This window comes from Aspergillus udagawae (genome assembly GCF_001078395.1).
Source record: "Aspergillus udagawae IFM 46973 DNA, scaffold_8, whole genome shotgun sequence".
Taxonomy (NCBI): domain Eukaryota; kingdom Fungi; phylum Ascomycota; class Eurotiomycetes; order Eurotiales; family Aspergillaceae; genus Aspergillus; species Aspergillus udagawae.
Window position 1 is genome coordinate 374,276 of NW_025091271.1, and position 223,454 is coordinate 597,729.

At 50.2% G+C, this 223,454-nt stretch overlaps 83 protein-coding genes and 1 non-coding gene across 84 annotated transcripts; 42 read left to right on the forward strand and 42 right to left on the reverse strand.

Annotated features, from left to right (window-relative positions):
- Positions 1-789: 789 nt before the first annotated feature.
- Aud_009632 (uncharacterized protein) lies at positions 790-2,464 on the forward strand (the record flags this gene model as incomplete). Its single annotated transcript, XM_043294482.1, has 6 exons — positions 790-966; positions 1,014-1,063; positions 1,116-1,330; positions 1,374-1,930; positions 1,987-2,139; positions 2,198-2,464. The coding sequence occupies 6 exons, from the start codon at positions 790-792 to the stop codon at positions 2,462-2,464; spliced, it is 1,419 nt and encodes a 472-aa protein (XP_043150417.1).
- A 1,074-nt stretch (positions 2,465-3,538) lies between these two features.
- Positions 3,539-4,158, forward strand: Aud_009633 (GFA family protein; the record flags this gene model as incomplete). Its single annotated transcript, XM_043294483.1, has 2 exons — positions 3,539-3,658; positions 3,736-4,158. The coding sequence occupies 2 exons, from the start codon at positions 3,539-3,541 to the stop codon at positions 4,156-4,158; spliced, it is 543 nt and encodes a 180-aa protein (XP_043150418.1).
- A 939-nt stretch (positions 4,159-5,097) lies between these two features.
- Positions 5,098-6,027, reverse strand: Aud_009634 (NmrA/HSCARG family protein; the record flags this gene model as incomplete). The annotated part of the gene is made up of 1 exon (XM_043294484.1): positions 5,098-6,027. The coding sequence occupies one exon, from the start codon at positions 6,025-6,027 to the stop codon at positions 5,098-5,100; it is 930 nt and encodes a 309-aa protein (XP_043150419.1).
- A 3,915-nt stretch (positions 6,028-9,942) lies between these two features.
- On the reverse strand, positions 9,943-11,023 carry Aud_009635 (uncharacterized protein; the record flags this gene model as incomplete). Its single annotated transcript, XM_043294485.1, has 3 exons — positions 9,943-10,070; positions 10,125-10,868; positions 10,948-11,023. The coding sequence occupies 3 exons, from the start codon at positions 11,021-11,023 to the stop codon at positions 9,943-9,945; spliced, it is 948 nt and encodes a 315-aa protein (XP_043150420.1).
- A 4,477-nt stretch (positions 11,024-15,500) lies between these two features.
- On the forward strand, positions 15,501-16,377 carry Aud_009636 (alpha/beta fold hydrolase; the record flags this gene model as incomplete). The annotated part of the gene is made up of 2 exons (XM_043294486.1): positions 15,501-15,755; positions 15,802-16,377. The coding sequence occupies 2 exons, from the start codon at positions 15,501-15,503 to the stop codon at positions 16,375-16,377; spliced, it is 831 nt and encodes a 276-aa protein (XP_043150421.1).
- Positions 16,378-16,734: 357 nt separating this feature from the next.
- Aud_009637 (putative short chain dehydrogenase/reductase) lies at positions 16,735-17,542 on the reverse strand (the record flags this gene model as incomplete). Its single annotated transcript, XM_043294487.1, has 2 exons — positions 16,735-17,456; positions 17,506-17,542. The coding sequence occupies 2 exons, from the start codon at positions 17,540-17,542 to the stop codon at positions 16,735-16,737; spliced, it is 759 nt and encodes a 252-aa protein (XP_043150422.1).
- Positions 17,543-18,261: 719 nt separating this feature from the next.
- On the forward strand, positions 18,262-18,333 carry Aud_009638. The gene has a single exon. It is a non-coding gene; the product is annotated as a tRNA-Gly (tRNA).
- A 243-nt stretch (positions 18,334-18,576) lies between these two features.
- On the reverse strand, positions 18,577-19,302 carry Aud_009639 (GNAT family N-acetyltransferase; the record flags this gene model as incomplete). The annotated part of the gene is made up of 1 exon (XM_043294488.1): positions 18,577-19,302. One exon carries the CDS (start codon positions 19,300-19,302, stop codon positions 18,577-18,579), a length of 726 nt encoding a protein of 241 aa, XP_043150423.1.
- A 1,034-nt stretch (positions 19,303-20,336) lies between these two features.
- Aud_009640 (putative lipoxygenase) lies at positions 20,337-22,698 on the reverse strand (the record flags this gene model as incomplete). The annotated part of the gene is made up of 3 exons (XM_043294489.1): positions 20,337-21,370; positions 21,432-22,351; positions 22,409-22,698. 3 exons carry the CDS (start codon positions 22,696-22,698, stop codon positions 20,337-20,339), a joined length of 2,244 nt encoding a protein of 747 aa, XP_043150424.1.
- Positions 22,699-24,166: 1,468 nt separating this feature from the next.
- Positions 24,167-25,493, reverse strand: Aud_009641 (putative RNA exonuclease; the record flags this gene model as incomplete). The annotated part of the gene is made up of 2 exons (XM_043294490.1): positions 24,167-25,035; positions 25,091-25,493. 2 exons carry the CDS (start codon positions 25,491-25,493, stop codon positions 24,167-24,169), a joined length of 1,272 nt encoding a protein of 423 aa, XP_043150425.1.
- Positions 25,494-26,712: 1,219 nt separating this feature from the next.
- Aud_009642 (uncharacterized protein) lies at positions 26,713-27,438 on the forward strand (the record flags this gene model as incomplete). Its single annotated transcript, XM_043294491.1, has 4 exons — positions 26,713-26,784; positions 26,831-26,846; positions 26,902-27,066; positions 27,128-27,438. 4 exons carry the CDS (start codon positions 26,713-26,715, stop codon positions 27,436-27,438), a joined length of 564 nt encoding a protein of 187 aa, XP_043150426.1.
- A 1,242-nt stretch (positions 27,439-28,680) lies between these two features.
- Aud_009643 (uncharacterized protein) lies at positions 28,681-29,697 on the forward strand (the record flags this gene model as incomplete). Its single annotated transcript, XM_043294492.1, has 1 exon — positions 28,681-29,697. The coding sequence occupies one exon, from the start codon at positions 28,681-28,683 to the stop codon at positions 29,695-29,697; it is 1,017 nt and encodes a 338-aa protein (XP_043150427.1).
- A 984-nt stretch (positions 29,698-30,681) lies between these two features.
- Positions 30,682-31,557, reverse strand: Aud_009644 (sulfotransferase domain-containing protein; the record flags this gene model as incomplete). The annotated part of the gene is made up of 1 exon (XM_043294493.1): positions 30,682-31,557. The coding sequence occupies one exon, from the start codon at positions 31,555-31,557 to the stop codon at positions 30,682-30,684; it is 876 nt and encodes a 291-aa protein (XP_043150428.1).
- A 954-nt stretch (positions 31,558-32,511) lies between these two features.
- On the forward strand, positions 32,512-34,703 carry Aud_009645 (uncharacterized protein; the record flags this gene model as incomplete). Its single annotated transcript, XM_043294494.1, has 5 exons — positions 32,512-32,555; positions 32,636-32,822; positions 32,920-33,373; positions 33,434-33,654; positions 33,723-34,703. The coding sequence occupies 5 exons, from the start codon at positions 32,512-32,514 to the stop codon at positions 34,701-34,703; spliced, it is 1,887 nt and encodes a 628-aa protein (XP_043150429.1).
- Positions 34,704-35,042: 339 nt separating this feature from the next.
- Positions 35,043-35,633, reverse strand: Aud_009646 (cupin domain-containing protein; the record flags this gene model as incomplete). Its single annotated transcript, XM_043294495.1, has 1 exon — positions 35,043-35,633. One exon carries the CDS (start codon positions 35,631-35,633, stop codon positions 35,043-35,045), a length of 591 nt encoding a protein of 196 aa, XP_043150430.1.
- A 1,020-nt stretch (positions 35,634-36,653) lies between these two features.
- Aud_009647 (uncharacterized protein) lies at positions 36,654-38,132 on the reverse strand (the record flags this gene model as incomplete). Its single annotated transcript, XM_043294496.1, has 1 exon — positions 36,654-38,132. The coding sequence occupies one exon, from the start codon at positions 38,130-38,132 to the stop codon at positions 36,654-36,656; it is 1,479 nt and encodes a 492-aa protein (XP_043150431.1).
- A 2,990-nt stretch (positions 38,133-41,122) lies between these two features.
- Positions 41,123-42,280, forward strand: Aud_009648 (zinc-dependent alcohol dehydrogenase; the record flags this gene model as incomplete). Its single annotated transcript, XM_043294497.1, has 3 exons — positions 41,123-41,782; positions 41,830-42,184; positions 42,234-42,280. 3 exons carry the CDS (start codon positions 41,123-41,125, stop codon positions 42,278-42,280), a joined length of 1,062 nt encoding a protein of 353 aa, XP_043150432.1.
- Positions 42,281-43,510: 1,230 nt separating this feature from the next.
- On the forward strand, positions 43,511-45,132 carry Aud_009649 (aldehyde dehydrogenase family protein; the record flags this gene model as incomplete). The annotated part of the gene is made up of 4 exons (XM_043294498.1): positions 43,511-43,569; positions 43,616-44,817; positions 44,865-44,934; positions 44,982-45,132. The coding sequence occupies 4 exons, from the start codon at positions 43,511-43,513 to the stop codon at positions 45,130-45,132; spliced, it is 1,482 nt and encodes a 493-aa protein (XP_043150433.1).
- A 644-nt stretch (positions 45,133-45,776) lies between these two features.
- Aud_009650 (transcriptional activator of ethanol catabolism AlcS) lies at positions 45,777-46,998 on the forward strand (the record flags this gene model as incomplete). Its single annotated transcript, XM_043294499.1, has 8 exons — positions 45,777-45,967; positions 46,016-46,105; positions 46,158-46,258; positions 46,307-46,360; positions 46,419-46,487; positions 46,534-46,709; positions 46,768-46,901; positions 46,953-46,998. 8 exons carry the CDS (start codon positions 45,777-45,779, stop codon positions 46,996-46,998), a joined length of 861 nt encoding a protein of 286 aa, XP_043150434.1.
- Positions 46,999-47,767: 769 nt separating this feature from the next.
- Aud_009651 (GPI anchored serine-threonine rich protein) lies at positions 47,768-48,382 on the reverse strand (the record flags this gene model as incomplete). Its single annotated transcript, XM_043294500.1, has 1 exon — positions 47,768-48,382. The coding sequence occupies one exon, from the start codon at positions 48,380-48,382 to the stop codon at positions 47,768-47,770; it is 615 nt and encodes a 204-aa protein (XP_043150435.1).
- Positions 48,383-49,921: 1,539 nt separating this feature from the next.
- Positions 49,922-51,621, reverse strand: Aud_009652 (sugar porter family MFS transporter; the record flags this gene model as incomplete). Its single annotated transcript, XM_043294501.1, has 2 exons — positions 49,922-50,312; positions 50,375-51,621. The coding sequence occupies 2 exons, from the start codon at positions 51,619-51,621 to the stop codon at positions 49,922-49,924; spliced, it is 1,638 nt and encodes a 545-aa protein (XP_043150436.1).
- Positions 51,622-53,473: 1,852 nt separating this feature from the next.
- Positions 53,474-54,124, reverse strand: Aud_009653 (uncharacterized protein; the record flags this gene model as incomplete). Its single annotated transcript, XM_043294502.1, has 2 exons — positions 53,474-53,611; positions 53,702-54,124. 2 exons carry the CDS (start codon positions 54,122-54,124, stop codon positions 53,474-53,476), a joined length of 561 nt encoding a protein of 186 aa, XP_043150437.1.
- A 419-nt stretch (positions 54,125-54,543) lies between these two features.
- Aud_009654 (SUR7/PalI family protein) lies at positions 54,544-55,389 on the reverse strand (the record flags this gene model as incomplete). The annotated part of the gene is made up of 1 exon (XM_043294503.1): positions 54,544-55,389. One exon carries the CDS (start codon positions 55,387-55,389, stop codon positions 54,544-54,546), a length of 846 nt encoding a protein of 281 aa, XP_043150438.1.
- A 1,155-nt stretch (positions 55,390-56,544) lies between these two features.
- Positions 56,545-57,858, reverse strand: Aud_009655 (uncharacterized protein; the record flags this gene model as incomplete). Its single annotated transcript, XM_043294504.1, has 1 exon — positions 56,545-57,858. One exon carries the CDS (start codon positions 57,856-57,858, stop codon positions 56,545-56,547), a length of 1,314 nt encoding a protein of 437 aa, XP_043150439.1.
- An 814-nt stretch (positions 57,859-58,672) lies between these two features.
- Aud_009656 (uncharacterized protein) lies at positions 58,673-60,394 on the reverse strand (the record flags this gene model as incomplete). The annotated part of the gene is made up of 1 exon (XM_043294505.1): positions 58,673-60,394. One exon carries the CDS (start codon positions 60,392-60,394, stop codon positions 58,673-58,675), a length of 1,722 nt encoding a protein of 573 aa, XP_043150440.1.
- A 707-nt stretch (positions 60,395-61,101) lies between these two features.
- Positions 61,102-62,414, forward strand: Aud_009657 (uncharacterized protein; the record flags this gene model as incomplete). The annotated part of the gene is made up of 5 exons (XM_043294506.1): positions 61,102-61,297; positions 61,345-61,412; positions 61,477-61,856; positions 61,906-61,970; positions 62,020-62,414. The coding sequence occupies 5 exons, from the start codon at positions 61,102-61,104 to the stop codon at positions 62,412-62,414; spliced, it is 1,104 nt and encodes a 367-aa protein (XP_043150441.1).
- Positions 62,415-62,697: 283 nt separating this feature from the next.
- Aud_009658 (putative UbiD family decarboxylase) lies at positions 62,698-63,982 on the reverse strand (the record flags this gene model as incomplete). Its single annotated transcript, XM_043294507.1, has 4 exons — positions 62,698-63,466; positions 63,523-63,731; positions 63,790-63,875; positions 63,931-63,982. 4 exons carry the CDS (start codon positions 63,980-63,982, stop codon positions 62,698-62,700), a joined length of 1,116 nt encoding a protein of 371 aa, XP_043150442.1.
- A 2,981-nt stretch (positions 63,983-66,963) lies between these two features.
- On the forward strand, positions 66,964-68,298 carry Aud_009659 (uncharacterized protein; the record flags this gene model as incomplete). Its single annotated transcript, XM_043294508.1, has 1 exon — positions 66,964-68,298. One exon carries the CDS (start codon positions 66,964-66,966, stop codon positions 68,296-68,298), a length of 1,335 nt encoding a protein of 444 aa, XP_043150443.1.
- A 972-nt stretch (positions 68,299-69,270) lies between these two features.
- Aud_009660 (OPT family oligopeptide transporter) lies at positions 69,271-71,660 on the forward strand (the record flags this gene model as incomplete). Its single annotated transcript, XM_043294509.1, has 3 exons — positions 69,271-69,460; positions 69,509-69,676; positions 69,730-71,660. The coding sequence occupies 3 exons, from the start codon at positions 69,271-69,273 to the stop codon at positions 71,658-71,660; spliced, it is 2,289 nt and encodes a 762-aa protein (XP_043150444.1).
- A 3,742-nt stretch (positions 71,661-75,402) lies between these two features.
- On the reverse strand, positions 75,403-76,614 carry Aud_009661 (uncharacterized protein; the record flags this gene model as incomplete). Its single annotated transcript, XM_043294510.1, has 1 exon — positions 75,403-76,614. One exon carries the CDS (start codon positions 76,612-76,614, stop codon positions 75,403-75,405), a length of 1,212 nt encoding a protein of 403 aa, XP_043150445.1.
- A 929-nt stretch (positions 76,615-77,543) lies between these two features.
- On the forward strand, positions 77,544-77,930 carry Aud_009662 (cytidine deaminase family protein; the record flags this gene model as incomplete). The annotated part of the gene is made up of 1 exon (XM_043294511.1): positions 77,544-77,930. The coding sequence occupies one exon, from the start codon at positions 77,544-77,546 to the stop codon at positions 77,928-77,930; it is 387 nt and encodes a 128-aa protein (XP_043150446.1).
- Positions 77,931-78,233: 303 nt separating this feature from the next.
- On the reverse strand, positions 78,234-79,460 carry Aud_009663 (FAD-dependent oxidoreductase; the record flags this gene model as incomplete). Its single annotated transcript, XM_043294512.1, has 1 exon — positions 78,234-79,460. The coding sequence occupies one exon, from the start codon at positions 79,458-79,460 to the stop codon at positions 78,234-78,236; it is 1,227 nt and encodes a 408-aa protein (XP_043150447.1).
- Positions 79,461-80,196: 736 nt separating this feature from the next.
- Aud_009664 (uncharacterized protein) lies at positions 80,197-80,806 on the forward strand (the record flags this gene model as incomplete). The annotated part of the gene is made up of 2 exons (XM_043294513.1): positions 80,197-80,492; positions 80,521-80,806. The coding sequence occupies 2 exons, from the start codon at positions 80,197-80,199 to the stop codon at positions 80,804-80,806; spliced, it is 582 nt and encodes a 193-aa protein (XP_043150448.1).
- Positions 80,807-81,638: 832 nt separating this feature from the next.
- Positions 81,639-83,762, forward strand: Aud_009665 (ankyrin repeat domain-containing protein; the record flags this gene model as incomplete). Its single annotated transcript, XM_043294514.1, has 1 exon — positions 81,639-83,762. One exon carries the CDS (start codon positions 81,639-81,641, stop codon positions 83,760-83,762), a length of 2,124 nt encoding a protein of 707 aa, XP_043150449.1.
- A 4,788-nt stretch (positions 83,763-88,550) lies between these two features.
- Positions 88,551-89,649, forward strand: Aud_009666 (cysteine-rich secreted protein; the record flags this gene model as incomplete). The annotated part of the gene is made up of 2 exons (XM_043294515.1): positions 88,551-89,061; positions 89,120-89,649. The coding sequence occupies 2 exons, from the start codon at positions 88,551-88,553 to the stop codon at positions 89,647-89,649; spliced, it is 1,041 nt and encodes a 346-aa protein (XP_043150450.1).
- A 605-nt stretch (positions 89,650-90,254) lies between these two features.
- Positions 90,255-91,448, forward strand: Aud_009667 (glycoside hydrolase 5 family protein; the record flags this gene model as incomplete). The annotated part of the gene is made up of 2 exons (XM_043294516.1): positions 90,255-90,945; positions 91,009-91,448. The coding sequence occupies 2 exons, from the start codon at positions 90,255-90,257 to the stop codon at positions 91,446-91,448; spliced, it is 1,131 nt and encodes a 376-aa protein (XP_043150451.1).
- A 1,741-nt stretch (positions 91,449-93,189) lies between these two features.
- On the reverse strand, positions 93,190-93,744 carry Aud_009668 (uncharacterized protein; the record flags this gene model as incomplete). The annotated part of the gene is made up of 2 exons (XM_043294517.1): positions 93,190-93,407; positions 93,480-93,744. 2 exons carry the CDS (start codon positions 93,742-93,744, stop codon positions 93,190-93,192), a joined length of 483 nt encoding a protein of 160 aa, XP_043150452.1.
- Positions 93,745-98,095: 4,351 nt separating this feature from the next.
- Aud_009669 (proline permease PrnB) lies at positions 98,096-99,739 on the forward strand (the record flags this gene model as incomplete). The annotated part of the gene is made up of 1 exon (XM_043294518.1): positions 98,096-99,739. The coding sequence occupies one exon, from the start codon at positions 98,096-98,098 to the stop codon at positions 99,737-99,739; it is 1,644 nt and encodes a 547-aa protein (XP_043150453.1).
- Positions 99,740-100,138: 399 nt separating this feature from the next.
- Positions 100,139-101,290, forward strand: Aud_009670 (TauD/TfdA family dioxygenase; the record flags this gene model as incomplete). The annotated part of the gene is made up of 2 exons (XM_043294519.1): positions 100,139-100,797; positions 100,855-101,290. 2 exons carry the CDS (start codon positions 100,139-100,141, stop codon positions 101,288-101,290), a joined length of 1,095 nt encoding a protein of 364 aa, XP_043150454.1.
- Positions 101,291-101,438: 148 nt separating this feature from the next.
- Positions 101,439-102,567, reverse strand: Aud_009671 (glycosyltransferase family 34 protein; the record flags this gene model as incomplete). Its single annotated transcript, XM_043294520.1, has 3 exons — positions 101,439-102,042; positions 102,116-102,365; positions 102,429-102,567. The coding sequence occupies 3 exons, from the start codon at positions 102,565-102,567 to the stop codon at positions 101,439-101,441; spliced, it is 993 nt and encodes a 330-aa protein (XP_043150455.1).
- Positions 102,568-103,844: 1,277 nt separating this feature from the next.
- Aud_009672 (uncharacterized protein) lies at positions 103,845-104,895 on the forward strand (the record flags this gene model as incomplete). Its single annotated transcript, XM_043294521.1, has 2 exons — positions 103,845-104,104; positions 104,172-104,895. The coding sequence occupies 2 exons, from the start codon at positions 103,845-103,847 to the stop codon at positions 104,893-104,895; spliced, it is 984 nt and encodes a 327-aa protein (XP_043150456.1).
- A 1,735-nt stretch (positions 104,896-106,630) lies between these two features.
- Positions 106,631-111,599, forward strand: Aud_009673 (uncharacterized protein; the record flags this gene model as incomplete). Its single annotated transcript, XM_043294522.1, has 2 exons — positions 106,631-108,188; positions 108,235-111,599. The coding sequence occupies 2 exons, from the start codon at positions 106,631-106,633 to the stop codon at positions 111,597-111,599; spliced, it is 4,923 nt and encodes a 1,640-aa protein (XP_043150457.1).
- An 88-nt stretch (positions 111,600-111,687) lies between these two features.
- Aud_009674 (LipA and NB-ARC domain protein) lies at positions 111,688-113,532 on the reverse strand (the record flags this gene model as incomplete). Its single annotated transcript, XM_043294523.1, has 1 exon — positions 111,688-113,532. One exon carries the CDS (start codon positions 113,530-113,532, stop codon positions 111,688-111,690), a length of 1,845 nt encoding a protein of 614 aa, XP_043150458.1.
- A 619-nt stretch (positions 113,533-114,151) lies between these two features.
- On the reverse strand, positions 114,152-115,263 carry Aud_009675 (SRR1 family protein; the record flags this gene model as incomplete). The annotated part of the gene is made up of 3 exons (XM_043294524.1): positions 114,152-114,269; positions 114,320-114,976; positions 115,028-115,263. 3 exons carry the CDS (start codon positions 115,261-115,263, stop codon positions 114,152-114,154), a joined length of 1,011 nt encoding a protein of 336 aa, XP_043150459.1.
- A 1,798-nt stretch (positions 115,264-117,061) lies between these two features.
- Aud_009676 (putative extracellular lipase) lies at positions 117,062-118,440 on the reverse strand (the record flags this gene model as incomplete). The annotated part of the gene is made up of 3 exons (XM_043294525.1): positions 117,062-118,099; positions 118,150-118,321; positions 118,373-118,440. The coding sequence occupies 3 exons, from the start codon at positions 118,438-118,440 to the stop codon at positions 117,062-117,064; spliced, it is 1,278 nt and encodes a 425-aa protein (XP_043150460.1).
- A 1,211-nt stretch (positions 118,441-119,651) lies between these two features.
- On the forward strand, positions 119,652-121,658 carry Aud_009677 (putative MFS transporter; the record flags this gene model as incomplete). The annotated part of the gene is made up of 10 exons (XM_043294526.1): positions 119,652-119,921; positions 119,973-120,063; positions 120,110-120,185; positions 120,241-120,332; positions 120,390-120,496; positions 120,546-120,746; positions 120,795-120,914; positions 120,965-121,204; positions 121,252-121,584; positions 121,632-121,658. 10 exons carry the CDS (start codon positions 119,652-119,654, stop codon positions 121,656-121,658), a joined length of 1,557 nt encoding a protein of 518 aa, XP_043150461.1.
- A 490-nt stretch (positions 121,659-122,148) lies between these two features.
- Aud_009678 (A4/G1 family peptidase) lies at positions 122,149-122,985 on the reverse strand (the record flags this gene model as incomplete). Its single annotated transcript, XM_043294527.1, has 1 exon — positions 122,149-122,985. The coding sequence occupies one exon, from the start codon at positions 122,983-122,985 to the stop codon at positions 122,149-122,151; it is 837 nt and encodes a 278-aa protein (XP_043150462.1).
- Positions 122,986-124,200: 1,215 nt separating this feature from the next.
- Positions 124,201-124,923, reverse strand: Aud_009679 (hemerythrin domain-containing protein; the record flags this gene model as incomplete). Its single annotated transcript, XM_043294528.1, has 2 exons — positions 124,201-124,632; positions 124,681-124,923. The coding sequence occupies 2 exons, from the start codon at positions 124,921-124,923 to the stop codon at positions 124,201-124,203; spliced, it is 675 nt and encodes a 224-aa protein (XP_043150463.1).
- Positions 124,924-125,628: 705 nt separating this feature from the next.
- Positions 125,629-127,235, reverse strand: erg9 (bifunctional farnesyl-diphosphate farnesyltransferase/squalene synthase; the record flags this gene model as incomplete). The annotated part of the gene is made up of 4 exons (XM_043294529.1): positions 125,629-125,733; positions 125,784-125,966; positions 126,017-127,076; positions 127,168-127,235. 4 exons carry the CDS (start codon positions 127,233-127,235, stop codon positions 125,629-125,631), a joined length of 1,416 nt encoding a protein of 471 aa, XP_043150464.1.
- A 713-nt stretch (positions 127,236-127,948) lies between these two features.
- Aud_009681 (DnaJ domain protein) lies at positions 127,949-129,619 on the forward strand (the record flags this gene model as incomplete). Its single annotated transcript, XM_043294530.1, has 5 exons — positions 127,949-128,054; positions 128,113-128,156; positions 128,214-128,307; positions 128,361-129,409; positions 129,467-129,619. 5 exons carry the CDS (start codon positions 127,949-127,951, stop codon positions 129,617-129,619), a joined length of 1,446 nt encoding a protein of 481 aa, XP_043150465.1.
- A 1,137-nt stretch (positions 129,620-130,756) lies between these two features.
- On the forward strand, positions 130,757-132,453 carry Aud_009682 (histidine phosphatase family protein; the record flags this gene model as incomplete). The annotated part of the gene is made up of 3 exons (XM_043294531.1): positions 130,757-131,369; positions 131,432-131,561; positions 131,616-132,453. 3 exons carry the CDS (start codon positions 130,757-130,759, stop codon positions 132,451-132,453), a joined length of 1,581 nt encoding a protein of 526 aa, XP_043150466.1.
- Positions 132,454-132,720: 267 nt separating this feature from the next.
- On the forward strand, positions 132,721-133,350 carry Aud_009683 (uncharacterized protein; the record flags this gene model as incomplete). Its single annotated transcript, XM_043294532.1, has 1 exon — positions 132,721-133,350. The coding sequence occupies one exon, from the start codon at positions 132,721-132,723 to the stop codon at positions 133,348-133,350; it is 630 nt and encodes a 209-aa protein (XP_043150467.1).
- Positions 133,351-134,082: 732 nt separating this feature from the next.
- Positions 134,083-135,867, reverse strand: Aud_009684 (uncharacterized protein; the record flags this gene model as incomplete). The annotated part of the gene is made up of 1 exon (XM_043294533.1): positions 134,083-135,867. One exon carries the CDS (start codon positions 135,865-135,867, stop codon positions 134,083-134,085), a length of 1,785 nt encoding a protein of 594 aa, XP_043150468.1.
- Positions 135,868-137,034: 1,167 nt separating this feature from the next.
- Positions 137,035-138,934, reverse strand: Aud_009685 (Y-family DNA polymerase; the record flags this gene model as incomplete). The annotated part of the gene is made up of 2 exons (XM_043294534.1): positions 137,035-138,738; positions 138,794-138,934. 2 exons carry the CDS (start codon positions 138,932-138,934, stop codon positions 137,035-137,037), a joined length of 1,845 nt encoding a protein of 614 aa, XP_043150469.1.
- Positions 138,935-139,133: 199 nt separating this feature from the next.
- Aud_009686 (DNA damage response protein RcaA) lies at positions 139,134-141,474 on the forward strand (the record flags this gene model as incomplete). Its single annotated transcript, XM_043294535.1, has 5 exons — positions 139,134-139,170; positions 139,227-139,289; positions 139,357-139,436; positions 139,490-139,641; positions 139,698-141,474. The coding sequence occupies 5 exons, from the start codon at positions 139,134-139,136 to the stop codon at positions 141,472-141,474; spliced, it is 2,109 nt and encodes a 702-aa protein (XP_043150470.1).
- A 1,496-nt stretch (positions 141,475-142,970) lies between these two features.
- On the forward strand, positions 142,971-144,752 carry Aud_009687 (uncharacterized protein; the record flags this gene model as incomplete). The annotated part of the gene is made up of 2 exons (XM_043294536.1): positions 142,971-143,424; positions 143,479-144,752. The coding sequence occupies 2 exons, from the start codon at positions 142,971-142,973 to the stop codon at positions 144,750-144,752; spliced, it is 1,728 nt and encodes a 575-aa protein (XP_043150471.1).
- Positions 144,753-145,052: 300 nt separating this feature from the next.
- Positions 145,053-146,437, reverse strand: Aud_009688 (glycosylphosphatidylinositol-alpha 1,4 mannosyltransferase I; the record flags this gene model as incomplete). Its single annotated transcript, XM_043294537.1, has 3 exons — positions 145,053-145,211; positions 145,260-145,367; positions 145,433-146,437. The coding sequence occupies 3 exons, from the start codon at positions 146,435-146,437 to the stop codon at positions 145,053-145,055; spliced, it is 1,272 nt and encodes a 423-aa protein (XP_043150472.1).
- A 629-nt stretch (positions 146,438-147,066) lies between these two features.
- Aud_009689 (putative C6 transcription factor) lies at positions 147,067-149,523 on the reverse strand (the record flags this gene model as incomplete). The annotated part of the gene is made up of 3 exons (XM_043294538.1): positions 147,067-148,059; positions 148,108-149,215; positions 149,303-149,523. 3 exons carry the CDS (start codon positions 149,521-149,523, stop codon positions 147,067-147,069), a joined length of 2,322 nt encoding a protein of 773 aa, XP_043150473.1.
- Positions 149,524-153,215: 3,692 nt separating this feature from the next.
- On the forward strand, positions 153,216-155,985 carry Aud_009690 (glycoside hydrolase family 2 protein; the record flags this gene model as incomplete). Its single annotated transcript, XM_043294539.1, has 5 exons — positions 153,216-153,349; positions 153,414-154,367; positions 154,426-154,856; positions 154,908-155,143; positions 155,203-155,985. The coding sequence occupies 5 exons, from the start codon at positions 153,216-153,218 to the stop codon at positions 155,983-155,985; spliced, it is 2,538 nt and encodes an 845-aa protein (XP_043150474.1).
- Positions 155,986-156,303: 318 nt separating this feature from the next.
- On the forward strand, positions 156,304-157,334 carry Aud_009691 (translin family protein; the record flags this gene model as incomplete). Its single annotated transcript, XM_043294540.1, has 2 exons — positions 156,304-156,509; positions 156,683-157,334. The coding sequence occupies 2 exons, from the start codon at positions 156,304-156,306 to the stop codon at positions 157,332-157,334; spliced, it is 858 nt and encodes a 285-aa protein (XP_043150475.1).
- Positions 157,335-157,606: 272 nt separating this feature from the next.
- Positions 157,607-158,198, reverse strand: Aud_009692 (RPEL repeat-containing protein; the record flags this gene model as incomplete). The annotated part of the gene is made up of 3 exons (XM_043294541.1): positions 157,607-157,785; positions 157,862-157,962; positions 158,041-158,198. 3 exons carry the CDS (start codon positions 158,196-158,198, stop codon positions 157,607-157,609), a joined length of 438 nt encoding a protein of 145 aa, XP_043150476.1.
- A 1,029-nt stretch (positions 158,199-159,227) lies between these two features.
- On the reverse strand, positions 159,228-160,563 carry Aud_009693 (uncharacterized protein; the record flags this gene model as incomplete). Its single annotated transcript, XM_043294542.1, has 2 exons — positions 159,228-160,372; positions 160,443-160,563. 2 exons carry the CDS (start codon positions 160,561-160,563, stop codon positions 159,228-159,230), a joined length of 1,266 nt encoding a protein of 421 aa, XP_043150477.1.
- A 706-nt stretch (positions 160,564-161,269) lies between these two features.
- Aud_009694 (sulfurtransferase) lies at positions 161,270-162,366 on the reverse strand (the record flags this gene model as incomplete). The annotated part of the gene is made up of 2 exons (XM_043294543.1): positions 161,270-161,324; positions 161,390-162,366. The coding sequence occupies 2 exons, from the start codon at positions 162,364-162,366 to the stop codon at positions 161,270-161,272; spliced, it is 1,032 nt and encodes a 343-aa protein (XP_043150478.1).
- A 1,054-nt stretch (positions 162,367-163,420) lies between these two features.
- Positions 163,421-164,572, forward strand: Aud_009695 (uncharacterized protein; the record flags this gene model as incomplete). Its single annotated transcript, XM_043294544.1, has 1 exon — positions 163,421-164,572. The coding sequence occupies one exon, from the start codon at positions 163,421-163,423 to the stop codon at positions 164,570-164,572; it is 1,152 nt and encodes a 383-aa protein (XP_043150479.1).
- Positions 164,573-165,105: 533 nt separating this feature from the next.
- Positions 165,106-168,884, reverse strand: Aud_009696 (putative kinesin family protein (BimC); the record flags this gene model as incomplete). Its single annotated transcript, XM_043294545.1, has 5 exons — positions 165,106-166,077; positions 166,126-166,578; positions 166,630-167,680; positions 167,736-168,379; positions 168,441-168,884. 5 exons carry the CDS (start codon positions 168,882-168,884, stop codon positions 165,106-165,108), a joined length of 3,564 nt encoding a protein of 1,187 aa, XP_043150480.1.
- An 833-nt stretch (positions 168,885-169,717) lies between these two features.
- On the forward strand, positions 169,718-170,965 carry Aud_009697 (UPF0183 domain protein; the record flags this gene model as incomplete). The annotated part of the gene is made up of 1 exon (XM_043294546.1): positions 169,718-170,965. The coding sequence occupies one exon, from the start codon at positions 169,718-169,720 to the stop codon at positions 170,963-170,965; it is 1,248 nt and encodes a 415-aa protein (XP_043150481.1).
- A 396-nt stretch (positions 170,966-171,361) lies between these two features.
- Aud_009698 (isoleucine--tRNA ligase ISM1) lies at positions 171,362-174,394 on the forward strand (the record flags this gene model as incomplete). Its single annotated transcript, XM_043294547.1, has 1 exon — positions 171,362-174,394. One exon carries the CDS (start codon positions 171,362-171,364, stop codon positions 174,392-174,394), a length of 3,033 nt encoding a protein of 1,010 aa, XP_043150482.1.
- Positions 174,395-175,172: 778 nt separating this feature from the next.
- Aud_009699 (opsin family protein) lies at positions 175,173-176,297 on the forward strand (the record flags this gene model as incomplete). Its single annotated transcript, XM_043294548.1, has 5 exons — positions 175,173-175,315; positions 175,366-175,432; positions 175,482-175,969; positions 176,022-176,156; positions 176,216-176,297. 5 exons carry the CDS (start codon positions 175,173-175,175, stop codon positions 176,295-176,297), a joined length of 915 nt encoding a protein of 304 aa, XP_043150483.1.
- A 340-nt stretch (positions 176,298-176,637) lies between these two features.
- Positions 176,638-178,152, reverse strand: Aud_009700 (uncharacterized protein; the record flags this gene model as incomplete). The annotated part of the gene is made up of 3 exons (XM_043294549.1): positions 176,638-177,142; positions 177,199-177,937; positions 178,035-178,152. The coding sequence occupies 3 exons, from the start codon at positions 178,150-178,152 to the stop codon at positions 176,638-176,640; spliced, it is 1,362 nt and encodes a 453-aa protein (XP_043150484.1).
- A 423-nt stretch (positions 178,153-178,575) lies between these two features.
- On the reverse strand, positions 178,576-180,541 carry Aud_009701 (cytochrome P450; the record flags this gene model as incomplete). Its single annotated transcript, XM_043294550.1, has 4 exons — positions 178,576-179,115; positions 179,164-179,979; positions 180,041-180,075; positions 180,148-180,541. 4 exons carry the CDS (start codon positions 180,539-180,541, stop codon positions 178,576-178,578), a joined length of 1,785 nt encoding a protein of 594 aa, XP_043150485.1.
- Positions 180,542-182,372: 1,831 nt separating this feature from the next.
- On the reverse strand, positions 182,373-183,385 carry Aud_009702 (40S ribosomal protein uS5; the record flags this gene model as incomplete). The annotated part of the gene is made up of 3 exons (XM_043294551.1): positions 182,373-182,630; positions 182,696-182,953; positions 183,125-183,385. The coding sequence occupies 3 exons, from the start codon at positions 183,383-183,385 to the stop codon at positions 182,373-182,375; spliced, it is 777 nt and encodes a 258-aa protein (XP_043150486.1).
- Positions 183,386-183,903: 518 nt separating this feature from the next.
- Positions 183,904-184,672, forward strand: Aud_009703 (Mpv17/PMP22 family protein; the record flags this gene model as incomplete). The annotated part of the gene is made up of 5 exons (XM_043294552.1): positions 183,904-183,914; positions 183,973-184,027; positions 184,080-184,185; positions 184,266-184,571; positions 184,629-184,672. 5 exons carry the CDS (start codon positions 183,904-183,906, stop codon positions 184,670-184,672), a joined length of 522 nt encoding a protein of 173 aa, XP_043150487.1.
- An 839-nt stretch (positions 184,673-185,511) lies between these two features.
- On the forward strand, positions 185,512-186,382 carry Aud_009704 (eukaryotic translation initiation factor 4E; the record flags this gene model as incomplete). Its single annotated transcript, XM_043294553.1, has 3 exons — positions 185,512-185,721; positions 185,779-185,850; positions 185,912-186,382. The coding sequence occupies 3 exons, from the start codon at positions 185,512-185,514 to the stop codon at positions 186,380-186,382; spliced, it is 753 nt and encodes a 250-aa protein (XP_043150488.1).
- Positions 186,383-191,386: 5,004 nt separating this feature from the next.
- Aud_009705 (peptide MFS transporter) lies at positions 191,387-193,282 on the forward strand (the record flags this gene model as incomplete). Its single annotated transcript, XM_043294554.1, has 3 exons — positions 191,387-191,421; positions 191,520-191,851; positions 191,913-193,282. The coding sequence occupies 3 exons, from the start codon at positions 191,387-191,389 to the stop codon at positions 193,280-193,282; spliced, it is 1,737 nt and encodes a 578-aa protein (XP_043150489.1).
- Positions 193,283-198,566: 5,284 nt separating this feature from the next.
- Positions 198,567-199,803, forward strand: Aud_009706 (syntaxin; the record flags this gene model as incomplete). The annotated part of the gene is made up of 5 exons (XM_043294555.1): positions 198,567-198,572; positions 198,649-198,796; positions 198,857-199,344; positions 199,403-199,682; positions 199,742-199,803. 5 exons carry the CDS (start codon positions 198,567-198,569, stop codon positions 199,801-199,803), a joined length of 984 nt encoding a protein of 327 aa, XP_043150490.1.
- A 733-nt stretch (positions 199,804-200,536) lies between these two features.
- Aud_009707 (BolA family protein) lies at positions 200,537-201,091 on the reverse strand (the record flags this gene model as incomplete). Its single annotated transcript, XM_043294556.1, has 3 exons — positions 200,537-200,711; positions 200,790-200,896; positions 200,966-201,091. 3 exons carry the CDS (start codon positions 201,089-201,091, stop codon positions 200,537-200,539), a joined length of 408 nt encoding a protein of 135 aa, XP_043150491.1.
- Positions 201,092-201,589: 498 nt separating this feature from the next.
- Aud_009708 (acyl-CoA synthetase) lies at positions 201,590-203,714 on the forward strand (the record flags this gene model as incomplete). Its single annotated transcript, XM_043294557.1, has 5 exons — positions 201,590-201,947; positions 202,042-202,346; positions 202,424-203,331; positions 203,385-203,617; positions 203,677-203,714. 5 exons carry the CDS (start codon positions 201,590-201,592, stop codon positions 203,712-203,714), a joined length of 1,842 nt encoding a protein of 613 aa, XP_043150492.1.
- Positions 203,715-204,575: 861 nt separating this feature from the next.
- Positions 204,576-205,799, forward strand: Aud_009709 (glycoside hydrolase family 7 protein; the record flags this gene model as incomplete). Its single annotated transcript, XM_043294558.1, has 1 exon — positions 204,576-205,799. The coding sequence occupies one exon, from the start codon at positions 204,576-204,578 to the stop codon at positions 205,797-205,799; it is 1,224 nt and encodes a 407-aa protein (XP_043150493.1).
- A 348-nt stretch (positions 205,800-206,147) lies between these two features.
- Positions 206,148-209,397, reverse strand: Aud_009710 (exoribonuclease II; the record flags this gene model as incomplete). The annotated part of the gene is made up of 3 exons (XM_043294559.1): positions 206,148-208,767; positions 208,832-209,178; positions 209,233-209,397. The coding sequence occupies 3 exons, from the start codon at positions 209,395-209,397 to the stop codon at positions 206,148-206,150; spliced, it is 3,132 nt and encodes a 1,043-aa protein (XP_043150494.1).
- A 1,737-nt stretch (positions 209,398-211,134) lies between these two features.
- On the forward strand, positions 211,135-212,925 carry Aud_009711 (FAD-binding oxidoreductase; the record flags this gene model as incomplete). The annotated part of the gene is made up of 6 exons (XM_043294560.1): positions 211,135-211,792; positions 211,842-211,927; positions 211,976-212,227; positions 212,281-212,309; positions 212,359-212,554; positions 212,608-212,925. 6 exons carry the CDS (start codon positions 211,135-211,137, stop codon positions 212,923-212,925), a joined length of 1,539 nt encoding a protein of 512 aa, XP_043150495.1.
- Positions 212,926-214,600: 1,675 nt separating this feature from the next.
- On the forward strand, positions 214,601-215,296 carry Aud_009712 (uncharacterized protein; the record flags this gene model as incomplete). The annotated part of the gene is made up of 3 exons (XM_043294561.1): positions 214,601-214,759; positions 214,816-215,144; positions 215,212-215,296. 3 exons carry the CDS (start codon positions 214,601-214,603, stop codon positions 215,294-215,296), a joined length of 573 nt encoding a protein of 190 aa, XP_043150496.1.
- Positions 215,297-215,604: 308 nt separating this feature from the next.
- Positions 215,605-215,880, reverse strand: Aud_009713 (MoaD/ThiS family protein; the record flags this gene model as incomplete). The annotated part of the gene is made up of 1 exon (XM_043294562.1): positions 215,605-215,880. One exon carries the CDS (start codon positions 215,878-215,880, stop codon positions 215,605-215,607), a length of 276 nt encoding a protein of 91 aa, XP_043150497.1.
- Positions 215,881-216,258: 378 nt separating this feature from the next.
- Aud_009714 (cystathionine gamma-synthase) lies at positions 216,259-217,563 on the reverse strand (the record flags this gene model as incomplete). The annotated part of the gene is made up of 2 exons (XM_043294563.1): positions 216,259-217,326; positions 217,402-217,563. 2 exons carry the CDS (start codon positions 217,561-217,563, stop codon positions 216,259-216,261), a joined length of 1,230 nt encoding a protein of 409 aa, XP_043150498.1.
- Positions 217,564-217,857: 294 nt separating this feature from the next.
- On the reverse strand, positions 217,858-221,513 carry Aud_009715 (uncharacterized protein; the record flags this gene model as incomplete). The annotated part of the gene is made up of 5 exons (XM_043294564.1): positions 217,858-217,931; positions 217,983-218,329; positions 218,391-218,442; positions 218,494-218,691; positions 218,744-221,513. The coding sequence occupies 5 exons, from the start codon at positions 221,511-221,513 to the stop codon at positions 217,858-217,860; spliced, it is 3,441 nt and encodes a 1,146-aa protein (XP_043150499.1).
- Positions 221,514-223,454: the final 1,941 nt, after the last annotated feature.

Here is a 223,454-nt window from a genome sequence, read left to right on the forward strand (position 1 = left end):
TTACATTGGTGGAGGAGTGTATTAGGTTGGTTTAAGGCAGTGATTAGCCTCCGTTCAATGATCCTGAGCGGGCAAATGCCACCAACCCCACGAACACTATCCACTGGAGGGTATTTCACCTAGTTGGACTCGCACCAGGACGATGAGTCTAAACGAGTGCCCTAACCATTCTGAGGGCGGGAAGCAACGCGAGAGCCATGCATTATCTTGTAACCCCTATTGCTCTCGGTATTCCAGTTTAATCAACACAAACAGACTCGCCTTTTGTGAGGACTAGCATTCGCCAGAGGCCTTTCCCCTAAAAGCTTCGAACAAATGGCGATGGATCCCATCAGCTCTGTTGGGAACGTTGTTCACTTTATCGGCTTTGCAACAATGACATCTGGGAATGCAGAAAATTATGAAATCAATCTGTCAAGAAAGGGTGCCGCAAGTTCAGCAACCGTTGCTGAGCATGAGATCAGAAGCACTTATTTACGGCGGAAATTCAACGAAATGATGCAGCCTCGCTTCTTTTTCCCTCCGTCAGCCGCCACAGTCGGCCCATTTCCAATCATCGACACCCAATGCCTGGGTATTTGTCCCTTTTTGCCCATGGAGGTGTCACACGCGCTCCTCTCGATCAAACGTGCGAAACACGGCAGGGATGAGCGAGCCCCTCTTATGCCCCGAATCGGCGCTTCGCCGTATTACGACATCTAAAAAGTTCGACTCCACCAACTGTCCACTCTTTTCAACCTAGTGTAATGGAGTTAGACATCCCGACGGGTGGGTTAGACTCCGGCAACAATGTCCACTTCCAACCCGCGCGTTGTACAGTCGCTGAAATTAGGCGGGAACCTGTACGTTCCATCCATCTGGATCAATTCAGCAGGTTCCCTGACTCTGTTGCAGTCGAGCAAACGCAGTGAATATGTGAAACAAGATCTCAATCCGGAAGAAGTTGAAGATTGGATTGAGGAGAAGGTGAGTGACCCCAGTCAAATTTCCTGCGCCGGAAAATAACTGCGCAGGGTACATTCACCAACAACAACTCTAGACCCTTTCGAAGGGTGAGATTGATGTATGTCTCTCCCCTGCTTCGCTTGGAGCGAGTATTGCTAATATGAGGTCAGATTCCCATGTACCTCGCCAACAGCTCTGGATGTAGACGGAAACTATCTGTCATCGAATGAGACATTGGAGCTGGCCATAAGTCAAGAGAGATTCACCCAGCTCACGCAACGGTACCATTTCGCTAGCGTCTTGGACGCCTGGCGATATCGATCATTGTCTGGGTGCAGCGTCCGCAAGATCGAGCACGATAGCAGTGGAGAAGTCACATCCATCAGTACGCCCCATGCCTCTTTTAAGGAAGTTGCTAACAGTGACAGTATTTACAATATCAATCCGACTATCGGGGTCCTTTGCCTCGATACTCGCTATCAACCACGATTTTGCAAAGAACTCCGCCGTTGTACTCGCCTTGCGAGTCAGTACATACGATCAGACCCTGCTTCAGCAGGCGTTAGAGCGACATCACGACTTAATTGGCCATCCGCTCCTCGTCCCAACTACCCTGGTCGAGATCTGTCTCGAGACTAACAAATGGTTCTCATTAAAGATCCTGCGTGAACTCAGTGTCGTCGAAAAAGCGACGGGCCAGCATGGATGGCTCCAGATCCCCGCAGCGGATGCGCCAGCCCACGACAGCGAGCTTTCCAGGCTGGGACACGCAGTAAAGCAATACATCTCGATCTCGCGGCGGCGCCTGGATTCCATTCAGTGTTACCTTGACATGATCATGCGGAGTGTCAGGGACCTTGAGAATCATATTCCAGAAGGCCGGGCTCAATATGAACAGTGGATCGGGAATATTGAGCTTCTACTCAAATTTCGCCAGGTCGACATGACCTATAGTGAGCGACGAGCGGACAATCAGATTACAGCAGTACTGAGCCCAACAGTGTATGCAAGTGTTCAGTGGCCTCGGCTAATATATACTAGATCTACGGACTCATCAGCCAGCGAGATAACATGGTAGGCGTCTCCGTGGCCATCGAATCCAAGAAGGTATCCGAAGCTTCCAAACGCGATGGATCCGTCCTCAAGTCGCTCGCCGTCCTCACGGCAGTTTTCTTTCCAGCCACATCCATAGCGGTAAGATATCCACCGTACCCCAGATTGAATGTCTCAACAGCTAGAATCTTGGGTCTAGACCCTTTTTGCACTTCCGCACTTCTCAGACACCCCATTATGGGTATACTGGGTCATCGTTGTCCCCCTGACCCTGGTCATCTTCAGCTCGTGGGCATGCTGGACATTTTACCGCCAGCGCCAGATGACGCACGATTCCAGCCATCGGGATATTGAAGAAGGGATTCAGCTGCATCCTGAACGAGATTTTCCGCCGTCTGCGTCCTTCCTTGCTTCTACTCTGTGCCAGATCAGGTCGCAGACGAAGCATCTTCATTCGCCTCAGTAGGGAGATGTCAAGTCACGGTAGGGAATATGGGCTCGCGAAGAAAGATCGCTAGGCCATGACATGCATAGATCGAACTGAAGTGCAGATGTATTTCCTATACATGCTAAATATTTTCGGGCGCAATCATGTGGGATTCATAAGGTACCGCCAGACTCAGACAGAAATAACAGGGCATAACTCTACCAGCATGCTTGTAGCCAGCAAGACCGTTTAACAGTATCTCATCAAATAGAAATCAAATTCAACCCTTTGCAAGCATCGTCGACAACAGGCATACCTGATGCTTAGAAGCACGATGTCGGGCATCGATAATATTATTAATGGGTAAGCAGTGCCAGCGAGCAATATCTAATACATTAAATGGCTTCCTACCTCTCCAAGCTTTTGCTTCTAACCGACTACTGTTGGAACCTAAAGGTAACTCTTTCTCGGCATATGAAGGAAGGAAGTGGTCCAAACTAGTTTCTAGTAATCGGTCAGATATATACAACGTACCCGAGCATCTTCTCTAATTCTCCTGTACAGACTCATACCTTGTCAACTCCTGGCTATTCTGTCCTATCCCAGTACAGATAGGTGTATTTTTCTGCTTAGAGACTTATCTCTATGCAGTCCTCTGTCCACGTCCAGGGATAGTGAGTGGACCGACTACGAGGCATAATTGTCGCCTTCCACTGAAGCCCCCAATGACTAATTGAAGTCTTCTTGGCATAAATAAACGCAACAGAGAGGTCAATCACAACACGAATGACTAAGTACTGAACCCCAAGGGGCGAGCTGGCTGTCGATAGTGAATCACCGCCACAGCATTACACTTGCCGGCTTCTGTATGGGCCTACTTAGTGGGCAGCCTTGCTCTCAGTCTTGACCGAGCCAGTAAAGGATGCCTAACGTATCGCGGCTCGGGAAAGTTTGTCATTAGTCAGGTGGGATTGAATTGCAACACGCCCGGTGGGATTGCCGGATTATCAATCAATCCAGCCTGCGTCATTGACGAAAACGCAGATAAAGTCCAGCGTAGTTTGACCCCTTCTTTCATCCCCGGCGACCACTGAATGAATAAAACATATGATCATGGCAACAACTGATAACTCCAAGCCCTACATACCTCTTGCTGGCAGTGCCAATGATGGCTGGTCCACAGAAGACCAGGCGACTGCTACATGCTACTGCGGTATTGTGCAGTTGGTTTTTGTAAGTACTATTCAGTACACAAGCGCTGTTCTTTACTATAATCATCTCGTCCTGCTAAAGCCACGAACCACCTTCAGCCGACGCAAGGCCCTGGCCTCCTTGACACATTCGCCTGTCACTGCACGGACTGCCGCAAAATAACTGCATCGATGTTCGCGACCAATTTCATCGTTGCAGATCCATATCTCAAACACCTGCGCGGCGAAGAAGCACTCACAAAATTTAGCCAGTCGAAGACCACCACCTCTGGCAAGGCAATGGCGAACTACTTCTGTTCAAAGTGCGGCACGCTCATGTATCGGACCAGTGAGCTGATCCCGGGACACAGCATCCTGCGCACCGGAACTGTGGATGATTTTACTCTGCATGAAACGAAATTGAAGCCACGAGCTGAGCTGTATACCAAGGACCGTGTTGGTTGGCTGTGTAGTGCAAGGGGCGTTGAACAGGTTGAGGGAGCAACTCTTGCTCCCAAGGATGGTAGCCTTCCTAATCAATGAATTGGGCAATTGAAGAGTCTCTCTTGTGATCCTGAATGAATGAATCTTTGCCCTTCCACCCTTCTACGCTCAGTATTTCCGAAGATATAACCCAAAGAGCAAAATTTTGGCGAACCTCTAACACTGACCGGCCGCATTAATCAGAGCGTGTTTCTTGGCAATTCTTCAGCATAGCAGACTGGTTCTTATTAATAATATAGCTATAGTACTGTCTGGTTTCTACAACAGATATATTCCTGTAGCTAATATCTCCGCTAACTTCTTTGTAGCTAAGATAATAGTTTACAAGTATATTTAGCAGTATAGTATAATCTGCTCTAGGTTGTCTCAGAATAAGTAATATCTTCCTTAGCTTAACGTATCCAAACGAACTTTTAATAAAGACGCTAGTTTTGGTGCCTTTGCCACGCTATAGAAACGGGAAAGCCAGAAAAAGATGTTTTTATTAGATATAGCGTTGCCGCCAATATTTTTAATAGTAAGGTTCTGCCAGGCTACTTCGAATATTTTAGGCTTCTTTTTACTGTCTTTTGGTTATTCCCTAATTTAGCATAATTTAGAAACTATATACCAGATTGACTCGGTACAATAAAGACTGTAGAGGCGGTTAGCACCTGAACGCCTGAAGCACATGACCCAGAGATAGAGGATGACATTGGTAATACCGAAAGGAGCGAGTCATAAAACTGTGCACAACTAAATTAGCTTGCTACCGAGCTGCATTTCTCCCCGCATTGTCATTTCTCCCCGCATTGTCTTGAAGCTCTAAGCATCTGCAGAAGGTGAAGAGCAAACAACAGAGCTCCATATAAGGAATTTTGTCGGTATTGAATCAAATTCGAGCTAAAACCAAGCTGTCGTTACATGCAGCGAGCTGTATAGACGGTAGAGAAGTCAATCACTTCTGGTAAACTACGTAGAAAAATAAAGCACTGCCATTTAAACAAAAGTTTGTAATACAGCATCCCGGTGCTCTTCGAGGTATTTGGAAAAGCTGGTCATTTCGATCTTATACTTTTCCAACGCCTTAAAATTGACCTGATATCCAACCTCATTCGCCCACAGCTGAGCCCAAAGTCTCGGATCACTCGCAGCGCGGCGCTCTGCCTCGTCTCGAGAATAAAATTCAAGAGCAATTTCCTTCCCACTCGCTAAGCTCAGTCCACGCACAATGTCTGCCGGTTTGAGGGACTCAGCGCCCAAGTCGATTTCACACCTATTGAAGCGTAGTGGTTCAAGAACAGCTGCTGCTGCGAATTTGCCGACGTCACCGGGATCAACCATAGTCATTCGTGTGTTGGGATTGTATGCCGTCAAGAAGACGCAATTCGTGACCAACTCAGGAAACATGGAAGAAGCCTTCGGCTGATGGTAGTTGTTCATGAGAAATGCTGGTCGTAAGATAGTCCAATATTGGAACTCAGCATTCCGCACCATCATCTCGATTTGGGATTTGTTTGTCCAGTACCATGCCAGAGGATATTCCGGCCCCCAGTTCGGAAATGTCTCGTGCTTTCCTGTCATTGCCACACTGGAGTAGATCATGGTTGAGACAGAACCAGATTCTTTGGCAGCGTCTATGATATTTTTGGCACGCTTAACCTCCAGGCTTGAGTCAAGCGGATCTGGTGTCACATTGAGGAATATAGCACTCGCGCCAGATATAGCAGCCTTCAGAGACGTCGTATTATCAAAGTCGCCCAGGAACAATTGAACTCCCTGGGCTTGGAGATCGATAGCAGCTTTTGACGACGTGTCCCGGACCAGCGCATGAACCTGAACCCCGGCGTTCAAGAGTTGACGGGCAGTGGCACCACCTTGGTAGCCGGTAGCTCCAGCCACAAAAGCAGTTATAGAGTCCCGGGGCATAGTAGCTAATAAGCAGGAACGCTTTCAAGCCAATAAGTGGGACAATTCAAGAGAGCAAGAGACGTGGTAAGGGGAACAAAGATAATCTAGTGCGGTCAAAAAGTCAGAGAAGAGTCCGAGAATTGGGAGTATTCTGGCTTATTTATACCGCTACCATCGAGCTGTCTACGACATTCATTTTCTGCATTGTGTAGAGCACAGCAGTCTACACCAAGGTACCTTGTATGAATTGGATATTGTGTGCCATAACTAGTATGCAAATCGACATTCATATTGATTGATGCGTCCGCCTATGGAGAAACTGGGTCCATAACTAGCCCCTTATTGGTTGAGAAATTTGTCAGTAAAACATCGGCTATTCCAGAAAAAGTATGCAGTTCGACGAAAGTTTCGATTTCATCGCTGCCCATCATGTAGTTAACTAGTTAACTAACATGACGGGAAATTGTTAATTAATTACTAAGTAAGTTACGGGAGTGGCGGAAACCATCTAACCAAATGCTCATGTGACAAGGCAGCCTTTCATACACATCTGCAAAAAACTGTTTCTGACTGATCACTTCACACACTTCTTGTTCCTGCATCCTATCTCGTACCCAGAAACAAGTCGGCCGAACGTCGATCACCACACTGCGACTGCCCAGAGCCGGTATGGTCTATTGTGGGAAACCAAGTAAAGCCTGCTTGGAGTGTAGAGTTAAGAGACGAAGGGTACGTCCTACGTGTTCGATTATCAGGTAGCTTTCTGTCTAGCCTCGTACAGTGCTCACCTATGCTAGTGTAATTTGTCAAGACCATCATGCGGTCAATGCCTCAGAGCAGGTGCAAAGTGTGGGGGGTATCGCGATCCCCGTTCTCTTCTCTTTCGCGACCAGAGTGCGCAGGTCATATGCCAAGCAGGCACTGCTCAACCCGGCGTTCATAAACGCAATGTTGCTGAAAACCAGCTAGGGCCTGAGAAGCCTAGACAATGCCAACAGAAACTGATCCTCTCATGCATGAATCAATCAATATTCAACCTAACCTCCAATAACTCATTGGCGTCCAAAGATGAGCCTTTGCAATTATTCGTACAACATTATCTTCTGGATGATACTCCACCTTCTGGCGATCGCTCTAACTGTTTTGAATTTATATATTCTCGGACGCCAGCACACAGCTACCTGTCTAGTGCTGTTGACGCCATAGGAATCGCAAGCTTGGCAAACCTACACCACGCACCGCACCTTAGACAAGCAGCACATGATAAATATGCGTTCGTGCTCCGTGAGATCAGATTGGCACTTGCGAAATCTGATTACATATCGTTGGACCAAGTACTGGTCACCGTGATGCTTTTAAATCTATTCGAAGTCAGCATATATGCCATAACGGTTCAGACGTCTACTAACTACAGCCAGACAGTGACATGTGAAAATGCAAGCCTGAGCTCTTGGAACCAGCATCTCGGAGGCGCACTGGCTATAATACAGCTCCGGAAACCTAATCAGCTACAAGATTCGATTATGCGGAATATTTTCCTACATCTACGCAGAGAAATCGTTAGTCCCTCCTTCCCAAGAGTGGGTAGTCTCTATTCTAACTTTCGTGCAGATTAGCAGCTGTCTCCAACAGAAGGCATCCATACCAAGTACAATGGCCAGGTGGATGGCTGAATTTCGAAGATTTGAGACCGTATATGAAAGGCCATCTGGGGAATTGGCTGATATTATCACCCGAATCTGCACCATCGTCTCTTCTGTTGAAAAGCATATTTGCGATACAGAAGCATGCGTGGAGTATATTCCGGACATTCTATCTATTGATGAAGCTTTAACGTCATGGTCTGCAAAGTATACGAATGGGTGGACGTCTCCAGAAGGATCAAGAGATGCCAGGCAGGCTCATACTGAACAGCACAGCCTCTATCATAGCATCTCGCTTACCAACGACTGCAATCTATGCTGCTGTGCTCGCATTATCCTCCACGAAACACTCGTTCGCATCGTATCACAGCACCGCGAATCTAGCACAGGTGGGCCGCCCAGTCTTCCATCGTCGCTATCTTACAATCATCTCCTCACTGCTTCCTATGCTGCCACTAGAAGTAGCATCAGCAGTATCTGTTATAGTGTTCTGATGATCCGAGCACTATTCAGAAATGGGCAAATTGGAAGAGACACGGTAAAGGCTGGTTGTGGTGTAGCCCTGATATGGCCACTTTTCCTCGCCGGGACCATTGGTGTTACCACAGCGAGCGAGCGAGAATGGATAGCTCTACAGCTGAGGGAGATCGCAGAGACTTGCGGGATTCAAAGGGCACAAGTCGCAGCTTCATATGTATGCCGCAGCAATCGGTTATAGGTTATACGATTGGCGTAAAAGCTTCCAATGCAACGTCCGCGACATTTAAAACCCTTCGCTGCCACCGCCATGACTTCTTATGACTACTGTGTGGTTGGCTCTGTATGTACCAGCGTTAAGGTGAGGTGGGATGGAATCCGTGCAGCATTGGGGAGAAGTGCACCTGGCCGACGAGGTGTTGCCTGTAGTTTGCGATATGCTCAAATGATATACTTCGTGGTTAGGACTGCACGGCCAACCTCAGGTAATGCAATATGCAGACAGGAAGTTGTACCAGTTCCTCGCGCTATTCCACACCACATCACATATAATCATGGCTCTTGAGATGAATTTTCCGCTTGGTGGCACCAGACTTTCCGATACTACAGCAACAGCCACATGTTACTGTAGCTCTTTCTCCATCGCGTTCACTACATAAAGTATCTGGCTAATGTCGTTTCGGTTGCCTACTACTAATGTAGAGGGTCTAGTAGATATATTTATCTGTAACCATGCCGACTATTACAAGATCAATACATTAATGTTTGTAACTGTCAATGTGCTAGTGTCGGTAATACTGCGCGTGATACCGCTAAAGCTGGACTGTAGCAAGGACTTAATTCATCTAGAATCTAGCGATTAAAATGATTCTATTTAAGCCTATCTTGACCGCTATTTCGGACCTCTTTGTTCCGACTTTGTGTCCTAGAGCGAGGTGCAGGGGCTGTTGGCCCTGCCAGATCTGTATGGGTGGTGAAGCTCTGGCAAGGATTACTGGACACTCCAGCTTGACAGTAACTAACTATATTATTGCCGATAGCGGTATAAAATACTAAGAGACAAGAAAAGCTGACAGTCTACTCGCAAAATAAGACAAATGCCAACAGCAATACTATAAGTAGCTACTTCTGCTCTGTATGCGGCTCTCTAATATATTGTATTAGCAGGGGCTCTTTACAGCAAAGTGTTATGCAATTAAAATAGTGTATAATCTTAGTCTGCTGCATCATGACGTTAAAGCTATTATTCAAAGTCTATGTGAAGGACGTGGACTGTTAGCACAACGTGGAAGGAGCCGAGAAGCATCGAGAGCAGCCCTAAGGAGGATCTACTTGACAAAAGCATAAAAGATGTGGTCCATCTGGTTCATAAACGCGCTCCAATAACTACAGCGATTTTATGGGTGGTACGGGAAGCGATATTATAACTATATTCTATATGTGTTCGTGATACAATTGTATCTGTGCCTTGACAGCCCACCCACACCGTCCTCTTGTGATCCCAGACCTCGCAACAGGGACTATTGTACTATTTGGAATCATATTTGCTTGTGCCACTGTGCGAAGATTTCTCGATGGCGGCGAATAAATTATAACTTAGTTTCCTCAGTCTGCAACCAGTGCTTTCCAATCGACACAGCTCAAACCAAAGTGGTGTGATTAAGTGAAGGAACATGTCGTGGTTCAGCTCAAAACGTTCTTTTCAGCCTCTGCATACATCGCGATTTAATGGAAGTACATGTCCGAAAGTGTCCAACAACTCGGCAGACATAGAGACAATAGACATATGCAAAATCCATGTTCGCCTATATCCTTAGTACGAGAAGGTTTCTCCTACAATTTTCTCGCTCAATGTCCACAACTTCTCCGCATTGGAAGAATTAGAGGCATATTCCAGTACCTCGTGCGGTTTACAATCATCCAAGAATGACCCTGAATATTCTGGAAGAAATGTGGTAAGCAGTTGAGTTATCAAATAGGCGGCTAAGCTCTTACCATCAAGGGCCGGATCCAAGGCAGCAGCAAGTGTAGTCGCGCAACCCTCCTCGACGGTTTTCTCCTTCGGCATTTGTATTTTCTTGCTTTCGAACATAGGTCCCACAATAGGCCAAGCAGCTGGGTCTACCCCGGCGGTCAGACCAGTTGCTTGAATAACTCCAGGATGCAAGGAATAGCTCTTTATGCCCTTCTTCGCAAGTTTCTTTGCCAATGCAACAGAGAACAAGATATTCGCCGTCTTAGACTGCCCGTACGCCTCCCAAGCATTGTAGGCTGTGCCGTTGGAAAAACTGTAATCCTCGAAACGAATCGGACTGAATTGATACATGGCACTCGAGACATTGATAATCCGGGCACCGCTGCCAGAAGCTTCGAGTGCCGGAAGGAGGAGGTTGGTTAGCAGAAAATGGCCAATATGGTTTGTACCGAAATGGCTCTCCACGTTTTCGGGCGTCAGAGAAAATTTGGCACCCATAATCCCCGCGTTATTAATGAGAACATCGATTTTTGAAGTGGTTGACTTTATCTCTGCTGCTGCTGCTCGCACTGATGAGAGAGATGAAAGGTCGACTTCGACGAACCGCACAGTGGTCTTCGCGCTAGTTTCCTGGATTTGGCTCATAATGGGAGAGACTTTGTCTAAGGAGCGCCCAAGGAGAATAATCTCGGCTGGCTTCCCAGAGGCCAGGTATAGGGCTGTGTGCCCTCCAAGCCCGCCATGGCTGGCGCCAGTGATCACGACTATGTTCTTGTCAGTCGATTTAAATTCCACTCCAGCCGCAGGCAAAATTCATGGCCATCACGGGGGGTTTAGGCATACAAGTCTTCCCAGCGACGCGATCAGCGAAGGCAGCGACCACTTCAGGGCCCGTCGTTGACGAATTGAACATAGTCATTTTCAAGACTGATAACAGCAGTGCAAAATGTCGTATCCAGTTGGGGATTGCACACAGACTCTGGTTGTAAGATTCTTAGTGCAGTGTAGGCCAATGAACGAAAAAACACTCATTTCCATCTGAACGATAGAGGTATTTATATATACGCCTTTCACCTTTGCCATCATGAGAAGGGCACATTTCATGATCGGATATGGAGTAACTAATCAACCCAACACACATTTGTAATAAGGGACTAAAATCCATCCACCAGATTTCAAAGTTTATTCAGGATAGGCCTTATTAGCTCAAACCCCACAGCTGATGGGCGTTTTATTAGCTTATACAGTTGAGACCCACTCCCCAGTCACCCAGCAGATCTGCGAAATATGACCCAATGCCCACTTTCCGGAGCTACGATGATTCCCATGGCCAAAAAAGCACTGCAGGACAACGCCTCATGCATAATACATAAGTCATCATCAAGTTATCTCCAGCAAGGTCTGAAAATATTGGGCTCATGAATCTTTATCTTCCCCATCATCTTAAGCTACTTCATTCTACCTAACGAACATGCATTTACCAATATCATCTTATTCTTAATACAATACCCGAGTTCCATGTGAAGAATAGCTATAAAATGGGGACGTGATGTTTTTTTATGCCCTTCGATAAGATGACCTTTGTCGTTGTAAGGATTGTAGAGAGAGTACTAGCAACCCTTTTCAACCTTCTACTCTTCATGGTGCCTCCAAGGCACTTTACATTGACTCTACTTGCTAGGTCGTATGTTGGTCGATTGGGCAGGGAGATGATACTGCATTGGAAGAGCCAGAAAACAGCAATTTGTATAAGTAGATGTCCTTATATTAATGTATATGCACGATACCAAGGTCTGGGGAGTACATTGCCATAGTGCCTATCGTCGGAGCGTACAGTAAGCCTCGTTAGCAAAATACTCTCAAGAAATATGCTTGGGCCTACACTCGACATGTGTGAAAGGGTATGAAGAAATATCTGGTAATTTGAAAGTTAATCTCTTTTATGATGACAAATACTAGCTCCTAACTGTTAATGACAACGTTTGTTCATGATCCTGAGACGTCAGATTATTCACCTAGTACTTTAATCAACGCAAAGTTGACGAAAAACACTTGTTTGATTTTGTATGTAGTCGACCACCACTTTCATCTGCTGTCATCAGTTTTCTATAACTATTTTTCGGCATGTTCAGTAAATAAATATTCCAGTTAAGATAGTACTGAACTCCCCTGATGTCTATTCTATGCAATTCAATTAAGCAACTCTGATAGGACCATTTATATCGGTCAGATTCAATTACAGGATGTGCAAACATTTGGTTTTCAATTTAATGGACACGTCCAAAAAGAATGGATATGTACTCAATAATAATCGTGAAACCACGGATGAGATGACAACTGGGATTTACAAAACACTATGGTTGATGATTTGACAAATCTGATTTGATCCCACCGGCATATCCCACCACCGTACCGATCCTTTTCCGGTATTCCCACCAGCCATGTCTCCCTCATGGAGACTGTTTTAAGTTACAAGGGACCACTATAATAACTTTTCCTTTAATTATACGGGCTGGAAGCCAGTGGGAACTGAGAGTTCCGGGAACCCGGATGTCATTGTCACCGCTCCGTCTAGTCGTCCAGTATCTTCTTCATTATCGAACGTACTAGGTAGCTTTCTAACGAGAATACCGAACATAAATAAAGTAATCAAAACGCAGGGGAAGCGTGGTTAATATATCGTACACAAACCACCTGTGAGGCAGTGTCGTCACAGTCGTTCCATTCTAGATATATATATAGTGATGACTGAGTAATATACTCTGGTAGTGTGGTTAATTCCACACTATAGGTGTACTACATAGCGTGGAAGTTTTTTGTAGCTACAACTGATAGCCATCTCTGTCTGAAGAGCTGCCATACCGCCGTTCTGCACAAAAACTAGAAGCTTGGAAGTGGGAATTGGTTGGTAAATTGATCTAGCTCTCTAATAGACCTGGCCCTTACCCGCGGGCGACCCTCCGGACCCTCCACCCGACCCGCCCAGCAGGTGGGTAAGCGACCAAGTTGTCGACCCTCAAGAGAGTCACCCGTGGGTGAACCTCAGGGTCCACAAACAAGACAAACAGATAAAAAACGTGACTTGCTCGCGATATGTAGATTTAGAGAGGTTTTCTGTTTATTCGTTTGTAATTTTTAATTTAGCAGTGGATTAAAGATTTAAGAATCTAGAGATGAATTATAAGAAGATTGTATTGTTTGTCGTACGAATAGCTTAACATAGGATATGTAAAATAAAACAGTGTAGTAATTATTGAGATCCAAGTACATAGCCCTCAAGTAGCTTCGAGCGCTTGCGCTTTCTACTAGATATACGCTGCTGTGTGTCAGGTAACGGAGGGTTTGTATCGTTGTCATCGTCCTTATCATGATCCATAGCCCCTCTATCTTCAAGCTCAAGTGTTGTTGTACAAGACCGTAGAAGGGACTGTATTTTAGAGGGTTGTATTCCCTCCGCCTTATACACTGAATTCTCTGTCTCTTCCGCAGTATCACTGATCGGATCAAACGATTTATCCCGTGATTCATTAGTCTCTGTTATGGCTGCAATATCTTGGTGTGAGAGATACCCCCTGTAGCATAAGTCGTTTCTGCTCTTGGAGGTCAAATCTTGTCGTACATATCCATAGCATGACATCCCGGATAGTCTCCGGCTTAAAGACCCCCGTCGATAATGACAGATATCCCGAGCGGAGTTAATGAGACACTCTACTCCTGCTCCAGTTGCTGGGATCGACATAATATCCCGGGCGAGGCTTGTAAGTACAGGAAACTCGTGTTCATGATCTTTCCAAAAGACCCGAGGGGAGCCTCGTACAGTTTCTAAAAGAAAAAGTTAGTGTTATTTAGTAAGAAAGGAAGAGAGGACGTACGACTTTCAAGATATCTCGTAGGCTCGTTCTGCTGCGGAGGTAGTGACGCTTGCAAGTTTCAAATAGTAGATCAGCGTCTGTCATTGTCGTCATTGATAACTTAGCGTTTGATTGTAGTCTTTCTTCCGGATATTTCTCCTTGTACAAAGTAAAGAAAGACTCAAGACTCTCACGATAGATCCTTTTATAGTCTTTTTCTGGATCATCAGACTCTCAGTCCTTAGTTGAGAAGAACTGGAGCGTGTTTGCTGGCGCTAGGATTGTACCAATTGCGTAGAGGTCGCCTTCGATACTATCTTTCATAGCATAGTACTTTGATAGCTTCTCTTGCGCAGGCTTGAGTGAGGAAAGCATCAAGCATCAACTGCTTCCAATGCACCTTCTTTCGTCGGAGTTGACGCATTGAATTTTTCAAGATGTTCGAAGAGCCTGTTGTAGAAACTAAAGACAGCGAATATTTAAGTCCTTAGTCGTACAAACGACATTTGTGTATTTGAGGAAATGCTGAAGGATAAACAGTAGATAATCGATTTCTCGCCACTCCTCGATGTTTAGTGGAAAATGAGGCTGATCGTACTGCGAGCAGAACGTGTCAAAAGTTGCTTAGAGTCTCTTATCAGACATCGGACCATCATCCATCTGTAGGAATTACTACCTAGTCTATAAGCCAGAGGACCTGGTAACGAACGGTCTAGGATACGCTCCATCAGCAGACACAAGGCTGACCCATGACTGTACAGGAATCTCTTGAGCTTCGAAAGCGAACAGATTCGGGGAGAGAGAAAGCCATGGAGAAGTTGCGTAGTCGTCGTCGCACTGGAGATCACGTATTTGAAGATTTTCTAGTGATCGCAACCGACGCTTTTCCTCCGGACGATTAGATACATCACGTTTTACAGGTTGTTGACGATGCCTCTGTCCATAACATCTCAGCATGGAACACATGGATGTGCACCACGCCGCACTTAAGCTTTTTGGGATTACCTGGCTCCATTGCATGCTCCCTCATCAGGTACAACTGCATACTGATGTGATTCTCTGTGAAATTGTCCAAGATTGTGAAATAGGCTCAACGTATGGTGGCGGTCCTAGTAGCCATCATCATTCTTAAATATAGTCCTTGTAGGGAAAGATTATTAGAGGAGCTGCGAAAGCATGTACTGAGGCAGAACCTACTCCGTACATTCGAAGCCTTGAGGCCAGTTTCAATCACAGCAAAACGGCTCCGAAATGTGGCTGGGCTAGACCCCTCTCTAGGCGATTTCTTCGCATATTAAATTTGCTCGAAACGCAAGACTCTGTTATGAATACGAGGGTATACCACAATTTTTCGGGATAGGTCGTATTCGCGGGGTCATCCCATAACTATCCCGCATAACGTTATCCTCCAACCTTAACCGGAAGCATAACGATGCTCATTCCATCAATTGTCCACAATATAAATGCACACATTCGCCATCTTCTATGATTTTAACTACAGACTAGAGAACAAGAAATCATTACCCAGGTATCTAGAAAACCATCATGTCTTCCGAATTCGCCAGCAACGGCCTTTATTGGCAAACACAGGCACCCCTGCAAAAGGGAAATCCTACCATTCTTTTCATCCATGCTTCGTGGATGTCCTTGACCATGTGGGAAGAGACTGTCCAGCTTCTCGCACCACAGCTGCCAAACGTCAACCTCCTCCGCATCGACTTGAACGGCCACGGAAAGACCACCGCCGCCCGCAAGGAATATACTCTCTGGAATCAAGCCGAGGATGTCCTCGCTCTCTTGGTAAGATTAATCCAATACAGCCATGGGCAAAGCTAATACTCCACAGAAAGAGCTTGAACTCTCTAACGTCATGATCGCCGCCATCTCCATGGGCTCGATGATCGCCCTCCGCCTGGCTCTGCTCGATCAGGCCAGATTTTCGGGTCTTGTTCTCCTCGCCTCTAATGCATCAGCCGTGACAGACGCTCAGCGTAGCGCATTCTACCAGCTTAGCGATATCTGGGTTGCGACACCTGCTCCCAGCGAACAGATCATGAACGCCGCTATCCTCAGCTGGGGTGGGAACCCTGATCTGGACGGCCCTCGTGCGACACAGATCAAGCAGGACTGGATTCAGCGCCATTCCGGCACTGAGAATGTGCTGCCTACCCTGGACTCGATGATGGAGAGGGATTCACTGCTTGATCGGCTGGGGGAAATTCGTGGTCCGGTTCTTCTGATTCAAGGCGAGGATGATAAGACATATCCGCTACAGGATGCCGTAGAGATCAAGGAACGGCTGGTTAACGCGGATGTGCGCTTGGAGGTTATCAAGGGCGAGGGTCATCTATTGATTCACTTGAGGGAGGCTAAGGACGTAGCTGAGTGGATTCAGGCTTTTGCACAGAGAATTCTTGGATGATCTGATGGGTTGATATGTTCTTAATGTGGTTTTTTAACACTCAATGTTCAAAAAGGACTCGTCATTGCAGTTGTAATATTTATTTTCATTCCCCAAGTTTAGCAGAACCTCAAAGTACGTCAACCAGCAAGCTTGGCCACTTCCATATCTTCTGGACGTTCAAGGAAAGCATTTCGTATTTGGTAGACTGTATCCAACGTGCAATAACCAGTCTATAACCGTGACAAACTTCTCCAGCTTTGGGTATACAGACTCTGATCGAGATCGTCCTTGATATTCAAGATATCCTCCGCTCCTGCAACCAAAGCCAACTTCAACTAAGCGCTACCACGCAATTGTACCATTTGCCTGTAGCGTTCACCAATTCAGCACCCTCTCACCACGCAAAAACTTCCCAACATCAGCATCTCGCTTCCCCTCAATTACACCCAGAATCATCTCTGCTGGGACCATCGGATCACCTGCCCTTCCTCCAGCGGAGACATCTTCCTCTCCCTTCCCTCTCAGATTCGACCTCACCAATCCCGGACACACAGCGAATACCCTAATCCCCTTGGGACCAAACAGCTTATGCTGCTGTACGACCAACATATCCAGCGCAGCCTTGCTCATCCGATAGGTCACGCCGTCATAATAGTGGACCGGAGACGCGGGGTCAGTCGCCTCGGACAACGAACCCAGGATACTCGAGATGAAAATCGAGTACGGACGAGCCGACTTCATCAGCAGTGGGTTGAAGGCCTCGGCGACCAGTGCAGGCCCGGTACAGTTTACAGCGAACGTCTCCTCCATTGCCGTTTTGGTTGATTGGGCCTGTGAGAAGACGCCCGCATTGTTGATCAGGACGTCTAGACGGCCGAACTGCGATTCGATATGCTTTGCGGCGGATTCAATTGAGGTAGGATCGGTGACGTCTAGCTGGATGCTAGAAAGAGAGCCTTTTGTGGTCTCCGAGGACTGAATTGTTTGGACTGCACTCTGGCCATTTTGCACAGAGCGGCTGCCAATGATGACGTGGTAATCTGTCGAGGCTGAGACGATGATTTTGGCTGTTGCAAATCCGATGCCGGAGTTTGCGCCTGCAATGGTTAGTCCAGGCTCGAAGGCAGTTACGTCGATCGTTTTTACCTGTGATGAGCACGACAGTTGCTGGTGAGTCGGGCATTGTTGATTAGCTATATGACCAATGATGAAGAAATGCCCTACAGTTCATGCCTTGAATGCATTGTTATATACCTCTCTATACCTGGTCGTGATACTCGGAGTGGAGACACATGCAAATCCGTAAATACGCCTAAACTCCGCTTAAATCCCTACTCCGTAGACACGTTGAGACCGAAGTCTAGATTGCACTGAGTGGAAATTAGTCATCACATCAATAACACGCTAGCCTCAGGAGGCGAGAGAATCGAGAGTTATGTAGCTTCGAAAATACCCCTGGTTGAATGATCGTCTGATGCTGGTGCGCCGTTGAATGATCCTTAATGCTTATCGCGTAGAATGCAGCCGGAAATATACAAGTCGTTGACTATATGCCTCCTCTTACAGATGAGATATTTTCTTGCTTCACCCGTTGAGCTCTTTTCAAGAGGTGGTAACTTGTTCTTGCGCAGCAAGTAGACATCTATATATACTAACGGCTGTAGATATCCAATGATAAAATGCTGAATGCCATGGCCATGCTAGGCTGAAGGTGACAAGAATCAACACGTGTAGGCAAAATTTGCAATGTTTTCCTGTCCGATTTAAACAATGTCAGCATTAGCAGGTATTTGAGCCTGTATCAGGTAGCATTTGACAGTTGAGATTCGCAGTAAAAAACCCTCAAAGTGGTTTTACCAATTTCAGTCATGTAACATAAAGTTTGCCACATTTCACAACCCGGCGTTAGTGGTGTAGCGGTTAGCATTATTGCCTTCCAAGCAATAGATCTGGGTTCGACTCCCAGCTAACGCATTATCTTTTTCTTTTTGTCGCTTTCTCCTATTTTTTTTTTGCAGCATGATTCTGAATTGATACAAATGGTTTTCTAAGCTTCTTAAATATTATGGAAATGAGGATGCGCAAATACAATTGTGCAACCAGTCTTTGTGTTATCCAAAGAGACCACTTTTTCCAGTCTATTGTTTGGATTGAGGTCTCCTCCGTAAGAAGAGTGCATAGAAGATCAATGCGCAGAAAACCACCCCTAAGTTTGAGTTATACACTCCTTCCCATCCGCAGCTCTTCAAGGCTCTTCTTCTGCCTACCACTTTCGTCAAAATTGCTCTCCTGCAGCCACGCCTCCATAGCCTCCTTGATACCACCATCCCATTCATCACGCAGCATCGAGAACCACGCCGTATCTCTATTCCTCCCCTTGATCACCATATGCTGCCGGAAGATCCCTTCAAAGGTGAATCCCAATCTCAGCGCAGCACGTCTGGAAGGCGCATTCAGCGCATTACACTTCCACTCGATTCGGCGGAACCCCAAAACTTCAATTGCGTACTTGAGAACAAGGTAGAACGCCTCGGTAGCGACTCTCGTCCGTTGCAGTGTCGGAGAAAACAGCACATTCCCAATCTCAATGCTGAGGTTCTGAGGGACGATGTTCATTAACGAGAGATAGCCCACAGCATGCCCCGCTGTGGGGTTCTGGCCTTCCCGGCGGAGGTCTATGACTGCGAAATAGAACGGGTCGGAAGACCTCGCTTTTTCCGTGATGGCTTCTTGGAAAGTCATCAAGTCGCTGAATGGACCGTCGGGCATGTAGTCCCAGAGGGCAGCTATTCTTTCATCGTCACCACCGACTAGAGGGTATAGCTGAGCGGCGTGGTCTGCCTTTAGTTTGGTCAGAGCAACCGTGCGGCCGGTGAGGGTATCCTCTGAGGGTCGCTTGGCTGGAGGCAATGTGACAACGGGACCCACGGGACGATCAGACATGATTGTTGTGGAAAGGAATATGTGTTCTGATGAGGTTTCTGGGCTGTCAATTTTGGCAATTTATGAGTCATGCAAAAACACCAAACTAATCCCAATTAGTCGACGATGATATTGCAGTGCACAAATTAGGGTCCGAGGAGGACCGCGGTCCCTCGCACGTGGCAGCGCTCTGTGAGGAGGGCATTATAGGTGCTCACTTCTTTCCATTTATACCATGGATAAGCAATAATAAACCATTTTGCGGGATGTTTCTGAAGGGCGCAGATCGGACGGAACTGGATATACACGGATCTAACGACTCGCTCAGGTGTCCAATACACTGAATTGGATGACCCTTAGTTGACAACTCATGCAGAAAGCACAGAATTTAGTTAACCGTACGCTGTATGGTATTTCAGCACGACGCCGTAGAAGATACTGTCTATTGATTAAGGAGCGAATTTGGCGATCACCGTGTTCCTGATGAAGCATCCTAAAACACAACCGCGCCACTCAACGGCTCAGATACCCTCCAGTTTACCTACTAGCCTATACTTGTATTTATGCTTTAGATACAATTATATTGTAGTCTAGCTATACTTTCATATTCTTGTTATAATAAGTTATATGATTGCTAAGTATTACTCTATATATGCTTTTTATACTAATAACATAAAACTAAACTCTGAGAGATTTCAGTACTTACTCTTAATAGGCTAACCACAGCCTCTGTTAGTTGAGGTTGTTAGTTCCATAATTATAACATATAGCTTTAATTCTATATGTAGTATTCTCTATACAAGTAATAAGCTATATGTAGTCTATCAAGTCATAGGTAGAGAAGCTGACTTCCTTGACTCACCTGTCTTGGAATATTAGGGCCAGAAAATTGTGAAAGTTATATAATTTACTTCAGGGGTACACACAGTAGGCCAATCAGAGAGCCAGTAAAACAAATAAAGGTGCATTGGATGATGTACTAGGGTATAGAAAAATGATGGCTGCATTAGCACTATTGCAACTGGGTCATAGCCATACCAGTTATACTGACATGGTTAAATCAAAATTGACACTGCATTCCACTCTGGGCTCAACACCTCGTATTGGATGGTTTCCCAATCATCCGTCGCTTGTCCGTAACGTTTGAATTCTTCTTGGCTGTCCGCGAGTGCTGTATAGAACTTTCCGGTCGCTACTGCGATGGCCTGGTCCTTCTCTGACGTTTTCTTCTGATACACACGAAACTTTGACGCAGCGTAGACAATCAGGCTTTCTTTATTACCCGGCTTGAAGCTGAGTAGGTAGGGTATATGCGACGAAAGAAGCCATTCCCGAGGGTGATTCATAGGCAGCGCCTCGACAAGCTGTTTCTCAGTGTAGCCAAGTAGGGCCTGTAAAGAGGCTGGAGGCTCAGCGTACAGGCAGGGAGGTTTGCTGACCACAAATGATTGGTAGTAATTTTGTAGATAATTGACAGCCGTATGCTGGGGGGATGCGATGTGAATACACATGGTCACACAGTCAACCAGCTCCTCGAACGTGCGAATGGTCGGGAAGGATGGCAAATCGGCACCCTCGGGACTCTGCATCTCGTTAGACCAGTGCTGAATGCATTCGTCATTCAGGATTTTCTGGTCAGCATCAGTTCCTGGGTAGGCGAGAGCAAGCATGTCTTTCACGTAGGCCCTGATCTTATGCCACATGCTGTGGATACATCTGGCATAGGCGTAGTTGTGAAACTTCGGACCGTCGAGTTCCTTTGGAGGGAACCCGCGCAGGCTGAGATCTGTCGGTACGTAGCGTTCCTTGAAGTTAAAGTTCTTGTACGCGTGCCGGATAAACGCATAGCCTTCATTTGGCTGAAGCCCGATTAACTCGACAATAACATGGGGAACCAGAGTGTTTCGGGCAGCCGCATTGAGTGCCAGGGTCTTTTGCCAATGCGGATAGAGCAACATCATCACAGGGTGGTCTGGGTCGAGTTGTCGGTGAGAGGCGACAATAATGGCCTCTTCAATCAAATGAGTGTTCGTAAGGTGCACAGTGACTTCATGCCGAAGCCAGTCGCTACACTGCACGCAGGTCTTGGCTATATCAGAACCTACAAGTCAGCGCAAAATATACGGCGAGTGATTGCCGGGAGGATTCACCATATCTCCAAGGCCAGTCATGAGCCTCGTCGGTTATCTTCTGTTTTTGGTCCAGCTTTTCGCTTCCTGACCGGAGATCCTTCCGCTTGATCAGTTCCCGGTTGTAGATGGTCACAGATGTCTCAGCACTGCCCCGCCAGTCGAGGACAATAGCCAGAGGGTAAAGCTGGCCTTTATCATTGAGATAAAAAAGACACACCGATGCACAACCATACCGGTAGCTTTTTCTGCTTTTGCCCTTTTGACCTGGTTCGTCAAACTCACATTTGATGACAGCAGTCGGGTCCAGCCCAGCAGCCTCGCGAAAGTAGCTGTAATCCTGCATGTACAGAGACTCTCGGCAGCTGTTACGGAGATCGGCGATGGTCTCCTTAACCGGTGCATCCTCAGGTGCTTCTGCGGCTGTGATAAAGTGCTGTAACCAACGATCTGAAGCCCGTTCAATTGTTGTAGGATTCGCCCCGGTAAATTGCTGTTGGGCAAATCGGGCATCGCTGTACCAATCCGCCAAATCGCCCACATTGGGAAGATTAAATATATCTTTACCCAACCATCTTCTGCGTGCCCTCCTGTTATAATCTTCCACATCTTCGAGCTTTTCTCCTGCGTCTGGTCTGCCCATAGGGCCAAACCAACCATTTGCAGTTAACCTGGCAAGGTCTCTTATGAATCTACATGGCACAACGCTAGGTAAGAGAGAGCTTAACTGCAAAAGGCGCATCCTGTCAAAAATATCGGATGGTTGAAGTGTTGATCTCTGGTTGCTTTTGTCTTTTTCTGCCGCTGGCACATTGCCGGCAAGGTTAAGATGGGGTGGGTAACCGTCTGAGCCATCTGTGAATGCAAAGAACTTGAGTTTCTCGTCCTTAGTCAGGGGTGATGGAACCAAAGGCTCGAAATTGGCTACATCCATGAAGGAACTGAAACTGTCGAGATGTTAGCCATCTCGGAGGAAAGGGAAAGGTCCGATACAGTACCGCTGTTCTATGAGATTGTAAATCTTAGTAAGCGCGAGTTGAGTCCCCCGATATGTTCCTTCCTCAATCGGAGGGCCTTTTTCATAGGCTTTCCATTGTAAATTCTCGGGGTTTGGCTCGAAGACTTTAAGCTTCCCCGGCAAAAGTTTAAGTTCGGACAATTCATTGATCAATACGCCGGTGTCAATGTCGCCGACAGCTAGATCTTCAGGATTGCTGGGCCATTTCCCCTGAACATCAGGATAGCCAAGCACGACTCCAGGAGTCAGTGGAGTAGTGTTTTGAGCCATAACTGCGGGAAGGGAGTCGTATTGAGCGGCTAGATAGCCGCTAGACTCTCAGATGTAATTATGGTTGCATTAGATGATGTTGTGCATGGGATTGAAAGGATTTAAGTATTTCAAAGCTCTAAAGAAGAAGAGCGTAGGCTTCATTACTGTGACTGCTGCCTCATGATGTCATGACATCGGTCGAGAACCAACATCAGCATTCATGTAACAGACTACGTTGCAGCCGTATCTTACATCAACCAGTTCAGGGTTGAGGGAGGATCAAATGCACACACCCTCCGTGATTTTATTAATGGATGCTAGAACCTGCAAAGAACCCCCAAAAAAGATCGGGAGTCTGGACCCGTAACCGTAACACTCAATCAAGGGATGGGTGGCCATGAGGGGCTAGCCGCAGTGGGTGGGAGCGGGTTACCCGGAAGCTTCCACCTTACAAGTGTTAAGCTATGGTTACAGCGGCCAATCAGAGGCAGAGGCATTGCAATGTTCCATCGGAGTGGTGAAGAACGGGGGTTGCAGGTATAGGTGACGTATAAGACGCAAGTATTATTTGCAAGGTCTGATCTTCCGTAAGCTTGGCTCTGGGAGGAATACATTATCGCATAGCTTCATTCTATTCATGATCGACTTTGATGTAGCTCTGCATAATAAAAGAAAGCAATTTTATAAATCAACCATAGCTCTATAATCCACAACTCCTCCATCGACGCCTTGATTTAAAGTCCAATGAATTTGTTGCTACCGGGAAGGATCTGCCGTCTGATAATAGGGAAGAAAAAAGTTGTTAAACTTTTACTTGCGAGAAGAGTCATTAATACTGAACCCTGGATCTAGCCACTACTATGGGCTACGCGAAGGCTCGATTGCAACTGTTGTAGGCTTCATTCAATTGATATGGTACCCTTAATTTACGCTGCAATAATGGAAATCTGACCGTGAGATTCGCCGCGACACATGGCATGTGAATAGTTGTCCAGCTATACCAGCAAACTAATGACCTCACATACATGGCATAGAAGGAATTAGATCATTCTACCTATCAAGGATGAGCGAGAGTACAGTCATGATAGAGATATCACTGACGGCCAAGAGCGGCAATGGTCTTGATCAACAGTCAAGCTCCCAGCTGCTGCTGCCGCTTGCGGTCGTTGCCTAACGTCTAAGCAGTTGTGATATCGACGCCCACAGCGAGAATTCGAAGGGTTTACCGGAGTCCTATCTAGCAGCATACCAGGGGCACCCTGGATACCTGTATCATCTAGGTTGCCCAGTTTAACCCTTCTAAAGGAATGAGATGTCCTTATCTTATATGGGGTATTCCATCAGCATCTGACGGAATCCTGTCCGGGATGATCTGATAAGAGTAATATATATAAGTCTTATGGGTATCTAGCATTTTCCAAGATCCAGGTGATATATCCAAAAAGCACCAAGGACCAGACTGCAGCATATAAACAAAGAAAGTCCTCTATTCGGCCAGTACTTGGGGGACACTCTCTCGAGGCTGCTTGACCTGAACCTTATCCGACCCTTTCTGCTTCGATTTACAATGCCCGTTGGCCTTCTTCATCCATTCTCTCTGGGACACTGCCCATTCCTGGAACTTGTTGGGGTGCCGAACACACCAGAGAACCACCTCCCTAGTCGCCATTGTATCCTCCAAGCAATCGTGTCCTCTCCGCGATTGCTGAATATCTCGATCGAGCATCTGCTTGCACAGACGCTTCAGGCCCCAGCTCTGCTTGCAATCTTTCGCTACTGCCTCCCGAGAGAGGATAACCGTGTCAACGACACTCAAATGAACCATCCGCATAATGTCGAGGTCGTGTTGCAGCGACTGGCCCACAAGAATGGTGTTTGGACCGATGTGCGCCCATAGCGCTTTGCGAGCCTCTTCCCATCCATTGACAGTCTTTCCGGCCTCTTTCATGTCCTCGAGGAGTTTCTGTGACATTCCGCTCCAAGGAGTACGCCAGTCCGTCACCGTCCTGGACGGGACCACGTATTTCTCGACAATAACTTCACTGGTCAAGATATCGACGGCACAGATCTGCGCTACTTCCGCACTTCCTCCTTCGACCTCGACCATTTCACAGTCAAGTGCGACCACCCGCCGAGGTGAACAAAGTCCTGGTTCTGGCCTCGGCGTTAATCGATAATTTTTCCAGTTCTCCAGGAGAAAATCTTGAACAGGTGCGTAAACATGCCCCGGCAGTGAGGCGCATGCCTGCCTCTTTCCACAACATGGATACTTGTATTGCTTCTGCTGTTGATTGCGCTTCATCGGGTGGTAGAAACAGGCTGTTTTCAATTTGATGTCTAGAACTCGCTTGCGTTCTGCATCCCTTTTAGTATATTCGTTTATGCTATTAGTAGCGGATACAGTACGCACCTCGGCAATTCATACACTTTGCATAGCCCTCCACGTCCTCTTGGGTCATCTCGCGGACTTTGTATCCGGACCTGGCGAGGGTATCTAGATCATGGCATACTTCTTTCAGAGAGGCAATTACAGCCTCGTGCAATGGTCCAGGGATATCAGACCACTCATGTATCACGAGCTCTTTTTGCTTAGGGCCTTCCTTCTTTGCTGAGCTTTGCAGGGACTCGGTCGCTGGCCTGGCATATCTCCGGCTGCGTCTCGGTGCACGGCTTTTCTGCTGGGTCGCATGATGCTCCTTCGCCTCAGTAGTCATGACTACCTGATCCCCTGGTTTCCGAATACTGCTTACAGGTGCAGTGAAACTTTCCTTTGGACGGAAGACGAGCTCAACGTGTTGTACCGGTTGATCCATCTTGCGATTTAAATGATCGACAGAAGAATAAGCCCAGAGAATCTCGATCAAAATTTGAGCCGTGAAGGCACAAAGTTGTGTATGCGCGCTCAGCTGGTAGAGTCAACTGGATATACTTGTGGATGCCCTATAAGCGATATTCGCGATCGTTTGTCAACACTGTATATAACCTCAATACCCTGCTTCGATATTTAATTGCAAAAAAGTTCGACGACTCGGGCTCTCCTTCTGGATTAGCTTCCGGCCGTGATGGGACAGTGAGTCAGAAACGGGTTAAATATGACACTTATGACTTGCACGGGCAATTTATTTACAATTCTTCCCGATGATTCAAGAAGCCAGACCAGCTCGCATCTGAATTCTGACCACCAGTGCCTTGCACTGCGCGAATTGGCAAATGAAGCAGAGCGACTCGAGGGGCACGGATGCCTTGCTGACCCCGCAGCTGAATTCAGGGGGAGACACCACAGTGTCTGTAAGATTGTCTTAAAGCAAATGGTTGGCCAAATTGGTTCAACTTTTCTGTCATTGAACGAAAATGCTGATTATGAAAGTACTGATATTTTGCGACAGAAAACACTGTGAAAGAGATGCGAAATAGGAGCTCGATCAATGTCTTGTTGGACCGAGGGGTTCGTAGAGGTGGGACTAGCTGGCCCCATTCGCAAATCCGTACGTTGTCCCACCCACGGTGGATCTAGATTAACCCGCATGGATTTGAAGGTGGGTTAGATAGGTGGTGATTTGTGGTGATCTAGACACTTATACCAGTAATCTGTTATGCAGCCTCACTGAATGAATGCCCTTGACAAAGAAGCCAGTGCCGGAGGATCTGTGTGGTTCAGCTGGCCACCAAAAGACTCAAATTTAAATGCCTTCATATATCCACCGGGAGAGAAAGCCCAGCTAGATGCAGGCTCGCTCTTGCACTTCAAATGATATTCGTTGCTTGTCCCACGTTCCTAACTATTGCCGTCACCCCACCATGGTTAAATTATTTACCACAGCTGTCAGCATTTTTAGACGGCTTATCAATTGCCCTTACTTCTGTCCTCTTGTTTGCCGTTTGGCTCACTATCCGTGACCTCTACTATTGCGTGTGTATTGGCCCTCGGTTTATGCCTGTCCCTGAAGCCTAACTTCGACGCGATCGTGTACATATCGCAAACTTGTTCCTCCCTGGTCGTCACGTTGGAGGTGTCGTGCATTTCGACCATCCATGCCACGGTGGCGTCTGGCCGCAATTTCAGGCGCCTATCCAAGCCACCGAGCCCCATTCGCCCTGTCCAGCGTATGTTTTGTTATCATTTCACAATGTTACTTCTGACGTGCCCAAGGCTCTTGCCAACCATGGTACTCTTGCCAAGCTGCGATGCCCTTGTCCGCTGCTGATCTGAACACGGCGCAGACATCCTGCCCCGCAGTGGTAAACACATCAGCTACAAGCAACTGTCGCTTGTCATCCAACATGCCTATAACCTTGCGCCATGCTCGCCAACCAGCTCACTGCTTCGGCCCATCAGCTTGGCCAAGGGCGGGTTGGATCGACATGCAGGACCTCAGTGCTTTGAATGTCAGTCATCCCAGAATACAACTACGTAGATCTGAATGCGCACTGACCCCTGATCTCACAGGTCATCTAGCACGATGCCTCATTTACACGTACGTTCCTCATCCGGACTTCCCGGGCTGGCCGTTGGTGTGCTGGCGCGCGAAATGCACAGGTCCCGACATCGCGTTCTGTCCCGACCAGGGCGTCCCGCACCCCGACCTAGTAGACAATTTCCTCTCCCACGCATCGAATGGCAAATCCCTCTCGCTCGATGACGTAGTCTACTTCTCTGGCCTCCGCGGCGCGGAGTGCAGACGTACCAATGGCCAATACTCAAGGACGTGGAACTTCCTGCACCAGTTCTTCGGTAGTCTCCTCCTCCTTTCCAGCTAGAGCGCTGACGTTTCTCACCAGTGCGTGCTTGCATACCCAGACTCCGGAAACCACGCGCTCATGTACTCGATCTTTGGTGGTGATGTGACCGACCTCCGGGTTTGGCTTGCCGAGGCGCGCTTTACTGACCAGTGGGAGCCGAAAAATAGAGAAGCGCGAGGGCACACGGTTCTGGCAACTTGTCAAACCTTGCTTAAAGATATATTCTGGCGCGTTGACTGTCGTGGTGCACGCAGCAAGCGATGAGCACGACGCTCATAATCGAGTTGAACATCATTGAAAGGCAGAAGTTCCGGTCTGAGAACACGGTCTCGAATGAGGCAAGGGAGCTGCAGATGCCCTGGCTGGTCCGAGCTGTTTTTATGTTGGCTCGCAGTATTCTAGCTCTGTTCATCGCTTGTCCTTAATTATTCTTCAGCTGGTGCGGACAGTGAGTGAAATCTTGAAATATCTAATGTTGAGATGGCTCCTTACGTTGGGTGTCCCCGAAATTAGGTGGAAGGGTCAGTTAGTAGAAAGGTTAAAGGGACCCATTGTATTCAATAAAGCAGCGATGTGATTACCTTATGGCTGATGAAGCTTCAAGAACGGCTAGCAATGCTATCCTATACAAGTGCCATTAAAAAGATGAGGTTCTGGGCGGATTTGATTGTGTAAAAGGGCTCATATAGCTAGGGAGGTCGCCATTACATCTTAGAAAGCTCTGTCAAATGGGGTATGCAAGGGATACAAATCATACAATGGTACTAAGATATGCATACCATGATGGGGGTATGTGTAACAGAAAGATAGTTTATTTTGGATGATCTCGGGCATTCCTGGCTTCCTTGATTAAGCGGAAACTACTTGACGTGATTTGTGTTCTCTCAAACTCTGTACTCTTTCTCAGAGACGTGTGCCTTTCCTTTTACTACCCATTGGAATTAATTGTTGGGGCAACGGTATTAAATAGATTGTAGTACTACTGAATTGCGTGTGTAATGCCCACAGCTAGGTATGTATAATAGCATTGCTCAAATCTTCCTCCTCCCGCGAATCCTGCGCAGCTGTATTTTGTACGGGATCTGTGACGATCTAACGAGCCAAGTATGTCGTGCCCCCTTGCATTGACTGCAAAATATCGGTGTACAGCAAAATAAATCATAAATCCTGCCTCTTAAATTGCCTCATCCCAGCCAAATTTACCTAGGCTACTAACCTTCCAATCTTACGTTTAATCCTGTGCAAGCTTAAAGAATCACAATGACTGTCACATCACCACCAGGACCAAGTCGCCGGATATTCCTACTCGCCCAACCGCGCACGGCGTCGAATCTCTTGGTCCGACTGCTGGGACTAGAAAATCAATCCAATGTCTATTGGGATGAGCCTAAATCTTGTCCATTTGTCGACAGAAACCACTTGAACACACTTATCCCACTGGCAAGCAAGCCTGTTGACGAGTGGACTGAGGATGAAATAGCCGAAGTTAAGAAGGGTTTCCAGCGGTGTTTCAACAAGCTTGACCAATACGTTGCTGTTGGAGAAAATGATGGCAAGGTCATATTTGCAAAAGATCACTGCAATCTAATGTGGAGGCCGGACGTGCATAATCATCTTAATGACAAAGCCTCCAAGGAATTCGAAGTCTCACTGTCACCTCGCCATGAGTTTGCCCAAGAAGAAATGCCGCAAAACCCCACAGTCTTACCTTCGCAGTACTTGGTAACCTGGCGGCCTATATTTGTGATACGACATCCAGCTCTTTCGTTCGCCTCCTATTATCGAACTTCTCTCCGAGCTCACGCTTCTAAAGATAAAGATATGACGCCGCTCCGCCGTGAGGCGCTGGAAAAGCACAGGAAGACTCAGATGTCGTTCTCCTTCACCAGATCCCTGTATGATTGGTATTTGGAATGGTCTACCAATCAAGATGATACAAATATGGTACCCGTCCTGCTGGATGCCGATGATTACATCAACGACCCAGAAATTGTTCGTCATCTTGCTAGAGAACTGGAGCTGGATGAGTCGAGTGTGCAGTGCTCGTGGAGTCCAAGAAGTTACGAAGGCGCCGACTACTTTTTGACAGTGTGGCGAGACACGTTGGACTCATCAAGAGGTGTCCTAAAGGACAAAATGGCGAGAAATTTGGATATTGGATATGAGTATATGAAGTGGAAGGCGGAATTCGGAGAGAGTGTTGCCCATATGCTTCTGGATTGTGTTATGAACGCGATGCCTGATTATCACTATCTCAGATCCAAACGATTTTGTTAAAAGATCTCGCCCATTTTATCTCGCTTTGGCTGTTATGAGAGTTTAAATGTTCCCCTACTACAGTCCTTACATCCCTCTGCAAAGTGTCGACAGAAATTCAAATACACAAATTAAGTAACATGGAATCGAGGAGGATAAGAGCTCTCTTGAAAATGTACTGCCAATGTAAAACCTAGAGATGTTTGACCTACATTACGAAAGAAGTTCTTAATCTGGTGGTGTGGGGAGCGCGCAGATAGTGAGTGATAAAGAGTTGAAGAAATGGCGGCCAAGTCATCTGGTCGTCTAATTCCAGACATTCAGCCTTCCGAGGGCGCATAGTTATAATAGTGGTAGGTCTTGGGGTGAAATCCCATCCCAGTGTGATATGTCTTCCAGAACCTGCATCTGTATGCTGTTCCCCTCTAGGTATGTGATAGGATGATCTCCATGTACTCTCCAAGGGTATCGCCGTGGGAAAGATGTTACCAGCATCTGGAAGAGCGGTGTATAGTACCAAGCCAGAATTATAAGCCCCTCTCATAGCAGTTCCCGGCAACTCTAATGAAGACTACCGTTCAGAACAAGCCGAATCCAGTCTAATTACTGTATATTTATGATCTTAACCGGCATCATGAACCTGATGGGTAGATTGGCTTAAAACTCCTACTGGGTACTGGACACGAACTGAGGTAAACTCACTGTAAGCGGAGAGTATGGATTTTAGCCATGTGTATATCTGTATGGAAATGCTGTACGACTTCTCTCGATGCTTAGTATCCCATGGGGTAGATTTATATAAAAGAGTTATATAATAGGATTAAGGCTTTCTAACCCTTTATACATAAATATATATCCATATAAAGAAGCTTTCTATCATACGATGAATGTATTAGACATCCTCTATTAGATATGAGTTTTGCGGGGGAAACATGTGTTGTTGCAATACTTTTAAGCACTCTGCAGTATTCCTGAGTGACAGAAAACTACAGCGACAACTGGAAGCTAGTCAAAGTCGAACGATAGACCCGTATCAGCCATGCGGTCCCGGTACATTGAATCAAAGACCTCCGTCTGCTTGGCAGTAAATTGCTCCCTCCAAGAGCCAACTTTGCCCTTGCGAAAAAAGCAAGTGTGGCCATCCCGATTGGCCAAACTGCTGAATCCGTTGGTTTTCATGTTGGAAAAGCTCACGGTATCCCTGATCTCTTTTACCACCGCGTCGTCGACCTCAATGTGGAGGTAATCAGCAATCCTCTTCAGTTCTGAATCAAAGTTCTTCTGCAGATCTTCGTATTTCACGAACAGGACATTCTCTTGGTGTCGTTTCTCCCACCAGCTCAACACATGGTCAAACCAGTCCCCTCGCTGCACCTTCCCCCTGACGAACATCTCAAACCATCTGTCCCAACCGCCGTCAAAAAACCCGGACCAGCTCTGATTTCGTTCAAAGTAGTAATAAGAAGTGCACACATCCTTTGGGTTCCGAGCGATGTAGATATATCGGCAGGGGCTTCGCGCTGGAGTCCCAAGGGCCATATGATATGGCATGTGTGATTTGAAGATGCGAGGGTCATCTAACTGGGCCAAATCCTCCGCAGTTCCCTGGAAAGTCCGGTCACTTTCAGGCCAGACGTACGAAGTTTCAAGGGAGTCCTTTTTCTTCTGGGTCAGCAACACCAGGATATAAGCCAGCCAGGTCGTCCCGGATTTCGGGTAGGAGACAAAACAAATGTCCGTTGGCCGTGTAGGAAGGTTTCGAGAGGAGGCGAACGACTCGTCTGTTATTTCCGGCGGCATGACCCAGCCTTCAAGAAGCCGGTATCTGTAGCCAGATAGTTCGTCATCTTCCGGGTGATCAAGCTGAAGGGCGGGTGCCATCTCAGAAGGAAACAGGATGATAAGAGTCCAACCACTTTGATGGCCGCTGAGAAGGATTGAGGAGCTTGAGGTGGGTAGACGCTCGTGTGTGTTTTGTATAGATGATTGTAGAATTGCGGTCACACAGTATCTGCCAATTTCAACAAATTCTCCTGAAATGTGCATTGCATCTAATGCATATGATCCATCGATTTTACGAAGACCAACAATACCAGTGATAGTTGACCCCACTCTACTACCCGCTTAGCTACACTATCCTTGATTCGATTAGAGACTGCATGCCATTTGACACGGACACAGGCGTGAGATATGCTAAAGACCTTCCTTCGAGCACTTTCATTCTATCATGGTGTGAGAAGTGGACTGCATCATCTTGAGTATATTCCTTTTTCCGGTAAAGGACCTCCGACATGAGCCTTGAAAGGTGCCTAGTGCCTCTGGCCACGAATTTACAAAGTCCACCAGAATATGTTGTGCTGTAAATATTCAAATTGGTTTACCTTTTGCTGAGTTCTTCAGCCTATACGGCTGACTGACTGTCATTTACGAGATTGAAAGCATTCGATACTACATGGTGGCTGACTGGCCCAAAAATGAGGTGGGAAGTAGCGGTGTAGATGAGGTGTTCCTCTGAATCTGCGAGTCTCGGACAATTTCAATGCATTAGCCCCTCATCGGAGTTACTGCTAGAGGCACATTCGGAGCAAGTTGGGCCAGGTACAGGGGACTCCTTGCCTCAGCTCCCTCTAGTCTTGGGAAGAAGTTTTAGAGACGAGTAACGCTTAATGACCTTCAATGATGGGATTCATTTAGAGGATAAGTGAATGAGTACTTGTACTGTTTTCCTACCACATATGCTTATATCATATATATAATCGACTTGTGAAAAAGCAGCCCCTAAACGATTAAGATAGTCCATTTGACCGTACAGGCCTTTCTTTTGGACAGAGCATAATGCATCTAGTAGACGTGCTGATTGTTGGAGGGGGCCCATCGGGGTAAGCATTCTGGTTTTCTCATACGATTATGGTATGATATGATATATGGCGACTTGATACAGATATTGACATGATTTTAGCCTAACACTGGCCACATGGATGGCACTGACAGGCGTCAGGGCGCTGTTAATTGAGAAAAGAATATCTGGAACACACATCGGCCGTGCAGATGGTCTTGAAAGTCGCACCCTGGAGATCCTGGACAGCTTTGGGATAGGCCAGCAGATATGGAGTGAAGCCAATCGCACTATTGAAATTTGTCTTTGGGTATGCCGGTAGAGCTTGTTTGCATCTTGGCTTTGTCTCTCCACTCTATCTCTCTCCCTCTCTCCAGCGAGACATCAGATTTTGATACGTTCTGCAGGATGACAGTAAAGACGGCCTCCTTCAGCGACAAAAGATCTCTGCAAACACAGAGCCAGGACATTCTAGGTTTCAAGAATGCACGCTGAGCCAGGGCAGAGTTGAGGAGCATCTACAGAAATTGATCGAGAAGCATAAGAATGTCGAGATCCGACGAGGAACAGTTCCCACTTCTCTCGAAATTGACCATGCCCTCCTTGATGATCCTAGTGCATATCCCATTCGAATGCGCGTGGGGGACGCTCCCGTAGAATCACGCAGTGTTCACAGGCCCACAACCCCGGAGAAAAATGCCTCATGTTCAGAGTGCCATTGTGAGGAGGTAGCAGCCAGATACGTAGTCGGGTGCGATGGAGCTCACAGCTGGGTGAGGGCACAACTTGGACTTCGCCCCCAAGGCAATTCTCTCAATGAGCAGTGGGGAGCTCTTGATATTGTACCAATAACAAACTTCCGTTCGTCTTTCCGGTACCTTTGAAATCGTGTCAGACCGGCTGGCTCACATGGGGTTCTAGCTGACATCCGCAAACGAAACGTGGTCAAAACCAAGTTTGGGAACCTTATGATCATTCCGCGAGAGAGAAGGATGGTGCGGGTGTATGTCCAAGTATCCCACACCACTGCCGCAGAGTACAAAGACCGTGAGGATTACGAATTGCTTATTGACACTATTCGGATCATCATGCGGCCCTATTCCTTTGGTTATTCACATGTCGAATGGTCTACTGTATACAATGTAAGTCACAACCACCATTTGCCACGCGACGGACCCAAATGTGGTGTTATGATCTGATCCAAGTCCAGGTTGGCCAATGGATCTGCCCTCAGTTTTCCCACGCCAACCGCGTCTTCCTCACTGGCGATGCCGTGCATGCACATTCCCCTAAGGCAGGCCAAGGTATGAATGTCAGCATCCAAGATGCCTACAATCTCGGATGGAAGCTTGCCTCCGTAGTGCTTAGCGACCTACGCCCGAGGATGCTACAAACATACGGAGAAGAGAGGCTCATGGTGGCGGAAAGACTGATCACTTTTGATAAACGCATCTGCCGATGTATGTGTGGAGTGAAGCCAGGGACGAGACCGTACGGCTCGTTTGACAATGACCATAAAAGCGCTCTTAAGGAGGAAAACTCATCGGCATCAGGGATGGCAGTCACTTATGCACCCAACGCATTGATTAGCACAACTGAGCCACAGTGCTGTCTTGACAGGGTTGGATTGGCGCTGCCATATGTCAGCAAGCCGCATCTGGCAAGGAATATCAAGATCGGTGCTAGGATGCCCAGCGAAATCGTGGTCAGCCAGAGTGATGCGCAGCCGTGGCAAGTTCAAGGTCTGCTGAAAAGCACGGGGGAGTGGAACCTGATTGTCTTTGGCGGCGATATCTTACAAGAGACTCAAAGAAAACGAATCGATGCACTGGCGACAGCACTCTCCAGTGAGGGCTCATACATACACAGACTAAATGAAAGACGCCATGAGGGATATGTTGTTGGGACTATCGCCATCTACCTGATTCATTCCGCCAGTAGACTGGATATTGAGCTATTTGATTTGCCAGAAATCTTCAGGCCGGTCAATGATAGGCATGGGGTGGACTATGGCCGTGTTTATGCGGATGAGAAGTCGTATCACTCCGGCGGAGGCAATGCATATTCATCCTATGGTATTGCACCAGAAGGATGCATGATTCTCCTGAGACCGGACCAGCACATATCATTTATTGGAGATTTTGAAGACGTTGGCAGTCTCTCTAGATTTGTTGCTTCTTTTACACGGTAGTGTGGCCGATCTAAGAGCTATCTGCTATCAGACATCGAAAGGCTCTAGACAAACTGCTCCAAAGCCTGTATCCAATATGTTCGAGCTTACAGGATGTTCCTGTAGGCTTACTGGAGGTGGGGAGCAGGCAAAAGCTGCTGCAGAGCTTAAAATCCGGACATGACTGCCATTATGTGCTACTGCAATAGGACATACTATAAAATACTTTGTGTTTCTACGTATATCCTCCTGTAGATTATGCACGTGGATTCTCGCAATTGGTGATAGGTTGTGGAACGATCTAAGTCAATCTATGTTTCTCCCAATAACCCACACAATCCTTGACTGGTAATGGCACGCTCAATCCTCCTCCTCCGGGGGATCATAGATCTCCCCGGCCGGCGTCTTCTGCAACTTCACCCCATCCTCAGTGACAATCTCTTTACTGGGCACCACAACAACAAATAACCTCGCCACCGTATTACCCCGATTAATCCACTCATGATTCACCCCACGGACAACAATCACATCGTGCTCCTTCAACACTTTCTCCTCCCCGCCATCCGTCCGGAACCCCACCGTCCCAGAAAGCACAACCACATAATCCAAGGACAGCGTACGATGCATCCACCCCACTTCCGCAGGAGGCAGATCAATGATCCGGCACGAGGGACCCTTGGTATCGGCCAGAGGGACAAGAGTCCGGTGGGGTTCCTTGATCGGGCGCATGTTGTCGACGGGGAAGCCGCGGGATCGGTGGATTTGGATCACGCCGAAGCCTGAGTCGGGGCCTGGGGCTTCAAATCGTGGAGCGGTGATTGGATCGTAGGGTTGGAGGAGCTCATCTGAAGCGAAGTAGGCTTTGCCTTTGGAGTCGTGCGCGGTGATGATGCGACGAATGGGGGCGGTCATGTCTGTGGGCTGGGGCGGGATATCCTTTGAATCTGCCATTGTGGGTTCTGAGCTTTGGGAAATAGAAATTGGATGACGGTAGGACTGCGTCTTTGAAGGATGGAGAGAGAGTGAAAAGCAGCCTTTTATATTCAGCTGAATCAATGACCACTAGTCGTTTTATATAGTTGATCAGCACTAGAGAGGCGTGCGATAAGCTTGGTAATCTCACCATTTATAATCGTCAATTTGTAAGCAACCATTTGTCCCAGAGTGTTGCAAACACTTGCCTAATTTCAAGCCTTGCAAAAGCTTCCATACCTGCATTAATCAATTGTTATTGTTGAGTACAGCGCAGAAGAGGTATGGCTAAATAATGGTTGTACAAACATATAGCGGTGTTGCATGGTTGTACCACATATGTCGAAGCAACTAGTCCGCTGCTCGTTTGACAGTGGATCATATAGCCATGTTACACAGGGACTAGAGAGATATCCGACCGGAGAATTAGGTTGCATGATGCAGTTGTCCTGGTCACCTCGGCATAGAACGGTTGAGGTCGTTGGGGGTTGGGAATGTCCTGAAATCTGGCATTGTACTTGTTTGCCAGCAGATACACTCAAGCATAACGGGCTGTGTGGCATTGACAGGTACTAAATTGTCGAGGTATGCGCGATCTCTGAATCAGACAATAGAGTACCCCCTAACATGCAGCCTAACGCGCTTAGCATTACAGATCAAGATGACTCCGTCAGTTACCGAAGCGACGTATATACGTTGTTCTTTTCCGGGGTCGGCTTGCCCCGACCTTTGGCACGTAGATGCGCCAGGGAACCAGCCTCGTCGGCTGCGTCGTTTGCACGGTTGCGGCTCAGCGGCGTCTGCTATTATCGTGTCTGCATCCAACAATCTATGATACGACTCAACGTCAATATCCATTGTCCTGAGTTAGAGTAAGTTTCAGACCAAATAGGCCTTCAAAGAGGAAATAGACAAAGATAGCCTCTTGTCACATATCTTATATTCTTACGCAGCTGTAGGGAGATCCTGGTTTTATTTCAACATACAATTTGCATTAGTTTAAACTGAATTTGTCTCGTCGGTTCCTTCAACTAGTTCAACCAACCTCCCAACTATATCGAGCTCCTCATCAGAGAGACTTCCCGCTTCATCCGCAATCATACAATATACCCCCCGAGATATCGCCTCTTTTATGTCATCATATGTACCTCTGATCTCTTCCCACCTGGCACTAAACGGACCCGGGCTCGTGCCTTCGATCATCCATTTGTGAGGTCCTTTCCCTTGGTCCGACGACAGATCACCCTTCCACCACAACAGCCGACCTTTGGGATCAACATGGACAAGGGCAGACCCGCAGACTTTGACTCCGTCTCGGTCGTGTGCACCCTCCCCGATAACCCCACCATAATGGTCCGGCTCTACATACCGAGCACCAGCCATCTCGAGTCCTCGCCACCAGACTGCCCTACTGCCATACCTCAAAGGATGCGTGAGCTCTTTCCGAACATCATACGAGTGCTGCCAGCACACGCACAGAAGCCCTAGTAGGATATCGAGCCGGCCTTTATCGAAAAACGCCAGACCAGCGTCTACGATAAATAGAGCCTGGTCCACAACCTTCGCAGGCAGAGTGTATCTGTCTACATCTGGTCCAATGTACCGGTCCCAATCCGCGGGATCCCGGTACGCATGATACCAGAACAGTCTATCCTTCGACATCCACGCGCCAGCGTGCGTGATCGCCTCGTCCTGGAGAAAGGTGTCCGGTAGCTGGAAGAATCCCACGTCCGGGTCGGCGATAAGCACCCGTTCAAAACGCGACGCAAGCGCCGCGAACGGCTTGATTTCCCAGCCCCCCTGCTCAAATTGCGTGACGTATGGATTAAAGACGGTGTTGATATCGAGGAACTCAATAGGCGGGCCCGGAAAATCTATCCGCGATAGCAATTCCCTATTCTCAGCTGCCAGGTCGTGGTCTCCTGCGTACGCAATCTGGACCGGAAGCGTAGAGCCCAACACCGAGCGCAGATTAAGCAAGAGTCGCGCCGCAGACCGGACACTCTTATCACTGGTTGGGATCACAATCCCTGTTGAATCAGGCTCGAAAGACGCCTGAAGGTCGGCCAGCGGACGCTGCAGCTGCGAACTCGGATGCTGATTCAATCGCTCTTTCAGGAACGGAAAGGTAGACGCCGCAAGCTTCTCGGCCATGTCGTTTAGGAGGTCCTTTGCGGCAGAGTCATCTGACTTCCGGGCTAGGTTCAGCCACTGTCGCAAGAGACCACTGCGTCTGCCTACATTGCCGTATGCTTGTTGGTATGGTGGATGGATTGGATGCCTGGTTGTGTATCGGAATAGGGACTTGACCAGGTTTATGTCGGGATTCTCATCCGCGAGGGGCCGGTAGAACAGCCAGAAGTCGTCGGATACGCTCGGATTGGCAAAGAGGTATATTGTGCAGAGAAGCACTACGCCGCATACCAAAGCCACGAGACGGATGGAACGTGGGCCGATTAGGCCGTGCAGGAATCGCATATGTCCAGAAGGCTCCGACTTAATGACAAGATTATTTTTGGAAATGGAGCCAGGTATATTGACATGTTATGACATGATATGAATACTTTGGAGCAACCTGCAGGATTTGCTGGGCGGAATTTTGAAGATTAGTAGCAGCATCTGACGCTAATACAGAAAAGTACTAGATGTAAGCTCAAGTCGGAATGTTCCGCAGCCCGCTCTTTGGGGGAGAGAAAAGCTCTAAAAACGACAGTAAAGTATAGTGTTCGACCTTTATGATAATATATCCATAGATCGCTGTCCTTCGAAGAGCCTTGATCTATCAGAATCTATTGTCTGAACAAAGAAATGAGCAGCTCCACGCCATAGTCCTTACCCTTCATTGAGTGGATCAGTCAGCCACCACCAAATTCACCAATCAAACCAGCCCAACAGATGCACGGCATGAGGGGAGCAGTTCCACAAGTACGTACACGTACTGTAATCTCGGGATCTGCACTGGGTGGGGATGCCCCAATTTCCAAGATTTGAGTCGCCATCGGGAATTTATCAGGCTAGCTCAACCTATGTCAGAGACAGAATATGGCAGACATGCTCGTTGTATTTCGCTCACAATGTCAAGTTTCTACTCATTCCAGTGGTTAGAATTCTGATTGCAGCTCCCCTGAAGGCGGCACCACAGCTAACGTACGGAGCTGCCGCGCATTCTACGAGGATCTAACCGGTCACCGACGCTGCTCTGGAGTTAAGTAGACAGTACTAGCAGAGGAGGATCCGCCTCTCGTATTATTGAAGGAGACGTTGTCACAGAGTACAATAGCCGGGCTGGAAGAAATGTACAGCCGTGAATTGTCATAGGGTATTACAACGCTCAGTAAATACATGGCTATGCTATACAGAACCCTCGTATTCTGACTGGAGAAACGTGCTCGACCACCCGCTTCCTATTGCAAACGCAAGCAGAGTATCCGTCTGTGGTGCTGAATCTACGCTATCGCTCTCGGTCGAGTCCAAGACAAAGGAATCCTCCATTTCAAACTGTGCGTCATTTAATCCCTGACCGATGAAGGGATCCTCCGCACAGACCGTCCACGGATTGAAGTTCTGACAGGTATATACCGTTTGCGTTAAATTAGGGCTCGGTGTCCTTGACTGAACCCCGGTATCTCCGCATGAGAATGTGCGATTCAATGGGGTTGATGCGTAGTTATGACAGGGTACGTTGTATTGTATGGTGAAAACTCTATACGAGCCCTCCTCGAGATACTTTGGTTTCTTCCGCTCGCCATCGCGGCAGGAGTCTGCACAGCCGCGCTTTACGCAGGATTGACATGGCCGCTCGTTTCCTGGTGGATCGGATCAGTTATTGCTAAGACCCTGGTCTTACTGCAACTTTGCTTACCACATGTTTGATGCGATTTCTGACAAGCAGAGCAAGCTCTTCTAGCCTTCTTTCTTCGCGGTCTTGGGGCGACGGTTGTGTCTGCCATTGATGGTCTCGTGCCATTCGGGCCTTGAGAATGAAACGATGTGGCCATTGCTTTTTGTGGGGTGTCTTGTTGCAGTAGCAATGACGCAGATATAAAATCTCATAATGGACGTTAATGCCGATGTTAAATATGCGTACTAGGGAATTACGATAGAGCAGCACAGCCAAAACAACAGTTCAAAAGGGATAATGTGGCTGCGATCAGCGTCCATAGCTACTGAGCGGCTCCGCCGACTGATCTGTGGTATGCGAACCCCAAGGTCTAGTGTTTGATTGCCAGTTCAGGTGAGTGAGACATAGTAGGATCTAGCAACTAATTTTGCGCCATCAGGGTCGATTTACGGCACCAACCAGGAAGTCAGACAACATTCTGTTCGATTCGAGAGATAGGGACAGAGTTCTCTATGCCAACGGTAGGATGATCGAGGCCAAATCCCAAATAGCCAATGATTTTTCGTGAAAACGGAGGGCCTACCTCTATGAGCGGGTCCGCAAAGGGAAATCCTATGTCAAGATTGGCAAGCCATGCCCCTCCCGGAGCGGCTCCGAACGTTCAGACGTATTAGAATATGCGGGACCTGGGACAAAATGTCTGGAAACATGTGGATGGCCCTTACCAATCAGATGACTACATTTGTTTCTCCTGAGGGCTTCATTCTCGAGACAACGGCTCTGGTCGATCCGTCTGGGCCTCGAGATTAGAGTTTGTGCGGAACCGCACAAGGCCTTCCCCGCAGCCGCTGTCACTCGGCAGTTATCCGCCGTATTATTAGCTTTACGCTCGATTTCAGCCTTCTGGGAGTTAGTGAACCAGAAAAGTGGCTTTGCTATGACTCGGACATATGGAACTCTATTTCTTTGTTCTTGATTCAGGTAAAGGCATACTTTGAACGACGCCATGAGGGCCCCAGAACGCCCAGCTATGATTGGTTGGCGTGCGCACTATTGTCGGATTTCCCCCCGCATATCGGGCTCTTAGCATGAGCCACTGGATGAGCTCTAGCTTCTACTGTATCATAGTATAGAATGTATGCTCTCGGCCACAAGGAAGCAGATCCGGAATTATTGCCTGAAGCGTTCTATGCGCCAGAAATTCGAGAGAGAAGTGGTGAGATACCCCACGGGGATGGCTCTAGACTCGTAGTCGTAGGGATCTGGGGAAATGGAGCGCATCCGGAGAAAGCTGCCACTCCACAGTAAGCAAACTGCATTGGCTCATATATCAGCGCTGAGAGATATAGGCCAATCATCAATCTCACAGTGCCACCATGAAAGACTCCACTGGACTGCGTATCCACGTTCCCCTCTCAATTGCAATCCGTATGCCCGTCTGTATAGCAACTCTGACCCCAGTGGAGCAAGGGAACACTTTATCTCCAACTTATAGTTGCCAAAGATCTATAAGTACCATCAAGGTACTCGAGTCAATCCAGATCCATCTCATCAATCATCAACCGCATCGCTTTAGTTACCCACAATCTCAATTCCTCCCACAAACTTCGCCCCACCAATAACAACCATGACTAAGGAATCCATCCCCTCCTTGCAATGGGCCCAAGTGGCTGAGAAAGTCGGCGGCCCCTTGGTGCTCAAGCAAATTCCTGTCGCCAAGCCCGGCCCCGACGAGATCCTCGTCAAGATTCGCTACTCAGGCGTCTGCCACACCGATCTCCACGCCATGAAGGGCGACTGGCCCCTACCAGTCAAAATGCCTCTCGTCGGCGGGCATGAGGGTGCCGGCATCGTAGTGGCCAAGGGCGATCTCGTCTCCGAGTTCGAGATTGGCGATCACGCCGGGATTAAGTGGTTGAACGGGTCATGTCTCGCATGTGAATTCTGCAAGCAAGCGGATGAACCGCTTTGTCAGCAGGCCTCGCTCTCGGGGTATACCGTCGACGGGACCTTCCAGCAGTACACGATTGGCAAGGCGACGCATGCATCTAAGATTCCCAAGAACGTGCCCCTGGATGCGGTGGCGCCGGTGCTATGTGCGGGTATCACTGTTTACAAGGGATTGAAGGAGTCCGGGGCTCGGCCTGGGCAGACTGTTGCTATTGTTGGTGCCGGTGGTGGGCTGGGATCGCTGGCGCAGCAATATGCGCGTGCCATGGGTTTGCGTGTTGTCGCTATTGATGGCGGGGATGAGAAGAGGGTGATGTGCGAGCAGCTTGGTGCCGAGGTTTGTTACAGTCCGTCGAACAGACGGCGGGATGCTAACTGCGACAGGCATACGTCGATTTCACCAAGTCCAGTGATCTGGTCGCTGATGTCAAGGCGGCCACTCCGGATGGGCTGGGCGCCCATGCTGTGATTCTCCTGGCTGTTTCGGAGAAGCCCTTCCAGCAGGCTACCGAGTATGTTCGCTCGCGCGGTACTGTCGTTGCTATTGGATTGCCTGCGAACGCCTTCCTGAGGGCACCGGTTCTCAACACAGTCGTGCGCATGATCAACATCAAGGGCAGCTATGTCGGCAACCGACAGGATGGGGTCGAGGCTATTGATTTCTTTGCTCGGGGCCTGATCAAAGCTCCTTTCAAGACGGCTCCTCTTGAGGATCTGCCTAAGATCTATGAGCTCATGGGTATGTACATACCTTTCAATCATGCGTGATCTAGCTAACAATTTGATAGAACAAGGCAAGATTGCTGGTCGCTACGTCCTTGAGATGCCTGAATGAAATTGCAATCTTACGTTGCTGTAGTTTTTGTTTTGTTTGCGCATATGAAGAGTGTCTGGCGACGACGAATAAGGATGGGCATATGTCGCTGATATTAGCATTAGTCAATTCAAGCCAGATATTGATTCTGAATATATCTTGCCTCTGTTTGATCAGACATGGGTACACTGAATGCACTGTAATTTGGACTTCCTTGGGCTATGTATATATCAATCAAACACTACTTTTTTAACTTCATATTGAATTATGTCTTAACGGAAACGGTGCTATTGTTGCTCATCACCATGGCCAATAATTGCCAACGGTGTAGATAATATATTACATTTTCCTGTCCCAGACAGTACAAAACCTGTCATTAAAGGGGCATGGACATAATTGTCGGATTCATTCTGCGCGTAGACGGTATATTCGTGTCCGAAAGCAAAAGGTCCGATAGAATAAACAGCACCGGCACATCATCACCCGAATCCTACCTCCTCCAGTATCATTCGGGTTAGCAGTGACTGCTGAATGTGATACCCCGCTGTGCTGATCCGCTGCCAAGCGTATGCGGATCCGAGAGCGGCTCCGATCTGAGCTAGAACAGATTAAGTTCCAACAGGACCCACCAGTTATCTAGTCTGTTGTTCCTCCGCGGATTCTCGGACTTGCCTGGCTGACTCCGAGTCTCCGGACAAACTTCTTTGAGATGCGGGGGTAGTTTGTTACACATAGTGACAGTCATGACCAATTGAAGTGTTGCATATGAGATCACTTGACATTATCCAATACCAATGCTCTGGCGTGCTTTGTGTAACTCGAGGTTCCAGCTGTCCGAACTCCCCACAACTAGTCCATGGAAGAATTGCCTCTTCAAGCAGTCCTAGAACCCAGGGAGGGCTGCGGATGTTCGTCTCGTGGCAGCCCACTAGTGGATCTCAGGCAGGACAGATGCGGAACCTCAGGACAGTACCCCAGTCGCCGACACTAACCTAGCGTTAGGAATAATGAAGAATGTGGAGTGCGGGGGGTTGGAGACGCGGAGTCATGGATCCTACTGTTTGCCTTTCTATTTGTCACCATCCTTGCTATCCGCCCTTGGCCCGGTGCATATGCAACGGAGACTGTCCTATAAGAGTAAGCAGTGGAAGCACTGGCCTGGCCCTCTTTCTGACACTCATCTGTTGTTTTACCTGTTCACTGCTCCATCCACCCCCTGTCAATTTCACGCATCTTCAGACTGTCCTCAACATGGCTCTCTTTCAGACCATTGTGACTCCTACTGTTACATATGAGCAACCTCTAGGGCTGTATGTACCCAAGAATAGGCCATTCTCCCTCGCTAACACTCAAAAGGTTCATCAACAATGAATTTGTCCCCGGCGTAGAGGGCAAAACCTTCGAAACTATCAACCCCCACGACGAAAAGCCCATCGTGGCCGTCCACGAGGCCACCGAAAAAGACGTTGACATTGCCGTTGAAGCCGCCCGCAAAGCCTTCAAAGGCGCATGGAAGGACGTCATCCCTTCAGAGCGTGGCCGTCTGCTAACTCGTCTTGCTGACCTTCTCGAACGCGATATGGATACTATCGCCGCCATCGAGGCCCTCGACAACGGCAAGGCGTTCCAATTTGCCAAGGGAGACGTCACTCTCTCTGCAAACTGCATTCGATACTATGGTGGTTGGGCCGATAAGATCGTGGGCCAAACGATCGATACAGACCCCGGCAGCCTGACGTACACCCGTCACGAGCCGGTTGGCGTCTGCGGTCAGATCATCCCATGGAATTTCCCGCTGCTCATGTGGGCGTGGAAGATCGGGCCTGCTATTTCCACCGGCAACACGGTTGTTCTCAAAACAGCCGAGCAAACGCCGCTTTCAGCTTTATATGTCGCCAAACTGGTCAAGGAGGCCGGCTTCCCACCAGGTGTGATCAACATCATCTCGGGATTCGGACGCGTGGCTGGCGCCGCCATCGCGGCCCATATGGATATCGACAAGGTGGCATTTACCGGCTCGACAGTGGTCGGTCGCCAGATTCTCCAGGTCGCAGCGAAGAGTAATCTGAAGAAAGTCACCCTCGAGCTGGGCGGCAAGTCCCCCAACATCGTCTTCCCCGACGCTGATCTGGACGACGCAATCAAGTACGTGAACCTGGGTATCTACTTCAACCACGGGCAATGCTGTGCCGCCGGCTCGCGTGTCCTCGTGCATGAATCCATCTACGAGAAATTCCTGGCGCTCTTCAAGCAGCGCGCGGAGGAGAACAAGGTCGGAGACCCGTTCCACCCGGAGACGTTCCAGGGTCCCCAGGTCTCTCAGGTCCAATATGACCGTATCATGGGATACATTGACGATGGTAAGAAGGCGGGTGCCACCGTTGTTACTGGTGGAGCGCGCCACGGCGAAAAGGGGTACTACATCCAGCCTACCATTTTCGCGGATGTCCACGAGGATATGAAGATCGTCAAAGAGGAGATCTTTGGGCCTGTTTGCACAGTGCAGAAATTTAGCTCCGAGGAGGAGGCTATTGAGATTGCTAACAATACGAACTACGGTGAGCCTACCATCTCATCTCTACCGTTCAATGCTGACTGATTGTAGGGCTGGCGGCGGCTGTTCACACTACCAATCTCAACACAGCCATCCGCGTATCCAACGCTATCAGAGCTGGGTATGTTCGGGCATCCACAGGCCTAGTGTACTTGCTAACCATTACAGAACTGTGTGGATCAACAACTACAACACCTTCCTAGCCCAAATGCCATTCGGCGGCTTCAAGGAATCGGGTTTGGGCCGGGAGTTGGGATCTTACGCTCTTGACAACTACACGCAGGTCAAGACTGTGCACGTTCGTATTCAGGGTGCTTAGTCGTAGCAGAGTATTGAATTAGTAATGGTTTTTATGATTTGTTTGGCATCTTTGTTTCCTTGGACTCGTCTGTCAGAAAACAATAGTGTAAATCGGTCAACGAGGATTATGCCTCACTATTATGCAAGCAGCCACTATCGTTGAATAGCAAAGACCGTAGGAGCCCAATTAAGCGTGTATGTCTTTTCAAAATTGAATAGACCACCCTCAATATGACAGTTCTCCGTGAATCTTAAATTCAGACCATGCGCAGCTCCAGACACGACTATACCCCGTATAGTGCTTCTGCCTTGCACAGTATCACAAATGTGGGGTCGTCTCGGACTAGAGATTCAATGCGTATTGATCTACAAATCAAGACCCCAGGCTAAAGCCACATTTGGAGAGGGCTGGGCTAGACTTCCCTTCCTTCTCCGGTGCCCCGGACCCTACCCAAAAAGGAAATTATATTCGTACTGATCACCGTACTCCGCTCGACCGGATAGGGGGCTATCATGGGAAGGCTTTGCTAAAAGCTTTTCATCAGGAGAAGCTGATATAAGGAGCCAATTCGTTCTTACCCCAGGTTTTGATCTATCCCCAGATTTCCCAACTTCTATCTCCTCTTGCCACATACCTTAAATCCTAGACAACTGTCAGACACAATGGACACTGAGATGGGCCTTAAGAACCATACGACGAAGCCTTCACCTCTAGAGGAGACAGCCATGCCTTCCCTGACGACAGTTCCTACATCCGTCACCCTATCCGCTGAGCAGTTCGAAAAGCTGTACCTCAGCCCCCTGATCCAGCGGCAGGGCATGCTCTCGAAACAGATGGGCAATCCTACCCCTTTGTAATTACCCAGCGCTTGGTGACAGTCTACATTGAACTGACTGATCAGGGCCCTCGGCGGATTTGTCATTACCACCACGCCTTTGTCCTGCTGCCTTATGGGATGGAGAGGCGCTACCGGAGGGGGTATTGCGTTCACGTAAGTGCCAACATCTGAAGGACGATATGATTCAATGCTGATATCTGTCTAGTGGTCCGATTATCTTCCTCGGGGGCGGACTGCTCGTCTTGACTAGTATTCTGGAGTTTATCCTCGGCAACACCTTTCCATGCGTTGTCTTCGGCACAATCGGTTCGTTGGGCATCTCGAAGAGACGACGCACTTAACTGAGAATAGCAGGAGCGTTCTGGTTCGCATTCGGCTGCACCATGACTCCCGCATTCAACGCCGCAGGTTTGTCTCGACTCCTCTCCGTACCTACTCTACTCTGCTAACAGTGTCTTCTCACCAGCCCCATACTCAACCTCCGCTACCGACACAGTAGCAGGCCTCCACAGCCCAGACTTCATGAACACATACGGTTCGCACCGTCCCCATCCCAACGGAATATATCCTAACAAGAACAGCCTTCCTCTTCATCTGGATGGGCGTCCTGATGCTCATCTTCCTGATCTGCGCGACCCGCACAAACGCCGTCTACGTTGTCATCTTCGCGACGCTCACTCTCGTCTTCGTCTTTCTATCCGCGGCGTACTGGCGTCTGGCTGTGGCGGATGCCCTCGTCGGTAATCGGCTGATTGTCGTATGTCTCTCCCTCCCCGTCATATGTATAACATGGCTAATGCAGGCTGTTGTGACAGGCAGCTGGTGCTTCCCTGTTCGTGGCGAGCATGCTGGGGTTCTATCTCCTCGTGGCACAGTTGTTTGATTCGGTTGGATTCCCTGTGCGCTTACCTGTCGGGGACTTGAGTTGTCTCTGGGAGCGCCGTGTGAAGTGAGTATGAGTACCCTGCTCTTTTATGTGCACCAGTGCTGAGTGTCGAAGTGATGGACAGGATCCTGAGTATTCGGCTGGTGATGGAGAGAAGTAGTGTATCTTGGTATCTTGTGAATTGCGCCGCCCAGTATGGTGTAAGTATTGGATGGTCGATGTGGAATCAGGTCAGATGGGGTATCCGCTGTCATAGTCATAACCTGGGAATGGATTGATGGGTTGCTTTCGCTGTAGAGATGCATTTGCTATAGCTTGAAAGAAATGGCTCGCAATACAGCCTTTATCTACCCCCGTGAGGCCTTGCGTTGTCCAACAATATCTCTTCTCCTTATTCTTCCCTGGAGTCATACCTGTACGGCTTCTATCTCATACCAGCTGACCCTCGCACGGTTTCTACGGGTATAACCAAGCAATGCGGCCAGCCTTCTCATCCATCTGTCGGTAGTCATCTCATCTTACTTCGATCTCTGTATTGCACTGTTCTACCAGTTCTGACCGTCTCATGAGTATTGATGTCCTGTCGCTCCTACTAACTTGCACACCTCATACCAGGAATTGTAATCGTACGGACAACGTTAGGCAGAACCTGTTCGATGGCTTAGGAGTCGAGGTGAATATATAATAAGCTTCTAGATGGAAATTAAACGATATGAAACGTCTAGACTCTGTTACTCCTTCATGCACTAACTTTGAATACATTAATCTGCCTTATTTACAGAGCAGAAGACGATGAATAGCACACGCAGTCAAATTAGAATTAGACTATAAATAGTTGCAGTAGCCAGTACACAGCAAGAGCCAATCCCCTTTCGATTCTGCATACCTGCTACCAGACCCAACTTCGTCAAGCGCTAACCATCTGAGGATTACAGGAGAGCAGCTCCTGCAATCAGACCGGCCACAGCACCCAGGCCGGCGTTCAGGCTGGACGCGCCGCCGGTGAATAGAGGGAATGAAGGGCTGGCGGTGGAGGAGCCCTCATTTCCGGGGCCAGAGGGCGAAGGAGTCCCGCTTGGAGTGGAGCTGGGAGAGGTGACGGTGGGCTGGGTGGGGATGACAGGGCGAGAGGTCGAGGTCGAGGTCGAGGTGGAAGTAGAGGTAGAGGTAGAAGTGGAAGTGGAAGTGGTTTCCTCAGTGATAGTAGGCGTTGCCGTCTCGGTGTGGGTGTTTGTCAGAGTATTGGTAACAGTGTTTGTCAAGGTGTTGGTGATGGTGTCGGTCAAGGTCCCAGTCAAGGTACCACCAGGCCCACCGCAGATCTCCCCAATGGGGCAGCAGCCATCGTCTGTGCAGTAGGTGCCTGGCTCGCAGCCGCCTTCGCCAATGGCGCAGCAGCTGTAGCTGACTGGAATGCAAGAGGACTTGCAAGTCTTATAGCCAGCGTGCGATTCACAGCTGGAAACCTGGCGGGCAATGAGACCGTTGTGGCTTGCCGCAAGAGCGACAGTGGCCAGAAGGGAAGCAGTGAGAAGCTTGTACATTGTAAGGTTGAAGAATATCTGATCAACGAGTGATTGACAGCGACTGAGCGAATGACTTGACTGACAGAGGTCGAGAGAATGGGAAGTGGGTAAACGAGCCCACCTTATATAGCACGGTGCCTGAACGCCTCGAACCTTAATGGCGTGGAGAGCAGCCAGGAATAGATCAGCCTCATGGGATACGAGGGACCAAGTCTGGCCATTGTGTAGTTATCACACCAAGCGGCATGACTCGTATCTGATCCCGAGATGTGGTTGGATGAATCCCACAACACTAAATCAACCAGCGAGGGGAATACGAGGCAGCCCGTCCTGCGGCGCCCGAGGCAAATTGCCCCAAAGCTTTAGTGACTTGTTATGGTCCTTTTATTGGATGGAAAGAGCGGAGAATTGAAGAAGGTTCGTGAATTGATGTGTGAAGAAACGTAAGGCCTCTACTCCGTTGTTGAGGTCGAAGAGAGGAGAAATGTATTTTGTGCACGGACTTTGCCCGATAATCTCTCCTTTAGGCAATCGTCACTTCATCCGTGAGTCCAAGTCTGTCTGCAAGAGATGGTCAAATATCGCTTCGAGCGAAAACTGTCTCTGTGGAGGCAGTGGACTTTGCGCTTCTGTTCCTCGGAAGTTGTCGAACCTGCTTGCTAAATGATCGGAGATGCCCCACTTTTTGCTGCTAAAATCAATCGCTGCAAGATGAAGCAATTCAGAGCATTTTGGAACCAAGGCCCAGGCCAACATTAGCATCCATTCAAATAATAGCTATTTGCGTGTGAAGTGCTCTTGGCGAATTATTCTTGCTGGCATTAGAGAACTACTATTCCTGCTACGCACCTCAGGATGAGCTTTCTTCACCCAATATGTCTTAAGACTGACGTGTAGTAATCGGTCCGTCAAGATATTGCGGCAGATGGCCAGCGATACCGAGTTGGAATAAACCCTTTGTGGTGAGCATGGGATCTGTTGCAGGTCCAGAATATCAATCCCCAGACTCCATCTCCCCTCGTACTCTCACCCATCTCAGATGTCCACCAGACTGAGTATTATCCTCGCCTGGAACACCTGTTACACTGACAAGTCTCCCGCTGGTTGTATTGAGTTCGAAGACGTGGTTGGCCAGTTCCAGGACAGGTGGCAGCGACATGGAGTTGTACGGCATAGGACTGTATTGAGGGCCTTGAATAAGCATGTGCCACTGTTCATTCCGGGGTTATACAAGGTGCCACTTATAAACCAGTTCTGATGTCCAGGACATTAGTGCTAATTAGAACTTGGGTTGTGCTCATAAGTGATGAATGCTCTTGTATAAGCTGCATAACTCACATAATGAAGCATCTAATGCAGATACGTTTATAGCAGGTCATGTCGTCATAACACTATTCGTTATATGTGGTTACACAGCATCACAAACATGAAGAGAACAAATTCTATAATATATTGATCATGGTATCGTGTCATATCCAACAAGAAATCTATATGCAAGTGTGTAGTAAACCCAATCCTAACCAACCAACTCCACGCAATGGATCATAAACTGAACAACTACGCAATCTCCGCATGGAAGGCCTGCTCCTCCTTGCGGGCCTGCGCACCAGGTCCCTCCTCCCACTCGGTGGCCGGAATCTCATACTTGCTGCTCTTCCACGGCGCCACATTGTTCACATACATCCAGTCGATCTCCTCGAGCGTACGGCCCTTGCCTTCGATGACGCAGAAGTAGACGACGAATGCGGCGAAGAGCAGACAGCCCGCGAAGACATAACCATAAGCGAAGTCGATGGCGCCGGTGATGAAGGGAGTGAAGAAGCTCAGGAGGAAGTTCCAGAGCCAGTTGGAGGCGGTGGCGAGGGCCATGCCCTTTGCGCGGTACTTGGAGGGGAAGAGCTCGGCGACGATGGCCCAGACCATGGGGCCCCAGGTCATTGCGAAGGCACTGTCAGTTGGTTAGCATGAGGAAATGAAGAAATGATGGAAGGGGAGGGGACAGGAACATACGCAATGAAGAAGCAGGCGAGAACGATCATGCCCTTGCCAACTTCGGGGGTGTTGGTGGGGTCGTTGACATCAAGCATAAAGTGGCCGATGGAGGCGAAGATCATGAACATGCAGAACATGAAGCCCGCGCCGAAGATGAGGGACTTGCGACGGCCAAAGTTCTCAACCACGTACAGACCGCCAAAGGTGGTGGTGAAGTTGACGGCGCCGAGGATGACGGAAGTGACGAAGCTGTTGGAGAGACCAGCTCCTTGGAAGATGGTTGTCCCGTAGTAGAAGAAGTAGTTGGCGCCGGTGAGCTGCTGCAGGCACTGCAGGAGCATGCCCAGAGCGACCCGGTACAGCATGCGCGGGCCGGTCAAGAACTCGTGCCACACCTGCACTCCCGACTCGGCGTCGAGCTGCTTCTGGATCTCATAGAGCTCCTGGACAATGACGCGGTGGTTCTCGGGCACACCGTACAGCTTGGCCATGGTGCGACGTGCGCTGTCGATCTTGCCGTGACGGAACTCGAAGCGAGGGGATTCAGGGAATAGGGCCATGCCGCCGCCCAAGATCAAGGCGAAGACGATGGTCAGACCCAGGGTGATGCGCCACTGGGCAGTGCCGTCCATGCTCTCGGTTCCCAGGTTGATCAGGTAGGCCAGGAAGATACCCAGGGTCACAAACAGCTGGTAGCAGCTGATCATGGCACCACGGACGTGACGCGGAGCACTCTCACCCTGGTACATGGGGACAAGCAGCGAGCAGCCACCGACACCCAGACCGGTGACCCAACGGCCGACGACCATCTGCCACCAGTGACCGGCGGGAGAGGTGATTTGAACAATGATACCGATGATCAGGACGATGTTCCACAGGGTGATAGACCACTTGCGGCCCAGCCGATCGGCGACGGGAGCCCCGACCAGCGCACCGATCAAGGTACCGATGGACAGCAGAGCGACGATGAGACCGGAGCGAACGTTGCTGAAGCTGTACTTGCCGTTGCTGTATTCACCATACCGTTGCAGGTAGTTGCTCATCTCCTGGAAACCGGAGATCTGACCAGTGTCATACCCGAACAGCAGACCGCCCATGGAGACGAAGAGCCCCATGATGGCGGACCGAAGGGTCAGACGGGGGATGGGGGTGTTGACTCCGAGATCGAGGGGCTTCTCAGCAGCCACCGAGTCGGAGCTGGAGTATTGGGGCTGGGGGGCGGGGGTGATGGATTCCCCATGGTGGGTTTCTGTCTCGACACCCATGTCTGTTTCTTTGTAATCAGAGATATTATAATCTAATGACCATAGGGGGACGAGGATAGTTGGAGGAAAGGGAGGAGATAAAAAGCCGGACGAGGAAGGAAAAGAGGAAACGATCAGAGGTGAGACAAGGGCTTATTTATAATTGTTTCACTTCACCCTGCCTGGGAGAGGGAAAAAAATCAGAGACGAGATCCACAGGTACATAATGCTACATAATCAGAGTGAACCAGGAACGAGGAGACAGAGTGTGGGGAGGACAGGCATCCCGCTGGAGATGACGATAGTCGGCACGGGGATAGGCACAGAAGCCGTCAGCATCGGGTCAGGATGATCCGTGATTATGATTGGAAGAGACGAGCCCAGGACAGGCAGAACTTCGGGGTCCACGGCACAGTGGGACATTTGGTTCGTCATCACGGCCACTGTTCATAGAAGATTCCATTGAACGCCACTGGTTCAGGGTCTTAGTAAGAAATGCCACGGCAGCGCCACGGCGGACGTGAACGGTTCGTCAAATGAGACGGACGCAATGACAGGGTCAACATTGCGATGATGTATGCCAATCATTATCATACAGAAGGTTTCTGTGTTTCGGCCGTCCACGACATGTAGTAATGATTGTCAGGCAATATGAGCCATCATTACTGATTCCGGGTATCCGCGCATATAGTAGTGAAACTAAGACACCCACACCCACATCTCCAGAATCTCGGCAAATTTCTACTCCGTACTCACTAGTCGCACTGCGCCCGGAAGAGCACGGAATCCCCAGCTGGAGACGCAACAGACAGTCAGTCCACCTGGAGAATGAGGGGTTGCCATTCCTCTTCAGTTCACCGGTGAGCGAGCTGCATAAGTGTACTGCGGAGTATCTGGAGTATCCTACGGAGGACGACTATCAAAATGATGTATTCACGGGGCGTCTACAAAGGCTATTCACCTCTGCCCAACAGGTTATTTACAAGCCAACACAGCAGAGAAATGACGCCGACCGAGACGGATCGGCCTCGGCGAAGACAGCAAGTCTGACACTAAAAAGCCAGAGAAACGAGACCGGCTGAGCCGAGAATCGTCAGTGGCGTTGGTAACTAATGCTGGTTCGCCCAACGGCGGCCACCAAGCTTTCAGGCACTCTCAGCAACGGGAAGAATGACTTTGTGGCTGTTGATCCGTTTAGTCTATGACGGATGTCTACTACTAGATATTTGAGTCAAGGAAACAGTAGAAAAGGGACAGTATATCGCTTGACTGATAGTATGATACTATCACCCTGGGGTACTGGACTGGTGTCTGCATCCAGAAGAATCTGCATTCGTCTATCTGTCCTGCTTGGGAAGATCCACTCGACCCATCCGGAAGAAGAATGGTATTAGGGTTAGGGCTTGGCATGTTCCGACAGGACTGCCAGGTTTACGTCATCGTCTGACCCATGGAAACTCCTCGCTTCCAGTCGAGAACTTTTCTCGATCATGTGATTCCACCTGACAACGATATCACCTGACTGCTGTACCGCATACTCATTGGCCACCGCCACACTTCGGCTCCGACCATCTCCATTGGTGGTATGGTGGTATGGTGGTATGTAGGTATTGTAGGTATCTACACATGCAAAGACTAAAGAGGGAAATAGAGTCTTGTCAGCAGGATATCTATTCTGTGGACTAGTTAGAGTAGGGCTGAACTTCTGAACCCTGAGTCTTGTCTTTCTACGCGCCCGCCATTGTTCTTGATGCCGACAGATTATTATATATAAACTTTCTGTCTCCCCCCGAAGACTGCTCCACAAATTGAGTTAGATGGAATATAATACATATCTATCCGTTTATGTGCTGGATTTCCCTCGACCGTACTCTCATTTAGATATGCTCCCGAGTCGGCCAACCGCGTGCTCGAAAGCAGTCGGCTGAACGGTATCAACGAGGCCATAGGACAGGTGACCGGCTGGGATCTGGCAGGAACAGGCGGGGTTGGGCGAACAAACAAAATCATCCTGAATAAAGAGTGAAGGGAAATGAAAGATTTGCTAGTGCAAAGGAAAAAAAGAAACTCCAAGGAACGAGAATATGATCTGGATACTCACAGCCAGGCAATAATCGAGCACTTTACCACTCTGGTCCATATCCTTTGAGAGCTGGGGAATAGGCTTGTTATCGGCAATAGCCTCCTCTGCAAACATGCCTACCGAGGCTCTCTCATCGTGCTGGGCAGTGGCGTCCACATTGGAAATCTTCCCGGGCAGACGGTACGGGTTGCCGACAAGAACAACCGATTTGACTGATTCAAGGGCCGAGGGACTCAGTTGGCGGAGGACCTTGAGTATCAGAGTTGCGCCTTGAGAATATCCAAATAGAGCGTACTTCTGGTGCGGACAGTGCCGGAGTCCGTGGGCGTTCGTATCGACCACAAACTTCTCACCACTGGTGGTGTTTTGGCTCGCTGCAGCCGGATACTCCACGGGCAGGCTGACACCGCCAGTCACATTGGCGAGGATGTTCTCGATCATGGGATAAAACGTGGTGGAAACGCCTTGCGGTTCGGCCATGCCACGAGCGTCGATCAATTCTGCTGAGGCTCAAGAATTGGCTTCAACACTCTGTTCTGCCCTTGCTAGTGGTCCGCTCGATAAGGACCTGTCAGCCATACCTACCTACCGCGTGGAGTAAAGGATTTCCAAAAGTCTCTCGAATTTGACCAATTAGATTTGGCTTTGCTGTCGTAGTTCAACCGCCGAGTTGCGTCCCATTCGCCAATTTTTACTGTATCTTACCGGTTTTGCATTCTTGGTATATATGCTAGTATTGAATAGCAGATGAGAAGGATCAGACCTTCATCCCTGTGTTCGTATCTATGTTTTCACCATACAATAACAACTCGCGCGGATTATCTGACAAGACCTATTATTCTTGCTGTAACACTAACACATCAGCGTAACTGTGGACCAAGCGTTGGATGCTGTGCCTGGGCTTCATAGAAGCTAGACGGAACGAGCGTCTCACTTTTGCGATCCCTACCACGCTGGCGGCGGCCGTTATCTGGAGCACAGCAGCAGCATGTGGTAAAAAGCCAGGAGATACAGGCAGCGATAGCGAAAACGGCGCTAATCGGGAGTGCCAGAAACCACCTACTAGGGATGACCCCGAAATCTATGGAGAACGTAGAAACAACAAGCATGAGTGTCGCAGCGCATACCGTAATGCAGACGGCAACAGTGGCGACGCATGCCACAAGGAATGTGGCACAGGAGACAACAAGGCTGCGAGTTGCAAAGATGCCGAAAACTAACTCGGTACTAAGTGCCATAACGGCAATAACAGAGAAAACTTCGGCCAAGAGGGTCAAGAGACTAAATTTGTGAATCATGTCCGTAAAGCGCTCTGGTAGGGCTATGTGACGGTCCTTTGCGTTGATCCAATCTTCAACGTTGCGTTTGGCCTCATTCAGTGATGCCTCCGCCCAGTTGAGTCTAGGTTCTGAGCACGCCCGGGAACCATTTTGAGGGGTACGGCAAAAGCCCCATAGGCTCACATTGTACACGGCACGGACACCGATGTCAGCCGCATTAAATCTGATTGTTCTCTTATTGCGACGAGGGCAGGTATTGTCGATTTCGTTGAACAAGCCGTGTGTTTTGAGGACGGTCGGTTTTAGTCTGCAAAAGCCAGCTGGATCTGTATGGCTAGAGGAAGAAAAGAAGTGGTTGCCGGTTGCCTGGACCTGGAAGAGGTAGATGTCTTGGCGTGCAACACCAGCTGCATTGGCACCAAGCATAGCGATAAGGGCGCCTAGAGTTAGGGCCAATGATATAGCCACACAAACAATGCGACTAGAATCAGCCATAGCAGGAATAGGCTCTCTGGCTGTTCAAGAACAATTTATAATATAAGGAACAAGGATTCATAAGAGCCAAACTTGGGAAAGAAATCCAGAATGCCAAACTGCGTCTACGTGGTAAAGGCCAGAGTGTTCTCAACCATTACGCCAAAATATATAAACTAAGCGGGGAATCATAGACCCTCAAGGCGCCGTGATTCTATTGAAGGATATCGCCACCACTCATCAGAGAAGCCATCCTACTATTTTTTTGTGCAGTCTGTTTACGTCTTTGTTGTTCATAATACTTCGATTCCACTAGGGGCTGTGGTACAGAATCCGAATGTAAAGCAACATGATATTGACAACCTCTACTTCTATAACCACTCCTTTTTATCAGAGCCGAGAGGTTTGGGCATGATGTCCCAGCCAACCTCAAGCCCTTGTACGGAAGCAGAATGCCGCACCGCAATTAGTTCACCCAAGCCAGTCTCTCGTTTCTCAAGAAACTCCTGTGGCACGTCCTTGGTACATGTATAGGTCTTTCGTCTGGAAGCCAGACGCTCCCTCCCACTGCCCTAGTGATCTAAAATATTTCATCACGCCAGCAAGGGAGACATCAGCTTCCCAGGAGCCACACTCGGTTGCTTGTTTATACAGCGCAGCCATAATACACGCAGCGAGGAAATAGCCTCCGGCGTGATCAAGAGCCTGGCATGGCGTTGGACGTGCTTCTTCACCAGCGCCAAAGTGCTCTGCCTGAAAAGCAAGACTACCACCCAATCTAACCTTCATCGGCTGATATGTATATCCACAGCGTAATGAAAATAGCCAACTACGTCCCAGATTTCTGAATCTGGCGTAGCGAAATAATATATTCTCATATACGGTAGGCTATAACAATGATCGTTGCATTTGATCCGGCTTCTTTATGTCTGCCCTGTCTGATGCAACAGCTGCCAGTGCTACTGGGGCATTGGACACTGATTGCTAAGTTCTGAACTATAAGTGAGAGTGTGTCCTGGTATGAGGCAATCAGTCTAGGAATGGTATTAAGGTTGCAAATCATATTTCCCTTCTGCATGCATGCAATGACACCAGGCTGTTTGACTGCTAAAACAAGATACACTCAGTCTGAATCAGAGGCATATCAAGATGATACAGATCCGCCGTAAACAGCGCCGTCATCCTCGCGGTCACATTAAACCAAAAGTCGCTCGTAAACCAATACCCATTCTGACAGCCCCCGCTCCCACCCGCCGGAGGAACCAGCGTGACATTCCCATCGTCACCAACCACCATATCTGCATCGACATTAAACACATTGACGACCGTCGCTCTGGCCACCAGCCCAGACGACAAATCAAGCAGCCCCTCAAACAGATTCACCGTCACGCCCACCTCCGCCCCAACGAACGGATCCAGCTGCATATCAGCCGCGGTATCCAGCCTCGACGTGGTCGTCGCAGTCGGCGCGACACCACTCGCCGAGCTATCCGTCATATTGAGCAGATCGAGATGGAACAGCCCGTTCGTCGCCATGGTCATGTTACTGCTGACCTCAGCGGTGCCGTTCATGCCCAAGTCCACGCCGACGTTGAGATCAAGCATCGGCCCCACGGTCAGGATCCCGGGGATGGAGAAGCCGGCGGCCGCGACGGGGCTCCATCTGTAGGTGTACACGTTGCGCAGGAAGGAGCCTGCGGCTGAGACGGAGAGGCTGAGCGTCGAGTCGAGCGCGACGGCGATGTCGAGGCCGAGGGTGGTGGCGGTTTTGGTCTCGATGTTGTACGCGATGATGCCGTCAATAGTGACTGCTGCGTCGAGAGTGGCTTCGTCGGCGTGGATGGTTAGGCTATTGGTGCGAATGAGGTCGCCTGACCAGGCGAGGTCCACGCTGGCGACCAGCTCGCGCTTGTGTTGGGATGGAACGGGGTGTCCGAAGGCGATGGTGACGGCTTTGGCTTGCTCCTGGAGATTGGTCTTGCTTGTTGACGCGGTGATGGTTAGGGTTGAGGCATCGAAGATGAGAGACTTTGCGTGGTAGATTCCGCGCTCAGCTTCTGCGTCGCAGTTGCCCAGGTGGTTGGTGACAAGGAGGAGGTCTGCGCGACGCCAGGACGAGTATGCTTGGTTGAAGGTGGTGCTCGAATTGAACGCCACCGTCACGCTTTCAGCGGAACAGGCAACACTTGACAGGTCCTTGACGTCTTCAAGGACGATGGAGGGGAGGTGCAAGTCAGCTTGAACGAGAGCGCCAATGGAGCTTGAGTTGATGGCTTGATAGTAGAGGGAGATGGCCGATGCAGGCTCAATGCTGGCTGCCGTGGTATCTCTGCGTAGAACGGTAGGATACAGGCTAGCCGACAGTGGATGGGCCGAAGCAATTACGGACAGACATGCTGCTGCGGCAGGAAATCGAGCCATTATGATAGGCAAGGATGCAATGCAGGACTTTCCGAGGCGGGGTGAACTCTGGAGTGCTGCATTGACAGGACCGACGACGGCCTTTATATCCTTCTCAACGAGCAGCAAAATCACCGAGATGGCGGGACACCGAGGAAGGACGCTACAGGCACATATTGCACCATGTGCCTGTTACACTGCTGTGATATTGGTGCAACATGTACAGGCACCAGCCAAGTGTTCCTGCTCGCGGCATTAGTTAAAGATGTCGAGCCTACGTTAGTAACCGTGCCTGATAACGCCACCAAGTTTCGTCTGCACAAGGTCAAGCTACAGAAGAACATGCTGATGGAGTTCTGCATAGTGAGCGATATCAAATAATCAGCTTACTGACATGTGACAGGGGATACTAACGCGACTATATCCGTCTAACGGCCGCTGGCAGTCAAATCCACCAATAAATCTCATTTGCTTTGCTTATCCGGCTGTCGGAAGGCGGCCCCAGGTTCCACAGTCAAAGGACATGTGCTTCAACGGCTGGTCTATTGGGTCCCAGACGGGTTCTGCAAGGCAATATAAACGTGCATTAGCGCGTACTGGATCCGTTCCTCGATCCTTCTGACGAGACTGTACTACAATCTATCAGGTATTAATCTGGAACACGTGCTGGAGAGGTTGGCCCATGACTGTCACTTTGTATCTCAATCCATGTGTCGCTGCACCAGGACGGTTCAAGGAATGCTAAGGTGCAATGTCACTAGTCTATTATAGTACTGTCCTCTATACATTCTACGTATATACAATTAGACAAATATCCAAGTGCTGTAGACAGCCCCTAGACAAACGCAGCGAAAGGCGAGGTGGCAGCATCAGACTCCTCCCACCCAATACACTTCCAGCAACTCAACAACCCCTGAGGATCATACTTGTTCTTCACGCTGACCAACCGGTCGTAGTTTTCGCCCCACCACGCCTCGCGCCAGTGGATCGTAAACGGGTTCGCCTCGTTGCTATACGCCCCGCTGCCCGGGGTGATCCCCTCAATAACAGCAGTCATGTTCTGCAGCCCCGCGATCTTCTGCTTCCTGGTCGGCAACGTGCTGTTCCACGCCCACGCCGTCCCAGAACCCAGCTCCCAGACGGCCTGCCGCCACGCGGGAGCCGCACTCGTCGACCCCTCGGTGTAGTTGTACAGCACCGGTCCCACGACGGGGATGTACGGCGTCTGGCCCATGGACTGCAGAAGCGCGAAGAAGCCCATCAGGTTGGCGCGGCCCCCAGCCGTCTCAAAGACAGAGCGCGGGATCAGCCGGCTACCGGGGAAACGGGTGACGCCGACGGCGACGGAGCTGGTTGTCACGAACTTCTCGTAGAAGGGGTACCACGAGGAGTACTCTTCGATAGAGGCGGAGCCCCCGTTGGCCTCGGCGTAGGCGATGACCTCGGCCAGGGAGGCCTTGGCTTGCTCGACAGTAAGCAAAGGAGAGACGTTGACGAGGGAGTTGCCGGTGATGTGGCCGCCCCAGCCTTCCTGGGCCCATTTGAGGGTATTATTGACGACGATGTCCATGAAGGGGAGCATATTGGTGGAGGTGGTGGGGAAGTTGATGTTGGCCGCGACGAAGCGCATGGCAGGCTCGACACGGTGGGTGCTTTCGAGTACGACGCCAAAGGTTCCGCCGCCGCCGCCGCGGAGGGCCCAGAAGAGATCGGCATTCTGGTACTCATTCGCAGTGCGGTAGACGCCGTCGGGCGTGACGACCTTGAATTCCAGGACGCGGTCGACCCCAAGCCCGTACACGGGACTGAGGACGGAGTGGCCGCCGTTCAGGACCCAGCCGCCCGAGACCCCGACGGTGGACGAGTAGCCGCCCAGGATGGTGACGTTGTGCTGCTGCGCAAAGGCGTACGCCTCGTCGAAGTTGACTCCGGCGCCGACGGTGATGGCGCTGTACTTGGGGCCGGTCTTATTGCTGCCACGGGGAACAAAAGCAGGGTCGTAGCGGATGGACCTCAGGTTGCGAGTCCACAGAGACAGCGTGCCACGGCCACTGCTGCGGGTGAGATAGTCATGGCCGCTGTTCTTGATGACCAGCCGCTGGCCGGAGCAGTTCGAGTACTGGAACGACTCGATCACGTCCTTGGCGCTCTGCACCTCGAGGTAATACGAGGGCATGTTACCCTGCTGGCAGGTGGCATTCGCGAACGCCAGGGGATCAGTGGGATCGCTACTGTCGAGCAGGCACTGATTGCTGGGGTCCGACGACCACATCTCATCCTGGTTGTTCATGTAGCCATTGGGAGAGTTGGTTCGCAGCCACGGATCGCTGTACTTGGCCTGAATGGCAGCGCAGGCAGCACTGTCGCGAGCCACTGGGGTGCCATTGTAGTTGGAGAAGCAGGGCAGGGAGAAGGGAGTAAGAGGCTGCACGCGTCCTCCAACTGTCGCATTGAAGTGATTCAAGCTGCAAGCCGAGCAATTGTCCTTCCCTGCGACCACAGTCGCGCCCAGCAGAGCCAAGAAGGTGAGCCCGGATAATTTCAGACTGGAGGCCATGACGATCCTTCCTGCCGATACGAGCCACACGTGGAATGACAGGGGGATGAAGGAAGATAAATGAAGTTGCCCCCCTGGTGGAAATGAACCGGGGTGGGCTGATGAATCGCGTACGCATTTCACCGAACCAGGACCGAGATCTCATAGAGGATTTCGTGCATGAACGGGCCCTCAAGGGGCCAAAAGTAAGACCTCAGCAATGAGGATGCAGCACACTCAATAGTCTTGATCATCCTTATCCCCACTCTCAATTTCCCGGATTCGGAACTCAGCCGACAAGCTGTGATTGGTGCGATTTTCGATTACCTCAGCCCTAACATCCCTGCTTAGCTGTACGCAAGCTTTAACGCCTTGCCTAGTCCGGGCAAGGATTGTCCTGCAGTGAAACATTGGCAGCCAACCACAGTCGGAGTCGTGACATCAGGATCCATGCTAACTCCCAGAAGGGAAAGTTCGGCGGAAATAAACTGCTGGAGACGAGAACCACTAGGCATTGGCAGCCATGGCCTGAGACTTCCTATATTGCTAGGTCTCTCCCGTTGGTCGGGCTCAGGCTGGGCAACACGAGGGAAAAGCTTCTTTTCTTCAGTCTCTTCATCGGCTGTACTGAAGAAAAGATGTAACGTTGCAACAGCAAAACAATATCATGGCCTGATCTACTCTCTTTTCTGATTCCTCCGATCTATGTTCTCTCCTTCATCGCCAGAATGGCGTACGAGCAGAATACCTACTGGAAAGATGTCCTCACGATTGTGCCGATCGTCGGGGCCAGTGTGGCCACCGTCACGTATCTGTTGCGTCTGTACTCCAGACGCCTGACCGCCGCGGGGTTTTTCCTTGAAGACATCTTAATGGGCATTGGGCTGATCCTCTCCTACTGCGCTACGGCTTTTGTAGTGGAGAGTGAGTGCGTTTTACCTAGTACCTGAGTCAGAAGCTGACCGCTGTAGCTGCTTTCAATGGTGTTGGTGTGCCTCTCAAGAGCCTGCCGCATGATGAGCGGTATCGCATTCAATTTGTATGTCCTGGCCCGACCCCACCCAGTCAGACCTTTGACGAAGGATGGAAGCTGACTCGCGAAGGGATCCTGGATGATACAGAAGTTCTGGGCCCCGTCCATGGCCTTTGTCAAGATCTCCATCGTCGTCTTCCTCAAGCGTCTCCTTGGCGCCGTCCGAGTATATGCCATCATCTCCAATTGTCTGATCGCCTTCATTGCCATATGGGCCCTTACCGCCGTCCTGGTCAACACGTTCCAGTGTACGCCGGTGCAATACTACTATGACAAGACGTTGAAAGGACACTGCATGAAGGGGCAGGTGCAGTTCTTCCAGACTATGGGATCGATTGCCTTGATCGAGGATGTCATCATCCTCTGTCTACCGATTCCCATTGTATGGAGACTGCAGATTACCTTTCGGCAGAAGATCGCCTTGACGGTGATCTTTTCTCTCGGTGGATTGTACGTCCCTTTATGAACTGTTCGCCTAAGACTCAACTGACCATCACAGGGTCTGCATCTTCAGTCTCATGCGCCTGATCGAGTTCCGCCACTTCGTCGTCACAGATCTGGCCTGTACGTTTCTTTCTCCCCCGTCTGCAAAAATGCCATTAACCCTCCCCAGCCTCAAGCGCCAAAGAATCCATCTGGACCTGCCTCGAACTCGATGTCGCCATCATCTGCGGCTGCCTTCCGCTCCTCAAACCCCTCGTCCAGGGCTTCCTCGGCAAGGTCAAAAGCGGCGTCTCCAAGGGCTACTCGCAGCCCTCGGCCGGGTCGAAACTCCCCTTTCCCGCCTCACGCACACATAACGATGGGTTTCAGCAGATCGATGACCCGAATGGGACGCAGGCGTCGTCGGCGTCCAAGACTCTTAATGTGGGCGCTACGCCGAGCCGGAATAGCTCTGACTTGGAGTTGCAGGCTATTATGGTGCGTACCAGTATCCGGCAGGATGTGGACGGGCGATCGGATGTCGGGAGTACGGGTCCAATGTTGAATCGGGATAGGAGAGAGTAATACTTGCACTTAATCATCTGTACATATACATCTTCTATGAAAATTATATCCGTTGACACGCCGTAGCTGGGGTTGGGAGTGCTAAGCATGCTTCGATAGGTGATGTCTCAACTACATATGTCCTTTGAGGATATGTCTCCAGAAAGGTTAGGCCGACAGCGACTGGACATGCGCGGTCTGTATCCGAATACAAAGAAAGGAATTAGTCTATAATGCGTCTATTGTACAAACTATGTCGATTACAGCCGCACAACCATTGTGGAACATCAGAGGTGGGAGGCTATCACGGCGCAGAGGTCACGGTCGTCTTCACCAGCCCACTCTCACCAGCAGTATCAAAGTCCAAACTAGCACTACTGTGACTCAAACTATCGCTCCTCGGCGTGTCATCCACCTCATTCGTCACATGGAACTGGGTATGCGCCCAGATCTCCAACGGCTGCTCGCGAACGATATGCTCCCCCGACTCAGATCGGTCGATGGTCGAGCGCACTCCCGACTTGTCCCCCCGGAACCGCGAGAGATGGATCGTCGAGCTGTCCAAGCGACTGGTATACTTGTTCTGACTCCGATTATAGGACGAGTGCTGCAGGAAGGACTTCCAGTTGAAGAGGCGGCGGAGGAGGGTCCAGGTCTGCGGGATGTTGGAGACGATGACGGCGGTGGCGGCCTCACGGACGTACCATTGCAGCCATTTGATGCCGTAGGGCTGGGAGATGGAGTAGTACTTTGAGAGGATGGAGCAGAGGATGACGAATACACCGAGGGAGAAGACGGCGCAGAGGGTGAGTTTCTTCGAGAGGGAGAGTTTGGCGCGGATGAGCAGCGGCAGGGGGATGGCCATGATGAGCACGTCGGTGGTGACGTTGAAGACAAGGGTGGTGATGACGTGGTTGGTATAGACGGAGCATTGCACGCTCTTGGGCGGGACGGACCAGTATGCTGAGAACGGGCGGCACCAGACGGCGAAGAAGAGGATCTCGATGAGGAGGAAGCTGAAGGCGCAGATGCCGCCGATGACTTTGACGATGCGGTGTTGCCAGAGGCCGGAACTGCAGGGACAGGTTGTTAGAGGCGAAGAAATGTTGAGAGCTGTTGGGAGGCTCACGTCATGGTCGAGTATAGTAACAGCAGACAGCATTTGCATCCCCAGACCACCACGAGCCAAAACTGCTCGACCGCCACGACCATCTTACTGCCTTTGATGCGGTCTGGGATTGTCGATTTATCAAGCGTCTCGAACTCACCCGGGGGGATTCCATTGGTGCCGTACTTGTCGACTTGGACCAGGAAAACGGTAAGCAATATGTAGAATATCTAAGAGGGAGTTAGCATTCATTCAGAGCCTCAGTGAAATTGCAGAGCAAGAACGTACTACAACCACCGCCATGACCAGATCCTCCACCTGGAGGTTGCGCGGACCACCCGTCTGCAGAATGCGAGACACATAGCGCAGCGTTGCTGTTCGATGTCGGTTAGATTGTGAGTTCTAGAGTGGACAGGAGGATTAATATACTGATGAGCAGCACCACGGTCAACCACACCCATTCCTCCGACGTCTGAATCATGGTGATAGCGCCCTTTTACAGGGATGATGCTGGCGCAAGTAATAGTAGCCTAGGTGTCATGGAGGATATAAGAGATTTTGAAGACAGAACTGCAGGGTCAGCCACCTTTTCCTGCGTCGTCCATTTTCTCTTGCAGTGATGAATAGTAGGGACCCTCGCAGACTTGTCAGTTGATTTCTCAGGAACCGGACGCCACCAGGCGGGGCCTGCCAGATATAAGTTACGTGACGACAAAGTTTGGGAGCAATCGGCCGTCACTCGGCCTTTCACGGAGAGCCAGGAACACCCAATATACTCGAAACCAGGGAGACAGCCTCAGATATCCCCGTGCACTGGACCAGCAGCAGCCTCGATCCTTCGCATACTATTCGCCACACCCCTGTTCAACCGGCGGTTTGGTTCATGCATATGCCATATTATCGCACGTGGCTGTTGCCATTTCTGGATCGCTCTCTGAGGTGTTGGCGATGGATAAGGCGAGGCCGTCTGATTGGCCGAGGTTTTAATTTGACCCTTCTTTTGGGAAAGTTTATTTGTGAAAATTCTTCCTGGTGTCTCCAGCATGTGTTCCTTAATTCTTCAAGAAATGATACTCTTCGAACCGAGATCACAGACCTACCTGAGGAACGGCGGCATATCTCGATTCTGGACATTCGGCATTAAGAACTGACATATAGATGCTGCCTTCCCTGTGTATGCGGGGCCTAGTGCTCCTGATGCCTGGGGACTATCAGTGACAGGACCAATTTTTAGACTTGGTCACTGGGCCAGACGTGTCCTTGGTCCAGTTAAACTTTGCAAAGTGAGACATTGTATTCCCTGGATCATATGAGATTCTCGGGCCCGAGCCTTCATTCGCCTGTCTTCTCATCACGGTTCTCAAACAAAGTTTAATGACCTTAGTAACCAATTAGACACAAGATTGCCTGAGATTCATCTCAGGCGTCTCCGCTAGTGTCTAACATATTGAAATATGGCCCTGCTCTGCTCCTGGTAATGGAGTTGTCTTGTTTGTTAGGCAAATTCTCATTATACCCTTCTCTCTAGTGTGAGTATCCTGAGAATATTGTCACTTGCATTCTTTTTTGTGCATTCTCGAAGACATTCGGGTCTCAGGCTTGGCGGGTCCCAGGCTGTGATCCATGGATCCAGATGCCGACATCGCTCATCTGGCCGTTGGCTCTGGAAATTATGATGGACATATATTGCGAAGCAGTCCTCGAGATCAAACCATAGGTATTAGGTAGCAGACGTATAACTGGCAGATGCAGTTGTGAGGAATGAACTTTATACATTCCCCTACACTGAACATAGATTTCAGCTGTTCAAGGTTCTTACTGAATAGGACGCTTTTTCCTACCCTTCCACTATTGATTATTGTCCTCTGGGAGACTATAGTATATTCTTATGCCGTGCTTGCCATGGCTAAAAATAGTAAGCCAGTCTACCTATTAACTCTATGCTTAATGGGCCAGGAGACTTCATTTGTAGATAGTCCTGCCGATATTGGTATGGAAAAGCAATGTATGTCTGCGCACGTTATACAAGCTTACATTTAAGAAATCCATGACTAAAAGTAGCTGAAGCAATACAATCTAAATTCTTTAAGGATTATTACTTGTCCAAGAATAATTCTATGGTCCGCTTGCATTGAATCTAGAGGTTTTATGCATAATACAGATGCGTCCTTTCATAGAGAAGTACAAGGAATACTTCATAGGCGAATCTCCTTAATACATGAGTTAAGTAAGCTATGCAATTAGAGATAAGGTTTAGTAGCTCTGTGTTCATTAGTGCTATAAACTTTGTTTGTTTACACCCTCCATCTCACTATCAGGGAAGGGCTTAAAAATAAGACGGTCTATATCCACCTTAAAACTTGACAGAGCTGTCTAGACAGTTGAAATAATGCTATAACCCAGCTGACCAGAATCTGATACATATCATTCAGGACTTCTTCCTGTCGACTGGGTAGTCAACTGCCTCATACATGGCAAGCCTCCTTAACGATCGAGGACAAAGCTATCGACTCAGAGCCAGATGTGGGAGAAGTCCCTGTATACATAGATATGCTGATTGGTAAAGTAGATGTTAAGGAGATCACATTAAATAAAATGAACGGATATTTAGATTGGAACCGTGGGCGCCTCGGATTCCCTCTTAGTTGCCTTCCTTGCGTCGATTCCCGTTCGTACTGGGCCAGCCCAATAAAATGACATCAACAGAGTCAGACACCGAAGCCTGAACACTTCGGCGTCTAAATACCCTTGGTGTCTAAACGCTTTAGTGTCCGAACTCTCCTGGTGTCTGGACGCTTTAATGTCTGAACCCCCTGTATCTGAACACTCCGAAGAGGATTGATCTTATGGAGTTGTTTAACTTATATTTACATCTCAGTCAACATGAATCGTTAATACGTTGCATATCCTCCTTTGTGGGGTAGTGGGGGAGATCTAAAAACCCTGGCTATGCGACATATCTGGGGGCGTCAATCTGTGGCTGGCTGAATCTCGGGTCCGGTCCTAATACTATTGCAGCACACGAGGATTCGCTCATCATAGAAGCTATCACATAAAGTGTAGAGGTCTCTGCTCCCTCACTCATCGTCTCAGAAAAGGTAAAGATGTACCAGAGTAAACGGCAGGCCCTTTGGAAACATCTTCGTCGCAAACTTTGACACGTAACCGCTTCCCTGTCAAATCTCCATGTCCATCAATGCCACCGTTTTAAGGCTGTCGCCGACAGTGTACTGAAAGACTTAGTTCAGGAAGAGCGGGGCACAAATTCTGGCCCTTTCAAATTGATGCTCCAGAGGAAAAGGGTAATTGGCTGCTAACCACGGCTGTGTTATTTAAACTCTCGTATTCGACGCATGCTAGGGAGCATGAGAGATCCGATCTGCGTCCCCACCGTCAGGTATAAGAAGCACCACAAACCCACGTCCGCGAGCTTAGGACTTTGACATTCCCCTATTCTCAAAAATGACGATCCATCTTCCTCTGGAAATCCACACCCAGATCTTCAATTATTTGCTTGATGATCTGTATGATTCCGAGCGTCCTCAAGAGGCATTTAAGCTTCGCTTGATTTCCAAGTCAATACGAGGTATTCTTGACCCGGTCTTGTATAGAAAGATTAAGTCACCATCAGACAATGGAGTGCATATTCTTTGCCGCACGATAATACCACGGCCTCAACTTGCGGCTCGGGTTGAGGAGATTCACCTGGAAGAAGACGAAGGGTCGGCAACTGACGAGGAGGAGGAGGAGGATGAAGAGGAGGTAGAGAATACGGATGCAGATTCCGACTCTGGTTCAGATTCGAGTGAATATTCAGATTCAAAAGTTCAACAAGCGCGTAAGACAGAAGAATCAAAGCTCCTAGCCGGAGCAGCAGACCACCTCAAAGGCAAATTCACTTCTGATCCTTCTCACTCTCTCGCCTGTAAGACAAACGACCTTTCCTGGCTCGCGCGATCAACCCGGAAAACCAGACAGTGGCTTCTGCTCTTCCAGCTCTCCAACCTCAAGTCTCTCACATTAAAAACCCACTCCGACACATTCACCAACATGGCCTTATTTCTTCGTCTTCCCCGCCTGGAGGAGCTAGACTTTGCCGTGCTAGCCCCCGGCCCTGACGGCCCATCATGCCACAACTACGCTCCACCCGAGGAGATCCTAGAGAGCATAATCCGCCATACTGATCAGCTGAAATCTCTCAAGTTCGAAGACATGAGTGGAACAGTCTTCTTCCCTGTCGAGCATGACGCGCCTAAACTAAAGCGGATTCTTGAGCAGCACGCCGGGGACACACTTACACACCTCTCCATCTGCCTCTGCAACAATGATGAGAAGGACTGGCGACAGGAGCAGGAGTTCAGCGACATTAGGGGACATTTTGGATCCATGAAGAAGTTCAGGAGATTGAAAGGGCTCGTAATGCAGCTGGAGGTCTTGCTGGGTAAACCCAACGAGAATGGTGGGCTGACACTCAAGAGCGTACTACCCTCACAATTGGAGTATTTCACTGGTTTAAATCTTCCCGATTACCATGGAGCGGAGGATTCGGATAGAATCTGGAATGAAGAGCAATATATACCGCAATTTGAGGATCTGGCTGAAGCCGTTATGCGAGACGGTCGAGCATTTCCCTCATTGGAATCTGTCAAGATGCATCTAGACCGGAAGGATTACTTTAGTTCTCATGGGGAGTGTCTTATGAAAGGGCAGTATAATGATGGAGTGCTGGGTGACTCGCGGATCTACTTTGGTTTCGTGCGCGGTCCGTACGCTTATGACGGGCCAGAACGGGATTAAGTTACTGAAACTGGAAAGAGGTTTAGATTTGGAACCTTGCATAGACTACAGTACCTCGTCTGGGATAAACAGGCGGGGCTTCCTAGCCTCTTGAACAAGTCCACTTACAGCAAGGGGGTTCCGTTGTAGATTAACACCGATTCTCATCACCGAGGAAAGGTCAGCTGTGCACATAGCAAAGTCAAGCAGAGTGCCTCAAAAGAATGCGGAAAGGAACAGAGTGCTGAAGGACCAGAAGTGCTCAGGAACCGAATGTGTTGCACAGTGACTGAATCTTATGGCAGAGGTTGGGAACAGATATGAATGAGGCATCCCGCCTCTGTAAGAGAGTACTTCTAAGTTAATTAGCAATAAAAACAACTATCATTCATCTCGACAGATGTTATCGCGGATATAGTCAGAAATTCTGCTTAGAAACATAAAGGGAGTAGTTTTATTGGGGTTGCCTCACAAGAGTCAGTTGCTTGCCTCTGCAGGTAGCCCGTTATCTCACGCATTCAAGTCTCAATTTTGTCCATCCCGCCTTCCCTCTGTATATAGACCCATTGCCTCCCTATCTGGCGCTACAGTCTGAGACCGCAGCGACAGGTGACCCGTTACGGCCAAACTACACTTTTCTTGCCCCTCTTGACTGCGTGAGGTCACCGGTAAAAGGCGCAAATAGAAGCATGCAGGGATGACATGTGCCACAATTAGCTCCAATAGCGATAGTGTATGGCAAGATTGTTTGCAATCTCAATAGATTGAGACGGAACACTCCGATGCAACTTGAAGCAATAGATGTGGGAGCTTATTTGTCAAGCTGAAATCTTGGCGCATTAGTTCCAATTGCGACATTTTAGGATTGTATGCTTCCAACCCCTCTTCCGTGCGGCCTGGATGTAACGTGGCAGTTATAAATGATCGCCTGTCTCGAATCCTGATCTACGCGTATGAAGTTCGTTCTGCCCTCATCTTACACATCGGCTCAGGATGAGTTCTAATACGATGGATGACAGGGATGCCTCGGCCGTCGACAAAGGTATAGAAGCAGAAGAGCCGTACAAGGGTGGATTTGAGAAACAAGCACAATATGCTGCTCAAGAAACTGAGAGCGCAGAATCACCGGGCTCTCAACCGGACAAAGCTGAATATGTCAAGGGACATCCCGTCATTCGAAATGGTCAGCATGCACCTTCACAGCTGCTATTCAATCCACTAACCCCGGCAGGCGCTGATGTATCGAGGTTCATTGTCTCTGTGAGAGATGACGGCGATCCTGCACTGACTTTTAGATCGATCGTCCTGGGATCCGCGTTCACTGCGCTTTCGAGCGTGATCACGATGCTTTATACCTTTAAGCCCACGCAGATGCAAGTGTCGGCAATCTTCATGCAACGTAGGTCAATCTCCCCAGCCAGCTCCGTCCAGTGTTCATAACAGCTGCTCTAGTTCTGGTGTATGTGGTTGGCCAGGCGTGGTCTCTGTTTACTCCGCGCCCAGACAGATTCCGGTGGAAATGGCTGCGACGCACACTCGAATTCCTTAACTTCGGACAACCTTTCGGTATTAAAGAACATGTCGTTGCGTCTCTCATTGCTTCGTCGGGTAACAATGGGCTTTCCGGAGTGGAAGTGTACGCGGTCGAGCGTCTGTTCTACAATATCAGCGTGTCGGCTACGACCGCAGTGCTGGGAACCTTCTCCATCTCACTTTGTGGCTTTGTGCTCGCTGGTATCCTTCGACCGCTGATTGTCTACCCAGCGGAAATGGTCTACTGGTCCACGCTTCCACAGGTGGTGCTGTTTCAGAATCTCCATTTCGACCAACGTGCCAACCGGGGCCGGTTGATCAAATTTGGATGGGCTCTCGGACTTGCCGCCGTCTGGGAGATCTTTCCTGCGTATATTATAACCTGGTTCGGCGGTTTCTCGATCTTCTGCCTGGCCTCAATGGACGCTCCTCAGCATATTCGGAAGGTCTTTTCGAAAGTGTTTGGAGGAGCGACATCTAATGAAGGGCTGGGTCTGCTGAACTTCGGCTTCGATTGGCAGTATATTCAGAGCACCTATCTGTCATTGCCCTTGAAACAGCAGCTCAACAGCTGGATCGGCTATGCGATCTTGTATCCTGTGATTCTGGGCCTCTACTACGGGAATACATGGAGCGCAAAGTCCTTCCCATTCATGTCAACCTCGCTGTTTAACAGCAACGGCAAACAATTCTCCACCACCTCCATCCTCTCGGATAAAGGCACAATCGACTACGACAAGCTGAAGCAAGTGGGCATCCCGCATCTCACCGCCAGCACTGTCTGGGGCTACCTCACGCAGAATCTCGCCATCGGCGCACTGATCACCCACGTCCTCATATTCTACGGCAAGGACATGTATATTGCCTGGAAGCAGGCGCGTAGCCGGACCCAGCCAGACCCGCACTACCAGGCAATGCTCAAGTACAAGGAAGTCCCATTGTGGTGGTACCTCGCCCTGTTCGTCCTCGCCTTCTTCGCAGGCCTCATCGTAAACATCAAGGGCGAAACAACCCTCCCCGCATGGGGCTACATCGTCTCCCTCCTTCTGGGCGCATTCATCGCCCCGTTCTCCTGCATCCTGTACGGCCTCTATGGCACCGGCGTCGCAACCAACCAGCTCTCGAAAATGGTCGCGGGCGCAGTCCATCCGGGCCGCCCACTGGCAAATCTCTACTTCGCCAGCTGGTCGCACCAAGTCATCCTGCTCTCCGTGAATCTTGCCAACTGGCTCAAAGTAGGTCAGTACACCAAGATCCCGCACCGCATCATGTTCGCCACCCAGGTCTACGGCACCCTCCTCGGCGCAGGCCTCAACTACGCCGTCATGACCACCATCGTCTCCAACCAGCGCGACATCCTCCTCGACCCCGCAGGAAACAGCGTCTGGAGCGGTTCGACCGTGCAAAGCCTCAACTCGCAAGCTATCACCTGGGCGCTCGCCCGCGATGTCTACGGCGTGAACGGCCGGTATCTAATCGTGCCCTTGGGTCTCATTATCGGGCTTGCCTTGCCGGTTTTGCACTGGGGTCTTAACAGGGTCTTTCCCCGGATGCGTGCTTGGCCGCTGAATACCGCAATGATTACTTCATATGCCGGGCAGACGTATTACGGCATCACGTCGTGGATCTGGTCGTCCATCGCGGTGGGGGTGTTCTCTCAAGTGTGGCTTCGCCGGCGTCTGCCGCGTATTTACAACGAGTATAACTACCTCATTGGGGCGGCCTTGGACGGGGGCTCGCAGATTGTGATTTTCATTCTTTCGTTTGCAGTATTTGGGGCCAGTGGGACGGAACACCCGTTTCCGACGTGGTGGGGGAATCCGGCTGGGAATCCGGATCATTGCATTTAGTTCATTTCCTCTCAGTTGTCGATATCAGAGTCTGCCTTATGTAAGAAGCTTGTATCACTCATCAAGGGCTCTGTGAATAGAAGCTCTGCCTGCCTAAATCATTGGTGTTCATATTAGAGATATTTGGATTACCCCCCGTCTAAGTCACTTGCATTGCGTGTCTAGCTGACGACAGACTGAAATTTCCACCAGCGTCAGCAAACTGTAGTCGTTGAAAACGTCCTCCATCCGGATATCCATTCCCTCCCGCCTCGCCAACCCAACAACCGTCATCGCCTTCATGGAGTCACCCCCCAGACGGAAAAAGTGATCGTCCGGTGATACATCACCCAGCGGGCGGTTCAAATACGATGACAAGCGATTCAGCACAATAACAGTCTCTACGGACCCGGGACGATGTACTCTGAATAGTCCTGTCCCTTGTCTCTTTCAACAAGGGCATAAAATCCGAAAGAGCGAGAGACCTTGGAAGATTCTAGCACCGGTGTCAGTGGCGGGGCGCGCATCGGCCAGATTAGGTCCCACCTTGCTTGGTTGATAGCCAGCCCAGATGTAAATCTGCGACATTATGTCAGGACCACACACGCCCTGCGCCACTCGCGCTCTGTGACCAAAGCCGCCGTGGATAAAACTGGCATCCTATCCATCTGCTGCCAGATAGTTTCATAGTTGCGATGTGAAGCAAACTCGTCTTGGGTGTCCTCCCAAGTCTGGTAGCAAGAGTGAGGCAGACGGGTCAAAGGCGGTTGTGCTGGGAGAAACCCGAACTCTTTCGAAATTTGATACTTCTCCAAATCGATCTCTGCGAGTTCCGACATTCTCGAAATGGCCAAGTAAAGAGATGGCTGTTGACTATGCTGATAATCCAGTGTCTAGGGCTCTTTTATCGGATAAACGCACACCGACACGACCCAGCAGCCTGTATCCCTTGCAGATGAAGTCACGCTGCCGCTTCAGCTCAGCCATCTATGTAATAACTCTTGAGGATGATCTTTCGGCTTTCTGAAATACTACATTTCCGAGGCACTGCTGCCGGTAATACAGGTCAGCCGCGTTCTCCAATTTAGGAGATCTGATGCAGGGCTTCAAATCTTCTGCACTTGTCGGCCTGGATCAGTCGAAGAAAGAATGGCAGGATAGTCTATCATCCAATTCATAGCCATCTCAATGAGTCCTACTGATAGAGATTTCTGTCTTCTCTTATGTAAAAGATTCTATAGATAGTTGCAGTATCCAGTTTTACTTCCAGCATTGCCAGTAAGTATAAAATAACCAAAGAATATGTAACTATCATAAGTTCCAGTCAGGATTAGTAAAGAACATTCATAGCCTTTCACTCTCCCACCACTCCCCTGCTGGAAAGTCTGCCCGACATTCATTGACCTGCAGCATCTCTCATGATCGCCAACACGGCCAGAATCGGAAACCCACCGGTCCAGCCGCGGGACCACGTAGAATGGCCAGACATTGAGCCTGTCCCGCTGCATACCCGCTACACTCGAGCGAATTATCGGGGGAAGTGTTCCGCCCCTTGACTCAGGATATCAACATGCATGCAACGCCAGAGGGAAATAGTGGAATATGATCAGGTTCGTCATCGCTCAGCATGCGGGAGTCTAGGCTTTCTCACGGCATGACCGCGTCAACTCAATCAAATCAATAAGGGTCCTAAAGGTTAATACAGTACACAATTTTCGCACAGAGCCAACAAGCAAATATTTTCCCGACTTACGCGGGAACCTAATACCTGCAGCTGCCCTGGAGTCGGATGCAGCGTCAACTGTGATTTACTGGACCAGGGAAAATGTGACCTGTCCCCTGCAAGGTAGTACACGTCCGCATGCGGTAGATATATAATAGGCACTTATTGATACACCGTCACACCGCCATGTCGCAGTTCTAATGCCTGTCGGAGGGTACATGAGGTCATGCTACAACAGGAGAACGCTTAAATACCCCGTCTTATCCTCAGCTACAAATCTACCGAAAAAGAGAATCCAACAATCTTGATCAGTTCTTTTGATCCTAAAACCCAGGTATCTGTCTTGGACACAAATACTCGATAATAATGGATGACCCACAGGAGATTATCTTGGGTAAGTGTAAGAAATCCTTCAGAATATTACCCCTTATCACTAACACAAGACTAGAAAATGGAGTAAAGCGAACCAAGGTCGATGAGAGGAGTTACAAGGTTGTGGAAGCTGAGGTGCCTAAGCCTGCAAATGCCATTGATATTTCTGGCTCTAAGGGACCTGTCACTGTGAGCTCCATTGTCTGATACCACGAATTTCTCACTAATGCAAAGTAGATCAAAGGCTGGTTTGACGGTCAAAGGTTCGATGCCTGTCTCGATATTGCCATCTTCGATAAGCCTATTGGGACAATTAAACGCTCCCTACATGGTTCCATATTCATCGAAGTCGATTTCAAGGATCATAAAGGATCTGTCAGTCTTGAGCCTTTTCCTGATGGAGTTTCTGGTTACTATTCTTTACATGTTATTTCCAGCAGATCTCATCTGGAGGACCATTTTCGGTTTGGCAAAGTGTAACTTTCCATGGCAGACAATTTCGCGCTTTAAGTGATAGGGAAATCAGAGGATACATTTGAAAACCCTTCTTGAAACTTGATTATATTCTCAGCAGCTCCCTATATAATACACGATATGTTAATACCAACTACATGGCTCTGAAAGGTCTTCATAAAACTGTACAATCTTTAAACTGACGAAAGAGGAACCTCCATAGAAACCAACAGAAGGCTTCATGAATGTGACGATGAAGCTGGCGCTAAAATCTGCCTAGACAGCCTTTGGTTTGAGAGGATGATGGCGCCGCCGATGTCTTCTGGTGCAGCTCTCCCTTCGTAGACGATGCATGGAATGCATTGTTGGTGCAGGGCCAAGGCGAGCGTGAGTCCGCAGAGTCCGGCGCCGATTATGGCGACCTGCTCGGTAACTGTCATGATGGCTGCAGGGTTATCGACAGCGGATGAATTTAAGATGGCAGTGTCTATGCGCTGACTTTAATACCCTTCCTGAATATCGGACTCTAACTTGTAGTCGGCAATCTCCGTACGCTTGCCGATCTACAACACCGCTACTTCCTTGCATGATAGACCGCCTGACCGGGTGGCATACAGTCACTACCACTATATCCGCTCCCTGCAGAGGGATTCCTGACTAGCCTTTTATATTCAAAGTTGAGACAGGTATAGATTTCATCAGTTGGATCAGGCGTTCGATGTGCGAAGGAATCCACATCTCATTGCAGAATCTACAGGAAGCTCCTAGGACTTAACATCTGCCAGTCGTTCCACCTGCTCACTGAGCAGACGGATGAGCAAGGGTGAATTGAAACGATACAATTGAATCTCCGTCTGCAGATAGTATAAGAAATTCGTTCATACAGAATTGTGAGCAGGACGATATGGACTTCATTCGCAATAGAATACGGAGCCCAATTACTGCAACAACTAAGTTAATTAGGAAACTCAGACCCTCTTAACATCAGATCTTGGGTTTCTCCGACTCTATCAAATCGGAAATAGGTAGCACAACTCTCATCTCCTGTAGCAGGCGATGTCCGAGAATACTGCGTGGTACTCTTCGTTTGGCGCCAATTGGGTGGCTCTCCGAATGCCAGTATATTGGCAATATGGTTCCATGAATGCATATGCCCAATGTTCATTTCCTCGACATTTTCATTGTAAACCTCAGGGATTTCATCGACGCTGATGGTTATGGACTTCTTGGCCAGGGTGAAGCAAAGGACCAGAACAAATGCAAAGATCTCAGGGCGCAGAAGTGAATGGCTGTGAAGCAGACTATATGATCGACACCCTCGGCGAAGCAATCACAGTGCAGGAGAGCTTGCTCCATGGACTCGATATGAACGGCCTCGTACACACCGGTGCTCCGGCAGATATTCGCCATCTTGGAGGATATGTCAAAGCCCAGCAAGCGACTACTGGCGGCATTGCTTTCTGCCAACACACACCCGAAGACACCTGTGCCGCAGGCGAGATCAAAAACGGTTCCGCCAAAGTCATACACGTCTGTCAGGTTTCTGATAGCTGCTGCAATTGTGTTATCATGGTCGAGACTTGTGTCGTATTTCGAAGCGAAGCCATCGTACGAAGCGGCAATTTTCGCCGAGACATCCCGTTGCGCTACGTTTCGAAGCAAGTAATTCGCAATGAAAATATTGATGACCGCCGGGTATCCTCCAGGAAGACTGTGTACGAGGGGTTGATCCTGGGAAGGCCCTTTGGGCATGAAAGCCGCAGGCTGGGGGTCGACCTCAATAGTGAAGACGTCGCCATTAGGCCAGGCACGGAGACTAATGTCGCGGCCCATGTTGCTGCCTCGACATCCACTAACGACGAAAGCGTCAATTGCGACGTTTTGGAGACGTTCAAACAAAAAAGGATTTTCTTTCTTGCGTAACTGCTCGATGCGAGTCTCGCCGTCGAATTTTAACTTCTCCGTCCCGGTTCTCTCCTTTGTGCCCGCCTTGAATGGAGTCAAGGCAATACAAGCGTCGCCCATTTGAACGACGGTGCAAGTATACTTCTCCCCGTCAATATACTCTTGAATGGCAATATCATCACTATTGCGCCCGACAGGGTTGTACGATTCAGCATAGGTCTTTATATCTCCAATGCCCATCGCCTCAGCTCGGCGGAGGGCGCCCTCCAGCTCTGCCTGGTTGTGGCAGACCGACTGTTCATCAATCAGTTGGCTGGCACATCCATTCTCCGGTTTGACTACCAGAGGGAAGCGATCGGTCCCCGGCACCGGCGGCGCAGCCCGGCGCCTGGCATTCTTGTAGAAGTTGTTCTTGGTCATTGAGCGTTCCCAGCTACATATACCACAGGAAGGAAGATTCAGGGATTCAAAGTAGCGACTTTCCAGGACGCCCGCGACAGGGTCATCCAGCGTTGCCCACATGAAATTGAAGTAGAAGTCGAAGCCCTCGGCTGCTGCTGCGTCGATTTCCTATTTAGCAGTGGCCTTGTTGATGAAGTGGTATTCAAAGGTATGCTCGGTTGTGAGGAGCCCTAGCTGGGCCATCTTGTCGTCCACATCCTGCAGTGCGGAATCTGATCCTTCGTAAGATGACTGCAAGACACAGATTCTCATTGTGATGTTGTATGTTTAGAGCAATGTGGAGAAAAGGGCAGGCTATAGACGTCAATTGCTGAGTGTTTCGACACCTGGAAATCGCGGAGGACTTTGCATCCATGGTCGAGCTAGATCGAGGCTTGGAAGCTGCAAACCTCTGAGCCGATCTTCAGCTCCTGCGGGCCCAAAGCGACGATTCATGTTTATTGTTGCAAATGATAGTAGCGGGGCTCACCCAAGGGTGTCTGAGGTTGGCCTTGCTGCACGTTGACAAATAGACGACCTGCACTCACCTAGCCACGGACTCAGCCTGGCAATTCTGGATGGATCTATCAATTTGGAACAATTCCCAATAGGGCGGACTATTGATTTGTATAGTTTACTGCATATATTACCTTGTCATTACTCCACAATCAATCTTCGTAGAAGGATACTGAACTCTGCATAGTCAGGCTATGGAATACCATATACTAAGCATATCAAATCCTTATGTAGTAGGATATTGAAGCAATATTCCATACTATAAAATATATTATTTTCAACAATATTATTTCAATATCTTACTACTCCGTATATGAGGATTGATGATTCAAAATCGGAGATATCAACAGTGGGGCACCGGCTTTCCCGATCCGGAGCCCGCCATCACCAACAAACTATAAGAAGTCGATGCATCCTCCCTCCTCAATATCGGATCTTATAACACGCCATTGCTCTTCAAGCTCTAATCAATAACCGCAACCACCTACGACATCATGCCCCTCACTACCGATGAAACCGCCCTCGTCGACGCCGCCACATCAACTATAACCAGCATCCCCATCTCAGATACCTACAGCGTTGCCAGCGCCGCGCGATCTTCTGACGGCCGCATCTTCACCGGTGTTAACGTCTTCCACTTCAACGGCGGGCCCTGCGCCGAGCTCGTTGTCCTGGGCTGTGCAGCAGCGGCTGGAGCCACGCATCTAACGCATATCGTTGCGGTTGGGAACGAGAACCGAGGCATTATGAGTCCGTGCGGACGCTGTCGGCAGACGTTGATTGATTTGCATCCCGGGATCAAGGTGGTTGTGCTTGATCGGGGGGAGCCGAGGACTGTGGCGGTGGAGGAGCTGCTGCCGTTTGCATATCTTGTGGATTGACTGCTGAATGTGGAGGTTGATACCAGCGATTGAGAACGTCCAGTTTTATGGGTCGTGTGAGAGCGTTGGACTGTCCATTGTTCTAGACAGCCATCAATAGTGGACATTCCGGATGAACCTGATGTACATCTACTCTACATCATGACATAGTACGAACATGACGCCTCTGTTCTCCTGCCAAAAGACCGTGTGGTATTTCCCTTATAAAGGATGCCCCATGAAGTTTTATGCAGCGCTAAACCCTTACTCCCCTGACCAAATAAGACCAAAATACTCATATCCGCTCAATTATGACCGACCGCATCAGTGTCCCTCTCCCATTCTCAAGAAGAACTGGGCCATACCATTCGCGCCATCCTCCCCAAACATCATCTGTCCGTTGCTAACCGTCTCCTCCGCCTTCTCCTTCGCGTGCGCCACCATGTCCTTTTCAAACTGTCTCAGTAACGGATCCAGTGCAGTCTGAAACTGGCCAACACCCCGCCCAGGTCCCCACGCCTGCACAATAACCTTCGCCAGTAACAGCGCATCACACATCGCAAGGTTAACCCCCTCCCCAGCCCATGGACACATCAAATGCGCTGCGTCCCCGACAATCGTCGCGCCGGGCTTGTGCTCCCACGCAGCCCCAATGGGCAGCATGTACAGCGGCTTAACAGCAACCGCTCCAGCAGGCTGGTCCGCTGTCTCATCGGACGCAACACCAACAGCCACCAACTCCTTCACAGAGTCACCAAACCTCCCAAGTAGGGCATCATCAGTTAGCAGCTCCTCCTTGGTTAAGCTGGCCACTCGCTTCCCCTCGCCACCAAACCGCTCGTCCGCCGTGAGAAAGACATACACGCGCGCTGAATCCCGCGGTCCACGATGCGTAATCACCCCATGCTGCAGCCCGAGCGACAAAAAACTCCCGCGGCCAATCAGCTCCGCCAGGTGCGGATACCGCGTGCTGATGTTCTCGACGGTCAGTATGATGCTTTGGATTCCTGCGTAGTGCGGTCTGATATCCGTCAGGAGAGCGCGTACGGCTGACCACGCGCCGTCTGCGCCAATTACGAGGTCGAATGTATGTTTGCCGTGGGGGCCAAAATCCAGCTCTGTCTTGGCGTTGGTGGTTGTGGTGGTTGCGGAGAGGAGCTTGTGGCCCCATTTGATGGACTCTTGTGGTACTTGGGTAGCGAGAATAGCCAACAGAGCGTGGCGGGCGATCTCGGGTCGTTCCCTTGGTCGGTTATTGTCGTTGCCATCGTCGCTATAGAGAATATTACCATCTTTATCAGCGATTATTTGCGTCTCGGCACAATCGCCTGTGTGCTTGACGAATTCATCATACAGCCCGCATTCGCGGATGGCTGCGAGGCCGGATCCTTCATGGAGATCGAGCATGCCGGACGGTTTTGAGAGCTCTTCAGCTGTTGGTTTCTGGCGCAGCTCGAAGATGGTGAATGGGATGCTGTGTTTGTGGAGGAGGGCGCCGAGAGTCAGGCCTGCGGGGCCGGCGCCGATGACGGCGATTCTGGGGGAAATCATATGAAATAGATGATGAATTCGAAAGTGATTATTGTTGTTTGTACTCTATTGCAATGTGAGCGCAGAAGACTGTCAGTAGACGCTTTATATACGTTGGCCAAAGCTGTAGCCTATTTCGTCGGGGTTTAGTATCTCCCGAGCGCAGTTTCTAGGTGCCGAGTAAGGCATCCCATGCTGTCATCTTTCCATTGATAGTGATTAGTGACTATCAGAAGCTTTCTAAAGCCTCCCAAGTTCCCGTCCTCTCATTTATAGTATTCAAGACTATTATTAGCAGCTATACCACTGACCTGCGGCCTACTGAATAAGAACGTAAGAGCTACAAGCCTACAACCTAATGAAATGATCTTGAGCAGAAGCCCCGATGAAAGGCAGACCGAAATTATCCTCCAGATCGTTCTTGCTACTGCACAGCCTCTGTCCCTCGACGAGATGAATGTGGAACTGACACTGGCATTGCGAGATACAACATTTGAATCACGCGCCGAAATTGAGTTTGATCTATGGCAAAGTAATTTCAAGGGAGTCGTCGAGAACTTATGTGGTCTTTTCATCACGGCGCGACCAAGGGGGCTTTTCTTTCTTCACCAGACAGCAAGAGAGTTTCGTATTGATACTAAAAAAGACAATAAATGGCGACGACGGTTGGATTTAGCACAGTCCCACGCTACGATAGCACGACCATGCCTGCGGTACCTGCTCTTACGTTGAGTAGAGATCTGAAAGTGACGCCGTCATGGACAGCAACGACTTTCTACCGTACGCTGCCCTTCATTGGGCGCTGCACTATCTTTTGCAGGACGCCAGCGCTGCTCGCCAGCTCCAGACCAACGCTCTTGTACTCTGCAATGTGACTGACCCGCACACCAAAGCTTGGATAGACCGTTACTTTGATTATGACTATGAGAATGCGGTTGATTGGACTCCTTTGATATTGGCGACCTATATCGGTCTCCCAATTGTGGTCCAGGCGCTTTTGGATTCGGGCAGTGACGCCACCATCCAAGACGACGAGGTTGGCGCAGCCCTGTGGTTGGCAACCCTCATGGGCCATGAGCAGGTTGTCCAGATACTTTTGGATTGCTGCAGTGTCAGTGTCACCTCCTCAAAGCAAAGAGTACTCCATAGCATTGCGCTTCGCAACCAACGCGGGCCGAGACGATATCGTGGAGATGTTGGAGGCTGTACATGCCGACCCCAAGGCTTTACTAGATTATACTTTTATAGGCTCATCCATTACAAGCCCAGCTAGTGTTCGGATTATCAACCAATTGTTCCTGGTCCTCATGCGCGACAGAGGGTGGAAAAACTCTCCGCGGCAAGCTCAGAAACAAATACTTGCTTAATCCACCGAGAAAGAAGTTGGTTTGATTGAGCAGGATAAGCTAACGCAAATTCGGGAATCACGAAAAGCGACCAGAGCATGATGAAAAGTTTCATGTTGGACGTCTTATGGAAGCAGCTCAAACTTTCCAATTATTACCGGGAAGCAAGTAACCGGGTGTCGAGAATATAAATTCAAGACCAGCTTAGCATGGATTGCCTCTTTAGCCTAGCGAAATATTTTAGCATGGAAAGTTCCCAATCCACCCAGATAGGACATCTCTAATCGAATAGTCAGCCAAAAAGGGGGCGGCTAACTTCTACGTTGTTGCTGGATTTCGGATGCAGCCACCATCACATTCGCTGCATTGTCACGTCTACGTGGCCAGCTGAAGCAGGGGTTGTGCGGAGGAGTTTGACAGAAGTAGCGTCAGGATCCTTTGCGAATATTTGTGGTTGACCAGCAGTGCACAGCCAACATATACCTGCACGAAGTCCTACATAGGTATTATTCGGTAAGCGGCTTGGTCTCTTCGAGTGATCAGGTATTTAGTGCTTCCGGGTGCCCATTACCTTGGGCAGTTCTTACTACTCCGCGGTCTTCCGCGTTACAACACAAGTCTTCCTTTAAGACGGCCGGTATTAGAGTTGCAAGCGACGGTATTCACCGCGCCAGACGCAACATTTCGACGGATACAGCCTCGATAGAGAATTTCAGATACGACTAGATAGTTTAAGAGATTCTAATCTGTTGACATTCCCTGAACGAACGGACCGAATCCTTGCATACAGTTTTGTTCCCCTCCGCTTCGAAGTTGATATCATCACTACCACGGAGCGAATTTGGAAACATCAATGGACGATTCGCGGGATATTAAGTTGCAGACAGCGCTTCAAAAAGCTTGTGATACCGGCAATACCTATATGGCCAAAGTGCTCCTTCAGCAAGGAGCAAGCGCCAACATCAGAGACTCCAGTGGAAGAGCACCGCTGCACGTAGCCAGCTTTCGGGGAATTAAAAACCTTGTGGAAGTGCTCCTTCAAAGTGGAGCAAATGTTGATCTAAGGGACAATGATGGACAGACGCCACTGCACATTACTAGCAACCTTGGGGATAATATAGAAGTAGCTGAACTACTTCTTCAAAATGGGGCCGATGTCGACATGAGGGATAATGATGGCAAGACAGCATTGCACAAAGCTAGCGTCAAAGGAATGGAAGGAATGGCAAATCTACTCCTTCGACATCAAGCACATGTCAACTTCAGAGACAATTTCGGGTGCGCACCATTGCATTTAGCCGTTAATGAAATGAAGGCTGAAGTATTGAAAGTGCTCCTTGAACATGGAGCGAATGTCAACATGAAGGATCCTAACGGGAAAGCTGCACTGCACTTGCTCGGCCCCGCGGCGCGGACTGATGTCTTGGAGCTACTTCTTCAACATGGGGCAGATATCAATTTGAAGGATGCTGATGGAAATACGGCGTTGCACTTGGCCTGCGTCTATGGATGGAAGGATGTGGCAGAGCTGCTGCTCCAACATGAGGCTGATATACATATAAGAGACTCCAACGGAATGACAGCAGTGCAATTGGCCAATCTTAGCGGATCAAAGGAAATAGCGGACCTGTTTCTTCGACCCGGAGCGACGGCTGAGCCTATTAAGGATGAAAGCCAGTCACAATACGCTAAATCTAAAGTAGGGATAGACGCAGAGGAGTTGGCTACTGGACACCCGCCAGAAGGAGACAGCCAGGTTGACGGGCCAGAAATCTGCGACAAAGGGTCGATGCCTGCAAATCTCAAATATAATGCTCGGGATGGGGTCCGTTGTGACAACGGCGACGGCTTCATCTTGGCCACGTACGACAATCATGACATATTCTTCGATGCCAAATTGGAGTCAATACGTTCGTCTAGACATGACGACGAGGACGTGCATTCGATTCAGTTGAAGCTCAACTTCATGAAGTCCATCTCCACGAACCATCGCATACGTTATGCAAAGGTAGACGTAAGGCTGCGTGAGGGCCCGTCCGGAGATTCACCCCATATTCGCACTATTATGCCACAGGCCGATCGAGTTGAGGTTTCCGAACAGGAGATCACATCGGGCCAAAAGTTCACAGTCGGCGCTTCAGGAAATGGTGGACCTTCCTCCAGTGTCAATATCAGCATGGAAGGCTCCAAGGGAAAAAGGTCAACTTTTAAAGGTGTCCGGATCATCCATGGTGCTGTCAAGGACAGGATGCACGCTTCCTGGCGCCTTTATGAAGAGCCAGGGAGCAAAAGTGGTCTACCAGAAATCGTTCGACTTCTAATGGTTGTCCAGTGCCAAGGGGAGTTTGACATACGGTTATCACTGTCCATTAAGGCCTGCCATTTCTTTACGTTTGGCATTCCGCGCATGTTGACGGCTGGACAAGGACCGGCCTATCTGGTGCCGAATTTGAGTGTTATTTCTGCTTTTGAGCAGTCGTCAAAATTACAGCAGATGCTGGATGCTGCAAATCGCGCAGCTGCGGTGGTAGAAGAAGCAAAGAAGCTAGAAACGGCGTTTGCTCAGGCAATTAAGGATCACAAAAAGCGAGCTCTGATTATGGAGGCAGGAGTAAAGGAAAGTTATCTGCAGGAATGGACGGACATTGTTGATGCGTCCAAATCCAGTGATTTCAGAATTCTGCGAGAGAAGCTGCTACGAATGGGAGACGTAGAGCGCGGCCAGCAGATGCACCCCGCACAGGAGCCTGGACCGGATGAAAAGTTCACACAGATAGAGCAGCCTAGGCGTGGGAAGTCTCCACAACCAAAGCCGGAGCCGCCGGTGAACGTGCAGACGCAGACGCGGCGGATGCAGGACAGGTTTACGGAGAAGGACTTGGGAAGGACGATCCTCGCATCTATGCCCGCCTCAAAGAATGTGGTGGCGTCGTTCTCTGCTGTGGGCCCAGGTTATACAACATCACGATTGGCTTAATGCCAGAAGCATTGCTCTAGGTATGGGGCGACCGCTGACCTACCCCCTACCCTCGCACGATTCGGAGACTCTACGCCCACTGTGACGAGCGATTATCCCATATGTATATATACCGACACACGGACATCTGTAAATCTTTACATAATAGTAAAGTTTAAACCTTATTAAGTGTAATATCTGATCTAGTAAGGCCTTAGCATTTATCTTATAATCTAGAAGGGTACTAAGCTAAGAAGAAATTTGTTTAAATCTGTTGGATTCCTTACTTACCTATTTTATAAGCTCTGTATCCTTTTAGAGTAGTTTATCTCTTACTTACTTCTAAACCTCCTTAATCAGAAGATCCGCAACCTTAGTAGTATCTATATTAGGGATATAACCCTGCATACTACTAGATAAGAGTAGCTGACTGTAAGTGAATTAACCAGATAATCGCGTTTTCATATAACTGGAATCCAGTATGGAACATATAAAGGAACGAAGTTTCGGCTCCAGCATTGCAGGAATATTCAAGCAAAACGCCGAGCGAGCGCCTAACGGTGTATGGAAAGGGTAGGTTTATGTTGAACGTCAAAGTAGCACAATAGATTCATTGGTCTCCCTCTCAAAAATGAAGAATACACAAGGTCAAGTACTCGCTTTTGATAAACCATCCTAACCTGCTCGACATTCTGTCACGCCAGGATCGGACAGTATGTTTGAGGGCCATTGCTCGCAGAAAGGCTCATTACATACTTACAACCCCTCTGGAGAAGACTGACCATCTCCCTTCCAAGCGTCATGCTTTAGCTGATTCAACTCATTAGGACCTCCTATGTACTTAGTATAACAACATTGAAGAGTGCTCCACTTGACATCACCTTGCTTAATGACTGCTGTGCCTTCAGGCGAACTATAGTTAAACTAATGTAAGCTAGGGGGTTGTAGCAAACACTAATGTAGTGGTCTGTTTGTACAAGACTCGTTGTAATTCACTTGCGTTACATATACCCTGAGGCCGATAAGGCTGACAATGATTTAGTCACAAATAATAGTAGAATGCTAAATAACTAATCAATACTAAACTCTTGTGAAAGGACATTCCCGAAACCCTTTTCTAGAAGACTGAATCTGTCTACATATTTCTCATCCAATAATTGCGGACAATGTAGGGCCAACTGGTTAAGCTGATGTTAGCCAGTCCTATTTCATTGTAATGCCCTTTTGAGGCAAGTCAGAATTTCTGAATGTGATATAGTCATTTATTACTACTTAACATATCTGGATTCAAGGAGAAACCCTTGGATAATGGACACTACTCCCTCAACAAGACACATTTTCAATTATATGATACCTATTGCGCTTAACCTCCCGTCCCCATCTCGAACACTGAGGGAGCTTTATTCAAGGGAAGCTCTGCCGCGGGTGCGGCAGCAGGAGTAGCACACATTCGACCGCTCAGCATGTACTTTACTCCGGAGTGTTGATTCTCTTTTAGTCTTCGCTGGTACCTTCGTCTTTGGGACCACAGGGCTCCTATTAATGTTACGAGACACACTCCTAGCCCGACACCAGTGCTAACGCCAACAACCACTGATCTGGAATCCGAGCACTTTGAAGCACCTGATGCAGCCCTGGAGGTCGCGTGTTCTGTTATAGTGACGGTAATAGCCGTCGTGGTGGTGGTGGCAGTAGAAGTAGCCATGGGAGATGGGGCAGCCGACGAGGTATTCAAGAGCATCGGCTTGCCCATTTGCAGTTTGAAGGCGTTGTCGCAACAGTTCGAACCATTGGGACTACAGCACCAGTGGTCATTGCTGATCTCAGGACATGGCAGGACGTGAATTCCATAACTTCCTTGAATTGCTGTAGGTAGAAAGTAGAATCAGCAGCCCGTCATCAGACTGAAAATCAAGTATCTTTGAATCACGCACATTTAGGGCAGATTCCCGGACAGCCAGGACTCTCCCAATTCCGATCTGTACACCCGTTTAACAGAATGAGCCCAGTATATGGTGCAACCTGGGCCAGACAAAGCCCGTTACTCAGGCAGATATCATTGGGGTCTCCGTTCGTTTTATTGATTGCACAGCAAGCACTGTTGGTGTTGTCGGGAAAGCAGGGCTGTAGCTCTGCTAAGCCCGGGCTGCCGTCTGTAAAGTAGCACTGTGTGGCGATTGCGAACGGGAGGAGCGCTGTTTGAATTGTTAGGCTAAGTAGTACCTTCTGTTCAGGTAAGAGGGAGAGTAGCATTTTAGAGCAGAGTACACTATTCCTAGAACTCTAAAACACAAAATGTATTACGGAAGAGTGCCAAATATAAGGAGGACCAGGAATGGACTAATAAACCAGAGCGACGAGACCCATATCCAGGCGCTTATATCTCTGCAACAGAAGTATCAACGAGCTTTGGGCTTTCAATACAGCTGTGCCAATCTATAAACGCTCACCCTGTGAGTTCCTCTTCTGTGTGTGTGATTGTGGGGCATTGAGACCCTAGCCAACGGAACTCGTGCAATGAGTTTCAGATAGCCGCGCGCCTTGTAGACCTGGCTTGAGAGGCAATCCATTCATGCAGTTAAATGCAGCAAGGACTGGGACGCAATCAGAGTGACAAGACTCATATTCAGGTGTCTATATCCCATCAATGAGCATTGTGCTTTGAACACAGAGCTGTGCCGCGCGCTGTGCAGGCCTTGTTATTACATACAACCTTTCATTTATTCTTCTTGTTCCAGCCGAGTCCATCTTTGACCAAAGACTGGCCAATATACCAGACTCTCGTGCACAACTATCAACAAATCTTTGACGCTCCGAGGGCATGACTAAAACACGGAATGCGTCAGACGCCGATACAGCCACGTCCGCGAGATTGAGCGCTCCAATCATCCTGAGAAATCAACCTCCCCTTTTCCGTTCTAGAGAAGCCGAATACTCGGCCCGGCCCCCCGTGCGTTGGTCTAATCAATGGCTGCCATTCAAGGTCACCTAAGGGGGCCGCGGGGGTGGGGTGGTGGGGGGAAGTGTTGCTGGTTTACTCAGTGCGAGGCTTATGGCTTCGCCAAGCGGACTCCGTTCTATGGATTTCCACCCGAATTAATTTATCTTTGTATAACGCTTGCGTTGCATTCGGACGATCTACTGGGTAAGGTAATGTAGGGCCATCCTAGGGAGAGAAGCGTCAGGAAAACATGTTAGTTTGCTCAGAGTAGTCTGATAGCACTAGTTCCATGCAAATTTTTCATACCACATTATCTATTAAAAAAGAATTATAGGTTAGTTAAGCTCCTAAGCAAGTAGAAAATTCAATGTCATGAAATCTAATGGAAGTCAGGCCACGGGCGTAAAGACAACTCATGGGTATAGAAGGAGGTGGTGAAGTGCAGAACACAGGATGTATAACCTAATAGCAAATTGCCGTAACGTCATGAGCTAGAAGACTATACAAGGGTGGAAAATAGCGTTGAAAGTTGGCCGTAATGTCAAGGGGGTAAGGAGGAAGCTATATAGACTATATGCTATGGTACCAAGCCTCAACAACGCACTCTCCCTGAATAGGCCTCTTCTAGTAATTCGCCGCCACCGAAGACTACACGGAGTATATTACCTCAACTATAGTTCGCCCAGGGATGAAAGGAACCAATCCGGCCGATGTTCGCCGTACTTTTATCAAGGCGCCAATGCCGATCATTTTGCCGCCAACACTTGGTCACCTGTCAATCTAGCCATGTCCCCGATGATCCTCCAGAGGATACTTGCCCCCGCATCTTGGAGCTGAAGTCCTAGTGGAATGGCAAAGATCCGCCCAAGGCAACCGTTAATTGCACTCGGATGTACCTCTTGCCGAGGACAGCATTCGCACCTCCAAGGATCGAGTGCAGATAGGCACCACACAAGATGAAGCCCAGTTCGAACACCTGCTCCATGCGCTACGATAAATACGAGGTGGCATCTGCAGAGTGCCGATGCTGACTGAGACATCTGCGGAAATCCATGACACTAGCTTCAGCTTGCACTCGTCCTGGCGATTGATGGCGATTGGATACATGGGGCCGGACAGAGAAAAGGCAGGCCAAGCAAGTGGTGGCTAGCTGAGAGCTGACAGCTGCGAGGCGATTGACTTCATCACACACGTTGACAGCAGAATATCATAATTGTCTGTCGCTCTGATACTGTACACTGAGTGGACGAAGAATGGTATGTCCTATATCCAGCATCACACCACATACTCATGAAGAGCTCAATCGATGCATCAACTGTCAAGCAAGCATGATGCAACTGCTCGTGGTGACATCAGGTACCTCCACTGAGGCAAGCTGCATCCGGACGGACCAGCCCGGATTGAAACTGTATGTGATCCGGCAAGTCCCCGTCACACTGCATAAGGTGTTCATGCTGTGTTACGTCTAGTGCGGAGTTCTCTCAGTCAGTTCTTGTCTTGACCAGTTAGACATTCAAACAACAGCAGCTCAGCTACATCTGTTCTGGATGATCAACCAGCTGATCACTTGAACACCACTGAATTGCCCCGCGATCAAAGGTCGAGACTGTCATAGCCGGATCATCATGACTGATGATCGTCGGGAAGACCGAGAAGTGGCTGGCGGAAACGTCACAAGCCCTCAGGAGTCGTGTTGCTATTAGGTAACGGCGCTGGAGTAGGTGTCGAGGCATGACTCTAAGCAGCTACAAGTGCAATGCCTCGAAAGACATAAAAGGGAGCAAAACCCACGGCCAGGAAACCTCCCAGTCATCACCGAGCAACACTCAATACATCCAATCTCAGCTTAGCAATCTATCTACTACATCATGAAGACCCTCGCTCTTACTCTGGTTACCCTGCTCCTGCAGGCTCCTCCCCTCCAGGCCAAGATGTACCGCCAAAATGTCATCACCTTCGAGGTGAGCCCCGACGCACACATCACCGGCCAGAAAATCGAGTACAACGATCCAGACTGCGACACAGGCATGCACTGCGTCGTGACCAAGACCTGCGCGGCCCCCGGTACCGGCCCCACGCTCAGTGCCGACAAGAAGCACTTCGCCTGCTGCCTGGCTGGCCAGCGGCTGCTCGGTAGTCCCGAGACGGCGTTCGACTGCTGCGCTGACGGCCATGAGCTGGCGGGCTCGTCGCAGGCGGGCTACCACTGCTGTCCAACGGGGTATTCCTTTGATGGGCAGCAGTGCAAGCAGGTGTGCAAGAACGGCAAGCTGCTCGTGAACGGGCAGTGTGTTTGCGCTGAGGGGATGGTCGAGGCGGAGGATGGATCCTGCCAGATCAGGAAGAAGGCGGCGATTTGTTCGTCGGGACTGGAGAGCGGTGAGTACCAATCCTACCTTTTAATACCGCCAGGTAAGATCCCTGCTCATGGATGAAGGAAAATGCTACACCTTCACCGCTGAGAATGGTAACCGGCTCGGCCTCCGTAACGACGGGGTCTACTACGCCGCCCCAGACAGCATGGTGCAGCGCTACGGCAAGTTCCAGCTCTGCAGTGATGAGAAATGCACCCCCGGCCGCGCCATCAACCCCTCCGTCAAGACCTACATCAAGGATCTGTATGGGGACGTCGCGACGGGCGCGAATGCAGGGCAGTGGCTCAACAATGCGCAGAACGGGGTGCATATCGGGCGGACTCCCACGTTTGATAGCGCGGGCCAGTTCGTGCTCAGCAAGTGGCCCTGTGGCAAGTACTGTCTGGGTGGATTCGCTGCCGGCATTGGGCCTGCTTGTCCGGCGGAGATCCCGGCTATGACCTTTTACTCGCAGGATCCGCAGATGTGTGTGCCGTTTGAGTTAACCGAGGTGCCCTGTGATATCAAGGCGGATGTGAATAATTGTATTTGGAAGAATGGGGACCAGTGCTGCAATAGGGTTGACTGCACCTGGCGCCCTCTTCGTGAGTGATTGGTCTAGTCTGTGTTAGGAGGTCAAAGGGGTTGAGTCTGAAGTAGTACCAATGTTGCGAAGTAGCTGTTCTGTCGTATTAACAATTGCTTGAATTTATGTCAATTCATATTTACTTATGACACATGAACACTAAAACTCTGACATCAGGCCTTGGAATATGTGAAAGAGATGGCCATTCCCTTCTTGACACGGGGGCGGCATGGTCCGTGCGACTGAAGAGTCTTGGTACCTGGCGATCGTGCGGGGAATCTCCATATTCGTCAGACCAATTGAGTATATTAATATGGAGAAATTATCTGGAGAAAGCTAGTCTGCCGATTGAAGGATTCATCACAACCGAGGAGTCCACCAATCCAGACGTGCAAGTGTGGCGTCGACCATTCCGCATCTATCACGGACGACTGCTCACAATCCTCAGTAATCTATTTGAAAAGGGCTGTTCGATCTTCTAGCCAAAGTCAATTAGCTCTGACCGGGGATAGTATGCTGAATTCAGCACGGGGAACACGGGCAACGGGCCGTCCTGGCCCTGAGCCGAGCCATCGACTACTTAACTCGACTTTCTCCATGCCTCTGGATGTCTGATCAACCACAACAACAAGATGAAGTTCTCCCTCCTCACTGTGGCCAGCGTCCTCTCGGCCCTCTGGGCTCCGGCAGCCCTGGCCGCCCCCAGCGCAAAGAATTTCGCCAGCACGTCAGGCCTACAGTTCTCCATCGACGGGAAAACAGGCTACTTCGCCGGTTCCAATTCCTACTGGATCGGCTTCCTGACCAACAACGCGGACGTGGACCTCGTCTTCAACCACATGAAGCAATCCGGACTCAAGATCCTGCGTGTCTGGGGCTTCAACGACGTCAACACGGTCCCCGGCCAGGGAACGGTATACTACCAGCTGCACGCCAACGGGGCGTCAACCATCAACACCGGCGCGAACGGGTTGCAGCGGCTGGACTATGTTGTGTCCTCGGCGGAGAAGCACGGCATCAAGCTCATCATCAACTTTGTGAACAACTGGGATGACTACGGCGGGATGAACGCGTATGTCAAGGCGTACGGCGAGACGGACCACAATGCGTTCTACTCCAACGAGAACATCCAGAAAGCTTATAGACGGTACATCCGGGCTGTGGTGTCGCGGTATACCAACTCGCCTGCAGTCTTTGCGTGGGAGCTGGCCAACGAGCCCAGATGCAAGGGGTGCGACACCGAGGTGCTGTACCAGTGGATCAAATCGACGAGCCAGTACATCAAGTCGTTGGATAAGCGGCATATGGTCTGCATTGGCGATGGTCTGTCCCCCTGTGCCACATAGCATCTTTTCCCATGTATCAAACACTAACGGATGTGTTTAGAGGGCTTCGGTCTTGACCTCCTCTCCGACGGCAGCTACCCCTACAGCTACGTCGAAGGCAGCAATTTCACGCGCAACCTCGCCATCCCCACCATCGACTTTGGGACCTTCCACCTGTACCCGGACAGCTGGGGCACGACCCACGAATGGGGCAATGGCTGGGTGAAGTCACACGGCGCCGCGTGCAAAGCCGCCGGCAAGCCCTGTCTGTTTGAGGAGTACGGCGTTACCTCCAACCACTGCCCGCTCGAGACGCCCTGGCAGAAGACCGCGTTGAATACTACTGCCGTCTCGGGGGATTTGTACTGGCAGTATGGTGATACGCTCAGCACCGGACAGTCGCCGAACGATGGCAATACGATTTACTATGGCACGGATCAGTTCAAGTGTATTGTCACAGACCATGTGGCGGCCATCAAGGCCAAGCAGGGTTGGGTTTGAGCTGGGGGTTGACCAGTATATCAGTTAGAATAAGCTTCATTATCGCCACAATGAGACGGGATCTTTTATTGTAACTGAGGCCAGGAAATGCTAGAGAAGTAGCATTCCACGTTTCGGAGATGGAAGCTGTCATTCTGGACCCAAGAACATTAGGCTTCTCCCAGACACACAATTTGGGGGGAGACCAGGTCACAACACAGAGCATGCACCATTAGTGCTATTAAATTCAATCACCCAAGCATGGCTGTAAGCCAAAGTTATTATGCTCGTCATGTTTGATCTTAAAGCAGCTTTTAACAGTGTCAATAACGTAAGCCTTGATGCCCGCCTGCAGGATAAAGGTATCCCCATGAAAGCAACGGCTATAGGCCATACACTTCCGAGAGTCCAAGGATACATTGCAGAAACGAAGTTGAGGTAACAAGGCATGATATTTAGAGAATTTGCACGACGTCTATCTATAGCATTGTATACAAGATGCGCATATATCCAAGACGCCCAGCGAATTGCCTGATGTCTACCTCCTTAACCACCTCCCAACAATTTCGAACGATACTTCAAGTCGAGCTCATCATGCTACTGATCTGGGCCAGTTCGGAGGTCGGCCAGCCTTTCCGTTGGGCGCACCATGCTTTTTTGTTGCGTGTTCATGCAACGATCGTCTTGTGGAGTAGTGCTTAGGACAACTTTGACATTGAAATCCGTCCCCTGACGATTGGCTTGGCGGTGTGGCTGGGTGTTGACCAGGTCTGGGCTGCAATGTCGGCAAAGGTCTCTGAATACTCCCGCCACCTTGCTGCAACCGAGGCGAAGAATATGAAGCCTCTGGCGCCCTGCGCCCGTGGAGGGCTGTTAGCGCGCGATCAGGTTGTAGTGATTGGGATAATTACTGACCGGATGCTGGTCTCGGGAGTGGTATAGCCAGCGCCCTGGTCGATGTTTAGATCGGCCCGCTGGTTAGCAAATCCATGTTCAGTTGAATAGCCTCCTGATTCTCGGCCTAGTGTTCCGCGATTCATAGCAATTTACTCGCACTCGGACACGCATCAGGACGAGTTTCCTTTATTGCATTTTCTGTATAGAAGGTATCAAGTCCAATTCAAACCCCTCCTCCATCCCTCTCCTCCATTTTCTAGTCTCTATGTACAAGAAGGGTCCTGGAAAAAAACATGGATCTATAGTGTTGTTGGAATGTGCCGAGTCCCACCAGGTTCGCAACCCTATATTACAATCTATTGCATTGCGCTTTGCCACACTTCCGCGTCTCTCCGTGGGTGACTAGATCTAGAAAGCTCTAAATTCTAAAGTAGATGTAATTGTACATTACACAAACATTCACGCTGGTTCATCACGTAGCCCAACATCGGGGGTATGTGGAGTCTACCAATGCCTCCCATACCCAGGGTGCTGGAGTCCTAGTTGAGCACATAATACTGATACTAAATACGATCTGAAGCATCATTGCACGTCTCTTGTACGTCTCTGTATGGGAGTGACTTACGTTAGATCGATTTGTCTCTAGTAATGGCTTTTCAGTTATAACGTGAAGTGGATAACAAGGATATACCTATGCTATCTAAAAAGATATTTAACTGAAGTAAAGGGAAGAAAAAGAAAAGGAAAAAAGAAAATTTCAGCTGTCCAATCAGTATATTAATAAAGAATAAGAGAGAAGTCGCCTGTTGGGTTGTCAAGGACTGTCCACTGGCTAGCAGCGTGTTGAAATTCAAGGCAAAGAACCCTAGGATGGCGGCGGGGGCGGCGGCGGTGGTGGATTATTTGGGATAAAGCTATTTGGGCTTACTTCCTGCGGACTCTGTGTTGCTGTTGGTAGAGTGTGCACGCGGCCATGATCATCTTGTATAAGTGGGGCACCCCACTTGTCTTGTCCATCTGCCGAGGCCCCGAAGTGTACGCCGCCTAAGTCGTGATGTTGGGACGCAGTGGTAGACAGCGAAGCTGAAGAAATATCAAAATTTAGTGGATGGATAGCGCCTTCCCAAAATCAGTTTTAATAGAAACAAGACTGACCTTCATTTCCACTGCTCACATCGGCTGCATCAGTCACATCCATCGAATCAGTCACGTTGGCTGCATCCACTGCATCCACTGCATTCTCTGCATCCACTGCATTCACTGCATCCACTGCGTTCACTGCATCCATTGCATTCACTGCATCCATTGCATCTGCTAGGTCAGCCGACAATGCAATCACATTACCAGAACCTCCTGTGAACAGAGCAAGTATGGTATGGCGCACTAGGGAACGTGCGGCAAATTCCCAAAATGGAGACATATTTCAGAATATAATCAATATCAATATAATTAAATAGAGCTCTAGCCTAGGGATGAATATCATAGAAAGTAGGAAAGTTGCTATTAGCTCACTGCCCTATTTATATAAGCAGAATCAAAATGACAACTCTTCAGGAGATAAGATACCAGTATTAAAATGTACATAGTACATTTAGGCTTTCTAAGTCATCGTGCCACTCAGGACCACAGAGTTTAAATAGCGCTTATCAGGATCTTTTCATAAGGTACCAAATCTGGGCTTTCCAAGTTCCTGCTAGCAGGGTGCCACAGAATCTCTGTTTTATTCCAGCAAAAAGTTGTGGTTTACATCACATGTTACTCATATGGTGGTAGAACTTTCTTGATAACTAGTATTATTTAATAGGATAACTAAAACAAGCTTATGACCAAGAATTACGCTACGATGAAGGTGAAAGATGAGAGTTATTTTACTACGTATAAAATAGAAATAAATAAATGCATGGGTTTTCAACTATGGTAGCTCTAAAGTCTACCCAACTCATAGTGATAAGGGTCTAGAACTGACGAACAAGATGAAATGTGGGAGAATCGAGAGGCAAATTGATAACTCATAGTAGAGGATAAAACTAGACTAAAACTAGATAGGAAGAAACCAAAAACATTTGGCCAGGTATTAGGCGTACGGGCTATGTCGGGGGTTGAATAGAAGCCAAGCTCAGCGACGCCCTGTTCAGCCGAATAGAAAGTTGTACTCATCAAGTCAGCGGATGTATTGGCCATAGTAAGAAGCTGATTGAAACGACGCGGATCGACTCACTGAAAACAGGAGCATGGTCAAGATTCGAGCTGTGATCGAACTGATTGCCGTCGACCAAATCGGCACCGCCACTATCAGTGGAAATGGAGCCATTTTCAGACTCTATTCCTGATTGCAAAGATGGCGTCGATGCTCGCTTCTTTGTCATGGCTCTATCCACCTAGTGGAGGCCGTGGTACATGGCTCAATCCCTGACTGGGCGCATATCTCATGCACTTGGGGATACACTTGTTGCGACGGGAAAGGAGGAAAATCGAGCCTTGCCAGCTGCACCAGGTCTGCTCCATCGTCTTTGACGGAGACGGACAGATCTCGCAGTATAAGTACAAGGCCCTACGTCCTCTCTGTCGTATGCCCACTCTCTGTGGGAACTTGTCAATCACTTCCTCCACTATCCAACTGTTGGCTAAAGTCCCGTATCTGCCTCATCTTGAGAACTGCCAATATACCACCGTATACAATTGTTGTAAGTATTCTACATACAGCGCAGTCCGAGCCGATCTAACTTGCCAAAGACTTTACCTTGCCCTGCTTCATCAAAACAAACCCAGTAATGGCACGAGCAATCCCCCGTCTTTTCTCGCGCGCACCATTGTGCTGTGAGCTCAGAATGACTCGCCGTCAGACCCGGGATAACAGCAACGGTAATATGAACAGGTGGTTCTATTCTTGCCGAGGATGCCACCACATGGTTTTCGATGATTGGGAGGGCATCAGGGATGGCAACCCGCTGTGCGAGTGTGAGGAGACTTCTCGTGGGCAGGTAGAGCTTGGCTGTGTTTATGTTTTCCGCTGCGCGAGGGGGGAGTGTGAATATAGAGAGGAGCTTGAGGAGGATGAGGAGGACGAGGAGGATGACTAGGATGGGCCTTCCCCTCTGGTCTCTAGATGTCTTGACGTCTAAATTAGGTTGGAATTGATGCAGTTTGAACAAAAATGAGACGAGCTAAGATGACCCTGTAATCCCATGAAGGAAGAATGTGAAGATAAAGTTTAGGTCAGAAACCAATCTAATCTAAAGGATGACATATTCTTAGCAGAGCTTTAATTTCTGTGTCTCTGAGAGGTGACTGCTTTCGTCAGCACAAGTTATGTCAAAACAGCGGGGTACCCGACCATCATCATTTGCACTGTGACTCGGTAGAGCTGTCTCCTGCTGCAATAGTGACTAAGCCAGAGGAAAGTCGAATTGTTTATGAAAGGCAAATATAGCAATTTGTGATAGTCCTAAGCTGAGCTTGTTCCCTGACTGACATACTAATAGTCTCGCCAGAAGCTCTACATCATCGGTATCTAGGTTGGTAAACTTGAGATAGGAATTGATGATTTCAATTATAAATCCCTCCTCGTTAACTCCATCTGGCAGGACACCCGGTAGAAAATAAGCATCGTAGCCTGTGTGGAACTCTTCGCTTCGGGAATCAGTAATTGGTGATTTATAGTAGTTGGCGCCCCAGCATAAGATCTCTTGGGGTGGAGCAAACTTGACATCATCGTACACAATCTATGATTCTTTTGCAGCCTTCTCTTTAAGGTCAGGAAGGATTTGACGCTACCAAGAAGAATGGAAACCATTACAGATTAATTCTATTCCTTTGCTGTGTCTGCTCGTTGGCCTGTGCCCTGATCCTTTCTGTCTTTTACTAAGATAAGTGGCAGGGATAACGGCACTACTGGCGTACAAATAAGAATAGATCAGGAAGAGAGATAAGCTTTTGCAGCACCTTAAAGCCATCAGTGTCACTCAGTATAGCATGTAAATACTCTGTCCTGAAAAGAATTATCACTGACAACCCTGAAATGGTTATAGTCCTGAGTAACCCTTTCACTGACACTCTGTGCATGGTGACGATGATAGGGGCGGAGGCTTTACTATAATAAAGATAAAGGAGTACTGACATTCAGTCTGAATGTATACTGCGCATGCGCTAGAGACCTTTTAGTCTCCCTAGCCTTACTCTTCTCCATCACGAAAGGCCTGAATTGCAACCATGATTTTCCCCGCAATGAGGAGGCACCATCAGGATGGCAGGCTCCTATTGAATTATAAGTCCAAATGATCTGGGAGCAAGAGATGGAGCAGTGTATCAGGCTTTGTGACAAGATTCATGGAGGTTGCCTCCTACTTGGACGAGGTCCTGTTATCAGTTAATCTACATAATATATCTACCACATGGTCCATCAGGATGGCCAATTAGGGTGGAGCATAAGTTCGGAATAGCAGACGACACGACTACAGCTCTGTGATTGCTAGATATAACTTTATTGCATGATATGAGGACACATAAAGTATAAATACTGATAGCAGCCTCTCTATTATATGCACATCTCAATAGTCGTTTTCCTGCATGGTAAGACAAGGTTATCGTCGGAGTTCCAGCCCGTAACTGTGGCAACTCTTCCCGACAAGCCACTGAACTCTGTAACACCTGCGGCAGGGGCAGTAGTAGGGCAGTAGTAGGGCAGTAATATGGCAGTAATATGGCATGATCTGTCTATTCGGAGATATCTTATCGGGATTGCATCTCGAATGAGGTAATATGTAAGGCTAGTCATATATCTCCAAGATAAACATTCTATTGACGCTATATAAGGATTAGACTGAAATGACAGGGACAGACTTCAGGCTGCAGCCACAGATTTCCGGCCCGGTGCCGGTCCGGTTAGATGCGGCGTGTGGCTTGCTACAAGGCTGGATGACAGCCTAATTTCATGGTTCACGGCTGGCAGGAAAACTTTGAGGAAAGAGTGACTGTCAAGAGGCAAAGTAGCTGAGAGTATCCTCTGCAAAGATGATATGATTCCAGATCTCAGAGTGGAGTGCTGATGCTCTCCACTGGGTATGGAGTTTTTTGGGTGTAGATGTGTTTCCATTAGGTAAAATCTGGGGAGATGGGTCTTCCCCAGATCATATGATCTGGCTAGAATAATCCAGGGTCTAGAAGAGCGAGCAGCATGAATTGACAGACACCTCCGATCTGCCTATTGTGCCTGCGATGTCCTGCAAGTCAACTGCATAGACATACATCTGCAGTCCCGATGAGTCTATCTGATGATTTCCTCCTACCTCCGAATTATCTGCTAATGTGCGCTCGCTAAAGCCACAAGGATGAATTGCCCTCTACGGCCAGAAGCTAGGCCATCACCAGACTAGCGTGGCTCTAAATCCCTCGTGTTTGCTCCTTCCAGCCAATCATCCTGCCCGCCACCCCCCGCATCCATGTTCTTATCAGTGGTATACACCAATGACGGGCCGTCCTTGCCTCCTTGGTGTCACTTTTGTCACCGTTCCGGGTGCGGGGGAGCCGGTGAGAAAGAAAGAAAAGAGAGAGATTTATCTTTCGGGATGTTCTCGTGTCTGGGAGGCCGTTGCACGGACACTGGTACCGTGATAGCTAGATAACCGACCTCGGGTCGCCAGAAAAAAAATCCTACTTAATCCTCCCTTCCCCCCAGTCCACCGTCCACCCCCAGTTTCTCTCCATTTCTCTTCCTTTGTATGCCTTGTACTCTCTGAGAAATCAAGGATCAAGGATCAAGGATCATGGATAAAATGGCGGAAGAAAAACCCACTACCACTTCGGCCGACTACCATGACCCCGAGGCCAATGTCAAGCATGGCACCATGCAGGCCCTGGTCGAGCGCGACCTGCTCGACGAACGGTACAAGATCACCGAGCGCGGCCTCAAAAACCGTCATGTACAACTGATGGCGCTGGGTGGCACCATCGGAACCGGTCTGTTTGTCGGATCGGGACAGGCGCTGGCCATCGGCGGTCCTCTGTCGCTCCTGCTCGGATACATCTTCATTTCCGTCCTGGTGTATGCGCTGGTGACGGGGATGGCCGAGATTGGCGCCTATCTGCCGGTGCACGGAGGGACAATGAGCTACCACGGGTTCCGATATGTGTCGCGCAGCATGGGCTTCGCCATGGGCTATCTCTACTGGTATTCGCTGGGCATTCTGGTGCCCTACGAGATTGTCGCCGCGTCCATGGTCATCGATTACTGGCATCCCGGCGTGCACATTGCCGTGTGGATCTCCGTCATGCTGGTCATCATTGTGCTGCTGAACTTCATGCCCGTCAAGGCCTACGGCGAGACCGAGTTCTGGTTCGCCGGCATCAAGATCATTACCCTGATCGGCCTGCTGATGATGTCCTTCATCCTCTTCTGGGGCGGCGGCCCCAACCGCCAACGCCTCGGCTTCCACTACTGGAAGGACCCCGGTCCGATGAACGAGTACTTGGTGCACGGTGGCGCCGGCCGCTTCGTCGGCCTCCTGCAGTGCATCGTCAAGAGCGCCATCGCCTTCATCTTCGCCCCCGAGCTGATCATCATCTCTGCCGGCGAGATGGAGTCCCCGCGCCGCAACGTCCCCACCGCCGCCCGCCGCTACATCTACCGGCTCGTCTTCTTCTACATCTTCGGCGCTCTCGCCATCGGCGTCATCTGCTCCTCCAAGGCCAAGCAGATCATCTCCGGCAACGGCGACGCCTCCTCCTCCCCCTGGGTCGTGGCCATCCACAACGCCGGCATTCCGGCGCTCGACAGCATCGTCAACGCCGCCATTCTGACCTCGGCCTGGTCCGCCGGCAACTCGTTCCTGTACATGTCCTCCCGCTCGCTCTACTCGCTCGCCGTCTCCGGCAACGCCCCCAGCATCTTCAAGGCCTGCAACCGCTGGGGCGTCCCCTACGTGGCCGTCGGCGTCTCCGCCCTGTTCTCGCTCCTGGCCTACCTCGCCGTCGGCAGCGGCTCCAACACCGTCTTCAACTGGCTCATCAACTTCACCAACACCTCCGGCTTCATCTCCTGGATCTGCTGCAGCATTGTGTACTTCCGCTTCGACAAGGCCTGCAAGGTCCAGGGCATCGAGAAGCCGTATACCTCCAAGCTGCAGCCGTACGGCATGATCGTGGGCCTGGTCGGTGCGGTCATGCTCGCTCTGATCAACGGGTTCACCGTGTTCTTCCCGTCCGAGTGGTCCGTGAGTGACTTTTTCACGGCGTATATCGGCATTCCCGCGTTCCTGGTCTTGTACTTTGGTCATCGGTTGATCTTCTGGCACGATCCGTGGGCGTGGCGGAGTGAGGAGGTGGACATGCAGACTGGGTTGGCGGAGATTATTGCGGCGGAGAAGCCGCCTCGTGTTCGGGATACGTGGTGGAAGAAGTTGATGGTCATTGTTGAGTAGTGTATATATCTGTACCTGTATAGACTACAACTATCATTTTTTATTTTGGGATTTCTACAGTAACATACCATTGACAAACTGCATTAGATCTGGTAAGGCTTTCGGCTATCACCGTTCTTCAATCAATGACGACATGAGACATGGATGGAGACGGCCTCCCCATTTACTAACGATAATTGGTCACCAGCAACACTTAAGTGGACCAGCATTCCTCAGATCACTACCTTTCTAGAGAGGTATCTGATATCTGATGATAAAGCTCCACAGATAAGATAAAAGATAGAGATTTGTGGCGACTTGCGACGATCGGCGCACCCCATCGGCCACATCCGTTCGTCACCATCTTCATATATATCCAGCGAAACATCCAAAGTGCCAGATCCAAATGTAGCAAGCAAAATGCCAACCCTCACCCCCCTATCGCACCCGTCCAAACTCGGCGCCATCCTGACAGACATCTGCCTCGAGCCCCTCACCCCGAAACACTTCTCCCTGATCTCCTCGGCCCTGCACAACCACCTCGTCCTCGTCATCAAGAACCAGTCGCACCTCTCCCCAAAGGCCCAGTACGAGCTCACCAAACGCTTCGACCCCGCCGCCACCTCCTACGGCCACGGCAAGACCATCGACGCAAAGCGCTCCATCCTCCACCCGGACCTGAAGACCATCCCGCATCAGCCCCAGGTGCAGATCATCGGGCACGGGTTCATCGACTCGTACGAGGGGCTGACGAACTTCACGCTGAAACACCCGCATCATCGCACGTTTCATCAGACCCATGTGCCAGACCATGAAGATAAAGCCGTGACCCGGTTCTACCGGTGGCATATCGACGCGGCGCTGTACGGGCTGCATCCGCCCAAGGTGACCAGCCTGCTGGCGGTCCGGGTGCCAAACGGGAGGAGGCAGACGCTGCGGTATGATGACGGGTCGGGCGAGGAGATGGACGTCCCGCTGGGGACGACGGCATTTGTAAGCGGGGAGCTCATGTACGAGCGGCTGTCGCCCCAGGAGAAGGAGTTTGTTGTTGACAGTCGCGTGGAATATGCCCCTCATCCGTAAGCCTTCCTCAACCATTTTGTATCATGGCTGGCTGACTGGCTAAAACTGTGTAGGTATGTCTGGATGTCGCGCGCGCGCTCCCGGCCCACGGGTCTGGGGCTGGTCTCCGAGAACCGCGAATTACCGCTCGAGGAGCTCCCGCCGGTAGAGGAGGATAAAATCCAGATTCTGCCGATGGTGTGGCGGAATCCAGTGACGGGCCGGCCGGCGCTGCAGATCCACCCGTCGGCTGTGCGGAAGATTCATCTGAAGGATGGGACGGTCATTGATGACTTGGAGCGGGTGAGGGAGATTGTGTATGCCCTGCAGCGGCCGGCGATCAGCCCGCGGTATGTCTATGCGCATGACTGGGAGGAGGGCGATCTGGTCTTGTTTCATAATCGGGGGGTGCTGCATTCGGTTGTTGGGTCGTTTGGCGATGATGAGGTGCGTTTGTTCCGGCAGTGCAATCTGGCGGCGTCGGAGGGGCCGTTGGAGTATCGGCCTTGATCATTCGTTGGTAATAGGATAATTCTGGAGTGTGTGTTTCCTGTGGTATATCCTTCTCATCACCAAGGTATCCAGATAGGCTCAATATATGTACAAAAGTATGCCGTACGCGCCTATCGAGATTATGCTGTAAACGCAGTCTATACAACTAAGTCCCTTCCGCAGCGTCTGCGTCGATCGGTTCAGGAATAGAGGTTATCCGACCGAACGAACCAAAACGCAAGTCCGTCCAGAACCTTTGCGTCTCCTCTACATACCTTGTCTCCCCCAGTGGCACCTCCCAGTCCCTACTATGCGACTCTGCTATCTCAAGATACGGCGTCAGGGTTCGAGTCAAATTGGCTTTGGGGGTTCCCGGAAAGTGAACGAGAAGATCACCAGGATGAACCTGGAGATGCAGCGGAGTATCAGGATTGATATCTATCCCGTTCGGATGTCTCGTGTAGGCATTGAACCAACGGAGCGGGCAGTATACGGTCGATCGAGCAAAGTACTCGTTCTCAGCCAGGACATTGCTGATCGCTGACTGTTCGAACCAGATAAGCTGGACGTCAGGCTTCACGACCGGGTAGGCGATGGCGGCCGAAAGTAATTCCACCGACCAGGGATGGACGCGAAGAAAGAAGACCCCGCTGTGCAGCCCATTCCAGTCCCTGCTCACCAGCAGGTGAGCGTTTGACAATTCTGGCGGGGGAAGAAATGTCTCCAAAGGCATGTCCGGATTCATCAGCACCGTGTCGCCGTCGAACCAACTGTGCAGCGTGTTTCTCGTCAGTGTTCAAGTCTGACCGGTTTGGTCAGTGTTTCATAGTGCAAGGTACCCACAAGAGCCACTGCAATCGCTGTTCCGCCGGCTTTTCCAGTTCCCGTAGCAGGACTGACTGAAGAATGGCAAGCTTGTTCCAAATCCCATTCAGTATTGGGTTCCGCAGAACCGTAAGAGGGTAGCCCAGTCGCCGACTGTGCTCCTTGTGTGTCTCCAAAGTTCTCTCGTATATCGAAATGTTCCCGTAGATCATCGTCACCTTTCCTATCGTCGGGGTATGCCGAAATGCCTCCGGGGCCGCAATTTTGTCTGTAGTCTGTCAGCAACACGTTTATCGTAGATGATTAATGCTCCGCATGTTAAGAAACATACAGTGGTTAGAAAACAGACTCAGTAGCCCAAAGACACCGAGAAACGCCAAAAGTACGTGTCCAACAGCGTTGAACTTGAGCCGCCGGCTGCCAATCTCGTACGACTTGGCCATGGTGGGCTCAGACTTCCATGATAACATTTTCGCGATAGTAGATCCAGAAATTCAATTCGGGACCTCATCAGATCATTCTGTCTGGAGAACTTAAAGGAATCTTCTTCAAGCTCCAGCACTTGAGCAGGTAGTGTTGCGCCCACTATATTCCTGCATAGGTAGGCGCCGGCTTCGCGCGCCGAGCCATCAACTGGCCCAATAGTGTTGAGATGCTCAACAAGAGAGCCCGTTTCGAAACTATCCCTACTTGGCGCGTCTCAGTTCACTGCCCTGTAAAAGTGAACTAAAGTCATCAGCCTTGTACATTAGTGAGATTGAGGGATCTTCCTGGTGCCTGCGGTCTGTCGCGTAACTGGACTGAGGAAGGAAGCTCTCGATGGGCCTAATCTTAGGTTTATTCAACTGCCGCCCAGCCTAATCGTACGGCTGGCCAGAGACTCAACCATCGCCCATTGGCGGCAAGAATGTTACAGCGCTTATGCAAACGCTGAGATTGGCTATTTGGAATTAACGAGCATTTGCACAAGAACATACGGGTCTACCAGCATGTTTCATGGAAAGCCAATCGCCTTGGCTAATATCTCCAATTTCTATCCGCCAAAACCTATTATTCCGGATTTCAGGATCAAGTCAGCCATATCATATATGTACAGAGCACACTGACACGTTACTTACCAAGACAAGGAAGCAACATCGCCGAATTGTACCTTGAATACATCGTCATAGAGAAGGATCAGACATTTGTGAAGCTCCCAGCTTGACAATTTAGCTCCATCACTGCAGGGTAAGTTTTGTGATCGAGGGCCTCCGCAGCTGGACCCTTGGTACCTGACTGTAGATATCATCCACGACTCAAGCCAATAGGCGTCTGCAGGGACTTGGAGCCAGCCGCCAGGGCTTAATATAGCTCAGCTCGTTCGTCGATTACCGTAGAAACTTCGGGTCTACCGATGATAGGGTGAGCTCGATCCCGGGGCTAACATCATGAGATGTAACCGCCTATCTGTATATAGTTGACATGCGGCCTCGTTTGCGCCCCTTCGGTGACTAATTCTGTATCTAAGTAGGATGGAGCCAGGATTCTGGTAGTCCAGGGACAGAGTGCAACCCTAAATGATATAGTACCGTTCACGCAGGTTTCTCTTAAGGTTAGCCACACCCATTGACTCGGTCGTACGATGTCGATTTTCCGTTAAACTGAGAACAATCTCGAGGTCTCGAATCTTTTTTTGAAGATGAGGGTGGTCAGCATACCAGCTCCACAGACGTGGGCGTCCACGTCTGTCTCTACGACGACACTCCCCATGCCAACCAGGTTCACGCCACCGACAGGCTGTGCGAACTCCTGGACATGGGAGCCTTACAGCTACAACTGGGTAAAACCCAGCGGCCTCTTGATACAGAACTGCGAAACCGTGGTCAGCTCTTGTTTCCCTTCCGGATTTGCGAACGTGGGAAGGACGGCGGCGACACAAGTCTATAACCCTGGTGCATGTCCTGTGGGATATACCTCTGCTTTTGTCGCCGTTGGTGACCAGGTAACCACTGCAGTATGCTGTTACTCGTGCGTGCTCTCTCATCGTTCTCTAAGAAATTTGGCGTTTGTTCTGAATGCTGATCTATGGCTCCAGTAATTTCGTGTACACTACCACGGAAGCGAGCTATAGTGATGGACCGCCATCAATGTACGCCGGATGTACGAGCTACCTCCCAGAAAAAAGCTCAACATTCGTTTTCGCCCGAGGAGCAAGGGCCGACCTGGATGTACAGATTACCGGCTCCATGATCATGTGGGCGCAGCCTATCACAATCGAATTTGTGGATTCTGATCTGTCCCGGCTTGGAATCAAATATGCAACCGGTACATCCACCTCCAATCCCACAGCCACGGCGTTAACAACCGACACTTCAGCCTCGCAACAATCCAACACAGCATCATCCACCACCTCGGAGCCGTCGCAGACTTCTCTAACATTCGTCAACATCAACACGTCGCAGACCTCTTCCGGTGCCCAGGGCTCGGTTCGCAACCCTTCTTCAACCCCCTCCGCTGGCCTGTTCTTATCAACAGGCGCAAAAGCCGGAATTGGCGTCGGTGCCGGAATCGGCGCCATCCTCATCTCGGTCTTTCTCTTCCTATGGGTCTCGCGTCATCGCAAAGCAAAGGCGAACGCGGCTACGATTTATGTTGCACCTGGGGGTCATCTTCCATACTACTGCAACACCGAAGGACTACGAGGAGGATTTCCCGCGCGAGCCGGGAATATGAAGCAAGCACGTGGGCCACCAATGGAACTGGATAATGGGGACTATTCTAACTACTCTGGCAAGTATCTGCCGGAACTTCATGGTTGAGGCTCTACTTTTTCTCTTCCTCCTGACCTTTTCTTGCTCTGGCTTTTGCCGTATCCAATTTGAACAGCAAATTTTAGTGGGCGGTGTCATTGCCTTGAATGAGACCATGTATATAACTATTGTTCACCAGGTAGAAATTGGATATCACATTAGTTAGACTACGATTAATGAAGCTCAGACGAGGAGACTAGACGATCCCATCGGCATTTGTCACCGCATTGCTCGTGACTTTTGCCCCGATAGACCTTGAATAACATCAACCTCTGTCGCCCTACAACATCATAATGCTGTGCATTGCAGGTGTGCAGGGCGTAGTGAGCGTCTTTCACTAAGTTTATTGTGATGACGCTTCAACACGCTACACAAGTACCTGGAAAGCAGTGGCCATGCCTGTGTGTGCTGACAGTGGACACACTCCTTTGAGTACGATGTATTCTCCAACAAAGACATTCGAGCCTCGAACTGCCACTAGCTCGATCTGCCATAGAAAGACTTATTACCCATATCGAGTATCAATTAGTTTTGCCCTGCTTTGATCTATTGACATGTATATACCTTGATATATAAACCGCCTCGCCTCTTCTCAACTTTCATCTGCATCATTATTCTTAACTTGGGAGTCCTTTACCAGAGACATGTTCCTCGCCTCTTCTCCATGCCAAACACAAATCAACAACTCAATCAATCATATACTCACAGTAACAATCCAACGATTGCCCATCATGAAACTCACCCTCTTGACAGCGCTCCCCACCCTAATCATCACCCCCCTCTCCGTCCTGGCACATCCAAGTCCACACCCACCCACCGTCCTCCGGAAATGCATGCCCCTCCTCGGCGACCTCGGCGAAGACGAAGCATAGTTCATTGCGAACCTGCAGTGTATTTATGCTGTAAGTCATTATCCTTTTTCCTTACCAGTACTGACTTGACTTGCCATAGTGCCAGAACAGTGGATTCAATGGGGGTGGGTGTGATAGGGCTGCCTAGTAAGTTTACCTTACCCCTTAAGCAGAGGTGGTTTTGCTGATGGATTGCAGTGAGTGTCTCTGTTCTTGGGAAGTTTGTCTGTATTAGCCGGGGTCGAGTGCGTTGATAATGAGTCGGTTACATTCTGGTGTTATGGAGACTTTGAGTGATATTAGAGATGTTTGATTTAGATATAGATGGGTGCACAGCCACTCATTCTCAAGATCACTATCGCCGTAACAAGCATCAATAATTATTCTAGTTCCAATAACATTAGCATATGTATGTTAATATTCTGACAAAGAATGTAAATGTCTATTGTATTTGCTTTCTACATGTTTGAGTCATACCAACTGATCCTCTCTTTTCCTCTCTACCAAGGATAGAACGTGATAGGCTGGTTCTAAGACAATGATAATATAGAGCACTTGTCCTTGTCAAGTTATTTAATTAATATAATTATGGCACGGAGAACAGCCTTGTACAGAGTCTATCTCCTACATACCCGCATTGCACTATGTACAGGGCAGGACATTGAGTCATAAAGTCCAGGCCCTTTACTATCGTGCGCCTGGCTTGGCACTTTAATCTTAGTCTAAGGTTACATTGCTTGCACTTCTTAGCGACTAGACTAAGCCATGAGGCTGAATAGTGAGTCAGTTGCGGTAGTGCTACTAGTTTGTGTAGCCGAGTCAATCCTGGAGCTAATGCTATATAAGCTTGCAGTCCCGGCACAAGTCGAACCACCATTCATATCTCGATCAAGATGGACCTCCAAACGCAGCTGGAGCCAAGGCTCCTCTTACAAAAGGCACCACCCGCCATCGCTCGCCATTTTCAAGATCTGATCAAATCTGGAAGCGCGGATATCCACGCAATCAACACACATTTGCTTTCTCAAGTGCACAGTGAATCCATCCCCCTGGTCGTCTACGAGATCTGGTTCCCTCTGGCGATAAAGCATGCCCCTGAACTCCTCCGTGGCGCACTCACGGACCCCATCTCCTGCGGCGTCCGCAAGACAAGTATCCACGCCCTACGACGCATGTTCCACAGTAGGAAATGGAAGGACACGTGGGATTTCCTGGGGGGCGCGGCCGGCATCAAAGAGATCATTGACAATCTCCCCATGACCGAAGTGAAACGGCTTGCGTCGGTTATTACCGACATCAAATTCCAGGGCAATCGCGAGGTGATCTCAACTTGTGTGGAGGAGCTGCTCCGCCTTGTGGCCCAGTCGGATCGCATGACTGGTCGGCTGATATCGCCTGCTCTTGCCCCGTTAACCCAGCTTTGCAGTGAGAGCTACGTGCTTGGGTATCTCAAGCGACAACACCAGCAGGATGACCCGTTCCAGCGGCGCTTGGAAGAACTAGGGAGTCTGCACTTAGATCTACTGCGGAGGATTGTCGTGGGAACTGTTGAAGCCTCGGAGGATTTGCGTGCCAAAGTCTTCTCTTCCCAGCCCCAGGCTCTCGTGCGCTCGCAGCAGGAGTATGTACCAGTATACCTCCCACCCGATATGCCCGCCGACGTTCACCCTGGCATGGCATTTTGTCTCGACGTGGTCCACGCCCTTTCTGCAAATGCTGGCTTCAAGCGCAGTATAAGTAGCCACATACCGGACTTGATCGACGCTACGTTAAAACTGGCAGCGAAAAAGGAGTCTGCCTTGCACGTTGTACTCAAGTTCGTCAAGCACATCTTGCCGACATACTTCCAGCATAGTGAGCAGCGCTGGTACATGGAGTCCTCGTTGCCGTGCGAGATCGTCCGATGGTGGTCTATTGCTCGCACGGGAAAGATCCGGTATAAGTGGCGCTTCTGGCTGCAGAGCATCTTTTCTCACCATGGCGCAAAGTGCTTCTCCCCCCATCTGGAACTGCTGGAAGACTTGCTCCTCCAGACGCTGCGGCAGCAAGCCGATCGGAAATTCAATGTTCGCAAAAACCCCAAAGAGTTTCGCAATAATCTGGGCCGGTATGTATGCGATATCCCAATGGAAGAACGACTGACCTTCATCAAATTCCTTTGTCGCAATCTGCCATCTATCAACGTGGATCTCAATACATGGCCCCCTTCAGAGCGCGAAAGCCAACTCCTTCCGTACTGGAAAGAGGCAACCCTGCGAGATTTACCCACGTCCGATGCAAAATGGCTTTTTGGTCGCATGCTGGCGATCCACGGTTGCGAAGAGTTTCTTCCAGACCCCGACGGCGCCTCAGCGGATGAAGATCAAATGACATGGACGGACCAGTGCTTGTTGAAGATAGATTGGGAACTGGACGAGGATACGAGTGGCCAGCTTCCTATTACCCGTAAAGGTGTGTCCACCGTGATCTTCATATCATGCAATGCTGACGCGTGCAGCGCTGGCGGAGTCGAAACGTCGGGCAACAAGAGACAGAGACCCTCAACAAAGGTTGACCTGGGCTACTGCCACCCTGCGATTTGCGATCGCGAGCATGTCCTTGGATATCTTTCAAGAAACTGTGGAATGGAGCAAGCGATTCCTTCGAGATCCGGTTGTCTTTCCGGGACTATTGGATATCCTTTTCAGCAGGAAGACAGCGCCAATCGTATCCCGCACATACATTCTACGCCCGAGAAGACCGGAAACACTTGCTGAATTGAAAGCAGTGGTGAAAAAGGGTAACCAGGTTCTCCGGTCGTACTTGGACATCGCACACCTTATTGTCCGCGAGCCGCATTACCAGAGGAATTTGACCAGCGGCATCCCCTACCTCTTTGGCGAAATAATATCCAGGAGAATCGAGGAATTTGGGATGGTTAGTGCAGGCACCGAAGCCGAACGCGTCGACATCCTGCTGTACTCTTTGCTGCCTATTATTCTCGAATTCGAGCGCCTGGCAAACAGCGAGGACCCCGACAAGTTCACATGGAGCGGCTTCAGTGGTGCAGTTTCTCGCATTGACTGCCTCGATGACGAGGACAAAGCTGTGCTCCCTTTCCTGGATCGTATGGCGTACGAACGGAATCAATTCTGGGTCGAGAAAAGGATGGACGAAAACCCCGAAATCATGGATCTACCCCTAGGCTTCCCGCGAGGCCTTCCCCTGGAGTATCTCCTCCCAAGTTTGGAACTGACCCAACTTGCCAACAAGTACCCGGATGATATGCCATACGTAGCGTCCAGACTTGCTGATCTGATGGTGCCATCCACGGGTGTGATGCTGAGTGTCGTCCCAGCTAGTGCTGCCAGAGACAATTACCCCATAGACTCCCTTGATTACGGGGTTCGAGCTGTCATAGAAGATCCTTCGGAAGCAGTGAAGGAAAAGGAGCTCTTGCAGATCTGGGAAATGTTCTCTGCTACCCTGCGCCCCTATCCAGATCAGTTGGAGATCTTTAAGGAATGGCTTGCTGGGTTGGCCCGTCGAGAAGGCTTACGAGAGGCGGCCAAAATAATCCAGCCGCCGCTTCCCCCGAGAAAGTTTTGGGTGACCGCATACTTTGAACAGTGTTTCGATATGGATCATGTGGTTGAATGGGACCCTCGCCCGGACCCTGCTCTTGTGGACAGTCCAAGCGCAGAAACTGAGCCAGAAGAGCGGAAGGTTGAACGAACGATCCTCATCTGCCGCATGAATGCCGTAGATCGAACCATCAGGAACAATATTCAGCCAAAGGAGAGTCCATTCTGGGTTTGGTATCACACCGAACGCTCGGTGCCAATGTCACAGCGTGAAGCAGTCGCGCTTTCTGCGCTCCTATACATCGACACTCTTAACCAGCGGACGACGCGAATCCTACGCCGTCCCTGGCCGCAAAATGTCTCCTCGCCTCGATACCCGGCCATCTTCCTCGCAGATGAGTTTCTGACTGCCGTTGCCAAAAAGGGTGCCATCCATGATGCGGCAAAAGCTCTTGAGAAATGCGTGAAGTTTGTTCCCGCGCAACTGCTCCGTGAAGTTGTCGTGTCGCTGCTCAAGATGCTCGCAGAGAATTCAGAGAAAAAGCAACCGAGCTATTCCACAATATTATCAGTCACGATGAGCTTGATCAAGCTCCTGCACAAAACAGACCAGCCGCAACTGGCTATTGATGTTGTGCTCCAAGTCCTCAAGTCATTCCCAGACGCATCCTCGTACCATCGGCAGATGAGACTATTGAAGCTGGGGACGCGACTCCTGCCGCACCACGCCGCTCAAATGTTCAACACGTTTGCCAACTTCGTCTGCAACGCCGGTAAACCCAAGGCCGAAGAGTCTGATGGTCATGATCCATCGACAGAGAATCCGCCCTATGTTAAGATCACAACAATCAAGATGCTCGCCCAACTCCTCGCCGACGCAACCTTCGTCGACATATCCACCTGTATTCGCATACTTCAAAATATCTTCGATTCAAACCACCACATTGATGTTCGCACTGAAGTTGTCATGGCAGTTCTGCGACAGTTCCACCGCGTGGCAGACGTGACACCGGTATTTACTGTACTCGCCTCCATGGCGAGCGCCGCTTCTGGCCCGAGCGAACGAGAAGCTATGTCGGAGGCCGACTGGCTTGCCGCCGAAAAAGGAGAGAGACCTCTTCCAGAAGTCGCTCCCGTATACGATCGCCCCTTGTTCGGTTGTTTCCTCAGAACCGCGTTCTCCTTACCTAAACAATCCCGCAAAGAATACGTGCACAAGGTACTCCTCCCGCTATTGGAAGAATCAGCTCGGCAGCACGCTCGCTGGATTCGATGTTTCCTGTCAGAGGTCCACCTTACTCCTGAAGAAGACAATGCCATCACGTCACTCAGTAAGATCTGGACCTTTGATCCATCCGCCGTCGACTCCCTCTTCGATACCTGGGGACCATATCTCCCGAAATCCTACCTTCGCCGACACAGGTGCTGGGCCCTCGCTTACATCCAGTACCCTCACGTGGAAACGATAAACAAGAAACTTTCTGCGAAAAATAAGAGGTGGCAGGGCAGTGCGGAGGGAAAGCACTGGCTCACTCTAGTGTCGCACCTGCGTAGCCCTAGACCTTTCGCCGCAATAGGCAAAGATATCGCTGCGGGAGTGCAAACGCAGGTGGAGGGTGACATAACAGCCTCCGACCTCGTGGACGAGTACATCTGTCGCGCGGGGATAGTGACCCGGCACCCGGTGAGATTTGACAAGGAGCTCGATCGGTTCGTGGTTTCCGTAGAAACGAGTTTGGAGTCATTGAAGATCTTGAATGGAAAGATGAGGTGTGTAACTGATCCTGGGCGGTATGACTTGCTGCAGAGGATGATGGAGCGGATTGTCACGGATATCGAGTCGTTGAGGACGGCACAGTGGATGGAAGATCCATACAGGTCGCCTGCTGTCCTGCCGTCGAGGTTCGCAATCGAGATGCTGCTTCTGCCATCGCCGACGTACAATGCTCGCACAAACAAACCAGGAATGGAGTTCGGGAGGAGACTTATGGACCTCGTGAAAAGGTTTGCCGACAATCCTGTGTTGGTGGTTGAGTTTGACGCTGTCAAGGAGCAGGTGGACGACGTGGAAGAGAAGGACCTCGGGTCCTTTGCCCTTCTCTTTGGGAACGATGGCGAGGAAGACCAGGAAACACTGTATCGGCGCTTGAAAGTAGACATTGCCCGGTGCGCTTTGAAGAGGATTGAGTCAGGGGATTTGCGGCAGAACAAACAGTTGATGGCAATGATTCGCAGGTGGAAGGCGAGCAGCAGTGAGTGGGTGAGACAGGTCGGATGGAGTTTTGATGGAACTTTCTGACAACATGGTGCACTGGGAATATGATTCCCGCTATCAATATCAGCACCAAGAAAATGTTATCCACGATTCTATCGAAACAGTATACATTTCAACGGACCACGTAGAAGCCGTTCATAGTAATCTGTCGGTCTCGCATTGCCGCTATAGGAGATCTCACGCCGAGCCAATGTAGTGGGACACGTTCAACGACCTTCTGGCCACGGGCCCGTATGTTTTCAACTCCCTCTTTGGTACGGTCAATCACTCCGGCTTCTCTTCGACTGTCCGGTCCCCAAGCAGGGTACTCCAGCACATTCTGGGCGTATTCCGCGTCGCACGCATCCGCCAACATGGCCGCTTCAGCAGCGGCATTTCGCGCTTCCAGCAATTCCTCCTCACTCGTTCCGCGGGGTGGCGGCACATCAGGTCGAAGAAAACCAAGCACACGTACCTCGACCCGGGATTGAGACGGGAGTTGGACCTCCTCGAGAAAGCGAATAGTGGTGGCTCGTTTCGTGACCTGAGACATGTTTACACGCGCTTGCTGAGAGGGATCCAGATTGCGGATGGCAAGGATGGCCTGGTACCATTGAGGACCCGAGGATTCGCTAGTCTCTTGGGCGGCTAGAAGTCGTGCCCAGCCGAAGAAGAAACCATGTAACCGGTCCAAAATCAGATCGGGGACCTTACTGAGTCGCATCTGTTGCATGTCATAGGCCCCTTCTCCTGGCACGGCTTCAGCTCGTGCCTTGAAGCTCACCGGGAACGGCGGGCTCGGTCCTGTCTCTAAAGAGATCGATTCCTGTTGACCGCGCGCCATTGCCGCCGTAGGGCCCTGATTACTGTTGTCGTCGCCTGGTCGCGTCGACACGCCAATTCCGTATGCTGTCTCAGCAGCAGTCTGTGTCACCCATGAGGGCTTAAATGGTTGAATTGTCGATTGTACGAGTGATGTGGCCGGGTTGATGGCGGTCTGCGCCGCCGTCTGCGCGTATAGCCCCAGCACCATCGCACCCACCTCCAACGGCAGGGTAGCCAAGCTAGCTCCACGAATGGAGCTTGGACTAAGCGAGGTGGAAAGGATGCGAAACACTGGACTCGTGCAAAGAACCTTCTTTTTCGGCCCCTGACACAGTACAACCTGAAAGTACCCGTCGCCGGCCTCAGCAGGGATCCGTGCAACGGCCGTCTCGCGCAGGCGATGTGTATCGCGCACACGCGACGGGGCCTTTTTCAGAAACTTGGCAATGTCACGCTGCCATGCCCGCTCGTCGTTTGGCTCTACTTGGTCGGAGCGCAAGGCCAGAGTGGGTGTGATGTCCAGCCAGTCATCTGTCAGTCGGAACAGAGCCTTGGCGCGCATCCCCGTTTTTCCTGTCCAGCCCTTGTTCTGGAGCCATAAGGAACGATCGGACGGTACAGGGGCGTCAGAGAAGATAGAGATCGTGACAGATGTAGTACTGCCACGATAGAAGATCACGCCGGGTGAGTGGCGTAATATGGTAAAATGCTTATTGGACTCTGCAGGACGACTGACGAGTCCACCCAGAAAATGCCGGGCTTCACCAAATGCTTTTTGCACAGTTACTGAAGCCGACGACTGAGAGGTTCGGGGTTCCGATGCAGGAATCATGTCCGTTGCAGCGCGCTGGACTGAGGTGGAAGGCCAAGCATTGCTATCGCAGTTCCTCTCGCAGCGACCAGAATAGGGGTCAGCAATAGTGTTGGCGGATGCTTTGGACCTCAACGGTGGGCGCGGAAGCATTGGAGGTGGAATATCTGCCGACGAAACCATCGCTACACCCCTGATGGTCGGACTGGGCAGTTGTGAAGAATATCTGTCACCATCATTGTTATAGCTTTGATGGAGGTAGGGATTGGAGACTGGTTTTCGTCGAATACGGAACTGAGGTGGATCCGGTGGATGCAGAAATAATTCATCAGCGGGAGTCATTGTGTTAAAGTATAAGAGATATATAGTAGTTAATTTGATATAGAAGCAAAATCATGTTGATTGATCGATGATTGTTTTGGTCCGGTAATCCTGTTGAATCATTTGATGGAAAGACAAAGTGGATGACGCCGATCGGATGAGAGACGCACCGGATTGGAGAAGCATTGCTTAGTAAGCTTGTTGTGTGCATAACCCTATTTATCCAGAGTATCCAATGATATGATGCAGTTCCTTTTTGGGAGCTCCCTTTGTCCACTGCCAGTCTCCAATTCCTGCTGCTGCTCTCTAGCTTGAAGTGCGGTGCTTGTTCGTGCACATGCAGCCGCATGCTATTTTAAAGGCATAAACATCTCACTGGGACCCTTTCGAAGACCGTGATAAGCCAGAGCTTTGATCCCTAGCGGCCTGGCAGGAAGCAGGCGTACGGGGCCAGGACAGGTAGAATACCAAGGATTCCCTTGCGTAGAATGACATTACCTGTCTATATCTTAAGGAACATTATGGCACTACGTCTGGCTAGTTGACTAGGTATCTTATCCATAACCTCATATTATTCGATGTAGAAGACATGGGTTGATACATAGTCTCCATCCAGAAAGCGAGGTATGCAGCTATACTTTCATCTCATGTAGATTGCCAAGTCCCCGAGACAGTCGTCCATGTCAACCACTGGAGCCTGCACGTAATGACTGACCATCTTGCGTACGCGCGAAGAATCCGGATCGGTGGTGTAGGGGCTGCTACAGTCAATCTTTGTGCATTGAGCAGAAAGTGCACTTGAACATACCAAACCCAGGTTACCTGGCCATTCCTGACACGCTGTTCCCACTTTGCGACATCTGGCTCGGAAGTCCTGACAGTGTTCCAAATCATCGCCGCGGGCCACTGAACATCAGCAATGATCTGCTTCACGGGCACGTTGGGGCTGACGCAAAAGACGAGAGTGGATTCGTCGACGGCGAGGAACCCCTTTGGATCGTCCAGCGGGGTGATACCAATGCTTCTAAGCAATGCCATATCGACCTCGTCGTATGCAGGGTCCTGCGCAAAGCATCTTATCTCCTCGTTCCGTTTGCCTTGTCTCGCCTTCAGTGCTTGCACCATGGTTGCAACGGCAGCATGCTGGGTGTGGGACCTGTCAGCGCTGCGGGAGTTCAAGCGGCCCAGAGTACCCAGTCCAAAGCAGACGATCTTGGTGATCGGGCGAGAGAGACTCAGAGTAGTCAGCTGCTTCTGCAGAACCTCGCAGGCCTCGCTAGTCTGCCACACTTCGCGTTGTCTGTCGAATGCCTCTTGTACTTCATGTAGAGGATTCTCGGGTTTCTTGTCGTTTCTGGTGTAGCATATCGCAACGGGAGGTTGGTCACGAAGAATCTCATCTGGCATGAAAGGGTTGACGGTGGTCATAGCTTGGATGCTACAGTAGGAGATGCGGTACGAGTTCCTAGACGCTGTCAGTCATTGCTTCACCTTAGGGCGACCAGCAGTGTCTTACGCCCAATCTGCACACCATGCCGGAACCTTGAGGCTATGTTTCTGAGGAACGCCATCCAGATCTGCAATGTGCACCTCCTCACGTCCCTGATCGATCTGACGACTGAGGTCTTGAAGAACATCGCGAGGGAAGAGAGGCTGTCCCAAGGCATACGCCTTGAGAATACGGCGAACCTTCTCTTCTGCGGTGACCCACTGCTCCTCCTCCATTGCCATGGTGCTGGTTAACGAGGACATAGTGTATGGGAGTAAGAGAATATTTTCTACGTCAGGTGTGATTACTTGTTGAGAGGGCGGTGGGAAACAATCACTCTTGGCCGTGAATATTCTTAGTCTTCAGTCACTGTCCTGAAGAACAAGTGAAGGCAGCTGGTCTGGCTGCCTGAGACTCATTTAAATAACCAAACCGTTCATCTGCAAAGGTGTGGTGTGGAAGCTTTATCTTCTGTAGCTCAAAAATAGCCATATTCCTTGATGTTGGATCGATCAGAACAGCCTTCATCGGATGTTTGCTCCTCTCTATTTTCTTACTCTCTGGGCTACACAAGACCATCACTCGCATGGGCCTCACCGCCATCGTCGACTCAACGATCCAGGCTGTGTACTCTTGTTCCAACAGGCTAATCCTGTCCCAGCAGCCTCATTGGTCCGGGACGAGAAGACCATCCTATTAATATCCGAAACTGTGTGATTTACCTGGAGGGACCCCAACTAAACTACTATATTGGGTCATATTAGGGATATTTTTATCCCAATGAGCCAACTGTTGGTTGGTTTCATGCAAATTAACGGTGATTTCTGTCGATCTCCCTTTGCCCTTCTCGTACATCTGAATGCACGCTAAGCCTTCATGCATGTCATATCCGAACTTGCCAAAGCCCCCATAAACCCCGATGATTCCAACAAATCCTCCTTATCCGATTGGACTTGTCTCCCGTCTATTAAGGGTCAAAAATCTGGCCCTCATCCATATCTCCAGCCACGGATAATGTAGCTGGACCATCCTCCGACGTGGCGAGCCGATGAGTTGGCAGCGAACATGTGGTGCAGTACCTCGGCGATTTTGGCTACACGCCAGCACATTTTGAGTTTCATTGTCCTTGGCAATCTTTTCGTCCCCTGCATATGACACACGTGTCACTTGCTTATGAATATTGGGCTGCGTGACTGAAGGATTGGACGTGTCTTCTTCATCTACGCGTGCCGTCTTCGTATATATGTGTGCCTGGTCATCGCCCCGGGAACGCTTCATTTGTCTAATGCCAGAGTTTCGCTTACTTAGGTTTTGGTAGGGTTTGAATAGTACCTTCAGAAAATAAGCATCAACCCCGTTCATAAAAATTGTCTGTCAGTACACATCTCTATTCGCGAATAAGGCAGTTCCCTTTATAAGAGCTGCCGGCATTACGTCCCACCAACCGCAGAGACTCTGCTCCATTTCTCTCGGCATCGGGTTCTGGACCGATCCAAGCGTCCGGGAACAAGTACCGATTAGAGAGACTCCGAACTGTCCTTGCTTGCATGTCTATGGGGCCTACCAAGTCGGAGTGCTCGCGTTCTTAGGGTGATCGTGGCCCCGTTACTACCGTAATGATTGCATTGGCGTGTACGGAACCCATGTCGTTAGTTTGAGATGAGCACACCTAAGCTTGAAGATATACATAAGATTCTACATTCGTGAAACATCGCAATCAGAGCAGGCGATGACTACTAGTCTCCTAGAAGAAGTCTTGTGGTAGCTGCAGAGCATGTACCACCCGGCTTCGTAACCCAGAATCATATTCCCTTTCAATCTAAGCGACAAGCGATACTTGTAATCGGTTTTCTTAGTTGCAAATATGGTTGAGAAAGTCCTCTAAGACCCGTTATTATGGCAATCCAACCTGTAACCGTATCAAGCCCTAATGTCTAGACGAGCGTCAGAGGGTGAGACTGAGTCTGTGTCGCAGTCACTTCCGATAACATAAAATCATAAAATTGTCCCGTCTTCTCTTCGTCACTCGTCAAAGATTCAAGTGTCTACTTCACATCAGCTTTATCTCAGGTCTGATACACCGGTCTTTGTCCACCAAAAATCACACTCTTTTCGACTCCATTCGTCCTCCACCAGCTGCGCCGCAACACCCGTACCACTCCCACCAGCACGCTCATCATTCCCTTCTCCAAAGACCATAATTTTGCGTCCAGATGTCACTGAGGCGTCATATGGCTTCCACACTGTGCGATTCCCATACCGTCCCCCCACCGCATTTGGATTCCCAGTCACAATAAACGAGGTAATGTACGCATGAAACATCACGGCTATCTCCTCCTGACTCTTCGAAATTCCTCGCACCTCCGGATTAAACGTCTCATATGCCATCTGATCACCGTGGTTCGCACCCCCCTGGACCGTCTTGTTCAGCGCCCACCGATACAGAAAAATGGGCTCCTCCTGTCCCGCCGAGGCGAGAGTTGCCGTCTGCCGCACCGGACAGGCATACGCGTAATGGCCATACGCGGCTTCGACGCGCTTATACTGCGGACCGACGGGTATATTTCTAGTTTCAAGATACGGGGAGGACGGGTCAACCGCGGGGTCTGGGTAGAGCTCGTCGATCGTTTTGATATCCTTGTCCGAGTAAGCGGGGAGCAAGGTGCGGAAGAAGCTTGTGAACTCGGAGGACTGCGACATCGCGGACGGGACGTAGTATGTTCCTTCGTTTGTGTTGAAGCCGGTAAGGACGGGCATTTTGTTCCATTTCCCGGAGCGCCAGGCGTCGATTGGGCGGCGCTTGATGAGGTCGCCGTCGATGACGGGTTGGAAAGCCCAGCGGACGGAAGGGTTGTATCGGTCGAAGATGGTGAAGGAGGCGTTGATGACGGTTGATGATGGTTGACTGCGCAGGCAGTTCATTATGTCCGATTGCGGTCTGTCGGTACAGCCAGCTTCCGTGATGAATTCTTGGAATTGGGCTTCGTGTAGTTGGGCGTTGTATGGGTGCACCGCGCGGGAGGTTGCTGCGCCAGACTCGATGACGGCTCGGTGGAAGAGGGAGGTTTCGAGGTCGTAGTTCATGATATGGTGTGCGATCTACGATTGATATCAGTTTTGGTCTTCGAATATCTCGAGAGGCAACATACTGAGTGTGCCCCTGCGGACAGACCGATGAGCGTCACTTGCGAGGGGTTCCCTCCAAACGCTTCAATATTTTCCTGAACCCATTTGAAAGCAAGGATCTGGTCGTGCAGACCGAGATTGAGTATGCCCTCCTGGGCTGACACTGTCGAGGGAAGGAATCCCAGCGCCCCGATACTAGAACGATCCCTCAGCTCAGTCCATTGGATCACTTGCACGACGACTCACCGATAGTTGAAGCTTACTGCAACGAATGGTTTCTCGGACCATCCCACCATTGATGCAGTGTTGTGCATTGAAGCTTCTCTAGTCAGACTTGTCCACGTTTGTTTGAGAGTGACTTACCTGTGCCACGGTTGTATGCCCCGCCATGCACGTACACCGCAACAGGTAGTTTGCCTGTTACGCCATGAGGCCGAAACACGTTCACCGTTAGGCAATCTTCAGAACTAGTGGCATCGCCAGGAACTTTTATTAGTTGTTTACCAGAGCATCTACTTGATTAGCATCCATACTGGATTCGAGAAAGATAGATCCTTACCGTGGACCGAACCGACTCGCGTCAATGATATCGTTCGAAGGGCCCACTGCGACGGCTCTGCGGAACCTCCTCTCTCCAGTCGGAGGTAGAGCATAAGGAATCCCTCGGAATGCATCAACTGGTTGTCGCAGGGAGTCGGATAATCTCGTTCCCACGACGATACCTTGGCGGAGTCGGACGGTTGGTCGAGTGATAAATTTATCCAGTACAGCGTCCGGGAGCCATGACGGAACCCGGCTCTGTATTGGGAAAGATATATACTCCTGCTGTAGGAATAAAAGCAGGATGACAGGCAATGCAGCCAGGAGTACGAGTCTGTGAGAGGAAATCATGTTGTCGGCAGATCACCTTCAGAATTCAGAGGCAGATGACCCCTTCAATATCAAGCTCTTATCGATTCAGCAGCGCAACTGCTACGATATCCCTGTCATCCTGTCGCTCTCCACTTCCCCGCTTTGATGCTGATAGTGAGGCCTACGATGCTCGACTCCTCGCCAGAATATGCCTCCACTGTGGACCTACCCCACACGGCTTATCTTTGACAGCATCATTACCGACTCCAACAGCGGTCATGATACGAGGTCGATCAGTGGGGTTATCATTCCTTCCTTACAAGACTTTGATGGTATAGATAAAGTTGCGGACAACGTCCGTCTTTATCACTATCAGCAAGTTCTACTCATCATGCTAATTGGTGATGGCACCATAACGGTATCAGGCTGCCTATGGTCGGCTAGATTTCCATTTGGAGTATCAATAGGCTGAAGCTGATAGAGTTGCCACTGAATCCTCCTGGCAGGGGAATCCTGGAACTTGGAGAAAGGGAACTTGGAGAAAGGCGTTATCATGCAGTCAACCCCTGTACTTCGAAGCGGGGTTACTTGATATAAGTACGACTGGAAGCAGCGGACAGCTACCGAGACTCAGTACGCGTGTCTGAGTATATCAGATCGTTACTCCATCAAAATGCCGCTAGATGAGAAGAAGAGTGACGAAGCTAAGACCGACACAATCCTAGCAAACGTCTCTGGCAAGGAGGTGGATGACATCGAGAATGGTCATATTTCTTCGCTGGACGAGGCTGAACTTTTTCTGAGAGAGCATGGCATTTCACATTCCCAGCTTCAGGAAATGCTCGATGACCCCGCCAAATCCCAAAGGATTAGAAGGCGAGTTGATTTGATTCTTCTGCCTCTTCTCTGCGGTACATACGCTTTGCAATATATCGATAAGCAGGTGAGTCTCCCCTACACGCGAGCCAAAGAGATTGCTTACTAAATGGTATAGGCTCTCGGCTACAGTGCAGTCTTTGATCTTTTCAAAGATGCCCACATTAATAGTAATGAGTATAGCTGGCTTGCCAGCATCTTTTACTTTGGTATTCTTGCTCGGCCCCAACAGTCCCACTATGGCTAATGATACAGGTTTTCTCTTCTGGGAGTATCCTGCGAATTTGACTGCCCAGCGACTTCCTGTCGGAACTGTCATCTCATGCTTTGTGTAGGCTTGGTTCCTTGATGTCACTTGTCTATTTGGCGGACTGACATATTGCTAGTATTGCATGGGGAGCCATTCTCATGATAACGGCCGCCTGCACCAATTTCACCGGCATGGCTATCTGCCGCTTTCTCCTCGGTTGCTTTGAAGGTATTATCCTTGATATGCGCGTGCCTACTCCGGCAGCTGCAATAGCTAACGGCTTAGCCCCGATTACTCCCTGTTTCATGATGATTGTTGCCATGTGGTATCTCCGACAGGAACAGCCCTTTCGAGCTGGATGTTTCTACTGCTGCAATGGCATTGGATCAATGGTGAGCAGCTCTCCCTTGGATCTTTTAGACCATATCTGACTGTCTCAAGCTCGGAGGCCTGATAAGCTTTGCTATCGGTCAGCTACATGGGTTTCCTGTCTGGAGAGCAGTGTTTCTCATTTGTGGCGGCGTGACGGTGCTCTGGGGAGGCATTTTATTGTTTTTCCTTCCAAACAGCATTCTCTCCGCGAAGCGATTCACAATCGAGGAAAAGATACTGCTTATCGGAAGAGGAAAGCAGAATCAAACAGTATGTGCTTGCGTGTGATGCACAGAACCCGTTAACTAATGTTTCCAGGGCATTCTCAACCGCTCGATAAAGTGGTACCAGATCCGAGAGGCTCTCATCGATCCCCAAGTCTGGCTCGCGTTCTTTTTTGTCTTGTTCAATGAGACGTGTAACGGGGGCGTGGCTAATGTATGTCTTCTCTTCACCTCTGCACCAAGATCTGCGCTCATTATCTGCAGTTTGGCAAACTTATCATCAAAGGACTGGTCACCAGTCCTCTCCAGGCCACAGCGCTAGGCATTCCACAAGGAGCCTTCCAGGTCTTCTTTATCCTTTCAGGGACCTACCTATCCTCGCGATTCAAGAACATCCGCACAATCATCATGGCCATCTACCTCCTACCCACCGTGATAGGCGTGTGTCTCCTCTGGCAGCTACCCCGAACCAATCGCTACGGGGTCCTCTTCGGCTACTACATCGTAAGTCACCGGCCCCTTGCCTGCGTGCGAGTGTACTGACCAAGCAGATCGGATCATACGTTACCTCCCTCGTCCTCTGCCTCCAAATGCCCTCGAGCAATACAGGCGGCTACACAAAACGAGTTACCGCAACGGCCCTCGTCTTCTTTGCATACTGCGTGGGAAACATTGTCGGCCCTCATGCCTTTCTAGCTAAGGAAGCACCCGTCTACGAGACCGGATGCAAGCTCATTCTGGCGTGTGTGGTGGGCGAGATGGCGTGCACGGTTGCCTTGCGGGCGTTGTTGATCAGACGGAATAAGCGGCGAGACGCCGAGGGCATGGCCGCGCCGGAGGGAGATGCAGATGAGCAGGTTCTGGCGGATTTGACGGATTTCGAGGTATGTATGTTGCTTGTGAGCTGCGGCGCAGTTGCTGATGGTGACAGAATCCTCGCTTTCGATATGTTTTGTAGCCTCTGCCTACGGACAGGACGGAGTGAGGAGCGGTATCTGGATTCTTCATTTCTCACACGATGTTTGATGTTCGCTGTCCGGCCTGTTGCGGTTGGGTAGATGCAAGCGAGGTCATATCCAATGACTATATCTCACGTCTGTATCTATCCTGCAGCCTAATCATTCTCACTGTAGAAATGGTCACCTTCAAGCAACCACGCCAAACCGCACTAGTTATCACTCAGCGTTGTGGTCATTCCGCAACCCGCACCGTTCTTGACATAAAGTATACAACAACCAATTAAACAAACTGGTGCTGGGGGTAGATAGTGCCTAAGGCTTTGCTTGATATTGGTTTCAGGTATGTGGATATTGATTAAGACTTGAAACAGTAGTGCTGTAGGAGAGCAACGAAGACAAGATATGGAAATACAGACATGCACCAATCTCCACAGAACTGTCCGTGCAACAAACTCCGTACTCCATACCGCTGATGCGAGCTGGGACAGGCTAAGTCCGGACGTACTCAACAGTAACCTCGCTATCGCTCACAATAGTCGTGTGCGTCTTAATTTTCCCATCCTGCTCCATATCGATGATTGTAGCATTGCTAAGCCCATACGACTTCCCGCCGGCCTTCGCCTCGGCGCCGGTAAATGCTACGCGTCCGAAATCAGCCAGCGGAATCATCGTCTGCCCAGACTGAAAGTCCTCGACGATCCATTCGGCATTCTGGCCCGCCAGCGTGGCAGTTGGCGTCGGCGCCTTCAGCGTTGTCGACACCGACTTCCCACTGGTCTGGTTCTCGATGATGGCGACGCCCTCGCTGGGCGAGGTGCTCTCCACCCTGACGACGACGACATCCCCGCGGTTGACCGCGAGGTCGAAGCCGTGCGCGTTGTCCGGGTACCACTCGTACCACGCGTCGTAGCTGTGGGTCCCGTCGGCGTCGACGTAGAAGTCCACGCCCGTTTGCAGGATCGCATTCGCGTACGTGTCGCCGTCGATGCCGACCCAGGCCGAGCTGGCTTGCGTGCCGGACACGCCGGCGACCGCCGTCGCTTCGGGGACGGTGATGGTCGCTGACACGGCGGTGTAGGATGCCGAGGCGGGTGGCTGCTCGAGGACGGCACCGGACCAGTTCTTGCTATAGGAGACTTTGGAATCGGTGGCTCGGTGCGCTGCGTTGGGGTCCGCAGCGACAGGGCTAGCTGCGGCGCCGTCCATGGGGTGGGACTGCCGGGCTGCGGACCGGGCGCGGATACGCTCAAGGGACCGGCTGCTTGGGGCAGACAGGGCACCGCCGGCCAGCAGGGTGGCGGCGAGGATGCTGGTTTGGAACTTCATGTCGTCGAGGGAAGGTAAGGTGGTCACTCAAGAGGGCTAACGATGCTCTTTCCCGTCGTAGTCTGCTGCGGGCGTGGCTTTCTGGCTCTTTAATACCCTGGAGGAAAGCGTCGCATGCGGTTGGGCCAGTCCAGCAGGCCGAAAGTAGCCCTCATCTTTATCGCCAGACTGACCTGAAGCGTAACCCGCAAGCATTCCGAAGCTACTACCGAATGATCATGTCACAGACGGAATCAAGTATGATCGACTGCCAGAACGGGATGACACTTCAGAATCAAGAGCTGCTTGATCCGCGTGCGTCACAGAGCAATAGTTCAGGCTGGATCAGCGCCGGCATGTCCGCTGCAAAGTAAACAGTCAATATACTTGTTGACTTGATCCATTGCCCGAGTCGTCTTGGTTCTCGTCAGCATTCTGCCCACTCTATGGACATTGTATACACGATCAGGCGGACGGACGATCATAAGCAAATTGTCAATAGCCCTCAATATTCTCATCCTCATGCCCAACGATGAAAATAATGACGCCATGCAAGTGCCTGTGCCTTGTGACAGTCGACGTAACCTGACGAGAGCATCAGGTACCAAACCCGCTGAAAGCGGGTTGGCCGCATTCCTCCCGCCGCAAGGGGTATTCGCAACTGCAAACATTGACGCATGCCTTTCCCGGCTGATACTGTCCTGTGGACTTTGAATCAGGTACTGCTGGCTGGAGAATGCAAAGTCCATATCGCATGGCCGACCGAAAACGTCCCGCAAATGAACCCTTGACCCGAGGCCGGCCAGATCCGCGTCCTGGCCGAGGACATTCCACTTTTGCTGGTTTAAGGTTCGCTCTCATGACGGGATGACGTCCTTTGGTATTTGACTGAAGCTTACTGAAGTAGATTCCGCCGTAGAGTGTTCCTTGCAGCTGAGACATGATCAGTAGCGGTCATCATGTGTCCTGCATAGGTGTCGGGGATGTTCCGAAACGTTCATCGAGATGCCCTGGATGACAGCCAAATGATGCAAGTAAACAAAATAACAACAATTCACTAATTAAGTTGTTGAGCCGTAGTATGAGAACTGTATATGCAAGTTTTAATGCTTCAAACGTCTATCAAAAACGCCAAAACTTACCACAACCAGTCAGCCAAAACACAGCACAAAGCCACGCCAGAAACATTAACATGCCTTAAAATCAGTAACAAAACAAAAATCACATAGGAAAAAATCACATAGGAAGCCGCGCCATCTCCTGTAAACTCCAATACCTCCGCATATTTTCTGCCCCCAGCGTCCTCACCTCCTCATCCAGATGCTTCCACAACACTTCCCCAAATCCATCCATAAGCCGCTTTATCTCCTCCCGCTGGAGGTCGACCTCGCCACTCCGGCACTTTGTCAAATACGCCTCCAGCTTCTCCAGGCCCTTGTGGATCTGCCTGTGCTGCGAGAGGAGCGCCAGTTCGCGCCGGAACTCGGGCATCTTTTTCGCGAGCACGGGGAAGATGTGCTGCTCTTCGATGGAGTGGTGGAAGTCGAGCTGCGAGCAGAAGCTGAGCCCGGCCATGATGAGTTGGCGCGGGGAGAGCCCGCCGGGCTTTTTGCCTGTGCTGGTGCAGGCGTCTTGGAGTTGGTTCCAGGTTAGACGGAAGTGGTTGTGCTGTGGTCGTTGTTAGTGGGGTAGAATGATGGGGGTAGGGGCGCGTACGAATTGGTCCATTTGCTCCGCCATTCGGTTGTAGGTTCGAAAGTCTTTTGGTGAGAGCGGGGGTAACGGTTCATTATTTCCGTCTGGTTGACTACTAGAGTCTGGGGATGCTTGATGCTTCTTCTGGCTCATTACTGAGAATGATTGATGTCGGGTTGCTACAAGGAAAATTGGTCTATGGACAAGTGGAACTGCACGTAGGCGGAGAAAGGATGGCCTCTGGATGATTGGAAGCCTTCTCATTGACGACAAGGGATGTAATGAGCGTATATGGGAGAAGCATTTCATATATTTGTAAGGATAGAGCTTTTCTTCCTTGCGCTGTATATCCCTCCCAGGTGGGGATGGAAGAGGTCGCTGCGAATCAGAATTGCCAGCAAACAAGCAGTGCGCATTACAAATACCTTACAAATAAACTTATTTTCATTTCGCAGGAAGAAAATGCAAGTGCTACGGTGAAGACTAGTGTCTTGCCGCTCAGACTACGACTTTTCTACAGAGAAGCACCAAGTATCCATTATCGAAGCGTCAATTCAGAATGCAAAACTATATAATTACAAGGAATGTCCCAGATCCTCAATGGATGTTTGCCATCTCAACGTCAGGAAAACTGAACATTGCAAGACACACATCTAGTACGTCACTGGGGTCAAAGAGATAAATCTCCACTCAATATCAGCACTTCTTCGGCACAACCACAGCCATGAAAGGGCTGGATTGCAATTTGACATCCGTGCTAGGCAAGGTCGAGTAGACCAACGGGCTGGAGCAGCCACAGCAAGACATGGTGGAGAGATCAAGAAGATTAATTGGTACATTAGGTAAAAGTATCTCTGCAAGACTGACGTGGTAAGTAAACAGAAACATAAGTCGTCTGCACGGTCAGTAAGAATCTGGATATCAAAACAGCTTAGGTGAAGGTCGTAACTCCGTAGTAGTAATACAAGGCTATAGCTCTCGGTCACGCAGGTGCTTGGGCGGGCGGAAGTTCCCCTTGCGGAGTTCCTGCCACGCAAGATCGAAGCGCGCACCAAAGTACCAAGCGAATCCAATCTGAAGGTTGTTAGCAAGTAATGGTAATGGCAAGGAGCGACAAGACGTACCATTACAATAGAAACGAACACCACAATCACGCCCATGAGAGCCATCATAAAGTAGACGTCTTTGCGTGTTTCAGCCTCCAGCCTGGCCTTCTCCTGTTCGGCTTCAGACTTTTGGCCCAAGACACGCCGGTTGGCCTCTTCGGCCGATTGCGATGGGAAGATGGTCTCAATGAATTTTTCAATCTGCGACTGTTAACACTTGGAGGAAACCGCAACGAATAGAGCATACGCACCTTTGCGCAGGCGATGCCGATCTGGAGGAAATTGGGATCTTTCGGGGTGTTCTTCTTGTGAATCTCACGGGCATATCTACGGAAGGCCTCATAGAGAATCCGCAGGTTCTGCGTCGACTCCATCATTAACTGGCAGGCCTCGCCCTTCTTGATTTTGATGTTACGTTCAAAAATCGTCGGGTTGCGGAAGCAAAGGGAAAGGGTAGCAATGGCCATGGACTGGGGGATGGCGCAGAAGTTGAAGACACTCTGCTCGCGCAGACCAGCAAGGTAGAAGAGACAGTCCTCCGCATGTTCCAATGCGTTGAGAACCATCTCGGAGCTGCAGTTCAGTGCAGCCTCACGATTCTCCGGCTTGAAGAGATCCTCAAAGTCGGTGACGTGCTTGGACCAAATTTCTTTGGGCCAGAACTGTCGACCGTCGTCGAAATCCTCACGGACATCGCGAATGATGTTGGTCTTCTGCAAGAAAAGCCCCATCGACTTGTACAGCTCGGTACGCTTGAGCAAGGCGGGGTTACCGAACTCGGCCTCAACAAAGAGGCGAGTCGACCCTTCTCCGACCAGGCCAGCAACATACCAGCAATACAGGTCATATTCCTCGACTGTCTTGACGCTTGCATCGTCCAGCGCAGCTTTGCGACAATAATCAGCCATGCCATTGCCCATCCTGCCCGTGATATCCTTGATAACGGCCTTGTAGGCAGGCTTCAATTTCTTGAACTCGGTGATGACATTGTGGAACTGAACCAGCAGCTCGCGGTCCTTCTCCTCAGGCCGGTTACCATTGAAGGTCCAGCCATCCTGCTCAAGGATGTCTTTGAATCCGCGAAGAAGCGGTTCCTTGGTCTCCAAAGGAATCGAGGTGTCATCCTCGATGGTGTCCAGCCCACGGAGTGTCAGGTAGAAAATGCACATGGGAAGCAAGAGCTCAGGGTGAAGCTCCTTGATCACCGCGCTGAAGCTCCGGCTCGTCAGATCCAGGAACTTGAAGCATGTCTTCGCTGTTTCTGACTCGTTCGATTCATCGCGTTCATGAACAGGATTGTGCCAGATCTTCCTATCAGCAAGGACGAAAGGGTGTCCGTAAGCAATGGCACATAGACACTAAGGGCAAGGAGAAGTGCTCATAGCTACAGGCCAAGACCAACCATTGAAGTATCGACCTCAATTCTGAGGGATGGAAGATGTAGTAAAAAGCATTTGCTGCAGCGCCCATGGTGAGGTATTTGTAGGGAAGAGGACACGGAAAAGGAGAGGACGGAAAGGCGGATGTTGGCGAGAGAGGGAAAAAAAAAAAATAGTGGGAATGTGGGGAACACAACAAGCGAATCAAGAAGAGCTATTGACACAATTACCTGTAAGATGTACAAATGGAGAAGCGAGGAAAGAAGAAACAGATCTCACTGACAGGAAAGGTGGACGAGAGGTGAAACCTAGGAGGGAAGAAAGAGAAGAAGACAGGAGATGGGAGATTATTACTCCGTATATTGTAAAGGGGCAAAGCAGAGTCTTCGGTTCGTATACAATGAGTGGCTAAGGAGCCTGAGGTTCTCCAAGGGAAATTCGAGGGAAAAGACCGTGTCTTGGCGTGGGCGCATAGCAGGCTCCTATCATTACGCATGGATTACGGCCCTTGAGGTCCAGTTTAGTGTTGGTTCCTGTTATTTACCCCTCTACCTGGTGTGGCTGGCGGTAATTGTGACCGTAACTTACTTATAATACCCCGACAGATGTTTCCCCCCGCCATGACGAAACTGCCGTCGGAGAGCATCATCAGGCAGATAAAAATTATTATCGTCCTCGGTCAGCCAACTAGTCGGGCAGGTTACAATCTGCTTTTCTCCTGATTTTCTCTGGAAAACTTCTCATCGTTTGCGACCTTGGGGACGAAACATATCGCGCTTCTGGCTTGATTAACTGCAAGTGATCATGGTCGCAGACACTACCTACTACGATGCTTTGGGCGTGCCACCCACGGCCACGGAACTCGAGATTAAGAAGGCCTATCGGAAACTGGCCATTGTGACTCATCCTGGTCCGATCACTCCTATGTCTTTATGAGTTCTTGCTATTGATTCTGACTTCTCGACTAGATAAGAACCCCGGCGATGAGACTGCGCATGTGCGATTTCAGGCGGTGTGTATACTTCAATATATGGAAGCGTAATAGATACTAATCTCTCGGTACGATCAGATTGGAGAAGCCTACCAAGTGCTCAGCAATGAGGAGCTACGAAAGCGTTATGATAAATACGGAAAAGAAGATGCAGTTCCAGGTGGCGGTTTCGGTGAGTTGTTCAGGTGTGATCGAGCTGTCGAACCATACTGATAGGCGATGAAGAGGACCCGGCCGAATTCTTCAGCATGATCTTTGGTGGCAGCGCGTTTGTGGATCTGATTGGTGAAATCTCGTTGATGAAGGACCTGACCGCGACCATGGACATCACTATGCAGGAAATAGAGGAGCAAGAACTGGCGGAAGCCGCGGAGGAGAAACTCCATATCCACGATGAGGAGGTCAAGGCCGCTGCGGCGACAGGGGAAGCCAGCCATGCCGCTGGCACCGCAGCCCCAGCCTCAGCTCCAGCTCCAGCTCCAGCCGCAGCCGCGGAACCATCAGAGAAGCCGGCGCCAACCTCCGGAACGAGTACACCCCGTCGCTACTTGGGACAACAGGCTATCATGGACAAGTCGGAAGAGGAGGCTCGGATGGACGCAGCCGGTCTGTCTCAGGAGGAGAAGGAGCTGCGCAAGAAGGAGAAAAAGAAGGGCCTGTCTCGGGAGCAGCAAGAGCGCCTGGCTGCTTACGAACTGGAGCGAAAGAAGGCTCGTGAGGAGCGAGTTAACACCCTGGCAACCAAGTTGGTCGACAAGCTAAGCGTTTGGACGGAAACCGACAAGGGCCCCGATGTAACCCGTGCCTTTGAAGAGAAAATTCGCCTTGAAGTGGAAAACCTGAAGATGGAATCGTTCGGTCTGGAGATTCTGCATGCCATTGGTGCTACCTACACATCAAAAGCTACCTCGTTCATCAAGTCTCAAAAGTTCCTCGGCATCTCCGGTTTCTTCTCTCGACTGAAGGACAAGGGCACTCTGGCCAAGGAGACCTGGACCACAATCTCGACAGCTATCGATGCGCAGATGACCATGGAGGAGATGGCCAAGCTGGAAGAGAAGGGCGGAGAGGACTGGACCGACGAGAAGAAGGCAGAGTACGAGAAGAAGGTCACCGGCAAGATTCTGGCGGCCGCATGGCGAGGCAGCAAGTTTGAAATTCAGAGCGTGCTGCGCGACGTCTGTGATCAAGTTCTGGGTGACAAGCGCATCAAGTTAGAGAAGCGCCTTGAACGCGCGCACGCCTTGGTTATTGCTGGCAATATCTATTCAAAGGTAAGCCTTCCCGTTAGAGCTCTATAACATCACAGAAGGCTAAGTGAACAACTATAGGCAGAGCGTGATCCCGAAGAAGAAGGAGACTACATGGCCTTTGAGCAGCTCATGGCCGAAGCCATGTCGAAGAAGGGCAAGGACGAGAAGAAAAAGAAGAAGGAAAAGTCGAAGCATGAGCATCATCACCATGAGGAAGAAACCACCGCATAGATACCTAGTCTTGTTTATATCCTTGCCATGAGGGCCCGTTCTGCTGAGCCTGTGGGTTACCGCTGTCTATTTACTCTCCTCTATTCGATTCTGTCCTTCGGGTGCTTGGATACGTGTCTTTACGCCTTCATGACCTGCTCAGGACTTTACATTTTTGCACGTACAGTATATTAAACTTTAATAATAGATTGGGGTGTTGACGGCGAATTGTTTCGTTAGATATCTGCTTGCCGCTAAGTCGAACGACCATTATATATATAGCCCGTTCGGCAATGTGATACAAGCTATTGCTTATCATCTACACCTCTTGTAGAAATTGCTATCAGTTGACCGGAAACAGAATCCCGTACGATCATTGACTCGGCTATGGTAGGAAAGTTCCCAAAATTATCCTCAAATCTTGGGCATCCTGTATGGCTTTTTCACGGCTGAGACGCCTTCTCCCCACGCTCTTCGGCTCCTCCTGGTCTCCAGCCTGTCAGCATTTCACCGCCAGAATATTAGAATCAGCTGCTTATAATTCAATCTCTGATTCTAATCCAACAAGAACCTTCTAGACGACGGTGTATTTCGGCTTGTGATAATGTTTCTGAAGCAGGGATCATGCCACTTCCCAGTTTCCATTTGCTGATAATGCGCAGGGTGGGCACGCGAGCAATTACCCAAATAAGTCAAGGACTATCCGTTACGAACGATCAACATCCGGATCTCCTGGCGAAGTAGTCTCCGAGACCCATATCTGATCCTTGGCCCTTAACGACTTCAATTTGACTGGTGGCCGGCAAGACGCTACTCACTAAATGAAGCTTCGTCGGCACCACTCAAGCGTAGGGCGAGATACGTACCCTCCGACTGGCGGTACCACCTCAGCCCCTCGCGTACAATGCTACCTCGGAGTAGATCCCTGTTACTCCACTCAAAAGCCGATATACCGATTACCAGGCCATCTCTGACGCTGTGTATCTCCATACTTTGTCGACTGCACGATGTCCTGACCGACAGAAAAACAACCCCGCATATTTGCCTAGCTAGTCCCACCATGGGCCGACGCACGCATATAAACAGGCACAGCTGCCGGATTTGCAATCATGATGGGGCAGTACGGAGTAGTCTGCTATTGCTACTGACTTGATCCCCATGCCTCAATTCCTTGGTTCACTCATCTCGGCATTCGCCTTTCTGACGGCCGTGGGAGGAGTCTCTGCCGCCCCGACTGCCAGCTTCTCTGCGCATGTACCTGCTCCGACAGGTGCCACATTCGCCTCTGGCTTTGATATCACGACTAGCTGGGGTAACCTGAGTCCATACAAGGATGTTCCCGGGTTCAATGTGTCCAATGGCGTTCCCCGAGGCTGCGAGCTATCCCAGGTCCATGTCCTGCACCGGCATGCCCAGCGATACCCTGTTTCTGCCTTGCTCGATGGCGGGGGCATGGAAGCATTTGCGCAAAAGGTAAAGAACTATAGCAAACTACACGGCAGCAAAGTCGGCAAAGGACCGCTGGCTTTCCTCAATGAGTGGGAGTATATGCTCGGCGAAGATACCTTGCAGGTCACTGGAGCCGCGACGGAGGCGACCTCTGGGGCCAGTATCTGGTCGAAGTACGGGAGGCTGCTTTATCGCACCGGACCCAATGTCGCGGCCTGGGATTCTTCCTTGAATGTATATCCCAACGGGACTGCAAGACCGAAACCCATTTTCAGGACGACGTCGCAGGCGAGGATTTTGGAAAGTGCTCGATGGTGGCTGAGTGAGTGGCTCTCGAGGCACACCGCGCCTCTGTCTCCTGGCGTCTCGCACTGACTGAGATAGGCGGCTTCTTTGGCAACACCGGCGCAAATAGCTCCTATGCCGAGTACGACCTCGTCATCATTCCCGAGGGAAACGGTCTCAACAACACGCTCGCCTCAGACCATGCCTGCCCAGGCGATAAATCAGAGGGGTAAACCACCCTCATGCCCCCCCAGCTGCCAGACCCCGTACTCACCGAGTCCAGCACCAACTCAGCCACGAAATTCATCCCCAGATTCACCCAGCCGGCTCTATCTCGCCTCGCCCGCTTCCTCCCCCCAGACTTCAACCTCACCCCGTTCGACATCACCTCAATGATGAACCTCTGCCCCTACGAAACCGCCGCCCTCGGCTCGTCCTCCTTCTGCTCCCTCTTCACCGAGCAAGAATGGCGCGACTACGCCTACAATGTGGACCTCCAGTTCTACGGGAACTACGGCTTCGGCGCCCCCAGCGGCCGCGCCCAAGGCATCGGGTACGTCCTCGAGCTCGCGTCCAGACTCGCTGGACGCCTCATTCCATCCAGCGACACAAGCATCAACTATACCTACGACAATAACGCAGCGCAATTCCCGCTCCACCAGCCCCTGTACATGGACATGTCGCACGACGACGTCATCGTCGCTGTCCTTGCGGCGCTGGGGCTCGAGTACTTCCAGTATGGGAAGGAGGGTCTGCCGGATGTAATTGAGCATGCGCCCGAGCGGACATTCAGACTTAATGAGATCACGCCGTTCGGGGCGCGGTTCGTCTCAGAGGTGTGGACGTGTCCGGATGAGGGGTCGGTGTCGTTTAAAGAGTTGGATGCGATGCTGTATAGGAATCCCGTGGTGCAGGGTACGGACTATATCCGGTTTGTGTTGAATGGGGCGCCGGTGTCGATGGAGGGGTTGGTGGGCTGTGAGCGTGCGGAGAATGGGTTCTGTGCTGTGAAGGATTTTCTGGGGGGCGTGCCGAAGCTGAAGGAGGAGGCGATGTATCAGTTTGCTTGTTTTGGGAACTATACGAGTGGGCATCAGGTTGGGGATGGACGACCAGAGTAGCTGCTTTAGTTAAAATATGCTAGTGCCTGGTCGTGATTAGAGTTGTACCATGGATGGTCTATTCAGGTACCAGTCAGGCATTCACTGGAGATTCTATGGATCGATGCTGTGCAGATCTCTATGCTGCTCATTATGATCTCAGAATAGCTACTGAAGGACTTCTGTTCCCCGCTCTCTTCCACACCTACTATCTCTCATTCTACACTCCGGAGTCACTACCACATCTTAACACACAATCGTTAATCAGTCACTCGTTCAACATACAAAATGGAGTTCCACTCTCGCATCGCCCAATACTCTTTTGACGAGATGATGATCGATGATGCAAGCGCATCCCTAGACAGCTGCATGGTCAAGCACCCTTGCGATCTCAATGCATCATTCAATGAGGCACTGGCCACCCCCAGCCCTCCATCCACAGAGGACATATCAGACACAGAAACAGAAGCAGCGACAGAGGTGGTAGAAGAGATGGAGCGCATAAGAGCGCTGCCCTCCCGCCTAGAAGTTAACTTCACCACGCCCATAGACGGCTTTGACCGATTGCAACGCAGGCTATGCAGGCTTACACACAGAACTCGCGACAGTATTCTATATTTTCTGTCTCTGTACGGTATTTCCATTCAATATGCCTTGTATCCCACTGAGGAGAGCGGGATTCAGGGCGTACACGACGCTCTACCGGTTGTGTTCCTGGTCGCGAGAGAGGATATGCCAGTGTCAATGTGGAGGAAAGGTGTGAAGCGCGCATATGAGTATCTTGTGGACGTTGGAGGCTTCCCAGCCATCGAGATCCCCGTGTCGCGACAAGAGGCTCGATCCGAAGATGGGGCAGACGAGCGGATGAGCCGTGAGTGCAAGGTGTATCTTGCCAAGCTAGTTGCTTGCGGGTTCTGATGGCTATGGCGGCTTTGTCGAGAAAGAAGGTCATGCTGTTATTTATGGGAAAGGAAACCGACTGCTTTGCCGATTTTATTCAAGCTATTCAAGAATTTGGCTTGCAGAGAAAGTCGCCAACACGCTGCGACGTACCATGAGACGCTCTGTCTATCGACGAATGTTTGGTATATCAGCGTTGCTTGTTGCTTGTGAGGCATAGACTGATTGTATATGGATCAATATCTTGCAACGATGCCAGAAGCCTAAGCATGCCTCCATGTTAGGACAAATTTGCTCATATGAAGAAACCAAATGTATATGGCAGAGAGATGGAAGAGAAGAAATGCAAACAAATGAGTATATCGTCTCGATTAGCTTGCTCTATATCACAAATGCTCCCTCAGTGGACATATCCAAGACAATAAACATATCGCGCATCGGGTATCTAACAATATACCGGAGAGTGCAAGCAGCAGGATAGACAGAATAGCACTTTATCTTCGCTTAAGCAAATTCAAAAAAAGAAAAAGTAATGACCAAAGTAGAAGGCTGACGAAAGACGGCTGAAGGGTGAAAAGAGCCAGGGCCATGATAAAGAATAGGAAAGGACCTTAGTACGCCACAAATGCAGTAAATATGGGTAGAAATTGGATAAGAAATATAGGAGTGAACAAAAAAGAGCTGCAAGAAGTGACGGGAAAAGAAAGAACGGGCCTGCCCGCCAAGGTTATTGTGACAATGAGACCATGTTCAGTAGCCGATAGCCTCATTGTCAAGCATCTCGATTAGGGATTCCAACTCCTGAGATGCCAACAAAGGATCCGGAGGTTCAGCGACAGGACTCAACAGTCCCCGAGCTCTTTCTGCCTCCTCAAGAAGCTCGTCCGGCGAGAGGACTCGCCCGCCAAGCTGTACGTCGTTGACATGCACGCTATATTCAAGAGCCTTCTTGCCTTCTTTGATCAGCTCCTCTGTCCATCCGAGACATCGTTTGAGGCTTTGATTTATTTTCTGACTGTCCGCCAGCAATTCCTGGTGTTTCGCAAGGTCGATGAAGAATCGCTTCTCATCTTTTACCCGATGTCTCGCATCGTGCTCAGCAAGCGAATCGGGACTGAGAACACCGTCGTCCACGGTGGAATCCTCATCACTATAATCCGACAGTTCTTCAGGAGAGCGAATAGACGAGAGTTCACTCGCTTCCTCGTCCAATTCGTTGGTTATCGATAACGAAGTCCCTGAAAAGGACCGTGTAGACGGCGCCATGGACAAACGGCCGGAGCGACTCAGACGGCGATATCTTCGCAACTCTGCATTCTGCTTGCGCATCTCCCGCTCTAGAGTACGATTGATCGCAAGCAACGATGAGTTGCTGATTTCCAAGTCAAGGATTTTTCTCTCAATTCGCGCATTGAGAACGACGTCGTTGTTTGCCTGTCCGGTATCCGACTTCACCGGACTCTGTGCAGTTGCTGAAAGATGGGTGTCCACCGAAGTCATAGATCCATTGCTGAGAATTCGAGGCCTGAGCCCCGGTATCGACTCGGATGTGGCACATACCGCGTCTATCGGCGATTCGGCCGTTGATACGATAATTGGACTTGGCTTGAGGCCTTCCTTGGGATGAACGCCGCTGCTGGCGGAATCGAGACTTGATGACTTGATGTGCCTAACGGCCGGAATAGGTGGTCTTGCAGGAAACGCGCCCGAGAAAGAGCTATGAGCTTGGGAGCTAGCCTCAGAAATGTCATCACGCTGTGAGCTGACTTGTGAAGTAGCGTCCGAAAGTCTCGCCGCAGAGTCAGCGAGCTTAGCTGGCCGTAACCGGGGCGAAGCAGCCGGGAGAGCTTTTGGTGCCAACGCAGGACGAGATGAACCTATCGAGCGCCGCTTGACCGCCGGAGCTGTGATATTTGTCTCCTCACCTTGAGTCTGCTGCTCGTGTTCTCCATTGGCATAGACAAACGTTGCAGGTGAGGAGGGTTTACTTTGTGGTTTGGGTCGGATGTCAACCTCGGAAGAACTCGGAGACCGCGCATCGTAGGCATGAAAAAACATTCGTGAAGTGGAAGAGTCGGAATAAGAATTCGGCCGTGGAGTATTAGGGTGCTCTGTTGTCAGGGTCTTTGCTCGATTGCCTCTGGACGGTTCCAACCTCCCGGTCGAGCGAGCGGGACTCCGCTCGGTTCTGCATCCCCCTGAGCTCGCAACATAGGCGACACCCGCATGCGAATACTGTATTTGCGGCGAGGACTGTACGCTGGATGGTGCATTGCTCGGGGACGGAAATCCATCGCGTCTGCTATTGCGCGAACCCGATCGAGGGGTAATGTTTGCACTGAGGAAGGAGGCGGTCTCGGCGTCGGGGGTCGAAGAGGGGTGTTCAGAAGGGGCGAGTCTCTTGGGAGTGCGATACCCACCGGGATTAGCGAGCTTCGGCGTCAAGGGAGACTTGCTGGTTCGATTGAAGGCAGCACTGAGGGTTGGCGTGAAAGGTTTGGCAAGAGGGCCATTGTTTTGTTTATCGGAGGTCATAGTTGCGGGACTTGAGGGGCGGAAAGGAGGAGGACGACTTATGGCATTGCGAGACACCACGAGGATCTGCAAGCATGGTGGCACTCGGCCAGCAGATAGAGCGACCTCAGTGGCGTGAGTAGTTTGCAGACGATGTGAGGGTCCCAATCCCGATAAGCAGAGTGCGAAAAATTATAGATTGAGGGGATAGATAAATATTGGAGAGGCAAGGGTGACGATAATAATAACAATCATTCTTAGTCTAGACTAGCACATCCCCCCCAAAACAGTCTAGTGCGTCTCGTGCTTTCACCGCAACTGTTGCTCCAGGTCGAAACTCGATGCATTCCTGGCAAGCAAGTTTGGAAATCCCTGGTTATTCAGACCGATAATAATGATGGTCTGACTGGATCTATCTGGATATCTGTCAGCCTCAGCCGCTTGGGATTCACATCTTCGGTGAATTGGTGTTATCCAGATCATGTTTTTCGTGCTCCGGTTATTGTTCGCGCATGGGCTGATCACCGTCCACCAAGACGGTTACTGGGTCAGACCTGCTCAATGACCTCATGAAGAATGTCCATTGACTTGTTTTGAACAGATATTGTTGCTAAGGTTGGAAATCAGACGATGAAATCAGCAGTTAGCTGAGCATCGTGTTGGACAAGTTGTAAACTATTGTCTAATAGTCTTCTATATGAGAAGGAAAGTCGTTGATGCCACAGTTTGCTTTAAGATCAAAGATTTTCACCCTTTAGAATCATCACGGTAGGATATTTGCACCCCTCGTTAGAGAAAAGATGCGTGGTGAATGATTAGAAAAGCTGCAGGAGACTACCTCTCTACAACCACATGTTATGGTTCAAGGACATAACGGAATCATTCCCCACCCAGGTTGAAGAAACAACAGCTGCAAAGTCAAGTCGGCTCCCTGCTTGGTGCTGTACTTCTTATGAGACAGCCTCACGCATCTGTAACACGACCAGAAGCAAGGGGTTTCCTCGTCACCGAAGTTCAAACGGCGCCGTCGAATCGATCGGTGTCTACTGATGTGACTCGCATTTGCGGCCAGTGACAACCTTGAATGGCCGATCTAATAGGCTTTGAACTTGCATGACAATATGATGGGTCTGATACTTTATGGCGGCCCTGTGGTAAGGCGCTTTTCTTGCACGGCTTTGGAATGTGTCATGTAAAGAAAAGTCGCTTTTGCCGTGCGTCGTGACGTTCGTGGGACGACTCTTTTGTCACCTTTCTTTTTCGTCCGATAACCTTGGGTGTGTTCGATATGGCCACTGGAGATTCCTCAGTGGTGCACTGGACGGCTTCCTTGATTGTTTCCCTTGACAGGCAGTAATCAACGTGATCATTGAATGCTTTATCCTCCGCGACCTGGGGCCTTGAACAGATTGGACAATCCCAAAATTGTGGTTGACTTTCTGACTTAGGAAGTATGGCTGTGACGCCTCCTTTGTTCGTTTGCTCCGTGTCGGAAATTTCCTGGCTGAGCTGTTCCAGCTCGTTAATGTCGTCTTGCCTTTCCTGGCGTGCAGCTTGCTCGAAAGCTTCCTCGGCACCGATTTGCTGTTCTGTCATTGCATCAGGTTTTCTGCCAGCGACAGACCTCGACTGCGATGCCGCGCCAAAGAAGTTAATATCCACTTTCTTCGTGCTAATCAGGTTGGTACAGCGGAGACCAAGAAGTCGGAGTTTCATATTTGGGATCTCCTTCTCCAGCTTCGCTAGCATAGGAAGTGAGAACGCGTAAAGGTCTTTGGCGAGAGAAACTGCCCTGGGTGGCTGACATTGTCTGGAAAGCACTTCAAATGTGGCCAGCTTGACCTTGAGCACTAACGTACGACCTTTGCACTCTGCACGAGTCAAGTCCTTCTCAAGTTCCTGCGCCGTATCCCAGAGTTTCTCTCGGAGTAATTGTTTGTCGCCAATTTCACTGAACGTGCGCTCTGTGCCGACACTCTTTCGTTCATAGTTCTCCACGGGCTGAACCTGCGTTCTGCCCAAGCCGAGAAAGCACTGAATCAGGAAGTGGAATGCTTTTTCTCCAAACAATCGAGTCAGAAGGGCACGCTGAGGGTAAATGTCACCGCATGTCTTTATGCCGATTGCATCGAGTTCACGTTCAAAAACACGACCGACACCGTTCACTTTCCGGACCGGGAGAGTTCTCATGAACTGCATAATAGCCTCTCTCTCATTTGGAACGCGAAACTGTCCATTCGGCTTGTTGCGATTGGAACAGATCTTCGCGATCTTCGCGTTCGCCGCGATCCCTGCAGAGACTGAGATCTTCGTGGTTTCCAAGATCTCCGCCCGCATACGATTAACAGTCTCTTCCGGGTCTAGATTGTTTTCTGTGCAATAAGAAGTGATGTTGAGATATGCCTCGTCAATGCTTGCGCTCTCAAAGAGAGGATCGTACTGCGCGAAAATAGCACGAATCTCCTGCGCTTTGGCGGTGTACTTCTCATAGTTCTGAGGAAGGCAAATCAGCTGCGGACAGAGCTTCTTGGCCACAAAGGATGCCATTCCGCTGCGACATCCGTACTTTCGAGCCTCGTAGTTACAGGTTGTCAGGACTCCCTTCCCGACAGCCATGGGTACCGTCTTGAGCTCCGGCCGCTCAAGCTCTTCAACAGCTGCGAAGAATGCATCGCAGTCAACGTGTACCACGTATTGAGTCAGATCTCTCGTCAGTTCCAGTTCCGCAATCAGCTCGTCGGCCTTTCTCAGGTCATGCGACAGGTCCAGTTTCTCTAGACGAGCCTTTTCTTTCAATATGCGCTCGATTTTGGCTGTTAAAATCCTATCCCGGATCTGCTCGTGATGGAAGAATTTGGAGCCCTTAGATGCATCATATATGATCTCAGATACCTTTGAATCTTTAGCTTCTGTTTATTTCAATAATGGAGAACTGCATAGTCTATACCTTCCGCTGATCAACAGCATCCTGACCCGCCTTCGTCAGAGATGGTCCTAATAAGTGATACTTCAAGGTTTCATCATTGTCAGACGCCTCTTTCGAAGGTTCCTGACCATTTCCATCAGACTCGTCATCATTCGATGCCATATTTATCTCAGTGATCTTTCTGAGGGTGATAAGAAAGTGGTGTCGCGAGGATTTCCTAACGAGGCAGCTATTGAGACGCCTGGGCACGTGATATCGCGTTTCAGCCCGTGTTGTTTGACGTGGTTCTCGGCGTCATCAGGACTGTCCCAGCGGAGCGGTCAGCTATCTTCCTGCATCCTGCCTGCGTCCGCTGCCCCTCATGTGGATATTGGATTCAGAAGGCGATTTATTAGAGGGTATTCATACTTTTTATCGCCGACTTTTGTTCCGGTCCCGACTGACTCTTGCCTAGGGAAGCGCGTGTGGCTGCGGCCTGGGAAGAAGTATCTCTTCGGTCGGATACGGCAAGATGGGGGTACGGCCACTCTTCTGGAAGTTCTATACACAGTATAGCAACATGAACTAACGAAGCATTTTCGCAGTTCGGCATGCCATTCAGCATTCTTCAATTTCCCGGAAACACATGGTGATTGAAGTGTCACCAGTCAAACCTGGCGATGGCGTACTATATACCCTCAGAATCCCAATCTCCGCCTCTCTGCTAATTCGGCACAGTCGCATATTTACACGAAATCAGAAATCACCATCCACGACCAGAACTCCAAATGTGGGACGACAGTCGATGGGGAGTCAATACGAGGCGGAAATAAGAAATTGACCGGGGAAGAACATATCATCAAGCTAGGAAGATACCAGCATGCACTGCGGTAAGCACTCCCGCTGAGATGAAGAGAACGACAGCTCATTTGTGGATTGTTCTCAGGATCAAGTGGCAGCCTACCGTCCTCAGTTTCTCCTTCTCCTCGAAAGAACTCAAAGCGAAAGATCCCCTGGCGCACGTCCGCTCGCGTCTCGAAGATCTGGATATCAAAACAATTATTCCCTATGTTGTCGATCATACCACGCACGTTGTCCAGAGCAAGCGTAATACGGCCAAAGGTCTACAGGCGCTGGTGAACGGGAAATACATAGTGCAGGACTCATACATCGATGCGCTTGTGTATGCTGCAACCCCGAGTGATTTGGAGAATCTGGAGTCATTGTCGCCTCTGGAAACCGATTTCGACGCTGCGTGGCCGGACCCGACAGAGCATCTTCCACCTCCGGGGAAAGAAGCCGTCCCTCGGTCCGCTGAGGCATTTGCACCGAGGCCCGACAGAATCAACATCTTTGAGAACTATTCTTTCGTTTTCTGGGATGCCTCGCAATTCAGCAACCTGCAGGATCCGATCAACAACGGGCACGGAAAGGCCCTGCTATACCCGCTAGAAAATGGCGTAACTACTGCTGAGGAGATTTTCCAGTTTATGAAGAATGCAGCTGGGCAGAAAGGCCTTGGGGGGGAGAGGGATGGTCCTGGAGGGGTAGTCCTTGTCCGATTTCGTTCCAAGGGAGAATGGGAGAAGTGGTCAATTGAACTGAGCAATCAAGTCGCTCTGATGACCGATCAGCGAGTTATTGAGCAGAACGAATTCCTTGACGCCATTCTGGCAAATGATGCGTCCTGTCTGTGTCAGCCTTTGCCCGAAACGGAGTCCAGTCCTGAGGTTGGGCGAACGCCAGTATCGCAACTCCCAGCGACTCCTAACGGACGAGTCGAGGTGATTGATGATTCCCAAGCGGTCGAGGAGCCAAGTGAGCCAGCTAGAAAGAAGGCTAAGTCTTCGAGGATTCGACCCATCAGCAGCAAAGTGAAATCCTTTGACGATGAATTTGATATATCCTCAATTCCCACCTACACGCAAAACGAACGAGCTGATTTGGCTGAGTCGCAATCAGTTCAGGACATACCGCCTTCATCTGTAATCCCTTCGCAGCAGCCCAGCATTCTCGACAATGAAGAAGATCTGGTTTCCAGTCTCTTGCCCGGTGCTACAGCAATGAAACGTCGGCGAGCCGGAACAGTACAGCGCAGCCTTGGAGAGTCACAAAGCCTTCCTAAAACAGAAGAACCTCGCAAACCCAAACGACAAAAGTTGGACGTGCTCGAGGCGGCGCGGCAGCATCGAGAGGCGGAAGAGGACGCCCAGCGCAAGCGCCGTCAAGAGGAAGAGGAGTCGCTTCAAGACACTCTCAGAGATACGGACGTCGAGAAACTCAAAAACTTAGCCATAGTAGAAGAGATGGAAATCAAGCCCCGTCCTGGTGTCGCGGAGGACAGCCGATGGGATGAGCGATGGAATGGACGCAAGAACTTCAAAAAATTTCACCGGAAAGGTGAGCCGGGTCAACCTCGGCATCGCATTCGGACGGTTATTGTCCCCTTGGAGGAAGTGACACGGAAGGACTTTGGCATCGGCGACCATTACTGGGTCACCAGCCATGCGACGTCTGATCCTAGGCCATCAGAGAGCCAGCGCGAGCGGTCTCTAAGCCGAGACGGGTCGTCTCGTGCCCAGTCCCAGTCCCAATCTGCTTCTGTGTCTATGTCCAGGGTCGAGTCTGCGACGTCAGCACCTCGAAGTCAAAAACGGCTTCGAGAAGAACGTGACTCGGATAGTGATGATGAGCCTCGATTTAGATTTCGTCGCCGGCGATAACGGCGTTGCAATTTCCTGTAAAATATATATGAGATCTTGTGAATACAGAGCAGCCGAAGGTCTCTTAGTGGCTGCGGGTGGTCAATCCTATCACTGAGAAGTCTAGACTCGGCTCAGGTAGAAATTGCGGGTCTACACACAACAATAGTGGCTGTAGCTCCCTTGGTTAGTTGTAAACGGATTGGAGGACTCTCATTTCCCAATCCCACTTGAAACAAGAAGAGGCTAGTGGCAAAATCGATCAAACAAATCCCTACGGATCCTAAGCCACTACTCACTAGCCATTGTAGTTGAGTTGAGACTTGAGAGGAACTCTAACTCCTTTGGCAGGCTGATGTGACTAGTGGGATGATGGATCCAGGGTGATCTGAGGCTGACCCATTTGGGCGGTGGAACAAACAATAGTTAGAAGAGTGGAGTTGAATCATCAAAGTATTGATATAAATTATGACTGAATACTCATCAATTCAGCTCACTATGCACCAATGATATGATGGAGACATATATTAACCAGGATAATCTTCAGCAGCACGTTATCTAGCATAGTTTGAAGGTTTGACACGGTGGTTTACATGTGCTTTTCCAAGTTTCTTCGAGAAGTAAAAATAGCATACTCCACACCATTGTACTAGTAGTGTGCTTCACTATTATTGTTCATTGCATATCAATATTAACCAGCTAATTACATTATTGCAGGGAAATTAGCCTCCTTTACAGCAGATGATCTATCTAGATGAAAATGAGTTGTTTACCCTGTCCGCCTTGAATAACAGCCTTGGAGAAATTCTGCCGGTCACACCCCCCATCGATGTATCTCTATCTATCCACTACGTATCTCCCCCTACTGATCTCCCTCCCATCCCGGGGATTGATCAACTGTCGCGCTGCAAGTATTAGTTCTAATTATTACCCTTTTCTGTCTCGAATTTTTCTTCCACCTTTTCTTTTTCCCATGCGCCTGGTTGCGTCCCTTGATTCCCTTTGCCGTCTCTTCTTATCTTTCTACGATTCTGCCTCCCTTCTCTTACTCACCTCTTCCTTGACTACATCCTCAAATAATAATTCACGGCTATCTCTCCGACGCTGCCCAACGACCTGACTGCTTGATTATTGCTTCCCCTCTTTCTTGTTCTGCATGACTGGTGCAAAAGGAAATACTCTCTCGCAGCATTATCGCTGCCATGACATACATTGGCTGCTCTTGATGCTACCTGAGTTTATCACTTGCTGGTATCCTCTCCTTCTGGTCCATTCCTATCCGGTTGCTACTTCCTTCGAGGCCTTCTCTCTCCGCCGCACAACCTCATGTTTGACACACGGCACGTTGTCGACGTTCGCTGACAGATTTACTGATCTCTGCGAGACTGTAGACCTTCACCATTCATCACGATTTACGACTCTCGCTTTGCCCCTCTGACGTTGGGTGACTGCTTTTCCGCTTCCTCGTCCTGCTCCAAATGTCCTCTGAGTTGTTCTCATCCCCATCATCGCCCCACATGCTCTCGACCATCCCTCCCCCTCGTCCTATCTCTGTCAACTCCCTGGAGAGAATTCCAGTGATTCCTACCCTTCCATACTCCAAGGAAGCAAGTCGAAGTGCCAGCGCTGGATTTGAGATCCACGATGGCCCGATTCCTTCCACCACTGAACCTGGTCAGCTGGACTGCCAGGCTACAACCCCTACAGTGGCGGAATTGCAGGTAAAGTCGATTGGATCCCAGCCGTATCGGTCCGGGGTGCGCTTCCATGATCTCCCGGCCGAAGTTCACGAGGCCATTCTTGACCACTTGTTCGGGGAACGTGTGTCGGCGCTTACAATGGGAGCTCCTGGGAAGTCTGCCCGTAATTGGAGCAGGTGTCTACGCCATCCCAGGAGAAAGGTGCTCTCCGATCTTGCCCTCATATCGCCAGTGTGGAGGGTTCTCGTGCAAGATCGAATCTACAGACATAGTCAGTTGTGCTCTGCCACTGCTCTCTTTTTTTGCTATTAACCACGCGTGACAGTCAAGATCAAGGGCACCACGGACGAATTGGCGGAGAGTGCAAGTTGGTTCAGTGCACATCCCCATCTGGCCAAGTATGTCCGTCAGGTCGAGGTCTGGGTGCCGGTCTGGGGCAACCGGGCAGCCAGGAGTGTCACGGTCTATCAGCCGCGCCGGCGGTTCCATGACGAGCACATAGCCGTGATGGATGTGACAGCTCTTCTGCATGCCACTATGACGTGGGAGAATCCTGATACCTTTCATCCACGAGGCCACACCTTCTACTTGTCCAGTCACAATGCCACCCTGGAGGACATTTTCCACCATGTAAAGGCGTGCTTTCCCGAAGCGCGGATTCTCACCCTTGAAGGGGGGCATTGCAAGAAACCACCGATGATCCGTCATTTTAGGAACGATCCTTACGGGCTGGCCGGAAAGGAGCGCCTTCCGGTGTTGCCGAATATACAGATCTTTGTTATGCGAGGAGCGTGGAATATCATGCGAGACTACCAGCACTGGCGCAACCTGTCGCAGGCATTGCCGGGTTTGCAGGAGTGGCACTGTGCGTATGCGAAACCGAAAATCGAAGGCTACGACACCATTGCCAAGGTTCTGGTCAACCCACCGCCCTCCCTTCTTCACCTCAACATCAGCCTGGAAGGCTTTTCGAACAAGGAAAACACGCACTCTTCCTGGTTCAGTGATGGGGCGCAACCGCCACACCTATGTCGCCTGTTGGGAGAAATCGCCCCCAGACTCATGTCATTGACCTTTACGGGCAAGGTATGCGCATGTTTTTTCCAGGCAACCAGCAACACGTCGCCGCCTTGGCCCAAAACGTCAAACCTCCGATACCTAGATCTGGCAGTCAAGACATGCTGCCGTGAAAAGAAGGCGGGCTCTGTCTTTCCGTTCTTTGAGGACTTTTCCGGCATCGGGAATATGAACTTCATCCGCTCCTTCGAGAAGCTGGTCGTGGGAGCGGTCCAGAGCCTCGGAATCCATCCGTCTTTGAATCAGATTCGCATCCGGTTCATAGATCTCGACTCGGCCTGTCCCCTGCTGAATCCGTACTTTCAGCTTTCCGGCAATTTATGCACCGGCCTCTGGAGCGACCGGATTCTGTATGCGTTGAATGAGTTCCGGCCGCAGGCGCGATTCGTCGAGCTCAGAGACGGCATCTACCCGCAGTACGGGCCAAACTCGCAGATCGTCGGGGCTGTTCTGCCTCGCGCGCGGCCCTTGAGCATACATGCCTGCGCGTACAGGATCATCGCGGATGCCGGGAAGCCTTGACCTGGGGACTTCTGTCCCGATGATTCATGCGAGGCCAGACTTCTAGACTTCCGGACTCCCAACGGAGTCGAAGACACGTTGTGGTTCGATCTATACTTGACCTGATACCAGTTAGCCATGTGATTAGATAAGTTTTGTTCAGAGTACAATACCCTTGCGTTCATCTGATGGATGGCGGAATAAACTTAATGAATCAATGGAATGAAAGTGAAAGCCCAGTGCCAGGCGGTGTAATACTAGTGTCATATATACCTACCCATTTAATATACATGCCGACACCAGTCATAGAATCAAACCTATTCAAGCCGAGCCAGTGCCTACACCCCCCACATCCTCCACAATAATCCCCAGAATCCAAACATTAACCACAAAGAAAAACGAGCTCGCCAGGAACAACCCCGGCACGAAACTTGACAAGCCCAGGAACTCGAGGTTATAGCCCTGTTGGAGCCAGAGGGCCTATATTTGTCAGCATCAGCAGGAGAGTAGAAGAGTGAGGTGACACACCTGAGCAACAACCCACAACAGCCCAACAAGGATCCCCTTCCGCGGATTCTTCATCAAAGATGAAGACGGGAGATAGAAAGGCAGGAAGACGAGGTACCAGAGGAAATACTATGGACAATCAGCATTGTCTCCCTGGCGAATAGAACAGGGAAGGACATAAGACGGAAACGCACCTGACTCGTGCAAACCTTATTAAACGTCACAAACGCAAACGTCTGCGCGAGCATCGTCCCCGCCAGACTCTTCTTCCCCAGGACCAGTGGGATGACGACCACTGCGAGGAGAAGCTGGGGGATGAAAGCGAGGGACTCGAAGGCGGTGCGGGCGCCGCCTGCGGCGGAGAGGTAGAGGAGGGTGCTGTAGGGGGAGAAGTTGTGGCGGTGGTCGATGCGGGTGAGGTGGTGGAGGTAGGTGTGGTGGGCGAAGGGGAGGCCGTAGAGGATGTACATTGAGACGTTGAGGGCGGAGAAGGTGGCCAGCGCGACGAGGGTGAGGTGGATGCGGGCGGGGGTAAGGAAGTTGATAGCCTTTGATATGATGTCCTGGTTCCTTTCTTTCTCCCGCGTAGCTCTAGCTGTAGCCGTAGCCGAAGGGGAACCATCCCTCTCCGCATCCAACCACCACAGAACCGCCGGCCCATAAATAAACGGATAAATCTTGAAATGCACGCCCAGTCCCAGAATCACCCCCGCGAGAGTCACCCTCCGACTCAGCACCGCCCACAACAACCCCACAACCAGAACCCCCAGCAACCCCTCCGAGCTGCCGCGGGTGCTGATATTCGCAACCATGGGGTTCAGCAACCAGACACTCGCGTACTTCAGCGCCCTCGGCTGGCTCATCCCATACGCCGACACCAGCACTCTAGCGATCAGCCAGCCCGCGACGACATCCGCAAGCGCAAACAGCGCCTTCCCGAACGAGAAGAAGCCCGGGATGTCCCATGCCGTCGGGAGGAGAAGCCAGGCGAGCAGCGGCGTGTAGCGGTACGTGTCGCGCGCGTAGGGAGATGCGCCGCGCGAGACGTACCGCGCTGCGTCGGTGAAGACGAGGTAGTCGATGTCGGTGTATTTGATGGGTGAGTGGGCGTCTTGCCAGGCGCCGTAGACAAGTAGAACGGCGCGCAGGGCGATAGACGCGCCTATGACTTTTGTAGGGGAGCCGAAGAAGCTTGCCATGGTGGCTTTGGAGCACCTGCCAGGATGTCCCAGACTTGGATGATGCCCAGGTTGGTTGTCTGGATAGACGGCAGGCCGTAAGGCGCACGCAATTATGCGACGTAGGATGTCGAAATTCCTCGGCAATTATTTCATGGACGAGTTCATGCGTCCACTATCCTAGAGGTAACCTCTATAATCCAACCATGGTCAATTAATGCTAATTCTGGTCAGGTTGTTACATGACCATGAGAAAGTGGATTAATTGGGTTGATGTTTTGCTGGCAGAATGGCTGACTCAGCATGATGCTAAACAGCGGCCAATCATATCGCAGACCTTAAACTGTCATAGACAAGACACAGCAGGGAAAGGTACTTTAGAAAAATACGCAACAAGCGATATGCATCAAGAATTGGTATTTGCAAATGTCCATATCCCAGTCATCATCAAACATGCGCCTTGACCAGCTCGTGTACGTCGTTCCATAATTCCCACATATCGCCAGAATATTCCGGCACTTCCACAAGCCGAGGTATACATATGAACGAAAGTGCCAGATTTTATACAAAAGATTGGATATCAAGAGAAGAGTACATTAAAGTAAGATAATAAACAATCAAGAATCCCCCCAATGATATAAGTCTCGTCGCTATGGTTGAGCAAGCGAGTAAAAGGGCACGGATGGATGCATATAATAGGTTGAATCGGTCATAGGACTCCCATAGAAGCCAGGCGCATTGCCGCCGCACTTCATGTCGTTCGGGTTTTCAATCTCTGAGAATCCCGACAAGATGGTTGGATCGCTCCAACTGAGGAAATCCCAAAGTTGCTGGCCGGCCGTGTCGTCCATGAATGGCAGCGCCATCGGATCTACCATTCCACCGTCATTTGCAATGGCGACACCTCGGCCTGGTTCAGTCTGTGCTGAGATTACTCCAGGCATCATTCCCGACATAATGCCTTCGCGCCCCTGGGCGCAGCTTCCACTGGCTAGATCGCCTGCTGCGCCGCCCATATCAGATCCTCGTTTGCTGGCTTCGAGTATTCTTGAGACGGCTTCCAGCGTTCGCTTGGCCGTGGGACTCCAGAGCTGCAACCGTGCCAATACCATCATTGCCGTCTCAACCTGCGACTGACAGGACTGGAAAGACGCTCTGGGATCACTCGCGGTGGCGTCATTGAGGAACAGACCCAGAAGAGGAACCATTGTAGCCTGGTAGATGAGCCAAGTAGCGTTCCAGCCCGACATTTGATGTGACTGGGCCGTAGACGAGATATCTTGAATAGTGGCTTCAGCAATCTCTCTGCATCTCTCGATGGCGGTTCTTTCCTCCGACCTCAGCGCAATGTAGGGAACTCGCCGCATAGCATAGCTCAACAGGGTCGGTCGGTACAGGAGCATGCGCTGGTTAAAATAGCGCCATCGCATCACAATCCGCGTGTTCAAAATCGATTCGGAGCATGGCTCATGGTCTTTGAGGATGGAGGGCAGATTCTCGTACCATTCCAACAGCTGATTGTCCAACTGGGATATCTCGGCATGTTTCGTCAACGGTGCAACAGCCAGAACCTCTTGTATCTGTGTAGCAACCTTGCAGAACCGGATGTTTTCAAGCAGGGGAAGGATATCAAGAACGTTTCCCTATTGGTGGTTAGAATCAATGGGGTATTCCAGAGGGAGCAGGCGTACGGTTTCTCTGTGATTTGGCAGCTTCACCGTAATGGTGGGACCAAGACGACCCATGCTGGGCCGACCCAGAGTCATTCCGCCCCATGTATCCATACAGAACAACGACCACCATGTTCGGCGTTTCAGATCCATGGCTGAGATTTTCTGTTTGTTCGACGCATCCTGACTGTATGAGAACTCCTTGTGCAAACCCAAGGCGGCCGCCATGCGGAGCGCAGCTCCCATAAGTGAGTAAGCCAGATTTGGCTCACTGGTATAGTGTAAGTAATACCCGCCGATCAATCCGAGCGTCTGGATAGTTTCCAGGTGAGAAGATCCTAATGAATCCAGGCTTAGATAGCTTTTAGAGCGCTGGAAATAAATCTTGTGAGACATGTCCTCGGACGGGCATGCTGCTATGCTTCCCAAGGCAAAGACAATGTTTACAAGTCCGAGCCAGCGGTCGTCTCTGCGGTGTCCGGAAAGATATGTTTCGCGAAAAGCTTGTTCGTCCAGCATGGGCACAAAGGGTTGGAACCAGGTGAAGTATGCGTCGAGCAGTTGCAAATCGGTCGCTTGCATATGAGCCTGAGGTGGTGTAACCGGATGATGCTGGGACGATTGGATGTGCCAGTTCTGATGCTCGGCTGCTGTTGAGTAATCTTGCATCGAATCTCGATGAGCAGCGCTCGCTGGTGTCCGAGAGAAATAGGAAAGAGATCCTGGATCAAGCCAAACGATAACTTTCAAGACGGCGTGTATAGAGGACACGCCTAGGTATGAGGAAGGCTGCTTAGCTGAAAGGGATAGAGCATTTACATCGTCCGAAATTCCATTCGTTATATCGCTGGTGCTCTGGTTTCGGCTGTCGCTTGGATCTTCTGGCATCGTCTGCAAGGATTCCAAAGTGCCATCTTCGTTGGATATGGGGGAAACGTGGGCTTCGACTGACGCAGACGTGGCAGGCGAAGCCGGATGTTGTGTCTGCACCTGCGACGGGCCCTTGCCCGAGAGTTCCAAAAGCTTCTCACGCGAAAGGCTGACAAGGGCCTCGGGGGAGGTGCTGGGAAATAACTTCTCCAGGACGCTCCGATACTCGTCTAGAGTGGTCGACAGTTTTTCGACATGCCTATAGCGTTCAGATCACTTGTTCCGACTACTCTGGAGAAAAGATGGAAAGCTCGGGACAGAGCTCACAGAATAGGGATGAACACACCTCCGAGAAGGACGGGGATCTGAATAATGGCATTGATCGGCCTTCTTGTACCATCGACACGCCTCACACGGTTTCTCACCATCGCATTTAATCTTGCGATGTCGGCAGGAGGTGCAGGCCCGAAGGGTGGTGACTCTCCGCCCGATGGACTGCTGGCGCTCCCGACCCTTAACCGGGGTTGAGGCGCCAGGGTTCTCAAAACCCTCAAAGGTGTGAAACATAGTAAGGGACGAGCTCTGGCTCAATCAAATCAGATCTTGAGCAAGCGAAAAGAACCACGCGGCTGAGACATGCTAGTCTAATCAGCCAGAGAAGGCCATCTGTGTAGTCGGGACGACTTTTTTTTGTGGTGCAGGTGTGGTGTAGAGGCTACCAGGACGCAGACCGTCGTCGAAAATACGGAGAAAACTGGGGAATGCAAAAGTAGAGAGGAGAGAAGAAAAACGGTATCGATAACGATATAGATAAATTAAAAGGGGATCACGGCAAAATGGTCCTGCAGGTGATAAAGATGAATCGAGGTGGTATGATTCTGTTGGTGGAGAAAGTAATCAATTATAAGAAGATGAAAGGAAGGTGAGAGGAGTTCAGATGCAGAATTAGAATCAACTGGGGGGAGATTTGAGGGACGGAGAAAGGATTCGGAAGGGCGAACGAAGCACAGTGGGCGTGGAAGAGAGAGAGAGAGAGAATATGTATAGAAATACTGCAATTCCTGTTGGCAATAATATCTCTATTTTATTTCCAGGAGATATTATTTTGGTATGCCTTGTCATCATTACTTATCATGATCATTTTAGGACTCGACTCCAACTGTTTTAACTACTGCAAGTTGCTAGTTCGTACTACAGCACTCCTAATGGAAGCGAGGGAGCAGTCCCTGAAAGATCGTCGGCATCAACTGTGCGCGCTGGTCCGCTGCATCCTCCCCCGCATTCCGGGGCTCTACCGTTTACCTACTTTGTACATTTGTACTGCATGGCAGCATGGATGACTCACCACTGTCTCCAGATTCTTCTCACTTCGCGGGGGGCGAAAGGAAAAATGAGAGAAAATAATATTCAATATTACCGTTTTTCTCTTTTTGCCTTCGCGAGCGAAAGACGAACAGTTAGACCCGGTCACTACCTTTGTGGCTTTTCGGTGCTGCCGGCAGCTGGAAGGCGCCTGGCCACGCGTGATTCATCAGTGATTGGTAGATCCAACATCCGTTCCAACCACTCCCCATGTCTTCCATTAATTGTCTCTAGTCCCTGTTGGACGCGTGTGGTCAGTTAGTTCATCACCGCCCAGTATACGAACTTTAATAGATTCTGGACAAAACGAGATGTTGAGCCCAAGATTCCGGTCAACCGAAGACAGTTTTCCTCAGACCTTTTCTTGAGTCGGTCAGGCCCTTGCGCAGTATATCTCCCATGCTCTGTTCTTGCTGACTTAATACCAGGGACAGGAGAAATGTGATATCTATACTAGGACTTAGAGAGTACTTGAACAAGGAATCCCCAAGTTCTACTTGAGTACATGGCAGACCATCTCTGATAGCGCCGGGGCTTCCTCGGCTGCCTGCAGAATTCTACCAGAGCGCTATGCAGCATAAGTATATCACAATAATAGTAGTGAGCATGGCACTGGGTTGAGAACCTCGTCACTCCGAAACCCGACCACGACTTCAGGGAGATAAGTCGCGACCTTCGCGACCTGTTATTTGACGAACAATACATCCATGCAGGAGTGAGGTTCGTTTCCCCGCAAAAGAAGGACCGCAGGGCCCCATTACTCGTTACAGACAAGTAGCAATGATCAAATCATCTGATACTTTTCTCAATTCCAGATACCGGGTGGCAAAAGAGTCTTGGTTGGTGAAAAGATCGCACAGGCTGATATGAGCAGGGAGTGACGGTCACTGTTCAAGAGGATAGAGAAATAATCCCTGCAGTGCCTGCACCCACTCTAGTGCAATCCAATGTCAATATCGGAGGATTAGCCTTACGGACCATGGCCCCAACTCCAGGAAGCAAAGGATAGCATCTATCATCTTGTGGCTGTCCTTCACCGGTAACCGTCGGCTGACTAGATGGCAAGCCAAGACCATTGCGTGGACTGTAAGGAACTCAAGGTTGTGACCGTGCAATAAGAAGTGTGGCTGCCAAGATCCGGAGACAGAAGGCTGCAGACTTCGGTGACATTTGAGATCCTTGGAGTTTCGGTGGCTGAGTTGACTACCCAAATACCGAGGTGCCTAATCTCCTTTGATATTAAAGACAGTGCTCCCTGTAAATACCGAAAGCTCTAAAGATTCATTCCGGAGTGTCGACCTGACCAGGGCTTGAGAGAACAAGATCAGAGGCCAGTAATACTGTAATCTGCAAGATTTGCCTGGACTCTCAGATGAAGGAAGCCCCAAGGCCATCTGGATTGTTTGAGTTTCAACTTTTGTCGATCTTAGTAGCCAAACTCGTCTTAGGAAGTCTATCTAGTCCAGTGACCGCAGTGATAGGAACGGATAAACGTAAACTCTGAGTCTGAGTCTGCTCAGACAACCGAAGCCTACGCCCACAACGTTGAGACATTTCAGTGCTCCTTCCTCCACTTCTGAAGGACTAATTGCTGCACCCTGGCACCCTGATTCTTCTCAGGTCTGTGGGGACAGAGAACAATTCCATTAATGGATGAGCCGAATGATGAGGGGTTGCTCGGCTACTGATAATCTGATACTATTGGTATTTTAGAGTGTCGGACCTTCTTTAGCGGCGTGCCAATGTTCGATTCTCAAGCCACGATGAATGAAATCCTGTGACAAGGAGGTCTGCTAGTGCTAGCGGCAAAAAGGAATTGTAAATTAAATGAGGGGCGAACACTGACAATACCAGTCTCAATCGCCCAAAACACACCTCGTTTTGAGAGAAATCATTAAGGACAGATATATGGAGTACGTTATGTTTCGTGTGCTTCGTAGCAGGCGCCTGAGGAGCGGCAGACGCTCTGTGCCTGAACCGGTTGTAACTTGCGGTAACCTAATTGATGGAAAAGAATCCCGTGGTCAGAAGGAAGCATAATCGTACCGGGCCGCCAGGCCGGAACTTGAGGCACACAGTTGAGGCTGATGATGGCAGAATATGGACTTTGAAGGCACGAAAATAACGGATTCAAAGTATGGAGGAGTGCAATCATTTATTATTTTGGATGAATGATGAAGCCATGTGTCATCTCAGACACTGCTAAGATGAAGAGACTGGGACCTTTCAGCAATCTCAAAGCGTCCGTATGGGACCGAAGCCAGTGTGACGTGAAAAGAGAGCTAGACGGAGGTGTTTCCGTTCCTAAAAGGGAACAAAGTGCGGGGACAAGTTCTTAGCAAGTCTGATGGCTCTGACCTGTGGGCCGTACCAATTCCCATAGTGGTCAGTCCAGAACGTTGTCCAGTACGGAAGACAGTTGAGATTGTAGAATGGAGGGTTTTGTCGTTTATCTCATTTGATGAACTCAGGTCTGATGTGGCCCAGGCCTCATTCCTGCTGTATAAAACTGGAAGAAGGACGTTGACTTGTGCCTACGAACAATAAAGAGAAACGGGTTAGGAGTCAAGCCTGGGGCATGGCGCAGGTCTTGGACTAACCAAATTTGGAATGGAGAGGCCTCCGAGAGGGTATTACCCAATTGGGCCGGTCTCCCACGTGAGGGGCGGAGACATCTCCGTGTATCTCCTTATACTCCGAGCTCATTGAGACGTTGAAATGTTACTGTAGATATGGAGCGCTGGCTCTAAATTCGCGGCGTATCCCGCTGATGGAGGAATGAGGAATCAGAAGATCTCATTCATTCCTTCTCAGTCGAGGCCGGATTCTCCTGAACAACATCAAGCATCCGTTCCGGTCCGTGAGAAAGCTCCATTTATTCCGCCAGAACCGTCAAAATGTCGAAATTACAACAGTTTCCTTTATCTGAGGGATGGAGCTTCAGAGACAGTGAAGACACATCGGAGGATGCGTGGATGCCGGTCCCTGTTGTCCCTTCCGTCGTCCATCAGGATCTTCAAGCAAATAACAAGTATAGTAACCTTTCAGTCGGCAATACTTGATCGAGCTGACCATTGTTTCTCCCGGGGTTACAGGCTGAAGGATCCCTATATCGGGTTCAACGAGCTCGAGGCGAGATGGGTCAACGAGAAATCATGGACCTACAAGACTGTTTTTCAGAAACCAGCTGCCCCTGCTGGGTCTTGCATCGTTCTAGCATTCGACGGCCTGGACACATTCGCCAAGGTCAAACTTGACGGCAACGTCATCCTCGAGAGCGACAACATGTTCCTTGCTCATCGCGTCGATGTCACCAAGGCTCTCGAAGCGGAGGGCGACCACATTCTAGAAATCGACTTTGACTGTGCCTTTCTTCGTGCAAAAGAGCTTCGGAAGCAGGATCCCAAGCACAATTGGGCCTCCTTCAATGGTGACCCTTCCAGACTAAGTGTAAGAAAAGCTCAATACCATTGGGGTTGGGACTGGGGCCCGGTTCTCATGACCGCTGGTATCTGGAGAGAAGTGCGACTTGAGGTTTATTCCGCAAGAGTCGCAGATCTTTGGACCGAAGTGCAACTGGCTTCGGATCATCAGAGTGCTCGGCTTACTGCTTTTGCTGAAGTAGAGTCTGTGGACTCTGGTTCATATAAAGCTTGTTTCACTCTTAGCTTGCATGGCCAAGAAATCGCCAGGGAGGAGATTGATTTGACTGAGTATGGAACCGCCAAGGCCACCTTTGATGTCAAGGAGCCCTCACTCTGGTGGCCCCATGGCTACGGTGACGCCACACTGTACGACGTATCCGTGTCCCTGCGCAGGGAACAGGAGGAACTCCACCAAGTTTCCAAAAAGTTCGGTATCAGAACCGCGGAGGTCATTCAGCAGCCTGACAAGCACGGAAAGTCCTTCTTCTTCCGTATCAATGGCGTCGATATCTTCTGTGGCGGTTCTTGTTGGATTCCAGCCGATAATCTCCTCCCCAGCATTACTGCCGAGCGATACCGCAAATGGATTGAGCTCATGGTCCATGGCCGTCAAGTAATGATCAGGTAAACTGTGATTCTTAGCCCTCGTCATATCAATGGACGCATAGCTAACAGTTAGCAGAGTATGGGGTGGCGGCAACTATGAGGACAACAGCTTCTATGACGCGTGCGACGAACTCGGCGTGATGGTTTGGCAAGACTTTATGTTTGGCTGCGGAAACTACCCTACCTGGCCCAACCTGCTTGAGTCCATCCGAAAGGAATCTGTCTACAACGTGCGTAGGCTCCGTCACCACCCATCTATCGTCATTTGGGTTGGCAACAATGAAGACTACCAGGTCCAGGAGCAGGCAGGTCTCACCTACAACTATGAGGACAAGGATCCTGAAAGCTGGCTCAAGACCGATTTCCCCGCCCGTTACATCTATGAGAAACTCCTTCCAGAGGTGGTTCAAGAATTCTGTCCCAGTACTTTCTACCACCCTGGTAGTCCTTGGGGCGATGGGAAGACCACGTCCGACCCCACCGTTGGTGACATGCATCAATGGAACGGTACGTTCACTGCTTGCCACTTGCACTGATCCCTACTAATGCTGGCAACAGTCTGGCACGGCACACAGGAGAAATACCAGATCTTCGACACCCTCGGCGGGCGATTCAACAGTGAGTTCGGAATGGAAGCATTCCCGCACATGTCAACTATCAACTACTTCGTTGAGAACGAGGCGGACAAGTATCCCCAATCGCATGTACTTGATTTCCATAACAAGGCGGACGGCCATGAGCGCAGAATAGCTACATACCTTGTTGAGAATCTGAGGACGGCGACCGACCTGGAGGTAAGCAAAGCTGCTGCCCTCGTAATTATACGTGGTTTCATGACTGACTCAAAATGCAGACACACATTTACCTTACACAAGTCGTTCAAGCAGAGACAATGATGTTCGGATACCGGGGATGGCGTCGCCAATGGGGTGACGCCAGACACTGTGGTGGCGCTCTCCTCTGGCAGTTGAACGACTGTTGGCCTACAATCTCCTGGGCTATCGTGGACTACTTCTTGCGGCCCAAGCCTGCATTCTACGCTGTGGCACGGGTGCTGAACCCTATCGCGGTTGGTGTTCGTAGAGAACATCATGACTGGAGCGTGACCCACGCACAGCCTCCCAAGACGAGCAAGTTCGAACTCTGGGTTGCCAGCAGCCGACAACAAGAGGTTCGAGGCACGGTGGAGCTTCGGTTCCTTTCCGTCAACACTGGCCTCGAAGTTCGGGAGCGCATTGTGCACGAGAACGTCAGCATAGCGCCCAATGGTACAACCAACCTCATTGTGGACGGTTTCATCGACCACAAAGTCCACTCCGAACCTCATGTCCTTGCTGCTCGGATCTGGGTCGACGGCCAGCTTGTGGCAAGGGACGTGGACTGGCCTCAACCATTCAAGTACCTTGATCTCTCGGACCGGGGTCTTGAGGTCAAGAAGGTTTCTGAATCGAAGGATGAGCAGATACTGCTCATCAGCACGCATAAGCCGGTTAAGTGCCTGGTCTTTGAGGAGCGTGAGGGTGTTAGAATCAGTGATAGTGCGATGGACATTGTGCCTGGTGACGACCAGAGAGTGACCATCAAGGGTCTGAAGCCGGGTGACGCTCCTCTAAAGTACAAGTTCCTTGGACAGTAGCAGTCGACTTAGAATGTGGAGGACTCGCACGGCACACATATTCGGAGGCATTGCATTGCCCATTCAGAACCAGAACTGTTACGATGAACACTGTTCATTCATCTCATAAACCAACCTAGCCATGAAAATAGAATTGAATATTCCTTAAACAAACCACTCTCCGAAGCAAAGTTCGTGTCTCCTGAACCCAGATCTTATCAGATAACAATCACCCCAATATGGTTAAGCCTTGCGGAGGAATGACGACCATGACCGTCAGCCAGCGACGATTTGTGCCATCAACTAAAACAACACACCAAGTTCCAGCAGCACCACTCCATGGCAGGTAACAAACGATCCTGGGAAGGCAATCTTGTGAACACCGAGAAGACACAGGCAATCATGGCGGCAGCACCAGTCGACCAGCCTTCTACACAGATTCTCTCCATGTTCGAGACCTTCCGCGACGAACTCGATCAGCACCATGACCGCCGAGAACGAGTCATCAAGACGAGCAGAGATATTACAGCCTTGAGCAAGAAGATGTTCGTTCCCTGTCCCGTTCTTCCCGTTTGCATGCACACAAGGCACAACGCAATTCGCATACGCTAACGTTTCCAACTACCAGAATCTTTTCGTTACAACGGTTAGTCTACCGATCCATCATCGCCTACCCTCAAGTCACGCTAATATGGAACAACCATTGACAACCTCTCAGCATTCGCACAATAAAAGCCCCCATTCCCGCCCCAATCGCCAAAGAGACCAAAACCCGCTTCGACCAAATCTCCACCCTCTTCCAGAACGTCATCCCCGACGTCACAGGCCTCAACAGCTGGCGCTACCAGCGCCAACTCAGCGGCGCCATCCAGGAATTCATCGAAGCTCTCTCCTTCAACCACTACCTACAGACCCAGACCCTCATCTCCCACGCCGAAGTCGTTGCCGCCCTTCCCCGCGAGATCCTCGTCACGGAGGAGGATTACCTGTTGGGCCTGTTCGATCTAACGGGAGAAATGATGCGGTTTGCGATTACGTCTCTGTCGACGGGCGGGCAGGCAGATAGCGGCGGTGATGATCTGGCGGCGCGGGATATCTCTGGCGCTGGCGCGAATCTGCCGAAACTGCCGGCCACGCAGGCGGGTATTGTGGTTGATTTGAGGGAAATGCGGGCGTCGTTTGAGTTGCTGAGTGTGCCGCGGCGGCATGCGAATAATATGTTTCGGGATATGGGAAAGAAGGTGGATGTTATGCAGAATAGTGTGGAGAAGGTTGAGCGGGCTGCGTATGGGATCCTGGTGCGTGGTAGTGAGCGGCCGTCGGGGTGGACGCCGGATCTGTCGGGGCCGGTTGATATGGAGGTTTATTGATTATGCACTGGGTCAAGGGTGCAACGTATGTGGAATGCATCGCATGTCCTCGTCTTTAAAAACGATCATCGCGTTACCATGTGGGTAATACCAACAGTCATGACGTTGTCAATCTCATAAAAGCGTGTGCATCATCAAGTAAAAATAAGCATAAGCATGTACGGAGGCTACGACCCTCCCCCCATTCAAAGCATATACCCCATCGAAAACGCCCAATTGTCCATTCCCATTCCCATTCCCAATTCATATAGATATGACCGGTCAGCAGCACTCTACACAGCCGGGAACCTCGGATCCTCATCCTCCGTCAAGATACCCTGAGAAATAAGCTCCTCCGGCTGCGGTCTACGCTGCAGCTTCTGGTCAAGGTTATCCGCAAGCATATGCTTCTCGAGCTCCTTCGCGTTCGCCAGCAGCGCCGGTGCAGCGTTGGTATGCGGGAGGATGTTGCCTATTATGAAGCAAATCAGCTTTTTCTACTCAAGCATGGCATCCATTTGAACCTTCGCAGGAAAATGAATACACACGTTCAACAAGCTCATCCCGATCAGGACGGTGCTCGAGATGTTTCTTCAGGCTGTCTGTTGTACGCTGGCGCGCGAGTTCTGCTTTGGCTGCCTGGAGAGATCTACGCAGGTCCGGTAGGACACTTAGTATCGTGCATAGTCATGCAGGATTCGGGGCGTGGTAGTTGGTAGTCACTTACGGCGCCACGCTAGTGTCGAGCAGGATATGTCTTTCTTTAAGGTCCTGGGCGTCGGGTCGAGTCTGGAGGTGTTTTTCAAGTGAATTGCGACGCTCCATCGACGAGGCTGAGAGGGGACTCTCGTCGATTTCGGCGTTGGGGATGACGATATTGTCCATGATAGCGATAGCGATAGCGGGATGATGATACGGGAGGACTGAGATATATCCTTGCGGAGACTCAACCGTGCCTACTCACGACAACGCGGTTACGAATTCGGAGAGACTGCTGAAAGAGGGTAAGAGTAGATACCAGGCTAATAAGTATTGATGAAGCAGAACGTGATGAGGTCCGAAGTGATGATAGTGTTGACACAGAAGAATGGTAGGTCAAGTGATGATGCGGAGGACAGTTCCACGGGACCTTTAGAGGTAAAGTCGGCGGGGCAACAGAAGTCAACCCCGCATACATCAAACGGAAGACGTCGCATCAAAAAGTCTGATTTGTATGCTAATTTTCCTAACTGAATTTAGAAATGAAGACTGGGATACACTCATCCACTCTGACAATAAAAGAAGTAAGCATCACACATGTCAATTTGCTGACCCTCGATACTGATACTGCCTCCTTTCTCCGAAACAAGTCTGAGAGTGGCATCTTATTGTGTCCAACGAAATCAAGCAACGAAACAACAACTGCCATCTGTGTGCCCCCAGCACGGACGTGTTGAAGGGGAAGTATTAGATCTTTGGACGGTAAGGCGTTGGAAAGAATGATGAGTCCTGGAGTACCACCTGCGAAGTGGAAACAAATTGAAGACATCAGCGTGTTTCACACTGTAAAAGAGAAAGTCAACGGCATATAGGAAATCATCAGATCCCCGCAGCTCGACTTGAGACCATTTCTGATGCTTCAAACCCTTTTGATTGTAGTTCCCATGCAGAAATGGTGCTATCGGATCGTAACCGTGCGGTGCTCGATTCGCGATCGTCTGCCTTATTCCTGTACATGCATGCCACACGCCCGGGAGAACCCGTCTGTCTCATCCATAGGCCACCGGTCAACTTTCGAAATCCGACCAGTAGGAAGTACAGCCAATGCAGATAAATCCCTTCTCTGCTTCGAATAACAACCGTAGAGGTCTATTTTGAGGAACTTGCAGAAGCCCGGTTCGCCAGTCGGACGATTGACGAACCTTTGCCTTCCCATCAAGGAACCCAGAGTTTGCCTCGCCCGCGACTGTTACCACGAGAAGGTCCTCGGGATGCTCCGCGACGACCGCGAGATGCGCCAGCAAGGCCACGAGCGGCTCCAACTTGAGTGCTCAAGTCGACGGTAGGCTGTTGCTTGCTAGTGGGACCTAAAGACCGACTGAAAGAATCGGGATCGATGGGCTGCGTGGGGATCTCAACCGTGCTCTCCGGGGGAGCTGCGACCACTTTGGGAGCAGTGGTTTTACGGTTGGTAGTTGCGCGCGAACCCCCGCCTCTCGATACTCCTTTTCCACGGCCGCGAGGCACGAACACCAATTCATCCTCGTCGCTTTCGTCCTCGTATGAGAGCAGCGATTTCGGTTCAGACACCTGGGTCTTTTCAACGTACTTGCAACGGTTCTTGTACTCTCGTTCTTCATACTGGATCGAAGTTCGCAATTGATGGATGTTCTTAACGGCAATACCGAACTTCTGAGCCCACAATCCCGTTACGCGATCGTTTGTGACGAGGATGCAAGTCTTCGCTGCATTAGTGGCGTCGGGACCACTGTGCAAGCGCCATAGAATGGCACTGAGAAGCGGACGAAGCACCACGGGAGCCGTAGGAACCACAGATCCCGAGGCAGTGCGCCGATGTCCGATCTCATTCTTCAATGTGGCCTCGTCTTGTAGTCCACCATTTGCAACAGCGCGCGGGTTGGAGTCCTCGGGGCTTGTGCGCGAGCTTCTCGACGAGGGTGATGAGGCAGGATTACTGTGCGTACCCGCGGAGGGAATCGACGCTGCGTCTGATTCGGTCTTGAAGTTGAGCTTGTTGAGAAGCATCTGCGACAGATCATCGGGGGCCGCGCCATTTTTCTTGTTGCTGCTCTTCATTTTCTCGGCTGGCCTCTCGAGGGGCAACTGCTCCTCCGCATCATCTCCGTTGATCGCCTCGGGTTCCTCCTCAAACTCTGGTAGGAAGAACTTCTCCGCCTCTTCCCAATTTTCGTACTGCTCCATCGGGCCTTGGAGAACGACGCTATCGGCAGGAATATTATCTTTGCCGGAAGTGACTCGATCGAGAAAGCGGACAGCCTCACGGGAGTTGATGGCGATCTGGGATCCGGCTCTTTTCAACGCATGCAGGCGTTCAAGGGCTGGAAAGCAGCAGAAAACCTAATGAGCGAGCGGGACGGAGGACGGCGTCTCGGAAATCAATGTACTTACTATAAAGAGGGACGATGAGGGTAATGGCGCCACTTGTGGTCCATCTTTTGATTTCGCTGATGTTGGTGGTTAGGGCCGTTTCGTCCACGGCACAATGGAAGACCTTGCGTCCGGCCGACATGGCTCTCAACGAGTGAAGGGCGACCGGGCGCTTTGATGGAAAAAATCGAACAATCAAGGCAGGACAGCGGAGTCCTACACTAGACAGCTAGCTTTGACGACCGCGACTAGGCCGCAGTGCGATGTTAGCGGGATGCGAGAACTCCCGAAGGAGGTTTGGGTAGTTAGACGGAGGCGGAGGACTTTGGGAATGTGGGGGCATGAGTGAACTTGATGCATGTAGTAGAGTCAGGCAGCAAGGACAACCAAGATGTATGCAACTTATACTCACAAGAGAACACTGTTTCACAAGTAAAGCTCATCAGCAGCATCTTGTGGTTCTGGATAATAATGAATGTGAACGGTAGTGAGCCCGAGAGAGGGAGTGTAACTGCATCCTACAGCGGCGGATCAACTCGAAGCCGCGGAGAATTAGTCGATCAGAGCCTGTGACTAAGCACTAAGGCGCTTTTTTGTAGAGGGTTATGATGTGATCCAGAAGGAAACCGCCATCCTTACCCAACTCTTTGAGCTAACGATTTCAAATGAATAGGACTATGCATATTATTTTCCCTGTATTACATTCTATCGCACAGCAGAGAGGCTCTAAGTTATTGGTGTGTGCTAACGCTCTAACGCAAGCCGATATGTATTCAAGGCAAGAGAACAGAAATGCTGTCATACAAATCCTTAGAAATCGTACCAGGCCACAATAGAAAAGGGGTTTCTCAGGTCGCCTTCTTAATTAGACCCTCAGAGTCTTTGACACGCTGTGCCCATTCACTAATCGCGAGGAGTTAGCGTCTGAACTCATAGCCACAAGGCAAAGAAAAGAGAAAGATACTTACGTCCAGCTGCCGTCATAAACCCTCCGAAGACTGGGATCTCCATACTCTGCTACATTCAAAGCGGTTTCAATGACACTGGCCGTCACGCCGGTGCCGCATGTGCTGATGATGGACTTGGTTTCATCAACTTCGTGTTTCTGAAAGACCTCGCGTAGCTCTTCAGGAGAAAGATAGGTCTTTGTTTCAGGGTTAAGAAGTTCCTGGAATGGCAAGTTCTTGGAGCCAGGGATGTGTCCCGAAGACAACCCCGGGCGCGGTTCGGGATCAGTACCCGCCCATCGCCCGTAAGATCGGGCATCCAGGATCTCGACCTCCTTTGATCCTTCCTTTCGGTGTTCCTTGGCGATCTCCTTCAACTCCCGGTAAGGAATCACCAGCTTCGAGTCGAATTGCGGGAGTGGGTAGCTGGTCTTCTCCACAGGCGCCGGCTCCCCAGTCTCTGTCGGATAGCCTTCACGAACCCACAGCCTGTAGTTGTTGAGGACATGAACCCTGGGATGTCCAAACACTCGTAAGGTCCAGCCAACACGAGGGGCGCTGAAGATGCCAAGCTCTTCCGTATCGTAAACCACAACCTCGTCGTCGCGTCGAATGCCAAGCTGGCTCATCGCCTCCGCGAACGTTTCCACAGTAGGAAGCATATGCGGGTAGGGAGATTCGGGGTCCTTGATTGCGTCTAGATCAAAGAATCGTGCCTGAGGAATGCGATGCTTTCGAAAAGCATCAATGCCTTTGCGGCCCTCGGGGTCATTGGGCATAAACCACGCAGCACATAGAGGGATTACACGCGGAGAAGTGGAGATCTTCGTGGTCGGATTCTTCTTCAGAGCTTCATGGAGCTCCCTGGGTGACACAAGGTATGAAGAGAATGAGATCTGGCGACTCTGGGTCTGTTGCCGTAGCTGCTGAGAGACAGTCATGGTAGGGCGTATCAGGCGAGTCGGTGAAGGAATGCTACGAAGAGTCGCAAAAGCCATGGTCGCGGCGAGTTCTCAGAGGGAGTAATCGATAAAATAATTCACATACCGAATGACGAATATCGGGATCAAATCGGTCAGTAAACCATAACAGACTGGGTAGAGGGAAGTGTACGGATAGTTAGCGGGGGAGTAGTTATCTAGGTGTGCGGAGTCAGCCAATGCTTCTCCACCATGTGAAAAGAGGTAAACAACTCCGCGGTTATCGTCGCAACTCCACTAAGATACCTGCAAGCTGCGTATCTTCTAAACTAGTTGAACACAACCTTCGTACAACAACGAAGACATATCAAGATGAAAGTTTCTATCAAAGAATGGAACGCGGTCGCTACCTGGCGCTGGGATATGCCCGAGGACGACGTCTGTGGTATATGCCGTGTTCAATTTGATGGAACATGCCCAACCTGCAAATTTCCGGGAGACGACTGCTCGCTTCGTGAGTTAGCTTTCTACTCAGCTTTGGCGACGGGGACGCAATGCTGATCCATAACTCTACATCCTCCAGTACTCGGAAAATGCGGCCACTCCTTCCATATGGTGCGATTGTGGATCTTTTTGTCCTCATTCTATGAAGCCGCTAACTAGATCACTTTCCTGAACAGCATTGCCTTATGACTTGGATTCAACAAGAGTCTTCGAAAGGATTGTGCCCAATGTGCAGACAAAGTATGTGCACTCTTGCTCCTGTTCTTAAGGTAAGGCTAATATGCTGTACAGAGTTTGAGTGGAAACAAAACGACGAGTGAGGATGATGATATTTTCGACTTTTTTAAGCCTTCTGATTCTATGGCAAACGGAGTATTAGGAGTTCTGATGTACATGATACCCTTCTTATTTCCTTTGTGTCTTTTCTCATGACAGCAAAAGCTGCTCTACTCTTTTGATGCGCTTTCATAAAGTGTGCTTTTCAAGTCACCTGACTTTATCGATAAGGCCTCCAGCCATGTGATGATGATGAGCCATTCCGTAGCTTGAGACAGATCCTCGTTGATCAGGTCGAATTAAACCACCCCAATATCATCCCGAAGACAAGGATGTAGCTACGCTGCTGGAGATGTCTTTGCCAACACAAACCACATCCCCCTCTCAATACTCATCCTCTCCTCAACACGCCTCCCGAGGATTCTCCGGCCCCAAAACACTATCACGACCACAGAGCTTTGATCGACCTCCTACCGCGCAACGAGTCAGCCATTCCCCGGAGCAGCAAACAACATACGATGTAGCTGGCGACACCTCATCTCTACGTCCCGGTGATGAGGATCATCATGAAACAAGTTCCGCTTCGCAGCCATCTTTTCAACCCTTCTTCACGCTCATAGAGGATGCCAACACCTCCGAATACTACCACCCAGCAGTCCACTACATCTTCTCCGACGACGACACAGACATCGTAACGGAAGCAGCTCTACGCGCCCTAGAAAGAGAGCAAGATAACTCTCCCGATCCCTCCAAAGGCAAGGCAAAGCCAGCGAACAATCAACCGCCAGCGCAGCAGCAGGACGCTGCGGGAAACGGAACTGCCCTCCTGGAGGACGACGAGCCCCCCAGCCCAAAGAAGGAGCCCCTCCTGCCTCCTCCGACCCCCGGCATTCGCGATAACTACATAATTCTCGACATGGAGATTGCGAATCCCGATGATGCGAAACACTTGAGCTCGGATCCGGCCCGCGCTGCCGGCACCGCTGGTACGAGATCCATATCCACCTCGCCGGTCGCTCAGGGAATACTCCTGCACCAGCAGTCGCCTCCCCCACCAGATGGGTTCCCGCCGACCCAGCCTCAATTCAACGTTGTATCTGCGCATAGCCTGACACCAGCATGGCAAGTGCTCAGCACGCAAGTCGTACCAGCGCCGACATTCGATAATAATGCTTCAGGTGAGCAGCCTTCAAGTGGTGGCTTGATGCTCAAGATCCGTGGAACCTCTGGCTTGCCTGTGACCATGTTTGGAAAGGACAGAGACAAGGAGAGAGGCAGTCAACGACTGGAAGATATGATGGAGCAGTTTGGGAAACGCCTGGGCGAGCTCAGGCAAGTTATCGAGGCTGGACAGCAGGCTCAGCCTACCCAGGATGCCCTCTTTGAAGGAGAAGAAGTGCTAGGGGGAGTAGATGCCAATGCTGTTTTGGGTTCGAGCCCTCGTGAACAAATGGATGGCCATAGCAATACCAAGAATGAGACAGGCGACGACAGCAATATCTGAAGTATGTCGCCGAGCAATTTAATGCAATGAAGAAACAGCGTGATGGAACCGTATACTAACTTCTCCCTTTAGTTGCGTTTATCGTGTCGTGATCGACCTCCTTTTGATACAAATACCTCGAATGTGTTTTTGGCGTGGTCAAGTCCCTGATAAGTCAATGTTACATCCCATCTAGAATAATTTACGTTGGTGATCGAGGTAATACCAATCAAGCAAACCGTTTCACCGAGGTCAGAACCTGGAAAGCTGGGTATCTATTGAAATCGATTTTTAAACGCGACGGAATCCACGCAATGGCCGGATTGCAAAACAATAGAGAAATCGATGAAGCACAAAAAAAGCAGAGACAATGCAAGGTAGCCAAGGTTCTGTACATAAACTATAGATCGGATATCCCACCAGACACCGAAAAGTAGAAATCGCACCTCTCAAACCGGAAACGCCGTCACGACTCATGCAACCAGGGGTATCGGAGCAAGAATGACAGAGCAACAGCTATCTGTACCGGATGCTCATACTACAAGAAGAAAGTTTCAGTCGGAGGGTTGGCTTCTGAGCCTTCGTCCGCGCGATCCGGGCAGAGGAACATTTTCTCTGCCTTCCTTCATACCAGGCATTTTCTTTGTCAGCATCTTCTGAGGAAACTTGTTATCAGTCACACCAAAGTTGGAGCAGTGTCTTTTGGCGGGCGGGACGTCAGCTTCCTCAATTTCTGACGGGTTGTCCGTAGGCAGAGATACTCGGCCGTTTGCTGCTATGGAAGTTTTGGACTGAGTGGCGGTTGAATCATCATCAGTGTCACACGCTAGTTGCTTTGCGACGATGTTTGCGTCGACTTCCCTAAGACCAGTGTTGGAAGGAGTCGCGGTAGTGGACGGATGTTGCTGGGCTCCTACCTCGTCCTCAACATCGTGGTAGACGAAGCCTTTTAATGGAGTTCCCCGGATAGAACTGTCCAGAGAAGAAACAAAAGCGCTCGGCTCAGCGTTGCTAAATGGCAGGGCCTCAAATTCCTTGGAGGTTCTCATCCTTTTGACCAAGGCATCATGCGCCTCGGTTCGAGGCAGGGTCGTTGGATACTCATAATGTCTCTTTTGAGGAGTGACGCCGGTTGGGATATACTCTTGAAGAGGGCGTTCTCGAATGTTGGTGCGAAGCTCCGACAAGGGTTTCTGAACTTCGTCGGACAGAGGCAGCGTCAATTCCTGAAGGCTGTCCATTTGTCGGTTCGCGTCCTCCTGTAAACAAGTGATTCGGTCACGAGAACCGGCTAGGTGTTCTTCATATACTGCGTAGGATTGTTGGGCATTGGACGCCATGCTCTGTAAGCTAGTTATGTGGGCGTCGCAGTACTGGCCATTCTGTGCTCGTGCCTTGGCGACGAAATCATCCAATGCACCCATCTGTCTACTCATGTCCTTCATCTGGGCATCCACGATCCGGACGGTCTCCTCGTGGACGGACTCGGTTACTTTCTGGATGGATGCGTTGCGTTGGTCAAATGCCTGCGAAATCAGTATTGACACATCACTAATTAAGCGGTGGTTGCTTACCTCCCAATCGCACTGCATCTTGGTCTTGAATTCATCACGAGACGCAACGATATCTTTGGCAAATTGTTCCGACTTGAATACCCATTCATCGACCTGCCGATCATAGTGCGCCGTTGCTTGTTCCAAGGAGTCACCCGAAGACATGATGTCAGCCCGCAAACCTTCAACTCTGCCCTTCAAACGACCAAATTGTCTCTGACGAGATTCTTCAATCAATGACCTGATTTGTGACATGAGGTTATCTCGTTCCGCTTCGGCATGGGCATTTTCCTCTTCCAGGGTTTGAGCTAAATGCGCCGAGGCCCTGCGATTCGCCTCCACAGCCTGCTGATTAGCCTCCTGCAGTTGTAGGCGAAGCTGATTGATCTCAGCTCTTTGGCTATTGACGTGGGCTACCATGTCCTCAAACATGGATTTCAAATCTTTCCCGAGAGTGCTGTAAGATGCGTGGAGCTATGTCGGTTAGCACATAGCACTCAGTTGCAACACGAGAGTCCAGCTCACCTGGGCATGAAACTCTGAAAACTCGCCGATGACCTCCTTCGAAATACGGGCTGCCGCCGCTGACAGACCGTTCAATCCCTCTCCAACCCTGCCTTTGACCTCCTCGCGCAGAACCTTAATCTCTTCGAGGACATTGTTCATCTGATCATGAGAATCGGAAGTCTGAGCCTGTGCCTCTCGCAGCGCTTTGTCGAAAGAGAGGTTGAAATTGCGCAGCTCTTCTTCGCTTGACTGGAACTGGGTCAATTCGTCCTCGACGAAAGTATTGATCTTGGTGGCGAAGTGCTCAGCGAGCTTCGAGTGTCGATCTAAGAACGTTCCAACCCTACTGTCGATCATGCTTGTCACGTCAGCAACTTCGTCTACAGAAGTCTCCCATTTCTCCCGATTTGTTGCCTCGAGGTCTGCTTTCCGTTGTAGTTTCGCATGCAACCCTTCCACGTCACCAACAGTCTTTTCCAACGTAGATACCAAATCCGACCCAATATTACGCAGCTGGGCTTCCGTATCCTGATGGGCTTTGCGTAGCATTTCTTCCTCTTCAAGAGTGGCTCTTGTATCCTTCAAAACAATTTCCGTTTTCTCGAGGATGTCATTGGTCTCATTCAATGCAGAACGTGTATCCTCGTGATCCTTCTTGAGGTTGTTAAAGTTGCTGGTTAATGTAAAGAGTTCTTGAACCTTGTTCCGTAGGTTAGACTCCATGGACTCGATCTTGGCTCTTTGTTCCTCATTGACAATTCTTCGGGATTCGCTCTCCATTGTCATCTGTTCATAGGCATCGGGTGCCATGTAAACACCATTCCTATGTCTTGTGGCGATAAGTTCCCCTTTGAGCTTCTCAATTTCTAGGGTGAACTCTCGAAGAACGGTCTTTTTGGCCATATAGTTGATCTGAGGTTTATTGCGGATGTTCTTGGCCCGGAATGCGTAGTCCAGCGTGGATATGGTCTCTTCCAGGTTGCTACGGGAGGGCGAGATTGTGGCAATTATGCATGTTTTTGTTCGCCCGCCGAGAGAGTCTTGCAATAATCGAGTGAGTTTTGATTCTCTGCTTGCAGTTAGCTTCCTCTTCTCCAAAGAGGCCTTCAAGAAGTGCCGCGTACCTGTATGGGATGTGCGGGCTTTTATCCACCAGCGCATTGATCACACGACCAAGGGTGAGCAGGCTTTTATTGATCAAACCAGCCTCCGTAGCTCGCTTGTTCTCAGCACCGCTGCGCTGGATATTCTCACTACCAGCCAGGTCGACCAGGTTGAGCTTTCCAGAACTGATGTAGTCATCCCCGTTCTCAGTGGTCCGTTTGGTATAGACCGTAATTGTGAAGATCGTGTGACTTCGAGAGCTCAGGTCGTTGCATTTGGTGGCAGCGACTTGGCGCTTATGACTGCCAAGCTGAAGTAATTTGATACCAGCAGATGCCGAGTCAATCCACGTTTCTTCCATCCCTTGTACAAGTGTGCTGCCGCTGGTGCCCTTTTTCTCATTCTCGAATATCTTCAACTTCGGGTTTTCCTCTGCTGAAAGCAAGTCGCGCAACTCTTCGTTATAAAGCTCAATGAAAGAGCATTTTACCGTGCTTTCTGTATCCTCGAGCTTGTGGAACAAAGAGTACAAAACACGTGGAATAATCCCAGCATTGTCGGATAGTATCCCAAGAGTGTCTGTCATATCACCTGACATGGTGTATGTTTTGCCCGTTCCTGTCTGCCCGTACGCGAAGACAGTACAGTTATAACCCGCGAGCATCTGATTCCATTAGCTGGTCAACTTCTTGCAATTTTCACATGGTTTGTACTAAATAACTGACCTCATTCACAATTGGAAGAACAACATCCTCGTACACAGTGACCTGATCAGCCGCAGCCGAGAAGACTTTGTCGAAAGTGTAAGCTTTATTCGAAACTGCATTTGGGCCCATTGACAGCTCCACGGTCTTGGCTCCCTCGGTCGATACTACCACGCCGCTGTTTTCCTTGATTTCGCGATCATTACGCCCACGGCATCGTACAACCACGTGAATACTCGTGTCCTCATTGATCTCGCGCTCATAATCTCTCTGGTTCCTTATCGCAGAGATGCTGGCCGTGTCGCTCGGCGACTTCAGACGAGATGGGTTCGGGGCGGAAGCTTTTGCCGGGATCGCGGAGGATGTTCTTCTCTCGGTCGCTGCTGAGGTCGGGCGCCGTGTTGCTTGTCGCGTACCCGTCCTCCTTGTTGGCAGGCCGGAGGCAGGCCGTTGGGGGCCGGCCATGGTGAAAGGTCAACGAGCAAATTGTTCCGATAATTCAAAACAAGGAATCAATGGCTATCAGAGATGAGTGCGCTAGCAATCTAGCAAGAAAATTGTTTGGTGGTTGCTGGATGTCTGCAAGTTGTCTGTCTCTATAGAGATCAAAGTAATGCAGCCAACGTTTGTTGTGGTTCGACGGAGACTGGAAAAGGAAAATGTAAACAAACCCGCATGTTGCGCACACGCCACTACATGGTCTGTGCCCCAGGGGGTCATCCGCCCCTCTCACATGATCCGATGTGGTCATCGCCTATCCATCTAGATACATATCTGGAACCCTGTCTACTCTTCTACATCGTATCCTGTCATCTAAATCACATCTGGACACCTCAAGTATTATCTAGTGACTTACATTACATTGTCTATCTGTGGAAAGACGCTGTGTACATGTACAAGCGGCTACACGCCATTCACAGGTCTATCTCATGATGGGAATCGGTCCCTGATCACCATGACCGCCCCGAGAGCTCCCACGCAGGCCCAGATATCTCCTGGGAAGGGACTGGGCTTCATCAGCATGTTTCCTCTGTTACTCTCTTTTACTATGGAGCTAATCGTGAATAGCGCTTGGTGCTTCCCTCCACAATGTTTTAACTCGTGTAAAATCACATCCACACGTCTACCCCGCGGTCGATCTTGCCTACTCCTCCTCAGATCCCCTGCGGAAACCAGTCATTCTACAGCTACCTTCAAATGGCCTTCGCCTGCGGTTTGATGGACCCGATCAAAGGCTAAGGCTGATTGAGGTGCTAGACTTTTCGAAAATCACTTTGGTTTACAAAAATCAAGAAGTGATGAAGGGCGTGAAACCACAAGAACAAGCCGCTTCGCAACAAGGTCCTAGTTTTCGTCATATCTACAATCGCCTCTTCGGGCCCTCCTACCCTGGCGAATATACACCTCCAAGTGATGGTCATTCACCATATGGGACATATGTGCTCTCGTATCCAGGAGTTGCGTTCTCGTTCCCTCTACAGAACTCAGCCTGGTCAGAGCAATGTGACTTTGTAGCACTCCTTTCTTCATCGGCAGCTTTGCCAGCGACATCCATGGCTATATTCCAGGGCGCCTCATGGCCGGAGGCTCGGAATAAGTTATTCTCGCAGCAGCCGCAATATCCTCGGTCTCCAGCACTAAGTGGCAAGAACCGTGATTCCGTCTCGGACGAGATTGAAGAGTTCATCATCTTCGGTGCTGGCAAAATGGAGGTAATCCGCAGATCCAGTCCTCCTACTTGTATCACGTTGTCAGAGACGACTCCACAGGATCTCATTGCTGAATTTGGACCACCTGATGCTATCTATCGAAAGAATGACCGGAGAATATCCATTCACCGGGCAGCTGGAAATAATAGTGCAGCAGATGCGCTGCACATGAGCCCTTCCCCAGGTAGGGGGATCGATGTCACTGACACGGATCAATCTTCGAGCAACAGCGTCACTGATGACTCAGATGAGGAGATATCCCCCGTCAATAGTATTGACCCTTCATCGCTCCCTACTGAATGCTTCTTTAATTATTTCCATCACGGTTTCGATGCCTTCATCTCGTATCCCTCTGTCGTCGGCCCTGCGTTTCCGGGATCTGATTTGTCCGACGCATCACCTGCACCACCACCTTCGTCTCAACTCGTCGTCACTAAGATCATACTGCACGGAAATATTCCAGGCTCATATCCCTTCAACCGTCATCGACGTAGTCGTTGGACGATCAGTCTCGATCCGGCAGGTGATGTCGTGACATCCGAGACCCTGTACGACGCAATTTCTGAGAAGTTGAGAGAGGTCTGGAAAGGATCTTATGCAAGCACTGCGGAGGAGCAGGCTCTGCAACGGCCCATGGTGCTGAATCGCGGTTGGGGGAACAGTCCTGAAAGTAGTGTCGAGTTCCTCGGCGGTTGGGAAGAAACTACTGGCAGAGGACATAGAAACGGTCATGATGGTCATGATGGGGGCCTGGGTAATACAGAATTATTCGGCTTTCCCGGGTTACTATTCGAAGTGATGAAGAATGGGGCTGTGAGCTGCTTGACCGTATATTGATTGCTGCTTGGGATGGTATAGACTGGAGTCTGGAGTTCGCCTATCAAGTTCGACATCACTTCATGAGTCACGACATACGAGTCACGACGTTGCCAATTAGACGATAACTTAATTATTTTCTCAATGGAATTACATTTTATAAGAGATGATGGTATTTTTCCCCAAGAGAATCTGTCATCTTGGTAACTTTGCAAAAGGTCGTTGACATAGTATATATGTCAGCTTTAGAGTTCCAGGCACTAGGCTCTAGTGTTATCTCCAATCGGCCCCAATCTGTCGAGGACGACGGGTCCCCACAATTATTTTTCCTCTGTCTCCGCTCATAACTCCAACCCAAATCTTCAACGCGATCAACCTCAACCTCACCTCCGAGGCGGGATATGCTTCAACGGTAGTATGCCGGAATTGCCTCGGTCGCTCACTCGGTCCTGGTCGTCGACGCTGAAACTACCCAAGTCGACATTCCCCGCACGCGTGACGCCGGCCGACCAGACAAAATACCTAAAGCGATGCACCGACGAGCTCTACGCCTGGCAGCGCCGTGAAAGGCCCGCCGACCGACCTTTTGTATTGCATGATGGTCCCCCCTACGCAAATGGCGACCTTCACGTTGGACATGCTCTCAACAAGATACTGAAGGATATAATTTGCCGAGTGCAGCTGGCTAAGGGGAGGCGCGTTCGGTATGTGCCCGGATGGGATTGCCATGGATTACCCATCGAGCTCAAGGCGCTTGAGCTTCAGAAAGAGCTTGGGAGCACCGGGGGATCCATCGGTGCGGCTGCTATTCGAAAAGCTGCACGTAAGCTGGCAGGGCGGACAGTCAAAGAACAGATGAAAGGCTTTCGAAGCTTTGGCGTGATGGCCGACTGGGAGGGCCATTGGAAGACTATGGACAAGGCATTCGAAAAAAGACAACTTGGTGTTTTTCGACAGATGGTGGATAAGGGATTGATCTATAGAAGGTTCAAACCTGTCTACTGGTCGCCGTCTACCGGGACAGCGCTTGCGGAAGCCGAATTGGAATACAAAGACGACCATGTTTCCACCGCTGCGCTGGTCAAATTTCCTCTGGTCTCAGTCCCACCGCAATTGGCTCAAGACCCTCTGGTACAGCTTAAGGACCTCAGTGCCGTTATTTGGACTACGACGCCTTGGACGCTTCCCGCCAACGCTGTGATCGCTGTTCACGAATCCTTGGACTATATGATCGTTCAGTCGGATACTCACGGTCAGCTTCTTGTCGCTCAGTCGCGGTTTGAGTACCTGGAACATATGCTGAAGGAGGATCTGACCGTTATAATTCCATCTATCCGTGGCTCAGAGCTAGCAGAGCAGACAAAGTATCGACCACTTTTCAAGTCAACCGACGCCGAACCGCAGCCGATCATAGCTGCGGATTTTGTCACTGCCGACTCTGGTTCAGGACTTGTGCACTGTGCCCCTGGTCATGGTATGGACGACTATGAAGCTTGTGTTCCTCGTGGCATTCCTGCCTTTGCTCCCGTCGATGACCATGGTAAATTCACCGACAAGGCCATGCCCAGTGACCCAGCAAGGCTGAGTGGAAAAAGCGTTCTTGGAGAAGGGACTGCCGCTGTCCTCGAGTACATTGAGTCGCAAGGCTACCTGCTGGCAAAACATCAGTACGAGCATAAGTATCCTTACGATTGGAGGTCGAAGCTTCCGATCATCATCCGAGCGACTGAACAATGGTTTGCGGATGTGGCAGACATCCGTAGCAGCGCTGTAAAAGCTTTGGACGATGTCAGATTTGTCCCTAGTTCTGGAAAGCAACGCCTGGAGAACTTTGTCAAGAACCGTAGCGAATGGTGCATTTCACGCCAACGTGCCTGGGGTGTCCCAATTCCCGCCCTTTATAATCGGGCAACAGGCGACGCTGTGCTCACCCGGGACAGCGTCTCGCACATCATGTCTGTGATCGAGGAACGAGGCATAGATGCATGGTGGACTGACGATATGAATGACCCTGCGTGGATTCCGCCCACATTGCGAGATGAGTCCGGACCCGGCTACAGGCGCGGCACTGATACCATGGATGTGTGGTTCGATAGCGGTACGAGTTGGACAGAGATCGACACCCCTCCTCGCGATGGATACCCGGCGGATGTTTACCTAGAAGGCACCGACCAGCACCGCGGCTGGTTCCAGTCCGGGCTTCTCACATACATTTCCCATCAGCTTGCCTCAGGGCAGAGTGCTACTCCTCGAGCACCATTCAAGAATCTCGTCACTCATGGGTTTACTCTCGACGAAGAAGGACGCAAGATGAGTAAGTCCATAGGGAATGTGATTCACCCACAGTCGATCATGGACGGGACCCTTTTGCCCCCTCTTAAGCCGAGGAAAGGCAAGGGGAAGCAGCAAGAAAACAAAGAGCTAGTATATGATGCTCTGGGGCCTGATGCGCTTCGAATGTGGGCGGCAAGCAGTGACTATACACGGGACGTCGTGATAGGAAAACAAGTGCTTCAGACCGTCAACACCAGCTTGCACAAATTCCGTGTGACCTTCAAGCTTCTTTCGGGTGCGCTGTCAGATTTCCGGCCACAGGACCAACTTCCATACAGCCAGTTGCAGCAAGTGGACCGCATGGCGCTTTTGCACCTGTCCGAGATGGTCCACAGTTGTCAAAAAGCATGCGAGAATTTCGAATTCTACAAGGCTGTGAATGCAATGAACCGGTGGGCCAACCTTCAGTTTTCAGCATTCTACATGGAGGCGATCAAGGACCGTCTCTATACCTATGGGGAGAATAGCACCAGCAGACGCGCCGCTCAGACGACCTTGTTCCATATCTATAATTACCTTCAGGAAATACTGGCTCCCATCACGCCCTTACTTGTGGAAGAGACCTGGGAACATACCCCAGAAGCCATCAAGCTGCAATGCGAGCATCCCTTGAAGCGTGTAGCCTCGACGCCTCCTGTCGACTGGTTGAACCAATCTCTTGAGGCCGATTATCAGGATATCGCTGGGGTCGGTTCGGTAATCAAGGCTCTGCAGGAGCAAGCCAGAGGCAAGAAGCAACTAGGCTCTTCTCTTCAGTCCTTTGTTCATATCATATTACCTGAGGACAATTCGGCCGGATCCGCCCTGCGACACAATCTGTCAGAGCTGGATGATATGTTCGTTGTCTCTTCGGTCACGCTCGGCGCGCACGGAGAGCCTGTCCCGCCTGCCATTCTTAACGCAGAGTGGCAGTACCGCGACGTGTATGAACTTCCCAGTGGGGGAAAGGGAACTGTGTATATCTACACGCCACAAGCGGATAAGTGTCCTCGTTGCTGGCGCTATGTTGTCCCAGAACCTCAGGCTGATGGCACTCTGTGCAATCGTTGCGAGGATGTTGTGCGAGACCTTGATGCGTCAACTCCTGGCGAGACTGTTACTAATGGCACTGCCTAATTTCTCTTCTGACCCTTGCGTCTGAATTCTTATTCGTCTGTTCGGCTCTTGAATGAAACTAGCTATGTACTATGGTTTCCCGAGCTTGATTATGTACAGTGACCCCCTCCATTCTGATTCCAAATTTAGGTAGTATTACAACGGATGTGGATTACACATCACGTCAGGGATTGAAATGATACCTAGGTAGCGTACAAGATTGATCTTGATGTTCTTAGTTACAGTAAGTGAGGGTGTTCTTAGAGGAGACTAGGCAGCAGTGGCATGATGCCGCGACTTCACCGTTGCAAAAGACCTTAGGCAGTTGTAGCTCAGGTAATCAGCCATCTTGTGATCTTGTGACCTGAATCTCATCTTTATGTAACATCCAGCTGCTTGCAGCCTGCATCAGCTCTAGAACCTTGGCGATTATAGGTATCAATGAGTGTTATTGGTTATGAAATGTTTTGCTGCACGAGTAGAATAACTTCCCAGTTTTGATGACGCCACCATCGAGGTCAGCATGACGACTGCCCCTCGTAGCCCGCAAATCAATTCCCACAAAGTACGAACGCGGGCAAAATGACGACAATCGTTCCACGAAAGCTCCTCTTTAAATTGATGTTAGCGGGGTGCGAATCTCGTTTTGACGTGTCGATCATCGAACTTGGTTATCCAGTGCCAGATCGGATCGGATATTGATCATCCCTTCTTGGAGCTATAAAGAGCGGAAGTGCCATAATTCTCGAAGCTGAAGAACACAGTTTGGAGGCAATACCGCGAATTTGCACTATTCAAGATGTTCGACTCGATGTTGTCTCATACGAAGCGCCCGTTTCCCTTGCCTACTTCGACCTCGTCAGTAGCTCCAATACCTACCGTCATCCCCGGGGATACTCCTATCTTCCAGGAACTTGGAATCACTGGCAAGCGGACATTATGGTATGCATCTATTTGAAGGATTTCGCCGAAATCATGGCTAATAGGCTCAGGGTGGTTGCGGTTCTCATGGGACTCTCGTCTTTGGTCTTTTATACGCTTAGTGCTCGGGTGCCTTTGGTATGTACTGAAACTGTCGTACTCGTGGACCGAGACTCACACATCGCAGTCGAAGCGCGTCTTCCACACATTGGTCTCCATCATGACCACCGTCTCATTCATCGTCTACCTTGCCCTCGCAACGGGAAGCGGCATGGCCTGGAAATACGACTCTCTCAAGCACACCCACAAGCATGTCCCCGACACCACGCAGGATCACTTCCGCCAGGTATTGTGGCTACGCTACCTAAACTGGTTCGTGACCGAGCCACTCAGCCTGATCAACCTGGCGTTGGTATCGGGCCTTCCTGGCGCGCATCTACTCGTCGCCATTGCGGCTGATTATGTTATGCTGGGCTCCGGACTGCTTGGCACCTTCGTGGGCCACACGTCGCGCAGATGGGTCTGGTTCACTGTCAGCGCTCTGGGATACCTGACTACAGTTTACCATGTTGCAATCAATGGAGGCAAGGCGGCGAATAACAAGGATGCACAGACTAGACGGTTCTTTGCGGCTTTGTCTAGTGTGACTTTGGTTGTCAAAGTGCTCTACCCGGTGTATGTGACCACTCTTTGAGGCGATGTGGAAGTGAGTAACTGACATATTTAGTGCTCTCGCGGCTGGCCCCCTGGCTTTGAAGATGAATGTTGATTCTGAGGCCGTTGTCTTCGCCATCTATGACATCTTCACTCAGGGCTTACTTGGATACTGGTTGATCCTCGCGCACGACAGCGCTCAGGGAATGTAAGTAGATGTCTCATAATATCCTCATACCTGACGTGTGTCAGACTAATTCTTCTCAGATCTCTCTATGTTGACGGATTCTGGTCTAATGGCATCGGCAACGAAGGAGCTATTCGAATCAGCGAGGAAGATGGAGCGTAAAGATTCAATGCTTCCTGAATCAAATGAGCCATGGGTTCAGCAACAATCGCACAGAAGTGCGACGAATGCTTATCACGAAGGCCTCACTAGTGAGAGCAAGAAAGGCTGGCTGGGTTTTTGAAGAGAACATACATCAGTGTCTGTTTCTCTCTTTGAGGAATTGCTATTTTGTGTGGAATGTATCCGCGATAATCGGTTCAATCGTTACCTGGCTTTTGATGATCAATGATGGTAAAGAATGTATAATACATTTGATAGGTCGAACAGATCGGGTCCTTTAATCTTAATCTCTCATTTCAAGTTAGGGAGGCAGAGGATGTAGGCAGAGGATACCGTTGTGTTAATAACTAGCCTTTCTTCCCTGACAAATCTCTCTATCTGCGTCTTGCTTCTTCACGGAGTACTTCTTCCGGAACGGGTTGCGCAGAGGAAGCTGTTTAAAATTCTCAGAACCACGGAACGGCATCTCCCCAACTTTCTTCCCGCCCTTTAGCTCGATAACCTTCAACTCCCTGAGCGGGTCGATCCTGCGAGCGGGCACTGGGTCCGTCGATACATCAAGCGGGTAATGGATCGCGACCTTCCTCATCGGCCAGGGGAGGTAGAAGCCGGCGTCAACGCAGAAATCTTTGAAATTTATGCATTTGAGATGCTTAGGGTCAAACCAGTGAATGAATGGGTCAGCGTCGACGACGAAGCCGGTCAAGGTCAAGGTCTTGATGGAAAGGCGGTTCAGTGTACGGCCCATGACCATGGCGCGGACTTTGGTTTTCTCGATGGCGGTCTTGTCGAGGTACTCGCCGGCTCCAATTTTGGGGTCGAGGGTCCCATCACCTGCGTGACCACTGTTGGGGGGCATCTTAGTCTCGCTCTGGAATCAATCGAGGGGTAGGTAGCTTACTAGTAGACCGGCTCGCTATAATGCGATTCATCTAGCATCCAGCCGCCCTTGATATAGGGCCATCTCTTACAAGCCCTGCGGCGGATCCTTGGTTCAAGCGCCATCCCCAGCTCTAACTCCTCGAGATCGGTGTTGAGCCAGGCGGCCTGCCAGATATACTTCTGGTACGACTGCATCATCCCCGTGATTTTCAGCACACGCAGGTTGCGAAACTGGCAAAGCGGGGCCATTTCTTCAATGTTGAGCATGGTCTCCTCGACTTCCTGACCCTCTTTGACGGGCCAGAAGACGTCGATTCCTAATGCGGTCAGGTCCTTTGGGAGGTGGTTCCAGGTTGCTCCGCCGCGGAAGTATATGAGAGGTCTTGCCGGTGTTCCTGGCTCCTGGGGGGTGGGGGTAGCCAGAACGGACTCGATCTTCTCGTTCCTCCTGCTACTTGCCATATTGAAGGGAGCGCGGAAGCGCCGACGGCGGGTTTCTGATGAGATACTGGGGGCTCGTGTTGGCGAGCGAGATTGAGAGCGCGAGCGCGAGCTTTTGCTAAAGTCGAAGAGACGGCTCTGAGAAAGGGAACTTCGAGCGTTGAACGAACTCAAACTCAGCGCATCGCTCATGCTAAAGCGACGTCGCTGCTTCTTTTCGACCTCTACTTCCTTCGCAACGTCCTCAATAGGCGGGAGTCTTGCAGGAGTCACGTTGAAAGGGAACCTCAAATGTAAAGGTAAAGTTGAACTGCGATCTAGATTATTATGTTGGCAACGCATGAGCTTTCATTGCTAGAACGAAGGTTGCGATACGCTGTTGGCAGACTTGGCCGGGGAGGTGGAGGAGCTTACTGGCTTCGATGCTGTCGTTGATGGGCTGGTTGAACCGCTCTGCGTCTCTCCAGAAAGCTTCCCCGAGTAGTGTTGCTTTCCAGTGCGAAGGGAAGTCTTCGATTCTGTTTGTTTCCATTCCAGCAGTGAGATATGCTTGTCAAGACTTGGTCTTGAGGGCTACCTCAAGATCAATATGAGTTTTGGGATGGAAAGCGATCAGATAGATGGCACACGGTTCAGGCAAGATCGGGTGTCAGACCGCTGCACCGGGAAGATTGAGAAGAAAGATAGAAACAAAAACACGCTTCAGGCCCTGATCAGTGTTCCTACGAGGCGCGCGCTATGGCTACTAGTGAATACCATTTCTGTTGTGTGCCAGGGCAATCGAAGACCCATATACCATACCCAAATCATAAACCATCGCATCATTCCCGGTGGACTTTCTAAATTTGATCATAGTATCCGATTGTAGCCAAATCTCTTGCTATGAAGCAAACTATACGAAGCCTTGTCCGAAGTTGTCTCTCAAGCGTCTCAAATCTCAGACCAAAGGCTCGCCTCATTGACATCGCTGGTCCTTTCTCCTCTGAAACCGCAGTGGAACATCCTCTCTCATTGATAGTGTCAGCACTGAGGTGCTCTCTCGCAGCACTCTTTCTGCATCCTTACGAGCTTCTGGGCTGTCGTCTGCCAATTCGACCTTATAATCCCGGGAAAGAACCGACAACGCGGCAATGAATTCAACCTGGGCAAATTTCTTTCCCAAACAAGCCCGAAATCCATCGCTGAAAGGGATAAATGCCCCCCTTACCGGTTTGTGAATAGTAGGATACTCTAGACCAGGTGCAGCAAGTCCTGGTGTCGACGCATTCTTTGCTAGAAAACTGTTCTGGTTTCTTGCATCCCATCTTTGAGGATAGAACGTTGCAGCCTCTGGGCCCCAGTATTCTTCTGAATAGTGGAGGCAATTTGTGTTGAGGTTGACGTTGACTCGCGGTGGTAAAAGGTACTGCTTGCCTTGATAGTTGAGGGGACTTGGGGTTTCGGGCGTGCTTTTGGGTACTGTCACTACAGGGGGGTAAAGGCGAAGGACCTCAAGCTGTATTCAGGTCAGAATAGTGTGCCAAATCACTAGGAGGGGACAAACCATCACGCATAACGGTGTAATCAACTTAGGGAACATGCGATGATAATCCCATTGAGCGACGTCTTCAGGCTCGCCGTGGGCCGCCTCGAGAATACCTTCGTATAGCCAATCTTGAACGCCCTGCTGTAATGCCAAGAGTAGCAGCGTAAATCGCAAAGAAGTTGCCGTGGTTTCGTGCCCTGCAATGGTGAAAATATGCATATTCCCAATGATTTCCAAATCGGTCAGGCCAGTGTCTTTCGAGCTCCCAGTTGCTGCCTCTTTGTTTCTGGACAATAACAGTCCCTGGATCAAGTTTTGGCTGCCGTCAGCCGTTTTCTCAGCTTTACCAATGCTGATCAATTTCCGCAAATAAGTCTCTAAGTCCCTATGAGCTTCAAAGTCCGATTTGAGGCATGGAATAAATGCTCTGGGAATCCATCTCGGTACGACCATAGTTGCCAAAACAACCGTCATGATCCTTAGATTCATGTACGCCACAGCAGACCGGAAGGTGAAGCTGAATCCCTCTGGAGGCTTTGTCGTGTCTTTGAACATGTCATTGGGGCTGTTGGTCGACTCGTGTGGTAACGGCTTGAAGGGCAGTTTCACCCCCATGCCAGCACCAGAGAGGACATTCAGACTAAATTTTAGGAGATCCCCCCGGGTGCTCGCTACAACGAAACCTTGCAACTTCTCTGATGTGCCTGATGTCTGCCAGTGACGGAGCATCTCTGTCATCTGACGGATAGACTCCTCCCAGACAAGCGCGCTATTCTTCTCGTTGAAAGTTGGTGCTGTGTGACGCCTGTGATGCGCCCAAGCTTGGTCTTCACACTACTCCGAGTCAGTCACCAGTTAGAGTCTCAAAGACATAGTCCAAGAATGCAGCTCCTACCGTGAGGAGATTGGGTCCGTACAGATTTAGAAACCCTGTCTGCATCGTTAATCCCTGGCCGAGAACCCATAACACAGGTGACTTGTGGCCGGAAGCCAGATGCTTACCATATTGCCAAATCGGCTTGGGGAAGCTTTGACGTGCATTGCATATCTGTGAAACGAGGGAGGCATCTGCAATATGGCAAACTATATTCTCCGCCGTGACAGTCATATACATTTTCCCCAGCTTTTTTGCACGTCGATCTTTAACGGTCCATCGGTAATCATAGGTTTCGTCATTTATGATATCGGCCAGCCAGCCAGGGAGCCAGCAGTTGATGATATACGGCAGCCATTTAATACTGAGCAGTATTTTCACCTGCAAACTATTCCCAGCAAGAGGCAACACGGTATATGGAAGACCTGTACACTGAGCCAGGCGGATGTTCTTGAAAAGACGACGAAAATAGTCAAAAGCATACAGGCCTGCGAGGCCCAGTAGTACTGAAGACCAGATCATGGCAGGCAGAGCAGACCCTTTGCAGCTGAAAGATAAAGAGTGCCATATAGCTTACTCGTATCATGTTCAAGTTGTAAAGTAAGAGCTCTCACTGAAAGATCTAGAAAGAAAAAGAGAGTAGATATGAGCTCAAGCGCCCCGCTCGAGCTCGCCAACGTGGGAGATGCAGGGCTATCACAACAGTCACACGTTCGGCATCTCTATTGGACAGATCTGGACTGTCAGTTGTTAATCAACAACAGACTAAGCATCAAGTTCCACAAATCATAAAGATATGAAGCGATTCTTATCCTAGGTTCTCGAGAAGTGGACCGCTTTCAGCAGCTTTTTTTCCGCCATGGAGAGGCGATTTGCAAGCGCTACACTGAGAGGTCTAGCAGACTACAGTATCTCCGCTCACAGGGGCATCCGTCTCTACAAGGAACGCTCAATCTCCCTTTTGAGCTAGGGGCATCCTATGAAGACACAGTACTACCGCGATAAATGACTTTCTCGAGGTTAGTTTGTCCCGAGGTTGTATAACACACGGGTGTTGCTTGATCCAAGGTGGGACATGGAGAACTGAGAGACACGGCGAGCCAAATTATACTTGATTGTTTGCCATGGAGTCCTTTTACTACGACAGGGAGCTCAAACACAACTAGTCGTAATCCTGAGAGGAGGCTTCCTCCACTTGACGCTCTGCAAGCCTTAGAACCTCGTCTCGGTCAACGGAGTCAAGACCCTTGTCTCAATTAGATGGTCAACAGCCGCGCCCGCAAGTCCTGTGAGAAGTTCCATAGCCTCGACGTGGGTAGCAGGCTGGTCTATAGTTATATTAGTATACATGTGTCAGACTAATCCACATCTTTCATATCATGAGGCATGATGCGGTGACAGGATATAACAACCTATTTCTAGCAATAAGCTGCTCATAATGTCTTGCAGCCTCATACTGAAAAGGCCCATGATGTCAAGGTTATAGGGATTTAGAAAGAAACGAAAAGGGCAAAGATCGGTTTAGACGGTTGTGTCGACGGAGATATTGAAGGAAAAGGGGGAGAGAGGGGATAGACAGGATAATAATGGGTTATACATCGATCCTTCAGAGGTTATGGCAGGGCAGAGGATGGGATGATAGAGATATATATCTAGATCCATTTAAACGAAAAAATGACCATACCACGGCACACTTCCTTACAGCTTCAAGAGCTGCCAAAGCCAGACATGCAAGCGATCTATATCTGAGGCTATCGCAAACGTTGGAATTCAAACAGAAGAGGGTGATCCAACCCTTGAGCTTGCATGGGTTGGTATTACACCACACTACAGCAAATGATACATGGAGCGTCTAGTTTCTGTGGATCAATATTGGTTCCACATCTAATAGCAGGGAGCTTGATGCGAGACATCCAGATCCTTGCAGTTGTAATATCGGACCACGTGCTATCGTGCTGTCTTCGACTGTCAACAATCTACGAAAATGGTGAGCCCTTGTTGGCAGGTAATTATGCTTCGGATCTAGGAAAGGAACAATGACCTCCATCACCACTACTCGTACGAGGAAATGATCCAGCACTTAGCATGATTCCTCATGTTTGTTCACGGAAAGAAGCTAGTGGTCATGACTGGCGAATGGGTAGCTTTATTGACTCCACGCTATTTTGCTTTTGTTTTCCCTTCCCGTGATAAATACATCCATGGACACCATAAGTAGCGTAGCCGAGCGTGATCGAAATCAAGTCCTGTCTAGCATCCCCGTTCTTCCAGCCAAAAAAGAAAAAGTTGGAACCCGTAGGAAAATAGTCCGATCAAAAACAGTCATGCAAATTTATCCCGTCACAGCACTAATTTAGTACTTCTTGCCCTGGCGCAGAACATCACTGAACTCCTCCAGAGGGCTCCGGATGAGCTTGGTCTCCTTCCACAGGTTGGGAGTGAGGAAGCCGTAGGTGTTGACGACGGCAAGGAAGGTAGCCTTGAGGGTGTTCTCGAGGGTCTTGGTGGAACCGGAGGACGAGGTGTAGGCGTCCTGGACACCGGCAAGCTGGAGGAGACGCTTGACAGCGGGGGAGGCAACGAGACCGGTACCACGGGGAGCGGGGATAAGCTATAATCGCGGTTAGACATGTGATATTCTGCAATACATAACTATCGCATTCGATCGTAACATACTCTGACGGAGACGGAACCACACTTGGCGCTCTGCTTGACGGGCAGAGAGTGAGGCTCACCGAGGTTGGTACCCCAGTAACCTCTCCGGACGGGCAGAACGCTGAGCTTGGCAATGATGATGGCGGCGCGGATGGCGGTAGCGACTTCCTTGGAGGTCTTGATACCGAGACCGATGTGGCCCTCGGAGTCACCGATGACAACGACGGCCTTGAAACGAGTACGCTGACCGGCACGGGTCTGCTTCTGGACGGGCTTGATCTATAGTTTCATAACCGTCAGCAACTGCCAATTACATCCCAGTATATCGCGCAGATTCCGCCCAATCCATTCAAATTCGAGAACACCATTTCCTTTTCCCATAATCCACGAGTTTATCATGCACAATTGCTCTCTAGAAGATGTTCGCAAATGGAATTGTTCGTTTCGTACCTTCATGACCTCATCCTTGAGCTTAGGCAGGAAGAAGTCGACAATCTGGTACTCCTTGACGGGCAGAGAGTGCAGGTAGATCTGCTCCATGCTGGTGATCTTGCCGGCCTTGACGAGACGGCCGAGCTTGGTGACGGGCTGCCATTCCTTCTCCTCCTTTGCACCGCCGCGACGACCACGACGGCCACGGCCACGGCCACGGTCACCACCACGGTCACCGCGCGAGCCAAATCCTCCACGTCCACGGGGAGCGTCAGCCATTTTGTATGTTGATGGCGATTGAGAATGAACCGGGGGAGAGGTGTAACGGACGGGAGGTGTCGTTCGGAGGGGTTGTCGACGTCGAGGTTGACTTTGCTCGCTATCCACAGCTGTTTTGGCCCCTACGGAAATTTCGCTGGCGGGTGTGCTAAGCGAGCCAACAAGCCCTACGAGCGGTAACCCTATACCCTAGCGGGTAGTCCCAATACGGTAAGCCGATTAGACCCGCATCATGTGACGGGTGGGCTTCCCCTTCATGATGTTTTTCTCCAATAGTTTGCGGGCGTGGCGCTGATTTGTCCATGTTTTCCTGTTTTGAGCACTGCGGTTACTAAATCATCATCTTCTTATCGGTGAGAGTCTCGATACTTATCATCTGCTCCGCCATGGTTTTCTTTTTCTTGGAGTTCTCATTGTCGCCTTCTTCTTCTCCTTTTTAAAAGAGGGTATTTCTTTCTGAAATTCATTCTAACGCCGTCAGTATCAATTGGACTCCCAATAACTATTCTACGTCGAAAATGTTGCGGTGGTACGTCTACATACAAGCGGCATCGCCGTTCAATTGACGGAGCTAAGATCTATTCTAGGTATCAGACCAAGTTGGCTAGGCAGCCCATCCTCACGGCCAGCGTAACAAGCGCTGTATGATTCCTCCCTGCGACGCTCGAAATGATTTCGGTTGACAGAAGAATAGGTGCTTTTTGGTTGCGGAGATATTCTGGCGCAGCAAGCTGTTGATCGCAAGGGCTTCGATAAGCACGACATGGCAAGAACTGGACGAATGGCGCTGTATGGAGGAGGTGAGTTCCTGTACTCGGAATGCGAACACCCGTCTTCCTCGAATCCTAGTCACGAGAGTGTTGCTAACAAGAATATCTAGCGATCTTCGGACCGGCCGCGACCACATGGTTCGCCTTCCTTCAACGAAACGTCGTTCTGAAGAGCCACAAAGCTACGATTGTTGCGCGCGTTATCGCAGACCAAGGCCTCTTTACTCCTACCCACCTAACCTGTTTCCTGACATCAATGGCAATCATGGAAGGCACGGACCCCATCGAGAAATGGCGTACCAGTTTTCTTCCCAGTTACAAGGCGAACCTCACTATCTGGCCTCTAGTCCAGGGCGTCAACTTCTCAATTGTGCCACTTGAGTATCGGGTCTTGGTAGTCAATGTGGTCAGCTTAGGTGAGTTGCGTCTAGCTCAATCTTCTCGCTTTCACTCCGCTAATATGTCTGGATCAGGCTGGAACTGCATATTGAGTTTGATCAACAGCGGCGAGAAATAACTTTCTTACCATTTGAAGCATTGCGCGTCACGATACCCCCTTTCTGTACAACTGGCATTTATACTTTGGTCGGTTTCTTTTTCTTGCTGGTTTGATAGAAGGTTCATTCACTCATCGTATGGGCGCAGTGTTTTAGATTTTCCTCGGTACAAGCGCGGCAATATTTGCTTATGATTCTTAGATGCTTGGATTATGAGGCTGGTCCTTATGGGGTCTATTAAAGATTTATAATGCCAGCTTCTCACAAGGACATAGGGGACCCTGCGAACTTCACTCTTATTTAACTTAGATTCTGCTCTCTTTCACCTTAGAGTAGTATAAGTGTATATATACTAGATCGATGTCTAGATTCACTAGGATATCACTTCATAGCAAAATTGGCTTGAAAATATATGGAGGCTTGCAGCAACTATTTGTTAGGGTTCAGGTCTGGGCGCCAGCCTATTAAAGGCCTAGAAAGGGGGCGAGTCCCAAAAGGGTAAGGTAGCACTTTTCAAGCTGCGGCATCTCCAAACGCTTCAAAACTTCATTATTATTTTCGCAGACTGCATCACCGCCAACAGACGACTACCGCTGTGATTCTGCCTGGAGCAGACAACAAACGACTGCGTGATCCCCGCGCATAAACCGATTCTCCTCCACCTACCCTCTCAGACTTTCGCCTCTGGATCGCTCCTTCCTCGCGACCCTGTCAAAAATTGACTCTCACACCAAGTCTTTTCTTCGCCCCTCCGACAACTCACGTATCTCTCTCATACTCTTCCCCGCGCTCAAAGTTCGCTCGACTGAGCCTCTTACGAATTTTCTTTCTTCTCTCGGATTTATAAACCACAACCATAATGGCTGAAGTCTCAGAGAACGGTCCTGTACCGGTGAACGACGAGAACACCGCTCCTGGCGTCGCTACCGAACAGAAGGAGCAGACCGAGAAGACCGAGCAGACGAATGGCGACGCTGTTACAGTGTTCCATGACCCAGAAAATTTCAACGTGAAGCATCCACTCATGCACGAATGGACTCTCTGGTTCACGAAGCCCCCCAGTGGCAAGGTACGTCCGATAGCCTGCGGTGTAAGAGTAGACCCGCTAACACCGTTTGATTTGTAGGGCGACAACTGGAATGACCTGTTGAAAGAGGTCGTGACTTTCAACTCGGTTGAGGAATTCTGGGGTATCTACGTACGTCATTTCATTATCGATACCTGACTGGTGACCTATACTGACTAGGTATACTGGATAGAACAACATCACACCGACTTCTGAATTGGGTCTCAAGGCAGACTACCATCTCTTCAAGAAGGGCATCAGGCCAGAGTGGGAAGACCCCCAGAATAAGCACGGTGGCAAGTGGTCATACTCGTTCAAAGACAAGCGCTCCGTACCGATCGATGATCTTTGGCTGCACGCTCAACTGGCAGCTATCGGCGAGACTCTTGAGAACGATGGCGACAACGAGGTTATGGGTGTGGTCGTGAATGTGCGCAAGGGATTTTACCGTGTTGGTCTGTGGACACGGACAGTGGGCAAGAGCATTCCTGGCGACAAGAACAACGGCCGGACACCCGCTCAAGGGAAGGAGATCCTCGAAAACATCGGTCGGCGCTTCAAGGAGGTGCTACGCCTGAAGGAAGCCGATGTAGTCGAGTTCTCGGGACACACGGACAGCGCGCACAGCGGTAGCACTAGAGCCAAGGCCAAGTACACCGTTTAAACGGCCATGTGCATGGATACTCATATCGACTTACGATTGACAAGAGGAACGTCTCTTCGGCGTTAATGAGATGATTCTGTAATTACGGACGATGACGAATGAAGTGATAGCTTGAGGGACAGAATATCCGGGGAGACGACCCCCACATCTGGATTTTCAGCATTTTTCCTTCGATGGCTTTCTTGTGGCAACTGGCGATGTGTATCGTATCTTATCCTCAAAACGCATTTCTGATGAGCTTATACCATTATCTCTCTGGGTCCAAGGAAGGAAGAAAAAAAGTTGAAAAAAAAAGCGTCTTTATTTTCGCAATTGTACTTAAAGTGCCGTCCTGATTTCGAACAGTTTATAGATCCTCAATCCCGAATACGTCAGTAATTATTCTGTTATCATACTTCTTCCCTTCTAAAAAGTTCTTGGAATGAGCTTTCTCACGGGTAATTTCGTTGGGATGGAAGTTTATAGGAGTCGCAACAGGCAGTATCTCGACAGCGGGAAGTAAAGGTAATGATGCTGGAGACAGCAGCAGGAAGCCTGATATTCTAAGTATGAATTCTGCCTGGCTTCCAGAACTGCTTCTCCACGAAAGAGTAGGTCTGCCAGTCCTGTTTTCTTCCTCCTTCTCCCTCTCGGTATATTCTCCTCCATCGCCGTCAACCTACCCTGGCCCCATTACTGGTCGTCCTGGACTGTTGTACCGTTGTTACTATTCTTCACTCTACATCGCTGTGGCCCTTGGTCCGATCATGGACCAAATATGGTGTCCCCGTGCCCTTCCTTTCCTTGCCCTTTTCCGTCGTCCTTCAACCCAGATATACGCACTCCCAGAGTGCCTTAGGAGCTTCGAGGTGGCCGTTCTTCTTTATTTCTCTCATCTCCAGGGTAGACCCTTAAACCAAGTGCGATTACTACTTGTTCACTATCTGAGGCCATTTTAGCTTGGTTGGTGTATGGGTAGGTTTTCAGGTTCACATTAGTTTGTACTGATTGTCAATGTTCAGACAGTCGCGGTAGCAAGTGTAAATTGCTACCTTCTACACTGTGTCTGAGTTTCTTGACAAGATTGACGCGTATGTACGGTCTTGCGTGTCGTTTTTCTCCGTTCGGATTCAATGTGACGGTGCTTGCGTGCTGGAGATAATATATATCTCTACGGTGGAGACCATTCGCAAGACATCATCAGTATTTGGGGAGCCGTAATTTTCTATCTATTTGATGCGCTTATGCCACGTATAGACGGGAGTCAAGGTATATGGCGAGATATAAGATATGTGCAGGGAATTGTGAGTGTCATATGTTGAACCAATATGAGCACTCCTTGGCTGCCTTGTCCAAACAGCCTTACGATTGGCCCTGCGTCCAGTTTTCTGTCCGACTCTAACCAGGTGTTATCACATACGAGAACGGATGTGATCATGTTAATCAATCCCTCAGTATTCGAGGAAAGCCAGGCTCATGCAAGAGAGTTGAAGAACCGTATACTCAGCGGAGTGCGCGGGATGGATTTGGACATTACGATAATTGGGAGGCTGACATGCACATATGGACCTTGCTAAGGTATCAAGAGCAAAGCATGTCCTGCTCAAATTCTTTTCCTTTCAACTACAAGTGGTGAAAGTTGCACTTCAACTGATGTGATTACCACTCCCCGATGTCGGACAGTGGCCGGTATATAATAATGACTCACCGGGGGGGTTTACTCCAACTACTCCAAACACTGGCGATATTGAGAATAGCCTGCAGCATGCAAAAAGCACCTACCGCCCTTTGAACTGTGAATGAGAACGCTGTCGAAGCAGGCATATAGCTAGAAACACTTGAGCAACAGGTGAACCCAAGCTGATTGCAGAGCAGCATGGCTCCGTACTACAGAGCCAAAGACCCGAACTCCAGATGTTGGCTTCCCACAAGCGGCATGAATAAAGACTGCTGGCCATGACTCACGATCAACGTTTGACGATCTTGGTCGCGGTGGAGGTCCGAAGGGTGGACCCATGAAAGCATTGTCAACTGTGCTCCGTATCCCTGCTCCGTACGGAGTCAATAGATGCACATTGAGATGCATTCCATGCCTTTAGTATACCGTCCCTGAGGTCATGAGTAAAGTATGGCGTTATGCTGCCAGGTCTGCAGCCAAGTCGTGAACTGCCTTGTAGATGTCGACAGGAGAATCAACGCCGAGTGTAGTCAAGAACTCTACCCCAAGTCTTTCGGATCCATAGTGCGAAGCTCTATAGCTGACGTGCAGATCACTTGCAATTTGCATCGGAGCGGATCGCAAAATGCCACATGGTGCGCAAGGATATGTCCGATGCTCAAGGCTAGAGTAAAACAGCACCCCATCATCCGTACACTCCGATCCAATCAACGCAATGTTATCACTTAGAGATCGGCATGTAGTGTTCTACTCTGCCGTTGAATTAGACTCATAGCCAAGAAGTCAAGAAAGCCCAGAGTCTTGGGACTCTTGGAGTCTTGACGACTGACAAGCACGCCATCGATCATCGTGCCGGTGTCGGTGTGTACATGCTACTGGCTTCTCAGTACGCAGTTGACTCTACCCTGCCCCAGAGAGCCAATTGGTCTAATCTCAGCACACGAGACTAACTGGTTGCTGCCTCAATATAACGTTGGCTTGCGCCGCCTCACTGCACGCTGATAGGCAGCTGTCGCGCCCTTCGGGGTGGAAGATGGCCACCGCCAGACTTGACTCGCTGGAGCCAGTAAAGCGGAAACACACCGAAGAGAATATTCGGGTGAGATATCACGAGGAGCTCTTGCATTGGGTGGAAGTGATGGCTACTATGTAGCTAAAGTTCGATGAGGCACGGAGCGATGACGGAACGGGTCCTCTGACTCGAGGGCGAAGTCGGAGCGAGAGCGGGCTGGCAGATAAGGCTTGAGTACTTAACCCGCCAGGTCGCTGCCTCTGGCCAGGCACTGGGGCTTGTTCTGGGCTCTTGATGATTTTAGCGTTAAATTGTTTATTTTTTGTTTGTTTCTTCGCAAACGATGGGAAGACATCCTGCACCAATTGCTCAATTGACAACATCTCTGCTTGGTGGTTGACCAGAGAGAGTTGGACTTGAACAAAGACATCCAACCAACCACCACCCACTGACACTTTGATAATAATAATAATAATAATAATCAGGAGTCTAGGTACTGGCAACGCCTCGCAATGATCAGACCCCCTTTTCATTGTCTTTCTGACTGCGCGGTCTGAACCGACCGGAGGCCCGATGGCACTCCAGCTCCACCTCTTGACGCCTCGACCGCTGGCTACTCAGTCGCCGAACAAGATTGACAGAACGAGACGGACTGCATGGCCTCATCCCAACAGGAATTGGTACAACTATCCAACGTTGAAATACTGAGTGCATGAATGCCAAAGTGGCGACAATGACATTGGCTGTTTAAGGCCATTGAATGGGGCATGATACGATGATCAATGATCCCCTCTCCGCAACCTGGGGTAACGTTGCAAGCGGAAGACCAACGGATTATGGAGTCGATTATGGAGCATTGAAGCATGAACTATCTCAGATAGTTTCACAAGCTACAGGATCTTCCCCCAGCTGGGAGCCAGCAATGAGAAGTCCAGACCTGAGACCTGAGACCTGACCACTTACAACCGGTGCATAACGAATCAGCTCCCAGTATCTCGAGCCGAGTTGAGCGATTCAATCGGTTATCAATGGAAGCTGACAGGGAGAAATGTGTCTTGGGAAATGATTAGCATGCGGGGTGCCCCGAGGTTACACACGCGCACACGATCAAGTGGTCTCAAGGTGATCCATCATCCACCGTACAGGGGCGGGGGAAATGTAAGATTCGACGGGAGACACTGGCCGTGAAAACTGTCAACCCCAGACCTCGGACGAGTCCAAAAGTGAACATGAGACCTTCGGAAGCTTCGATTGGACGATTGCAATCCCTCATTGGATGCTACGAATGGGAGTTGCCGTGCTTATCATCCAGGGTGGAAGAAACCCTGCTGTTAGCCCTGGTCAGCGACATTTATGTTACCTAATTGCCGGATGCGGAATGAACCCCGGTGGCAATAACAGTCCAATCATCCGACAAACAGGACTGGCGATTTCGCATTTCGACGCACGCACTTTTTAGTCGGATAAGCCACGGCACAGAAACAACCGAGGCCAGTATCTGCGGAATAGTGATATCCGGGCTTCTGAACGTCAAACCTCAAGCGAGTGAAGTGCCTTTATTCAAAGGTTTTAGGGGGAATAAAAAAAAGAGGAGAAAAATCAGGCAGAACCACGAATTGAATTTACTATTAAGAAAATCCTTTTTTTTTTTGCTCCCTTTTTTCCGATTTCTTTTGGCTATTGTGTGAAAACTCTTTGATTGCGGATATTTCTTTACTGATAACGGATGTACTCCGTACGGTTGCGAGCAACTTGCATAGTGGCCAATATAGCCACGAGGGCGAACAAATATTTCTGTGGTTCCACCGGTAAGCTCCGACTGGGTTTACAATCTGATTGGGTGAATCAACTTGTGGCACCGGTCTTCGAGAAAGATCAAGAGCGACGCCCAGTTCCCGCAGCCAATCAGATGGTTAGTTGGCTGATGCTTGACACTGCTTGTCATATCTTCGCTCCTAAAATGAGGATTATGAGGTTACATTGGCTGGCTGGCCAAGACATTTCGGCCTTCCCTTTCTCAGTTTCGCCTGCCACACTGTTCCAATTTCCGGTGTCCAGCGTCCACAGATTCTCAGACACACAAGCGACGGGGAGACTTTTTTAATCTCCGCCGATCGCGCAATTGAGGGTTCGCGGCTCGCCTGATTCAGTGAATCAGAGATAAGACCAGTCCCGCATTGGCCCTCATTTCCCTCCCTCCAGCGCGAGTATAAGGTCGGTCTCCTCCCCTCCTCTGCTTCCTCTTTCGCTCGATACTCGTGAGGACACAACAAGCCCTTCAACTTCCTTCCCTCCCACACGGCTCGGGCAGTCATTGCTTGGTTCTCTTTGCAAAATGTCTACCAGAGATCACGAGGTTGAGGCTACTCAGTAAGTCTCGCTTGCCAGCACACTCCTACACCTTTTTCACCATATCTCTCGCCCGCTGTCACGTGTGTCAATTTTCTGACTCCATTTGTCTTCAATAGACCTCATCTGCAGGACAATGTCGTTTCCCAAGTTGTTCTGGACGAGAAGGACCCGTATGCCGTGGAAAAGGCTTCCCTAGAGACCCCCGATGGTGAGGAGCCTACTGCGGAGGAGGCCAAGAACCTCCGTCACATCGCCGAAAACTTGCCCGTCTCCGCCTGGCTTGTGGCTATCGTCGAGTTGTGCGAGCGTTTCACCTACTACGGCATGTCGGGTCTGTTCCAGAACTATGTGAACAACCCTCTGGACGGTAGCAAGGGTCGCGGTGCTCTCGGTTTGGGTCACCAGGGTGCTACCGGTCTGACTACTTTCTTCCAGTTCTGGTGCTATGGTGAGACATGTCATACCTGAGCTTCAAACAGGGACGAATATACTGACATCACTGGGTCTAGTTACCCCTATTCTTGGTGCCATCATTGCTGATCAGTACCTCGGAAAATACAAGACCATCGTGCTCTTCTGCGGCGTGTACCTGGTCGGTCTCCTGATCCTGGTCTGCACTTCGATCCCTACTGCTCTCGAGCACGGTGCTGGTCTTGGCGGTTTCATTGTCGCCATTCTGGTCATCGGTCTGGGAACTGGTGGTATCAAGAGTAACGTTGCTCCCCTGATTGCCGATCAGTACAAGCGCAAGAAGATGGCTGTCTCGACCACCAAGAAGGGTGAGCGGGTCATCATCGATCCTGCTCTGACCATCCAGCGTATCTACATGATCTTCTACGGTTGCATCAACCTCGGCTCTCTGTCTCTGCTGGCTACTCCTTACATGGAGCGGGACATTGGCTTCTGGTCCGGATACCTGCTCTGTCTATGCATGTTCGCCTGTGGTACCCTGGTGCTCATTGTTGGCCGCAAGTACTACGTTGTTCGCCCTCCTCAGGGCTCGATCATTACCGATGCCTTCAAGGCTATCGGAATTATGATCGCCAACCGCAACATGGATGCGCCCAAACCCACCTGGCAGGCTGCCAATGGTGGCAACAGACCCAACCTGCCTTGGGACGACCACTTTATCGATGAGCTCAAGCGTGCTCTGGTTGCTTGCCGTGTCTTCTGCTTCTTCCCCATCTACTGGGTTGTCTATGGCCAGTTCTCTGGTAACTTCGTCACCCAGGCCGCGCAGATGGAAGGCCATGGTATTCCCAACGATCTGATGCAGAACTTTGATCCCATCTCAATTATTATCTTCATCCCCCTCCTGGAGACCCTGGTCTATCCTCTGATGCGCCGGTTCCACATCCGCTTCCGTCCCATCACTCGTATCTCCCTGGGTTTCATCGTCGCCTCTCTTGCCATGATGTACGCCGCTATTGTGCAGCACCTCATCTACGCTGCCGGTCCTTGCTACGACAGCCCTCTCTGTGACGCCTCTAAAATCGACGGCACCGCCCAAGGCAACCATGTCCACATTGCCATCCAGACCCCTGCCTACATGTTCATCGGTATCTCGGAGATTTTCGCCTCCGTGTCCGGTCTGGAGTACGCCTACACCAAGGCTCCTCCTTCAATGAAGTCGTTCGTGCAGTCTATGTATTTGCTCACCAACGCCTTCGGTTCCGCCCTGGCCGAGGCCTTGACCCCTGCCGCCTTCGACCCCGCCATCCTGTGGATGTTCGTCGGTCTGGCCTGCGCTTCGTTCTTGGTCGGTATTATCTTCTGGCTCGTGTTCCACCACCTCAACGCCCAGGAGGACGACATGAACAAGCTCGACGCCGACGACCCGGATACTCCTCCTCCCCGCGTGCACACGGACAAGAACTAGACCGGTTTAGGTCCTCTTGATTCCCCCTTTTTCTTCCTCTAATGTATAGTAATATTTGTCTTCTTAATGTTCGGATATCCGCAGGACGAGGTCTACTTTTGACTCGCGCGGGCACGCGTAACAGCACCTGCTGAGCAGATCTGAGCGATGAGATGTAAATAAATGAGACATGTTCTGATGACGTCTTTCCACCTCGTATTCGGTAATAAGCAGCTCTCCGCATTCTTCCACTCCATACTCCTGCTGTACTACAGTCCTACACGTGGCAAGCAAGCACGCGATCGCAGACAGCAGACAGTTACACCGGGCCATGACTGTGCAGCTTCAAGTGGGCCCACCAGCGACCGTTCTTACAATCGGCCGACAAAATAAACATGACAGAAAACAATAACAAATCAGCTCCTGGGTCCATTGATAAGTACTCCGTACCCAAGGAATTGATTAATGATCGTTCAAGTCCAAATAGAGCTAGACCATCCCACTCTCTCAGGAATTAGTCTTTTCGTGGGATGGGTTTGTGGAACGAAGGTGACTTATGTCCTGACTGAATAAGCTTAGCTTGACGCAGGGACTGGGTCGGTGGACTCAGTGGATAAGGGGGTTTCGGAGGTCGAGGCCTGTTCTGGTTAGGTGGTTATTTGGTTGGGGTGGGCCGATGTTTGCGCTGCAAGAAAAAAAGATGGCTGGCGTGCCGTTTTCCGTTGATTTGATGGAATTGATGGATTTGAAATAACCAAGAGGGAAGTAGTGTGTGGATGTAATGAGGTTGCCTACTTTACTGGGGAGATAAAATTCCTTTGAAGTTTGGCTAGGTTGTAGGTTGCTACTCTAGTGGAGGGATGGATGCCTTTGGTTTGAGCGTGTTCATTGTGTGTCTGTTAGCTATCAAACTACTAGGCCGAAAAAGGGTTCATACGGCCATTTCTAGCACAGTAGGAATGAAAGGCATATTCTGGTTGACAGTAACTCTGCATGCTGATATGCGGTCTGGCGTCTCACTGCGTTCAGGACCTAAGTATATGTACTCCGTACTAGTAGATGGAAATAGGGAGTCCTCCAGAGTACAGATCATCCAAATTCAGCGGCTTGTAAACTTCGTGACTTGCACGAATCAATTGTGTAGCACTGGAGTCAAGCTAGAGTCAAGCTTTTCTGACCTTTCTCAAGCATGTAGAGATTAGAAAATTCTATTCTGGGGGCCGTTTGACGAGATGCATTTTTGACAAGTTGACGATCACGCCTCTCTTCGGCTGCTCTTGATGGAACTCGGAGATTGGACACAGTTGCACCAAGTCAACGACATGCAACACATCTGATGTTGACCCAACACTAGATGGAGGTTCCGGAAGGCTTCGTTTAGGGTTCTTCCAGCAGACCCTGAGAGCAAGGCAAATGTTCTGAGCTTGCATTTGTCGAAACTCATCAGCAGAAGTTATTCAATGACTTCACCCTTAGCACCTCACATCACAAGAAGACAGATTCTTCAGATCAAGCGAACAACCTCGAATGTAAAACCTCGCTGACTCCAGATCCTCCATTGGGAGAATGTGCTCCAGCTCACGGCCTAGATGCTTAAAGTACGCATTACATCTGGCTGATCCGTTCACAACAGCGATCAACACATAGCGCAGCAATGGCTGCCACTCAGCGCGGAACCTCCGTTGTTGTCTCTCATCATCTTCAACGCCTGGTGGTCTGTTGAAATGTGCAATGATCCGGTTCTGATCCTGTACCAAGAAAGATTCAGCGGTGTCGTTATATTGAGAATTTGGTCCACTCCGCACACCGTCTCATACTTGTGAACGAATTCAGTGCGTTGATCGCGCTGGTTATCTGCTTGTATGCTACCGCGTCAGCCTTGGAGGCCTTCGCCCAAATGTTCTCGAAGATAAGCCGTACGCCGTCCATTGAGCGCTAAAGGCACGCCCGCATTGGTTGCTGTGATACCTCACGCAGTCAGAGTACACCGGCAAGAATACGTCCTCCGGCTCGGGGTACGATGCAAGGCCCAGCGCGACGACCCATCCACCACGAGCCTAATCACCGGCCTGGAAGACACTCAGGTTCTTTTGGTCTACGAGCAGAGGTGGGTATCCTCGCAGAAGTGTCGGACGTAATCCTTGCTGAACGCTCTCTGGGTAGTTACTGCAAGATGCAAGATCACGATATCAGGCTTGATGATTTGCACCTCGAGAACGGCACCGCTTATAGTGAATGCTCGTGGTCAGGGCCGATATTCTACTAGCTGCGGCCTTTCTTTGAGGACGGCCATGAGGACGAACACCAAGATGACTCGGAGCGACATCCGATAACTGCTCGCCGTCCACGGGGGGTGTGCATCGGACCATCCTTCAATCCACCCAGGTCCTCCGTCCACGGGTCCCTTCTGACGATCGTAAGGCCGTTCGCGCTTTTCGCGAGGTGGAGGTGAGCATACTCGAGCCGCGCTCCGTAAGAGCGAGTGTCGCTAGCCTGATCAGAAAGGCTACAATAATGGCGTATGCCGACAATGAGGGCAGCAGATTGTCGGACACCATGATGAGTGATCGTGACTACAAAAGAGTTATTGTCGGACTCTCCATGAGCCAGGTACACCACCAAATTTATCATAACCGCTGCGTGATTGAAAGGAGGCTATGATGGGCCTGGCTGACAGTAAGCAGCCCTGGATACTGTGGCTGAATCTACTCGCTTTTTGAAAGGGCATTCTCCAATCATCAGCACTGCGGAATACGAATGTAAAGCCACGACCTTTGCCCAACGGTTGGTTTCAGCTAAGCGCCTGAACAGACTAACACAAGACTGAAAAATGCGGTCAGGCGCGGCCCTGGTTCAGTGGCCAATGGTTCCGATACACTACTTCACCGGACATGTGCAGCTAATGGCCTGGGAGACTATGAGCACCGGGACGATATGAGGAAGCTCCTAGCGCGCCGAGTTTTGGAACATCAATGCGTCAGAAACGACAAATAAGGGCCGTTGCATCACGCTGTTGGAATGGGTTATCAGAACCTTGTCTATCTACTCCTCGAACACAAAGCCGACGTCAAAGCCAATGGGAAGACCTGCGATCGCCGGCAATATACCCTTGCAGATTGGGAAATAAGTGGCTCGCGGAATGTCCCACGAAGAGGCCGAGTGCATTACCATTTGCCCGTTCGTTCACAGTAATGGATTCAAGACACCAGGAATGAAGCGTCTCGCAGAAGACGCTATCTACGGGACCGACTGCTCAGGAAAGACCGCCCTCCACTTTGCACAATCAAAACGCTGCTAAGTCTCCTAGGGAGCAGCATATGATAGAACAAGAGATCGAATACGAGAAGCCTTCTTGACGTTCCGGAAAGCACTGCGTTTATATGGATGAGCCCTACACTATGCCACGGAGAACGGATATTTGGATGCAGTGAGGCTGCTTTTGAACTACGATTGTATCAATGTGCAAGCGAGGGACAATTCTGGCAGAAGAGCCATGGATTTGGCTGGATAACAACATCTATGACGTTTTTACTTTCAAGATTGAAGAATTGGCATGGCTGATATTTCAAGAAGACATCAGTATATTCTATTGTTCTCATGCTTCAGTTAATTCATGAAGGAATAGATTAGCTAATCAAGCTTGCAAACATGCCACAGCATTGAGGCTGTGTGCTAAGCCATTTTGAGAACTGACGATCGTTGCTAATTATAAGCTGACCCAGGCAGAATGATAAGTTGATGACCATTCATTTGTGAGCATTCAAGACAAATCAGGTCGTGCTTTGGAGACCGAGCCCACATGCTGCCAAATGGGTGGGCCTAATCTTTGCCACGACAAAACCTGTAGTTTGGTGGAAGGGACTGATGTGGGATGCTGGGGATAGATCGGGCTATTTTTACCAAAGAATTGCACCAGACTATCCGCCATCTTATAGCTTAATCTCCTTTGATATCGAACGATACAACCAGGAAGGGCTATTGGTCGGTAGACACGACCTACCTTAGGTAACTGGCCGGGTAATAATTAATCAAAACCACCAACGCCGCAGGTTTTCTAGAAACAATTGCTGAGGCTCTGAAGGTGCTGTTGACCAAATGTATGCATAACGATGACGTGCAGACTCAACGCCTCCATAGCCAAAACTTCTCGGTGGATTTGAAGCGCAATCCGTACCATTATCGAGGATTCCAACAACCGGCTCTCCGGCTCTCTTCATGGGCATGCCGGAAAAGGTAATCCTCGGATACGGGGAAGTGTCAGCAGCATACTGCACAGCCTGAGAGGAGGTAAACGAGACGGCCAATTGCTGAGCAGGCAGCCATCATTACCAAATTTAAGAATGAGGACCAGAGCGTAGTTGAATAGCTTCAAGTAAGCAGACAGATATGCGGAGAGAGACCCTCTATCAAGCTCATCAAAAGGTGAAACCATGGCCTGTCTACCCATCACCACTAGCTCCGACCGTGACGTTTCACAACTATTGATTTGGTCTCTCAAAACGTGAGCCAGGGAGAAAAGGGGACTTGACGATCAGCTAGTTTGGTCTGTGCATAATCCAGCAGCCCCTGTATGATTACTATCATTCATCACCATCAATAAATTTCAAAACAAATCAAAAGTAGTTGCCACGAAGCTAGCTTTCAGCATCAGCCACATTCGCACAAACAATATTCAAGAACGAGGGGTAAGCGAACAAGGACAGTAGCAGAAGTAACATCCTTATCAACCACCAATTCATTCTCTGTTTTCTATGAATAGTTGTTGATCGAGCTTCTGTAGGACCCATAAGCGCCTGATCGTCATCACTTCTCTTCTTTTAATATTATTGCCGTCCTGCGGGTCCAGAACTTTGCCTACTGTTAGCTCCGAAGGAATTCAGAGCCAACCCTTCGCGCCTTTCAGAGAGCGCTTCTGCTTGCCGTTCCGCCTGCGACTGTCCGCCTCAGCCGCGTGTCTCACTGTCATTTCGTCCCTTTCTTCAAATCGTTCCATTTTTTTGCCTTCGACATATTCAGCCCTCCCACTTCTCTTTTGTTATACTCATTTTCCATTCTTTAATTCCTTCCTTCTAGCTCCGTTACTGTACGTTGCTTTAGTGACAGTCGGCGAATTCGGGTTAATCTCTTGTCCCAAGCGCATTTGGACAACCTCCTGAATTCCGGAACCGCAGTCGCCCTTGCACCACAGGATACGAAGAACCGCGACCGGATCATAATACAACGCATATCGGGTTTCAAGAGAGCAAAAGGAGCTTATTTATTCAACTATTGTGTTTGCGTATAGGAATTCTGACATAATTACATCATGAGTGTATGTTTTGAATGGCTACCCCTTTCCCTTGCGATTCTCCAAGCACAAAAACCTTATACTGACTTCTTCGCCAAAGTACGCGGACAACTCTCAGGGTGGCTACGGCCAGTACAACCCTTATGGTGGCCAGCAGCAAAACAATGCCTACGGCGGCCAACAACAAGGCTACGGCCAGTCCCCCTACCAGCAAGCCAACAATATGGAGCAGGGTAATGGCAACTATGGTAGGACTCCTCAGAGCCTTAGGTCGAGCGTACGTCTCTAATGCACGTTGCCTCATACAGAAATGTCCTCTATGGGTGGTTACGGCGGCCAGCAGCAGCAGCCATCTGGCCCGACCGCATTGCTGAACAAATGCAAAGAAATCAACGATGGTATTGCCGATCTGCGAGCCAAGAGAGAGGGCCAGCTCGCCGCCGCTCAGAACGGTTTGCTCGACTCGAGTACTGGAAAGGAAGATCAGGCCTCTCGCCAGACACTCGATTACATCGAAGACGAGATCAACAACGGTTTCCGTTACCTCCGGGACCTCCTGAAAAAGATCAAGCAGACACCTGGCTCTGGAGACAGCCGTGTTCAGACTCAGGTCGATGTAACCAGCCGGAACTTGCGTCGCGAGATTGAGCAGTACCAGAGGGCCCAGTCAGATTTCCAGAAGCGGTTGCGCGAGCAGGTGCGCCGACGATACGAGATCGCAAACCCAGAGGCTTCTCCCGAGGAGATCGAACAGGGTGTTGACAATGTTCTGATGGGCCAAGAGCAGAGCTTCCAGGTACGAGATAATGGCTTATTCCAAGTATCTGCGACAGGTGCTGATTTGCTTCTGATAGGTTACCGGTAGCAGAACCAGACAGGCCAATGACGCCAGACAAGCTGCTTTGGAGCGGTCCGCCGCTATTCGAAAGATCGAACAGGATATGATTGAGCTGGGCCGTTTGTACCAGGAAGTTGCAGAGCTGGTGCATCAACAAGATGCTGCTGTTGAGCAGATCAACCAAGGCGCCGAAGATGTTGTCGACAATGTCCAGAATGCGAACACCCAGATTGATCACGCCATCAAGAGCGCACGCAATGCCAGAAAGTGGAAGTGGTATGCGCTGCTCATCGTCAGTACGTATCATCTTTGTCCTCTCTGTGAAAGCATCAAAGTTGACTTACCGTTACCCTAGTTCTGATCATTGCCATCGTTGTCGGTGTTGCTGTTGGTGTCACCCAGGCCAACAAAGCGTAAAATGGCCGTCCATGAAAGATGCTTGCACCAAAACGGCTTGCAGAATACGTTTGTCGGCTGCTTATGATCTACTCCGCACTCGGAAATCTGCGTCGCTACATCAGGCCTCTCGATATCCCTATATCTCGTCCTCTGCACTATCCTTTCGCCATACGTTGTCCATGCAATGCGGAAGTGAAAGTCATAATTTCGGCGTGGCATCGTCATCCGATGCCTGGTTCCGCTTCACTCATCCATCCGAGCTGCACAAATACCGTTCATTTCCCCCCTCGAGATTTCCTAGTGTATTTTCTTATACCACTCAGTCGCGTTCTCCTCTGTTTTAATCCTGTCTAATATTTGTCTCCTTGTTTGAAAAAGCACGGCAGCTTGCGAGTTCCTTCTCCGTATCACCTTGGCTCCCCCCTTGCGCTTTTTGTATCTCCGGGTCGTGTATATCTGCTTCGTGTCCGATGATATGCGACTTGATGGTCCGTCGCTGCTCTTGACTAGGATACGCATGATGCTGTCGTACATGTACATATTAGATTTCCTCCTCGCTTTTACTGCCGTTGGCCCTAGAATCTATGTAATAATCGAACTCTAATTCGTTACGAAAGTGTAGATATGTACAGAGAATCTTACCCAGTTACCGAATTGGGTCTATTTCCAAACCACGACATTCGTAATAGACACCAGACCTCGAATATCAGACAGTCAGCCGGCATTAACATGGCCACAGCATACTACTGCCCTAAGCCTGGGACTGCCTAGCCTTCTCCCGCTCCTCCTCCTCCGGCGTCCTCGTCCGCAACTGCAAAGCATGGATTCCCCCCTCCCGACTAATCTCATCCTTAAGTAGAGCGTAGACCATCCGATGCCGCGCAGGCTGCATCTTCGACTGGAAAGCAGAGGATGTGATCGTGACACTGTACACACACGTATTAGCTCGACCCCATCCCTCCCTTCTTTCCGGACAATATAATAGGGTGCCATCGCAGACGTACTGGAAATGCGTCTCTTTCGAAGTTACGCCTTGCATAGGGGCGTGGTGCGCGTGCTTGTGCGAGTCATTGCGGATTATGAGGGTTGAGGGGGAGAAGGCGGTCGTTATCTATGCGGAACGTTCGGCTAGCTGTCGACCTCCAAGGAAAGCGGGGGATTGTGTCAATATGCTCCGTACCTTTTCGCGGATCGTATCCTCCAACGGGGTCGTGGAGGTGGATGACATTCTGGATGGGAGGGTGCTTCTGAGTGGGGAGAAGAGGCGGCGGGGGAGCAGGCCTGGTCGGCTGCGGAGGGGGAGCATTGACGGGTAACCCTACTTGGGGACTTGTAAGGCGAAGGTGGGCGGGTAGAGAGGTGTCTCTTGCAGAAGATAATGGTCTTGTTTGGGGTTGTAAATTGTATGATCTGCTCCGGTCTGGGCCTGTGATCCCAAGATGCTGTTTTGGGGATAGCGTTTTGCGGGTGATGGTTTGCGCCGCAATGTCCGTTGACGTGGATTTCGGATGGAATTGTCTGCTTCACAGGTTATACTAATTTCTCGAGTCGAGGAATTGAGCCTTACCCAATGTATGAACTTCTCTTCCATTTGCCTGCATTGTCGTTCCTGGCGTTGTGTGTGCTAACTGGTAAAATGACAGTGTAGACCCAAACCGCAGAGCTCCGGAGCACCTCCGTTTATGACATCAATCCAACGCGCAGCAATTGGTCTCGAGCATTGATATCTCGCGATTACCCGCACCTCGTTTGTATACCGCAAGAGGAGGAGGTACATGAGACACTCTTAAGGATAGAATCCGCCATGCAAGGACGCAATCTCGTGTCATTGCTTTCTTGGGGCTCTCCGTCCTTTCGGGACGTCGGGGCAGCATTTGCTCGCAAGCCCTTTAAGAGCTGTCTTCAGAACGTGACAACGCGAGCTTCGCTTCGTTCCTTGTCAACGTTACCGAATCTTCCTCTCTTCCAAGCACTCAAAGACCATGACCCCTCAAGCCTCGCCGTCGTTCATAGCGCATCTTCGCGATCTTTCACGTATGGTAACTTGGTCGCGGACGTGCTGCAGGCGAAAGAACGTCTGCTAGGGTCTGTTGGGGGAAGGCAGGATTCGCTATCTGGGGAAAGGGTTGCATTCCTTGCGGAGAATAGCTACGATTACGTAGGTACTGTTTCTCTACTCTGCCCCCGGAGGATCTTATACAAGTGTCCTGTGTGGATTACCCGTACCTTGGCTTAATGGCTGATCCGGACCTGCAGTGACACTCCTCTCTATCCTTGCAAGCAATGCCATTGCTCTCCCTCTTTCTCCTGCGTTCCCTGTCGGCGAACTGAAGTATATCCTCGACAACTCCCAGGCCAAGGTGTTGGTCGCTACTCTGAAGTACGCAGATAAGGCGCACGACCTGCTCAAGGCCGGGTTGAATACAGAGCCTGTACTGGATATCAAAGAGAAGATTCAGGTGGGTGCGACGAGCTCGCACCCAGTCTCTTTGGAGAATCTCGACGGGGAGGGATCGCTGGGGGGCATGATGCTTTATACTTCTGGGACTACGAACCGGCCGGTAGGCATTAGGCTTTCCATTACCCTCTTTTTAAACTCTGATGGGCTGGAAGGATGCCTAGACTGACTATCAATTAGAAAGGCGTGCTCATTCCCCAGTCAGCACTCACCGCACAAGCGTCTTCGCTATTAGAGGCGTGGAAATATACCCCTGAAGATCGATTGCTTCATCTTCTTCCTCTACATCACATCCATGGAACTGTTAATGCGATTGTGACGCCTATACTTGCCGGATCTTCCATTGAATTCATGTTTCCGTTCAATACAGACGCCGTGTGGAATAGGCTTGCAGCGCCATTTTTGCCTAACAGCACGACTAAGAGTAAGATCTCATTCCTCACAGCTGTGCCGACAATCTACAATCGACTGCTCTCGAGCTTTCCCAGCCTACGTCCCGAAATTCAGGAAGCTGCGAAGAAGGGCATCTCGCCCGAGAATCTCCGCTTGAACATCTCTGGCTCCGCCGCTCTCCCAACACCGACCAAGCAAGCCTGGCAGGATCTCAGCAATGGAAATGTCCTCCTTGAGCGCTTTGGCATGACTGAGGTTGGTATGGCCATCAGCTGCGGACTCGACTTTGCGGACCGTGTGGATGGAAGCGTCGGCTGGCCGCTGCCGTCTGTGGAAGCTAGGCTGGTCGATACCGAGACGAACGAAGTCATCAAGCCTGGGGAGGAGCTCGATGGCAACGGTCGTGAGCGGGAAGGTGAAATCCAGCTTCGTGGACCGACGATCTTCCGCGAATACTGGGCCAATGAGAAGGCTACAAAGGAGGCCTTTGTGGATAGCGACGATGGGAAAGGCAAATGGTTCAAAACAGGCGACGTTGCTACCCGCCGAGTAGTCCAGAACGCCGGCAAGGGGACCAGCGGTGAATGGGCTAGGGGCCCAATGTATTTCATCCAGGGTCGACTGAGCGTCGATATCATCAAAACGGGTGGAGAGAAAGTCAGCGCGTTGGAAGTCGAGAGGGAGTTACTCTCACTGTACGCTCACCTATTCCACTCGCCCGTACATTCAAACTAACTTGTTCGATCAGCCCTCAGGTCGCCGAAGCCGCCGTTGTTGGTCTTCCATCCGAGCAATGGGGTCAAAAGGTCGCTGCGGTAGTCGTCCTGAATCCCGAAGTAGCAGCCAAGACAGGTCGCAACGGCAAACCCTGGGGTCCTATGGACATGCGGCGCGCCCTTAAAGACCGGCTAGCGAGCTACAAGCTGCCCCAGGAGATGAAGGTCCTCGACGGGCCAATCCCGCGAAATGCCATGGGAAAGGGTAAGTGGTCCTGACCTCGTCATTTGGCTACTTAAAAACCTAACTATGGATGTTTGCAGTAAACAAGAAGACACTCGTCAAGGAGGTCTTTGGATAGTAATCACGAGATCGCACATCTAATCCTGTATAATAAGCTGCTCGACGAAATATGTAAATTCACCCATGTCCAAGGTCAGACGATTCTGGCCACAATCGTTCCGAGTAACCTGAGATTATGCACCATCATGATGCTATAATGACGGAAAGGAGGTTTGGGCGGATATCCGCCGATTCATCGCTTGCAAAAATCAGAGGTCAACCATGGGATTTGACGAGATACCATACATCGAGCGCTCCTGGACGGGAATGATTCGCATATTGAATCAATTGGAAACAGTGTCTGAATGGCACGCCTATCAATGAGTAGTTCGACTTCTTGAGCGGGATTGTTGCCAGTCGCCGAAAGACGCCTGCGGAGTCGGGCACGGGTCTTGCAATCTTGAGACAGTCTTCGAAGCCAGGTTGTCAATCAGACATAATGTCCCTTATGGCAAACCTCTCGACTTCCAAATCGGCTCGTTCCATACTCCACTCGTTCCCAGGATCCTTTCCCGCAAAGGATGACAGGACGTTCGCTTCAGCAAAATCCTCCTCTAATCGATGAGCATGGGCTCTTCTGCATCGTTCCATGGTGTGATCTTTATGCTGATCCAAATACCGGATTCGATTGCTTGAAATAACGGGAGTCGCATACAATGATGCAATATCTTCGTATCTCGGATCTCTGTCCCCCAGCAGTATGGCCAGGCACACTCCGGACTCAAATGGGATATGCCAAAAAACAAACCGTGGGTCCTACCCTTCTGGTGGGATATGTTCCCTCGAAGCGGCAGTATATAACCTCCAGGCTGTACCTATCAGCAGAAAAAGATCTGTCCACTGACTGAACACATCATCCTTGGTTGATGCGATAGCAACAATGGCTCGAACACTTGCAGCCACCGCGCTGGTACTCCTTCCCCTTGTGACTGCGCAGCAGATCGGTTCCATCGCCGAGAATCACCCGCAGCTCACAACATACAGGTGCAGTTCTCAGGGTGGCTGCGTTGCACAGAGTACCTCAGTCGTGCTTGACATCGGTGCGCATTGGATACACCAAAGGGGAGCCCAGACATCATGCACAACTAGCAACGGCCTTGACCCGTCTCTCTGCCCGGACAAAGTGACCTGCAGCCAGAATTGCGTAGTCGAAGGTATCACCGACTACAGCAGCTTTGGCGTGCAGACCACGGGCAACGCCATGACGCTCCGCCAATACCAGGAGCAAAACGGCCAGATCACGACGCTGAGGCCGCGCGTGTACCTCGTCTCCGAGGACGGCATCAACTACAGCAAGCTGCAGCTCCTCAACCAGGAAATCACCTTCGACGTCGACGCCTCCAAGCTCCCCTGCGGCATGAATGGCGCCCTCTACCTCTCCGAGATGGACGCCGCGGGCGGCCGCAGCGCCCTCAACCCCGCCGGCGCGACCTACGGCACCGGCTACTGCGACGCGCAGTGCTTCAACCCCGGCCCCTGGATCAACGGCGAGGCCAACACCGCCAGCGCAGGCGCCTGCTGCCAGGAGATGGACCTGTGGGAGGCCAACGCCCGATCCACAATCTTCTCCCCGCACCCGTGCGACACGGCCGGGCTGTACGCGTGCGCCGGCGCCGAATGCACCTCCATCTGCGACGGGTACGGATGCACCTACAATCCCTACGCGCTCGGCGCAAAGTATTACTACGGCTACGGTCTCGCCGTCGACACCAGCAAGCCGATAACCGTCGTCACGCAGTTCGTGACGACCGATAACACTGCGACAAGCACACTAGCCGAGATCCGCCGACTGTACGTGCAGGACGGCAAGGTCATCCAGAACACGGTTATCGCTATGACGGAGGCCTTCTGCTCGTGGTCGAGCACGTTCGAGGCGCTGGGTGGGTTGCAGCGTATGGGCGAAGCGCTGGGTAGGGGCATGGTGCCTGTGTTCAGTATCTGGGATGATCCGGCCCTGTGGATGCATTGGCTTGATACTGGCGGTGCCGGGCCGTGCAGCAGCACCGAGGGAGATCCTGCTTTCATACAGGCCAACTATCCCAATACGGCGGTGACTTTTTCGAATATCAGGTGGGGCGATATTGGCAGTACGTACTCTGCTTAGGTACTGCTGGTGTATTTATACAATTACTTCGACTGCCAATTTGTACTTATGGTTCTGTCAGAGAAGCCTGCACATAAAGATGAGCGCAACTCACTGCGATAAGATCCTAGAAACATGTTTGGTGTATTGTAGACGTGCAAAGCACTCAGAGGTAGGAGATATTCTTGGCGAGGAGCTAGGAAGCTCTGACTTTATGTTCTTCAAGATCGGTATATGATACATATGAACCACAGTTCTATAACGAGCCTGACGCCTTGCGTCGTCCAAAAGAGGCGAGGTATCCACAAAAGAAGATTTTATAAAAATACAATTCCCTTCAACTCTCCGACTTCGAGAAGAAGTGAAGTGCTAACGCCACTCACCAACGCGCTCAAAATGCTTGACCACTCGCGTGGCCTCCATGACGACCAGCATGCGAGCCAAATCCACCGAAGTTATCTTAGCTTCAACGACGCTGAGGATGTTGGCATCCGGTACATTGTGGGTAAGAATCTGGCAGCGGACTCCTAGAGACGTGATGACGCCCGCGTATCCTTGGCCGAACTCAGTGCCTGCCATGGAGGTACAGCTGTACGGCTTGTGGAGGAGGCATGGGAACGTCTCGGGTAATGTGCATTCAGCAAAGTAGAATGCGCGGAAGAGGAGCATGCACGACCAGAACTGCTTGGACGCGGCGTCGCAGTCCCTGATGCGATTGCGTTTCCAGCGTGATCTGGAGATATACTTGTCGACATAGTCCTTGGAGAAAGGGAGAACAGAGGTATCCTTCGTGGCGTCTAGGGGACGCCCGCGTTCGTGCTCGAAGCGCAGCGCGGCTTCGATCTGGTAGTGTGCGAGGAGGTCGATGTATCGCCGAAGTGGGCTTGTGGACTTGATGTAGGCGTCCAGGCCGAGGGGAATATGTGGGATGGGGGTCGATGAGGAGATGCCCTTGGGGGCTGTGAGGTGTAGCCATCCTTCTCCTCCGTATTCAGCCATGTTTTCGTTCGTTAGTCTCGGGTATTCGGGGTGATAGCATGTTCCGTCGTAGACTGCTGGGATGTTGCGCTCTGCGCACCATTTCCCAGAGATCCAACAAGCGAAATTCATCAAGGTTGAGATGAGATTTCGCTTTGTGAGGTCAGGTACTTCGTGGGGGTCGATGTCCTGCAAGCGCAGCTGGATGATTGGATCGCCCAAGTAGTAGCGGCCTTTGCTGATATCCATGTTGTAGGGTTTCATGGGCGCCGTCCCTGCGAAGACAGAGACAGAATTATCAGCAGGCGACGGCCACTCCATGGCCCCGTTTTTGAGACGGTATTCACGAAATGACAACATCAGTTTACGCAAGGTATGGAAAGCGCGCTCGTCTTCTGGTGCTAGCGAGCTCTGCAACTCTTCCCGAGAGTGCGGCTGCGTAATAGTTCCCCCCACTGTCAGGGTATCCGACGATCCAGTGGTTGGTTCAAAAAGACTACGTAGCTTGCCGTGCGTGATATAGATTACGTTTCTGACAATGCCATTGGCGATTTTTGTTTCCAGGACTTCACCTTGCAAATTCATCTTGGCACTGAGTGTGAGCGTAGGGCGACCAGGAGCCAAGCTGAAATGGCTCTGAGTCAATGAGCTGGGCAGCATCGGGTATGTGCGCTCTGGAACGTAGAGAGTCTGATTACGCACGGCAGCGTATTCCATGATGGAGCTATCAGGTTCGACAAATGCGGAGGGATTGGCAATGTGGATGTGTATCCAGAAAGTGTCATTCGAGCTTGGGATAGGCTCCAAAGACACTCCATCATCGATCTCTTGCGCGTCAGGATTGTCCACGCAGTAGACTGGCAGATTACCAAAGTCAGTCCGCAGGCTCTGCATTCTGTCTGATAGCCCTTCCGATTTGAGCTTCTCGCACACTTGCTTGACATCCTCCCACATAGCATCTGACCTGCTCGAGACACCGTGCCCAGGAAGAGCTAAACTCTGGTCGAGTAATCGCAAATTTTCCCAAGGAGATAACACCCCTAATTCCTGTAAGAAGAGCTTGACGGTCGCTGCGTTCAGCTCGAGAGTGGTATACATTCCAGTAGCGCGCATGATGTGGGAACCAGCCGACCTCAATGACCCGGAGTTCATTCTCCTAGGAGGTATGCACCATAGCAACAGATATTCTATGATCATTCGGTCGGTGTCATTGAACTTCTCAGTGAGCATTTCGCGATACACCATGGGCTTTCCATCCTGTCCAGGTGCGAACCGGTGTGCCGTCGGACCAACGCTCGCCATGATCGTCGGCGACCGCACTTTTCTGCTCACCCGTATGAGACGCTGGGCTTTTTGCAGGAATTGTTGCAGAGGATGGTCCTTCATATTGGACTTCTCCTCTCCTATTACCCTGCCTGTCGCAGACCGGACGAGGTATTCTTGATGTTCATGTACCCATTTTGTGACAGTATCGAGGAGTCTGGCAACTCGTTTCGGTTGCACCAGGTAATGATTTGTGAATAGCGAACTTCGATCATTCTCAATAATAAATGAGTTCCGGCGGATAGCCTGATGCACAGCGAATAAGATGGTCTCGTCCAAGACCTCCTCCTCTATGCCCAAGACTTTACATGCCAGTTCTTCCAGGGTGTATTCTAGCTTCTCTTCCTCATCGGCGACAATTTCATGCAGGTTATCAAGGATATGCGCATTGTCTCGATAGACATCTTGGATCTTTGCTTCGAAGTCACTGATCCTTTGCAAGAGAGGGGCACCAACAGGTCTCGGCACTCCACCTTCAATGGCTGACTGCATCTCAAAGCTCATTTGAGCCATTGTGTCCGGAAAATGCGGCAGAAGGGGAGCGACCAATTCTGGAGGAGCGAATCCTTTCACGACATAGTCCAGATCTTTGCTGTAAGCAATTCGCCATTTGCCTCGCTCTGTGTAGAACTGTTGCTGCTTGTGAACTGATCGAACGTAGATTGCAAAGCTTAAAATGCCGTCGACACTTCGAAGAGAGGCAAGTGTCAGTGAATCCAAGCACTAGAGAGGGAGAAACTATGTATACTCACGTAGAAAGAGCCACCAAGTCCCCTGGCTGGAGGAATTCATCTGCTCCCTCTCCTTCGTCCCCGATATTGTGAAATTCCAAGCTCTCCTCGTCTGCCTCGCGTAGCACATCACTACCAGCATCAAACGCCTCCTTGCTGTCGTTTAGCATGTTCCCCACCCAAGGCGCCGAGGGATCTAATGTGCTCGCCGTCCCGGGTCCTCGAACCGGATCCAAGATGTTTGGGTGCGTCTCCTGCCATTTGCGCAGATAATTCCGAATGTCTTTGTTCTCCTCGAACTCGGTTTTTAAAAGGATATCCTCGATGGAGGTAGTAGTCTGTTGCGTGTCCTGCCCAGCGGTGGAAAACTATCAGAAATTCTATCAGAGCAAGCAAAGCACACAGTCTCAGCTAGTACTTACTTCAACATTCGTAGTCAGCGTCCGTCGAGCGAGGCATGGACAATTTGATATCTGCCCCAAGCGACTTGTGTGTTTAGTTTCAGTTAGAAGTCGGTTTCGCTTCAGCAGATGGCTCGCCCCGATGATCCCACGGGAAATGTACGTCTTTTGCACCAACAAAGACATCTCCAGGAATCAACACATAGTACAACTGAAATCCCCCCTGGAGATTCAAGAAGTGTCGGACCATCATTTGCTTGTCGCCGTCGAAAACTTGTTGCATTTTGCCGGCATTTCTAAGCTCACCGCCCTGGCGGTCGGAGGCTGGTCCCAGCCAATCCTTCATCGTTTCCCAGTTGATGCACTTCGGACATTTTTGGACGGAGTATTCTCCGCTGCCGATTCTGCTCGGATTTCTATCTTTGTCAAATAATTTACAAAGAAATCTGTGGTCCTCCCAGAGAATCAACCATGCGCGACCTACGAGACTTCTCCTTATAGCAAATCTGGTTTTCTGCTAAACAATGGTCCAAGCGTCATACTTTTTCCAATGGGACCGAATCCGGTAGTGCCAGTATGGTAGTGTGTCTATCATGCTCACTGAAGACCAGCAGCTCGAGCTCAGGCAAGGGACTTCGATGAAAGACTCGATCCTAGGCTGGCCGTGCAAATGTCACCATCCCACGGGGCTTCTTGGTTGTCTCAATATTCAAATTCTCAATCTTGGGTCACGGTGTCCTTCACAAAACAGGGAAACGCGATGGCCAAGGCTCTAAGAGGCTTGCCAATCATTTCCCCTACGGTTTAACCGAATCAACTGGGTGGTCTATCCCTGTCTATCACTATGTCCTTACGGCTTTTCTTAGTACTAGCTACTATTATCTATCGATCCAACGGCACCGCGTCATCCGCGCCGGGCCTGCCGGAATGCAAATTCCCCGCGATTTCCTCGTTGCCCAAAAACGGGCTGAGTCGAGAGAAAGTTCAATATTGGGCCGAAAGCTACTGTACTTCTCCACACTTCGTCGCTTAAGCCATCCGAGGGGGTAGGGTACATATTAAGCAATAGTTCGCTCGCTAATACGACAGGGATACATCAAGGACGGTGACCTCATCAAAGCAAGCTTCCATTACCTGATAGGAATTTGTGCAGTCCAGCGCAATCCTTCGGAAGCTTGCAATGGACTGGTTTGTCATGCCGCCATGCAGAGAACTATTTTCGGAGTGATCAACCGTTTGATGATTAGTGCGACTGTCCTGGCAATCCTCGGGTATACTCCATTTGTTCTTGCATGGCACTGTCCTTACTATGGCCGGTCTTGGCTAAATCAATAAGTGATCCGGCCACTCAATCATTGTGATCCAACTGGAGCTGTGCCCTGTTGATCACGAAGCTAGATTCCAGCATCCTCCTAATACTCCATGTGGATACGGTGCAAACATCAACTTACCGCGGGATTGACGTTCTCTGTGATTTCGCATCCGCTAACATATTGACCGGACGGATATTCTGCACTGTCTTCTTGCAGACATCACGCGCTCGCCCTCTAATTGCCCGACCTCTATCATGGAGGAGGTTTGTCCCACACGTGCAGATTGACTATACCAAGAAAAGTTCAACATCAAAGCTTTTGAAGATGTCAACCCTGCTTTGTTGCCGAGGATGTTCATTTGTCTATCCGGTCACCCCGTGGCCTCTCGCATTGCTTTCTGAAAATGGATGGACGGCTAGTCTTCCATGGCCTTTTTTGGAATAGAAGTTCCCTTGTACTTTCTAAGACCGAGTCCCTCTCCACGCTGCTTTGTAAATCAACGAGTATAAATACATGAATCATTGTGCGTTGTCTGTCATGATGCTTTCCCTAGAGTCTCCAGATTGCGCTTGGTGTTTTATAAGTTGTTTTAAGCCTACAATCCACCATCATGACTCTAGGTCAGCCATGGCGCACGGCTGTAGCAATATCCGCGGTGGCTCTTGCTCACCTTGCTGCTGCAGATATCTGCTCGGTGATCAAGCAAGAGGGGATAGAGATTGAAAAGCCGCTGAGTCTCGACTACTACACAGACCTGACGAAATATTGGTCTGCTGCCTGTGGAGACCTGAAGCCGACATGTATCGTTGCTCCTTCGAGCTCCCTGGAGATGTCGGCGATTGTGAAGCAACTGCACAATTTTGACGACCTCTTTGCCGTGAAGTCAGGCGGGCATATGCCCAACAATGGCTTCGCCAGCATTCAAGATGGTCTTCTCATCTCGACCAAGAATCTTGATCAAGTTATCTACAATCCCGAAGACAAGACTGCCATCGTCGGTCCTGGACTTTCGTGGGAAGATGCTCAGAAAGGTCTCGATGGCACTGGTCGTGCACTCGTCGGTGGACGCCTTGGTGGCGTGGGCGTCGGAGGATATATGCTCGGAGGCAAGTTGCAGCCCCTCGCGATGGTTGACATTTCACTGATTCAGCTAGGCGGGTTGAGCTTTCTGAGTTCGCAGTATGGCTGGGCAGCCAACAATGTCGTCAACTTTGAAGTGGTGCTTGCCAATGGGACCATTGTCAATGCCAACGCGAAGGAAAACACCGGTAAACAGAGCAGAATGCACGGTTCGCTACCAAACTGACCTGGGGGTAGATCTCTTCGCGGCTCTTAAGGGAGGCGGTAACAACTTTGGCATTGTTACTGCATACACGCTCCAGACACATCCTCAAGACCACAAGGTAAACCGTGTCCAGTTATATTTATCTGGCATATTCTAAATAGCACAGGTATGGGGAGGAAACTATGTCTTTACAGCCGATAAGACGCCTCAAGTCTTGAGCGCTCTTCGTGACTTCACCGAGCATTATCCCGATGACAAGGCTGCTATTATTGTGACTTGTGAGCATGGCTTGTTGATCCACACCTGGATCATGTTCCTCTTCTACGACGGGCCTGAGCCACCAGAGGGTGTCTTTACCAATTTTACAGCAATCGGACCTACCGATAGTACTAGAACCTGGGACAGCTACTATGACTTGGTCAGTAACCCTGCCGTCGATCATCCGGAGTAGCTCATCTCATATTGAAACAGCTTAAAAACAACGATATCTTCATTCTGCAGTAAGATGATCTTCCTAGTGTTCGTGTCGGCTACTGACTTTGATTGCAGTGGCCAACGGTATACTATTGCTACTGAGACTACTCCTCTGCCGAACAAGACCGTCGGCGCAGAGGTCATGCAAAGATACTACAACCACTGGTTTAATGTGACGAACACTGTACTTGAAGTGCCCAACATGCTCGGGTCGATTGCATTTCAGCCAATGCCTCGAACTATCACCAGAAAAGCCAAGGCTAGAGGAGGAGTAAGTCCTGAAAGCATTCATTGCATCTAGAAAATGCGCTAACAACCTGGAAGGATCTTCTCGACTTCCCCACAGATCAAGACTATATTATTATTGAGCTAGACTTCTCCTATGCTTTTGGGGCAGACGACGCTAAGATTGATGCTGCCAATCAGAATCTCTATAATGGCTTTGATAACATTATCAGCGACAACATTGACAAGGGACTCTTGCCTGATGTTTACCGGCCACTTTTCATGAACGATGCGTACTTCCGACAGGACTATTGGGGTCGTATCCGCACCAGGGAGCAGGCATTGCAAACCAGGATCAAGTATGATCCAGATGGATTCTTCCAGAAGAGAACTAGTGGAGGATTTAGGCTTCATTGACGGTATTCCGAGCTTTGATCGATTTTGGATTATTCTTTCGTATATATAGCTTAGATTTAGGGCTTGTCGGGCTAGACTTTGCTGCCAACTGAACGCTTAGAATATGAGCTGAAGGGTTGAACAGCAAAGAAAGCAGATACCAATGTAATATCCAATATCCTAAGCATTTATGTCGCTGACCTGACTGTTGAGACTGAACACGTCGACCATGTATTCATCCTCGCAGCCAGAGAGACATATCTTCCTACAAAAGTCTCCTCTGTCCATCCATTAGAGTTCATCGAACCTGGTCAACAGTCTGACATCGAACCTGGACCGCATGAGATATAAGATACGATCATTCCCCTCTGCAGTCATACGACCTTTGCACGCTCTCACGGGAGCAATGAACCTAGTGACTCTAAGCCACTAAATCGCTGGCAAGGACTGGAAGTAAGACCTCAAGCTTGATTATATCTAGGAAACGAGGATTGTGCTTTCCTAGTGATGCCTCATCAACCTCGCACACTGTTAATCGCCGTCGAAATCGCCATGCCACTTTCCTCAGACGGCCATCTATGCACTGCCCTTTCAGTCATTCTATCAGTGAAAGCCGGGTCGAGGTGTAGCAATGCTCTGCGCAGATTCACTTAGAAAGTTCTCCTTAGGTCTTTAAGTCATGCACCTTTCGTAGTAGGTAGCAGCATATCAAAGGGCCCCAGTTCGAGCCAAACAGCCTTGGGACCACTTCCCGGCTGGAGAAGATTGGGAGAAATCGACAATGAGAAAGGCCAGCGCCGTCGCGTTTACTTTTTTTTCTGCCTTTGTTATGCTCTGTCGCAGTTTTCGTCAACAAAAATAGATCCTATCCTTCGCCATGAAGGAGCTCAATCAAGCTCCCCCAACGCATCGCTTTGATTGGCTTCTAGACAATGCAGATTCAAGCCATGAAACGAGACATTTTCATTTCTCTCTCACAATAGATCTCCCAAGAGCCTCAGGAAACCCCTCCCCTTGTCGCTGTATCAGGTTGAATTAAGCTCACCGGACTGTTGGCTGAGATTCCCCCGGCGGAAGACAATGCCCTCTCTCCAAGCGCCGGGGTGGAGAACAGAGCGTGTGTACATCCCCTCCCCATCCTCCTGTAGACTCTGCGTCCCAAATCCAGCCCTGAAAGGCTAGAGTCATAATGGGTCTCGCGCTTTGCCATTTATTTCATATATCTCAGTCGGTGGTCTAGATCGGGACGATGATGGCGTCCAACGTCGACGAGTAGTGCTCTGGGCGCTTGTACGGATCGACGCTTTTAACGCCTCGCGCATGGGAAACCGCCCGTCTGGGACGATGGGGCTGGGTCTAGATTCTTGGAGATGCTAAATTTGTTCTTGGTGGTCGTTTGTTGAGTCTTTGATGTTGAAGGTGCTTTGTTTCGGGGAGGGTAGCGTTGTTATAAAAGGGTTGTTGTCTGCCGTGGGTGGATGAAGATATCAGATCAGCTCTTTGTCTTTACTTGTGTTGCATTGTATCACCGTTCTTCAGAGATATCATCTACATTCCTTTGGATTTTCATATTTCACTTTGGGTTCTATATTATACATTCCTTCCGCGACTGGTCGTGTTCTCCATCTTAACAGATATCTACTACACTCCTTCGACATCATAGAGAAATCCTTTATTCCATCCCTACACAATCAAAATGGGAAAATACGGCGCACTAGGTGCAACCTTCCAAGTCGCCCGGATCGTCCAGGCCTGCTCCCTCATCGCCGTCATAGGCCTAACAGCCAACTTCATCGCGGAGATCGTCTCCAAGAACGCAACGCCGCCGAGCGTCTTCATCGGCACAATCACCGTGGTACGTTAGACCTCATACCACATCCCTCATCTCACAGGCTAACTGAGCCCGGCCAGACTTGCATAGCCGTCATCTACTGCGTCATCTCCTTCATCCTTCTTCTGGATGACATTCTCCCGTTCCTCGCGAGCGCCATCATGGACGCACTGGTGCTTGTCGCCGTCATCGTCGTGGCGGTTATCATCGGAAAACCACTCTCGTACCTCGAGTGCGATGTGATCGGGGATCTGACGGGTGATGGATCGTCTGCGTATGCATTTGCCACGAGTCTTGATAACTATCTGGACCATCTGGGCGGGAAGGTCGATTACAAGAACTGGATTGCGGCATCTAGGGGCGTCTGTCTGGAGGCGAAGTCGATCTGGGGGTTGAGCATTGCTTTGTGGTGAGTTTCTTTCTTTTGGCCCCCGCCCTCTTTCTAGAAAGATCAAGCTGATGGTTGGATGCTGTAGTATTTTGTTCTTCTTTTCGGCGGTCTGCTGCGTCTGTCTCTGGCGGCAGAAGAAGGCCACCGGTGGTGAGAAACTGGATGGATGAAAGCCTCTTGCTTCGCGAAGCGGGTTAAGGCGTCCTCGACGAGGACAAAAACAGCGGTATGACCGGGTTGGAAATAATGGCTAATATGATTGACGTGTCTTTTGTGTTCTTTCTGTTCCTGACTTATATACTGGATCTGTTGCATGGCTTCCTAGCCTTAATATAACTGCCTGTTGCATTTTATGTTAGCGATCATCACCAATATCCAGAGACCAAGACATCAACTTCTCCCAAACCACCCTAGGGTATCTCACTCACAACCAGACATCACATGCTCCCACTCAATCCAAAGTAAACGAGACAGCCCCTCACCCCGAACTAACAGGCGGAATAATCGCGACCTCGTCTCCAGGCCCAATCACCACCTCCGCGTCCGCCTCTACATCCACATACTCCTCTCCCAGACTCACCCCACAGCTAACCAGCACCTTGTCCCTGATACCGGGGTATCGTTCCTCCAGGACGTCAAAGAGCCTGGACAGCGGAAGAGGGGCGGGGAGCGTCTCGGTTGATTTGTTTGTGTAGGATGACGCGCTGGAGAAGTAGTGGATTTGGAAGGCTGGTTGTGTTTCTTGGGCGGTCATCCTGGGAGGATTGTGCTGTGTTGCTGAGGTAATTCGTTGAAGGTGGCGGGTGAGAGGGCAGGTTTATGCTCGCTGGGATTGTCGGTAAAAACCTTTAATGTGAAACAGGTTGATGCTCTTTCACTCTATTTTTTGCGGTTGTGAGGATGGCTTCCAGAGTGATGAAGGGAAGATTGGAGATGGAATTGGTGCGGGGTAACTCTTATCGCGACTCCACACCTGTGCATCACCAAGTATCTACGAGATCTAAGAGAGTAAGTACAGCGGGACAGCCAAGGGTTTAGACAAGAATTACAAGGATAGCTAGGATGTGCAGGCTAATATTTCATTTGCTTCTTATAAGATGTGATGTGATTACGAGTCCGATCGTTGGGTCATTTATATATGTAGATTAGCTACAGCCAGTATTTCTTGGGTCCCAGTGAGCGCCCCGAAAGCACTCACAAGATCGCTCTTGAGATCCTCCCAGTTCTCCAATCCTACACTGATCCGAAGCAATCGACGATCTACCGTCGCATCGCTCATTGTCCGCCACTCGATCAGCGTCTCCACCCCTCCAAGACTGGTAGCGTGCTGGAAGAACGAAAGCTTGCTAGGGAGCTTCCGCGCATAATCCTCCTCCTTCATGGTGATGGAGAAAACAGGCCCGAAGCCATTGGGCATCTGTTTCAGTAGCCACTCCTCGTCCTCTTTCTGGAGACTCGCGTGGAAAACTTGCTCGAGAGCAGCTTGCGTGACGGCTTCATCGCTACCCGGTGCCGGATTCTGCGCGCGCAATGCCTTGTCCAACCACGAGACCAAGTTCGCTGCGTTCGAGCTCTGGCGCTGGACTCGAATCTCGAGGGTTCGCAGACTGCGCACACCGAGCCAACTCTCCATGTTACCCATCACGCTGCCCAAGAATAATCGATCCTGGAAGAGTTTCTTCGCCCAATCCTTGCGCTGTGTTGCAAGGACACCGCAGAGAACATCACTGTGCCCGCCAAAGTATTTGGACCCGGAATGCATGACCAGATCGGCACCCCATATGAAGGGGTCTTGTAGGCCTGGCGGTGCGAATGTGCTGTCGACAACCAGGTACGCGCCTCTGGAATGGGCCTTGTCCGCGTATGCTGCAATGTTGAAAGCAGTTCCTTGCGGGTTTACGGGCGTCTCCAAGAGGATAACATCTCCGGCCTCCAACTGTTCCGCGGGGCAGTCGAGATCTAGCTTCTGGAGCCCGGTCAGGCGACCGAACATTTCGATCACACCGTGGCACCCATGGTAGCCATTACCGAAGGCAATTCGCCGAGGGTTCAGCAAAACAAGCGCGGCATTCAGGGCGGATAGTCCCGAGGAATAGCTGATTGCTTCGCCGTTGAGGAGCGACGATAAAATAACTTCGAACCGGGTCGGATTGGGTGCGGAGAGACGTGAATAGACGTGACTGGTCTTTTCTTGATCATACTAGAGTACGAATTGGCAATGTCAAAACAAGACCAAAATTGCATGGAAAGGATTAATCAAAATGCTGTGACGTACGCCGCTGAGATCTGTGAGGGGTACCAGTTCGTCCGGATTATCAGAGTATCGGAAGGTCGTAGAGACATGCAGCGGGGGAGCAACGTCGGTAACTACATTAAGCTCATCATCCGCGTGTAGCGAGCGCGTAGAAGCGCCAATTGCTTGATTGAAATGAGACATTGTAATGTTTCTTAATTACAGCATATGGTGAAGACAGAAAAGAAGACCGTCCCATCGCGCAGCGGGGGAGTCAAATGGCCGACTGTCGGCGAACCCCACAGCAGGACTCACACGTGATGTCAAAGCGGCCTGGCTGTGGATCTGTATTGCGTGATAGCCAGATAAGAGAACGAAGGAACCGGCAGATAATAGATGGAAAAAGGGGTATATTGCGATAATGGCAACTGGTACGTCGACTCAATAATGTACATATGGCGAAAGACTTCGTAACCCATGAGTAATCGACCAAACCGATTACCGCCGAAGGGAGCCCATCCTTGATGGCTCACGGACTGTTCCCGGTACTGCAGCTTGGAAAGCTGAACGATCTATTGATATTGTTAGCGTCGAACGCGACCCTGATACACATGAGAGCATACCGGCTTCGGAGTCAAAGGCAATCGTTATATCGTCATGTTCACTGGGATACTCTAGCATATCCAAACAAACAAAGTCCGAAGCGGGATCATCCTCGGTTTTCGGGAGCGCAAACTTGGCGTCAACAAGCCTAATACAGAATTTGCCCGATCTGTTAAAACTTTCGAGCGTATCCATGCCCTTGAGTACAAAGTTCATGCATCGTCCATGGTTGAAATCGGCCAAGAAAGCGACCAGCTGTACGACTTTCTCCTGTTGAACGATTTGAATGCGGGCCAAACTCGCTTCCCACTTTTTGTAGATCGGGACTACCATTCTGCGCCGGGAGATGATAAACGAGGAAGCAATGCTAATATCTGTAGTGAGTACGCGCAGGTGGCTACCTGGTAGATGGGCGTAGAAGTACATACCCGTCAAATAAAACGTTGAACCCCGTTACAGCTGCTTGGAAAACATGAAGATCTAGAAAGAATTAGCACGCTGCTGCGCCTAGAGGACTATCGGAGGACATACCTTTCAGAGACGCAAAATCAAAACGTCGAACCATGGGCTTAACCATGGCAATCTGCATGAAATTGGCTATTTTGTCTGGCACCTCCGCAGGCACGAGATTTTCGGCTATTGAGACTGTCAAGTCCTGTTGCGCTGGTCTATATAAACTGAGACTCGTCCTGCTGTTGACGTCCAAACCTAATTTTAGTTCACCAGGACCTGAAGGGAGAGTCAGTGGATCTCTAGCATCGTTGACACGACTTCCGCATACCTAAATTCAGGCGATCTGTTACAGAACCCCACTCCGTTGCGATAAAAGCTCGCAAGTGCTCCGATAAGATGGTAGGGCCATAGCCATGGTCCACATAAGCACGTTCTTGGTCAATCACTGACACGTTACCAGCGGGAAACTCAAGATGAGCCTTAACGGGCTGGCCACTGAACTTGTCCGCGGGTTGCTCGATTCTGTAGGCTCGCAAAGATATATCGGGTATCTTAAATTCTCGCTCCTTCGTGGTCATTCCCAAGAGCAGGGCATGCATGGTGTTTCGGCCCTGGATTTCTTGAAACGTCATCACCATGGACCGACTTCGTCCGTCTTCTTTCACCTTAAGCATGAGCGCGGGAGCTCCATCTTCCCCTCTGAGCAGTCCGAAAATAATCGGGGCACCATGTCCAATAATATGGCGGACACTGCTCAACGTCTTCACCTTGGGACTGGTAAGTACTGTCAACCGAAAGCCTCGATGAGCGCTCCGAGAGCCCGTGCCTTCGGTAACCGTTGCTGAACGTTCAAATAACCGTAGCCGACAGCGCTCCACAGATTCCGCAGGAAAAGCCTTGGGAGTCCCCGAATCCATATACTGGAAGTTCTTCAACGTGTATTCGAAGATGACGGTTTCGCTAGCTTCCGGCTGAAGGCTTGCCTCGGTTTTGAGCGTATATTGGACAATGTTCCAGAGATTCTTGAAATCGTCTTCTTGAAACGAAACATCTAGTTCGAAGCCACGCGGTAGTCTAACCCGCATGGAATGCGACTTGACATGCCATTCCACGTCATCCCAGGTGGGCCCTTTCTTTCTGTCCGACTGGATCATGACATTGACCAATTCGCTTTGGCTTGTAATTGCTGCGAATACGTACCAGTCTCCGCGGTCACGTAGTATAGACAAAGCACAAGGTATTGAAAAATGCTCCTGCGAGTCGTCTTCCTTTGAACTGATGCAAGCCTCCACAAACATACTTCCATAGCTGAAATGACGGCTCGTATCACCGAGCGGCATCATCTGAACAGTGCTTGGACCCTTTCCGGAGTTGTCCACCAAAACAGACCTTGTTGCTGCTCCAGATAGTACTGCTGAGACGTCAGGGGCGAAACCCGGGTACCTCACCCACACACTCATGTCAGCTTGGACAGCCGCATCGCCTTCAGTAGCAAGTTCAGAAAGAATATTGTTTCTCTTGATTGACATCGCCAGAGAGCGCAAGTGACTCATAATCGCTTGGTGCTGGGAGAGACAATCTTCCAGATGTTGATTACCAGTCGTGCTTGCCACAGCAAGAAGTGCATCAATCCCCCTAGTACCATATCGAGACAGCTCACTGTGCTGTGGTACAATGTTCTCACTGATCCACAAGGCTTTGCCAAGGTCCACCACTGCTTGTTTGGCGTTGACCAGGGAGCTCCCCTGGGATGTCCTTCCCCCAGAACCGGAAGAGCGAGATCGGGCGTAAGCTTCAAGCTTCTTCTTCCCACGCAGAAACCACCATACCGCTGCCCTTATCCACTCAACCAGAGAAATCTCCATCGAAGGCTTCACACTCTCTGCTGCTGCGCGGATTAAAGGAGAATACTGTGCCACGTATGCCTTGAGATCCGTGAAGGCAGCATCACCTACTTGATTGGCTAGGGATCGTAGGGAAGCTTTCGGTAACTGAGCCCCGTGAGTTGCGTCGCGCTCGTCTCGGCTGACTGGACGATTTTGTACAGGGTCTCGTGAAGTCGACTGCGGCTTGGGAGGCGAAAGACTCCGTAGTTCAGGGCCAGAGGTGAGAGCAGCAGGTAGGTTCAGTTCAATAGGACTCGTTCCGCCCTGCTTGTGTGTGCTTGAGCTCGCGGGACTTCGAAGGGTCAACGCCGGGGGATGAGACTCAGTCTCCGAAACAGGCGGTGTTTCATACAGCGAGCTGGGGCTCTCGGGTGAGACTGCGGCGGATTTCTTCTCAGTGCGTGGTCCATCCTCTTCTGGCGAGGAAGGATAGTCGTGATAACCATGCTGCAGAGCACGACCCTCCTCAGCCTGCATCTTCGCCCGGACACGCTGAGCAAATGAGTTGGAATCAGGTGATGCTCGGAATGAAAGGCGAGAACCGGCCCCACCGAGATTCAATGTCAACAGGAATTCAGAGTCTTGGGGGCTCTGAATGAGTAATGGCTTCCAGTCCGCTGCGTTCATGCCTTCACTGGTATCCTTCCGTTGAGGTGTTCTCGCTGGCGATACACCATCCGTGGCTCCCAAGGAAGTGTCGACCTGGAGTTGAGGGGCCCTCGAATCATACTCAGTCTGACGCCCGCGGTTCAACGATATTTCCATCGTAGGAGTCTCAATCTCGTCACCGCCTTCCCCTATAACCTCTGGATCTTTATCGGAGAATCGAACCCTGAGGCCCTTTCGCGCACGAGTCTTTCGTGGTGGGGATGGAAAGCTCGTCGGAGGGTAGATCTCGGTTGCGGAAGCAGGATTGGAAATTGGAGAAGAAGCGTTCAGAACATCTTGAGCTGAAGGCCATCGATGTGAGACGTCCAGGCGGGGCTTTTGAGGCCCTCGAGCCGTTCCATTGGCTGAATGTAGAGCATGCGATACGGATTTTGAACGAACCGGAGAGAGAAAGGCTTCAATTTGTTGGTCAGCCGTGGACCGATTGATGTTCTTCTCCTTCTCTTTCTCCTTCGAAAATAGCTTCTCTCTCCAATGCGGCTTCTTGATGGCAACCGGCTTGGGCTCTTTTTCCAGGAAAGCAAAAGGATCCTTTGTAGACATTTTTATCCTTTCTAGACTCGGTAGATCGCGCGGTATGATACTAGAATGCTATAAGCATCGCAAGCGAGATAGATACCAGCACAACAGAAGCTATAAAGTCCGTGAGTATACCATTCCCCACCACATTCGCTTATGATGACTCTCGTGCGCAGACCGCAGATCAACAAGGGTCGGTCAGATAAGTGAAGAGCAACAATGTTGCAAGAGTAACCGATCGTGTGGGGAAATTGCGATAAGGAGGAATAGGTGGACAAGCCCAAGTTCAACGAGACTTCACACGTAGGCTCCTGCAGAGTATTTTTTTTATTCCAGAGGAGGAGAGAGTTGGCAATAATAAGCTGCAAATGGCTGGCTAGTCACAAATAAACAGGTGGTACTCGTGGAGGGAGGCGCGATTGCGTTTCGTTATCTGGTGGAGTAGGGGACCAGCGATCTACCAACACCAATTAAATAGGCATTCAGAAGTGACGAGTGAGAGGCGCCAGGGAAGAAGAAGGGGCTTTTAGAACATTTTGCAAGATCCTCTTGAGTACTTACCTTTGAGATCAGAGTAGGCTGAAGCAACTTGGTGAAAGCAAGTGAATTCCTATCTCCAAAATGAAGAGCAAATGACAATTTGGCTTTGTTCAATTGGAACAGTCACGTAGGCTGCCAAGCTGGACCAGCAGCTCCTTGTCTACTATCCAGTGGATTCTCCGACTCTAATTAGAGGCCTAAATAATAGGGGGAAGAAAGAAGAGAAAGAGAAGAAGAAATAAGATAGGTTGGATAACAGGACGAAGGATTATTGTCACAGCAGTAGTCCACTTGACATGGTACCACTCCATGGTCTTAAACCTCCTTGAGCGCTTGTGTCGTCAACCGAGGATGGGTACCTGGGTTTCTCCGCAATGCGCCCCAGCGGTACTACGTAGATGCACTCTACAATCTGAAGGATCTGAAGGAATCATGAATAATTCCTAAAATTCTCTCATTTCATCGTAAGAAGGTCTGTTCAAAAAAAAAAAATATCTACTTCAATAACAGCGCAGCGAAGAAGATAGGGATCATTGATCAGATGATTTACGTAGACCTGACATTGGTACCATTGCACAACGCGCAAAGGCCAGATAACAGCGAGAACAAATCAAACAGATCTGTAAGATAGTCCTACCACATACTCCATAGATAGAGACCCTAAAAGGCCATGAGGATTGAGGTGAGTTCGTAGAATATTATTAATTTATTTGAACTTTGACGGAGCAAGCGATACAAAGTACTACAATCCATTTGGTAAACTATACCCTATTGTAGCTTCAAGTCTGGGACGCATGAGACATTGATTCAAATCCAAGGCTGATAAAAACAACCCCCCCTCCCCCTTGGCTCTCCAAGGAACACATACACACAGTCTGTGCCCAAGGCCAATCAAAATGATCTCTGCGATGTCCCCACCAGCGCATTCCGCTGTTCAACAGCTCAAACCTTCATCTTGAAACGACGCTAATCCTATTGCAGCTGGGCCCCGCAATACCCTAGGCTCTTTCTGGTCAGACATGGTGTGCTCGTGGGTCGTTGACAAGCGCCCTATGATCCTCGATCCTTGAGCCGTGTTTTGGAAAAAGACGCCCAGCCACCCCATGCTAGCATGCTAGGGGGTAAACGGGGGGTTCAATAACGCTCGGAGGACCAAAGCGCCACTGACACGATTCCCAAGCACTTATCATTCTTGGATCTCCAGGCACAGTTTCCAAAGATCGGTTGAACAAGGTATGGAGACAACACTGGTACGGAGTGTATTCAGCTATGAACCTTGGATAACGTAGAGGGGTAGACCTTTAGCCGAGCAGTCAGGGACTATCTGTTAGGCTTGAGTTTACCTAGGCTTTCGCTAGCGTGCCTGAGGTGTCTTACAACTTGAAACTATTTTTGCAGGAAGCGCGCCATGTGTACTGTACAGGG